At 45.1% G+C, this 288,358-nt stretch overlaps 3 protein-coding genes and 1 long non-coding RNA gene across 8 annotated transcripts in view; 2 read left to right on the forward strand and 2 right to left on the reverse strand.

Annotated features, from left to right (window-relative positions):
• Positions 1–25,145: 25,145 nt before the first annotated feature.
• Positions 25,146–147,668, reverse strand: STON2 (stonin 2). 5 transcript variants are annotated; one of them, XM_073608573.1, is made up of 7 exons: positions 147,542–147,668; positions 89,304–89,411; positions 88,501–88,704; positions 81,946–82,116; positions 36,639–38,456; positions 32,816–33,018; positions 25,146–29,392 (listed from the first exon to the last, which is right to left on the reverse strand). In XM_073608573.1, the coding sequence occupies exons 2-7, from the start codon at positions 89,368–89,370 to the stop codon at positions 29,309–29,311; spliced, it is 2,547 nt and encodes an 848-aa protein (XP_073464674.1). In that variant the 5' UTR covers positions 89,371–89,411; positions 147,542–147,668; the 3' UTR covers positions 25,146–29,308. The 5 variants fall into 5 exon arrangements, with proteins under 5 accessions (XP_073464674.1, XP_073464671.1, XP_073464673.1 ...); XM_073608570.1 differs by lacking the exon at positions 147,542–147,668 and adding an exon at positions 143,629–143,778; XM_073608572.1 differs by lacking the exon at positions 147,542–147,668 and adding an exon at positions 136,186–136,329.
• Positions 71,859–107,408, forward strand: LOC141116348 (uncharacterized). The gene is made up of 3 exons (XR_012237024.1): positions 71,859–72,244; positions 101,998–102,166; positions 107,296–107,408. It is a non-coding gene; the product is annotated as an uncharacterized lncRNA (long non-coding RNA).
• Positions 147,669–165,005: 17,337 nt separating the features above from the next.
• On the reverse strand, positions 165,006–254,816 carry TOGARAM1 (TOG array regulator of axonemal microtubules 1). The gene is made up of 18 exons (XM_073610115.1): positions 254,659–254,816; positions 247,160–248,739; positions 230,886–231,015; positions 225,643–225,890; positions 222,140–222,366; positions 211,864–211,961; positions 204,079–204,225; positions 200,375–200,464; positions 197,169–197,323; positions 196,940–197,081; positions 192,540–192,626; positions 192,114–192,249; positions 189,806–189,911; positions 178,562–178,797; positions 172,667–172,825; positions 171,128–171,254; positions 170,699–170,814; positions 165,006–167,915 (listed from the first exon to the last, which is right to left on the reverse strand). Exons 2-18 carry the CDS (start codon positions 248,390–248,392, stop codon positions 167,879–167,881), a joined length of 3,474 nt encoding a protein of 1,157 aa, XP_073466216.1. The 5' UTR covers positions 248,393–248,739; positions 254,659–254,816; the 3' UTR covers positions 165,006–167,878.
• Positions 254,817–286,940: 32,124 nt separating this feature from the next.
• Positions 286,941–288,358, forward strand: part of KLHL28 (kelch like family member 28) — a 28,257-nt gene continuing 26,839 nt past the window's right edge. Inside the window, 1 exon segment of the mRNA XM_073608929.1 lies at positions 286,941–287,077. The gene's annotated coding sequence lies outside the window, so the exon portion shown is untranslated.

The following is a 288,358-nucleotide window of genomic DNA, read 5'->3' on the forward strand; positions in this document are numbered from 1 at the left end:
GATTTGGCATCCTGTTTTGAACAGGTTCAGGCCTCATTAGGACCCCCGGTTCAACAACCTCAACCACTATCTGCTGCTGAACCTATTGCACCAGTCGCAGCCACACATTCATTACAACTGCCAGCTCTGGCCCGTTTCTCTGGGGACTCCAAGACTTGCAGGGGGTTCCTTAGCCAGTGCACAATTCATTTTGAACTCCAGCCCCAAAACTTCCTGTCCGATCGGGCAAAGGTAGCCTATATTATATCCCTTCTGTCCGACGAGGCCCTAGCCTGGGCTGCTCCTTTGTGGGAACTGAATGAGCCAGTGGTTTCTAGCCTGTCTGATTTCTTGAAACTTTTTCAGAATATCTTCGAGGAACAGAGTCATGTCTCCTCAGCGGCCAGCGCTCTTTTAAGTCTCCGTCAAGAGTCCACTTCCGTGGGACAGTACGCTCTTCATTTTCGTATTTTGACTGCTGAGCTGGATCAATGAGGCCCTAGTTGCAACCTTTTTACATGACCTCTCTGATAGAGTGAAGGATGAATTAGCAGGAAGGTCCCTCCCTGCTGATCTGGACGGTGTCATCACCTTGTGTAACCAGATCGATATTGGCTTTCAGGAGAGGGCCCTGGAAAAAAGACGCTAGCACTCCCCATTCTTTAGTCAGCCTGAGCTCCCTGTCCCTTCTCTTCGTTCCGAGGATCACCCCCTGCCTGCTGAGGAACCTATGCAGCTGGGCTGGACCAAGTTATCTCCCGAAGAACGAGCTAGGCGCAGAACTCTGGGCCTGTGCCTCTATTGTGGGGCCAAAGGTCATTTTCGTGACACTTGTTTTCTTCGTCCGGAAAAACGCTCGGGGCTAATAGATCTGGAAGGTGGAGTATTAGACTCTGAAATATCACCTTCTCGTCTTCTCCTTTCTGTGTTCCTTCATGTCGGCGCTGCCTCTCATTTAGTCTCGGCACATCTGGATTCCAGAGCCGCTGGTAATTTCATGGATTGGGAAACTGCATCTTCCATGAGACTTACCCTTTTGCCCCTCACAACGCCATTGGTGGTCTTGGCGATTGATGGCACTGTTCTCCCAGGGGGCCCTATCCGCTTTCAAACCCTTCCTGTTAAGATATCGGTAGGGACACTCCACCAGGAGTGGACATCCTTCCTTGTCTTACTTAAGTCTTCATCTCCTATCATATTAGGTCTTCCTTGGTTACGGCTCCATTCTCCACACGTTGATTGGACTGCTGGACAGATATTGACTTGGGGTTCCTCCTTTTCCTCCTCCTATCTACTCAAGGTTACCCCAAAAGAGAAACTTCCTGTTGCCACCATCCTAGTATCTTCTGCTCTTCCCGCTGCACATAGCGATTTCTGGGAGGTCTCCTGCAATAGTCAGGCTGAGGCACTCTCTGGGTCGTGTGGCACTTTGGAAGAGGAGCCCACCTGTGAACCTGAACCGATCATTCACTCCAGTTTGCATGGCCATTTACCTTTCCCTGTCCCTGGACCTCCTTGGACGCACAGCCAGGTTAACTCGTCCACCAGTTCCATAGTCGCTACGCCCTGTGATGCAATTGTGGTAGTCGCTGCACCTGGCGATGCTATTCAGTCGGCCTCTGCACCAGTTATGCCAGTCCAGCCTACGCCCAGTGAACTTCCTGCTTCTTATTCAGGACCTTCTGTAACCTGGCCTCACCCTACTACTACTACGTCCATTCAAACTTGTCTAAGAGGCTCAATCTATCCTTTGGATAAACTGACTCATTCGGCCAGGTGGGGTTTTCAACCTCTCTTTCTGGTCTCTCTGCATTCTGCTTTTGTTTCAGCTATCCAGCTTGACTCTTGTGACGCGTCACCTTATAATCAACCTGGTCTCAGGGACCCACTGACCTCTGCCCAGTCTGATGATCCTGTGCTGGATGTCCAACTCATCTCTAAGGGTCTGGGGGAATCTGCTCAGGCTCCTGATGGTCTTCTCATGCCCTTACCCATTCCTAAGAATCCTTTAGTCCTCAATAAGTCTTCTTGTCCTCTCCCTACCCCAGTTTCGGTCTCTGAGGATAATCTAAAGTACGAGGTTAGTCAAGTTCTGGATTCCCGGCTCCGTAGAGGCATTCTTCAGTACCTCGTACATTGGAAAGGGTTTGGTCCTGAGGAGAGGTCTTGGATCACTGCATCTGAGATCTTTGCTCCTCGTCTGTTAAGGAGGTTTCATCTGGAGTTTCCCTTTAAGCCTGGGCCCAGGCGGGGGAGGGGAAGGCCTCATAAGTGGGGGTACTGTCATGGTTATGCAGTGATGTGGGTCTGTCAGCTTACCTCCTCCATGTGTTTCTTTAGAGACCAGCCTCCCTCACCTGACGGTTTAAATAATCTTCCCTCAGCATAGCTCCACCCCAGCTTCTAATTAGGAACACTAGATTAACCCTGGTATTGCAAGCCAACCTTGCTGATCAACCATTGTGTATCCACTGTGTGTTTGGCTTCCTGTTTCCTGCGTGCCGTGTGCTCTACGTTTGTCTCTGTTACCGACCTTGGTGTGTTCTCGACTATTCCTGTCTGCTTGTGACCTTGACCTTTTGAGGTGTCCCCGACTATCCCTGTCTGCCTGTGACCCTGAACCTTTGGCGTGTACTCTGTTGTTCCTGTCTGCAAGTCGCCCTGACCTCTGCCTTATCCCTTTACTATCCTTGTTGTTCCAGCCTACTGCTTCATCTATCTCCTGTAGTCTACCGTGAGCGTGAGCTGGGAGACCCTGGGGCCTGCGACCTGGAGCCAGACTGCAGCGCAGTCCATCCTCACCACTGGAGGCTCTGGTGAACATCTGCTGGCTCTTAGACTCCGCTCCCTGGGGAATCTATTATCTAGCTCCCACTGGGATCTGTGTTAGTGATCCAGTACACCTGCTTCCTGAACCTCCCAGGGTTCAATCCGCAGCAGTCAGTCCTAGGGTCCACCACCTTAGCGGTACACTTCTGACTCCTATGGAGTGCATCTGTCACCTGGTCTCAGGTGACCTGACACCCACGCGTTGCTCAGGTGTGATTTTGGACCATTCTTCTACACAGTCTTCACATCTTGAAGGTTCCGTGGGCTTCTACTATGAACTCTGATCTTTAGTTCTTTCCATAGATTTTCTATTGGATTCAAGTCAGGTGATTGGCTGGGCCATTCTAGCAGCTTTATTTTTTTCTTTGAAACCAATTGAGAGTTTCCTTGGCTTTGTGTTTGGGATCATTGTCTTGCTGAAATGTCCACCCTCGTTTCATTTTCATCATCCTGGTAGATGGCAGCAGATTTTTATCAAGAATATCTTGGTACATTTTTCCATTCATCCTTCAACGATATGAAGTTTGCCAGTACTGTATTCTGAAAAAAGGCCCACACCATGATGTTCCCATCTCCAAACTTCACTGTTGGTATGGAGGTGTTTTTGGGATGATGTGCCATTTGACCTCCAAACATGGTGTGTATTATGGCATCCAAAGAGTTAAATTTTTGTCTCATCTGACCAGACTATATTCTCCCAGTATTTCACAGGCTTGTCTAAATGTTGTGCAGCAAACTTTAAACAAGCTTCAACATGCTTTTCCTTCAGCAATGGAGTCTTGCGTGGTGACCGTGTATACAGGCTATGGCGGGTGCACTACTTGTTTTCTTTGAAACAATTGTGCCTGCTAATTCCAGGTCTTTCTGAAGCTCTCCACAAGTGGTCCTTGGCTCTTTGACAACTCTTCTGATAATTCTTTTCACTCCTCTGCCGGAAATCTTGCGACAAACACCTGGTTATGACCAGTTTATGATTAAATTATGTTCTTTCCACTTCCGGATTATGGCCCCAACAGTGCTCACTGGAACATTCAGAAGTTTAGAAATCCATCTGTAACCAATGCCATCAGTATGTTTTGCAACAATAGGGTTGCAAAGATCTTGAGAGCTCTTTGCTTTTACCCATCATGAGATGTTTCGTGTGACACCTTAGTAATGAGACACCTTTCTATAGGCCATCAGTTGAGACTGAACCAGCTGTTATTAATTTGCACAGAAAAGGGGCAGGATTGCATTCTAATTACTGATAAATTTCATCTGGTGTCTTGGCTTTCCATGCCTTTGTGCACCTCCCTTTCTTCATGTGTTCAATACTTTTTTCCCTGTGTCATTCTATTTTATTACACAGAACTTAATTTCTGAACTGATTTGTTTTGGTGTCTTTGTATATATGGATTGCAGGGGTTGTTACCGACATGTGGTGAAAATTTCATGTCAATATATTTACCTAGAAAAATGGTGAAGTGTTCAATACTTATTTTACACGCTGTATATCTTTCCTACACAAGTTAGTTGGCATAGGTGTTAGGAGGGGGAGGGGACAGTTTTAAGGCTAGTTAGGTGTATAGTCAGAATTCCACAGTGTACAGTACAGTCTGGAGCCAGTCTGTGAACCTGGAGGAAGGAAACGCAGGTGAAGAACCTTTCCATCCTAGGCTGTGGAGCTATGTGTTTCTATTGATGTACACAGTGTAGGGAGATACAACTCTGGTCCCTGCAGGAAAGGGTGGCTCCATAGGATCCTGCAAGAGAAGCAGGAGAAAGGAACAACCCTGAAACAGGAAATCTGGCGCAGTGGTCATGGCATCAGCTTAAACTGGGACACAGACAAGGATAAAAAGATATAGAAGCTGCATACTCAGTAAGTGATCAAATCAGCTGCTGAAAGTACTTAAAAAATTGAGGGTTTAACATCAGTTTAACCAATTTAACCCCTGGACGGATTTACCCCCTTAATGACCAGGTCATTTTTTGTGATACGACACTGCGTCGCTTTAACCGTTGCACGGTCATGCGACTCTGCACACAAACAAAATCGATGTCCTTTTTTCCCCACAAATAGAGCTTTCTTTTGGTGGTATTTGATCACATCTGCATTTTTTTTGCGCTATAAACAAAAAAAGACCATTTTGAAAAAAAAAAAAAAAAACTGTTTTACTTTTTGCTATAATAAATATCCAAAAAAATAAAAAAATATAAATTTCTTCATCAGTTTATGCCAATATGTATTCTTCTACATATTTTTGGTAAAAAAAATCACTATAAGCGTATATTAATTGGTGTGCGCAAAAGTTATAGCGTCCACAAAATAGGGGATAGATTTACGACATTGCGGCGGACACATCGGACACTTTTTTGGGACCAGTGACATTATTACAGTGATCAGAGCTAAAAATAGCCACTGATTACTGTATAGATAGCACTGGCAGGGAAGGGGTTAACACTAGGGGCGATCAAGGGGTTAAGTGTTCCCTAGGGAGGTGTTTCTAACTGTGGGGGGAGTGTACTGACTGGAGGAGGAGAGAGATCACTGTTCCTAATCATTAGGAACAGCAGATCTCTCTCTACTCCCCTGTCAGAACGGGGATCTGTTTACATTGACAGATCCCCATTCTGGCTCTCAGTGGAGCGATCGCAGGTGGCCGGCGGACATCGCGGCCGCCAGCCACGCTCATCGGTTCCGGCGACGCACGCGCCTGCTATAGCTGTTAAAGGGACCGACGTACAGCTACGGCGATTCACGCAGCCAAGCCTACCTGCCGCAGTTGGTCAGCAAAAGTGGTTAACGTAGCCAAACACTATACAACCTGACTGTACAATCTCGTTTAGATCATCGATGTCGTGCAAGAACCTGCCTGTGATTAATTTTCTTAGGTGTGTCCTCATATTGCACACCTTTGGTAAGTTGGAAGGAGATTGGCCTGATTTAGTCTGTACATAGAAAGTGGAGAGGGATCAGTAGTAGCAAGGGAACCTGTCACCATAATGCACATTACAAACTGGCAGGTGAAAAAGGAAAAGAAGCTAAGAGTCCAGGTGCACCCCTTATGCAAATATCGACTTTGTTTCTAGTTAGCCACGCCCACATCGAAGCACAGCTGTCCCATAGTGCAGCACACTGAGGTGGGGCGATGGAACTGCACCCAGAATGTGCGGGAGACGGGTCTTTGTGCCGGAGCTTATATCCAGTACCAGGACAAGGTTATCTAGAGCCCATGGCAAACATACCAAATTGCACCCCCCCCCCCCCCCCAAGATGTATGAGCATTATGTGCCAGCATAAATCCCCTCCCCCAAAAAATTTGAGCGCTAATCTGCATGCTTAGCTCAAAACCTCTCATTTCACATATGCTCCCAGCACAACCCCCCCCAAAAAAATCCTGTTTCCTAGCACAAATAGTCTATCCCTCAAATTTCCCCTCCCAACACAAATCCCCTCCCCCCAATCTCCTTGTGGTGCCCCCGAACCTCACGATACCACATTGCCCAGGGCAGCCGCCCCTCTTGCCCACCCCTTGTCCCGCCCCTGCTTATACCGCCCTGTGTGCCTCATTGTTCTGTGCAATCTACTGATAGGTAGACGTGTTCTGCACGCCACTCAGCGAATAGTGAAGGAGGGATTTATGAAATGTGACCTTGGCCTGATCTTTAGTAAAATATTCTGGGCACCATGGGAAGGCCAGAAATTGAAAAATAAATTAAAAAATGTAGCAATATGCTGGGCATGATACTGTCACCATCCAAGTGTTAAATAGGATTTCATAGAAAACCTGTATGGAGGGGATATACAGACGGCCTCTCCTGATCTCTGAAGATACTGGTTGCCTACTTATGCTGATCTTGTGGCTTTAATACTCAAACTATGCAGGGGGTATAGAAAAGAATCACCCCCTTTAAAATAATCACACTTTGTTGCTTTGCTGCCTGAAATGAAGCCTGAAATGAAGACAGACACAGTTTTTGTTTTATCGAGCTGTATTTACCCCATGCAACTTAAAACATCCAAGAGAAAGATATAACACCAACATGTCAGAAAATTCAAAAACAGAATCACTTGAGTTGGAAAAGGGATCACCCCCTTGTGTCAGTATTTTGTTGGACTATCTTTTGCTTTAATCCCAGCCTTTAGTCTGTTGGGATTTGTATCTACTAACTTTGCACATCTAGACTTTGCAATATTTACCCACTCCTATTTGCAGATCTGCTCAAGTTCAGTTAAATTTGATGGTGACCATTTGTGGACTGCAGTCTTCAAGTCATTCCACAGATTTTCAATGGGGTTTAAGTTTAGGATCTGACTAGGCCATGCAAGGACATTCACCCTTTTCTCCTTCACCCACTGTGTGCTCATTGTTGCTGTGTGCTTTGGGTCATTGTCATGTTGGAAGGAAACCTTACCATTGACAACTTTCTGGCAGAGGGCATCAGATTTTCCTCAAGGATTTGACAGTATTTTGCCCCATCCATTTTTCCTTCTATACTGACAAATGCTCCAGTCCCTGCTGCATAACATGATATTCCCACCCTCATAAGAGAATATTCCCACCCTCATAAGAGAATATTCCCACCCTCATAAGAGAATATTCCCACCCTCATAAGAGAATATTCCCACCCTCATAAGAGAATATTCCCACCCTCATAAGAGAATATTACCACCCTCATGAGAGAATATTCCCACCCTCATAAGAGAATATTCCCACCCTCATAAGAGAATATTCCCACCCTCATAAGAGAATATTCCCACCCTCATAAGAGAATATTCCCACCCTCATAAGAGAATATTCCCACCCTCATAAGAGAATATTCCCACCCTCATAAGAGAATATTCCCACCCTCATAAGAGAATATTCCCACCTCCATGCTTTGCTGTAGAAATTGTGTTATTTGGATGGTGAACTGTATTGGATTCCCGCCAGACATGGTTTGATGTTGAAGCCAAATAACTCTAGCTTAGTCTCATCTTTAAGATTCTGAGGCCACATGGTCAAAATTCTGACATAAGGGGGTGATCCTTTTTCCAACTCAATGATTCTGTTTTTTATATTTATTTTTTTCTGATATGTTGGTGTTATATCTTTCACTTGGATATTATAAGTTGCACTGAGTAAATATAACTGGATAAAACAAACTGTGTCTGTCATCATTTCAGGCTGCAAAGCAACAAAAATGTTATTTTAAAGAGGGGGAGGTGATTCTCCTCTATACCCACTGTATATACCACCAATCAGCCATAACATTATGACCACAGACAGGTAAAGTGAATAACATTGATTATCTCACGACAATGGTACCTGAAAGTGGGTGGGATATGTTAGTCAGCAAGTAAACATGTTGTCCCTGAAGTTGATGTTTTGAAAGCAGAAAAAAAATGGGCAAGGGTAAGGATTTGAACGACTGTGACAAAGGCCCAAATGTAATGTGTAGATGACTGGGTCAGAGCAACTCTAAAACTGCAGCTCTTGTGGAATGTTCCCGGTCTGCAGTGGTCAGGACCGACAAAAAGTAGGCCAACGAAGGAAAACTGGCGAACCAGCAACAGGGTCATGGATGGCCAAGGCTCATGAATGCACATGGGGAGCAAAGGCTGGCCCGTGTAGTCTGATCCAATAAAAAAAGCTACTGTAAGTCCAGATGCTGAAAAAGTTAATGTTGGTTCTGAAAGAAAGGTGTCAGAACATAGAGAATCTCAGTTTGTTGTGTATGGGGGCTGTGTAGCTGCAGACCAGTCAGGGTGTCAATGCTGACCAGTGTCCACAGCCAAAAGCGCCTACAATTGGCATGTGAACACCAGAACTGGACCACAGAGCAATGGAAGAAGGTGGCCTGGGCTGATTAATTCAATATGAGGAACACAAAAAGCTTGAGGTGTTTTCCAAATTCTCCAGATCTCAATCCAGTTTAGTATCTCTGGTATGTGCTGGAATAACAAGTCCAATCCATGGAGGCCCCACCTCACAACTTACAGGACTTAAAGGATCTGCTACTGACGGCTTGGTACCACAGCCTACCTTCAGAGGTCTAGTGGAGTCCATAAGCAAAAATCGGAGACCATCAACTCACCACTAAGTATACGCTGCACCATCCCATAGATGTGCATACCAGATACAGCGTCCCTGAAACGCAGACTTACCATTCAAGGTGCGGTCTCCGTGACTTATAAATCAAGTGAAAATAGTAATACAGAGGGAAGAAGGAAAAATCCCCCTGAAAAAGAAGTCACGTGCGGACCACGCTGCTTTATACCAGGAAAATTATTTATTGCACAAACTAGTATTACTAGTGGAGTCCATGCCTTGATGGATTATGGTAAGTGATCATAATGGTAAGGTTGATCGATGTATATATCAGAAAACTGGCTGAGTTTTTCAGGTTGGTGACTTTTTGAGGCCAGAGACAGGCAACTGGTATCTTCAGACACAGGTCCACCAGCTACACATTGCTTTCTGAAGAGGTTTCCTTTAGGGCCCATTCATACTAGCCTGGTCCACAATAGTGTGTTAAATGCACACACATCAACATGCATTGTGTTGCTCATTCACATGGGTGAACAAGGGTTGGTAAAGCAGGCAGTTGGGCCAACGTTTTACTGCCCCGTGCCCCTGAAAGTCCAACTAAACTAGGGCCTCTAGATCCTCAGGGCTGCACACATACTGTGGCCACACTGCTTTGCTTCACAGCTGTAGCACAAATGTAATGGAATGTCACATTCAGTGGGCGGTTCCGCTGCCAAAAACAACCTATTAAAGAGGATGGGTTGGCATATTCAGGGTTATGACACATCACCTTCTTACTGCAGGTCACCGCCCTTCCCTCTTCTACTTTTTTTACTGTGAGAGTATTACTACATTCTCATTGTAAGCTAAATCCAGTACTTACACCACTTGCATAAAAGAAAAGAAAAAACATTAGGGGCCGATTTGGATTGGGAACGCATGTAACATGCATGGTTGCATTGCAGTTCAATTCATTTTGAATGGAGCCTCAATTGCACTGTGTGCTAAAACACACCATAAGGGAAAATTTAATACTTAATTTTCCCGTAATTTTCCTTTCCTGGTGCCCATATGTGTATGCTGCCATGAAGGGAGTAGGAAAGTGCATTTTGGAGCATTGCTTTACAAATTGTGTGGCATGTCCAATTTTTAGGATGTTATTGTACCTTGGAAGCCCATTGATTTCAATAGACTACCTTAATACAATGCACATTCAATTGTAACATACTGAACATTAATGCAAGTGTGTTAATACACCACAAACATTTACATGGACCCTTACATTTTGTATTTAACTAAGTCTAAAAATATATATAGCCAAATATAGATATAATAAAAATTTGGTGTTATTTTATATATGCCTGGAGTCCAGCTTTAAAGCTGTGTGTAGCTGATCTGAACAGGAACTTGTATAAGGGATCAGAAACCGAAATTGTATTTTATGTTGTTTCTTTCTACAATTCTTTAAAATAGTCAACATGGCATGTGGCGGTTGAAAAAAACGCACCCATGCATATACCCAGGTGGCAGCTGCACAAAGTGTTTGAGGAAGTGAAAACTGCTCAGCAGGACTAAGTTCCCATAGTCAGGACGGTGGTGTGAAATACCAGAGATCACCACCAGGGAGCAGAGCTGCTCCCTGTATCCTCAAGACAGATGATAGTCCTCCAATCCCTATCATTAGAAAATGTTAGGAAATACACAAATATTGTTGCGGTGAAAAAAAATTTGATGAAAAACGTGCCCATGGGACGGCTGAACAAAATGTTTGAGGAAGTGAAAACTGCTAAGTTAGAATGAGTTCCCATGGTCAGGAGGGTGGTGTGCAATGCTAGAAATCACCACCAGGTGGTGCAGTCCCCATTATTCGGATGGTGCTTTGCAATGCCAGAGATCGCCACCAAGGGGCAGAGCTGCTCTCTCTATCTTCAGGACAGATGATGGCTCCACTTGGCTTATCCCTCACTATATTGAGAATTGATGAGGTGCTGAGCTGAATTCTCTATTATTGCTGTGTGGTGAGTGTCCTGCTGGGATTTATATGTTATTATATATTTATAGGGCAGCGTGCTGAGCCTTCCAAGATAAAATATTTATAAAAACAAAAGTAAGAAAATATGCTGCACACGGCAGCCCCAGAGACGGATCCATACATGGTGTTAAAAGCCACACGAGATGATAGGAGTCACTCCACACAACTGATAATTTAGTGTTCGGTGTATGCTGGAGAGACAAACCACCTGACAATCTCTATTATTCCTCATTTGACTTCCTTAGCTAGATATCTGCACTCAGATCCCAGGTCCCACAACTGCTGTGCCCATTATGAGGGGTTCCCACCATCCCTGTGCTAAGTTGCAAGGTCTATACACCAGCTGTGCCCATTTTGAGGGATTCCCACCATCCCTGTGCCAAGTTCCCAGGTCTATACACCTGCTGTGCCCATTATGAGGGATTCCCACCATCCCTTTGCTGAGTTCCTGGATCCTTACACCTGCTGTGCCCATTATGAGAGGTTAATTTTGTTTATTGAAAAATCTTACAAACAACTTATATACAATAAAACCATAATAAATAAATAAAACATATTTACAAAATAATTGAATATGATAATACAAAACAAGAACATTATAAATGGTACAAACCAAATTGCGCACAACACAATCCCTATGGGAGAGCCAGACTAAGGAACATCACCGTCACCATGCATGTAGCCTTTTATCAAAAATATATTTGATCTTGAAAATCTAGGGGAGTGAATCAAGAATACAAAGAAAAGTCGCACACCCCGAGATCAACAGGCAGCAGCTACAGAGTCCTGATATTCCTCCACGCCCTTACCCAGGCCTCCTGCTGCCACCTGCCTTTCTCAAGACCCCGAATCTTCCCAACCTCATCCAGAATGTCCTGCACCACCACTTCGACAGGGAGGATTTTACTCCGTAAGGATACCTGACACTGTGCACTCCACGTGAAATAACAGACTACTAGACTAACTAAAAAAAGTGTTTCCAAATCATAATCCCGACGAGTCTGGAATGCCCCATACACCCACTCTGCACAACTCATATGGGGGAGGAAGGGTATACTAAGAGCCCTCCCAACCCTCTTGTACACCTCTATATTAAAAGGGCATTGAAGTAGAAAGTGATCCATGGACTCCACCACTCCTCCACACTCCACTCTCGGGCAGCCCCGATCACTCATGGAAAGAAACTTCAAGTTGCCCTTCACATATAGTTTTCCATGAAAGGCAAGCCAAGCCTGATCCCCAAACTTCATTGGGATTCTCTCAAAATTAATCAATCGCAAACCCACCCCCAAAACCAGGCTTGGGCAATCCCTCAAGGCCAGTGGCTCGCAAAAAGCAAAGCTCATGATCCGCTTCTCAAGAAGTTTCCTTGGAAGAGATCTGACTTCTCCTGCTATTACTTGCCACTGCCGAAGCATTTTCAAACACGGGGCAACATAAGCCGGGAGCTGTTCATGCTTGACCCTCAGGCTTTTCACTGGTCCACCATTCTCCCAGTCTTGCATTTAGGGCCTAAACCAGGACTGGAAAATACCAACCCACCCAGGTGGTCTCTCTGCCAACATGTTACCAAGATTGTACTTTACAAACATCAGAGAGAAAAAGACTACAAGGTTGACCATCCCTAGACCACCCTCCAGCCTAGGAAGGTAAGTCACATTCCTTTTGACAAGGTTTATTCTGTTCCCCCCCCATAACAGCTGGAAGAAACAATTATAGATCCTGGTATAGAGAGAAACTGGCAAAATGCAAAACATTATGAGGGGTTCCCACCATCTCTGTGCGGAGTTCCCAGACCTATACACCTGCTATGCCCATTATGAGGGGTTCCCACTATCCCCGTGCTGAGTTCCTGGTTCTATACATGTACTGTGCCCATTATGAGGGGTTCCCATCATCCCTGCAATAAGTTCCTGGGTCTGTACACTTGCTGTGCCCATAATGAGGGGTTCCCACCATCCCTGCAGTGAGTTCCAGGATCTGTACTTCTGCTATGCCCATTGTGAGGGGTGCCCATCTTCTCTGTGCTGAGTTCCTGGGTCTGTACACCTGCTGTGCCCATTATAAGGGGTTCCCACCATCCCTGTACTGAGTTCCCAGGTCTGTATACCCGCTGTGCCTATCATGAGGGGTTCCCACCATCCCTGTACTGAGTTCCCAGGTCTGTATACCCGTTGTGTCCATTATGAGGGGTTCCCACCACCCCTATACTGAGATCCTGGGTATGAACACCTGCTGTGCCCATTATGATAGGTTCTCACTATCCCCGTGCTGAGTTCCTGGTTCTATACATGTACTGTGCCCATTTTGAGTTCCCACCATCCCTGCAATAAGTTCCTGGGTCTGTACACTTGCTGTGCCCATAATGAGGGGTTCCCACCATCCCTGCAGTGAGTTCCAGGATCTGTACTTCTGCTATGCCCATTGTGAGGGGTGCCCATCTTCTCTGTGCTGAGTTCCCAGGTCTGTATACCCGTTGTGTCCATTATGAGGGGTTCCCACCACCCCTATACTGAGATCCTGGGTATGAACACCTGTTGTGCCAATTATGAGGGGTTAACAACATCCCAAAGGGGGTTGACTAGTAGGTAACAACCTAATAGACTCCACTTACTGCTGAAATCTCTTTCACTTAGACCAATACTTTGTAAGTAATCATGTTTGTTCTGTGGTTGATCAGAGCCCTCTCCCCACCTCCGGGAGATCTGAGAATGCCATGTACACACAATATTAAGCAGTTAAAGGTGGAGGAAAGCCTCAGATAAGACACAATGTCCTCACTCCATATCTAGAACGTATTGATGAATAGATAACGATCCCGGGGTCTGAACCCTTCCTCCCTAAAACTGATCTCCAGAGCAGACCCCAGTGCGAGTTCCGAAACATTTAGGCTGGGTTCACACTGATGCGAATTGCATGTGGCTTTCTCCGCATCCAATTCGCATGTCAGGAGATTCTGACCGACTCTCAAAGGAGCCAGTTCACACATCTCCGGGACGGCTGCCAAGCGGTTTGCAGAAGAGTCCTGTGCGTCTTCTGGTCCGTTTCAGGTCCAAATTCAGCCAAAAATTTGGACCAAAATCGGACCTGAAACGAAGAACATGGATGCACCGGACCCCTGCTGTGAGCCGCTCTGCACAGCAGTGTGAACCCAGCAGTGGCCACCCGTCCATTAGGGGCGCAGCCCTAATCCATGCACCCGGCCCCTAACCTCCATGCGGGGTGCCGGAGGTATGGATTTCAATGTGGGTATTGATTAGAGTCGGAGGCTCTAATTGGTTTCAAAAAGGGTGTGCTTGGGGTGCCACAAGCCCTCCCCCTTGTGTGACATTAGCAAATTAATATTCACTAATTACTTCCTGCTACTCCTCCCGGCCATTCAAGAAAAGGCTCCTGTGACCCGATTGATTAGGAGCCTTAGGACGGGTCTCAGCACCCGCCTCCTGTTTGGTCAGGAGAAGCATTGGCTCCCGGCAGCAGCCTGCCCCAGATTCAGCAGTGCACCGCCACCTCGTCCTCCTCCCCACATCTCTACCACACTTCGCCTTGTTCAACATATCTGAAGATTCTCTGCTGTGTTCCTGTTAAGACTTGCCTGGCTGATATCCCTTCTGGTTCCTGATCCTGTTTGCTGTCTGTCTACGCTGATCTCTGGCTTCCTGATTTACTGGCTTGCATTGATTACCCGCTTTGATTACCGAACCCTGGCTGTGTTTTGACTACATTTACTTTTTATACCTTTACCACTATATTAAAAGGTGTGATTTTTACTGCATTTTCTGTCTCCGTCTGATTCATGGTTCCTGACAGTCACAATTCTCAGAATCCTGGCGGCTCTGCACAGATCTTCTGGATTACCAGTGCAGAGCTGCGTATATCACGTGTGCCGTAATCATGGAATAAAATTGGAGGCACTATAGCCCGGAGGTGGAAGTATTTTTTTTTTGGTGGGGGGTGGTAGCAGACTGTCCCTTGTTTCCAGTAATAAAGTGAAACAAAAATCAGAGAGGTGCAGGGAAGAGGCTTTATGGCAAAAAAATGTATTTTTTTTTTTTTTTTGACCTGGTTTTCACATGTGCGAGTTTGCTAAAGTCAAAGAAAAGGGAAAGGTTTTTTTTTTTTTAATCGTGCTGCAACGAATCGCATTGAAGCGCACATGAAAATGCTCTATGGGTACTGATGTGCGGAGGTGCTGTTAAGAATTAGTGGCACCATTGCGCATCTGCTAAACTGCAGCGCATTTCTCTACGGGTTGGGAAAACACGCAATTTTGCGTACGTTCCCAGACGCAGAGATGGGAACCTAGGTTTAGATCATCTCTACTACTAAGGAGAACTTGTTACAATGCAACATTCTAAAACTGCAACATCAGTCTTCCATGTAACAGTCCTTTCTATTTACCTTAAAATTAAATTAAATCGGCAATCACATACATATAAAACTATGGAAGACCCCCCCCCCCCCCCCCCATTGTATTTGTAAACGTATTAACAAAGTGTACTTCTAGAACAGAGGTGTCAAACTCCATTTCATTAGTATTATAGTTGCCCTCAAAGGGCCAGTTGTATCTGTAAAGAGTGCCTCATCTCCCTTACATCAGATGGGAAGAGTCTCCCCACCCTCTTTAAAGCAGAGTTCCACCCAAAAGTGGAACTTCCGCTCATTTGTCTCCTCTCCCCCTCCAGTGCCACAATTGGCACCTTTCGGGGGGACAGGTTACCTGTCTTTGACAGGTATCCTGTTCCCACTTCTAGGAGTCCGCGCCGCGGCCCATGACATCACCGCGGGGCTCCCTCCTCCTCCCTCTGTCTCTGGGCCAGTAAGAGAGGAGCGGAACTTCGCGCATGCGCAGTAGGGTTCCCGGCGTGAAGCTGTAAGGCTACACTGCCGGGTTCCCTTACCCGCAATGACAGCGGCACCACCCGAAACCTGATGGAAACATCAGCTGCGGTGCCGACATCGCTGGACTTCAGGACAGGTAAGTGTCCTATTGTTAAAAGCCAGCAGCTGCGGTATGTGTAGCTGCTGGCTTTTAATTTTTTTTTTTTTTTTTTGGGAGGACCTCTGCTTTAAGACCCTGGTTGATGTTGCAGACATTTTGAGGATGTAAGTAGAGACAGCCTGAAAGAGTTACATATGTACATTCTTGGTTGTTTAGTAATAAAAACACGCATTTACAAAAAAAATCTGCATAGCTGTTCTTCCTTTAAAACTTCATGGTTGGGCAAAATAGAATGTTTGCAGGCTATAATCCCTGGAGATCGAATGTTTATTGAAAATAAAAAGTGTTGGAGTAAATACTGCATTTTGGCCACTAGACTGAGCTAAGAAGCATATGTATTTACTACAATACTTAGCACCATCTAGGGGCCATAATGCAGTATTTTCCCAAATCACGTCGTTTTTTTTTTGTTTTCAATAGAGAACATTCAACCTGCAGAGAAAACAGCCTGGCAACATTTTTTATTTTTTTATTTTTTTTCACATTTGCACAAAATGAATTTGCATGCAGCTTCATCAGACAAACAGCTACACAATTTATTTTAAATATACTAGGGCCGAAACAACTGATTAATCAACAACTAATCGATTATGAAAACAGTTATCATAATCGATTAATTAGCCAGCCAATTAGTTGGCCTGCATACAGAATGCATTATTTACATATCGGGAAATGCAGTGAAGCACACATACAGCTCTGTACACCGTCCATACATGTCAAGACGTGCCTGAGAACTTGTGAATGTGTGAGGAGCAATGCCTGGGCAGGAAGTGAGTGGCTTTAAAAGCAGAAGTTTTGCCATGGTTATGCAGTGATGTGTGTCTATCAGCTTACCTCCTCCATGTGTTTCTTTAGCGACCAGCCTCCCTCACCTGAGGGATTAAATAATCTTCCCTCAGCATAGCTCCACCCCAGCTTCTAATTGGGAACACTATTTTAACCCTGGCATTGCAAGCCAACCTGGCTGATCAACTATTGTGTATTCACTGTCAGGGGCGGAATGATAACTCATGGGGCCCCTGGGCAATAGGAGATTATGGGGCCACACAGTGTACACACTACACACACTACACATACTACACATACACACACTATACACAGACAGATGTAAAAAAAACACAGATTTATACATACTGTCCCTGGTTTTACTGAGGCTAGCAACCCTGATGGGGCCCCCTAGTGGCCCAGGGCCCACGGGCAGTCCGCCCCTGTTCACTGTGTATTTGGCTTTCTGTTTCCTGCTTGCCCTGTGCTCTACATTTGTCTCTGTTACCAACCTTGGCGTGTTCTTGACTATTCCTGTCTGCTCGTGATCCTGACCTTTTGGCGTGTCCCTGACTATCCCTGTTTGCCTGTGACCCTGAACCTTTGGCGTGTACTCTGTTGTTCCTGTCTGTTAGTTGCCCTGACCTCTGCCTTATCCCTTTACTATCCTTGTTGTTCCAGCCTGCTGCTTACTCCTGAACCGTACCAAGCCGCATACCCTCAACATGGGGGGGTGGGTGGAGCCCTGCGGCCCCCCCACCCCAAAGCACCTTGTCCACATGTTGATGAGGACAAGGGCCTCTTCCCGACAACCCTGGCCATTGGTTGTCGGGGTCTGCGGGGGGCTTATTGGAATCAGGGAGCCCCCTTTAATAAGGGGGCCCCCAGATCCTGGCCCCCCACCCTATGTGAATGAGTATGGGGTACATGGTTCCCCTACCCATTCACCTAGGGGAAAAAGTGTCAATAAAAAAACACACTACACAGATTTTTAAAGTAATTTATTAGACAGCTCCAGGGGTCTTCCGACTTCACCGCTCTCTCCGGCCTCTTCTCCTGGTGTTCGACCTCTTCACCCGGTGTCCGGTTCTTCTGCCGGCTCCTCCGCTATCTTCTGCCACTCTTTTGCTAGCGGTGGCCCGGACATCTGCGTCGTCTTCTTCCCTCTTCTCTCCTTCCGATGTTGACACGATGCTCTCTCCAGCTGTAATGCTATCTGAGCGCTCCGCAATGACTTATATAGGCGGTGACCCCGCCCCCTTATAACGTCACAGTCCCTGGGCATGCTGGCACTGTGACGTTATAAGGGGGTGTGGTCAACATCACCCAGCGAAATCGGAAGAAGAACCCTGGAGCTGTCTAATAAATTACTTTAAAAACCTGTGTAGTGTGTTTTTTTTTATTGACACTTTTTCCCTAGGTGAATGGGTAGGGGTACGAGTTATCCTATACTCATTCACATAGGGTGGGGGGCCGGGATCTGGGGGCCCCATTATTAAAGGGGGCTCCCGGATTCCGATAAGCCCCCCGCCCGCAGACCCGACAACCAATGGCCAGGGTTGTCGGGAAGAGGCCTTAGTCCTCATCAACATGGGGACAAGGTGCTTTGGGGTGGGGGGGCCACAGGGCGCCCCCTCCCCCAAAGCACCCACCCCCCCATGTTGATGGCATGCGGCCTGGTATGGTTCAGAGGGGGGGGGCACTCACTCGTCCCCACCCCCTTTCCTGACTGGCCAGGCTGCGTGCTCGGATATGGGTCTGGTATGGATTTTGGGGGACCCCACGCCGTTTTTTCGACGTAGGGGGTTCCCCTGAAAATCCATACCAGACCTAAGGGCCTGGTATGCCCCGCGACGGGGCTAGCAAGGTGTCAATCTCGCCGATTAAAGCAGCGAGATTGACTTCCTTTTCTAGTCCCGGCGTACCCGGGTCACGTTCAAAATGAACAGACTTGTTCGTGTGTGGGCAAGTCCATTAATTTGGAAAGTCCCCCGTAACTCCGTCGGGAAGACCGGCGGCCATAGTCTGCCGGAAAGTTTGGTCGTGTGTAGGCAAGTCCGTCCGTAGTCCGGTTGTGTGTAGGCAAGTCCGTTCGTAAAAAAAGTCTGGCGGAAGTATGTCAAAAGTCCGGCGGAAAGTCTGGTCGGAAAGTCCGCCCGTGTGTATGCGGCATAAGGGTCTGGGGGAATCTGCTCAGACTCCTGAAGGTCTTCTCATGCCCTCACCCATTCCTAAGAATCCTTTAGTCCTCAATAAGTCTTCTTGTCCTCTCCCTACCCCGGTGTTTGATCTCTGAGGATAATTTAAAGTACGAGGTTAGTCAAGTTCTTGTTTCCCGGCTCCGTAGAGGCATTCTTCAGTACCTCGTACATTGGAAAGGGTTTGGTCCTGAGGAGAGGTCTTGGATCACTGCATCTGAGATCTTTGCTCCTCGTCTGTTGAGGAGGTTTTATCTGGAGTTTCCCTTTAAGCCTGGGCCCAGGCGGGGGAGGGGAAGGCCTCATAAGAGGAGGGGTACTGTCATGGTTATGCAGTGATGTGTGTCTGTCAGCTTACCTCCTTCATGTGTTTCTTTAGAGACCAGCCTCCCTCACCTGACCGTTTAAATAATCTTCCCTCAGCATAGCTCCACCCCAGCTTCTAATTAGGATCACTGTATTAACCCTGGCATTGCAAGCCAACCTGGCTGATCAACCATTCTGTATTCACTGTGTGTTTGGCTTCCTGTTTCCTGCTTGCCGTGTGCTCTTCGTTTGTCTCTGTTACCGACCTTGGCGTGTTCTCGACTATTCCTGTCTGCTTGTGATCCTGACCTTTTTGGCCTGTCCCCGACTATGCCTGTTTGCCTGTGACCCTGAACCTTTGGCGTGTACTCTGTTGTTCCTGTCTGCTAGTCACCCTGACCTCTGCCTTATCCCTTTACTATCCTTGTTGTTCCAGCCTGCTGCTTCTTCTATCCCCTGTAGTCTACAGTGAGCATGAGCTGTGAGACCCTGGGGGCCGCGACCTGGAGCCAGACTGCAGCGCAGTCCATCCTCACCACTGGAGGCTCTGGTGAACACCTGCTGGCTCTTAGACTCCGCTCCCTGGGGAATCTATGCTCTAGCTCCCACTGGGATCTGTGTTAGTGATCCAGTAGACCTGCTTCCTGAACCCCCCCTGGGTACTATCCGCAGCAGTCAGTCCTAGGGTCCACTATCTTAGCGGTGCATTTCCGATTCCTACGGAGTGCATCTGTCACCTGGTCTCAGGTGACCTGACAAGTTTTTCTTTTTTTTTACCTTGCTATTGGGGCACTCTATAATATACTTTGCAGCTTGCTTTTGGGGCACCCTGAAGGCAGGAGGAGCCAGAAGTGTCGGTGGGGGACCCTAGAAGAGGAGAATCAGGGCTGCTCTGTGCAAAATCATTACACAGAGCAGGTAAGTAATAACATGTTTGTTGTTTTTAAAAAAATCACTTTAAAGACTCTGTGCAGGGAAGATCCGCATCTGAACCCAGAGAAGGTGGAGGCTAATAGACTGGAGGTAATATAAGGCATTACAATTGCATTTAAAGTAAACTTTTACCAGCATTGTGTATTATATTTAAAATGATCATATTAAAAAAAAAAAAAATCAGTTTTTAGTACTACTTTAATATAAAAGATTTATATCCCTCTTCCATGCTTCATATAGCTTCATGTCTGACTCCTAGTTAAAAATGCCCATATATCCTACTTCTGGGTGTATTTATTATATATATGATATAAGTAATATATATTATTATCTTCACTGTTTCACAGTCTGATGATATTTATCAGATTCATCCTCTAAAAGTATATACAGTATATCTCCTCTAATAGTATATACAGTATATCTCTTCTGTCTGTTAAGCCCCATATACACTATTAGATTTTCTGCAGATTTTTGTGTTCAGATTTACCAAAACCATATAATATGAGGTCAAACCTTAAAGCCTCTTAAAGCCACACAATCGGATTATTGGCCATCAAAACCGTGGACTTTTGTCCGAAGGCCGTTCGCCCAAACTTGTCTTGCATACAAACGGCAAGGAATTGTTGGCCAACAAATACGAACGTAGTGACGTACTAAGTTGTTTTTCAGCTCTTTAGCACCACCCTTTGGGCTCCTTCTGCTAATTTTGTGTTAGTAGAAGTATGGTGAGTGTTGATTTGCGCTTTTCATTTTGCACTTTTCAGTTCATTTGTGAACGGCCGTTCGTCATCCATGTTGTGGAATCGGAGGAGATAACGTGTTATTTATTATTGGCCTTGGAGTTATTGCTTTGACATTATTTTTTTTTTGGTTGAATAATAATGATTTGATTTGGTATATTTTCTATATTTTTGGATGCATAGAATGCACTTTTTGGTTAAGTTTTGGCAGATAGCATTTCTAATTTTGTTTTCTTTTTTAATGCACAATAAAAAAACTGTGGAGAATAATACTTGGCTATGTGTTTTACTTCAAATGACAGTTTGGGAGTAGGCAGTTACATTTAAAAAAATACAATGTAAAATTAACACCAACATAGTTGTATCTTCAATCTAAGGCCCCTTTCACACGAGGCGGACTCCGCTTCCACGGAGTCCGCCTCGGTCCGCCGGCTCAGCGGGAGATCTCTCCGTTGATCTCTGCTGAGCCGGCGGATGACAGGTCCCTCTCTGCTCACTGAGCGGGGAGGGGCTTGTCAGGCGCTGCTGCCGCCTATGGAGGGATCGGATGAAAACGGACAGCATGTCCGTTTTCATCAGATCTCACCCGATCCGCCAGCGACGGACCTGGACGTAGGGCCATCCGTCTGCTTTTAGCCGATCGGACCGGGTCGGATGTCAGCGGACATGTCTCCGCTGACATCGGTCGCTCCATAGGCTAACATGGAGCGCCCGTTCAGGTCCGCCGTCAAAACTGACAGGCGGACCTGAACGGTCCGATCGTGTGAAAGGGGCTTTATAAACTACGGGATAATGGTGTTGTGGTAACTTGCCCAAATTAAAAAAAAAAAAAAAAGCATAATAATATTCTTGATATCACTAGAAAAAAAAAGCCTTTGAAAATTTGTTCGCCATAACTCCATCAGTATCACCAGCAAAGCAGCTTCATTATTATGCCATTAAAGAAGAAGAGAATTGTGCGCTGCATTGCGAGATTTCAAAATTTGCCGCGTCACAAATTCTCCATTACGAACGCTAGTTTACAAGACCGACCGCTTCTGGCTCGTCCTTGCTTCCGAGCATGCGTGTTTGTACTTTGGACTTTTGTCCGGCGGACTTGTGTACACAAGTTTGGAAAATCCGACAACACACATTTGTTCGCGTAAAATTTAAAAACCTGCTAGCCAACATCTGTCCGCGGAAAGTCCGACAACAATTGTCCGATGGAGTGTACAAACGGTCAGATTTTCCGTCAACAGTCTGTCATCGAACATTTACCATTGGAAAATCTGATCATGTGTATGGGGCTTAAGAGTTTCAATTTTTATGCAATCAGGCAGGCCCTTGCACTACATGGTTTTGGTAAACCTGAAGACAAAAATCTGCAGAAAATCTAATAGTGTGTATGGGGCTTAAAGTGGAGTTCCACCCAAAAATGGAACTTCCACTTTTTGGAATCGTCCCCCCCTCCGGTGTCACATTTGGCACCTTTCAGGGGGGAGGAGGGAGCAGATACCTGTCTAATACAGGTATTTGCTCCCACTTCCTGGCATAGATCACCGCGGAGCTTGCGGTGACCTACGCCACTTCCGGCGCCTACGCTCTCCTCCACCGCTGTGTTCTGTGAGACACAGAACACAGCAGGGACCCGAGAGGACGCGCAGCGCGACTCGCGCATGAGCAGTAGGAAACCAGGAAGTCAAGCCGCACGGCTTCACTTCCGTATTCCCATACCGAGGATGGCGGCGGCAGCAGCCGAGAGCCGAAGGACGGATTTTTTCAGCAAACCTCTGCTTTAAAGTGGTTGTAAACAACCACAACTTTGTCCCATGTACATCAACATAAAAAACCCTAATGAACACTGCTTGTAGATATCTCCTTACTTGTTTAGTATTGTTGTAATCCTTTTTGTTTTTTAGAATGACGTCACTGAGCATGCCCAGATCTCCCCTGATTTACGGCACACTGTGTGTGCTTGTCTGTCTATTATCAGGACTTCCTACGGCACAACACTGAAATGCCACGAGACTGCATAATCACTCAGAGCTTCCTACTACACCCCAAGTGACCATGTCCTGGGCTTCAGACAGCATTACTGCAGTCTTATCAGCTGAAGCTGATAAGACTGACATAGACAAACACTAGATAATTGGCACAAGTAAATACTATGAAATAAAACAAGTCAGGTATGAGCAGGGAAGCAGGGTTGCCATAGAAACGTTGGATTGAGAGGGAGGCTTGGTTAACAGTACAGGAAGTGCTCAACGTAAGGGCGGAAATACACTCTACTGTGGACTCAGAAAACAATACTTAAGATGGTGCTGCCTTACCCCTGGAAACAAGTTTTTTAAAGTTTCTTTAAACAGTAAGTAATATGCGATTTGGGCTGGATTACAGTTGTATAGTTTGATAATTACTTATGTAGCGCTGGTAGATTTCTGATCTACCAACTGATAGGTAAATTTAGCAAATTGCTCATTAGGGGAGTTAGATTTGCCTCTGTTCCAGCTTGGCTGATGTTGCGTGTGGTTCCACACTGAGCCGGTGGGTGTCACTGTTATCATTCGCTAGTGTTGGAAAGGCAACGTGTCGAAGCGTATGAGTGCTCCTCTGTCCCGGGGACAACTCGGTGGAGGTGGTCCTCCGAGTTGCATTCTGGGAGAGGGTATTTCTGGGACAGACGCCATGTTTTGGAGTTCGTTTTTCAGCGACCTGCTGGCCCTCCTGGCCGACAGGTATGCGTTAGAGTGCTACCTCGTGGTCCTTGGTTCCAGAGGCCTGCGCCGCTGCGGTGCGTGGGTGGGCCCAGAAGCATGTCTGGGGCCTACCACCGCAGCCGAGGAATGGTCCTGAGCTGTCTATCCAGAGTGAAGAAGCTGGACAACCGAGAAGATCCCAGGGGAGGACCCGTCATGGAAGGATCATGCAGAGTGCTGGTCTGAAGAGGGGCCTGGTGACTCGGTTGGAGTACGTATCCTAAAGTAGTTCTGCAGCATAGTACTGCCGGGTTGGCTTAGAGGTCCAAGTACTGTTTCTGACATTTACCGCAAAGTTTAATACATCCTGTGGCAGAGGATTGTACAGATTTTTTTCAAGCAAGTCTGTGGCAGAGACTTTTGTTCGTGCTACGTACTGGCTGCTGGGCAAGTGAGAGAGGCCTATCCAGGCGAGCAAAGATTGTGTCCCACAAGGGGATCGCATCCGATTACAATATTTGACTTTAAAGGACGTTCTCAAGAATCCTAAAGAAAGGTATTTGAGCTTCCCTGTAGCTTCCCTCCTGCCTCTTTCCTGCTACTTCCTTCGTTACTTGATTCAATAAAGCATTGAAAATGTATTCAAGTGTTGGTGCTTTTATCGTCCAGAGGTAAACTCAACGGAACCCTAGACCCAGTGCCGGTGAAGCAGGGGTGTCGAGATTGAAGGTAACAAGCCGTTTAAACCAGCAGCCCCACCGAGAGTTATTGCTACACTTATTATAATGGACTAAATGAAACAAGGCATCAGAGTGGGAGAGTTTACTTCCTCTTTATTTCTCAGAGTGGATTAGAGATTTTGGATTTTTTTAGAGATAACCATATAGTTGGTTATTTATATTTACCACTGCATAGAGATATTTAAGAATAAATTGCCTTTTTTTAAAAACTTTACATATTAACTAAATTGTATACCACTTTTTTAAAGGTTATTATCCGATTAATCAAAACAATAATCGGCCAACTAATCGATTATGAAAATAATCGTCAGTTGCAGCCCTAAAATATACCCGGAGTCAGCACTCTGGGGATATTCTTCCAACTTCCCTTTGAGCTGGTAGACACAAAGCCAGATAAACGAAAATTGACGGTTGCTAAGGAATGCAAAAATGTCGCACGTGACCTTTTGCATGCCAAATAAACAATAAAGCTGGCCATAGATTGTTCAAATCTCAGCCGGTTCAGCAGGTACGAACCATGTATGGTTCAGGCTGAAAGTACCCAAGCTGATCGATTGATCAACTTGGGTACAACCAGCCTAAACGAGTTAACATGCTATTATTACAAGCGGCGGCTATAGCTGCTAGCAACAATCACTGAGATCTCCTGGAGGGGATGGCTCCCCCCCCCCCCCTGCCGGGAGAACACAGTGGTTTGGCGGGAGGGTTGCCCCTATCAATGACCCTTGGTTGCAGTAAAAAAATGTGCTCTATCTATGGTTGGCCTTATGTTGCAGTGCATATCATTTATTTGGCACATAGTAGAATGTGTAACTGTCTTGCACCATCATCCTCTTATTGTGCAGGTTTCTGTGTGCCAAATATTTGCTGACAATAGTTCATCTGTCCCTTCGTTCTCTGTATTGTGTGTCTAAAAAACAACTTCAACTTTGTTCAAAAAAATTAATATAACGTACACAGACCATTTTGTAATTTAATGTGATTAAAAATGACCTATTTCAATCCCAAGTCGCTGAAATTTTCTAAAAATGATCAAAAAAAATTACAATATGGCAACCTGGAGACGTTCTGTACACAGCTGGTACACGGAATGCCCCCTCAAATATAATTTCCTGCTTGCCTGATTGGCTCACTTATTTTCTCAGACATCTGCCCTAAGACTCCATACATACTATTAGATTTTATGCAGATTTTTATCTTCAGATTTACCAAAAAACATATAATATGAGGTCAAACCTTAATGCCCCGTACACACGGTCCGATTTTCCGATGGAAAATGTTCTATGGGAGCTTGTTGTCGGAAATTCCGACCGTGTGTAGGCTCCATCGGACGTTTTCTCTCGGAATTTCCGTCACACAAAATTTGAGAGCTGGTTCTCAAATTTTACGACAACAAAATTCGTTGTCGTAAATTCCGATAGTGTGTACACAATTCCGACGCACAAAGTTCCACGCATGCTCGGAATCAAGCAGAAGAGCCGCACTGGCTATTGAACTTCATTTTTCTAGGCCTGTCATACGTGTTGTACGTGTTCTTGATGTTCAGAATTTCCGACCAACTTTGTGTGACCGTATGTGTATGCAAGACAAGTTTGAGCCAACATCCGTCGGAAAAAAAACATGGATTTTGTTGTCAGAAAATCCTATCGTGTGTACAGGGCATAAGAGTTTTAATTTGTATGCAATCAGGCAGGCCCTTACACTACATGGTTTTGGTAAATCTGAAGCTAAAAATCTGCAGAAAATCTAATAGTGTGTATGGGGTCTTAGACACTGGGGTAGATTTACCTAAACTGGAGCACTCAGAATCTGGCCCAGCTCTGTATGGGAGCCAATCAGCTTCTAACTTCAGCTTGTTCAATCAAACTTTGGCAATAAAACCTGGAAGCTGATTGGTTTCTATGCAGAGGTACACTAGATTTTGCACTCTCCAGTGTTAGTAAATAACCACCAGAGTCAAGTTTTAGGCATCCCTTGCAATGGGAACTTCATTTTTTGGTAAGATACTCCATAGGTTTAACTACTTTTATAGGGATGCTGACACTGCAGGAACACTTAGGGGGTCAGTTTATGAAACTATAGTTTGGCGAATGTCATGCGCATTTGTGCAGGGTGGATGAAATTTCCTAAAATTATCTTTAATACTCCATCTAGAGGCCAAAATGCGGTATTGAGGAATCAGACCCCTCCCATTCAGGAATCAGACCTCTCCCACTGAGGAATCAGACCCCTCCCATTCAGGAATCAGACCTCTCCCACTGAGGAATCAGACCCCTCCCATTCAAGAATCAGACCTCTCCCACTGAGGAATCAGACCCCTCCCATTCAGGACTCAGACCTCTCCCACTGAGGAATCAGATCCCTCCCATTCAGGAATCAGACCTCTCCCACTGAGTAATCAGACCCCTCCTATTCAGGAATCAGACTTCTCCCACTGGGGAATCAGACCCCTCCCATTCAGGAATCAGACTTCTCCCACTGGGGAATCAGACCCCTCCCATTCAGGAATCAGACCCCTCCCACTGAGGAATCAGTCTGCAAAGGATGTTTGTTTATTTGTTAAAGCGGAGTTCCACCCACTTTTGAGCGGTGGTCTTAAACGAAAGGCCACCCCTTGTTTTTGGATATTTACATTTTTTTTCTTCTTTAGTACCTTATTTTGAAGTACATAGTGTACTTCCGTTTCACCTGGGCCACGGCGCAGGACCTCATGTCCTCTTGTGCGGCGAGCCCCCTCCCCCCGTTGTCTTCTGGGACCTATGTGTGTCCCAGAAGACAGGCACCGCATGACTCCCGCATGCGCAGTAGGAAACCCGATCCGATGGACGAAATGGCCGGGGGGGGGCGACACCGCGGGCTCTCTGGACAGGTGTCCTTCTTAAAAGTCACCAGCTACAGTGTTGATAGCTGCTGACTTTTAAAAAAAAAAATGTTTGTGGCTGAAACTCCGCTTTAAAATCACCCAGAGGGGGTTGTTTTTTCTCAACAAAAGTGGAGTTACACTTTAAATAAGAAAGACATTCTACAGTGTCTGCTCTTAGGCAGGACATTTACTTGTAAAAGTTGACAGCAGAGTACAGGATTTTTTGTGCTTATTACAATGTGCTGAGAATAACATTGATGGGGGATTCACACTTACGAACCCACACACACATGCAGACACACGCACCACAGTTCACGGTATATGTGCATTGCCACCCCAACTACACATACACAGTATAAACAAACGCTACTGCCCTTGTGAGCACCATAATGCACAGATTTTAATGCAATATGAGTTGTGGTGTTGCTGTGTTGCTAAAAAAAAATAGGGTAGGATTTTTTTTCCATATGTTAAGGCTTGTAAAAGACCAATTAAAGTAAATGAGTTGCCTTAACACAACATGCGCTTACATGCCTGAGGGCTTATTCACACCAAAAAGGCAGTGTGCTGAGCATATGCATCCGTGCAGTGCATTAAAACATAGGTGCGTTGCAGTGCACTGTGAATGCTGGGAACACACATCCATGCTTTGCACTGTGAATAAATCCTAAGGGGTCTGTTTATAAAAAATATTTGCTGGGCGAATGTTACAAGCAACCACCCAGCCACCATGAGTTATCTCTGTATTTTGTCTAATATTAATATTTCCTTTGATTGTCTCCATCTAGTGGCCATAATGTGGTATTTTCCTGGAATACTATGATCAGGAAAATACCAGATTATGGCTACTAGATGGAGATGACAATCACAAGAAATAAAAATATTAGACAAATTGCCGTTGTTATTTGTGATGGCTGGGTGAATGGTTGTTGCAATCGCCCAGCAAATTTTTAAATAAATGATTCCCAACCTTATTGCTCAGTTGGTCATTTTTTCAGCAGGAAAAGCTGTGATAATTACTGAACCTGTAAAAAAATGATTGCATCATCTGAGCAAGGTCATGAAAATCATGAAAATATGCCCTGCCCGGGGCTACTGGGGGTGGAGGACATCACCGTAATGTGAAGGGCTGGAGGGTTTAGAATGACTGTAGGTGACGATGCTGTTGCAGTAATGGTACACAGCAAGCTCAATTCACAAAGCTTTGACCCAAGGCATTCTATTTTTCAGCCACGTGACTATAATTTTCATATTTCATTGGACTCAACTGAAAAGAACTGTCACTTTAAAAAAAAAAATGTTAATTATACTGATGTGTAAACTTTGTGAATTGAGCCTAGTGTTGGGTGTAAACAACAGTCCATTTAATAGCTCTGAGCAGGGAGGACAAGGGAGCCGTGCCCATGGCTGTACCCAACTCACAGCTGAGTTTCTATGACGAGGAGGGTCCGGGGACTGCATTAATATCCAGTGTTTGTGGAACAGATGATGCTGGACACATAACAGACACTGATCCATTCACAGCTGCGCTGTGATGCTGGCCGAGTGGGTGTCGGTGCACAGTGCAGCCCTTGATAAAGGTCAAATGATATTCCAGAATGAAGTACAATGTAACAAACCTCACCCAATAAAACCCTGTTACTGAGATGTAGATGATGGTGCTACAATCTCACAAAGAAGTAATCTGATATGTAAAGCAAGATATGATTCAGCCCTTTACTGCAAATCCCTAAATATTCCCTAATAAAATATGAAAAAACTTCTGTGCAAATTGATTCTACAAGAAAAAAAGAATCTTTCCCTGTGTTTTCCGACGCAGGATGTCATTTAATTGTCCTTGAAGGTTTGTTTTCTGTGCATTCACAGATGAAATGTTCGCACTGTGCCGAGAACGGGTTGTGAAATGGTCCGAACTTTGGAAATGGTAAAAGAGGTGCTCGAAGACTGACTTCATATCAGACATCCAATGCCGCAGGAACCTCCATGGTGAACCCAGACCACAGTCTGTGGTGGTAGAATCGAGGTGCGGTTCACCGACCATTATGTAGAATCCCAAAAACTAGACTTCTAATGTTTCATCCACAAATGATCCTCGGGTAGAAGTCCAGAGAAAAGGCCACCAACAAAATGTCACCAAATTTGTAATTCCAGCTATAGGAAGTATTTGTTCCATCACTGCCTGGCAGGTCTGGTGTGTGTGGTCGGAAGTCATGATGCCCAGGTTCATCCTCTGTTTATTAGTTCCCAGAAAATTTACTGAGTGACACATTCCAGAGGGTTGTCTACCATTTCACTGTCCATGTCCGTGTTCAACGTCTTTTTCTGCTCAATCTCCACCTGGCCAGAAAAGAAGGATGGCGATTACTGATGGCCCAATATATCAATTCATCAACGTGCAGATGCAGCAAATTGTCAAAAACCACGTGAATGAGAATTTAGAGGAAAATAACGAACAAATCTAACTTAAATGACTCAGTTCCTCCAGCTTATTGCTCAGTGTTCTCTGTACAGCACCACCGAATATGTCAGAGCTATATACGTAGCATGTAACTGTGGTACAATGTCAGACTGTAAGCTCTTCTGGTGCAGAGATTGATGTGACTGGCCAAGTGTTCTTTGTACAGCACTGTGGAAAATGTCAAAGCTATATAAATGTATAATAATAGCGTGACTGTGGTGAGATATTAGAGTGTAAGCTCCTCTGCTGTAGAGTGATGTGACTGGCTCAGTGTTCTCTGTACAGCACTATGGAATATGTCGGTGCTATATAAATGTTTAATAACTATAGCGTGTAACTGTGGTACAACGTTAGACTGTAAGCACTTCCGGGTACAGAGACTGATGTGACTGGCTCAGTGTTCTCTGCACAGCACTGCGGTATATGTCAGAGCTATATAAATGTATAATAATAGTGTGCGACTGTGGTGGGATATTAAGAGTGTAAGCTCCTCTGCTGCAAAGACTGATGTCTGGCTCAGTGTTCCCTATACAGCATCACGGAATATGTCAGACATAAATGTATAATTAAAAAAGCGTTTGACTGTGGGGGGTCATTAGAGTGTAAGCTCCAATGCTGCAAGGACTGATGTGTCTGGCTCAGTGTTATATAAATGCATTATAATAATAATATTGTGTGACTGTGGTACAACATTAGAGTGTAAGCTCCTCTGACGCAAAGATGTGACTGGCTCAGTGTTCTCTGTACAGAACTATGGAATATGTCAGAGCTATATAAATGTGTAATAATAATAGTGTGTAACTGTGGTGGTATCGTAATGCCCCGTACACACGGTCGGACATTGATCGGACATTCCGACGACAAAATCCTAGTATTTTTTCCGACGGATGTTGGCTCAAACTTGCCTTGCATACACACGGTCACACAAAGTTGTCGGAAAATCTGATCATTCTGAACACGGTGACGTAAAACACATACGTTGGGACTATAAACGGGGCAGTAGCCAATAGCTTTCATCTCTTTATTTATTCTAAGCATGCGTGGGACTTTGTGCGTCGGATTTGTGTACACACAATCGGAAATTCCGACAACGGATTTTGTTTTCGGAAAATTTTATAGCCTGCTCTCAAACTTTGTGTGTCGGAAAATCCGATGGAAAATGTGTGATGGAGCCTACACACGGTCGGAATTTCCGACAACGAGGTCCTATCACACATTTTCCGTCGGAAAATCCGATCGTGTGTACGGGGCATTAGAGTGTAAGCTCCTCTGGTGCAGAGACTGATGTGACTGGCTCAGTGTTCTCTGTACAGCACTATGGAATATGTTGGTGCTATATAAATGTTAAATAACAGTAACGTGTAAAGGTGGTACAACATTACACCGTAAGACTGACATTGCTGTATCATATTTGGTAAATGTCTTCCATCCATCTGTACACTCTACTGAACTGACATTGCTGTATCATATTTGGTAAATGTCTTCTGCTGCCATATCTTTAAACTCCTATTTTTAACCCTTTCATGACTAAGCCTATTTTTGACATTTGGTGTTTACCAAGTTAAAATCCGTATTTTTTGCTAGAAAATTATTTAGAGTCCCCAAACAGTATATATATATATATATATATATATATATATATTTTTTTTAGCAGAGAATCTAGAGAATAAAATGGCGATTGTTGCAATATTTTATGTCACACGGTATTTGTGCAGCGGTGTTTTAAACGCAACTTTTTGGGAAAAGGGACACTTTCATGAATTTTAAAAAAACGAAACAGTAAAGTTGGCCCAATTTTCTTGTATAATGTGAAAGATGATGTTACCCTGAGTAAATACACACCAAACATGTCATGCTTTATAACTGCACGCACTCGTGGAATGGCGACAAACTACGGTACCTAAAAATCTCCATAGGTGATGCTTTAAATTTTTTTTTACAGTTACCAGGTTAGAGTTACAGAGGAGGTCTAGTGCTAGAATTATTGCTCTCGCTCTGCCGATCGCGGCGATACCTCACATGTCTGATTTGAACACCGTTTACCTATGCGGGCGCAACTTCCGTATGCGTTTTCTTTCCTGCGCGAGCTCGCGGCGACGGGAGTGCTTTAAAAAAAAAAATTTTCTTATTTATTTTATTTATTTTAATATTAATAAATTGTTTTTTTAAAAAAAAAAAAAATTTTGATCACTTTTATTGCTGTCACAAGGAATGTAAACATCCCTTGTGACAGTAATAGGTGGTGACAGGTACTCTTTATGGAGGGATCGGGGGTCTAAAAGATCCCCAATCCCTCATTTTCACTTCAAAGTATTCAGATCGCCGTTTTCGGTGAATCTGAATACTGTATATTTTTTTTAAAACCGGCGCCATTGGCAGCCGAGTAAACAGGAAGTGACGTTGTGACGTCGCTTCCGTGTTTACAATTAGTAGACTGGAACTAAGCCGCTTATGGCTTTATTCCAGTCTGTCCCTAGCCGCCGGAGGTGGCGGATTGTCGATTGGGCATCCCGGTGGAACGGAAGGCCCGGTAAGAGCGGGCGGGGCGGGGGCGTCCCCTCCCGCTCCTCCAGTATAACAGCCGAGCGGCTTTTAGCCGCATCAGTCGTTATCGCTGGAAAGCTGATCGCTGGCTCTAAAAAACAGTACCGGGATGATGCCTGCAGCTGCGGGCATCATCCCGGTATAACCCCCGAAAGCCGAGTACGCACATCTGCGTACGATCGGCGGGAACGGGTTAACGCTATCTATATAACAACCACACTGCAATAGCAACATTACTGGTGATTGATTCTCAACCCCATTTGGCCTGAGTGAGTTTGGGGTGGAGGAGAAGCTCTTCTGGTGCAGAGACTTATGTGACTGGCTTAGTGTTCTTTGCACAGTACTGTGGTATATGTCAGAGCTACAGTATATAAATGTATAAAAATAATAGCATGCGACTGTGGTGGGACATTAGAGTGTAAGCTCCTCTGGTGCAGAGACTGACCTGACTGGCTCTGTGTTCTCTGTACAGCACTGCAGAAAATGTCAGAGCTATAGAACTGTATAATAATAGGACAAGACCGTGGGGTAACATTAGAATGTAAACTCCTATGGTGCCCAGACTGATGTGACTGGCTCAGTGTTCTCTGTACAGCACTACGGATATGTCAGAGCTATATAAATGTATAATAATAATAATGGTGTGTGACTGTGGTGGGACATTAGAGTGTAAGCTCCTGTGCACAGACTAATGTGAATGTTGCCTCCTTTTTATCATAATATTATTCCCATAGGAAATAAATCTAATCAGGTCTCACCTTGTAGTGATAATGGGCGGAATAATTCACCCACTTTTTGATTTCAGTCCTGTCCTCCACAGAGATGGAACGCACGGCGATCTTTGACGCCGAGGCTGCTGGCATGTGGTAGTCTACCTCCACGTGTTTCGCAAAGGTCCGTGGCACTTCCCGGTCTGATCCGAGCTCCAGGTGGCAGTAGAAGCAGTGGGGATGACCCGATCCTTAAAGGAACAACAGAAGTCAGTGATACTCTGAACAAAGGCATGATGAAATATTAAAAGTTTATTTTTTATTTTATTTTTTTGTATGAACAACACTGGGATGTGTAAATAATCTTATCAGCAATTTATTAGTGTAGTTCAGCAGAAACACAGTTCTGGCACGTCCAACACTGAATGTATGTAATGGCAAGGTGCGCTGGGGTGTGCTGGAGGGTCTATTGTCAGTGGTGGGGCTCTATTTTTGCATGGGGGTCTATTGTTGCTGGGAGAGGTTCTAATTTTGCTGGGGGACCAATTATTGCTGAGAGCAGTGGCGTCGCTAGGGGGTGGCTTTTGGGGCTATAGCCCCTGAATTTGTGGCCCATAGCCCCGAGTCTCTGCAGGGGTCCCCAAGGGGAGGGGAGGCTCTCTGGGGACCCTGATGTAAGTGGGGGGCTCTCTGGGGACCCTGATTTTAAGGGGGAGGCTCTCTGGGGACCCTAATGTAAGGGGGGCTGCCCAAGCGTATGACTTTCTTTACCATGCTGCTATGGGCTCTAGCCCCAGATGTTTTGTTGATCTAGCAACGCCCCTGGCTGAGCTGGACCTATTGTTGAGGGAGGGGTGTATTGATGCTGGCTGCTGGATCACCTGTTGTTGCTATTGGGCGTCCATTGTTGCTGGGTTGGTATTTTGTTTGGGGGGGGGGGTTGGTCAGTTGTTGCTGGGGGTTCAGTTGTTGCCCAGGGGGATCTATTATTGCTAAGGGGGGTCTATTGTTGCTGCTTGCAGGGGACCTATTGGTCTGCTTTTCTTGTTATTAACAAATTCCATACAAATTATTTATCACTACAAAATGATACCTGGTTCTGTATTCTCTAAAAGGGGCGGTACTGGGAGGTGGGTAAGGGGTAGAACCAAGGGACGTTGCTTGGAGGTAGGTAGGGGCGCAGACAAGGGGTGACTCACCGTGGCATATTTTATATGTATACTGGGGACAATCATGTTGACTCATCATACAAATTCTCCTTTCTATTTACTGATTGTGCTTTACTGTTCCTTTCAGTGGATGAAAGCCCACCAGTTGCCTGAGACTGATTAAGGCCTCCTGTACACTACAGCTGCTAAATTCACGTTTAGGAACAGTTGGGCATTTTTTTCAGCAGCACCTGAACTCTCCTCTATGTAATCTTATGTCTCCATGTACACTCAGGCGATCATAGTAGGTTAGAGGTAACAGGCATTTTTTGAAAGCGGAAAAATCGCATTCAGGACTGTAGTTTACCAGCATTTCAAATGCCAAATGCTTGCAACTGCGGTAACCCGCGTTTATGCACGTATACGTTTATAAGCATTTTTAAAGGGGAACACATTTCTGATAATATTTGAACATGTAAAAAATGTGGAAAAAAAACACCAAAAACACAGTTTTCACCACATGCTGTTGCCTGAAAGCTTGACCCACTGTCAAGGGAGGGAGAGAGAGATGGGGGGAGGGAGAGAGAGAGTGAGAGGGGGCGAGGGGGAGGGAGATGGGGGGAGGGAGAGAGAGAGTGAGAGGGGGCGAGGGGGAGGGAGAGAGAGAGGGAGGGAGAGGTAGAGGGGGAGAGAGATGGGGGCGAAAGAGAGAGAGTGAGAGGGGGGAGAGAGAGAATGAGAGGGGCGAGGTGGAGAGAGATGGGGGGGAGGGAGAGAGGAGGAAGGGAGAGAGAGGGGGAGGGAGAGAGAGGAGAAAGAGAGGGGGGGGTGAGAGGGAGGGAGGGAGAGGGAAGAGAGAGGGATGGAGGGTGAGAAGGGGGAGAGCAAGAAGGGGGAGGGAGGGAGAAAGGGGAGGGAGAGAGAGAAGGGGACGAGAGAGAGGGGAGGGAGAGGAAGAGGAAGAGAGAGGGGGGAGAGAGAGAGTGAGAGAGAAAGAGAGGGGGGTGGGAGAGAGAGAAGGGGGAGGGGGGGAGAGGGAGAGAGAGGGATGGGGGAGAGAGGAGAAAGAGGGGAGAGGGGGGGAGGGGGAGAGTGAGAGAGGGGGGGAGGGGAGAAAGAAAGAGGGGGAGAGAGAGGGATGGAGGGAGAGAGATGGGGGGAGAGAGAGAGAGAAAGAGAGGGGGAGGGGAAGAGAGAGAGGGGGAGGGAGAGAGAGAAGGCAGGCAGAGAGAGCGAGAGAGAGAGAGAGGGGAGAGGAAGAGAGAGAGGGGGAGGGGGGAGAGTAAGAGAGGGAGGAAGAGAGAGAGGGGTAGGAAGAGAGAGAGAGGGGGGAGGAAGAGAGGGAGAGAGAGCGAGGAAGAGAGGGGGAGGGGAAAAGAGAGAGAGAGGGAGGGGAGAGAGAGAGAGAGGAGGAGGGACAGGGAGGAGGAGGGACAGAGAGGGGGGAGAGAGAGAGAGAGAGAGAGAGGAGGGAGAGGAGAAAAGGGGGAGAAAGAGAAAGAGAGGGAGAGAAAGAGGGAGAGAGAGGGGGGGAGAAGGAGAGAGAGGGGGAGAGAGAGAGAGGAGGAGGGACAGAGAGGGGGGAGAGAGAGAGAGGAGGGAGAAGAGAAAAGGGGGAGAAAGAGAAGAGAGGGAGAGAAAGAGGGAGAGAGAGGGGGGGGAAGGAGAGAGAGGGGGGAGAAGGAGAGAGAGGGGGGAGAAGGAGAGAGAGGGGGGAGAAGGAGAGAGAGGGGAAGGGAGTGAGGGAGAGAGTGAGGGGAAGGGAGAGAACGGGAGGACGAAAGAGATAGAGGGAGAGAGAAAGAGAGGGGGGAGGGAGAAATAAAAACAAAAATCTACAAAGTTCTCTCTTCTCTCACGGAAAGGCTCAAATAGTTATTAATACTTGTTTTTCCTGCATTGTGGGCATGTGGGAGGGTCCCCTGAGCTTATCTGTAAACAACTCTTCTAAACGCAAACGCTCGTAACCACCACTACGCGCAGGAACGTAGTATGTAAAAGCGGCAAAAATGACGTTTTTAAAACGCTGGTTACTAGCTGTCAAGTTTCCAGCGTTCAGAAGAGGTTTTCAAATATCCTGTATACATGAAGCCTTAAAGCAATGGGCAACTATGGGACTGATCCTGGTATCTCAGTAGCCATTCTGCAGGGATAATGAAAACACTGTCTGGTAAATAGATGGCCACTAGAGGGAGACTTGCATTTCAATAAAACAATTGAGTGTATGTGGGACTATGAACAGTCAATGTTGAATTAATCAGCTGGTGCAGGCTCCATTATGAAGGATGTATTCTTTGCTCCCCTCATGTAACCTTATAACGGCTTACTTTGTCAGAGACTGACACATTAGCCCTCATGGTCCTTGGTCATCTAAACTCTGACAATTATTGGTCTGTCTAACATACTGTCTTTTGAAAGTGAATTACAGTTTCAAGTAAGACCTACACATAAGAATGTAAACAGCTATTATGCACATTCAGGAGCTGGTGGATAGTGTGTTGACAGTGCAGCAACCATCACACATTAGAGAGCCTCTGACTGCTGACTCTCAAGTTGAAGAGTCAGACTTAAAGCAAGTTAAAGCCTGAAGATTAAAGTCGGGCTTTAAGAAAAATAAATACAAGTCTCAGGAGATTTCCATACCAGAAATTAAATTGTACTTGTAATACTGCTCAAAGTAGTAAATAAAGTATTGGCAGGAATCCCAGAACAAAGCTTCTCACCTGAGTTTTTATCTGGCAATCTGTTTATCCTCCACACGATGGCGCTATAGGCATGTTCGTACTTAGCTGTGCCCAGTGTTACTCTCATTGCTGGCTCTGTCCCAGATAAACTGGGAGAACCGAAGCTGGCCTCCCTGTTGACTTTGGCCTTCAAGGACTTCTCGCCCAATACACTGTCTCTCCGGAAATAGTTCACCCACTCTGGTGGCACTGGGTGCCGAATAGTGATGTTCTCACAAGGGACCTGCGACAGACTGTCTCTGTTGGAGGAAAAGCCCGATGACATGACCAACCAACTCTGGAGCTCGACCTCTGCCCCACGAATGCAAGCCATGGTCCTGAGTGTGAAAGGCAAAGTCTTTTCAGAAAATATTGTCCTTACCCTCATTAGTTCAAACCTACAGGCATCCAATGGGGTGAACATCACCATTCTGGAGCTGTGAAATGCTTCATCGTCTACAGACGAGTGAAATTGGCAATCATGGAGTCTCACCCACTTGGTAGTAGTGGTTGGCATAATGTCATGTCTGGAGACAACTTCGTTGCCTTTAATAAGGATGTCATTAAGCCCTAGGCTACAGTCCGCCATACCTGAGATAAAGCAAAGAACATGGACGCGTGTGACCACAGAGTGTTCGAGGAGCTGGCTTTCCCCCTTACCGAGGATTCCACGGAATTCATCTTTCACGTCCACAGTGATCTCCTCCTCTATGTAATTTTGGTGCACAGTGCTAAGGTCTACGATGGCCGGAAGGCGGAAGAGGATATCCTGGACAGAGGCGGTCATGCTTATGAAGTCTGAATAGTCTGTTGTCCCCAGTTTGACCACCTGCTCTCTCTCCCCTGTGTGACTGACCAGGGGCATTGGCTGGTACTTGCGTTTCTCTTTGTACAGCACCCGGTCAATACGGACAGTGTGAATCCTGCCATTTTCATCATAGTTTTGAAGTTTAGGATCTGCAATCTCATGGTTGACTTCTAATTTAAATTCCCTAAAAGGCTTTTCCAAACCCTTTTCATAAAAGAGCTGCAGAAACCCAGCTTCGGTGACTTTGACGTAGATAGGGCCCCAGTGCCTAGAGGACATAATGTTCTTTTTCTCCGGAATCCTAAGCATCATAGGCCAGCCATCCTTTGGCTGGGGCTTGGTAAAAGTCAAACAAGGGCCAAGTGGTTCATCGTATTTCAGAGGGTCGTCTGGCAGAGTGGGGCTACCAGGGGAATCTGGGTCTTCAATCTGAATCTGTTTAAGATGTTCTACGGCATCGGCTTGCAAAGCCTTCTTTCGGTAATCCTCAAACTGATCGGTATCGAGTTCTTCAGCAAGAAGGGAGATGGAATTTCTTTGGCTTGAGTCTGGGCCACTGGATACCGAAGAGTGTTGAGAACGCCGTTCTTGCTCCTCAAACCACGAGCTGAACGGGTTGATTGGTGATGGCTGGACATCTTTCAGGGCCTCATCTAAAAATGGGTTTGGAGCCTTTGTGGGGGTGGAATTTAACGAGAGCTGCCTGTGCAAAGATGAAATGTCAAGCCTCTGCGTCCTGTTTAGGTCAACCAATGAGCTCTTCGGCCTTTCCCTTTTTTTTAAGGCTCCAACAGGTTTAGAGACAAAGTCCGGTGTTGAAGGAGATTTTGGGCTCTCTCGTGGTTTTTGAGGAGCGTCCCTTGGGGAAGATGGAGCAGTTTCATCTTCAAAAGTGACCCAACTGGGAAAACGAGTACTGGTTTCGGTGTGACCATTAACTGGACAAGTGTTGGATGGCCAAACGACGGTCTCCATGTCTAGCTCATCATCATCTTGGAGAGAAGAGTTATCTGAAGGATGAAAAAAAATATTACAGATATAACACGAGGCAACAAACATGAGAGTAAAGTGTCAAAAATGTCTACTAATGGAAACTTTATAAGAATGAAAAAGTAGGTAAAGTTAATATGGAACTCAAGCCGGGAATGTTTGATGCAGGTCATGGCCATTCCCCTTCCTGAACATGTCATAGCTGAGCAGCTCCCATGATCCAGTAGAGGGATATAAAAAGAGACACTTAAAGGTGTCATTCCCAAGACTTTGTAAATTGGCTGTACTCCCATTGCAAATCAAAACAGTTATATATAGTGATGTCGACGGCCTTTACAAATCTCTTACCTTTTAATGAGTGCTTTGACGTCCTGCAGGCTGCGTACTATATAAACAGGACGCCTGTGTTTTTTTGCATGCTGCTTCCCAGAATCTCCAGGGCTGAGAATCAGCATTGGCGCTGACCGCACAACGGCCGGAACCAGGAAAAGGCTGAGATAAGAGCCACACAACCCTCAGCTGCAGGAAGAACCCCTGACACTTACACCCAACTCACTTAACCCTTTACACTAAACCACTGGCATAAAAATAAAACAAAACAGAGCACACCAGTAAGACCCCTTTTACACTGAAGCGCTGCTAAAACAGCTGCTAAAGCGCCGGCCGTTCTTGCGGTGCTTTAGCGGCATTTTAGCGGCGATTTGCAGTGTTTTTCGTGTGCCAGCGGGTCACTTTTTTTAAGGTCTCGTGACAACGGGACCTTAAAATAAATAAGTAAATAAAAAGACCCATTTTGCAGCGCTTTCTACGCGCTTTGGAAGCGCCTTAAATTTTCAGTGGGCAGGGAAGTTTTTGGAGCGCTACTTAGAGCGTTCCAAGCATGCCCCAAAGATGCTGCTTGCAGGACTTTTTCTACCATCCCGCAAGCGCACCACCCCAGTGTGAAAGCACACATTCAAATGAATAAGAGGCAGTTTTCAGGCGCTTTTCCTGCGCTATTTTTAGCGCTAAAACGCCTGAAAACTGCCTCAGTGTGAAAGGGGTCTTAGTGCACACAAAACACCCTTTAATCAATAAAATGTAGACAACTTACAAAGAAACTGGATCAGAGCTAGGGTTGCCACCTCATCCCTTTAAACCCGAACACCTTTGAATTACACAGGTTCTGTGGCTAATTAAATGCAGATAAGGCACCACGTGAGTTTAATTATCACCTTAATCAGCCACAGAACCTGTGTAATTAATATGTGTTTAAAGGGATGAGGTGGCAACCCTAGCAGGGAGGGGCCAGAAGCACAGAAGAGGGACCTGAGAAGAGGAGGATCCGGGCTGCTCTGTGCAAATCCACTGCACAGGGCAGGTAGGTATACCATGTTTGGTATTTTTATCGAAAAAAAAAAACGAGACTTTACAATCATTTTAATAGGGACAATAAAACCACCTATTTCTACCGCCCCCTGGCTGCCCATATGAACAAAGCCTAAAGGAACCTGGATCAGCCAGGATGAAAAATACACAAATTGGTAGTTTTTGCAACTGCACAAAAACCTGACATCCAATAGTATTTGATGTATCTGGTTACATGCTCTTTATTGCCCAGTTATAACTACATGAACTACCAAATTCTGGTGGTCAATCAAACTTGCTGGTGGTAGACTGCCAAGGAGTGTATGTACATAATATAACTGGGTACTAACATTTATAGGAAAAGTTGATCCAGGGAAAATCCGATTGCCTCTCGGGGGATCTTAAGGAATTTTTTCCCCTGCCGTAGCAAATTGGAGAATGCCTTGCTGGGGTTTTTTGCCTTCCTCAGGATCAACTGTCGGTGAAGGATTGTGTATATGGGATTGTATTTTTTATTTTTTTTGGTTGAACTAGATGGACTTGTGTCTTTTTTCAACCTGACTAACTATGTAACTATGTATTTAAAAAAAAAACACATAGCATTTATTCCAGTGATAGTGCATATACATTATTCCTGTGCAAATGGAGCAAAAAAAGACAAAAAGATTATTATTAGGGTATTTCCTGTGCTGGTTGAATGTTTTTCTTTTTTTTTTCATTTTGCCACTAGATGGCACTTAGTGTCATAAGAAGTATCTATGATACTTAGCACCATCTAGTGGCCACGTTCAGTATTTTCTGATTTAAATTGATAAAAAAACATTTGACCAGCGCAAGAAATAACTTGGATTTTAATTTTGCCCCCATTCGTACAGATGAATATACATGCACTTTTACCAGGCGAAATGCATCCTGCCCACTACATGATTTTATCTGGCTCACAATTAGGTTCAGTGGCAGTAGCGGTCCTCAATGTGCACAGATTGAAGACTTAGGTCAGTAGAGATTGCTTATGGTCTCCCCTCCCTCCCTGCTCACATTCTCCTGTGCAGGATTCTCCCCTGCATTCATCCCTGTCACTAGTTTCTAGCACCGCTGGCTGACTCTCATGTAAGGGGGCTTTGATGGGGACCCTGGTGTAATGGGGGACACCTATTGTAAGGAGGGAATGCAGATGTAAGGGGGACTCTAATGGGGACACCTGATATAAGGGAGGACAGCTGATGTAAGGGGAGACTCTGATGGAAACTCTGATGTAAGAGGCATCCCTAATGGGGACACCTTAATTAAGGGTGACAGTGATGGAGATCCTGATGTAAGGGGGGAACTCTGATGAGGACACCTAATGAAAGGGGGAACTCTGAGGGGGACACCGGATTTAATGAAGAATCTGATGGGGACGCTGATGTAATGGGGGACTCTGATTGGGGCACCTGATGTCAGGGAGGACTCTGATGGGCTCACCAGGTGTAAGGCAAGTACTCTGACGGGGTTCAGCTGATGTAAGGGGCAACTCTGACGCGAAAATTGATGCAAAGGGGGACTCATTCATATATAAACCTAATATTTTTTTTGCCCACATATATTATTGCACTATTCGATGTGGTCCTCGTAATGAAAGGTTTGGAGCCCCCTGCTATAGACCTTTGTACTACATATTTGTAGGTGGGTGTAATGAAGATTGTACATTCAGAGTGTAATGTGGGTGTGTACAGTGACTAAGCAGAACAATGATCGTGGCTGTCAAGGTGCTGAAGGACACTCCTAGTTGGGGATCACAGATACAATGACATCCTTTCCGATTGTCACTTTACTAAAAGGACACACAGGAGTGATGAGGGACAGCAGATTTGGTGACAGCAGCGTTGGCGGCGGAGGCGTGACTCCCGTTTTCGGGTCTGTTTACAGATGGGACGTGAAATGCTGAGCGATGACTGAGATCTGAGACAGCTGCTCCTGTTTAGAAACCCATCTGTGGATCAGATCCAATTTTTGACATAAATAGATTGTCAGCTTCAAGGATTACAGAAAGGGACCTCCCCCATCACACGGAAGATATAAGGCTCAGAGGGGATTGTAAGGGATCAGTGAGATCAATCGTAACTTTGTATAACAAAAAATCAAACAATGTATCAAATCTGACTTCCAGTCTTCCCTTCAGTCTAGAACGGTTGTCCCGGCTTCTCTCCTGGACTGAAATGGCTTACTGTGATTTCACTGCACACTGTGAACTTCTCAAAATGTGCATTCAAAACTACAGCAACACATTTCCTGGCTGGAGGACTTCCAGCATCATCCTCCCCAACCTGACTGTCCCTGGCCCGCCCCTTTCAATCATTGGATTCCAGTTTTTTTCAATCGTGGAGGCTCAGCATCACATTTAAGCATGACCTAGGGCAATCTGCATGCAAGTTCAGCCTGCCTAGAAATGCCAACTCCTCCAGACTCACCTCCACCCATTATGGGATTTTACTGCTTGCTGACACAGGTCAGCACTCCATTAAAGATCCTTGGTATCCTTTATGAGATCAAATGGCTAAAAAGCAGCCCTGCAGGTATGCTGGCGCGTTTCAGCTGTTCCAGGCCTTACTCGTAGCTCATTTTACTCCTTGGATCTGGGTTGGGGGGTCCTAAGAGGAGTACTGAGGCTGGGTGCTGTAATGTGTACAGTGCCCTACTAGCCCCTCCCAGCAGTCATATTCAGCTATCAGTATCAGAATACAACGACACAGGAGACGGGATTCCCACATCCACTTCGAATAAGAGGATAGTGAATCGGGTCAGTTTTTTATTGTTCAGTCCACTGGCTGAATGAAAAAAAATGGAACCATGTATGACCAGCTTTACAACACCCACTGCTCAGTGAAGCCTTCTATGTTGCCCAAAAATGTAGTTAGGCTTGTTTTGCTTGATCACTGTTCCTTCCTCGGAGACATACTGGAAAATCTCTACAACCAGGTATGTTAAGGAGTCAGTCCACCCAAAAGTGGCATATAAAAGGTAAAGCATGGTGTGCTGAGTCGGCCCTTACTTCTTATATGTCCTGGATACTCCAACCCCACCAATGTTTCTACACAACTAGGAATTTTGTGTGCTCCCACCAACCGTGGGGTGTCCTTGCCCACCTGTGTGCGTTCTTGAACTCCTGTTACATTCTTCATAATATCAAGCAAATAAAAAAATCCAACAGGGATGGTGGGAACCCCTCATATTTTGTAAATATGTTTTATTTATTTATTATGGTTTTATTGTATATAAGTTGTTGTTTGTAAGATTTTTCAAAAAAAATTTTAACCCCTCATAATGGGCACAGCAAGTGTACAGACCCAGGAACTCAACACAGGGAAGGTGGGAACCCCTCATAATGGGAACAACAGGTATACAGACCCAGGAACTCAGCACAAACATGCTGGGAACCCCTCATAATGGGCCCAGCAGGTGTACAGACCAAGGAATTCCGCACAGGGATGGGCACAGCAGGTGAACAGACCCAGGAACTCAGCACAGAGATGGTGGAAACCCCTCATAATGGGTACAGCAGGTGTAAATACCCAGGAACTCAGCACAGAGATCGTGGGAACCCCACATAATGGGCCCAGCAGGTGTACAGACCGAGGAACTCAACACAAGCATGCTGGGAACCCCGCATAATGGGCACAGCAGGTGTACAGACCCAGGAACTCAGCACAGGGGTGGTTGAAACTCCTCCTAATGGGTACAGCAGTTGTACAGAGCCAGGAACTCAGCACAGGGAAGGTGGGAATCCATCATATTGGGAACAACAGGGGTACAGACCAGGGAATTCAGCACAGGGATGGGCACAGCAGGTGAACAGACCCAGGAACTCAGCACAGGGTTGGTGGAAACCCCTTTATAATGGGTACAACTGGTGTAAATACCCAGGAACTCAGCACAGAGATGGTGGGAACTCCTAATAATGGGTGCAGCAGGTGTACAGACCCGGAAACTTAGCACAGGGATGGTGGGGACCACTCATAATGGGCACAGCAGGTGTACAGACCCAGGAACTCAGTGCAAAGATGGTGGGAACTGCTTGTAATGGGCACTATAAGTGTGCACACCAAGCAAAATGATGTTACCAATACAGTCCCTGAAAGACCAAAAAAAACCAAATTCTTTTGCACCTACTAAACACTAAAATATCCGTTTTGGGTGAAGTGACCCTTTAGAATCAATTTAGCATATTCTAATACTCATCCCAGGTAAGTCCTCCAGTCTATCTCATATATGAGGGAATATACGATGATCCCCTGCACACTGCCATTATACGTTGAAGATTCTGCACATTCTACTGTCATTTGGATGGAAGAATTCATGGGGGACACAATGGGGGTCTCGGAGGAGATCGCTGAGTGGAACGTTCTGCTGTTATCAGCACAAAGATCTCATCTCCCAGTGTCACTGCGACGTGTCAGGCATGGTGACCAGATGTGACACTTTCCTATGGCTTTCAACTGCAATGCGGTCCCCAAATAAGAAGCAGATTTATTAGCAAGCGGAGGACTTATTAAAGGAGAATCAGGGATATTACTATAAATTACACATCATATGTGACACGATTTCCCTTGTCGGAGATTCTTCTCACTTCCACGCCATCATCGGTGTGTATTGTCGCTGGCTGGGACAACATCCGATCGTTTAACCTCGTTGATACAAAGAGGTGACACGTCATTCCTCGCTCCCACCAGATAGCAGCGTGGACGGTGGCCAGAAAATAATTAAGTGTGACAGTTGTGACTCCAGAAACTTGCGGTGTCACAGTATGAACAATTACCCCCTTTCCCAGAATTCTTTGCTGCATCTGCTCTTGTTTAAAGGCAACCAGCCGAATCCTAACTCGGAGCAGTGATTTATGTAACGATCTTTCAGGATAATTGTATTTTTTGTGTCCTCTGTGGGCCAGATCTAAAAGTTTGCAGAGATGTTAAAGTGCTATCTAACACTCCTTAACAAATTTAATCTGTACCGCCACACCTAAGGCACTTCTATTGTTGATGTGCCCTTTGTCTTTGCAGTACAATCTTGCTACACAATTGATGCATCTGTTATTTCCGCCTATAGGGTGTCTATGCTGCTATGAAAGGTCTTCCTGAAGCCCCATTGTAGCCACCCTGATATGCACTCCTGGTTGGGACAACAAACGTTTTGGGTAAAAGGACCAGCTGAAGCTCTGTTAGGATGGGGATGTATAAAAAATATGGGCTGGGCGCGAGGAAGTTCCACTGCAAGAACATGACAGCCAGGAAACTGGCATTTCTTGAGGGGGAGGTCAGTGACGGCCCATTTCTTGTACACACATATGAACAGGAAGTGAGGGGAAGTCTTTCCAAAGGGGTACAAGCTTGACAAAAAATTGAACCCTTGAAAACAAATTTTGGCTGGAGTTGGCTTCTTCCATCACAATCAACTGTAGCAAACGGTGCCCTGAGCATGACAAACAAGTCATTTCTATGTCTATGTACCTGAGAGGTACATGTGGCCCCCTAAGGAACAGGAGAGAGACAAGGACTAAGCTATGACCCCCTAGGGGAAGCACTGCCATCACATCCAAATCAGGCCATTGTCTTGGGATATAGAGCGGTATAAGTGCCCCTCCAGGGAGTCTGTGTCTGAAAGGTGGAGAATCTCCTTGCGGGGGGCCTTGGCTGTGACAAAGCGGGACCCGATGAATAGAGCCGCCTTCAGTACAATGGTGGTAAAATCCCTCTAGAAGAAGATGAATGTGGGATACAGAGCATTAAATCCATGAGGCAGTGAGGCAAGGGAAATGAAAGATCTTATTGAAGCACAAAGTTCCTCTTAAGCCTGGAGGGCCAACACACAATGGTTCCTAATGGCCCTCCGACATTCACTTTCCTATAAGAGGCTAAGCATACTAAATGACCCAGAACACTGCTCTGTGAAGGGTGTATCTGCCCCCCATGTACAAGGAAAGGCTAACCTGCCCTCTATGGACAGGGAAGGATTATTCTGCTCCCATGGACATCAAAGGGTAGCTCTCCACGCACAGAGAAGAATCAACCTGCTCTCTTTGGACAGATAATGTTCAATCTGCCCCCCCCTGTAGACAGGGAAGGATTATTATGCTTTCCATTGACCGGGAGGGGTTTTTCTGCCCATCATGAACAGTGGAGGGTTAATCAGTTCTCCGTGCACAGGGAAGGGTCAATATGCTCTCTGTGGACAGAGGAGTATCAATCTGCCCTCCATGGGCAGGGAAGGGTTATTCTGACCTGCATGTTCAAGGAAGGGTTCATCTTCCCTCCATGGACAAGGAAGGGTTAATCTGCCATCCATGGGCTGGGAAGGGTCAATCTGCCTCTATGGACGAGGAAGGGCTAATCTGCACCCCCTCCACCCCCCCCCCCCATGAACAATGCAATGGACAGGAAAGGGTTAATCTGCCTTCAATGGACAGGGGATGGTCAATCCACTCTTCATGCAGGGGGGAAAGGTAAATCTGGACTTGGAGGGGTTACTGTGCCCTCCAAAGACAGGAAAGGTTTAATCTACTCTGCCTGGACAGGGGAGGGTTAATCTGCTCTCCATGGACAGGGAAGGGTAATTGTCCCTCTATTGACATGGAAGGGTTAATCTTCCCCCTCCATGATAGTGAGGGGTTAATCTACCCTCAGCAGGCAGACAGGGAAAGGTTAACTAGGTTTCCTTCAACAGGTTTGGTGAGGAGATCACCGCACATTCCTGTTCATTTTCTTATGGATCAAACAACAGTCGCAGGATTCTTCTCAGCATGCTGAAAAATCTCTCTAGCAAGCATCAAGCATGTGACCAATCATTCTCCATGATATAAACATCAGATTGCTGCAAGCCATTTGCATTGCCTGTAATTGATGGGACGCTTTGTGGCATAAATGTGCAAATGGAAGATTCCTGCCGTGATGACGGAGCTCCGGACTTTACTTTCCCCCAGGAAAAGCCTCACTCACCTGTAGAGGTGTTGCAAAGGCCAACATTACATTTTGGATGGGGTAGCTGAGGGGGTTAGAACCCCTCAGGATTTTTTTTGCTAGTCGAGGAAAATGAAAAAATAGCACTGGGCCCATAAGGTTATCTCTCTGGTTTTGCTATCTTAAGTTTTGATGTTGATATTATGATCTAGTTCCCGGGCAGGTGGCATCTACACCCCAGATTTCCACTGCCTCCTTGGATTGTAGTGTAATCCCACAAAAATGTAAATTTAGGTTCCACACCACTGCGAAGAGGTCCAGATACAACTTTATTCCAATAAAAGTCAGGGTGACAATCCAAAAAGTAGCCAACGCGCTTTAAAACGTACCGCTTTGACTATCATTGGAATAAACTCATATGTGGACCTTCATGGTATGGCACTTCAATTTCTATTTTTGTTACATTAAGCCAAATATTATTTTTGCCGATAGTCCTGGGGTCCAGAAAGTGATAGGAGATCCCAAATGTTTGAGTTGTCACCTGAACACGAGTAGTTCAAAAATTCTTCAATGTCGATGTTCCTGTGAAATCTGGAACAAGAAGCAATTTCCCTCAGCTAGAGAGACATCCTCAAGTGTCTATAGGAATTGGTAGATATGTAGTAGAGTTGGACCAGTAGGATTAAAAATAGGTTTTGATGTGAATCCAAGGGGGGTTTTTTCTTGAAGGAGGTATTGTGAAAGTATGCTGTGTGTAGCCTGGTTCTGCTCTTATTGGCTAAAACAAAAATAGAAGAGAGGGTACACCAGCCTCGTGTATTACCATAAAAATTATTTATTTAAAATTAGAAGAATTACAATATACTCACAGCGGTAAGTATAATCCGGCAAAACAATGAAATCCAGTAACCTATCCAGTAGCAATACTCAAGTAATGTGGATCAACTGGGAGTGAGGCTTATGCGTCTCAAGGGCGAAACCCTCTTCATCAGAGCCCCTGATGAAGAGGGTTCAACCTTTGAAATGCGTAAGCCTCACTCCAAGTTGATAGGCATCACTTGAGTACTGCTATTGGTTCGTTTACTGGATTTCATCAATATTCCTGATTATACTTACTTCTATGAATATACTGGAGTTCATTTAATTGTAAATAAATAGTTTTTTTGTTAATGCATGAGGCTGGTGTGCCCTCTCTTCTGTTGTTTTAGCCATTGTGTTTAAGGTTCCCCCAATTTGAAGAGGACAGCAAGGTTTATTCAAGTAATGCCCATCAACTGGGACTGAGGCTTAAGCGTTTCAAGGGCAGAACCCTCTTCATCAAAACCCTGGGCTCTGATGAAGAGGGTTCTGCCCTTGAAACATGTACACCTCACTTCCAGTCGATGGGTATCACTTGAATATTGCTATTAGATCATTTACTGGATTTTATTAATATGCCTGATTATACATACTTTTAGTAAGTACTACTGGAATTCTTTTCTTTTTAAATAAATAGCTTTCAAGGTAATGCATGAGGCTGGTGCGTCCTCCCTTCTGTTCTTGCTTTAGCTATTGTGTTTTAGGATCCCCCAATTTGAACAGGGCAGCAAGGCCCATGCATTACCCATGGAACCCATACAGGAACTGCTTTTAGGATGACACTAGAAGAAACCTTCTATATGACTGACTTCAATATTACGGGACCATCAGAGCTCATTGTCCTTTAGCCCCTTTGGATATTCAGTACTGGTTATGCTCCTTTAGGATTCTGCCTCTTTGATCACGATGGAGGAACCGTTTATTAGAAGATCAAATATAGGATATGTGGTTGGGAGAGCTAAGTGAAAATGGTCATCTCCCTTGGAAATTTGTGAACCAGAACATCACTTCCAGGATTTAAAGTGTATGCACAGAACAAGAAAAGAATAGAAAACTCCACAGTGGTCCACAGATAGCAAAAATAAAATAAATAAAAATAAAATAAAATGTTTTACACACACACACACACACACAGTATATAGAGCGGGTAAAATAAGTATTGAGCACGTCACTATTTTTGTAGGTAAATTTATTTCTGATGGTGCAATTGACATGAAATTTTCACTACATGTCGGTAACAACCCATGCAATCCATATATACAGAGACACCAAAACAAATACGTTCAGAATAGAAGTTCTGTGTAATAAAATGGAATGACACAGGGAAAAAGTATTGAACACATGGAGAGGGATGTGCAAAAAGGCATGAAAAGACACGACACCAGCAGAAATCTATCAGTGATTAGAAAGCAATCCTGCCCCTTGTCAGTGCAAATTAACATCAGCTGGTTCAGTCTCAACTGATGTCCTATAAAAAAATGTCTCATTAACAAGGTGTCACACAAGAAACTTCTCATGATGCGTAAAAGCAAAGAGCTCTCTCAAGACCTTTGCAACCTTATTGTTGTAAAATATACTGATGGCATTGGTTACAGAAGGATTTCTAAACTTCAGTGAGCACTGTTGGGGCCATAATTCGGAAGTGGAATAAAACATAATTTCACCATAAACCGGCCACAACCAGGTGCTCCTCACAAGTTTTCTGACAGAAGAGTGAAAAGAATTATCAGAAGAGTTGCCCAAGAGCCAAGGACCACTTGTGGAGAGCTTCAGAAAGACCCGGAATTAGCAGGTACAATTGTTTCAAAGAAAATAATAAGTAATGCACTCACCCGCCATGGCCTGTATGCACGCTTAGAATGCAAGACTCCATTGCTAAAAAAAAAAAGCATGTTGAAGCTTGTTTAAAGTTTGCTGCACAACATTTAGACAAGCCTGTGAAATACTAGGAGAAAATAGTCTGGTCAGATGAGACCAATTCAAACTCTTTGGATGCCATAATACATACCATGTTTGGAGGTCAAATGGCACATCACCCCAAAAACACCTCCATACCAACAGTGAGGTTTGGAGGTAGGAACATCATGGTGTGGGGCCTTTTTGCAGCATACGGTACTGGCAAACTTCATTTGACTGAAGAAAGGATGAATGGAAAATGTACCAAGACATTCATGATAAAAATCTGCTGCCATCTACCAGAATGATGAAGATGAAACGAGGGTGGACATTTCAGCAAGACAATGATCCCAAACACAAAGCCAAGGAAACTCACTATTGGTTTCAAAGAAAGAAAATAAAGGTGCTAGAATTGCCCAGCCAATCACGGAACTTGAATCCAATAGAAAATCTATGGAAAGAACTAAAGATCAGAGTTCATAGAAGAGGCCCATGGAACCTTCAAGATTTGAAGACTGTGTGGAAGAATGGGACAAAATCACACCTGAGCAACGCATGGGACTAGTTTCTCCATACAGGAGGCGTCTTGAAGCAGTCAATACCAGCAAAGGTTTTTGTACCAAGTAATAAATACATTTCAGTTAGCGTCTTCAATACTTTTTCCCTGTGTCCTTCCATATTATTACACAGAACTTCATTTCTGAACTTATTTGTTTTGGTGTCTTTGTATGTATGGATTGCATGAGTTGTTACCGACGTGTGGGGAAAATGTCATGTCAATAGCACCTTTACCAATATACTTACCTAGAAAAATGGTGACGTGTTCAATACTTATTTTACCTGCTGTATATATACACTGTATATCAGCTTTTGATGCACTTTAAATTAATACTAGGTTTCCACTATTGCAACCCCAAAGTCAACTGACTTGAAGCAATGCCTGTGTATTCTTGAGGTCTATGGACCTCAAGTGTCATTAAAGTCGGACCAAGGAAGTGCAGGGACTACTTTGAAGTTGCTGTGACTTGAAGTTGCACAGATATGAACGGTACTCATTGGAAATCATGGGGTACGGCTTGTGATGCGACTTTGCAGTCCCAAGTCGCATGACAAGTTGCACTAGTGGAAACTTTCCAGTAGATTTTGCAAAACAAGTTTTTAGAATTTTTTTAGAAAAAAAACTAAACTGATTATTTTTCTTTCTGGGACAGGCTGTGCCCTCTGTAGAATAATGAGACCAGAGGCGGCCGTCACACCTCCCCGCAGACTCTCCTGCAGCACAGAGGGTCACTGTCTGTATACAGAGAGGAGGCTGAGCACACAGAGGGTCACTGTCTGTATACAGAGAAGAGGCCGAGCACACACTGTCCTCTTGTTGGATCTCCAGAGAGACAGGACGGAGGGACAGGCCGCTGCACTCAGGAATGGCGTGATGTATGAGAGAGGAACAGATGGGAGAGGACTGGGGACCAGAGCCACTCACATCGATCCGACAATGTCACAGACAGATATTATCACAGATAGGAAAATAAGAATATTACCAAATATAGAGAAATATAGGATCGGGATCACGCTGTCACCCTGCATTAGTGCATGCATGCTATGAGGCCGTGACATTAAGGCAGCCCATTCATTTGAATGGGCTTCCAAATGCACCAAGAAAAAGTGTGAACGATACATAAATATTATATGCATTTACACACACACGTCCCTGTTCTGCCTCTTGTGGCCGCGATCGCTCGTGGCCGGCAGTCATCAGGACCACCAGTCACGAGCATCGGCACCCCCACTGTGCAGCGGCGAGCGCCTGCTATCCCCGCTTAAAGGGACCGTCGTACAGCTACGACGGTTCGCGGGACAGTGCCCGACCTGCCGCAGTATAATGATGGCGGCTGGTCAGCAAGTGGTTAAGAGATATTTCACAAGGGATGGTGCCGGTGAGGTCACCGGCACATGTGCTCTGAAGGGACGCCATCCTGTGCTGTATCTTCAGAGCTCCGTGCCAGACCTGAGGGCTCCCGTGTGCATTTGCAGGAGTGACATCACTGCGACCCTGACAGCCGGAGCCTGCAAACCCAGAAGGAAGGCCGTGACAGCGCTGCGCAGGAGGGATCCGCTTTACAGGTTAAGTCTGTCCTAATGTGCTAGTATGTGGTGCATACAATACATTATGACTTAAACCTGCAGGGGGCCCACTTTATGTTTATTTTAGTAGCGGTTTACTAGCGCTTTCAGAACAATGATATAACACTTGCCGACCATCTAACTGTACATATACGTCATTACTTTACAGAATAAATACCGAGGTTATGGCTGCAGCTAGATGCCATAAGCCCGGTATGTTTTTTTTCATCAGGCGGTCGGCTTTCTGATAAAAGTGATCCCAGCGGCAGATTCGCCGCAAGATCACTTTTATAAGCACCAGGAGAGGTGTCCCCTCCTTCCGCTTCCTGGTGGTTCCTGGTACTTTGCTGAGCCCGGGAACCATCCAGCGTCAGCTATGTTTTAGCATAGAAATGAGTGTTGGCCAGATGTTCTATGCCAGGGGTGTTCAAACTACGGCCCTCCAGTTGTTCAGAAACTACAATTCCCATCATGCTGAGTCATGTCTGTGAATGTCAGAGTTTTACAATGCCTCATGGGACACGTAGTTCTGCAACAGCTGGAGGGCTGTAGTTTTCCCTGCTCTATGCCCTTGGAGGACCCGAGTGACATCGATGTCACTTCCCGTTCTTGAGCCATGTAAACATGTTTTTTTTTTTTTTCTTAAAAGATACAACTTTTTTTTTTCTTTTTGATCTTTTGCTTTCAAGGGTAGACAAGACATTTGGGGTCTTTTAGACCCCAGATCTTTCCAAAAAGAGGCCCTGTAATGCTGTATTGTTATCACAAGGGATGTTTACATTTCTTGTGACAGCAATAAAAGTTATCAAAAAATGTTTTTTAAAAGGAACAGTGTAATATAAAAAAAATATAATATATTTATATTATATATAATAAGTAAATTATTATTTTTTTTTTTTTAAGCGCCCCCATCCCCGCGTCCAGTAGTGAGCGCATACGTAGGTCACGCCCACGTATGTAAACGATGTTTGCACCACACATGTGAGGTATCGCCGCGAACGTCTGAGCGAGAGCAATCATTAATTATAGGGCTAGTCCCTCTCAGTAAACACTAAACTGGTAACCTGTAGAAAATTTTAAAGCGTCACCTGTGAAGATTTTTAAGTACCATCGTTTGGCGCCACTCCACGAGCGCGTGCAATTTTAAAGCATGACATGTTAGGTATCTATTTATTCGGTGTAACATCATCTTTCATATTTTACAAAAAAAATAGGGCTAGCTTTAGTCTTTTGTTTTTTTTTTAATTCATTAAAGTGTATTTTTTCCCCCCAAAAAAAACAAAACGCTTCGCAAAAACCGTGTGACATAAAAATTTTCAATGACTGCCATTTTATTCCCTCGGGTCTCTGCTAAAAAAATATATATATATATGTTTGGGAGTTCTAAGCAATTGTCTAGCAAAAAATATGTCAGAAAAAGGCTACAATATATTTAATTATATGGCATTGTGTAACTGTCAGTAATAAAAGTTTCAGCACCTAAGTCAGAATACAATTAATCTTTTTATTTTTATTTTTTATCTTTAGGAACAGCGGTCGTCTCCACAGCTGTTATTTTGTTTATTTTTCAGCTCCCACATTTGGCGTAGTTGGCAGGATATGAGAACCATTCATTATGCACAGTGATGGGAGTGCCTAGGGGGTGGCCAGGGTGCCTTATGGAGCAGCTTTAGGCTTTATCCTAAAATTCCAGGGCACAAATATCTCTTTGACAGATTGGGTGGAACGGGTGGAGAGCGCAGATCGCTTGTTCCAAATCCCAGTGGCACGTTTCAGATCGGGCCACTGGGCGAAGGTGGGGCCCGCCGAGCCTCGTGTGGTTTGGCCTGGTGTTGTTGCATTATGTTTTGGGTGGACCGTAGCCCATCTGTAACCCCCACAGGCAATAAAGAGGCCCTGTCACTTACTTTAGGGTCATATGTGATTTTAGGTGGGGGATTGCAGAGTCCTGATTCAAGATCTCACTTCCAACTCCAGTTTTACACTCACCGGCCACTTTATTAGATACACCTTGCTAGTACCGGGTTGGACCCCCTTTTGCCTTCATTCTTCATGGCGGAGATACAAGATGTTGGAAACGTTCCTCAGAGATTTTGCTCCATAGTGACATGATAGCATCGCGCAGTTGCTGCAGATTTGTCAGCTGCACATCCATGATACGAATCTCCCGTTCCACCACATCCCAAAGGTGCTCTATTGGATGAGATCTGGTGAGTGTGGAGGCCATTGGAGTACAGGGACCTCATTGTCCAGCGGTGAGATGATTGGAGCTTTGTGACATGGTGCATTATCCTGCTGGAAGGAGCCATCAGAAGATGGGGACACTGTAGTCATAAAGGGATGGACATGGTCAGCAACAATACTCAGGTAGGTCGTGGCGTATAAACGATGCTCAATTGGCACTAAGGAGCCCAAAGTGTGCCAAGAACCTATTCCCCCACATCAATACACCACCAGCCTGAACCATTGATACAAGGCAGGATGGATCCATGCTTTCATGTTGTTTACACCAAATTCTGACCCCACCATCTGAATGTCACAGCTGAAATCTCATCAGACCAGGCAACATTTTTCCAATCTTCTGTTGTCTAATTTTGGTGATCCTGTGTGAATTGTAGCCTCAGTTTCATGTTCTTAGCTGACAGAAGTGGCACCCGGTGTGGTCTTCTGCTGCTGTAGCCCATCTGCTTAAAGGTTCGATGTGTTGTGCGTTCAGAGATGGTATTCTGCATACCTTGGATGTACCGAGTGCTTATTTGAGTTACTGTTACCTTTCTATCATCTGGAACCAGTCTGCCCATTCTTCTCTGACATCAACAAGGCATTTTCCTCCACACAACTGCCGCTCACTGGATATTTTCTCTTTTTTGGACCATTCTCTGCAAACCCGAGAGATGGTTGTGCATGAAAATCCCAGTAGATCAGCAGTTTTTGGAATACTTAGACCAGCCCGTCTGGCACCAACAACCATGCCACGTTCAAAGTCACTTAAATCCGCTTTCTTCCCCAATTCTGATGCTCGGGTTTGAACTTCAGTAAGTCATCCTCACCACGTCTAGATGCCTAAATGCAATGAGTTGCTGCCATGTGATTGGCTGATTAGCAATTTGTGTTACAGAGCAGTTGAACAGGTGTACCTAATAAAGTGGCCTGGTGAGTCTATAGTGCTATACAGAATGCCATAATGCCCTATGATACCATATACTGTTATACAGAACAATATACAAACGCAATGCCCTATATACTGCCCTGTAGGGTAATATACCATTCTGTGATGATATGTAGTATGCTGCAGAGTTATACACAGCCCTAGGCTGTCCCCAAATGTGGTGGCTGCATTTGTTTTCTTTTTTTTTCTGTCTTTTCTTTACTTTAATTTCACATGCTGATCCTGCCAGTAACCCAGCTCCTGTCCTACAGTGAAAACACTCATTCATCGTACTGTCTCTATGGAGAAGCAGCATTGTCATGCTAGGACAGGACTACAGAACACCTCCCTCTCTTATCAATACCATAGATCTGGACAGTCCTGTTAACAATGTAAATGCTTACAGTCACTGCAGGCAGAGAGCACAGGAATTTATCAGCTCACAAGATTTCTGGCAGGATCAACATTTATTTATTTATTTCATTTATCGAATAGATTATCAAACAGACAAAACACTTTCAATGGTAAACTGAACACACCAAAAGGTAGCAAACAAGAGAAGTTCACGGTCAGAGTTTACATTCACTTTAGGTTGCTATATACTGCTCTGTATATATCCCTCTAAATCGCATCTTTAAAAGTAGCAGCCAAATAGGTCATAAAGTCATGGATAGGTGGTCATGGATAAAAGTTAAATGCATCCTTCAAAACAAACAACAATAAAAAGAATAACGATTGATTTATATTTATGAGCAGGATGGCGACTGGGATCATCCCTTAAAAGCCCAGATGGCGACTTTGTACATTGTGTCACACCATTACAAGCTGTTCAGGAAAGGTTCACGCAGAGGCTGTGCTCCTTGTGTCCTCTGGTGACACGCATGCCTAAAAGTTGTGTGAGGCCAGATGGGGCAAAGAGAGGGGGTGAGTCTTCTGAGGAAGGGTGCTCTATGCTGATGTATCCCCCATTTCATTGTACCCAGCTCTCCTCCCTCCCCCATCTTCACAATCGCAGATACAAAGAGTTAGGAATAATACCACCAGTTACCATAGCAGCACAGGGACCAAATCCAAGCTATGCGGGAGACTGGCAGACCCACCAGATCTAGCCGGAGGCGAATACAGGGACACGGATAATGCCCAGCTGTCCCTGTTCAAGACCCCAAACTCCTTTGTCCTTCTCCCCTCCATGACTGTCCCTCTTCAGTTCCCTAAACCCCTCCATGACTTTCTCTCTTTAGTTTCCCCAACTCCTCCTTGACTGTCCCTGTTCAGTTCCACATACTCCTCTCTCTATCTCCCCATCATGGCTGTCTCTCTTCAGTTTTCCAAACTCCTCCTTGACTGTCCCTCTTCAGTTCCGCATACTCCTGTCTCTCTTCCCTGCATGACTGTCCCTCTTCAGTGCCACATACTCCTCTGTCTATCTCCCCATCATGGCTGTCTCTCTTCAGTTTTCCAAACTCCTCCTTGACTGTCCCTCATCAGTTCCCCAAATTCCTCTGTCTCTCTCCCCTCCTTGACTGTCCCTCTTCAGTTCCCCATACTCCTCTGTCTCTCTTCCCTCTATGACTGTCCCTCCTCAGTGCCACATACTTCTCTTTCTATCTCCCCATCATGGCTGTCTCTCTTCAGTTTTCCAAACTCCTCCTTGACTGTCCCTCATCAGTTCCCCAAATTCCTCTGTCTCTCTCCCCTCCTTGACTGTCCCTCTTCAGTTCCCCATACTCCTCTGTCTCTCTTCCCTCTATGACTGTCCCTCCTCAGTGCCACATACTTCTCTTTCTATCTCCCCATCATGGCTGTCTCTCTTCAGTTTTCCAAACTCCTCCTTGACTGTCCCTCTTCAGTTCCCCAAATTCCTCTGTCCCTCTCCCTACCTTGACTGTCCCTCTCTCTTCCTTGACTTTCCCTCTTCTGTTCCCGAAACCCCCCATGACCGTTGCTCTTCAGTTCCACCAACTCCTCTGTCCATCTCTCCATCATGACTGTCTCTCTTCAGTTTCCCAAACTCCTCCTTGACTGTCCCTCTTCAGTTCCGCATACTCCTGTCTCTCTTCCCTGCATGACTGGCCCTCTTCAGTTCCCTACATTCCTCTGTTCCTCTCACCTCTTTGACTGTCCCTCTTCAGTTCCCCATACTCCTCTGTCTCTCTCTTCCCTCCATGACTGTCCCTCCTCAGTTCCACCTACTCCACTGTCTATCTCCCCATCATGGCTGTCTCTCTTCAGTTTTCCAAACTCCTCCTTAACTGTCCCTCTTCAGTTCCCCAAATTCCTCTGTCCCTCTCCCCTCCTTGACTGTCCCTCTTCAGTTCCCGAAACCCCCCCATGACTGTCGCTCTTCAGTTCCACCAACTCCTCTGTCCATCTCTTCATCATGACTGTATCTCTTCAGTTTCCCAAACTCCTCCTTGACTGTCCCTCTTCAGTACCCCAAACGCCTCTGTTTGTCCGTTCTCAGTTAGCAAACCCTCCTCTCCCTCTTCTGTTCATGATTGTCACCTTCAAATTCCCCAAACCCCTCTCTACTTCGCCCTTTGATGATTGTCCCTCTTTAGTTCTTCAAACTCCTCCTTCCCTCTTCCCTCCATGATTGTCCCTCTTCAGTTCTCCAAACCCCCTTTGTTCTCCCCTTAATGACTTCTACTGGACTTATTAGAATTGTGTGGTGTTCTCATTTTTTATATTGGGCTCAAACTACTCCAGGGACCTTCAAGGGTTCCCCATGTAACGAGAGAGCTGCCTCTCACCACAGGGAAATCAAATGTGATCTTTCCAAGGTGCTTCAAGGTGTCCCTCCCTTTTTCCAATCAATGACCCATCCATGTTTCCAGGGACTAATCCCCAAATGCTCCAGTTCGTCCCTGGAAATCTAGCACAATTGACCATTATGCCTGAAGCATGATGAGATTTATGGTCCTCACTGTGGAACAGAACACAGATAAGGACCTGAGTGTGATCAATCTGATCTCCATGAAATAATTCCATGTTATTCTAGAGATGCTTGGACACATAACATCACCGCCTTTCAGAAGATGATAAACCCCCCCCCCCGGCCCTGAACAAAATCCAGGGCCCTCTCATAGGGGTGAAAGAGAATAGCCATTTTCATGCAGTTCTATTCTGTGATTCTGGAGATTCCGGGAGCGAGGGGGTTAACGGGAGGCCTTCACCTCAGGGTCTGGGCAGCATACAGTGAACAGTTCCCAGAGCAGGAAACACAGCTGTGATTACACCCTTTCCTAACAGGTGACATCACCGCACAAGCTATGATGTCATCATTGCCCAGCCTGCCAAGTAGATGACTACAACGATTGATGATCCATGTGTGACCATTGCCAGATTTAGGGTATATGTTGGAAATTATAAGACAAGGACGCACACTCTGTTGTATGAAGGAACGGAGAATCTGATACAGAATGTATACAGGATATCATTGCTGGGAGTCCAACAACTGACACAGCAACATCTGTACTAACCACAGAACCTGGGGTGAACATGGGCACACTGGATTCTTGTTGGCGCACAGAGGCACACTTGGAGACATGGGGGCACACAGGCGGTACCCTAAAGACACAAGGGTGCGCATGGGCACACTGGAGTCACGTTGATGCACAAAAGCGCACATGTAGACACAGGGGTGCACTGGAGGTACGCAGCGGCACAATGGCATCCTTGAAGACATGGGGGTGCACTTGAGACACACGAGTATCCAGGACTTGGGAGTAAGAGGGGTCACTGGAAACAAAAAAGAGACAGGTACTGAGAACTCAATAAGGGGGCTGGGCTTAGGCTCAAACACCAAACAATGCGTCACCAGGCCCTTTAAGCGCACCCCAATCAGCAGAGCTGTCTCCTGATTGGAGACGGGACCCAACACTGGATTCCTGGTGAGGTGTATTAAACAAACTTCCTGCAGCCAGATTCCAGAGATCTCCTCACATGTGGAGTGAATGGATCCAGTTCCTGCATCTGGGCAATTCACTCCCTGACTGATGAATCACCAATCGGATTCAACATTCCAAGGGCCTCAATGTGTACAGCAGGCAAACAAGGGCTAACAGAATGATACATAAGGGGTGCCTTCCTCCTCATATACTGTATGTAAAAGAATAAGGATATGTAGGCCTTAAATTAGAACTAGAAGCAAAACTTTTTCGTCAGATTTTTTTTCGCCATGTGTTTCCCATTGCAGAGATTTCTCTTCACTTCCTGTTCCATAGCCAAAGAGGAAGTGAGAGGAAATTCCTGCAAATTAAGGGAATTCCTTGGGGACCCCCAGGTCACCAGAACTAGTGTCCTCATTGGAAGATTACCCCTCTATTACTTTTCTGGGGACAACTCAAAATTTAGGTTTTTCTTTTACTTTCACGTTCAATGATAATGGTAAACAGGACAAATAGAGAGGGTGAATCTCCCTAACTGGGGCACAGACAGCAAAAAAAAAAAAATGGCAGGGTCTCTAATCCCTCTCCACTCTTGCCTTTAGTTATACTTTAAAGCCTCGTCATTTGTTTTTTTCTTTTTGCTATTTGTGTCCCATTGGGGAAAATTACTTTCACTTCCTGTTCTGTAACAGGAAGTGAGAGAAATCACTGTGATTGAAATCCCCTCTTAGCCAGTAGTACAACTAAAGGCCACACTTTTTTTTTTGAATTTTGGATAGAGTAAGGGAGGGTTGTAATTCAATTTTTTTGACTTCTGTGTCCCACTGGGGAGATTTCTCTTTACTTCCTGCCCCACCTCTCTTCCTGTTTCGGTTTACAACGCAAACATTTTAGACGCTCAATCCCAGAGGCAGTGGACACCTGGACAAGTATGGATTATAAGGCTTTGCAATTTTGTCCGGGAAATCTCAGGTTACGTTTCACCTGCGCTGAACTGCAATTATTTCACAATAAAGCCAAGGTAAGGAGGACTATTACCAGCGCAGATACCTGGAGTGAGTACAGATGCCACCCGCCAGGCTTGAATTCACCAGAGGAGGCTGCAGGAGGATAGACAAGCCTGGACATGGGGGAAGCGCAGACACAACAACAGGCACTGAGACTGCGCACATCGCCTGTTAGAGACACAAAAAGAATGCAAACAATTTACAAAACGAAAGCAGAGCCAGAGATCAGGAAGCAGCTTGAGAGGGCGATTTATCCCGATCCCCCAGCCAGGTTCTTCCACGGCCTATGCCAAACCGGTAGTGCGCCAAACAGGAGACAGGTCAATATCCGCCTTATCTGTCCCGACTTCCTGTGACTCCTCGCCCAGATGCTCAAACAGCATCGCCAAAAAAAATAAAACGTACGCAAATTCAGGCAGTCGTTTATATTTTATCGCCATTCGCTCGTGAATTGGGCCGCCGTTATCCGGCACGATTGGCGCTTTTTAAAAATTTTTTATTCCAGTTACAGAATTATTTTCAGGTATCTTGTAGGCGACTCTGCCCGCAATCCCAAATCGCGCTGCGATTGCTGCACAACGCATGTTTGGGTGCCATTATCCCTTAACGGCGCCTCTGCAGCAATTGTCGCTTAACAGGGATCATACGGCAAATTGCGCCATTCAGAATCGCGTGAAGCTTGTCGCCCCCCAAAAAGGAGCAGGGGCTTTTTATTTCAGGTGACAATACAAACTGGTATACCGCGCTAAAGTAAAAAAAAAATAAGCGACAGCAGCGACAAAACATGTGATATAAACACAGTGAACGTAAAATAAACAAACAAAAAGTCGCGCTAGTCAAAGTGATAAAAATGCAAGTATCAAGGCAAACTGACCAAATAAAAAAGGTATTGAAATCAACCCAATATCCTTAAACTTGCACTAAAAAACACAATCAAGTGAAATGACAATATATGTGAAAAAGAAAAAAAATACAATTCAAAGAAATGTGTACAAAGTGATTCCACGCAATGAACACAGAAAGTTCCAAGCAGGAAATTCCTTCAAGAGGGTTCCACCACCAAAGAACATGCAGATCCTCCTGTGACACCAATCATCTTATTAATGGGGACGCTTACCGGATAGCGTGGACCTTCTATTTCCAGAAAGGTCAAATGGGCATACAGGTAAACCCCTGCAGAGTGGAGTGAGCAACCAAGCCTCTGGAACCCGCTGATGGTCAAGAAGTTCCTCCAAGGTATCCAACTCACATCAGGAAGTCTCAATCAGCCAGGACCACAGAGCATGTGTATATGGAAGAAAGCTCCAATAGTGTGATCTCGTTTGGACTAGTTTATTGGTAAAACCAAAAAGGTACTTCCAAACGTTTAAAAGAATCACAAGCGTTGGTTAAAAATCATTTGTTGGCAAACGGAGAACAAAATCACCCGCGCTTCTGGGGTCACGTGGGGCGTGATGATGTCAGCACGTAGCTCCGCCTGACATGTTTCGTCATACGTGATGCTTTGCTGGGGCACTTTCAGGTGACAAACCCGCGTAGGGCAGCCCATTAATAGCACCCCCACGCATGTGCAAACTCAAGTGTTTTCACATATGCAAAACTGTGCACCACATACTTTGTTGTGTTTTTGGAAAAGCTCCAGGCTTCATTCATACCTCACGAATTGGAAGCACGCGATTCTTCCTGCGATTCCAAGTCACGTGACAATCGCAGCACAACGCACCGCAGGTTTGGGTGCCATTATCCTTTAATAGCACCCCAAATGCAATGCGCTTCTGCTGCGACTGTTGAGCGACAGGATCACGCGACAAACCGTGCCTTTAAAAATTGCGTGAAGTGGGACTATCTTTAAGGCCCTTTTTACAACTCGCAATTTGGGATCATGGGCAGAATCGCTGCTCCACCCAAGATGTGATTTTGCCGCGAACGTTGTGCGGCAATCGCACCTCTCAAAATCGCTTTGAAGCTTGCCGCCCGAAAATTAGCAAGAGCTCCTTTTCGAGTGACAAACCCACGTAGGGCAGCCCTTTCAAGTGAATGGGCTGGACCCATGCGACACGCAAAATTGCGTGCAAATCACTAAAAAAATTGCAATGGGGAACGCTTGTTCCTGCTATGCACAAGTGTGAATGGGGCCTAAAGGGACTATTGGGCACTTTTGCCTCCCCCCAACATGGTGTCTTAGGTTTGCTTTACATCTATGCGTGTCGGGAACGCGTGCAAAAAACGACACGCAGAGAAACATGATGCTCTTTAGCAGATCTTACAGGTAGACATTGAAATGAATGGACTGCCATACACGTGAATGCGTGCAAAACATACATGTGCGCATACGTGCTTTCAGTAATGCTGTGCATGCTGGGCTGCCAACGTCACAGTGGGATATTGTTTTTTTTATTTTTTAATAAAGGAATTGTCAAAAAACTTGTGTACTGTCTGTATTTACTGTACACTTTTTTGGTGAATGGGTATACTCATTCATATGGGGGGGGGGGGGGCAGGGATCTGGGGGCTCTCTTTTAAAGGGGGCTTCCAGATTCCGATAAGCCCCCGGCCGCATACCCCCACAAGCACCGCCCAGGGTTATGGGGATGAGGCCCTTGTCCCCATCAACATAGACAAGGTGCCCCAAAGCACCTCCCCATGTTGAGGGCATGTAGCCTGGTATGATTTGGGGGGGGGGCTCGCTCGTCCCCTCCCTTTCCTGACCAGCCGGACTGCATGCTCGGATTAGGGTCTGGTATGGATTTTGGGGGAACCCACGCCGTTTTTTTTTCTTCATTTTGGCATGGGGTTCCCCTCAAGATCCACACCAGACCCTAAGGGCCTGGTGTGGATTGGTGGGGAGGGGACCTCACGCCGTTTTTTCCCAATTTTTTTTGACAGAAATGCTTTTTTTTCACATTCAGCTGTCAGCAGGGAAGCCCGCTGACAGCTGATGACTCATCGATTGTTAAAGAAGCTGCAGTCGGCTTCCCAGCCTACTCCTTAGCAACCAGCTATACATGGTGTATTAAAGTGAAGAAAAAAAAAAAAAGTATTAAGAATTAAAACAGTGTTCAAAAACGCACTGCAAACGAGTCTGAAAAAACGCATCAAGCGTAGCCCACATTGAGGTGAACCTAGACTTAAATGAGGGGCCTCCTCTTCTCACACCCTTGTAGGGCCTCCTCTTCTCACACCCATGTAGGGCCTCCTCTTCTCACACCCATGTAGGGCCCCCTCTTCTCACACCCATGTAGGGCCCCCTCTTCTCACACCCATGTAGGGCCTCCTCTTCTCACACCCTTGTAGGGCCTCCTCTTCTCACACCCATGTAGGGGCCCCCTCTTCTCACACCCATGTAGAGCCTCCTGTTCTCACACCCTTGTAGGGCCTCCTCTTCTCACACCCATGTAGGGCCTCCTCTTCTCACACCCTTGTAGGGCCTCCTCTTCTCACACCCATGTAGGGGCCCCCTCTTCTCACACCCATGTAGGGCCTCCTGTTCTCACACCCTTGTAGGGCCTCCTCTTCTCACACCCATGTAGGGCCTCCTCTTCTCACACCCATGTAGGGGCCCCCTCTTCTCACACCCATGTAGGGGCCCCCTCTTCTCACACCCATGTAGGGCCTCCTCTTCTCACACCCTTGTAGGGCCTCCTCTTCTCACATCCATGTAGGGCCTCCTCTTCTCACACCCATGTAGGGCCCCCTCTTCTCACACCCATGTAGGGCCTCCTGTTCTCACACCCTTGTAGGGCCTCCTCTTCTCACACCCATGTAGGGCCTCCTCTTCTCACACCCATGTAGGGGCCCCCTCTTCTCACACCCATGTAGGGGCCCCCTCTTCTCACACCCATGTAGGGCCTCCTCTTCTCACACCCTTGTAGGGCCTCCTCTTCTCACACCCATGTAGGGCCTCCTCTTCTCACACCCATGTAGGGCCTCCTCTTCTCACACCCATGTAGGGGCCCCCTCTTCTCACACCCATGAAGGGCCTCCTCTTCTCACACCAATGTAGGGGCTCCTCTTCTCACACCCATGTAGGGGCTCCTCTTCTCACACCCATGTAGGGCCTCCTCTTCTCACACCCATGTAGGGGCCCCCTCTTCTCACACCCATGAAGGGCCTCCTCTTCTCACACCAATGTAGGGGCTCCTCTTCTCACACCCATGTAGGGGCTCCTCTTCTCACACCCATGTAGGGGCTCCTCTTCTCACACCCATGTAGGGTCCCCCACTTCTCACACCCATGTAGGGGCCCCCTCTTCTCACACCCATGTAGGGGCCCCCTCCTATCACACCCATGTAGCCCCCCCCCCTAGGAAAGTGTCCCCAGCCTGAATAAATCAGCGTCCCCAGGACTGAGACTGGTCACAGGAGAAATGTGTGAAAAGGAGAAAGATAAAGAGGAACAGATAGAGGAAGGAGTGTGGGAAATGGGAGGGACGCTGACTTCTCAGAGGTCTTTATCAGCATGATGACTGTAGACAGCGTCTATTGTCCCTGACCGCCAACTGTCCCTTCCCCCCCCACCACTGCAAGACAAGTGCCATCACCCTCATTCTCCCCGACACATATTAGGACACCTAAGAATTCCAATAAACTCACCATAACTGCCAATCACATTCCAGATAGTAAAGGAATATAGCAAAAACAGAATTCATTGCCATAAAGACCACAGCATGGACCTCTGTGTGCCCCTCTGTATATAGCTGCACCTTCATGATCTCTAATGCACTGTCATCATTTATAAACCACATTGCAGACTTGATACAAAGTAAAAACATTTCCCGCAGACTCAGCACTTCACATACAATAAACTGTCTGGTCTATAGCGTAGTACAGAGCCTGGAGGCCACAACCTGCTTTAGTAAAAATAACTCAAGGAGGGCACAGCATGCTAAAGGGGGCCACAACCTGCTATCGTAAAGAGAACCTGAGGGGGACACAACCTGCTAAAAACCAGCTGGAATAAAAATGACCTGAAGGGGAAACAACTGGTTGGGGTAAAGACAACGTAAAGGGGCCACAACCTGCTGGGGTAATAGGAACCTGAAGGGGCCACAACCTGCTATCAAAAGAGAACCTGAGGGGGGCACAGTCTGCTGAGGTAAAGACAACCTGTAGGGGCCACAACCTGCTGGTATAATGGGAACCTGAAGGGGCCCCAAACTGCTATCGTAAAGAGAACCTATTATCATAAGGAGAGCCTGAGGTGGGACACGATCTGCTGGGGTAAGGTGAACTTGAAGGGGCCACAACCTGCTAGGGTAAAACGAACATGAAGGGGCAAAACCTGCTGGGGTGACAAGAACCTAAGGGGGCCACAACTGGCTGGGATAAAAAGAATTTAAAGGGGCCACAGCCTGTTGGGATCAAAAGGACCTGAAGGGGAAACAACTGATTGGGACCTGCCATCGTAAAGAGAACCTGAGATGGCCACAACCTGCTGGGTAAGGTGAACTCGAAGGGGCCACAACCTGCTATCATAAAGAAAACCTGAAGGGGCCACAACCTGCTGGGGTAATGGGAACCTGAATGGGCCTCAAGCTGCTATCATAAAGATAACCTGAGGGGGCCGCAGCCTTCTGGGATTAAGACAACCTGAAGGGGCCACAACCCGCTGGTGTAATGGGAACCTGAAGGGGCCCCAGCCTGCTATCATAAAGAGAACCTGCAGGGCCACAACCTGCTGGGTAAGGTGAACCTGAAGGGGCCACAACCTGCTGGGGTAAAGGGAACCTGAAGGGGCCTCAACCTGCTATCATAAAAGAGAACCTGAGGGGGCCACAGCCTTCTGGGGTAAAGACAACCTGAAGGGGCCACAAGCTGCTGGTATAATGGGAACCTGAAGGGGCCCCAACCTGCTATCATAAAGAGGACCTGAGGGGGCCACAACCTGCTGGGTAAAGTGAACCTGAAGAGGCCACAACCCAACCTGCTATCATAAAGAGAACCTGAAGAGGCCACAACCTGCTATCGTAAAGAGAACCTGAAGGGGCCACAACCTGCTATCATAAAGAGAACCTGAAGGGGCCACAACCTGCTATTGTAAAGAGAACCTAAGGGGGGCCAAAACCTGGGGGGGGGATGGGAACCTGAAGGGGCCAAAACTTTCTAGGGTAAAGATAACCTGCTAGGCTAAGGAGAACCTAAGGGGGCCACAAGAGTGGCACCCAAATGCACGTTGCGTGTTTTGCAGCAATTTTTGCGTGGTTTGGGATTGCGCCAATTTAGCTTACATTTCCGTGTTGCAGAATTGTAAGTAGCATGCGCACCCCAATGCACCGCAAAGACAACGCACCTGTGTTGTAGCATGCTACCTGGTAATGCGTTGCATTAAATATGGAGGGTTGCAGTTGGCATTTAGCACGTTAGGGTGCGTTTGCAGCCCAATCTTTTTTTATTGGCCTTCCTGAAGCAACGCGCATTATTGCGCACCACGGGAAAGTTAACGGGTCCTAGAAGTGAAAGATATCAGCGACCTATGGTAAATCGATCTCCTTTAACATTTCCACTTACAAAACATCAGACCAGAGTTTTTCCTCCATTCATAATAAACATGAGCAGGAACAAAGGTGGAGGTGGGAGGGGCCCAGACACCCTGCGGATAATTCCGCCCCCCCCAAATCTGCCAGCCAGCAAAGAGGAACGGAATTTAAAGCCTGCTTCTGAGTTGGGTAACCCGTGATCTGCATCACTTTCCTGGCTGCAGGCTCAGCTCAGCTGCACCTTCAGCAAACACAGGACGTCACGCCTTCGCACTGACTACTCCAGGGGGGTGCGTGTCCTTTAAGGATCTCTTAGTGCAGATTAAACAGACAGAACAGGTTTTTCCTCTAAGAAGTGAATGGGAGGCCTGTGGCGCAACCAGACTCAGGACTCGGACATCTCCAACAACAGATTCATTCACCTCCGACCAGAGCCGCCAGAGTGCAAATAAAAACTGACTGCAACAAATAACCCACAAATCACGGTGCATGTTCCTGCAAAATGCGACACATGCATTGGAATAGCATTATTCAGCGCAGACGCAATCAAACGCCATCCACGTGGACAGTTTACATTTCTGGAAACTACAAGTCCCAGCGTGCCCCCCCCCCCAGAGAACTACAGGTCCCAGCATGCCCCTCAGGGAACTCCAAATCCCAGCATGCCCCCTTAGACTACAGGTGCCAGCATGCACCCTCAGGGAACTAAAAGTCCCAGCGTGACCCTCAGGGAACTAAAAGTCCCACTGTGCCCTCTCAGGGAACTTCAAGTTCCAGCGTGCCTCCTCATGGAACTACAAGTCCTAACGTGCCCCCTCAGGGAACTACAAGTCCCAGCGTGACCCCTCAGGGAACTAAAGGTCCCATTGTGCCCTCTCAGGGAACTACAAGTTCCAGCATGCCCTCTCAGGGAACAACAAGCCCTAACGTGCCCACTCAGAGAACTACAAGCCCTAACGTGCCCCCTCAGGGAACTACAAGTCCTAACGTGCCCCCTCAGGGAACTAAAGGTCCCAGAGTGCCCTCTCAGGGAACTACAGGTTCCAGCATGCCCGCTCAGGGAACTACAAGTCCTAATGTGCCCACTCAGGGATTTACAAGTCCCAGTGTTCCCCCTCAGAGAACTACAAGTCCCAGCGTTCCCCCTCAGGGAACTACAAGTCCCAGTGTTCCCCTTCAGGGAACTACAAGTCCCATCATTCCCCCTCAGGGAACTGCAAATCCCAGTATGCCCCTTTAGGGAATTATAAGTCCCAGCGTGCCCCCTCAGGGAACTACAAGTCCCATGTACCCCTCAGAGAACTACAAGCCCTAACGTGCCCCCTCAGGGAACTACAAGTCCTAACGTGCCCCCTCAGGGAACTAAAGGTCCCATTGTGCCCTCTCAGGGAACTACAGGTTCCAGCATGCCCGCTCAGGGAACTACAAGTCCTAATGTGCCCACTCAGGGATTTACAAGTCCCAGTGTTCCCCCTCAGAGAACTACAAGTCCCAGCGTTCCCCCTCAGGGAACGACAAGTCCCAGTGTTCCCCCTCAGGGAACTACAAGTCCCATCATTCCCCCTCAGGGAACTGCAAATCCCAGTCTGCCCCTTTAGGGAATTATAAGTCCCAGAGTGCCCCCTCAGGGAACTACAAGTCCCATGTGCCCCCTCAGAGAACTACAAGTCCCAGCATTCCCCCTCAGGGAACGCCAAATCCCAGCATTCCCCCTCAGGGAACTACAAGTCCCATCATTCCTCCTCAGGGAACTGCAAGTCCCAACGTGCCCCCTCAGGGAACTACAAGTCCCAATGTGCCCCTTCAGGGAACTGCAAATCCCAGTGTTCCCCCTCAGGGAACTACATGTCCTATCGTGCCCCTCACGGAACTACAAAGTCCCAGCGTGCCCCCTCAGGGAGCTAAAAGTCCTGGCATATACGTAGAAGTCTGGTTAACGTTCTGCCACCTTTCGATGTTCCATAAATCTGATACTCATTTAACGCCGGTAAAAGTTGTCCCCCTGCCGCTTGCTATTACTGCAGCGAGTCGTTGGGGTCGCACACGTGATGCGCAAACGATGACAACATTTCGGGTGCCAGATGGCTCGCACCGTTGATGTATTTTTACATACGCTGTGCGAACATATGTTGCCAAATTCGGAGTCCTTCATCGGAACGGAGAAGAGCTGAAATTTCCTCTGTGCATGAAGTCGCACATAGACATCTGTGCATGAAGTCGCACAAAGACATCTGTGCATTGAGTCGCACAAAGACATCTGTGCATAAAGTCGCACAAAGACATCTGTGCATTGAGTCGCACAAAGACATCTGTGCATTGAGTCGCACAAAGACATCTGTGCATTGAGTCGCACAAAGACATCTGTGCATAAAGTCGCACAAAGACATCTGTGCATTGAGTCGCACAAAGACATCTGTGCATAAAGTCGCACAAAGACATCTGTGCATAAAGTCGCACAAAGACATCTGTGCATTGAGTCGCACAAAGACATCCGTGCATAAAGTTGCACAGATGCCAGCCAAGTTGCACCTGAAGTCACACTGACCTTGCAAATCGTGCAATTTCAAGTGAAGTCTCATAATTTCAAAGTCGCGTTTGGTGTGAACGGGGGCTATGGGTCCATTCAAGCTTCAATCTACGTGTTGCGCACAGGTACACTCGTGCCTTGATGTGCGTTGGCATGCTGCCATGCGTTTTAACATGCATGCAATACTTTTTTTTTACATCAGTAAGGAAACTTCAAAGGACTCGCGTGTTGCAGTGCGTTTACATGCATTTACGTGCGCATTGTACTAGAAAAAGTAGGGCCTGTTCTATGTTGTTGCCAGAGCAGGGCAGCGCAACACACGATGCAAAATGCTCCTATTGAAATAAATCACTTTGACAATGCATATGCGTTGGCGTGCGTTGATGGACGCATGTCAGCGCATCTGGTGTGAAAGGAAGTACACCAAGGGATGAGGGTATCAATGTAGGTGACCTCTTATAGAGCGAAGGAGAATCCATCCATCCCGCTCTATGAGTGTCTACCCTGGGGGTCACCACCCTTGAGAGAGGAATCATGGGAACACCTGACTTCCAAGCCAGAGGTCACCTACATTGATACCCTCATCCCTTCACCACAAGCTTTTTTGACTCACCGGGCGTACGCCCCTTTTGGGTCCTAACTTTCCGGTAAGCCTTCATCCAATTGGTGGTGGATATTCTACTTACAACCTTCTTCATATCTATCTTCATCTTTGATATCAGGAGGATGTTATGAGAATTTAAGTAGTGCGGAAAGTAAACAATGATTTAGAATGTAAGTTCCTGTGGAATTCGACAGGTGCTTCGGAAATTGTAAAAATTCTATTCGCAACAATTTGCCAAAATTTCTACAGTGGGCTCAATAAACTATCAGTGACGTGACCATAAAATAGCGCCGACTGTGACATTTTTAGTAGTGTGACCAATAAGCAATGATTTACAATGTATGTTCCTGTGGAATTCAACAGGTGCTTTGAAACTGTAAAATTTCTATTTGCGACAATTTGCCAAAACTTCTACTATTGATTTAATAAACTATCAGTAACGTGACCATAAAATACCGCCAACTGCGACTTTTTAGCAGTGTGTCAAATAAGCAATGATTTAAAATTTATGTTCCCATGGAATCTGACAGGTGCTTCGAAATTGTAAAATTTTTAGTTGCGACAATTTGCCAAAATTTTTACAATGGGTCCAACAAACTATCAGTGACACTACCATAAAATAGCGCCAACTGCGACATTTTTAGTAGTGTGACAAATAAACAATGATTTACAATGTACAGTATGTTCCCATGGAATTCAACAGGTGCTTCAAAAATTGTAAAATTTCTATTTGCGACAATTTGCCAAAATTTCTACAGTGGGCCCAATAAACTATCAATGACGCGGCCATAAAAAAGCGCACACTGCGACATTTTTAGTAGTGTGACCAATAAACAATGGTTTACAATGTATGTTCCTTCCAGTATGTTCCAGAATTAGAAAAAAAATCCCTTCTTGTGACATTTCGTCGAAATCTTCACAATGGACTCATATTGTGACACAACATTAAAATCACAGATTGTGATCTTTACTAGTGCGAAAAACTATGATTCGCAGTGTATGTTCCTGTGGAATTTGAAAGTTGTCTCAGAAACAGTTAAATCCCTATTTGTGAAATTTTACAAAAATTTCTACAATAGGCCCAATAAACTCTCAAACCATAAAATAGCGCCGACTTATCGCGCTTTTAGTAGCGTGATAGATAAACGATTATTCGCAAAGTATATTCCCGTGGAATTCGGAATGTGCGCTAAAGATAGCAAAATCAGCATTTGTGACATTTCACCAAAAATCTCTACAATGGACCCGAAAAACTATCGGCCGCTTGGCATTAAAATAGCGCAGATTGCGTAAAATTTTCCTAAAAACGCCAAACAAGCGATGATTCGCAATGCACGTTCTTGTCAAATGCGACAGGTGCGTCAGAAATAGGAAATTCCCAATTTGACACAGAAATGTTGCAACTTGTGTGACGTATAATGGAACGGTTTGCGCATATTTTGAACGCACAGAATAAGCGCATTGGTGCGTCAAGCAGGAGGTGTTGCAGGACTCCTTATCAGCCACGGTCCCTGCGACATAATAGTAATAATAATAATCATTTTGTAATGATTCAAAATTTTGTGACAGTTTCGCACATAATTTTTTCAGTCACAATTTCTCGCTCGGCGCCACAGATCGCTTATCATGTTGTGCGGCAATCGCGCCTCTCAAAAGTGGAAGCTTGTAGTCTGAAAAGGAGCAGGGGCTTCTTTTCGGGGCGACAAACGTGCGTAGGGCCACCCATTTAAAGTGAAAGGGTTGGCCCTATTCGACACGCAGAGTTGCTTCTCCAGACAAGATGCAAATCTCCCACGAATGCCATTCGGGAATTGCGCCTAAAAAAATCGCATTGAAGCTTGCCACCCGAAAAAGAGCAGGAGCTTTTTTTCTAGCGACAAATACACATAGGGCCAGCCCTTTCAAGTGAATGGGCTGGCCCTATGCGACACGCAGAATCGCTGCTTCAAACAAGATGCGATTCTTCCGCAAATGTCAGCTAATCACGCCTCTCAAAGTCGCGTTGAAGCTTGTCATCCAAATAGGAGCAGGGGCTTCTTTTCGGGTGACATAGTTCATTTGAACTATGCGACATGCAAAATCGCTAATGCAGACAAAATGCGAATCTGCGAACTTCGCGCGAAAATCGTGCCTTTTAAAACCATGGGAAGCTTGTTGCTTGAAAAGGAGCAGGGGCTTCTTTTTGGGCGACAAATGTGCGTAGGGCTGGCCCATTCAAGTGAAAGGGCTGGCCCTTTGCGACAAGCAGAATCGCTGCTTCAGACAACATGCGATTCTGCCAAGAATGTTGCGCGGAAATCACACCATTTAAAATCACGTGGAGCTCGTTGCCTGAAAAAGGAGCAGGAGCTTCATTTTCAGCGACTAACGCGCATTCAACTGAATGCGATATGCAGAATCGCATGAAAATCGCACAGCAGCAATGCTCATTCCCACTACATGATAATGTGAATGGGGCCTGGGGCTTCTTTTGCGTGTTTCTCACACTGAAAAGAACCGGCTGCCCTACATGTGATGTACAGGAACGCACCCGCGCTCAGTCGCACCTGTAGGCGCAAACCAAGCCTTTCCGTTCATTTCCATCTAGGGACAGCGTTTCCAGGGACTTGCAATGAAAGTCTGGGACTGTTCCAGCAAATCAAGGACAGACAGAAATCAAACTGGCGGCGAATCGCCCGTCGCTGCACTTTGCATGTATGAAATAGGCTGCAAAGTTGCCAAAATTTTAACGAGATTTGTAAAGAAAAAAAAAAAAGCAGCCGGAGACAACCCCCCTCCCCTCCCCCCTCTTTTTGGCACAGACACCTCGTGCCTCATTGCACAACGGCAAGAAAAAAGTTAACACTCACCTGAGTTGCAAGTCTTCCCGATTCCGAGCCCCCCCGACATCGGGCGCCGAGCCCAGAGCGGGCCACGGAGGGGAGAAGCTGCGCCTAGCGGGGACGGAGGAGAGGGACGGAGAGCCGGACGCAGACACCCCGGGCGGTGTGTGAGCGAGGAGAGGTATGCATTGTGCGTGTCTGTGCAAGAAGCCTGTCAGTCAGGGGAGGACTCTGCCTTTCATGTGTGTGTGGGAAGGAGCAGGCTGCACTGAATAATTAAACAGGGAGAGCCCAAGAAAACGACGCCGCTCCGCCAAGACGCTACTCCATAGATTGCAAGCTCTTGGGCCCACTCGGGTCAGCAGATCCCTCAGCAACCTCATCCCTCCAGAAGGGCTGTAATGCACCTAACCCTGACCTCACAATAACGGCATGTCTTTGTTAACCAGACCTTTTTCTGACATTTCTGGTTTACAAAAAAAAAAAAAATCTGTATTATTTTTTGCTAGAAAATTACTTAGAACCCCCCAAACATTATATATATATATCAGAGACCCTAGGGAATAAAACGGCAATCGTTGCAATATTTTATGTCACACTGTATTTGCGCACTGGTCTTTCAAACGCAATTTTTCCCCCAAACATTATATATATATTTTTTTTATCAGAAACCCTAAAGAATAAAATGGCGGTTGTTGCAATATTTTATGTCGCACTGTATTTGCGCAGCGGTCTTTCAAACGCAATTTTTTTTTGTGGAAAAATACACTTGAATAAATAAAAAAAAAACAGTAAGGCTAGCCCAATTTTTTGTAGAATGTGAACGATGAATTTACGCCGAGTAAATAGGTACCTAACATGTCACACTCGTAGAATGGTGACAAACTACGGTACTTAAAAATCTCCATAGGCGACGCTTTCAATTTTTTTACAGGTTACCTGTTTAGAGTTACAGAGGAAGCTAGAATTATTGCTCTCGCTCTAACGATCACGGCGATACCTCACATGTGTGGTTTGAACACCATTTACATATGCGGGTGCGACTTACGTACGCATTCACTTCTGCGCGTGAGCTCGGAGGGATGGGGCGCTTTACATTTTTTTTCTTTTCTTTTTATTTCTACACTGTCCCTTTCATTTTTACAGGTTACCAGTTTGGAGTAACAGAGGAGGTCTAGTGCTAGAATTATTGCTCTCGCTCTAACGATCGCGGCGATACCTCACATGTGTGGTTTGAATGCCGTTTGCATATGCGTTCGCTTCTGCATGTGAGCATGGAGGGATGGGGCGCATTAAGTTTTTTTTTTTTTTGATCTGCCCGTATTGCATTGAGAAGCACAGAGACCTAGTGATGATGTCACTGAGTCTAAAATAAGGTAAGTAATGAGCACCTCTAGCAGGAATTGGAAGGCAGCCAAGGACTGCGGTGGTCAGATCACACCAAAGAAGTGACAGGACGGATAGGACTGTCGCAGGTGACTCCTCCCTCCAGACTCCACCTGTAGTTGATAAAGATAATGATGGGTGATCTGGCTGTCAGACATTTTCCAGCACGATGGATATCTTTGTTACCACTCGCCATTTCAGTGCCTCTTTTAGCCTATAATGGTGGATAGCACAGATTATGGTGGGAGATGGGGGCTCCATGCCTCTCACACAATGTCCGTTCCTGGATTCCTGCTGGAAGAGTAATCAGATGTATTCTGGAGATGAGGTCACACCTGAGAGGGCAAAGGTCACTGGAGGGGGCAGCTCCGCCCCCAGGTGACACCTGTGAGTGGCAGGTGGCGAGCACCAAGTACCGCCTCCTCCTGTCAACTCCGGCTATTACACGGTTCTGTCTGCTCTATATGAGAAAAACAGCTGAATCAACATCAACAGTGTGCTTGGAGTGTGAGCTCTGAGGTCCAGCCATGTATAAAGAGGGGAGCAAGGAGTGACAGAATTGTAGATGATCCATATAGAGTAAGAAAGTAAGTAAGTCAGACAAGACAACTACTAAACTTACCACTAACTACCTACTGACATCACCACTAACTCTACTAACCATACCATTAACTACCTACTGACCTTATCACTAAGAACCTACTGACCTAACCATTAACTGCCTACTAACCTTACAACTTACTACCTACTGACCTCACCACTAACTTTCTAGTAGCCATACCATTAACTACCTACTGACCTTGTCACTAACTACCTGCTAACTTTACCATTAACTACCTACTGACCTTATCACTAACTACCTGCTAACTTTACCATTAACTACCTACTGACCTTATCACTAACTACCTGCTAACTTTACCATTAACTACCTACTGACCTTATCACTAAGAACCTACTAACCTTACCACTACCTACTAACCTTACCACTAACTACCTACTGATCTAACCTCTAACCTTACCACTAACTACCCACTAACCTTACCACTAAGTACCTACTCATCCCAATACTAACTACCTACAACCTGTGACGGCGTACCGCTTGTCTGCACTTTACATTTTCCCCGGTCAGCCTGGTCAAAGAGAGGAGCAGTGAAGTACACTCACAGTGTAGCGCCATCGGAAACTTGCATCACTCCACAGAGAAGACATCACCCCACTGAGGACACATCATTCCACTGAAGACAATACACCCCACCAATAACTCCTCATCCCTCTGAGGACACATCAACCCACCAATGCCACATTACCCTACGAAGGCCAGATCACCCCACAGAGAATACATCACCCCACTGAGGACACATCATTCCACTGAAGACAACACACCCCACCAATGACTCATCATCCCTCTGAGGACACATCAACCCACCAATGCCACATTACCCTACGAAGGCCAGATCACCCCACAGAGAATACATCTCCCCTCTGAGGACACATCATTCCACTGAAGACAATACACCCCACCAATAACTCCTCATCCCTCTGAGGACACATCAACCCACCAATGCCACATTACCCTACGAAGGCCAGATCACCCCTTTGAGGCCACATTACCTCACTACAGTTACATCACCCCACTGTGGACTTCAAACGTACTAATCTCAACGCACACGTTCCTGTTAAAATGGCTGTGCATCAAAGTGGGTGCTGTAGTGACCAACGGCTGGAACCGTTTTAGGTCAAAACAAAAATTGTCACCAGCACACCACGGATCTCCAGAGTGGGTCCAAAGTTTTTTAATCAGCGATCACATTGTTACAGCAGATAGCAACGTTTCAGAACCACGCAGGACCCCTTCATCAGGCATGTGATGTCACCGCATGGAGGCCCCATCACCCCATGGAGGCCCCATCACCCCATGGAGGCCCCATCACCCCACCAACTTCACATGGCAAAGATCCATATCATACACTGGACGCCGGTGTCCTCAGTATACTCAGCACACTATGTACTCTGCACACATCATCATCCTAACACTTTACTGTCAGTCTGCCAACCCATCACACACCACCGAGAAAACCCAAACAATGTCTGCCGAATACAGCCGGAGGATATATAATTACCACCTGATTCACAGTGTGATATGTGATCAGAACACGTATTCACATGTACATACACTGCACAAGCCAAGATCATCAATCAGCGAGATTCATAAGGGAAAGGGAGGAAATTTCTTCGGTACAATGAGAAGTGATGTCACAGGTGTTGGATATACCATCACAGAATGAAACTCTACCAGAGTATAGCCAGTTTTGGTTAAAGCCCCAATCGGTTGTTATAGGTTCCTATAGACAGTGTTAGTAGATAAGCCCCATAGCATCACTCCCAGTACATCAATCCCAGCACAGGATGTGATATTGATACATTGTATTACCTGATCGGAATCTCATGGCTTCTTTCTGGTCTGTGGATATCTGTAGAGTGAAAGTCCACGAAGTGGTCACTGGCCTCCAGACCCCCGAGACCTCCTTCTCCTCCTCCCCCTCCCAGCTCTCTATGTACAGTACTATAGAGGGCTCTGACCCCTCACCCGCAGGAGACCCACCCCCACCCCAGACCCCTCTCCCCCCTGCACAATGCACACAGCTGGGTTATCACTTATCACACACAGCACAATGAGAACCCCCCAACCTGGTGGGACATCCTATGGTCACCTCTGCCAACCACACATGTAATCGCTTTCATTTTATATATATATATATATATATATATATATATATATATATATATATATATATATATATATATCCACAAATTCCCCTGAATGTTGAATGAATTAGCTAAGCAGGTGTCATCTGCATATCACCAAAGTCTCCATTGTTATCCTTCACCGCAACCCACCCCGGGAGACCAGAGAAACTACTGCTATGTAAATACCAACTTTCCAAAAGTCCTCACCGCCCGGAGCCTTGGGAGACGGCTGGAGGGATTTTAAAGCAAATGATTTTGCAGGTGAAGTTTCTTCGAAAACTCATTTTTTTCCTAACAAAGCCATATCTGATCAGCCGGCAGGGAACGGTCATTTAGCAGCCAATGGTATTTCTTTCCCTTATATATGTTGCTTTTGCTGTAGTACTTTGTTCAGGTGGGCCACTTCACAGGCAGGTTTAGTACATCCCCCAGCCATGTTATGTACCCAACTTTAGCCCCGGAAGGTTTTACCCCCTTAATGACCAGGCCATTTTTTGCGATACAGCACGTTACTTTAGCTGACAATTGCGCGGTCGTGCGATGCTGTACCTAAATAAAATTGATGTCCTTTTTTTCCCACAAATAGAGCTTTCTTTTAGTGGTATTTAATCACCTCTGCGGTTTTTATTTTGTTGCGCTGTAAATAAAAAAATAAACCCGCCAATTTTGAAAAAAAAAAAATATATATTTGTTACTTTCTTCTATAAAACATATCCAATAAAAATGTTTTAACCCCCGCTGATGGCTGAAAAAGGGTTTAAATTGCTGGCAAAGCGCCGATGCAGCGGCGCATTGCCGGCTGTTTGACGGCGCTGCCCCTATGTTTTCAATGGGCAGGGGCGCTTTAGGAGCGGTGCACACACTGCTCCTATAGTGCTGCAAAGATGCGGCTTGCAGGACTTTTTTCACCGTCCTGCGAGCCCACCGCTCCAGTGTGAAAGCACTCAGGCTTTCACACTGGAATGACAGGAGAGGCTCTTTACAGTCACTATGCAGGCGCTATTTTTAGCGTTGTAGCGCCTGTAAAGCGCCTTAGTGTGAAAGTAGCTTTAGGCTCCATGCACACTTGTACAACGCCATGTTTGCACAACTTTGAAGTGAAACTTTGATGCAACTTTGGATGGGTGGAACTTGGATACGACTTTGGCTTTGACCAGTGATAATGGACAAATGTTGCATTGTATAACATTCAGGTACGACTTTCATGCAACTTTTGAGGGTTGACATTGAAGTCTATGGCCCTCAAGTTGCATGAAAGTCAGACTAAAGTAGTGCGTGAACTACTTTGAAGTTGCTGCAGCTTTAAGTCGCACATATATGAATGGTTATCATTGGGAAATGACTTGTCATGCGACTTAGTTGTCCAAAGTTGCATGACAGGTCGCCCAAGGCTCCATTCACACTTGTACGACTTCAAGTTTGCACAACTTTGGAGCGCAACTTTAATGCAACCTTGGATGGGTGAGACTTGGATGTGACTTGTTATCCCTCTGCAAAGTTGAGCCGACTGTTGCAGGTAAAACATTCAGGTGCGACTTTCATGCAAATGTTGAGGGTTAACATTGAAGTCTATAGCCCTCAAGTTGCATGAAAGTCAGACCAAGGTAGTGCATGAACGACTTGAAGGCTCCATTCACACTGGAGCCTTTGGATGACTTTGGAGCGCAACTTTGGTCGGGTGCGACTTGTTGTCTCTTTGCAAAGTCGGAGCCACTGTTGCATGTAAAACATTCAGGCATGACTTTCATGCAACCTTTGAGGGTTAACATTGAAGTCTATGGCCCTCAAGTTGCATGAAAGATGGACCAAAGCAGTGCATGAACTACTTTGAAGTCCCTACGATTTTAAGTTGCAGAGATATGAATGGTTATCATTGGAAAACAAAGTCATATGGCAAGTCGCACAAGTGTGAATGAGATGATGGAAAAATTGTGCATATTGTAATGCGCAGGTACATCCTGAAATCGGAGGTTGAACTTGAGACATTAGCATGCCAATCAAATGAAATATTAAGGAAATCTGTTGAGTATATTGAAGGCTCTGATGATCGATTTTTCTGGATTTCTCTACGAACGTTCGAACAAACTTCTACTGGTGTATGGCCAGCTTGACACTTATTTGAGCTGATTTGTACATGGGGGTTGATTTACTAAAACATTGAGGGCTAAAACATAGTTCACACCAGTGCTTGCATTTCCAGTGCGTTCCAGGAAAAAAATTAGAAGAACCTGTTCACACCATAGAAACGCAGTCCAGATGAGTTACAGATGCTTTTCTGCATGCATGTTTTTGATGCGTTTTTGGTGCGTTTTTGGTGCGTTCCAGTGCATCTTTTACCCCTCTCGTTTTTCGTGTGTGTTCCAGTGTTTTTGGTGCATTTAGGTGCATTCCAGTGCGTTTTTTGATGCGTTTTACAGTATTCCAGTACAGTCCAGTGCAGGGAAAATGCAGCATGTTCGGGCCAGTTCACATCACATGCAGTCCAGTGCTTTTTTTTCTATAACAAAAACGCATGGAAAGTAGGTTATATGGTTTCCAATGGCATAGTTCACAGTGCTTGCAGTCCCAGTGCGTTCCAGTTCCAGGAAAAAAAAAGTAGAACATGCTGCATTTTCCCTGCACTGGACTGTACTGGAACACTGTAAGACGCATCAAAAATGCACTGGAACGCACCAAAAACGCACTGGAACACACATGTCCTTACTGAAGGTTAACAAAAAAGAGAGGGGAAAAAATGCACTGGACTGCATCAAAATTGCACCAAAAACACATCAAAAACGCACATGCAGAAAAGCATCTGTAACACATCCGGACTGCATTTCTGTGGTGTGAACAGGTTCTTTTACGCAATGGAACTGCAAGCACTGGTGTGAACTATGCCATTGGAAACCATATAACCTACTTTCCATGCGTTTTTTATGCAGAAAAAAAACGCACTGGACTGCATGTAGTGTGAACTGGCCCTTTAAGCTGGTCATACACCATACAATTTTATTATTCAATTTCCTTTAGATTTATCTTCAACTATGTAGTAGAAGGCCCTGCCTGATTGCATACAAATTGAAAGTGTTTAGGTTTGACCTCCTATTATATATGGTTTTGGTAAAAACGCTCAAAAAAGTTCAACTGAAGAAGCAGAAGTTAGAAGCTGATTGGCTCCCATGCGCAGCTGCACCAGATTTTGCTCTCTACAGTTTTAGTAAATCAGTACAGGGTTGTTTTGCACGAAAGGCTCCTGTCACCAAAGGGGTTCCTAAGCGATTCAGAATCCCCCCGTATAGTTTGCTGTCAGTTTCACGCGGTGGTGTATTTCAGTCGAATGTTCCGCCAAAGATTTTCCATCGTGACCGAGACGGTGAACGCTTCTTCCCTAATAAATCATGACAAAGTGACCTGAAAACCTGCTGGCGCGGTGCCCGATCTCCCGGCATGCTCTCCTCGGTCGGGTATCCTGGCAGCGGGCTCATCCAGCGTAGCGGCAGGATTTCAAGGCAGATCCAGCTGGAGTCCCTGACAAAAACACATTGTTGGTGGTACAGGGGCTGTCACCCGGGAAACCGCCCCCCCTCCCCACTGCCCGTGCCACGCCATGCCCAGAGCGGCCCCCACCAACTCCAGGGGCCCGGGAGGAAGGGGGGGGCACTACCAGTGTCTCTGGGCACGGCGGGCGATGCAGCAACCGCCATAGAAATATAGCTTCCATCGGGGGTCACCTGCTTCTAGCAGGGGCTGCCGATTCAATCTCTGTGTACTAGTCTGAGTGTTTGGTAAATACAAAGGATAACAAAGTAACAAAAGAGGAAGAAAACAAAGAAACAAAAGAGAAACATTGTTCTTCCTTTTCAGTGTTTTATAAAAACGTGGAGCATTGTTTGTAAAGTGCAGAGACCCACCTAGGGAGAGCGCAGACGATCCATGTAAAAACGTTAGGGGGTTCCAGAGATGGGGTGACAAACAGCAGGGGGCGCAACAGTAAATATTTTCTCTAATTAAAGAGGAACTCCACCCTTCCCTGATAATATTTTACTTTTGTTCTTGTATATAAATGGGAAAAAAAAAAACAACAAAAAAAAACTTAGTAGTCCATGGAGTCTAGCTTTGCCTCTTGGAGCCCAAAGTTCTTTCTCCAGGCTCTGCTCCTGCGGGTCTCTGCCAGCCTATAGGACATAACAGACTTGCAGCATGTCTGCGCATGCGTGGGGGTTTGGTGTGATTTAGTGGCGGCCGGTACTAAACTTTTGGGGGAGGGGGCAGCAAACACCCCCCCCCTCCAGGGCCGCACTCACCGCTCCACGGCATGGTCCCCCCTGTGGCTTCCTTGGCTTTTCCTCCCGGCCAACCCAATCCACCTCCTGTCCTGATTTGCCGGGAGGAAAAGCCGGAAGACAATAGTGAATATTGATTCACTATTGTCACAAGTGGGTGGGCTCACTGCACCCCGAGCCCAACCTTTTTCAAGCCATTTAGAGCCTCAGGCTCTAATCAAGTGCTTGGGGAAAAAAAAACTTCATACAAACGCAACCCAATCCATTGGCCAACCCAATCCACCTCCTGTCCTAATTTGCCGGGAGGAAAAGCCGGAAGACAATAGTGAATATTGATTCACTATTGTCACAAGTGGGTGGGCTCACTGCGCCCCGAGCCCAACCTTTTTCAAGCCATTTAGAGCCTCAGGCTCTAATCAAGTGCTTGGGGAAAAAAAAACTTCATACAAACGTATGAGTCTGGCATCCCGCATGCTGGTGTGGTATATGCGGAGACACGCCAACCCCCCCCCCCATCACCATCAAAACCACCACCATCATCATCATCATCCACACACACAGTGGGGTAGATTTACTAAAGCTGGAGCACAATCTGGTGCAGCTGTGCATGGTAGCCAATCAGCTTCTATCTTCAACTGGTTCAATTAAGTTTTGGCAATAAAACCTGGAAGCTGATTGGTTCCTATGCAGTAGTGAGCCTGATTTTGCACCCTCCAACTTTAGTAAATAAACCCCAGTGTTTCTACCCATAAACCATATTAAACCCTTATGCACAGTGCTGGGACAAGGTCATCTAGAGCCCAGGGCAAACATGCCAAACTGCGCACCCCCCCCCCCCCCCCCCCCACCCAAGATGTAAAAATGGGTCAGCAAAAATCCCCCAAGTGCTAAAAACTGAGGACTAATCTGCATGATTACGCCTAAGCATAACCCCCCCCCCCCCGCCCGCCAGTACAAATGGCGTATTTTCACTTTTAACCAAATGAAAAACATTCGATCAGAACAAGAAACAACTCAATAACAATCATTTTTTTTCTTTAGCAGAGATGTACATGCACTTTTACTGGGCGAATATCTGAGGGTTTTTTTTATTAATAGACACCATGTGGGAGTCTATTCTTTTCTGCTGCAACACAGAATCTGGTGCAGCTGTTCATAGCAACCAATCAGCTTTCAGGTTTTACTGACAAAGCTTGAACAAGCAGATTTCATTATATTGTCAAATTCTGTGCAGAACCGTTCGATCAGATCATTACAACTATTGCCACCATCAAAGGGCATTATACAGATTTTCTGTATCTCTTGTCTATAAAATGAAACATTGTTTCCATCTTATGATTGTATCTGATGTGTGCTCAGCTATACAATCCCAGTTAGGATGGATGGGGCATGCTGGGACTTGTAGTTCCCAAGCCATCGATTTTCAACTACTGGTGTCTGTTTCTAGATCTCCGATTCTGACACAGTGCATTTAGTCCCTTACCTGCAGAACCGGTCCCTGAAGCATCCTCGCTGGCAATGTCTGTGTACGGGGGTTCCATACTCGTACCGCTGTCTTCATAATTGGCCTCTGAGCTGCTCTGTGATGGCAATGCAGGGCGTCTGTATGGGCTGCGACTTGGGGAACGCCATTCCGACACTCTCGAAGGGGAGCCTGATGTACAGAAATATCACAAAGAAGTGCACTTTAAAACTTGTTACAACAAAATACTTGCTAAAATCTTCTTCATCTAAGAGCAACTGGCAGTTGTGCACAGTGCAACTAACAGCAGCCTCGGGAGACTTTTTAATTTTCTAATTTTCTGCCATAACAACTGCAACAAAATTCTAATGCCCGGTACACACAATGAGATTATCGGACGAATGATCGTATGTTTTTTTTTTTTTTTGGATGCTAATTTCAGATCGAATCTGATGAGTTTACTAAAGTCACGAAAATTCCCGTAAGACAAAAAAAAAATTTGGAAGTAATGTAAATGATGGAAATAATGCATTTGTATTGCATTTTCGAACGACAGCTGTACTGGTTAAACGAAAATCGTCCGACCTGGCATTGTACGAAAAAAGTTTTCGTGTATGTCCGATAGAATAATATCAGATAAACTGTCCTGATCGGCTCTCGAATGCTCTGTACTAACGATCCGATTATCATACAATTGCTTCAAAAGCGGTATTTTCCGTATCCAGAATTATTTGTAAGGCCATTGTCAGTCAGTAGGGGAGCTACAGTGTTTTTATCCAGCCCCCCCACTATTAATATGTTAATGAGCTGAACTCCTAAACCACATCCGGAATTTTTTTTAGGGCCATGGACAGTCAGTAGGGGGAGTTACAGTGTAGGTAGGGGGCAGCGGTGCGTTTGCTCTGCCCCCCACTATTAATAAGTTAATTAGCCGATTTCCTATAGAACACCAATCATTATTTGTAAGGCAACTGGCAGCCAGTTGGGGGCTTTGCTCCACCCCCACTATTAACAAGTTAAAGGAGATGTCCAGCCTGAGCTTTTTAGGCTGGGCTTCTCCTCTGGGACACAGGAGTGCAATTCATTTTGCACTCCTGTGACCCGTTTTCAGCGGAGAGCAGTGGACCGTCTAAACCACACCCAGGATTATAGGTAAGGCCATTGACAGTCAGTGGGTGGAGTTACAATATCTTTACCACACCCTCACTATTAATATGTTAATTAGGTAATCTCCTAAACCACACCTAGAATTATTTGTAGGGCCATTGACAGTCAGTGGGTGGAGTTACAATATCTTTACCACACCCTCACTATTAATATGTTAATTAGGTAATCTCCTAAACCACACCTAGAATTATTTGTAGGGCCATTGGCAGTCAGTGGGTGGAGTTACAATATCTTTACCACACCCTCACTATTAATATGTTAATTAGGTAATCTCCTAAACCACACCTAGAATTATTTGTAGGGCCATTGGCAGTCAGTGGGTGGAGTTACAATATCTTTACCACACCCTCACTATTAATATGTTAATTAGGTAATCTCCTAAACCACACCTAGAATTATTTGTAGGGCCATTGGCAGTCAGTGGGTGGAGTTACAATATCTTTACCACACCCTCACTATTAATATGTTAATTAGGTAATCTCCTAAACCACACGTAGAATTATTTGTAGGGCCATTGGCAGTCAGTAGGGGCAGTAATGTCTTTGCCCCGCCCCCACTATTAATAAGTTAATTAGCTGATTTCCTAATCCACACCCAGAATTATTTTTAAGGCCATTGGCAGTCAGTATGTGGCTGCAGTGTCTTTGATCCGCCCCCACTAATAACATTTAAATTGTGGACCTTCAAAATCATACCCACAAATATTTTGTAAGGCCATTGGCAGTCAGTTGGTGGGACAGCAGTGTACTTACCCCACCCTCACTAATAATATGTTAATTACCCGATCTTTTAAACCACACCCAGAATTATTTGTAAGGCCACTGGCAGTCAGTGGGTGGGACTACAGTGTCTTTATCCCTCCCCCACTATTCATTTGGTAATTAGCTTAACCCCTAAACCACACTCAGAATTATTGGTAGGGACACTGGCAGTCAGTAGGGGACAGTGGTGTATTTGCCCCGCCCCCACTATTAATAGATTCATTTAGCTGATATCATTTTATCCACACTGATAAATATTTGTTAAGCCATTGGCAGTCAGTAGGGGGGCTGCCGTGTCTTTGCTCCGCCCCCACTATTAGCATGTTAAATTGTGGACCTTCAAAATCATACCCAGAATTATTTGTAAGGACATTGGTTGCCAGTGGGCGGGACTACAGTGTACTTACCCCACCCTCACTATTAATATGTTAATTAACCAATCTCTTAAACCACACCCAGAATTATTTGTAAGGCTATTAGCAGTCAGTGGGTGGGACTACAACATACTTATCCCACCCTTACTATTAATATATTAATTCGCCGATCTCTTAAATCACGTCCAGAATTATTTGTAAGGCCATTGGCAGTCAGTGGGTGGGGTTACAGTGTCTTTATCCCACCCCCACTATTCATTTGTTAATTAGCTTAACCCCTAAACCATACCTAGAATTATTTGTAGGGCCGCTGGCAGTCAGTAGGGGGCAGTAGTGTCCTTTCCCCCGCCCCAACTATAAATAGGATAATTAGCCGATTTCCTTTTATCCACACCAATAAATATTTGTAAAGCCACTGGCAGTCAATAGGGGGCTGCGGTGTCTTTGCTCCAATCCCGCTATTAACATGTTACATCGCAGACCTTGCAAACCACACCCATAAATATTTATAAAGCCATTGGCAGTTAGTGGGTAGGGCTACAGTGTCTTACAGTACCCCACCCCCACTATTATGTTAATTATTTGATCACCTATGGTATTGGCAAAGCTCAGACTGGGAGAGGGAGAGACAGTATCTGAGGCCAATCAGATGTTCTTTGTTCAAATGTCTTTGCTCCACCCCCACTATTAACATGTTAATTCGCAGATCTTCTAAACCGCACCCAGAATTATTTGTAAGGCCATTGGCAGTCAGTGGTGTAGCTGAAATGTCTTCACCCCCCACTATGTTGATTAGCTGATCTCCTATAGCATTTGGAAAGCTCAGACTGGGAAAGGGAAAGCCAATATCTGGGGCCAATTAGATGTCCTGTACTCAAATGTGCTAACAAGGAGCATGCTGACAGCAGGAGAAAGCAGAAAGATCTTGTGACTATCAGTGTCTACTTAAAGCTTGTAGGTGGAGTTTTCATTCTCCTCTGACTGTCCTATGAGGCTGCAGGACCCCTGACCCTCTGTTTGGCCCCTGTGTTGATCACATGCACTCTCCCAAGAATAGAAAAAAACTCTCTAGCAATACACATCAAACTGAGCATGTGCAGAGTGCCCCCAAGGCTCTGTTCTATCAGGAGATGGATTGGGGACAAAAAAAAAAGGGGAGGATCAGAGAAGACAGGATCAAACAGCCTTTTTTTACACAACGCAGAGGATTAACCCCTTAGGTTCCACAGTGAGTATAACAAGCATGCTTTACCGCATATACAGACTGATGTCACTGTTGTGGGTTTAGTAACACTTTAAGGGTGTAAATCTCAGGACTGGCTGACCAGGAATACAAACCTTCTGCAGAGAAAGCAGAACCCGTACATGAAAGGTGTATTCAGCTGTTTGCCTGGAGTTCCCATTTTATCTCCCCGGCAGAAACAGTAATAATATTTTGTGACCAATGAGGGAGGGGGTCTGAGCGAGACACGGCGCGGATTTATGAAGTTCCAGGCGGCGAGTTCATTTAGCAGAAGGTTATAAAAGGCTGCAAAATTACTGCACGGGATATTTATATGTTTCTATCTGTCCGCCATCGGCACACGCGGTCCTATAACTACAGCGGCGTTTTTATCTACAATGTAATTTCCTGATGGCGTCTCGGATGGCGTGGGCAGCCATGATAATGAGATCGCAAAAAAAAAAAGCAATAATCTTTCTAAAGGAAAACTCGGTATTTAACCTCTTTTTTGCTCAGTCTGGAGTTGGGGCATTTCCAGAACACGTTTCGTAGGGGCTTATGGACACCACGCAACGCGCATTATTGTGAGCGCAACACGCGTGCATTGTTACTCCCATTACACGGATTGGTATTTTCCCTTCTTGTTTTATTTCTGTTGCAACACCTTTACGTGTATTGTGGCGTCTCTGTGCTGCTAAAAAATGCAGCATTTCTCCAACGCAATGCTTTGGTGTCAGTTGGTCTTACAGACAACAATTGTATTTGCTGTGTCTTTGATCTGCGTTGACCAACAATAAAGGGGATGTAATTATAAAAAATCTGCAAAGCTATTCATCTCAGGAAACTGCGTGTACAGTATTATGTACGCTTGTTCTGTGTGAATGCCGGCAAAATCAAAACTTTTCTCTCCAGGTCGGATGTTCTTCATATAAATCTGTGATCTCCAAATTGCGGACCTTTGCTTGCTTTTATCCAGCCCTTGGGGCACAATTTCATCCATTGGTACCAACAATGGGACACAACTCCTTCCACTGACACCAATGATGGGGCACAATTCCTCCCACTGACACCAATGATGGGGCACAATTCCTCCCACTGACACCAATGATTGGGCACAATTCCTCCCACTGACACCAACGATGGGGTATTATTCCTCCCACTGACACCAATGATTGGGCACTATTCCTCCCACTGACATCAACAATGGGGCACAATTCCTCCCACTGGCACCAACGATTGTGCACAATTCCTCCCACTGACACCAACGATGGGGCACAATTCCACCCAATGACACCAACGATGGGGCACAATTTCTTTCAATGACACCAACGATGGGGCACAATTCCTAATACTGACACCGACGATGGGGCACAATTCCTAATACTGACACCGACGATGGGGCACAATTCCTAATACTGACACCGACGATGGGGCACAATTCCTAATACTGACACCAACAATGTAGCACAATTCCTCCCACTGACACCAACAATGGGGCACAATTCCTCCCACTGACACCAATGACAAGGCACAATTCCACCCAATGACAACAGCGATAGGGCACAATTCCTCTCACTGACACCAACGATGGGGCACAATTCCTCCCACTGATACCAACGATGGGGCACAATTCCTGCCACTGACACCAACAACGAGACACAATGCACAATTCTTCCCACTGACACCAATGATGGGGTAAAATTCCTCCCACTGACACCAACAAAGGGACAAAAGTCCTCCCAGTTACACCAACGATAGGCCAAAATTCCTCCCACTGACACCAGTGATGGGGCACAAGTCCTCTCACTGACACCAACAATGGGATACAATTCTTCCCACTGACACCAACAATGGGGCACAATTCCTCCCCACTGACACCAACGAGGCACAATGCCTCCCAATGACAACAACAATAGGGTACAATTCCTCCCACTGACACCAGCGAAGGGGCACAATTCCTCCCAATGACACCAACAATTGGGCCCAATGACAGAAATGATGTGGCACAATTCCTTTCAATGACACCAACTATGGGGCACAATTCTTCCCACTGACACCAAGGATGGGGCATTATTTTTCCCCACTGATGTTGGGACCAATGGCCACAGTCTGGCCCCCTCAAAGTCTGAGGGCCAATAAACTGGCCCCTTGTTTAGAAAGTTTGGAGACCCCTGATATAAATAGTGAGAATCGGAAATATACTGTATTACATCCTGCAAATCACACTACATTGACTAGAAAGAGGTGGCACTTCCAGCTGCTGATGCCTTAAAAGTCTACCTTTAAAGCTGGTAGTTCAATTCTGGGTGAAAGCCAGCAGAACAAATCTTTGTATCAGAGTCTACTTATAACTGAAATACAGGTTTTGGGGTTCAGACTCTGCTGGCATGCCCAGAGCTCTAGTGTATTTTGTAGAATGTTCTCCTGTCCTCAAACATGGTTCAGGTTGGCCATAGAGAATTGCTGATTTAGGAGCATGTACTTCAGTTATTCACAACAGCTAGGCTTGACAGTGTAAGGGCAAAAGTACACTATAGCAGGAGGCTGTAACTATCAGGCATGCCGAGCAGAGCTGGAACCTGAATTCTGTTTCTCTGTGGCAAATCAGGAGGAGAGTGAAGGAGGCCTTTATCCCTCTCTCTGTACAGTGCTGAGGTCAGGAACAGCATGGACTCCATTCAGTGTGTACAATAATCCACCACTAGTCAACAATCAGATGTTAATGGTCAGGTAAGTCTGGTTGTTACAAATCTCTGGACCTCCAATATATAAAAAATGCCTTTTTCTGACCTACGGAACCCAGCACTTCAATCACCCAGGATAGAAACAGCCATGATAGTGGTGGGCCACCTGGATTAGGGGGCCATTTAGCCCCTATGGGATAGGAGTCCTTGTAGGACAACAATCATCTCTGTCGGCTGGATTCCATCTCATAGGGCCCTCTGATCCTAATTTTGTATCAAAATAAGTTAAATTCTTTACAAGAAACTTCCTCACATCCAAAGACCTCCTGGAAATACCAACACCTAGCTGGACTTATTATCTGCCTTACTTGTCACCGGGGAAGGGGGATGGTGAGTCTCCTCAAAGTGAACCCAGGATGAGACATCGGTCCTCATGGGCTTTGGAGCTCCGTCTGCTCCATCAGATTGATTAAGGTGGGAGTAACCAGCCCCTGCGGAAGCTCCACTCTGTATCTCTGCAACTTTCTCTTGCTCCGTTGACTGGCGGCTTGGTTGGTGTTCCTTATCTTCATCTAAAAAAACAGACAAAACGTTCATCTCACAGGTCCACATTCAATGAAGAGTGTGAAGAACAAGACACTGGAACACTAAACTAATATGTCTGAGCCCTTTCACCCTGGCTGGTGCTCATACCAAACCTCAGGGGAAGATCCTCTTATTGGGTCCAGAGAAGATATGACTGGACTGGGTAGATTACCCGATGGCCATAAGCTACCTGCGCTTTTCACCCCCAGGAAGTGACAGGATCTGATTTATATTTTGTATGTCTGTACAAATTATAACGTTCTTGCACAATTTCCAGTTTAGCTATTGGGCCCCTCAGAAGATTGTACATTGCTCACTTACAGACTGTAGGTCCTCTGTAACTGGAGTCCTCCAAGATGCTTATTAGAGAGTGGCCAGATGATTTCCCTACACTTGACTAAGCAGCAAATTTACAACGTCCAGGTTCTCCAATATTTTGTCAAAATTTGCCTTCAATTGTCCCATTGGGACTGCTTAGACAAGGTTTGCTTGAACATAAAATCACATGACTTTGTTTTCTAACAAAGCTTTGTGATCACCATTTCAGTGAACATTATGGTGATATGAACTGCTGGAATCTCCTTACCTTGTAATTTGGTGTCATCATTGAAGGACACCCACTGCGACTTCCGAGTGGCAACAATTTCAGTCATTGTGTCATCTTGTGGCCTCAGTCATGGTGAGAGGGAGAAAGCTGGAGGAAAGGAAGGACGGATATGTCAGATGTAGCAAATATATGAATAACAACAGTAATAATGTAACAAACTGAGAGTCTCCCTATTGACCGGCTGCCAATGTACCAGCAGGACACTGGTGTTGCAAAAGTTTGGCTTTGTTGGATAACACAGGTAGGTGGACACCATTACAGGGTAGTACAAGGGTAAGTTAGTACTGTTGTTCTGCTGGGTCACTGCTGGGAGAGGGAACAGGGGGAGCCGAGTAGCTGAATCGCTGCTAGGAGGGTGAACTGATCTGCTAAGTCACTGCTGGCAGAGGGTGCTGATTTGCTGAGTCACTGCTGGGAGGGGGAGTGGCTGAGCTTCTGAATCATTGCTGTTAGAGGGGAATATGGTGACATTAGGTAGAGGGGAAAAGGGAAACAGAGTCTCTTTTGGGAGGCCAAAGCAGTGCGAGGTGAACTGCTGAATCACTGCTGGGATAGGGGAAGCTGAGCTTCCGATTCATTGCTGGGAGAAAGGGAGCATGGTGAACCAAGCTGCTGAGTCACTGCTGAGAAAGGGGGAGCTTAGCTGCTGTTAGGAGTGTACAGTGTGAGCTGAGCTGCTCAGTCACTGCTGGGATAGGGGAGCAGAGTGAGCTGAACTGCTGGGGGAAACCACATAAAGGAGATCTATGGTTACAGCATACACATATTTTATAACATCAGCACTGTAATACACGCAGTAGTTATATTTGACAATCCAATATAAGCTTACATGAAAACCCTCCCTTCATACTGTGAGTTCTGCCTGATTGCTGGCCAGTCTCTTTCCACATCTTCCTGGACTCCCTGCATTCTTTGCAGCTCCTTCTCAATTTGAAAGGACTACATGTCCCAAGGTACCTTGCTGCCTGCAAGCAGTGATTCCTCTACTGACTCCGCCTCCTGAAACTCCTCCTTTCAGCACCTCTGTAGTTCAGAAGGCAGGTTCTGTGAAATGTGTGACACAGTAGTCACAGGGCATAGCGACTTTGTGTCGCAGAATTCCAGAAAGTAAATGTGTGGGGAACTTCATAAAGTAAGTTTACAAACTTCAAGATCATTCAGATTGTTAGGAGATGGCTAGAAATAATTGAAATATGATGTGGAAATGATTAAGTGATTTTACATGACAATAGCTGCCCGCGACCTAGATGGGGTGAGTGCGGGGCTGGTGAGCGCACGAGCGAGTGGCGGCATTTGGTTTGCTTGCCGCCCTCGCCCCCCCAAAAAATGGAGCACCAGCCACCACTGGTGTAAAGGCAGGCGTCCCAATACTTTTGATAATATAGTATATAACGGTGTGATGTTAGAAGTACTGTAGCGTGTCAGGTTGGCACATCCGTAGAAAAGGGAATAAGGTATTTTGACTTATTATCCTATCACTGGACTGGGGGGGGGGGGGGGGGCACTGCAGGGGTAGGTTGGCACCACTCTAGGACAGTGCTGGTTTGGCCTGGCTGTGCTACAGTGCCCGGTATTGAGCTCTGGTACCTTGTGGCAGAGTGTGATTGCTTGGCGAGGTGTCACAGGGCCCACATTCAGTAAGGAGCGTCTCTCGGCCCCTCTCTAAGTTTTATATTGATTTGGGCAGATGCCCCCCAGGGATGGACACCATACCTCCACACCACCACCAGCTCTGCCCCAGGGAGCGTCTAACCTTTCCTGCTAGCGCTCCAATTAATGCATGCTTAGGTGGAGACCGAGTCCCCAGGGCCTGTTGTAATGCCAGATAGGCCTCAGCTCTGCGCTCGGCTGCCTTATATTGACACAGCAGATATTAACTGTAAATGCCAACTCTGCTGAGCGCACGGAAAGGCGAGAGAATAAATATTTACCGCAGAGCGAGGAATCTCCTGACTTATACAGTATGTTACGAGCTGCCCTCGGTGCGCACGGGTCTGAGTACATTATATATACTGTAAATATTCACTCGTGTCAATGCCGATCTGACTTACGCCGACCGCTCCCGCTGGCGATCCACGCTACGCCTGCAGAGAATACAACAGTGCAAGGAGAAAACTGCGGAAAACTAAATAGAAACCCAACACAAGAAGGATTCAGATTGTCTGCAATGAGTTGCTACTCTTCAGATGTTCTCCTGGCATCTAGCGTACTTTAACCGCTTCAACCCTGGAAGATTTGGCTACTGAATGACTAGGCCATTTTTGTGATTTCACTGACAATTGCGCAGTCATGCGACGTTGTACCCAAACAAAATTGACGTCCTTTTTTTTCCCACAAATAGAGCTTTCTTTTGGTGGTATTTGATCATCTCTGCGGTTTTTATTTTTTGCGCTATAAACAAAAAAAAGAGCGACAATTTTGAAGAAAAAAAACACAATATTTTGTACTTTTTGCTACAATAAATGTCCCCATTTTTTTTAAAAAAAGCATTTTTTCTCAGTTTAGGCCGATACGTATTCTTCTACATATTTTTGGTAATAAAAAATCGCAATAAGCTTATATTGACTGGTTTGCGCAAAAGTTATAGCGTCTACAGAATAGGGGATAGATTTATAGCATTTTTACTATTTTTTTTTTTCACTCGTAATGGTGGCGATCTGCGATTTTTATCGTGACTGCGACATTATGGGAACATTTTGACACATTTTTGGGACCATTGGCATTTATACAGCGATCAGTGCTATAAAAATGCATTGATTACTGTAAACTGTCACTGGCAGTGAAAGGGGTTAAACACTAGGGGGCGATCAAGGGGTTAAATGTGTTTCCTGCTACGTGTTCTAACTAAAGGGGGGATGGAACTTGCTAGGGGAAGAGAGAGATCGGTGTTCATACTTTGTATGAACACACGATCTCTCTCTTCTCCCCTCAGAGAACCGGGATCTCTGTGTTTACACACAGAGATCCCGGTTCTCGCCGTGTCACGAGCAATCGCAGGAGTCCGGCGGTCATCGCGACCGCCAGGCACTCGCATCGGCTCCGGGGGCGAGCAGTGGGCGCGCACACACCCCTAGTGGCCACAAAAAGAAGTGACATAACATGACGGCAATTCGCGCCGTCATGTTACACTAGAAGTGGTGCCATGCTTCTCTCCGTACTTCTATATACTGAGGTACAGAAGTAGCCTCACACTCCTCTCCATACTTCTGTGTACCAGGTAATAAAAGAAGTAGCACACTCCTCTCCATACTCCTATATACTGAGCACTAGAAGTGGTGCCATGCTCTTCTCCATATTCCCATGTACCGTACCGTATACTCATATATATCAAGCGACAGACGTATCCCCACACTCCTCTCCATACCAGTGGCGGCTGGTGTTTTAATTTTTGGGGAGGTGGCAAACAACCCCTTTTCGGATGCCGGGCGCCTGCATTCCAGCGGCGGGGGTGTTTTATTTGAAGCTCCTGATTAGAGCCGTAGGCTCTAATAGGCTTCAAAAAAGGTGGACTCAGAGCGCAGAGCATTGCGCTCGCAGTCCACCCAGGCGTGTTAGAAAAGCAAATGAATATCTAACACTGAACCGCCTCTCCGTCAATCAGGAGGCGTGGGTCTAATACCAGTCACCTGATTGGCTGAAGGCACAGGCGATCCCATTGGCCAACTAGCAGAAGCGAAGGAGAAACACACGGAGGACACAGGAGTCATCGCCTGACCCGCCCTACCCGTCCCACAGCTCGCTGCTGTCACCCGCTGCCTGACCCGCCACCAAGATGGGGTAAGTGCCAGTCAGACAGCGGGCGGGCGGGGGGGGGGGGGGGCACAGTGTCTGCATATGATGGGCACAGAGGCTGCAGTTGATGGGGCACAGTGGCTGCATATGATGGGCACTGAGGCTGCAATTGATGGGGCACAGTGGCTGCATATGATGGGCACTGAGGCTGCAATTGATGGGGCACAGAGGCTGCATTTCATGGGCACAGAGGCTGCATTTCATGGGAACAGTGGCTGCATATGATGGGTACAGAGGCTGCATATCATGGGCACGGTGGCTGCATATGATGGGCACGGTGGCTGCATTTCATGGGCACAGAGGCTGCATATGATGGGCACAGTGGCTGCATATAATGGGTACAGAGGCTGCATTGCATGGGCACAGAGGCTCCATAGGATGGGTACAGAGGCTGCATATGATGGGCACGGTAGCTGCATTTCATGGGCACAGAGGCTGTATATGATGGGCACAGTGGCTGCATATGATGGGTACAGAGGCTGCATTGCATGGGCACAGAGGCTGCATATGATGGGCACAGAGGCTGCATATGATGGGCACAGTGGCTGCATATGATGGGCACAGAGGCTGCATATGATGGGTACAGAGACTGCATTACATGGGCACAGAGGCTGCATATAATGGGCACAGAGGCTGCATATGATGGGCAGGGTGGCTGCATTTCATAGGCACGCACAGAGGCTGCATATGATGGGCACAGAGGCTGCATATGATGGGAACAGAGGCTGCATATGATGGGCACAGAGGCTGCATATGATGGGCATGGTGGCTGCATTTCATGGGCACAGAGGCTGCATATGATAGGCACAGTAGCTGCATATGATGGGTACAGAGACTGCATTACATGGGCACAGAGGCTGCATATGATGGGCACAGTGGCTGCATATGATGGGCACAGTGGCTGCATTTGATGTTTTTGTTTCAGTATTTTTCCTGAATTTTTCAGTTTGTTTGCGCCCCCAAAAATTTTGAGCACCAGCTGCCACTGATCAGATCCCTGGAGATGGTTCTAATTCCATGCTCGGGGATGAGGAGATGGTGAATTCTCTTCCTCACAATCTTGCTTCTTTAATTCTCCACTTTTCAGTCTGAACGTTCTGAGGTCATGTGCGGCCAGGCAACTCCATCACCCCCTCCCTCCCTCCTGAGACACCCGGCCCAGACTTTCATCCACTGACACACTGAGATGACATCACAGCTTTCCTCCCAGAGCTTCCCAGAACATTCAGAAATAAACAACTGATCTGCATCTCTGTGTCAATGTTTTCACCCAAGATTCACACTTTAATTTTAGTCTTAGGTGAAATTTGTGATAAATGGATCCCTGAATTTGTAGTGGAGGGGGGTATTTTCCCACACACAACCAACTTCAAGTACAGCCTCTAGTGAGCCTTCCATAACCTCAAATAGTTGAAGGCCAACACTCTCACATTGGGAGAGAACTACAAGTCCCAGCATACCATTGGATAAAAGGTGAATCTGCCTACAATAAAGGTGAAAAGGCAAAGGGTATGCAAATTAGGCCTTTAGGTTAAAATCCCGATTAGCTGGCATTGAATGTAGAAGATGCCTGAGTGGGGGCAAGCGCAGAACATCTCCTTCAGGTGGGCAAATTAATGAGTGAATGTGCGGTGAATATGTGAAGAAATGGTCAGCATCGGCCAATGAGCACAGGCCATATTATAAGGAAGGCTGCTGGGACTCGGAATGGACAAGTGAATACAGATGTTGGTCAAGCAGCATTATTGGTGACATAACTGGTGGAACATGCGGCCAAATACTTGTTATACATGCAGCGAAAGTTGCAATATGAATTTAAAGCAGAACTAAACCTACCATTTTAGGAATTATGAGCAAGCAGCTCTTTACTGGACTGTGAGACTGTCTGCCCATAGTCTCCTAATGATTGTACACTGAACTGCACATGCACAGCTCAGTGCGCAATCCTGGCTGGTTCCTGTACACATGCATGGGATGACATCATCCCCTGCTGGCCAATCAAAAGACCGAAAATTCAGCACCCGGAAGTAGCCCGAGGAGAAAATGACAGCGGCCAGTGAAGGATGTAACCGACGCATCACTGGAAGGTGGAGGTGCGTATTTTTCAGAGTTTAGTTTTGCTTTAAAATAGAACAGCACGATTAATCATTACCCACTTCAATACTGGGCACTTATACACCGTCCTGCCCAGACCAATTTTCAGCTTTCAGCGCTGTCGCAGTTTGAATGACAATTGCGCGGTCATGCTACACTGTACCCAAACTAAATTTTTATCACTTTGTTCCCACAAATAGAGCTTTCTTTTGGTGGTATTTGATCGCCTCTGGGATTTTTATTTTCTGCTAAATAAATTTAAAAAAAGACCAAAAATTTTGAAAAAAAATGTTTTTGTTTTTTTTGTTTCATTTACGAAACTTAAGTAAGTTTTCTCCTTCACTGATGGGGCTGCACTGACGGGCACTGATAAGGCGGCACTGATGGGCACCGATGATACAGTTTGTAGTGTACATAGATTTGCAAAACAATGGGATGAAGGAATATTCCTGAACTTTGTTTTATCTCATGGTTACTGTGAAATTGTGTGCATCAATGCAGTGCCTGTTATCTCAGCTTGCAGAGCTTGGATTCATTGAATGAGTTTGCCAAAAAGAAAAAATATTGCAGAATACACAGCCTCATGTTACATAACTAAGCTCTATTTCATGCTGATAAAATTTAATTATTAATGTATCCTAAATAGAAAACTATCTTTAGATAGATGTTTATCCCAAAAGCATTTTATTAAAATAAAATTTGATAAAAATAAAAAAAAATCAGATTTAACCACTTGCCGACCAGCGCACGCCGATATACATGCTACCCTGTTTTCCTGAAAATAAGACCTAGCGTGATTGTCGGTGATGGCTGCAATATAAGCCCTACCCCCCAAATAAGCCCTACCCGCTTTCCCCGAAAATAAGCCCTACGCTGAAAATAAGACCTACAAGGACTTTAACTAGGGCTTATTTGGGAGGTAGGGCTTATATTGCAGCCATCACCGACAATCACGCTAGGTCTTATTTTCAGGGAAACAGGGTAACTTTGAGGACGGATATTGTTGTTATGGCAGCAGCTAGCTTTCCAAAAAAAGTGCGCTTGTAAGACCGCTGCGCAAATACAGTGTGACAGAAAGTATTGCAACGACCGACATTTTATTCTCTAGGGCAGTGATGGCGAACCTTGGCACCCCAGATGTTTGGGAACTACATTTCCCATGATGCTCCACCACACTGCAGAGTGCTGGAGCATCATGGGAAATGTAGTTCCAAAACATCTGGGGTGCCAAGGTTCGCCATCACTGCTCTAGGGTGTTAGAAAAAAAAATGTATAATGTTTGGGGGTTCTAAATCATTTTCTAGCAAAAAAAAAAAAAATGTTTTTAACTTGTAAACAACAAATCTCAGAAAGAGGCTCAGTCCATAACCACTTCCCGCCCGCCCTATAGCGGATTGACGTCCGGGAAGTGGTTCCGTTATCCTGACTGGACGTCATATGACGTCCAGCAGGATAACATGCCGCAGCGCGCCCCCGGGGGCGCGCATCGCGGCGATCGGTGGAGCGGTGTGTCAGTCTGACACACCGCTACACTGATCTTGGTAAAAAGCCTCCGGCGGAGGCTCTTTACCACGTGATCAGCCGTGTCCAATCACGGCTGATCACGCTGTCAATAGGAAGAGCCGTTGATCGGCTCTTCCTCACTCGCGTCTGACAGACGCAAGTAGAGGAGAGCTGATCGGCGGCTCTCCTGGCAGGGGAGGTCTGCGCTGATTGTTTATCAGCGCAGCCCCCCCTCAGATCACCCCACTGGACTACCAGGGATGCCACTAGGACCACCAGGGATGGGGCAACGTGGATGGCCAGGTATGTACCCCATGGCCATCCACATGTGCCCAATCTGTGCCAATCAGTGCCCACAAATGGGCACTGATTGGCACTATTATGTCCATGATCTGCCCAGCAATGCCCAGATCTGCCCAGCAATGCTCTATCAGTGCCACCTGTCATTGCCCATCAGTGCCACCTGTCAGTGCCCATCTGTGCCCATCAGTGCCCACCTATCAGTGCCCATCAGTGCCACACATCAGTACCCATCAGTGCCACCCATATATACCAATCAATGCCACCTACGAGTGCCCATCAGTGCCGCCTATGTGTGCCCATCGGTGCCACCTATGAATGCCCATCAGTGCCGCATACCAGTGCCACCTATCAGTGCCCATCAGTGCCGCCGTATCAGTGCCCATCAGTGCAGCCATATCAGTGCCCATTATTGAAGGAGAAAGCGTACTTATTTACAAAAAAATTTAACAGAAACAAAGAAAAACTTGTTTTTTTTCGAAATTTTCGGTCTTTTTTTATTTGTTGCGCAAAAAATAAAAACCGCAGAGGTGATCAAATACCACCAAAAGAAAGCTCTATTTGTGGGAACAAAAGGATAAAAAATTTGTTTGGGTACAGTGTAGCATGATTGCGCAATTGTCATTCAAATTGCAACAGCGCTGAAAGGTGAAAATTGGGCTGGGCGGGAAGGTGTCTAAGTGCCTGGTATTGAAGTGGTTAAATTTAAAAAAAAAAAAAAATCAGATTTTTTTTTTATTTAAAAAGAAAACAAATCATTGATTTTTATCCACCCTGGTCTTTATTATGGGAAGCTCCTGCACAAAAGCTTCGCACTGGACTACTGAACAAGATCTGGAAGAAATACACAAAGTGCACCATGGGATCTATGTATTAAAAGTTTGCATCCATGTAGTGCCCATAATGATATTGATATATATATATATGCACTTCCGGACCGCCCACCTTACATATACTGAGGCAGAGCAGCATTACTTTCACGCAAAGCAATCAATATACATTTATTGAGATTTTTTTTTACCAAAAAGATGTAGCAGAATACATATTGGCCTAAATTGATGAAAAAATTAGATTTTTTTTACATTTTTTTATGGGATGTGTTTTACAGCAGAAAGTAAAAAATATTGTTTTTTTTTCAAAATTGTTTGTCTTCTTTTTGTAATATAATATGAATACTGTGGATACTAGGATTGTGGTTGGACGCACCAGATATTCTTTTATTATATCTGGATTTTAAAAAAATGCGTAAACAATCATCGGGTTTGGTAAAGGTCGGCGAGCTGATATTAGAGAACGGCGCTCACATTTCGCACAGGGCTGGGTGGATTGTAGTTACACCTCTTAGCTGTAATGTCAAACAAAGAGAATAACATTATCTTGCCAAACCTCAGAAAAATACGGAAATTGTGCAGCTCTCGAAGACATGGGTGAGAGAGATCAATAAATATTCTTTTTTGTGGTTAAAGAATTATTAATACATTTCGACATCGTATTACCAGCTGCAGATGAAAAGGGTAGATGCAACTTCTAAATTCTTTTTTTTATGGCAACTTTTGTGAAAAATAATATTCTGTTTAAAATGCTGCTTTATGCATTGACATACCTCCTTAGACCCAGTCTGTCCAGACAGTATGGTCACCTGTTGACTTGGCATCATCCACAGGCAGTTTAACTCTTCAATACGCCACAGATGAAACCAATGCTATGTTACTTTTGCAGTACAGAGGAGGTTTTTCTTGTCGTTTGAAGTGTAGGAAGGCAATAACTCTCCTAAACCCTGTCTCTGCGAATGGCTAACACTGACTGAGGAAACATGGAAGATGTTGGGAGGAACTAGCTAGGCCTGAACTAACTAGCACTAAACAGTTGACAAACCAAGATACCAAAATCCCATTGTAAACAAGTCGCAGTGGCCCAAAACTACCACTAGATGTCAACTAAACACGAAAAATGATAACCTCAAGCAGTTCCAACACGACAAGACATAAAAAATATATGAAAGTGGGGCAGAAGAAGCAATATGATCAACAGCAGGACTAAATTCAAATGGAACTCCAGTTTTATTTTAAATATACCCAAAAGGTGAGCATTAACCACTTGGCGACCAGCCTCCGCACTTCTACGGCGGCAGGTCGGCTCTCCTGTGCGAACCGACGTACCCGTACGTCAGTCCATGCATGTGAGATTGCGGGCACTCGATGTCCGCCGGCCGCCCGCGATCGCTCTACACAGAGGCAGAACGAGGATCTGCCATTGTAAACAAGGTGGATCTTCGTTCTGACTGGGACATCTCAGAGATCTGCTGTTCCTAGTGATCGGGAACAGTGATCTCTGTCATGCCCCAGGCAGCCCATCCCCCCTACAGTTAGAACACACCCAGGGAACACAGTTAACCCCTTGATCGCCCCCTAGTGTAACCCCCTTCCCTGCCAGTGTCATTTATACATTAATGAGTGCATTTTTATAGCACTGATCAATGTAATAATGTCACTGGTACGCAAAAAGTGTCATTTGGAGTCAGATTTGTCCGCTGCAATGTCGCAGTCCTGCTAAAAATTGCAGATCGCCACCATTACCAGTAAAAACAATAAAAAAAAATAAAAGTCCATAAATCTATCCCATAGTTTGTAGACGCAATGTAGGGGGCAGTGTGAGTGGTGTAGGGAAGGGTGCTTTGTAAGCAGTGTATGGGGGGGGTTGTGGGGGGGCAGTGTAGGTTATGTAGGGGGCAATGTGAGTGGTGTAGGGAAGTGGGCAGTGTGAGTGGTGAAGGGGTAGGGAAGTGGGCAGTGTATAGGGGGGGGGGCAGTGTAGGTGTCCATACAGGGGAGGTAGTGTATGTAATGTATAGAGGGGGCAGTGTAGGCTTTCCCTACGCCCCCTCTATACCTCACATTTACTACCCCCCACCACCACCAATACTGTGTATTGGTGTAGAAAGGAGGGTAGTATTGGTGGTGTGAGGAGAGGGGTAGTATAGGTGGTGTACATGGGGAACAGTGTATGGAGGGAGCAATGTAGGTAGTCTATGGACAGGGAGCAGTGTATGGACAGGGGGCAGTGTATTTACAGGGGGCAGTGTATGTACAGCGGGCAGTGTACGGACAGGGGGCAGTGTACGGACAGCGGGCAGTGTACAGGCAGGGGGCAGTGTACGGACAGGGGGAAGTGTACGGACAGGGGGCAGTGTAGACAGGGGGCAGTGTATGGACAGAGGGCAGTGTATGTACAGGGGGCGGTGTACGGACAGGGGGCAGTGTATGTACAGGGGGCAGTGTATGTACAGGGGGCAGTGTATGGACAGGGGGAAGTGTATGGACAGGGGGCAGTGTACGGACAGGGAGCAGTGTATGGACAGGGGGCAGTGTATGGACAGGGGGCACTGTATGTACAGGGGGCAGTGTATGTACAGCGGGCAGTGTACGTACAGCGGGCAGTGTATGGACAGGGAGCAATGTATGGACAGGGGGCAGTGTATGGACAGGGGGAAGTGTATGGACAGGGGGCGGTGTATGGACAGGGGGCACTGTATGTACAGGGGCAGTGTACATACAGCGGGCAGTGTACGTACAGCGGGCAGTGTACGGACAGGGGGCAATGTATGGACAGGGGGCAGTGTATGGACAGGGGGAAGTGTATGTACAGGGGGCAGTGTATGGACAGGGAACAGTGTATGGACAGGGGGCAGTGTATGGACAGGGAACAGTGTATGGACAGGGGGCAGTGTATGGACAGGGGGCAGTGTATGGACAGGGGGCAGTGTATGGACAGGTGGCAGTGTATGGACAGGGGGCAGTGTATGGACAGGGGGCAGTGTATGGACAGGGAACAGTGTATGGACAGGGGGCAGTGTATGGACAGGGGGCAGTGTATGGACAGGGGGCAGTGTACGTACAGCGGGCAGTGTACGGACATGGGGCAGTGTATGGACAGGGGGCAGTGTATGGACAGGGGGCAGTGTATGGACAGGTGGCAGTGTATGGACAGGGGGCAGTGTATGGACAGGTGGCAGTGTATGGACAGGGGGCAGTGTATGGACAGGGGGCAGTGTATGGACAGGGAACAGTGTATGGACAGGGGGCAGTGTAGACAGGGGGCACTGTATAGACAGGGGGCAGTGTATGGACAGGGGGCAATGTATGGACAGGGGGCAGTGTATGGACAGGGGGCAGTGTATGGACAGGGGGCAGTGTATGGACAGGGAACAGTGTATGGACAGGGAACAGTGTATGGACAGGGGGCAGTGTAGACAGGGGGCACTGTATAGACAGGGGGCAGTGTATGGACAGGGGGCAATGTATGGACAGGGGGCAATGGATGGACAGGGGGCACTGTATGGACAGGGGGCAGTGTATGGACAGGGGGCACTGTATGGACAGGGGGCAGTGTATAGACAAGGGGCACTGTATAGACAGGGGGCAGTATATGGACAGGGGGCAGTGTATGGACAGGGGGCAGTGTATAGACAGGGGGCACTGTATAGACAGGGGGCAGTGTATGGACAGGGGGCAGTGTATGGACAGGGGGCAGTGTATAGACAGGGGGCAGTGTAGAGTGGGGGTATTGGTTGTAAATCAAGTTTGTCCTGACCCTGTAATCTGTTTCTTCTGATCTCCCCCAACAACTACAGACCTCACTGTCTTAGAGATCATTTTACTTTGGAATATATTTCACTTTTGAATCCTATATAAAATATTTAAATAAAGGACATCTGTCTAGATAGGAATTTGCTGCTTGTCATTGTCAACCACTTTCAAAAATGTTTTAGTTATCTGTAGCAGCTTCAGTACATTCTCATGAACTGACCCAGACAAGGCTGTAGATCAGGAGTGTGGACTTTGCTGGCTGCATGCTTGTTGCAGGCGAGAAAGTCAGGAAGCATCAAAGTCAGAGTCAGCCAGGCGGACTGCATTTTCAGGAGTAGGTTGGCTGTGGTGGCCCCCTGTACTTCTCTCATGGCAGTTTTTTCTCTTCCTTCCTCCAGGCTGGACATGTGAATCTATGATTCCTTCCTGGTGAATGTGATGTGGACAATCTGCCATCAACAGACTCCTGAATGTGGGAAGCCGGGTGGCGTCTGGGTGGAGTTCTGTGTTTTCCTTCCACTCTTAGATATTTCTAAGGTTATGTACACACGTTTCTGTTTGCAGAAGGTAGGTACTAAGCGCAGCCTGATGAAGCCTCTCCTCAGTTCTGCTTCCAGCATGCAAAATCATGAATCAAAGCATGACAATCACCTTTACATGCCCTTTCCATACATGTAAAGTACATTTCCACAGAGTTGCGTTTCTTACTTGGAGGTCCTGCCAGTAGCTGCACTTCCTGTTGCAGGCTGAGAACACTAAGGGGGTCTATGTATAAAACATTTGCTGTACATTCACGTTGGTACCACAAATCGGTTGTAACATAGTTTTATCCTATGAACGTCAGTGCCATCTAGTGGCCTTAATGTGGTATTTTCCTGAAATATTTCAAATGTAATATGATTATCTCCCATCATCACCGGCACCATCTAGTGGACATAATGCAGAATTATGTTTATAGTTAGAGTTTTTCAGGAAAATACCACATTATGACCACCAGATGGAGCTGATGATCATGGGGGACAATCACATTACTAACAATATGGCAAACGGTTATTTGGGCTTTTGTGAATGGTTAAAGAATAACTAAAAGCAAAACTTTTTTTTTCTAGTTTTGGATAGAGTGGAGAGGGATTAGAATATCAGTTAGGTTGTTATTGCTGTCTGTGTCCCCATTAGAAAGATTCGCCCTCTCTATTTGTCATGTTTACCTTTATCACCAAAAGTGAAAGCAAATTTTGGGTTGACCCCAAGACAGGAATATAGGGGACTGTGGTTGTAGTGACAACCAGGGATTCCCTCAATTCGGAGGGATTTCCTCTCACTTCCTGTCTATGAAACAGGAAGTGAAAGGAAATCTCCCTAATGGGACACAGATGGCCAGAAAAAAAAACTTGAGAGAGTTTAACCCACCCTTACTTTATTCAAAATTAAAAAAAAGTTTTGCCTTTAGTTCTACTTTAAGATATCTGCACACTGAATGTTTTATACATAGATTTGTTAGTGTGGTCAAACTGCAATAAAGAAGTGCTGCTACTTACGGGATCTCCAGGTAAGAAACCAAAATATTCACCTTCAATTCAGAGTTTTCACCACCAGTACTTTTTTCTGCCACTAGACCTCAGTCTGACAGCCAGCATCAGTCTACCCACTTCATCCCGGACGTACCCCCAACCTGCGACTGGACAGTGAAAGGAGAAGCAGCACAGCAATGAGCTCATCTCTCTGCTCTCTCCTCCTATCTGCGTGCTTCTTGTCAGCACATGAACTTATTGGCTCCTTGTGCTGCCTCTGATTCTCACACTCCAGCCTTGCTGTATAGGGACTACAAGAGTCTGATACCAGGTATAAAATACATTTAATAATGTATGAATGATTACAGAGTTGCATTCATTTATGTCCTTTATATCTGCCTGGCGTTCAGCTTCAACATAACACCTGGAAATATCTTTAAAAGAGTTACAGTGTATCCAGGTGCATCAGAAATCACACAGGACAGCAGCACTGAGAACAGAGCCGGGGGCGCCATCATGAACCTTCAACTAAAGACTGTCTTATTCTAAGATTCCTCTAGTGTCTCGGATCCCCGTCTTTATATCATCAGCTAAAGAGCATCATTCCCCGGATATGACACCGTCCTGAACTCTGCGCCCCGGGAACATAACACGGCACATACATGGTGGGATCTGTCAGGGACAGCGCAGGGTTCTGCAGAACTCTAGAGAGCGCAGCGTTGGAATAATCTGCAGAATATTTCAACATAAATCTGTCATAGGAGGATGGGATCAAGGAATGTTCTGCAGATTCCTAGAGTGGTCAGTGATTAAATAATCTGCAGGATACATCAATATATGGATATGTATCAGTTAGGGGCAGATGGGACAGAGCAATGTTCTGCAGATCTAAAGAAAGGTGAGGGATGGAATAAACTGCAGAATATAATTATATGTGTCTGTCAGGGCGGGGCAATGTTCTGCAGATCTCTAGAAAGTTGGTAATGGAACAATCTGCAGAATATATCAATATGCATCTGTCAGTAGGGCGATGGGACAGAGCAATGTTCTGCAGGTCACTAGTGTGGTCAGTGTTGGAATAATCTGCAGAAAATATCAATATGCATCTATGAGGGGCAGATTAGGAGGAGCAATGCTCTGCAGGTCTCTAAAGGGGTCAGTGATGGAATAATCTGCAGAATATATCAATATGCATCTGTCAGTAGAGAGATGGGACAGAGCAATGTTCTGCAGGTCTCTAAAGGGGTCAGTGATGGAATAATCTGCAGAATATATCAATATGCATCTATGAGGGGCAGATTAGGTGGAGCAATGCTCTGCAGGTCTCTAAATGTGTAAATGATGGAATAATCTGTGGAATATATCAACATGCACCAGTCAGGGGGCAGATGGGACAGAGCAATGTTCTGCAGATCTATAAAAGGTAAGAGATGGAAAAAAACTGCAGAATATATTTATATGTGTCTGTCAGGGTAGGGCAATGTTCTGCAGATCTCTAGAAAGTTGGTAATGCAACAATCTGCAGAATATATCAATATGCATCTGTCAGTAGAGAGATCGGACAGAGCAATGTTCTGCAGGTCACTAGTGTGGTCAGTGTTGGAATAATCTGCAGAATATATCAATATGCATCTGTGGGGGCAGATTAGGTGGAGCAATGCTCTGCAGGTCTCTAAAGGTGTCAATGACGGCATAATCTGTGGAATATATCAATATGCATCTATGAGGGGGCAGATGGGACAGAGCAATGTTCTGCAGATCTAAAGAAAGGTAAGAGATGGAATAAACTGCAGAATATAGTTATATGTATCTGTCAGGGGGAAGATAGGAAGGAGCGATGTTCTGCAGATCTATAGAAAGTTGGTAATGGAACCATCTACAGAATATATCAATATGCGTCTTTGAGGGGCAGACGAGGAGGGAGTAATGCTCTGCAGATCTCTAAAGAGGTCAGAGATGGAATAATCTGCAGAATATATCAATATGCATCTGTCAGTAGGGAGATGGGATAGAGCAATGTTCTGCAGGTCACTAGTGTGGTCAGTGTTGGAATAATCTGCAGAACATAACAATATGCATCTATGAGGGGCAGATAAGGAGGAGCAATGCTCTGCAGAGCTCTAAAGGGGTCAATGATGGAATAATCTGCAGAATATACCAATATGCATCTGTCAGTAGGGAGATGTAGGGAGATGGGACAGAGCAATGTTCTGCAGATCTATAAAAAGGTAAGAGATGGAATATTCTGCAAAATATATCAGTATGTACCAGTCAGGGGACAGGTGAACATAGCAATGATCTGCAGATCTCTAGAGCGGCCAGTAATGGAATAATCTGCAGAATATATTCATATGTATCTGCCATGGGGGGATGTAGGACAGAGCAATGTTCTGCAGATCTCTAGACAGCCAGGCATGGAATAATCTATAAATTATTAGCAGAGATGTCTGAATGTAGCAGATCCTTTCCCTTACATAAGACTTCCCATCTGCCCCCTCTGGAGATGGTAGGTGAGCGGTGGGCAGTCTTGTTGCCCCCTATACTGCCCCTTCCCCCCCCTGGGGCAGATTTGAGGCCCCTCTCACCTTGGTACAATGCTGCTGGATGGATCTGCGGAGGGAGGTGATTCGCAGGTTTACATCTGTCAGTGAATCCAGGAGGGTGGAGGGTGAGATGGGGGAATTTGATGTGTGTGGGCGGATGACAGATAGAAGAATATTCTCTATTCCAATCTTCCCGATCCCCCTCACACATGGCTCCTCTTACTGCATGCTGCGGAAATCAGCGCAAACAATTCACCTCTCACAATATTGCCTTCTCGTTATCGGCTGTGGAACCACAAGTCCCAGCAATGCCATCAATAAAGACACATGATCCCTCCCCCTGGGCTGTTCCCCTGGGGCAACAAGGCACTGGAGTAAGTGGGCTCACCAATGTACACAGATTATACAATCAGCGCTGTGGACTTGCAGCACTGGGGTTGTGGGTTCATGTTCCATCAGGGTCACTACCCAATAACATACGCTATATTACCAAAAGTATTGGGACACCTGCCTTTACAAGCACATGAACTTTAATAGCATCCCAGTCTTAGTCCGTAGGGTTCAATATTGAGTTGGCCCATCCTTTGCAGCTATAACAGCTTCAACTCTTCTGGGAAGGCTGTCCACAAGGTTTAGGAGTGTGTCTATGGGAATGTTTGACCATTCTTCCAGAAGCAGATTTGTGAGGTCAGGCACTGATGTTGGACGAGAAGGCCTGGCTCGCAGTCTCCGCTCCAATTCATCTCAAAGGTGTTCTATCGGGTTGAAGGTCAGTCAAGTTCCTCCACCCCAAACTCGCTCATCCATGTCTTTATGGACCTTGCTTTGTGCACTGGTCCAAATCATTTGGTGGAGGGGGGATTATGATGTGGGGTTGTTTCTCAGGGGTTGGGCTTGGCCCCTTAGTTCCAGTGGAGGGAACTCTTAAGCCATCAGCATACCAAGACATTTTGGACAATTTCATGCTCCCAATTTTGTGGGAAAAGTTTGGGGATGGCCCCTTTCTGTTCCAACATGACTGCTCACCAGTGCACAAAGCAAGGTCCATATGGACATGGATGAGCGAGTTTTGGGGTGAAGGAACTTGACTGGCCTCAACCCGATAGAACACCTTTGGGATGAATTACAACGGAGACTGCAAACCAGCCCTTCTCGTCCAACCTCAGTGCCTGACCTCACAAATGCGCTTCTGGAAGAATGGTCAGACATTCCCATAGACACACTCCTAAACCTTGTGGATAGTCTTCCCAGAAGAGCTGAAGCTGTTATAGCTGCGAAGGGTGGGCCAATTCAATATTGAACCCTACAGACTAAGACTGAGATGTCATTAAATTTCATGTGTGTGTAAAGGCAGGCGTCCCAATACTTTTGGTAATATAGTGAACCTGCCAGCCTAATGGCTCCCTTCCTCTTTTGCCTGCAAGGACATTAGATTGCAAGCTCCTTTGGGGATTGATATGAATAATTTGATAAAGGAGACACCCGGAGAGCCCACCCCTTGTGACATCACAAGGGGGGCGGGCTTTCCGGTGATGTAATTGGATGGCCACACCCCATGGTTACATAAGAGATGTCAGACAGCGGGGGGTGTCACAATGGAGGAAGACAGCATTAGGACAAATGCAGACTTTTTTGTTTTTAGCGGGTAACCAGCAGCAAGGAAGTGGCGCGGGAGAAGACAGCTCCGGGAGAGACAGCAGCGGGTGAAGACAGCTTGGGGAAAAGACAGAGCTATTTTTTTTAAATAAAGGACTTGTCAAAAACCGGCTCTTGTTTTTTTTTTACATTTCACTGCTTTTTTGGTGAATGGATAGGGGTACTATGTACCCGATACCCATTCACATAGTGGGGGCCGGGATCTGGGGGCCCCCCATGTTAAAGGGGGCTTCCAGATTCTGAAAAGCTCGCAGACCCCGACAACCACTGGCCAGGGTTGTTGGGAAGAGGCCCTCGTTGCCATCAACATGGGGGGCAAGGTGCTTTGGGGTGGGGGGCACAGAACCCCAAAGCACCCCCCCATGTTGAGGGCATGCGGTCTGGTATGGTTCAGGAGGGTGGGTGGGGGGGGGGTGTCGCTCGCTCGTCCCCTCCCTTTCCTGACCTGCCGGGCTGCATGCACGGATAAGGGTCTGGTATGGATTTTTTTTTTTAAATTTGGCGTGGGAGTGTCCCCTCCAAATCCATACCAGACTGAAGGGCCTGGTATGGACTGGTATGGACTGGTATGGACTGGGGGGGGACCCCACGCCGTTTTTTTGGTGAATTTTTTTAACCAGCAATTTTTTTTTATACATTCAGCTGTCAGCGGGGAAGAACGGTTTGGAGTCGTTTGGAGCCCTTCGTAAATACTCGGAAACACTCGGAAATACTCAGTTCCCGAGTGTTTCCAAGCCTTTCTGAGTTCAGCCGAGCTGTCCCCGAGTATTTCCGAGGCTCACTGGCGCCCCCCCCCCCCCCCAAGCTCTGGCCACATGCGGTATTGCATGCAATAGAAGTCAAAGCAGAACAAATTATCTTCATTTCCATTGACTTCTGTGGGGAAACTCGCTTTGATATGCGAGTGCTTTGGATTACAAGCATTCTCCTGGAACGGATTATGCTCGTAATCCAAGGTTCCACTGTACTTTAAAAAAATAAATGTAACAATGTATTAATGATATCTGCCTGGAGTTCAGCTTTAACCATGGCAAATCCTTCCAGGCGCTGCACTGAGATCTTAGGTAACCATGCACATTACAATCTGACCATCCAATTGAGATTGAACAGAACTATGTAATAGGTGGACCTACCTAATCTATCTGATCAATTGGAATCGGGCAGGCCCTTGATAGATCCGAAGGAGATTAAACAATCATATTGTAATTAGAGATGGACCGAACACCCCCCCAGTTCAGTTCGCTCCAGAACTCCTGAGCATTGCAAAAGTTCGCACTCGAATGACAAACCCCATTAAAGTCTATGGGACCCGAACTTGAAAAATCTAAAGTCCCCATTTTGAAGGCTTATATGCAAGTTATTGGCCATAAAAAAGGCATGGGAGTCCGGAAACTGCCCTGGGGGGGACATGCATCAATGCAAAAAAACTTTAAAAAATATATTTTTTTTTTATAAGGAGCAGTGATTTTAATAATGCTTAAAGTGAAACAATAAAAATGAAAAATTCCTTTAAATATTGTGCCTGAGGGGTCCTCTTAGTCTGCCTGTAAAGTGGCAAATATGTAGCATGTATAGAACCTGCTGCAGCAAAGCTGACATTTATAAAGGAAAAAAAATTAAATTTAAATTGCTGGCAATACAATACCATTTCCGGCAATAGAAAAATGTAAAAAAAAAATCCCCCCCCCCCCAATCTATACCAGGCTCTTTGGATCTGGTATGGATTTTAAGGGGAACCCTAAAATCCACGCTAAAATAAAAAAAAATTAAAAACGGCGTGGGGTCCCACCCAAAATTCATACGAGAACCTTATCGGAGCATGCAGCCCGCGAGGCCAGGAAAGGGGGGACGAGCGTGTGCCCCCCCCTTAACCATATCAGGCCACATGCCCTCAACATAGGGGGGTGTTTTGGGAGGCGAGGGGGTTCTGTGGGGCATCCCACTGAGCGCCCCACAAATTGGGGTGTTCGCCGAACAGGCGAATAGGGGATGTTCTGAACTTTTGCTCGGCTTAAACCGTTCGCCCAAAACGGATTGTAATGTGTGTAGTGAGATTTGTTGTTTAATTAAGCCAATAACTTGATCACATTGAAATACAATGTAGACAATTGTTATAAAAGTGACAATTAAAATCAATTCCTTATCCCGCCCATGGGTCTCATGGGGTACTGGATGGGTGATTGTCGATGGGTATGCTACACTTGCTGCTGATTCTCGCTCTCTTCAGACAAAGCGTTTTCTCAGTTAGCGGCCCCCGGTTCAGTGAAAGCAGTTACCATGGAGCCCGAGAAATCCGGCAACCTTCACAAATCCAAACATCTTTCATCCCAGCTCTAATTGGAAAGTTTACTGAGCCGCGGGGCGGGTGGTGAGGTGCCATCATTAACCTTCTCTCTGCTGGAAGAAACACGGCGTAATGAGGCTCCTGACCCGCCTAAAGTACAGACATTATCCGTACAATACAAACCGTCTGTGTCCAGAGACTCTCGTATGAACGGTTATATGCCAACAACTAGTCATTCATTTGTTCGGGGCACAAATTTGGCTCCCGGCCACGGCTGTGAGCATAGGACGTGTGCATGGGGCGATTTACACTTATAGATGTGGGGCCATAAAAACAAGCAGTTGAGCCACGTTTATACTGCCCCCCCCCCCCCCATGCACCCCCTCTTAAACTGCAAAGTCAACTGGACAGGTTTGTATACTTGTGTCAGGAAGGGCATACCAGCAGACAAGATGGCTCTCCTGCACGGCATCCTATGCATAGGTACAGGCTAATTCATATTCCTTTACATGCACGTGTGCGCACGCACGCATATTCATGAGCATGCGCACGCATCTGTTGCTAACATTGGCCCCAAACAGGCTATTTAAACTGAGCTTTTGCTATGCTTCAGTGCTGCCTTGTCAACAGCATTCCCGTGCATATCTGCAACCTGTTATTCTGCATCTGGCTACTGTTACTGACAGGGCTTGTCTTCACTACTCCTGAACTCCACCTGCACTGACCCGGCTTGTCTTCACTACTCCTGAACTCCACCTGCATTGACCCGGCTTGTCTTGACTACTCCTGAACTCCACCTGCACTGAACTGGCTTGTCTTGACTACTCCTGAACTCCACCTGCACTGACCCCAGCTTGTCTTGACTACTCCTGAACGCCACCTGCACTGAACCAGCTTGTCTTGACTACTCCTGAACTCCACTGTACTGACCCGGCTTGTCTTGACTACTCCTGAACTCCACCTGCACTGACCCCGGCTTGTCTTGACTACTCCTGAACTCCACCTGCACTGACCCCGGCTTGTCTTGACTACTCCTGAACTCCACCTGCACTGACTCCGGCTTGTCTTGACTACTCCTGAACTCCACTGTACTGACCCGGCTTGTCTTGACTACTCCTGAACTTCACCTGCACTGACCCTGGCTTGTCTTGACTACTCCTGAACTCCACCTGCACTGACCCCGGCTTGTCTTGACTACTCCTGAACTCCACTGTACTGACCCGGCTTGTCTTGACTACTCATGAACTCCACCTGCACTGAACCGGCTTGTCTTGACTACTCCTGAACTCCACTGTACTGACCCGGCTGGTCCTGACTACTCCTGAATGCCACCTGCAAAGAACCGGCTTGTCTTGACTACTCCTGAACTCCATCTGCACTGACCCTGGCTTGTCTTGACTACTCCTGAACTCCACCTGCACTGACCCCGGCTTGTCTTGACTACTCCTGAACTCCACCTGCACTGACCCCGGCTTGTCTTGACTACTCCTGAACTCCACCTGCACTGACCCTGGCTTGTCTTGACTACTCCTGAACTCCACCTGCACTGACCCCGGCTTGTCTTGACTACTCCTAAACTCCACCTGCACTGACCCCGGCTTGTCTTGACTACTCCTGAACTCCACCTGCACTGACCCGGCTTGTCTTAACTACTCCTGAACTCCACCTGCACTGTCCCGGGTTTGTCTTGACTACTCCTGAACTCCACTGTACTGACCCGGCTTGTCTTGACTACTCATGAACTCCACCTGCACTGAACCGGCTTGTCTTGACTACTCCTGAACTCCACTGTACTGACCCGGTTGGTCCTGACTACTCCTGAATGCCACCTGCAAAGAACCGGCTTGTCTTGACTACTCCTGAACTCCATCTGCACTGACCCCGGCTTGTCTTGACTACTCCTGAACTCCACCTGCACTGACCCTGGCTTGTCTTGACTACTCCTGAACTCCACCTGCACTGACCCCGGCTTGTCTTGACTACTCCTAAACTCCACCTGCACTGACCCTGGCTTGTCTTGACTACTCCTGAATTCCACCTGCACTGACCCGGCTTGTCTTAACTACTCCTGAACTCCACCTGCACTGACCCGGGTTTGTCTTGACTACTCCTGAACTCCACTGTACTGACCCGGCTTGTCTTGACTACTCCTGAACTCCACCTGCACTGACCCCGGCTTGTCTTGACTACTCCTGAACTTCACCTGCACTGACCCTGGCTTGTCTTGAGTAATCCTGAACTTCACCTGCACTGACCCTGGCTTGTCTTGACTACTCCTGAACTCCACTGTACTGACCCGGGTTTGTCTTGACTACTCATGAACTCCACCTGCACTGACCCCGGCTTGTCTGGACTACTCCTGAACTCCACCTGCACTGACCCGGCTTGTCTTAACTACTCCTGAACTCCACCTGCACTGACCCGGGTTTGTCTTGACTACTCCTGAACTCCACTGTACTGACCCGGCTTGTCTTGACTACTCCTGAACTCCACCTGCACTGACCCCGGCTTGTCTTGACTACTCCTGAACTTCACCTGCACTGACCCCGGCTTGTCTTGACTACTCCTGAACTTCACCTGCACTGACCCTGGCTTGTCTTGACTACTCCTGAACTCCACCTGCACTGACCCCGGCTTGTCTTGACTACTCCTGAACTCCACTGTACTGACCCGGCTTGTCTTGACTACTCATGAACTCCACCTGCACTGAACCGGCTTGTCTTGACTACTCCTGAACTCCACTGTACTGACCCGGCTGGTCCTGACTACTCCTGAATGCCACCTGCAAAGAACCGGCTTGTCTTGACTACTCCTGAACTCCATCTGCACTGACCCTGGCTTGTCTTGACTACTCCTGAACTCCACCTGCACTGACCCCGGCTTGTCTTGACTACTCCTGAACTCCACCTGCACTGACCCTGGCTTGTCTTGACTACTCCTGAACTCCACCTGCACTGACCCCGGCTTGTCTTGACTACTCCTGAACTCCACTGTACTGACCCGGCTTGTCTTGACTACTCCTGAACTTCACCTGCACTGACCCTGGCTTGTCTTGACTACTCATGAACTCCACCTGCACTGAACCGGCTTGTCTTGACTACTCCTGAACTCCACTGTACTGACCCGGCTGGTCCTGACTACTCCTGAATGCCACCTGCAAAGAACCGGCTTGTCTTGACTACTCCTGAACTCCATCTGCACTGACCCCGGCTTGTCTTGACTACTCCTGAACTCCACCTGCACTGACCCTGGCTTGTCTTGACTACTCCTGAACTCCACCTGCACTGACCCCGGCTTGTCTTGACTACTCCTAAACTCCACCTGCACTGACCCCGGCTTGTCTTGACTACTCCTGAACTCCACCTGCACTGACCCGGCTTGTCTTAACTACTCCTGAACTCCACCTGCACTGACCCGGGTTTGTCTTGACTACTCCTGAACTCCACTGTACTGACCCGGCTTGTCTTGACTACTCCTGAACTCCACCTGCACTGACCCCGGCTTGTCTTGACTACTCCTGAACTTCACCTGCACTGACCCTGGCTTGTCTTGACTACTCCTGAACTTCACCTGCACTGACCCTGGCTTGTCTTGACTACTCCTGAACTCCACTGTACTGACCCGAGTTTGTCTTGACTACTCATGAACTCCACCTGCACTGACCCCGGCTTGTCTTGACTACTCCTGAACTCCACCTGCACTGACCCGGCTTGTCTTAACTACTCCTGAACTCCACCTGCACTGACCCGGGTTTGTCTTGACTACTCCTGAACTCCACTGTACTGACCCGGCTTGTCTTGACTACTCCTGAACTCCACCTGCACTGACCCCGGCTTGTCTTGACTACTCCTGAACTTCACCTGCACTGACCCCGGCTTGTCTTGACTACTCCTGAACTTCACCTGCACTGACCCTGGCTTGTCTTGACTACTCCTGAACTCCACCTGCACTGACCCCGGCTTGTCTTGACTACTCCTGAACTCCACTGTACTGACCCGGCTTGTCTTGACTACTCATGAACTCCACCTGCACTGAACCGGCTTGTCTTGACTACTCCTGAACTCCACTGTACTGACCCGGCTGGTCCTGACTACTCCTGAATGCCACCTGCAAAGAACCGGCTTGTCTTGACTACTCCTGAACTCCATCTGCACTGACCCTGGCTTGTCTTGACTACTCCTGAACTCCACCTGCACTGACCCCGGCTTGTCTTGACTACTCCTGAACTCCACCTGCACTGACCCCGGCTTGTCTTGACTACTCCTGAACTCCACCTGCACTGACCCCGGCTTGTCTTGACTACTCCTGAACTCCACTGTACTGACCCGGCTTGTCTTGACTACTCCTGAACTTCACCTGCACTGACCCTGGCTTGTCTTGACTACTCCTGAACTCCACCTGCACTGACCCCGGCTTGTCTTGACTACTCCTGAACTCCACTGTACTGACCCGGCTTGTCTTGACTACTCATGAACTCCGCCTGCACTGAACCGGCTTGTCTTGACTACTCCTGAACTCCACTGTACTGACCCGGCTGGTCCTGACTACTCCTGAATGCCACCTGCAAAGAACCGGCTTGTCTTGACTACTCCTGAACTCCACCTGCACTGACCCTGGCTTGTCTTGACTACTCCTGAACTCCACCTGTACTGACCCTGGCTTGTCTTGACTACTCCTGAACTCCACCTGCACTGACCCCGGCTTGTCTTGACTACTCCTAAACTCCACCTGCACTGACCCCGGCTTGTCTTGACTACTCCTGAACTCCACCTGCACTGACCCTGGCTTGTCTTGACTACTCCTGAACTCCACCTGCACTGACCCCGGCTTGTCTTGACTACTCCTAAACTCCACCTGCACTGACCCCGGATTGTCTTGACTACTCCTGAACTCCACCTGCACTGACCCGGCTTGTCTTAACTACTCCTGAACTCCACCTGCACTGACCCGGGTTTGTCTTGACTACTCCTGAACTCCACTGTACTGACCCGGCTTGTCTTGACTACTCATGAACTCCACCTGCACTGAACCGGCTTGTCTTGACTACTCCTGAACTCCACTGTACTGACCCGGCTGGCCCTGACTACTCCTGAATGCCACCTGCAAAGAACCGGCTTGTCTTGACTACTCCTGAACTCCATCTGCACTGACCTCAGCTTACCTTGACTACTCCTGAACTCCACCTGCACTGACCCCGGCTTGTCTTGACTACTCCTGAACTCCACCTGCACTGCCCCCTTCTTGTCTTGACTACTCCTGAACTCCACCTGCACTGACCCTGGCTTGTCTTGACTACTCCTGAACTCCACCTGCACTGACCCCGGCTTGTCTTGACTACTCCTAAACTCCACCTGCACTGACCCCGGCTTGTCTTGACTACTCCTGAACTCCACCTGCACTGACCCGGCTTGTCTTAACTACTCCTGAACTCCACCTGCACTGACCCGGGTTTGTCTTGACTACTCCTGAACTCCACCTGCACTGACCCGGGTTTGTCTTGACTACTCCTGAACTCCATCTGCACTGACCTAAGCTTGTCTTGACTACTCCTGAACTCCACCTGCACTGACCCCGGCTTGTCTTGACTACTCCTGAACTCCACCTGCACTGACCCCGGCTTGTCTTGACTACTCCTGAACTCCACCTGCACTGACCCCGGCTTGTCTTGACTACTCCTGAACTCCACCTGCACTGACCCTGGCTTGTCTTGACTACTCCTGAACTCCACTGTACTGACCCGGCTTGTCTTGACTACTCATGAACTCCACCTGCACTGAACCGGCTTGTCTTGACTACTCCTGAACTCCACTGTACTGACCCGGCTGGTCCTGACTACTCCTGAATGCCACCTGCAAAGAACCGGCTTGTCTTGACTACTCCTGAACTTCACCTGCACTGACCCTGGCTTGTCTTGACTACTCCTGAACTCCACCTGCACTGACCCCGGCTTGTCTTGACTACTCCTGAACTCCACCTGCACTGACCCCGGCTTGTCTTGACTACTCCTGAACTCCACCTGCACTGACCCCGGCTTGTCTTGACTACTCCTGAACTCCACTGTACTGACCCGGCTTGTCTTGACTACTCCTGAACTTCACCTGCACTGACCCTGGCTTGTCTTGACTACTCCTGAACTCCACCTGCACTGACCCCGGCTTGTCTTGACTACTCCTGAACTCCACTGTACTGACCCGGCTTGTCTTGACTACTCATGAACTCCGCCTGCACTGAACCGGCTTGTCTTGACTACTCCTGAACTCCACTGTACTGACCCGGCTGGTCCTGACTACTCCTGAATGCCACCTGCAAAGAACCGGCTTGTCTTGACTACTCCTGAACTCCACCTGCACTGACCCTGGCTTGTCTTGACTACTCCTGAACTCCACCTGTACTGACCCTGGCTTGTCTTGACTACTCCTGAACTCCACTGTACTGACCCGGCTTGTCTTGACTACTCATGAACTCCGCCTGCACTGAACCGGCTTGTCTTGACTACTCCTGAACTCCACTGTACTGACCCGGCTGGTCCTGACTACTCCTGAATGCCACCTGCAAAGAACCGGCTTGTCTTGACTACTCCTGAACTCCACCTGCACTGACCCCGGCTTGTCTTGACTACTCCTGAACTCCACCTGCACTGACCCCGGCTTGTCTTGACTACTCCTGAACTCCACCTGCACTGACCCTGGCTTGTCTTGACTACTCCTGAACTCCACCTGCACTGACCCCGGCTTGTCTTGACTACTCCTAAACTCCACCTGCACTGACCCCGGCTTGTCTTGACTACTCCTGAACTCCACCTGCACTGACCCGGCTTGTCTTAACTACTCCTGAACTCCACCTGCACTGACCCGGGTTTGTCTTGACTACTCCTGAACTCCACCTGCACTGACCCGGGTTTGTCTTGACTACTCCCTACTGACCCCAGCTGCTGCTCCACTGATCAGTTACCGACTCAGCCTGTATCCTGACTTTGCTCCTGCCTACTCACCTGATCCACCTGCCTGTGTATGACCCATTTTGTCTGACTCTGCCTCTGTCCACATCGCTTTTGGACTGCCTGCTGTGAGCCTCTGCCTATATTCCTCTGGCACCTGCTCACCGCCTGACTGCTACCAGCCTGTACCTGTCTGCTGTCGCCAGTGCCAGCCTGCTCCTGTCTCCTGCTCTCTGGCGTCTTGTACTTCTTTTGGGCGACAGGCACCAGCTGAAATCTATCAGTAATTAGAAAGCAATCCTGCCCCTTGTCAGTGCAAAATAATATCAGCTGGTTCAGTCTCAACTGATGGCCTATAAAAAGGTGTCTCATTACCAAGGTGTCACACAAGAAACATCTCACGATGGATAAAAGCAACAAGCTCTCTTAAGATCTTTGCAACCTTATTGTTGCAAAACAAACTGATGGCATTGGTTACAGAAGGATTTCTAAACTTCTGAATGTTCCAGTGAGCACTGTTGGGGCCACAATCTGGAAGTGGAAAGAACATCATTTTACCTTAAACCGGCCACGACCAGGTGCTCCTCACAAGATTTACGGCAGAGGAGTGAAAAGAATTATCAGAAGAGTTGTCCAAGAGCCAAGGACCACTTGTGGTCTTCAGAAAGACATGGAATTGGCAGATATACAATAATTAATGCACTCACTGCCATTGCCTGTATGCCCGCTCACCGCGCAAAACTCCATTACTGACAAAAAAACATGTTGAAGCTTGTTTAAAGTTTGCAGCACAACATTTAGACAAGCCTGTGAAATACTGGGAGAATATAGTCTGGTCAGATGAGACCAAAATCAAACTCTTTGGATGCCATAATACACACCATGTTTGGAGGTCAAATGTCACTGAGCATCACCCCCAAATCACCCCCCATACTAACAGTGAAATTTGGAGGTGGGAACATCATAATGTGGGGCTGGTTTTCAGCATACGGTACTGGCACACTTCAGATCATTGAAGGAAGGATGAACGGAAAAATGTACCAAGACATTCTTGATAAAAATTTGCTGCCATCTACCAGGATGATGAGGATGAAACGAGGGTGGACATTTCAGCAAGACAACTATCCCAAATACAAAGCCAAGGAAACTCTTAATTGGTTTCAAAGAAAGAAAATAAAGCTGCTAGAATGGCCCAGCCAATCACCGGACTTGAATCCAATAGAAAAACTATGGAAAGAACTAAAGATCAGAGTTCATAGAAGAGGCCCTCGGAACCTTCAAGATTTGAAGACTGTGTAGAAGAATGGGCCAAAATCATACCTGAGCAACGCATGGGACTAGTTTCTCCATATAGGAGCCTGTGTCTTCAACCTACCATTACCAACAAAGATTTTGTACAAAGTATTAAATAAATTTCAGTTAGCATGTGCAATACTTTTTCCCTGTGTCCTTCCATTTTATTACACAGAACTTGATTTCTTAACCTATTTTGTTTTGGTGTCTTTGTATGTATGGATTGCATGGGTTGTTACCAACGTGTGGGGAAAATTTCAATAGCACCCTTACCAATATATTTACCTAGAAAAATGGTGACGTGTTCAATAATTATTATTCCTGCTGTATAAAAGAGACAATACAAATTATATCAACCCCTTCACACCAACGTAACGCAAATAGGGGTTGTACCAGGGTGATGCCTGCACCTACAGGCATCACCCCGTTGCCGTTTTTTAAGAGGCGGTGGTCAACTTTCTTGTATTAACAACCAATGCGGCTAAACAGTTAATACAAGCAGTGGGAGGAGACATCCCTCCCCCTCCCGCAGCCTTCTGCGGCTCATCTAGGCTCTCCTGTCCCACCAGGAGGCCCGAGCGACCAGCCAGCACGTCCGCCGGCTAGCCGGAGACATGAACAATGCCGGAATCGACTTTAATCGGGTCTCGGATCTAGTAACCCGGAAGCGATGTCATAACATCACTTGCAGTTTACTAAAGCATTTAAAGGCGCCAAATAAAAAAATATGCCAGTATTCAAAACTGCCAAACTTGATAGGAGTACCTGTCACTAAAATAAATAAGAAAAAAAAAAAAAATTGAAAGCGCCCCATCCCTCCTAGCTTGCGCGCAAAAGCAAATGCATATGTAAGCCACGCCCGCAAATGTAAATATTGTTCAAACCACACAGTTTGAGGTTTCGGCGCGATCGTTAGAGCGAGAAAAATAATTATTGTGCAAGACCTCCTCTGCAGCTATAAACAGGTAAGCTGTAGACATTTTTTATATCGTCACCTATAGAGATTTTTAAGTATGGTAGTTTGTGTGTTTGTGCACAGTTTTAAAGTATGACATGTTAGGTATCTATTTACTCGGTGTAACATCATCTTTTACATTATACAAACAAATTGGGCTAACTTTACTGATTTTTTTGTGTGTATTTCTTCCCCAAAAAATTGCATTTGTAAGACCGCTGCGCAAATACAGCGTGACATAAAATATTGCAACGATCGCCATTTTATTCTCTAGGGTCTCTGCCAAAAATATATATAAATATAATGTTTGGGGTTTTTTTCTAGCAATAAAATACGGAGTTGAACTTTTAAGCAACAAGTGCTTAGGCATGAAGGGGTTAAACAAACAATACAAGAATATAATTGATTGTACTCTTGTGTTGATTGTTTTATATTTATATATTTTTATATTTCCACATTGTTTTATATTCTGTGCTTGTCAACCCATGGTATATATATATATATATATATAAATAAAACTTTCTAAAGTGGTTGTAAACCCTTACAGACCACTTTGACCTACAGGTAAGCCTAGATTAAGGCTTACCTGTAGGTCCAAGAAATATCTCCTCAACCTACACGGTTTAGGAGATATTTGCAGAAAGACAGGCACTGCTGTCTAGGGTGCATGCGTCCTAGACAGCGGCGCGCAGGCGCACTGAGCATGCTGCTGCTAACGGCGATATGCCGTTAGTGGCGGCTCCCGTGCGCATGCGGCTCCGGCCAATCACAGCACCGGAGCCACGATACCCAGGAAGAAGATGGACGCTCCGTAGCAGAGGGGACAGCAGTGACATCTCAGGCTCCTGTGTCAGGTAAGTGACACATAATGGGCTACTATGCGATACATAGTAGCCCATTATGCTTTACCTTTGCAGGGAAACAAAGAGGAAGTAAACCCATGTGGCTCACATTAAAGGGGTTGTAAAGGTTCGTTATTTTTAAATACCCAACATGTTATACTTACCGCCTCTGTGCAAGAGTTTTGCACAGAGTTGCTCAGTTGAAAACAATTTATCACTTTCCTTCCACTTCACAATTATGTGCCACTTTGTGTTGGTCTACCACATAAAATCCCAATAAAATACATTTACGTTTTTGGTTGTAACATGACAAAATGTGGAAAATTTCAAGGGGTGCGAATACTTTTTCAAGGCACTGTACAAGGGTCCCAAGAGCCACAAGGAGCCCCTGGTCAGCCTCTGTCATTTCACAGGAAGGCTGCCATTCATCCAATATTACAATGGATTTAGATGGAAATAAGTGAATTTATCATAAGAACGCGGCCTGCAGAGAGTAACAGAACCGATTGCCAACCACCCTCCAGCTATCAGAGATATAGAAGCCATGTATGAGGAACACAGGTGAGCCATAGATGGTATTATTTGAGACGTTTTTTCATTCTACCGGAGTGAAGTCATGTACGGGCGCATCGATCCCGGCGCCGCGGTTTTCACTATGACTCACCCCGTCCCGTAACCACTTATTAAAGAAAAGTTTTACACCCTGACTCAGCATATATACACGTCTATCTGATCTGACATGTACATACATGATCTACATATTAACCCTTCAATTAGCCACAGACAAGGAACAATAAAGAATTATACAAGAGTCTGAGGGGAGACACCAGCATCATACTGACATAAAAACAGAACATAGGGGGTTGATTTAATAAAGGCAAATAGACTGTGCACTCTCCAAGTGCAGTTGCTCCAGAGCTTAGTAATTGAGCAGAAGTTCTGCTGACTTCCATCATCCAATCATGTGCAAGCCAAAATGCTGTTTTTTTATTTTCCCTGCATGTGATTGGTTGTTCTTTGCAAAGTGAAGCTTTATCTAATATACTAAGCTCTGGAGTGACTGCACTTGCAGAGGGAATTGCAACTGTCTATTTGCCTTTAGTAAATCAACCCCTATAAGTCCATATTTAATTTTATTCTGACACTTGTATCAAGAAAAGCCAATAGAGAATTCATAAAGCAAAATGCCAACGTGTATCGGGTGTTCAGAGGGTCCCTCTTCATCAGGGTTGGTGCTATTGAAAGGAGCAGGTACTGGACTGATACAGTTGGAAAGATCCTGAGCAGAGCCGTCTTTAACGTGGGGCAAACGGGGCACCTGCCCCATACCCAATCTTTGTTGCGGGGCCCAAAGCAGCTGCCCCTTGAGCCCATACTGCCCGCAAATTGGAGTCCCGATAAAGGCATTGAAGAGCACACAGAGGACATGGGAGGCAGAGCTGTGTTCCTCAGCCAACCAGCAGCAGGGGACAGGAGCTCCAATGACACTCTAACCCCGCCCCATGTAGCCTGTATGCTCGGAACAGAGCGACTGTAGTAAAAGCAGAGATTGAAGTGGGAGCCCCCGGACCTCTGTATTCCTCAGCCAGTATAGAGGGGGCGGGGCCGGGAGCTCCACTGATGCTTTGACCCCGTTCCATGCAGCCTGTATGCTCGGGAGGGAGTGGCTGTAGTAAGAGCAGAGGTCAGAGTGGAAGCCCCGCCCTCGGACCTCTGAAAGTGTATAGTGAGCCCAGCTGGTCAGGTACATCCTTACACTCATAGAATGCCTGACTGCTATCCTGAAACCTTGAGCTGCATTTGCATTGCTGAAAGTACTTTGACTCTCTCCTGTAGTATGTCCGCAGTCCCTGACCATCTCCTGTAGTATGTCCGCAGTCTCTGACCATCTCCTGTAGTATGTCCGCAGTCTCTGACCATCTTCTGTAGTATGTCTGCAGTCTCTGACCATCTCCTGTATTATGACCATCTCCTGTATCATGGCTGCAGTCCCTGTAGTGCAGTGGTCATCAACCCTGTCCTCAGGTCCCACTAACAGGCCAGTTTTGCAAGATAACTGAAATACATCACAGGTGATATCATTTGCTGCTCAGTGATTGCAGTATTCTAGTCTGCATCTCCCCAAAGTAATACCTAAAACCTGGCCTGTTAGTAGGCTCTGAGGACAGGGTTGATGACCACCGCTATAGTATGTCTTCAGTTTCTGACCATCTCCTGTACTATGTTTGCAGTCCCTGACCATCTCCTGTAGTATATCTGCAGTCTCTGACCATCTCCTGTAGTACTGTATATCTGCAGTCTCTGACCATCTCTGGTATCATGTCTGCAGTCTCTGGTCATCTCCTGCAGTATGTCCGCAATCTCTGACCATCTCCTGTAGTATGTCTGCAGTCTCTGACCGTCACCTGCATTATATCTGCAGTCTCTTAGCCTCTCCTGTGGTATGTCTACAGTCTCTGACCATCTCCTGCTTTATGTCTGCAGTCTCTGACACTCTCCTGTAGTATGTCTGCAGCCTCTGACCCAATCCTGTAGTATGTCTGCAGTCTCTGGTCATCTCCTGCAGTATGTCCGTAGTCTCTGGTCATCTCCTGCAGTATGTCCGCAGTTTCTGGTTATGTCCTGCAGTATGTCCGCAGTTTCTGGTTATCTCCTGCAGTGTGTCTGCATTCTCTGGTTATCTCCTGCAGTATGTCTGCAGTTTCTGGTCATCTCCTGTAGTATGTCCACAGTCTCTGACCATCTCCTGCATTATGTCTGCAGTCTCTGACCCTCTCCTGTAGTATGTCTGCAGTCACTGACCCTCTCCTGTAGTATGTCTGCAGTCACTGACCCTCTCCTGTAGTATGTCTGCAGTCTCTGACCCTCTCCTGCATTATGTCCGCAGTCTCTGACCCTCTCCTGCTGTATGTCGGCAGTCTCTGACCCTCTCCTGTAGTGTGTCTGCAATCTCTGACCCTCTCCTGTAGTATGTGTATTAATGTGCCGCTTTATTGCTCAATTATTTGGGATTGCTCCACTGCTCAGTGAGTTGTAATGATGTTCAGTAACCTGTAGCAACCAATCAGTGAACAGTAGTGATCTGCTGTAATCTCTAGCAACCAATCAGTGAGTGTTAATGATGTGCCCGAACAACAAGCAGTATGTCTGCAGTCTCCTGCATTATGTCTGCAGCCTCTGACCCTCTACTGTAATATCTCTGCAGTCTCTGACCCTCTGCTGTAGTATGTCTGCAGTCTCTGACCCCCTTCTGCATTATGTCTGCAGTCTCTGACCCTCTCCTGCATTATGTCTGCAGTCTCTGACCCTCTCCTGTAGTATGTCTGCAGTCTCTGACCCTCTCCTGTAGTATGTCTGCAGTCTCTGACCCTCTCCTGCTGTATGTAGGCAGTCTCTGACCCTCTCCTGTAGTGTGTCTGCAATCTCTGACCCTCTCCTTTAGTATGTGTATTAATGTGCCGCTTTATTGCTCAATTATTTGGGATTGCTCCACTGCTCAGTGAGTTGTAATAATGTTCAGTAACCTGTAGCAACCAATCAGTGAACAGTAGTGATCTACTGTAATCTCTAGCAACCAATCAGTGAGTGTTAATGATGTGCTGTAACCCCTAACAACAAGCAGTATGTCTGCAGTCTCCTGCAGTATGTCCGCAGTCTCTGACCATCTCCTGCATTATGTCTGCAGTCTCTGACCCTCTCCTGTAGTATGTCTGCAGTCTCTGTTCATCTCCTGCATTATGTCTGCAGTCTCTGACCCTCTCCTGCATTATGTCTGCAGACTCTGACTCTCTCCTGTAGTATGTCTGCAGTCTCTGACCCTCTCCTATAGTATGTCTGCAGTCTCTGACCCTCTCCTGTAGTATGTCTGCAGTCTCTCACCCTCTCTTGCATTATGTCTGCAGTCTCTGACCATGTCCTGCATTATGTCTGCAGTCTCTGACCATCTCCTGCATTATGTCTGCAGTCTCTGACCCTCTCCTGTAGTATGTCGGAAGTCTCTGACACTCTGCTGTAGTATGTCTGCAGTCTCTGACCCCCTCCTGCATTATGTCTGCAGTCTCTGACCCTCTAATGCATTATGTCTGCAGTCTCTGACCCTCTCCTGTAGTATGTCTGCAGTCTCTGGTCATCTCCTGCAGAATGTCCACAGTCTCTGGTCATCTCCTGCAGTATGTCTGCAGTCTCTGACCCAATCCTGTAGTATGTCTGCAGTCTCTGGTCATCTCCTGCAGAATGTCTGCAGTCTGTGGTCATCTCCTGCAGTATATCTGCAGTCTCTGGTCATCTTCTGCAGTATGTCCGCAGTCTCTGGTCATCCCCTGCAGTATGTTTGCAGTTTCCGGCAGTATGTCTGCAGTCTCTGACCATCTCCTGCATTATGTCTGCAGTCTCTGACCCTCTCCTGTAGTATGTCTGCAGTCTCTGACCCTCTCCTGCATTATGTCTGCAGTCTCTGACCATCTCCTGCATTATGTCTGCAGTCTCTGACCCTCTCCTGTAGTATGTCGGAAGTCTCTGACACTCTGCTGTAGTATGTCGGAAGTCTCTGACCCCCTCCTGCATTATGTCTGCAGTCTCTGACACTCTAATGCATTATGTCTGCAGTCTCTGACCCTCTCCTGTAGTATGTCTGCAGTCTCTGGTCATCTCCTGCAGAATGTCCACAGTCTCTGGTCATCTCCTGCAGTATGTCTGCAGTCTCTGACCCAATCCTGTAGTATGTCTGCAGTCTCTGGTCATCTCCTGCAGAATGTCTGCAGTCTGTGGTCATCTCCAGCAGTATATCTGCAGTCTCTGGTCATCTTCTGCAGTATGTCCGCAGTCTCTGGTCATCCCCTGCAGTATGTTTGCAGTTTCCGGCAGTATGTTTGCAGTTTCCGGCAGTATGTCTGCAGTCTCTGACCATCTCCTGCATTATGTCTGCAGTCTCTGACCCTCTCCTGTAGTATGCCTGCAGTCTCTGACCCCTTCCTGTAGTATGTCTGCAGTCTCTGACCCCCTCCTGTAGTATGTCTGCAGTCTCTGACCCTCTCCTGCAGTATGTCAGCAGTCTCTGACCCTCTCCTGTAGTATGTGTATTAATGTGCCGTTTTATTGATCAATTATTTGGGATTGCTCCACTGCTCAGTGAGTGGTAATGATGTTCAGTAACCTGTAGCAATCAATCAGTGAACAGTAGTGATCTGCTATCTCTAGCAACCAATCAGTGAGTGGTAACAATGTGCTGTAACCTCTAGCAACCAATCTGCAAGCAGAAATTATGTGTTGTAACCTCTAGCAACCCACTAGTGAGTGGTAGTGATAGGCTGTAACCTCTGGCAACCAAAAGCAAAAAAATATTTGTCCAGGGCCCAATCAGTATTAAAGGCGGCCCTGATCCTGAGGGGTAAATAGCATGATTGCTTTGGATGCCGGGTAAAGCAGAACTAAAGGCACGATACTCACCTTTTCAATGCTCCCTCGCTGGCATTGGCATCTTCTCCTGTGTGTTGGGTTTTGCCATCTCCTTGGCCAGTTCGGGATGACTTCCCCCCTGCTCATGCACAGAAGCTAGTCATCTCGGCACACTGGATTGGCCCGGCTGCTGTAGGCTGTCCAGGGATGGCTGTGAGCAGACAGGTACTGTAGGGTTTATAGCAGAAGAGACATTGCATTTCTCCTCTGCAATAAAATGCCTGCCTGCTGACAGTGTATCATAGCGCAACTTTAGTTCCACTTGAAGATTTTGGTATTCTCCTGCTTGCACACCCCGTCCCTACTAAAGCATAGAGACAGCACTCCTGGGAGAGCTACCTAGAGTAATAATTCTCTCTACACTGCTTAAATCTGAAGTTTAATCTGCCTTTGCCTTCCTTGTTTCCTCTTTTCCACCAAACACACAAATATAACTTTTGTGTTTTCATTACAGGCCTTATGTTGGACCTAGCAATATCATCACTGAGTCTCTAGGATCCCTAGGGCAGTGGTCTCCAAACTGTGGCCCTGGGGCTGGATGCGGCCCTTTGCTTGCCTTTATCCGGCTTTTCTATTTAGGATACACTAATAATTTAGTTTATTCAGCATGGAATGGAGCTTAGTTAAGTAGCATGAGGCTGTATATTCTTCAATATTTTAGTAAACTCATTCAATTAATCCAAGCTCTGCAAACTGAGATAATATGCACTGCATTGATGCATTCACACAATTTCACAGTAATGAGATAAAACAAAGCTCAGGAATATTCCTTTATCCCATTGTTTTGCAAATCTATGTACACTACAAACTGTATGATTGGATCGGCTCTGATATGGCTGTCTTTACTAACCTGACAGCTTATTATTCTAAATAGGAAACCTTCATTTTTTTGCAAATATTAAAGATTCTAACAGCAAGAATGAGTCTTTACATTTAAAGAGCACCTGTCATTTCAGATCTATCATGGCAGCGCCTGTTAGCGGGCATCCACTCACCTGCTGCCGCCACGTCCCTCACCTTGTTGTGTCACTGCCGCATCACCAGCCATCCCATTAAAGTGAATGGGACTGTCGGTGAGTCAACAGCGGGTCAGAGGAGGAGCTGCAGCGGGTCAGAGTTGACAGCTGCTCTTTAAAAATTATGATTTAAATCAAATCCATACTGACACCCACTGTTTGCTGTTGCATGCTATGCGCACCACATTACTCTCCTTGGGGCACCCAAAGGTGTCCCAGGCCGCTAAAGTGTTCATGTTTGGCTTGAAGAAAAGGTGGCAACCCTAGTGCATTTGCCTTTATTAAATTAACCCCAGAGACTTACATTGTGAGGAGGATCAGTAAAGCACAACCAATGTGTAATGCTGCAAAGCAGGAAACAAAGATTGCATATGGAACTAGAAAAGCTACAATTTCTGGGGAAATTGTGTGAAGTGTTCTTGCCTCTACAACTGGAGTGGGCGGAGTAACTGGGTGGAGTGGCTGGAGTAACTGTGAAAAGTGTTAAAAAGCTTAATATTTTAAAAAGTATAAATAGTAGTAAACAAATTGAAAACGTCCCATCATTAGCTGAAAGAGCTGAACATTTTTTTCAAAAATGATTTTTTTTTTCAAAAATGATTTTTTTTTTCAAAAATGTTTTTTTCAAAAATGATTTTTTTTTTCAAAAATGAATTTTTTTATTTTTTTCAAAAATGATTTTTTTTTTTTTCAAAAATGATTTTTTTTTTCAAAAATACATTTTTTTTTCAAAAATGATTTTCTTTTTTCAAAAATGAATTTTTTTTTCAAAAATGAATTTTTTTTTTTTTTCAAAAATATGTTTTTTTTTTCATGGGGCGGTCATAATGTTTTGGCTGATCATGGGGTGGTCATAATGCTTTGGCTGATCATGGAGTTGTCAGCTTTTGTCACCTCCCACTATAGTTTTGAACATTTCGCCATTCATTCCTATGGGACCAATTTCGCCGCAAAAACAACGATATTTCGTGAACCATTCGGCGAAATGTTCCACAAAGTAATAGCACACCAATTAAATGACATTGAGGCCGGATTCACACTGGTATTTTTCAGCTTTTCACAAAGTTCCAAAAGGTAATAGCACACCAATTAAATGACATTGAACATTTCGCCATTCATTCCTATGGGACCAATTTCGCCGCAAAAATGACGATATTTCGTGAACCATTCGGCGAAATGTTCCACAGTAAGTAATAAAGTAATAGTAAAAAAGTAATAGCACACCAATCGGGAACAATCCGCACGTTTCGGTATATTACTTGTCTATGTAGTGTAAAAGCTATGGGAGGAGGTGGTAAATTTGGCTATAATAATAATAATATATATGTGAGATAACAGTAAGTGGTCTTGCTATGCAAGAACACTTAATTAAGGACAATGTCTGGCCCATACATACACACACACACACACACAGTATATATATATATATATATATATATATATATATATATATATACTTTTGTGAGATACTGTATATATATATATATATATATATATATACACACACACATATACAGTATCCCACAAAAGTAAATACACCCCTCACATTTTTGTAAATATTTTATTATATCTTTTCATGTGACAACACTCTCCTGTGGTATGTCTACAGTCTCTGACCATCTCCTGCTTTATGTCTGCAGTCTCTGACACTCTCCTGTAGTATGTCTGCAGCCTCTGACCCAATCCTGTAGTATGTCTGCAGTCTCTGGTCATCTCCTGCAGTATGTCCGTAGTCTCTGGTCATCTCCTGCAGTATGTCCGCAGTTTCTGGTTATGTCCTGCAGTATGTCCGCAGTTTCTGGTTATCTCCTGCAGTGTGTCTGCATTCTCTGGTTATCTCCTGCAGTATGTCTGCAGTTTCTGGTCATCTCCTGTAGTATGTCCACAGTCTCTGACCATCTCCTGCATTATGTCTGCAGTCTCTGACCCTCTCCTGTAGTATGTCTGCAGTCACTGACCCTCTCCTGTAGTATGTCTGCAGTCTCTGACCCTCTCCTGTAGTATGTCTGCAGTCTCTGACCCTCTCCTGCATTATGTCCGCAGTCTCTGACCCTCTCCTGCTGTATGTCGGCAGTCTCTGACCCTCTCCTGTAGTGTGTCTGCAATCTCTGACCCTCTCCTGTAGTATGTGTATTAATGTGCCGCTTTATTGCTCAATTATTTGGGATTGCTCCACTGCTCAGTGAGTTGTAATGATGTTCAGTAACCTGTAGCAACCAATCAGTGAACAGTAGTGATCTGCTGTAATCTCTAGCAACCAATCAGTGAGTGTTAATGATGTGCCCGAACAACAAGCAGTATGTCTGCAGTCTCCTGCATTATGTCTGCAGCCTCTGACCCTCTACTGTAATATCTCTGCAGTCTCTGACCCTCTGCTGTAGTATGTCTGCAGTCTCTGACCCCCTTCTGCATTATGTCTGCAGTCTCTGACCCTCTCCTGCATTATGTCTGCAGTCTCTGACCCTCTCCTGTAGTATGTCTGCAGTCTCTGACCCTCTCCTGTAGTATGTCTGCAGTCTCTGACCCTCTCCTGCTGTATGTAGGCAGTCTCTGACCCTCTCCTGTAGTGTGTCTGCAATCTCTGACCCTCTCCTTTAGTATGTGTATTAATGTGCCGCTTTATTGCTCAATTATTTGGGATTGCTCCACTGCTCAGTGAGTTGTAATAATGTTCAGTAACCTGTAGCAACCAATCAGTGAACAGTAGTGATCTACTGTAATCTCTAGCAACCAATCAGTGAGTGTTAATGATGTGCTGTAACCCCTAACAACAAGCAGTATGTCTGCAGTCTCCTGCAGTATGTCCGCAGTCTCTGACCATCTCCTGCATTATGTCTGCAGTCTCTGACCCTCTCCTGTAGTATGTCTGCAGTCTCTGTTCATCTCCTGCATTATGTCTGCAGTCTCTGACCCTCTCCTGCATTATGTCTGCAGACTCTGACTCTCTCCTGTAGTATGTCTGCAGTCTCTGACCCTCTCCTATAGTATGTCTGCAGTCTCTGACCCTCTCCTGTAGTATGTCTGCAGTCTCTCACCCTCTCTTGCATTATGTCTGCAGTCTCTGACCATGTCCTGCATTATGTCTGCAGTCTCTGACCATCTCCTGCATTATGTCTGCAGTCTCTGACCCTCTCCTGTAGTATGTCGGAAGTCTCTGACACTCTGCTGTAGTATGTCTGCAGTCTCTGACCCCCTCCTGCATTATGTCTGCAGTCTCTGACCCTCTAATGCATTATGTCTGCAGTCTCTGACCCTCTCCTGTAGTATGTCTGCAGTCTCTGGTCATCTCCTGCAGAATGTCCACAGTCTCTGGTCATCTCCTGCAGTATGTCTGCAGTCTCTGACCCAATCCTGTAGTATGTCTGCAGTCTCTGGTCATCTCCTGCAGAATGTCTGCAGTCTGTGGTCATCTCCTGCAGTATATCTGCAGTCTCTGGTCATCTTCTGCAGTATGTCCGCAGTCTCTGGTCATCCCCTGCAGTATGTTTGCAGTTTCCGGCAGTATGTCTGCAGTCTCTGACCATCTCCTGCATTATGTCTGCAGTCTCTGACCCTCTCCTGTAGTATGTCTGCAGTCTCTGACCCTCTCCTGCATTATGTCTGCAGTCTCTGACCATCTCCTGCATTATGTCTGCAGTCTCTGACCCTCTCCTGTAGTATGTCGGAAGTCTCTGACACTCTGCTGTAGTATGTCGGAAGTCTCTGACCCCCTCCTGCATTATGTCTGCAGTCTCTGACACTCTAATGCATTATGTCTGCAGTCTCTGACCCTCTCCTGTAGTATGTCTGCAGTCTCTGGTCATCTCCTGCAGAATGTCCACAGTCTCTGGTCATCTCCTGCAGTATGTCTGCAGTCTCTGACCCAATCCTGTAGTATGTCTGCAGTCTCTGGTCATCTCCTGCAGAATGTCTGCAGTCTGTGGTCATCTCCAGCAGTATATCTGCAGTCTCTGGTCATCTTCTGCAGTATGTCCGCAGTCTCTGGTCATCCCCTGCAGTATGTTTGCAGTTTCCGGCAGTATGTTTGCAGTTTCCGGCAGTATGTTTGCAGTCTCTGACCATCTCCTGCATTATGTCTGCAGTCTCTGACCCTCTCCTGTAGTATGCCTGCAGTCTCTGACCCCTTCCTGTAGTATGTCTGCAGTCTCTGACCCCCTCCTGTAGTATGTCTGCAGTCTCTGACCCTCTCCTGCAGTATGTCAGCAGTCTCTGACCCTCTCCTGTAGTATGTGTATTGGTAACAATGTGCTGTAACCTCTAGCAACCAATCTGCAAGCAGAAATTATGTGTTGTAACCTCTAGCAACCCACTAGTGAGTGGTAGTGATAGGCTGTAACCTCTGGCAACCAAAAGCAAAAAAATATTTGTCCAGGGCCCAATCAGTATTAAAGGCGGCCCTGATCCTGAGGGGTAAATAGCATGATTGCTTTGGATGCCGGGTAAAGCAGAACTAAAGGCACGATACTCACCTTTTCAATGCTCCCTCGCTGGCATTGGCATCTTCTCCTGTGTGTTGGGTTTTGCCATCTCCTTGGCCAGTTCGGGATGACTTCCCCCCTGCTCATGCACAGAAGCTAGTCATCTCGGCACACTGGATTGGCCCGGCTGCTGTAGGCTGTCCAGGGATGGCTGTGAGCAGACAGGTACTGTAGGGTTTATAGCAGAAGAGACATTGCATTTCTCCTCTGCAATAAAATGCCTGCCTGCTGACAGTGTATCATAGCGCAACTTTAGTTCCACTTGAAGATTTTGGTATTCTCCTGCTTGCACACCCCGTCCCTACTAAAGCATAGAGACAGCACTCCTGGGAGAGCTACCTAGAGTAATAATTCTCTCTACACTGCTTAAATCTGAAGTTTAATCTGCCTTTGCCTTCCTTGTTTCCTCTTTTCCACCAAACACACAAATATAACTTTTGTGTTTTCATTACAGGCCTTATGTTGGACCTAGCAATATCATCACTGAGTCTCTAGGATCCCTAGGGCAGTGGTCTCCAAACTGTGGCCCTGGGGCTGGATGCGGCCCTTTGCTTGCCTTTATCCGGCTTTTCTATTTAGGATACACTAATAATTTAGTTTATTCAGCATGGAATGGAGCTTAGTTAAGTAGCATGAGGCTGTATATTCTTCAATATTTTAGTAAACTCATTCAATTAATCCAAGCTCTGCAAACTGAGATAATATGCACTGCATTGATGCATTCACACAATTTCACAGTAATGAGATAAAACAAAGCTCAGGAATATTCCTTTATCCCATTGTTTTGCAAATCTATGTACACTACAAACTGTATGATTGGATCGGCTCTGATATGGCTGTCTTTACTAACCTGACAGCTTATTATTCTAAATAGGAAACCTTCATTTTTTTGCAAATATTAAAGATTCTAACAGCAAGAATGAGTCTTTACATTTAAAGAGCACCTGTCATTTCAGATCTATCATGGCAGCGCCTGTTAGCGGGCATCCACTCACCTGCTGCCGCCACGTCCCTCACCTTGTTGTGTCACTGCCGCATCACCAGCCATCCCATTAAAGTGAATGGGACTGTCGGTGAGTCAACAGCGGGTCAGAGGAGGAGCTGCAGCGGGTCAGAGTTGACAGCTGCTCTTTAAAAATTATGATTTAAATCAAATCCATACTGACACCCACTGTTTGCTGTTGCATGCTATGCGCACCACATTACTCTCCTTGGGGCACCCAAAGGTGTCCCAGGCCGCTAAAGTGTTCATGTTTGGCTTGAAGAAAAGGTGGCAACCCTAGTGCATTTGCCTTTATTAAATTAACCCCAGAGACTTACATTGTGAGGAGGATCAGTAAAGCACAACCAATGTGTAATGCTGCAAAGCAGGAAACAAAGATTGCATATGGAACTAGAAAAGCTACAATTTCTGGGGAAATTGTGTGAAGTGTTCTTGCCTCTACAACTGGAGTGGGCGGAGTAACTGGGTGGAGTGGCTGGAGTAACTGTGAAAAGTGTTAAAAAGCTTAATATTTTAAAAAGTATAAATAGTAGTAAACAAATTGAAAACGTCCCATCATTAGCTGAAAGAGCTGAACATTTTTTTTCAAAAATGATTTTTTTTTTCAAAAATGATTTTTTTTTTCAAAAATGTTTTTTTCAAAAATGATTTTTTTTTTCAAAAATGAATTTTTTTATTTTTTTCAAAAATGATTTTTTTTTTTTTCAAAAATGATTTTTTTTTTCAAAAATACATTTTTTTTTCAAAAATGATTTTCTTTTTTCAAAAATGAATTTTTTTTTCAAAAATGAATTTTTTTTTTTTTTCAAAAATATGTTTTTTTTTTCATGGGGCGGTCATAATGTTTTGGCTGATCATGGGGTGGTCATAATGCTTTGGCTGATCATGGAGTTGTCAGCTTTTGTCACCTCCCACTATAGTTTTGAACATTTCGCCATTCATTCCTATGGGACCAATTTCGCCGCAAAAACAACGATATTTCGTGAACCATTCGGCGAAATGTTCCACAAAGTAATAGCACACCAATTAAATGACATTGAGGCCGGATTCACACTGGTATTTTTCAGCTTTTCACAAAGTTCCAAAAGGTAATAGCACACCAATTAAATGACATTGAACATTTCGCCATTCATTCCTATGGGACCAATTTCGCCGCAAAAATGACGATATTTCGTGAACCATTCGGCGAAATGTTCCACAGTAAGTAATAAAGTAATAGTAAAAAAGTAATAGCACACCAATCGGGAACAATCCGCACGTTTCGGTATATTACTTGTCTATGTAGTGTAAAAGCTATGGGAGGAGGTGGTAAATTTGGCTATAATAATAATAATATATATGTGAGATAACAGTAAGTGGTCTTGCTATGCAAGAACACTTAATTAAGGACAATGTCTGGCCCATACATACACACACACACACACACAGTATATATATATATATATATATATATATATATATATATATACTTTTGTGAGATACTGTATATATATATATATATATATATATACACACACACATATACAGTATCCCACAAAAGTAAATACACCCCTCACATTTTTGTAAATATTTTATTATATCTTTTCATGTGACAACACTGAAGAAATGACACTTTGCTACAATGTAAAGTAGTGAGTGTACAGCTTGTATAACAGTGTAAATTTGCTGTCCCCTCAAAATAACTCAACACACAGCCATTAATGTCTACACTCTGCTGGCAACAAAAGTAAGTACACCCCTAAGTGAAAATGTCCAAATTGGGCCCGATTAGCCATTTTCCCTCCCTGGTGTCATGTGACTCGTTAGTGTAACAAGGTCTCAGGTGTGAATGGGGAGTGTGACTGGAGTCACCTTGGGTGGGGAGCTTGTGGAACCCAGATTACCTTGGAGAGCACTGGTATCTCCTTGTTCAGCTCCCCCGGCGCCGCCTATGTGAAAGGTACTCTGTTGCTATTAGGGGCACAGGGTGACCGAGAACCCCAGTCAGGTCTGCACTAACCAGACTCACTGTACAACCACACTGGAATATTGTGTATGCGACCACCTTCCCACTCTATCCTCAACTCCCTAACCCACATCTTCAACCTCTCCCCCTCCTCCGGCACCTTTCCTTCCCCGCTCAAACATGCACTGGTTACCCCCATACTCAAAAAACCCTCACTAGACCCCACCTGTTTTAATAACTTAAGACCTATCTCCCTTCTCCCGTTTGCCTCCAAGCTCATCGAAAGCCTTGTTCATGACCAAATGAGTCGCTACCTCACGGACAACAACCTTCTCGACCCCCTACAGTCTGGCTTCCGCCTACAACATTCTACTGAAACTGCCCTACTAAAACTCACCAATGACCTAATAACTGCCAAAACCAATGGCCACTACTCCATACTTTTAGACCTCTCTGCTGCCTTTGACACAGTTGACCACCTGCTGCTCCTCAGCAAATTACACTCCCTTGGCCTCCGTGATTCTGCATTATCCTGGTTCTCCTCCTACCTATCTCAGCGCACTTTCAGTGTCACTTACAACTCCATCTCCTCCGCTCCCCTTCCTCTTTCTGTTGGGGTACCCCAAGGCTCTGTCCTTGGGCCTCTCCTTTTCTCACTCTATACCTCTTCCCTGGGCCAGCTGATGACCTCCCATGGCTTCCAATACCACCTCTATGCCGATGACACACAGATCTATCTCTCCACTCCTCAACTCACCCCCTATATCTCCTCACGGATCTTAAACTTGCTGAATGACATATCGGTATGGATGTCACACCACTTCCTCAAACTTAATCTTTCTAAAACTGAGCTTGTTATATTTCCTCCTTCACGGTCCCCCTCCTGTGACTTCACCATTAATATCAACAACACAACCATTGGTCCCTCCACACATGCCAGGGTCCTGGGTGTAATCCTTGACTCTGAACTCTCCTTCAGCCCCCATATCCAATCACTGGCTAAATCCTGCCGCCTTAACCTCCGCAACATCTCCAGAATTCGACCCTTCCTGACTAATGATACCACAAAGCAACTTATTCACTCCTTGATTATTTCCCGCCTCGACTACTGCAACTCTCTCCTTAATGGCCTACCCTTACACAGGCTATCCCCCCTTCAGTCTATTATGAATGCTGCTGCTAGACTAATACACCTCACTAATTGATCCGTGACTGCTGCTCCTCTCTGCCACTCCCTTCACTGGCTTCCCCTACCCCACCGTATAAAATTCAAAATGCTAACCACAACATACAAGGCCATCCACAACATCGCCCCCATCTACATCACCAACCTCATCTGCAGATATCTCCCAAATCGCCCCCTCCGCTCCTCCCAGGACCTCCTGCTCTCTAGCTCCCTTGTTACCTCCTCCCATGCTCGCCTTCAGGACTTCTCCAGAGCCTCTCCCATCCTCTGGAATTCCCTGCCCCAGTATGTTCGATCAGCCCCTACCCTGTCCACCTTTAGGAGATCCCTGAAAACTCATTTATTCAGGGAAGCCTATCCCACACCCACATAACTGTCCCTGAGCCACCCCCATCAAATCATTCTTTGCAGCTATTACCTTTTGTACCACCACCCCCTCCCTTTAGAATGTAAGCTCTACGAGCAGGGCCCTCCTGTACCTTTTGTATTGAACTGTACTGTAATTGTGTTGTCCCCCTTATACATTGTAAAGCGCTGCATAAACTGTTGGCGCTATATAAATCTCGTATAATAATAATAATACATATATTGTATATTGTCTCATACTGTTGTAGACTCTTTTCTAGATCGTTTGAGGTGTGGCTGTATCCCATTGTTCTATTGCTTGTGTCTGCCTTGGGAGTAACCTATTATGGGATGTATATGTCTCTGTGGATTAGCTGTGAGGAGGGAGGGGGGAATTCCTCCAGCAGCTCTCCCTGTAGATAGGACAGTCTACTGATGAGAAGTTTGAATACTTGTGTCTCTTGTTGCCCCGCCCTGTGTAATTATACAAAGGAGGGGGGATTGTCTCCCAAGATGACCTCTGCCTTGCTAAAGAAGCTGAGGGTAAAGGTGATGGACTGGCCAAGCATGTCTCCAGACCTAAACCCTATTGAGTATCTGTGGGGCATCCTCAAACATAAGCTGGAGGAGAGCAAGGTCTCTAACATCCACCAGCTCTGTGATGTCATCATAGAGGAGTGGAAGAGGACTCCAGTGGCAACCTGTGAAGCTCTGGTGAACTCCATGCTCAAGAGGGTTAAGGCAGTGCTGGAAAATAATGGTGGCCACACAAAATATTGACACTTTTGTGCTCAATTTGGACATTTTCACTTAGGGGTGTACTCACTTTTGTTGCCAGCAGTTTAGACATTAATGGCTGTGTGTTGAGTTATTTTGAGGGGACAGCAAATTTACACTGTTATACAAGCTGTACACTCACTACTTTACATTGTAGCAAAGTGTCATTTCTTCAGTGTTGTCACATGAAAAGATATAATAAAATATTTACAAAAATGTGAGGGGTGTACTAACTTTTGTGAAGTAATGTATATACACACACACACTGTATATATAAAGCTGGTCTGTTTTACACATGAAAAAGAGATCTAGAAAACCTTTCCTCCCCCTCACAGCTCAGTCTAATGAAGAGAAGACTCACCTTATACATACAGCTGGTGATCTGGGCATGCTGGGGCTTGTAGTGCACAGGAAGTCAGAGGTGCTCAGGCTCAGATTATCGGGAGTCGGGTGTGCGATTCTCACCTCTCCACCATTCCACGCCACATAAACAGCAGACGGTACAAAGTCCTTACAGCTCACAATCTAATTTTAGCATCTGAGCTCGGTAATAAAAACTGAGAATCTCCCACATACAGAGCCCACCGTACTGTGCGTATTATATAGATCATACAGAGCCCACCGTACTGTGCGTATTATATAGATCATACAGAGCCCACCGTACTGTGCGTATTATATAGATCATACAGAGCCCACCGTACTGTGCGTATTATATAGATAATACAGAGCCCACCGTACTGTGCGTATTATATAGATCATACAGAGCCCACCGTACTGTGCGTATTATATAGATCATACAGAGTCCACCGTACTGTGCGTATTATATAGATCATACAGAGCCCACCATACTGTGTGTATTATATAGATCATACAGAGCCCACCCTACTGTGCGTATTATATAGATCATACAGAGCCCACCGTACTGTGTGTATTATATAGATCATACAGAGCCCACCGTACTGTGTGTATTATATAGATCATACAGAGCCCACCGTACTGTGCGTATTATATAGATCATACAGAGCTCACCATACTGTGCATATTATATAGATCATACAGAGCCCACCATACTGTGCGTATTATACAGATCATACAGAGCCCACCGTACTGTGCATATTATACAGATCATACAGAGCCCACCGTACTGTGCGTATTATACAGATAATACAGAGCTCACCATACTCTGCGTATTATATAGATAATACAGAGCCCACCGTACTGTGCGTATTACATAGATAATACAGAGCCCACCATACTGTGCGTATTATATAGATAATACAGAGCCCACCGTACTGTGCGTATTACATAGATAATACAGAGCCCACCATACTGTGCGTATTATATAGATAATACAGAGCCCACCGTACTGTGCGTATTATATAGATCATACAGAGCCCACCATACTGTGCGTATTATATAGATAATACAGAGCCCACCATACTGTGCGTATTACATAGATAATACAGAGCCCACCGTACTGTGCATATTATATAGATAATACAGAGCCCACCATACTGTGCGTATTATATAGATAATACAGAGCCCTCCATACTGTGCGTATTACATAGATAATACAGAGCCCACCATACTGTGCGTATTATATAGATAATACAGAGCCCACCATACTGTGCGTATTATATAGATAATACAGAGCCCACCATACTGTGCGTATTACATAGATAATACAGAGCCCACCGTACTGTGCGTATTATATAGATCATACAGAGCCCACCATACTGTGCGTATTATATAGATTATACAGAGCCCACCGTACTGTGCGTATTATATAGATAATACAGAGCCCTCCATACTGTGCGTATTACATAGATCATACAGAGCCCACCGTACTGTGCGTATTATATAGATAATACAGAGCCCACCATACTGTGCGTATTATATAGATAATACAGAGCCCACCGTACTGTGCGTATTATATAGATAATACAGAGCCCACCATACTGTGCGTATTACATAGATAATACAGAGCCCACCGTACTGTGCGTATTATATAGATCATACAGAGCCCACCATACTGTGCGTATTATATAGATAATACAGAGCCCACCATACTGTGCGTATTATATAGATCATACAGAGCCCACCGTACTGTGCGTATTATATAGATAATACAGAGCCCACCATACTGTGTGTATTATATAGATCATACAGAGCCCACCGTACTGTGCGTATTATATAGATCATACAGAGCCCACAATACTGTGCGTATTATACAGATCATACAGAGCCCACCGTACTGTGCGTATTATATAGATAATACAGAGCCCTCCATACTGTGCGTATTATATAGATAATACAGAGCCCTCCATACTGTGCGTATTATATAGATAATACAGAGCCCTCCATACTGTGCGTATTATATAGATAATACAGAGCCCACCGTACTGTGCGTATTATATAGATAATACAGAGCCCACCGTACTGTGCGTATTATATAGATAATACAGAGCCCACCATAGTGTGCGTATTATATAGATAATACAGAGCCCACAATACTGTGCGTATTATATAGATAATACAGAGCCCACCATACTGTGCGTATTATATAGATCATATAGAGCCCACCGTACTGTGCGTATTATATAGATCATACAGAGCCCACCGTACTGTGAGTATTACATAGATAATACAGAGCCCACAATACTGTGCGTATTATATAGATCATACAGAGCCCACCGTACTGTGAGTATTACATAGATAATACAGAGCCCACAATACTGTGCGTATTATATAGATCATACAGAGCCCACCATACTGTGCGTATTATACAGATCATATAGAGCCCACCGTACTGTGCGTATTATATAGATCATATAGAGCCCACCATACTGTGCGTATTATACAGATCATACAGAGCCCACCGTACTGTGCGTATTATATAGATCATATAGAGCCCACCATACTGTTACAAATAAATATGTGAAAAGTGTGGGGGACATTTCTTTTCAGCCCCTTTACTCTGATACCCCTAACTAAAATCTTGTGGAACCAATTGCCTTCAGAAGTCACCTAATTAGTAAATAGATTCCACCTGTGTGTAATTTAATCTCAATATAAATACAGCTGTTCTGTAAAGCCCTCAGAGGTTTGTTAGAGAACCTTAGTGAACACACCAGACAGATCAGGGATAAAATTGTGGAGATGTTTAAAGTAGGTTATAAAAAAATATCCCAAGCTTTGAACATCTCACGGAGCTCTGTTCAATCCATCATCTGAAAATGTAAAGAGTATGGCACAAATATGGTATGGTAACAAATCTGGCCTTTATGGAAGAGTGGCAAGAAGAAAGCCATTGCTGAAAGAAAGTCATAAGAAGCCTGTTTGCAGTTTGCGAGAAGCCATGTGGAGGACACAGCAAACATGTAGAAGAAGGTGCTCTGGTCAGATGAGACCAAAATTTAACTTTTTGGCATAAAAGCAAAATGCTATGTGTGGTGGAAAACTAATACTGATCACAACACCCTGAACACACCATCCCCACCGTGAAACATGGTGGTGGCAGCATCATGTTGTGGGAATGCTTTTCTTCAGCGGGGAAAGGGAAGCTGGTCAGAGTTGATGGGAAGATAGATGTAGCCAAATACAAAGAAGAAGAAGAAGAAAACCTGTTAGAGACTGCAAAAGACTTGAGACTGGGGCGGAGGTTCACCTTCCAGCAGGACAACAACCCTATACATACAGCCAGAGCTACAATGGAATGGTTTAGATCAAAGCATATTCATGTGTTAGAATGGCCCAGTCACAGTCCAGACCTAAATCCAATTGAGAATCTGTGGCAAGTATTGAAAACTGCTGTTCACAAACGCTCTCCATCCAATATGACAGAGCTTGAGCTATTTTGCAAAGAAGAATGGGCAGAAATGTCACTCTCTAGATGTGCAAAGCTGTAAAAAAAATGTTAAAACCGTTTATCGTTTTCCCTGCACTTCACAATTATGTGTCACTTTGTGTTGGTCTATCACATAAAATCCATAAAAAAATACACTTAAGTTTTTGGTTGTAACATGACAAAATGTGGAAAATTTCAAGGGGTATGAACAATTTTTCAAGGCACTGTATGTGAGAAGTGTCAGAATTGGCCCGGTTGGCAAGTGGTTAACATAGGGGAAGATGTTCTGTAGTCCTCAGAGATAGTGGGGAACAATGTAACTGATAAGAGTGCAGTACAGGCAGAGACCAAAAGGGAACAAATAGAAGAAGTTCACTGTAATGCCGCGTACACACGAGCGGACTTTACGGCAGACTTTGTCCGGCGTACTTTTCAACGGACTTTCCAACGGACTTTCCGAATGAACGGACTTGCCTACACACGATCAACCAAAGTCCGACGGATACGTACGTGATGATGATGATGTACGACCGGACTAAAACAAGGAAGTCCACAGCCAGTAGCCAATAGCTGCCCTAGCGTCGGTTTTTGTCCGTCGGACTAGCATACAGACGAGCGGACTTTTCGACCGGACTCGAGTCAGTCGGACAGATTTGAAACATGTTTCATTTCTAGGTCCGTCAAACTTTTGAGAAAAAAAGTCCGCTGGAGCTCACACACGATCGAATTGTCCGACGGACTCCGGTTCGCCGGACCAAGTATGCCGTAAAGTCCGGTCCTGTGTACACGGCATTAGGGTTAAAGCGGTAGTAAATTAAAAAAAAACTTTCTCCCTGCAAGATAAAGGCATAATGTGGTAGTATGCATCGCTACTATCTCTTACTAAAAGCAGCACACTTTAGCACATTTTACACATTGTTAGTTACACATTTAACCCCTTAATTGCCCTAGATGTAAACCCCATAGGTGTGTGCAGCCTAATACATTAGGGTGTGCACCCCAAAGCTCAAACACATATGCTTGTATATATACTGGCAGTGTCAGTAGAGCAGTGGACGGTATCAGTAGGGCAGAGATTGGTATCACTAGGGCAGTGGATGGTGTCAGTAGTTTTTATTTTTATTTTTTACAATTTTATTTTTTGTATTTTTTTTTTTTACATTTTTTTTAGGAGCCGTGTTAGGGGGTTTTGGTGAAATATTAGGGGTTTAAACAGGGGAAATCTGTACCATACGGGCTGATTAGGGTGTGCCCAGGCACACCTGGCACACCCTGTGCGCACGCCTATGGTTAACCCCTTCCCAGCCAGTGCCATTAGTACAGAGACAGTGTAAAGTACTGTCACTAATCACTGCATTAGTGTCACTGGTGATGTCAGTGGAAGTTAGTCAGTCCCCACCAGCGTCAGTTAGTTTCAGATTGGTCGCTGCACTATCACAGCCCCATTATAAGTCGCTGATCGCCACCATTAGTAGTATAAAATTTTTTTTTAAATTTCCAGTATACAGTGGGGACGGAAAGTATTAAGACCCCCTTAAATTTTTCACTCTTTGTTATATTGCAGCCATTTGCTAAAATCATTTAAGTTCATTTTTTTTCCTCAATGTACACACAGCACCCCATATTGACAGAAAAACACAGAATTGTTGACATTTTTGCAGATTTATTAAAAAAGAAAAACTGAAATATCACATGGTCCTAAGTATTCAGACCCTTTGCTGTGACACTCATATATTTAACTCAGGTGCTGTCCATTTCTTCTGATCATCCTTGAGATGGTTCTACACCTTCGTTTGAGTCCAGCTGTGTTTAATTATAGTGATTGGACTTGATTAGGAAAGCCACACACCTGTCTATATAAGACCTTACAGCTCACAGTGCATGTCAGAGCAAATGAGAATCATGAGATCAAAGGAACTGCCTGAAGAGCTCAGAGACAGAATTGTGGCAAGACACAGATCTGGCCAAGGTTACAAAAAATTTCTGCTGCACTTAAGGTTCCTAAGAGCACAGTGGCCTCCATAATCCTTAAATGGAAGACGTTTGGGATGACCAGAACCCTTCCTAGAGCTGGCCGTCCGGCCAAACTGAGCTATCGGGGGAGAAGAGCCTTGGTGAGAGAGGTAAAGAAGAACCCAAAGATCACTGTGGCTGAGCTCCAGAGATGCAGTCGGGAGATGGGAGCAAGTTGTAGAAAGTCAACCATCACTGCAGCCCTCCACCAGCCGGGGCTTTATGGCAGAGTGGCCCGACGGAAGCCTCTCCTCAGTGCAAGGCACATGAAAGCCCGCATGGAGTTTGCTAGAAAACACCAGAAGACCTCCAAGATGGTGAGAAATAAGATTCTTTGGTTTGATGAGACCAAGATAGAACTTTTTGGCCTTAATTCTAAGTGGTATGTGTAGAGAAAACCAGGCACTGCTCATCACCTGTCCAATACAGTCCCAACAGTGAAGCATGGTGGTGGCAGCATCATGCTGTGGGGGTGTTTTTCAGCTGCAGGGACAGGACGACTGGTTGCAATCGAGGGAAAGATGAATGTGGCCAAGTACAGGGATATCCTGGACGACAACCTTCTCCAGAGTGCTCAGGACATCAGACGGGGCCGAAAGTTTACCTTCCAACAAGACAATGACCCTAAGCACACAGCTAAAATAACGAAGGAGGGGCTTCACAACAACTCCATGACTGTTCTTGAATGGCCCAGCCAGAGCCTTGACTTAAACCCAATTGAGCATCTCTGGAGAGACCTAAAAATGGCCGTCCACCAACGTTTACCATCCAACCTGACAGAACTGGAGAGGATCTGCAAGGAGAAATGGCAGAGGATCCCCAAATCCAGGTGTGAAAAACTTGTTGCATCTTTCCCAAAAAGACTCATGGCTGTATTAGATCAAAAGGGTGCTTCTACTAAATACTGAGCAAAGGGTCTGAATACTTAGGACCATGTGATATTTCAGTTTTTCTTTTTTAATAAATCTGCAAAAATGTCAACAATTCTGTGTTTTTCTGTCAATATGGGGTGCCGTGTGTAAATTAATGAGGAAAAAAAATGAACTTAAATGATTTTAGCAAATGGCTGCAATATAACAAAGAGTGAAAAATGTAAGGGGGTCTGAATACTTTCCGTCCCCACTGTATATACCATAGTTTGTAGGTGTTATAACTTTCAAGCAACCCAATCTTTATACATTTAGGCCTCATGCACAATGGACATTTTTACAGCTGCTGCCTTCAGGCATTTCCTCAGTCATCGAGGAAATGCTTCCTTCCACCTGCAGCAAACTCACAATATCATCTCAGCCTAGGCAAAGTTACTGATTAATGCAGGAGGACGTCTTTTAACTGTTACTGTGAACTGGGACATGTCAGGAGTTTATTCATAATGATGGTTCCACTTTCTCAAGGGGCACCAAACATTAGATGTCAGATGTCGCCATACCACAGGGAACAACCACTCAGGCCCCAGGATTGACGGTTGGGTCAACTTTAGCAGACCTCATAGTCTCTCATAGTCATTGCTAAAGAACATAATTTTTTTATCAAGTTGTTCTGGGTAAAGTTCCACTTTAAACTGTGCTATAAGAACTGCTTCAGGACACTAATTGGGACCACAAGGACACGATAGGGTAAAAGTTTAAATGCCCCAGCTAAAAATCAAAGCCTTCCTAGCATGACCATTGTGTACATATTACTAAAGCCGGATATAGCACCCCCCTCAGGACAGTGCCCTGGGTGACCACACTGGTGGCCCACAGAAAAGGTCCCCTAAGATCAGAACATTTGGGCTAATTTGAAATGATAGCAGAACATTTTGGAGTCCGACAAGTTAATCTGTAATTCTGCAGTCTCTGGGGGCTCCAGTGGGAGCAGCGACAGACCAGCATTACAAAACGAACAGCAACAATGATATCAGAGATAAATATGTCTCATGTACAATGTATACTGGTGACCTACCTGCTCTGGTATTTCTCACAGTACCAACTGTGGACAGAGATGAAGGGTGCAGGGGAGTTAAAAATCGAGGAGTATAGGGGGAAGAGATCAGGGCGTGCAGGGGTGAAGAGAGATCAGGGGGTGCAGGGGAGAGATATTTTGGGGGGGGGCAAGGGAGTGAAAGAGATCAGGGGGTGCAGGGGAGAGATATTTTGGGGGGGGGGGGGGGGGGGGCAAGGGAGTGAAAGAGATCAGGGGGTGCAGGAGAAAGAGATCAGAGAGTGCATCAGAGGGTGAAGGAGAGACAGATCAGGAGGCGCAGGAGAGCGAGATTAGGGGGTGCAAGGAAGAGAGATCAGGGGTGAAATTATTTTGGAGGGGGGCAAGGGAAAGAAATCAAGAGGTGCAGGAGAGAGAGAGAACGGGGTGCAGGAAAGATAGATCAAGGGGTGCAAGAGAGAGAGATCAGGGGGTGCAGAGGAGAGAGATCAGAGAGTGAAGGAGAGAAATAAATTGGGAGGGGGCAAGGGAAAGAGATGAAGGGCTGCAGGAGAGAGAGAGAGATCAGGGGGTGCAGGGGAGAGAGATCGGGGGTCGCAGGGGAGATAATTCAAGAGAGGCAAGGGGGAGAGATCAGGTGGTGCAGATGAGAGATCAGAAGGTATAGGAAGACAGTGATTAGAGGGTGCGGGGTTTATATTGAGGGGTATCAGGTGTGCAGGGGAGATATAGATCAGTGATGTTGGGGAGATAGAGATCAGTGAGTGTAGGGGTGAAAGATATCAGGGAGATGCAGGGCAGATAAAGATCAGAAGAGGGTAAAGTAATGAGGGGGTGCAGAGAAGGCAGGTGTTTGGGGTGCTGGGGACCAGGGATCGGCAGTGAGAAAGAAAGGCAACAGTAGTTGGGGGGTGCAGGCAGCAAGTAGTCAGAGTTGCACCAAGCAGAAGGCAATGTAGTCAGCAAGAACCATGTAATACAGGAAAGGAGAATCAGTTTTCAGGGGTTCAGGAGTGCCGAGAATCACAGGGTGACAGAAGATCCACTGGTGAGATTGTGCAGGGCAGCCAGTGTTCAGGGTGGCATGGAGCAGGAGAGAGAAGGGCTTAGGAGATGCAGAGATCAGGGTTTCAGAAGATGCAGAAATCAGGGAGAGCAGGGGATACAGTGACCAGAAGTGAAGGGGATCCAGGGATCAAAGGTGCAGTAAATCCAGTCATCAGGGGGTGCAGGGGATCCAGTGATCAGGGGGTACAGGGGATCCAGTGATCAGGGGGTGCAGGGGATCCAGTGATCAGTGGGTACAGGGGATCCAGTGATCAGGGGATGCAGGGGATCCAGTGATCAGGGGGTACAGGGGATCCAGTGATCAGGGGATGCAGGGGATCCAGAGATCAGGGGGTACAGGGGATCCAGTGATCAGGGGGTACAGGGGATCCAGTGATCAGGAGGTACAGGGCAGTAAGGGATCACAAGGTGGATGAAGCTCAGAAGATCTTCTGAACTGCAGATCCAGGGACAGATGGCTTCTGAGTGAGATGGGAAAATGAAAGACCCACCCCACTGCCCCAGACTGCCTCCTGATTGGTCGCTCAACAACATCTGGACTGCAGTTAACTCTTGGCTGGCTGTGTATGAGCTGGGAGCGAGGCAACTTTGCATAAAGTTTTCTCTTCTGCCATCAGTATGTGCAATATTTTTACTATTATACAATATCCCCTTCTACAACCTCCCCGGCCAACACCAGATGTAATATCCTCTGCAGAGAGACACTCATATCTTACAACACTGGACGGTGTATGACAACACGTAGGAGAACAGTATATTCTACCTTATAGGAGGTTATGTTGGAAGATATGATCTTGCCATAGTGGGTGCAATCAGAAAAGCAGAGGGAAGGTCAGGAAAAGAGTATTTTCTACCTTTTGGAGGGTCATGTTGGAGGAATGATATCCCGGTGGTGGGCATAATCGGAGAGGTAGAGAGAAGGTTGGGAGAAGAGTAGTTTCTACCTTATGGAGGGTCATGTTGGAGGTATGATATCCCGGTGGTGGGCATAATCAGAGAGGTAGAGAGAAGGTTGGGAGAAGAGTAGTTTCTACCTTATGGAGGGTCATGTTGGAGGTGTGATATCTTGGTGGTGGGCATAATCAGAAAGGTAGAAGGTCTGTAGTAGAGTAGTTTCTATCTAATGAAGGGCCATGTGGAAGGTGTGATATGCCAGTGGTGGGCTTAATTGGAAAAGTAGAGAGAAGGTCAGGAGAAGAGTAGTTTCTACTTTATGGAAACTGATGTTGGAGGTGTGATATTCCAGTGGTGGGCTTATTTGGAAAAGTAGAGATAAGGTCAGGAGAAGAGTAGTCTCTACTTTATGGAAACTCATGCTAGTGGTGTGATATTCCAGTGGTGAGTGTAATCAGAAAGGTAGAGAGAAGGTCAGGAGAAGAGTAGTTTCTATTTTATGGAAACTCATGTTGGAGGTGTGATATTCCAGTGGTGAGTGTAATCAGAAAGGTAAAGAGAAGGTCAGGAGAAGAGTAGTTTCTACCTAATTGAGGGTCATGTTGGAAGTGTGATATCCTGGTGGTAGGTGTAATCTGAAAGATAGAGAATAGGCCAGGAAAAGAGAATTTTCTACCTTATGCAGGGTCATGTTGGAAAATGTGATATCCCCCTAGTGGGCTTAATCAGAAAGATAGAGAGAAGGTCAGGAAAAGAGTAGTATCTACTTCATGAATGGTCATAGAAAAGAAGTTGACACCTCGCTACCCAATAAAAAGAGCAATTTACCACACACCTCATCCAGTCTTTGTTATAGCCCATCAGTGTTCAAAGACCATCACATTAAATTACTTCAACAATTGACCCATTTCAAACCCAGAAGATTTATCCTGCTACCACAAACTTATAGCAGAAGAACTACGAACACGTTGGGGACAATCCCTGGAATCAGAGTGTAAATCATTCAACAACAACAACAAAAATGATAGCTTAATCTGAAAAAAAAAGTAACTTTGTGTTTTATTTAATTTATAAAGCACCCTCCTCTTTTGAGGAAACCTTTGGGTTCAGCATGTAAGGCTGGGTTCACACATATGCAAATTGGATGCAGGCTTCCCCATGTCTGTGGCGGCCGCGGTCCAGATTGAAAAAGGGTTCGGTGGGTCTTTGGGTCTGGTTCAGGTGCGAATTCAGGCTAAAATTCAGACCTAAATTGCACCTGAACCGGTGTACAGGAACGCACTGGACTCCAGGCATGAACCTGCGGCCGCACATGTGAACACGGCCTACAGCATTCAGCAGCAACAGAAATTTAAGCTTCTCAGATAATAGTAGCTTTCTCTTGTGCACAATGTGTAACAAACACTCTCCTGGAGGGCTCGTTCACACCATAAGGTGCACCCAATTGCGCTTTGCTTGTGCGTTCGCCGCATGTTTAGGTATAGCCCATTCATTTAATTATGCTTCCCTTCAGGCGTGGAACAGGAAAAAACAGTGCAAGGACGTTTTTTCCACCGTGCTGCACCAAACCACATAATTCTGAGGTTTTGGTGGCCAGGAACGTATGTACATTTGCCAGATGTGTGGGGGTGCCAGTAAGAAATAATGGTACCCGCGTGTGTCTGCAGAAAGAAGCCTGTTTTTATGCAGTGCCAGAAAATGCACAATTTTGTGCAATGCTCCTGCAACCACACCTGGTGTAAGCAAGCCCTAAGGGAATCTGTAGATCAAAAGATTGTTAAAAAGATACAGTTCAGTTTCTTAAATAATCAATTTTATGTTCATATACTGGATATAAAAGATTCTCAGTTCACCTGCATTTGTTACCAACTCCCTGGCCTCCTTATCAGCTAGAGGGAGATGCACCACTGCACCCAGCATGTCTTGGAAAAGCAAAGGACAAAATCCAATTATTTGCAGACAGTGAGCTTACCTCTGGAGAAGTTCAGTTTTTATAACCAGATACCCCTCACTCCAAAATCCACTGATTGGGGTAGCACAATGCCCAGCGTGTCTTTCTCTATGATAGAAAAAAAGGGAGCCTTAGATCTCCTTCACATTTGCGGTAACACTTACTGCACTCTGAAAAGTGATCCACGGTGGATAACTTTTCTAGGATGGTATAGCAGCTACTGACAGGCATTCAGGAAGCACTATTGACTCACCTCTGACATCACTGTGGGAGGGCTCTACCTAAAAGGGGCCTTACACCTAGGGGTTGATTTACTAAAGGCAAATAGACGGTGCACTTTGTAAAGTGCAGTTGCACTCTGTAAGAGCAGTTGCTACAAAGCTGAGTAAATGAGCAGGAGCTCTGATGACTTCCATCATCCAATCACGTGCAAGCAAAAAAGCGGCTTTTTTATTTTCCTTGCATGATTGGGTATTCTTTGCAAAGTGAAGTTGTACCTAATTTACTAAGCTCTGGAGCAAGTGAACAGTCTATGTTCCTTTAGTAAATCAATCCCCTAGTGTCGCTACCTGCTGTACCAGACACTATTCTGGTATAGAGACACCTAGTGGCAAAAGTGGCTAACTGCATCTGCCTACACTGACATCTGTTTTTTTTTTTTTTGCTTAAAGTGAAAGCAAAGGCAAAACCTAACACTAAACCTACTCTCAGCCACATTCTAAGTCTAATCTTTCTAGCCCTGTAAAGAAAAAAATTGCTTTACTTACCTGTTCTGCAGCCACTCTGGACCAGTCTCCAGCGGTGTCCTCTGTGTACAGGATACAACCAACAACGGCTGGGAAATGCCTGGGAAGTGACTTCACTCATAGAGTTACTATGGGGCTCTTGTCAGCTGCCTCTCCTACACGGGCCTACATACCGAAGCTGCTGCTAACAGCTCAGAAGTGGGACCAGCCTGGAACGGCTGCAGAACTGGCAAGTATAGAACTTAGGCATAGAATGTGGCTGAGAGTAGGTTTAGAGTTAGTTTGGTTATGACTTTACTTCCACTTTAAGTGGGACTGTGCAAAGGATTTGGCTTGCGGTTGCAAAAAGTATTGGGATGCCTGCCTGCCTTTACACGCACATAAACTTTTTTTTTTTTAAATCAGATCGTTTTTATTGAAAACTTTTATGACAAACACTTAAGACATCAAGTTGAGAAGCGTTGTACACTAATAAGGGTATACAAAGCAGTGGTGGCCCATGCACTGTGGGCGCACGGGCGCCGCCCTCCCATCCATGCGTCCGGCCCCTTTCAGGACGCCGGACGCATGGATTCCTATGGCGGGGGTGGGAGGGGGTGGTCCTTTTTGAAGCACCTGATTAGAGCGAGAGGCTCTAATAGGCTTACAAATTGTGTGACGATAGCGAATAAATTTTCGATATTTTCACACTAACCTTCCTCCCCGCCAATCAGGAGGCAGGGCGTCAGACCTGTTTCCTGATTGGCCAAAGAGCCAGGCCACCCTATTGGATGCCTGGCACTTAGGAAGAGGAGCGGAGGAGACACACGCTTTGGTGCATTGGAGAGGAGCTGCTGCGGTAAGTCCCCACGGCTCTGTCAGAGCCACGCACGGGGGTGTTGGGGGTGCTGCCAGAGCCGTGAGCCCCACGAGTTGGGGGGTCGGTGGGAAGGGTGGCTGAATATGATGGGCACAAGTGTCTGCATTTGATGGGCACAAGTGGCTGCATATACTGGGCACAAGTGGCTGCATTTGACGGGCACAATTGGCTGCATTTGATGGACACAAGCGGCTGCATATGATGGGCACAAGTGGCTACATATACTGGGCACAAGTGGCTGCATTTGACGGGCACAAATGGCTGCATTTGATGGGCACAAGTGGCTGCATTTTATGGGCACAAGCGGCTGCATATGATGGGCACAAGTGGCTGCATATGATGGGCACAATTGGCTGCATATAATGACTGCATATGATGGTCACAAGTGGCTGCATATGATGGACACAAGTGGCTGCATATGACGGGCACAAGTGGCTGTTTGATGGGCACAACTGGCTGCATATGATGGGCACACGTGGCTGCGTATGATGGGCACAGTGGCTTCAATTGATGGACACAGTGAGGCTGCAATTGATAGGGGGGGTTCAGTATTTTTCAGTTTGTTTGCGCCCCCCCAAAAATTTTGAGCACCAGCCGCCACGGATACAAAGTCAACAGTATGAGTGTTATATAACATTGTGCAATAAACGGTTATCCAGAAAAGTTTCTTGTAGTCATTTTTTAGTATTCATACACCTTACACAACAATAAACATTACAAATAAAGACCTAGATATACCTCCAGGCATATGTTGACCATTTTGGGTGTGTTTCCACTTCTTTTATGTCCCTATCCTTGTTCCCAGAGGTAAAAAGAAAGAAAAAGAAAAGAAAAAGAAACCCCAGGGAGCAAGAAGAAGTACCTTCAAAACCCTACAAACTGGGTTGCGTATTAACATCTCAAAAAATAACAAAAAAAATGGAATCCAACAGAAACAAAAATCATATAACTAAGGTAACCACTGCATGTCACGTCTGCTTCAGCATATAGTTATAGGACTATATGACCTTGTGTACATCAATTATAGGTTGATAGTCAGTTAGTGCAATCCTTATCAAGTAGTTTAGATTACAGCAAAGTAGAAGAATTGCTTCCTTCTAAAATTCTATTTTGGACCAGTTGTAATGGGGCCAATCCAGGATTATCCAACCAGGCATCCCAAATATGTTCAAATTTAAATGGGCTTCCCCTGTGTGCATAAGTTAGTTTCTCTCGTATGATGACTGCATTGATGGCCGCAACCCATTCCCTATGCTGCGGAAGTATAGTAGAGAGCAATTTTGGTGCTATAAGTTTTCTAACAATTATTATTATTAAGGTACTTATATAGCGCCATCAATTTACGCAGCGCTTTATATTATACATTTATATTATATGTTATGCCGGCCAGTCAAGTTCCTCCACCCCAAACTCGCTCATCCATGTCTTTATGGACCTTCCTTTGTGCACTGGTGTGCAGTCATGTTGGAACAGGAAGGGGCCATCCTCATACTGTTCCCATAAAATTGGGAGCATGAAATTGTCCAAAATGTCTTGGTATGCTGACGCCTTAAGAGTTCTTTTCACTGGAACTAAGGGGCCAAGCCCAACCCCTGAAAAACAACCCCACACCATAATCCCCCCTCCACCAAATGATTTGGGCCAGTGCACAAAGCAAGGTCCATCAAAACATGGATGAGCGAGCTTGGGATGGAGGAACTTGACTTGCCTGCACAGAGTCCTGACCTCAACCTGATAGAACACCATTGGGATGAATTAGAGCGGAGACTGCGAGCCAGGCCTTCTCGTCCAACATCAGTGCCTGACCTCACAAATGCGCTTCTGGAAGAATGGTCAAACATTCCCATAGACACACTCCTAAACCTTGTGGACAGCCTTCCCAGAAGATTTGGAGTTGTTATAGCTGCAAAGGGTGGGCTAACTCAATATTGAAACCTACAGACTAAGGCCCCTTATACACACTATTAGATTTTCTGCAGATTTTTGGCTTCAGATTTACCAAAACCATGTACTGTAGTGCAAGGGCCTGCCTGATTGCATACAAATTGAAACTCTTAAGGTTTGACCTCATACAGGTATTATATGGTTTTGGTAAATCTGCATCTAAAAAAAAAAAAAAAAAATCCAATAGTGTGTATGGGGTCTAAGACTGGGATGCCATTAAAGTTCATGTGCACGTAAAGGTAGGCGTCCCAATACTTTTGGCAATATAGTGTATATATAAAAATACTGTATATAGAGAAAGGTGAGAGTAGTCAGACAGGAAGGTTTCTAAGAATTTGCAGCACAGTCATCCTTGCAATTAGTTTGGAGGAAAAGTAGTGATTGGCACGGAACACCCATCCAGGCCAGCTGTATCTTCCCCTGAGACAGGATGGTCGGGCTTCTCTACATATTAGGCAATATTAGCACATTGGGGTATTTTATTGTTCTGTTGCCAAGAACAATGTCATTCTGCTGTAAAAAAAAAAAAAAAAAAAAAAAGGAGTTTAGTTTGTTGGGCCTCATAAGTTGTTGTCACCTTTTCCCTTTTCTGTAAGACATCAGCCCCCACCTGTCCCCCCGGGGTCCCACTGTCCGCGGCTGGAGGTCACATCACAGAGGAATACTTCCCATTGTAGAGTGTCTATGTGAGGAGTCATTGTGGTTGCCATTGTGTTGCAATCCTGACTCTTGTCTTTCTCTAATGAAAGCCATAAAATGAACACAAACTAAACTCTGCAACTTCTGCAGTCATTTATACTGTGACATGTCGCCATCTAATGGTAGACTTTCTGAACTGCAGCAAAACAAAATGTAACATATTGCAGCTTTATATGGCGGTTGTTTTTGTTTAATTTTATTCTATTAAATCCCGCCCCTCCCCTTTATTTTTACCTAGTTATCTTGGCAGTAACACACTTCCCATTCTCGGGTGGCTTCACTCTTTGAAACAGCAGAGTCAGCTTTGGATGGCAGCTTTGTCAGCCTGTGGAGAGGGTGGTGTTAGATTAAGCAGCACATTTAGATGGACTTGACCTACAAATTAAAGCTGAACTCCAGTTGACACTTTTTTGGGATAAAGGTTTTAGGTAAATGTATAAAAGCTGACCATTGTCAGGATACATTACATTGGAGTAGGGCACATTACATGGGAGCAGGGAACCTTACATGACAGCAGGGCATGTTACATGGGAGCAGGACATGTTACATAGGGCATGGGAACCTTACATGAGAGCAGGGCATGTTACATGGGAGCAGGACATGTTACATAGGGGCATGGGAACCTTACATGAGAGCAGGGCATGTTACATGTGAGCAGGACATGTTACATAGGGGCATGGGAACCTTACATGAGAGCAGGGCATGTTACATAGGAGCAGGACATGTTACATGGGGGCATGGGAACCTTACATGAGAGCAGGGGAGGTTATAAAGTTATAAGGGAATGCCCACTTCTCCTCCTCTCCCCCCTGCAGGCATTCAGCGGCTGCAGGAGGGAAATGGAGGGGATCGTTTCTTCTTCATTCTTATATTTTGCCGCCCCCCCCCCCATCCTGCTGCCCCCCCCCCTTGTGCCCCCACAGCTCTCCCAGATACTCCACACCCCTCTCCTGCTGGCTGCTGCAGGGGTTGCTGTCAGGATGGAGAGAAGGGAAGGAGTAGGTAAATATGTCTTATACCAGCCCCTTCCTTGTCTGAATGGACAGAGTCATTGATCGGTACCTGTCTGAGTCGGTGACTCTGTCCATTCATAACTGATGCATATTAAACAGTGTTTGTAAATTAAAAAGAAGCGATTCCTGTCCATTCATTACATGTAGCTGAAGTTGCAGATTGAGGGCTCAGAGGTCTATTTCGACCCCTGATAGCTCACCAAAGCCCCACAATGGGGCTATTAAAAATGTTATATATATATATATATATATATATATATATATATATATATAAAAGAGAAGTGCCCCAGCCAGTGTCATACTGAGTGCGGAATGAGGACGAAGACAAAGCACAGGATCCCCCGTCATGGATGGTGTATGGTGTGTCTGAGCAGAGGCCAGCTCTGTGCCCCGCTGGAGGCTCTCCTCCCCTGTCCAGCCCCAAAAGAGCCGCCCCAGATACCCCTGAAGCCCCCCCCCCCCCGCCGACCAGTTCGGGAACCCGGAGGTCGGTGAAGCGGGCGCGGTCCAGCCTGACCCGCCCTGTGAGCATAGCGTACATGGAGCGGAGCCACAGCCTGGGATGGGGGTTGGGAGGAGGCAGGGAAGAGGGAGAGCAGGAGGGAGGCCGAGTCGGGTCTGGAGAGTTCATTGTATAAATGTCTGTCTGATATTGGAAGGAGGCATTCAACTATTCAGGGGCATTGTAGCTTTCATGGAGTATATCCCACAGCACACTATGCCCTCTTCAAGTTATTTCAGCAATCACTGTAAAAAGGGCAACCCCTAGACTGTTCATCAAGCCAGAAGAGTGATTGTTGCGGTGTGCCTGGCTGCTGTTGCACTAATCAGGGAAAGTAACCTGTGGCAAATTCAGCGATCCTTGTGAGGGTGAGCTCTACACGATTGCACTTGATGTTGTTTATTCTCAAGGATCTGTTACCAATTATATAGTATAATAGATGAAGGAAAAATCTTTGCGGTCACTGTGGCAGACAAAAAAAAACAAGAACACCAACGCGTTTCACACAGACAATTCTTGCTTATTCATGAATAAGCACGAATTGTCAGTGTGAAACACGTCAACAGCGTTCCTGTTTTTTGTCTGGCACGGTAAAAATAAAGATTTTTCAAATCTTTGATTCCGTTGTGGTGTGCGGCCTTCCCTTTTCCTTCATCTGTATATTCACGGTGGCGATCCGGGGCCAGCACCTGCAGCGGTCAGCAGCTCATCAATTGCCTGAGCGGTGTGCACATTATGGTTGGACTATATAGTAGATTACCTTTCATTGTAGCATATTGCGCTGTTTCATTATAGAACGTTTATACTTTTAGTTCCATTTGTTGTCCTATGCAATGTTCAATATGGTTGCATTATTCCTCATAAGTAAGGAAGGGTAATGTAAAGATACAACCAAATACTCTGTTGGTCTAATGTAGCAAGACAGAAAATAATGATCCAAAATTTCAGAGAAAGCAGACTTCCAAAAATATTCTTTATTAATTAAAAATATATAGGTAAAACATACAATGAGTGTATTCTTCACATAACATTAATCTGGCATGATAAATTTACAAAGACATTTGGGAAAGACAGAACAAGATGTAAAAAAATAAAATATAAAATACTCAGCTTTTAGTCACGACATGTAAAAATAAAATCTGCAGGCTTACTCCAAACATTAAAGTATTGATGTGAAATAGAAGGTCTTTGATGTTAAAGATGTGCAATGAGAGAGAAAATGTAAAAGCCAAATCCACCCAAAGTTGATATTTCACGGTTGGATGGGTATTGGAGGGTTTAGAACCCTGCCAGATGCTCACATCCCTCCAGGCCTCCCACAAGCAGATTTGCTCAATTGATGTTGCGGGTATGTTCAACGCAATATTAACGGAAAAAAAAAAAAAAAAAAAGAGGGTACCTGCAATGATATTGCTCAGAGCGATCCCTTTCCTCCCCTTTGGTGGTCCCCTGCCAGTGATGTCTGCTCCTCCTTCTTTTTAATGCCCCCTTAAACAAGACGAGCGGTATGGGGAGCACTGGTGTGACATGTATGTGAGCGCTATTTTTGTGCAATAGTATGCCTTGAATGGGCTGCCCTATGCGCTCCCAAGTAGCTTCTGCACAATTTTTGGTGTCTGCCGAGTTTGGGGGTTCCCTTAAGAAAAAATGGCACCATAATCACAATGCGAAGAAAGGTGTGAATGAAAAGATCCAGCAATGGTACTCTTCAAGGAGGTTCTACAAAAACACAAAGTTCCTCACTGAATCGCAATGGGGGACTTTGTGTTTGTATTCCATGTTTGGGCAGCTCTGTGGTGCTCAAGTTTTGTCCTCTTAGCTGCGAAGGATTGTGTTCCACTAATTTTATCTGAGTATCATTTCTATAGTGCCTGAATATTTTGTTTGTTTCAAGGAGGTGCTATTTAAACCTTTTCCAATAAAGTCTACGGTGTGAAGGACACGTCCCCCGGTGGACATAATCAAGTCACCCTGGGCTCATAAAATTATTTTGCAGAGACTCTATATGTAGTGATGTTCTCGGCAGCTTTCATTCTAGTTGAATCATGGGTTCTAGACATGTGCACACTGAAATATTTTGTTTTCGGAATTTCGTTTTCATCCGAAAAATAAATTTATTTAGTTACTCCCGAAATTCGTTTTTATTTATTTTGTTTCGAAAAAAAAAAAAAAATTAATTTGTCCGAAAATCCGATATAATTAAGGTCGAATCTGTCATTGAAGGCTTATGGTGTCTGTCGAATGTTCTAAGAAGATTCGACGGAGCAGCTAAACTGTACGATGCCGCAATCGTACATTTCTGGTCGAATGTTCCGCCTACAAGCTATAGTAGAATTCTAATGTTGTATGACACTAGTAATAATTATATTTATTAATTATTACTAGTCAACCAACTTTAGAATTCATCTATAGCCTATGGGCGGAGCATAAATGTCTGCTCGCGGTGACTGCTTAGTCAAATCTTTATGTCGAATCTTTTCTCTCTATGTTGAATAATCTTGGACTAATAGAGCTAAGGTTAGACACATTCGACCACAGGTTCGATGGACACAGATCGCTATTGTCAGCGTCATGTCGAATCTCCTATCTATATCGAACTGTTGTTGCAACGAAAAGGAAAATAAAGCATTTGTTTATGTCGGATCTTTCGGTTTTTGGATTCTGCACGTTCGTTATCGTTTGGTAAAACGATAACGAAAATACCCGAAATTTGGACGAAAATGCATTCGGACGAAAACTAATGCACATGTCTAATGGGTTCTTTGCTTCCCCTATTCTGAAGGCCTCATGGAAAAGTGTATGTGTACAACATTGTTTAAGGGGAAAAAAAGCAGCCAAGAGTGGGGGCAACCTGGACTTGGGTTTGGCAGAAAACCCAGTAAGTGATGACATCTGTAGCAATGGGTAGAGTTGGGAACTCCAAAAAAAAAAATCTGACCTTGGGGGGCTACAGAGACCAGCATCCACTAGGCGATTCGAGCACTGAACTATCAGTTTTGGGGTGGAATGGACTTTTGTGTAACGTCAAAATTTCTCAAATACTATTGAAGACTTATAAATAGAAATATATTTATATATATGTACATACATACATCACAGCACTACAAAAGGAACATTAAGGCTTTCTGTACAGATATATTAATTCACATTACCTTTAGTAATATAATATTTCTGTAATAAATTTTGTAAGAAGCTGCAAAACTATACAGACAACAATACACATTCAATTTTAAATTTGTTTCCCAGCATGCTTTGAGACAAACAAAGGTCCAGGCAAACGTGTAAAGAAAATACAATTTGCAATAGTTGTACCACTATAGGTGTACCTGCATTAATAACAGCTATATTTAAAGGCCAACTGCAGTCAACGCTTTTGTACTGAGTAGGGAAGAGTCAGAACCTCTGTCAGGTTTTTATTGGTGGTCCATGTTCCCCTTCTAGAGAGAATTTACAACACGTATTGTCAAATCTGGATTTGATGGGAAATCTCCCCAACGCAGCGGCAGGCATACGTTGCACTGTTAGCAGTGCCTCTTTCCTCATTGGCTCACTGACTTTGACAGCAGCGGGAGCCAATGGCGCTTTTCTGCTGTCTCAGCCAATGAGGAAGGAGAGTGCTGGACAGCCAAATCTCTCGTGCAACATCGCCGGATCGAGATGGGGTGCTGAGGGGGGCTGCTGCACACAGAAGGCTTTTTATCTTAATACATAAAATGCAATAGGATAAAAAAATAAAAAAAACACTTCTGCCTTTACAACCCCTTTAACAAATGTTTCAAACAGACAAATCTGTTTTACTGTATAATGTAAACCATAATTCAATGTACTCTGGAAAGTAAAAACATGCCCCCATCAAGGCTGATTTACAATAGCAGCTATTTTAGCAGTGCCGATACGCAGAGTGCAGGACACTGCAAATTTGATCGTAATAAAACCAAAAATCGTTTTTTGCCAATAGGTTGCAGATGCAATAATCAGAGAGAAGTGCAAGTACTGTTAAAATGCAGAGTACAGGTATCAGACACAAACCCGGGTTAGTAGACATGTGCAATTTGTTTAGTTCCGAATTAGTTTTTTTAACGAATTTTGACTAATTCGTTAATTCGAAATTTCAAAATTAGGAAATTCGAAATTTCATAAAATTTAAAAAATTTGGAAATTTGAAAATCCAAAAATATGAATGAAAATCTGAAATGATAACCACTAATAAATATAAAATTATAGGTATTGGAATTTCCTTTCAAGTTTGGCTGTTCGTGAACGTAACGAGTACTAATTTATCTGAAGTTACGAATTATCTGAAATAACAAATGCCGCATCGAAACGAATGGAACATAACGATCTAATAATAATAATAAATAACAATAATAATAAAACCTTTCTATTATTATTATTTATTATTCATTTGTTCCATATCATTTGTTTAGATAGTGATGAGGAATGCCACTCTAAGTCTCTATAAGTATAAGTGTTTTCAGGGTGCTGCCGTCCTACTAAGCAGAGTTGGGTGCTGGCTATGCACAAGATAATGGAAATAGAGAAGTCCTAGATTGCCGCACTCCACCATAGCTATGAGTAAGCATCTTTGGATGTGAAACGCGTTAGCGATTTGATCCCGTTGTGTCTACTTCTGTTACTTGTCTGCGTTTTTGGATTTTATACACTCAATAAAGATACTTTTTTGATGGAGTACGGCAATCCAGGACTTCTCTATTTCCATTAATTTGTTTAGATGCGGCATTCGTTATTTCGGATAATTCGTAACTTCAGATAAATTTGTATTCGTTACGTTCACAAACAGCCAAATTTGAAAGGAAATTCCAATACCTATAATTTAATAGTTAGTTAGTTATTTCGAATTTTACTGATTTTCTTTTTTTCAGATTTTCGAATTTTCTAGTTTCCGAAAATTTGGAATCCGAAAATTCAGAAACTCGAAAATCCAGAAACTCGAAAATTCAGAAACTCGAAAATTCAGAAACTCGAAAATCCGAATTTTCAGATTTCTGAATTTTTGAAAAAAGCAAAAAAACGAATGAAACAAAAACAAACAAATTTTTTGTCAGTGCACATGTCTACGGGTTAGCAATAAAAACTTGACAGAAGTATTTAGCCTTCCTGAGTCTATTTACAACTAAGAAAAAAAACTTTGGGCTTGAGTTGGGCTTTATTGTGTTTTTTAGTGAAGCCAGTGATAAGTACTATATATGCTACTAAAAATCAATGCTTCATAAATAAGCCAAGATTGACATAAGTCCTTTATAAGAGGCATTCAGTGCCTTTTGTTAAAGTTCTGAAACGGCAGCCGCTACTGTAGTGTTTAAGTGTTTAGTGTCTAAATATGTCTCTCTAAGTCCCTCTATGGAAACTCAGACTTCATTAGTAATAAATGGAAGGTGGAGTAGGATTGCCTACTTACACAAGAAGTCTAAGTACACATGGACATCGAATTTCAGCACCAAAGAAGTCTCTTGTGTTTCCTGTTAAAGTGTACACAGCCAAATCACAGAAGGCACACAAGTGCAAAGTTACCAAAAGGTGACCCCCTGTACATCTGTTTTAGACTTCTGCCCTTGTTCCCTCAATGACCCCAAAGCCAGGCTCCCCTCTTGGCTGGCTCGCCAAATAACACAATACACTTATGTGTTAAAATTATCAAAGACTGAACCATGCACCGTGTTGGAACTTTGCCCTAATTCTCTCAATGTCCCCACAGATAGCCCTCTCCACTTGCTGGTAGTCCATAAGATGGCCTGATCTTGCCCCAGTTCTGGGAGGAGAATAGTCAAACCTGGGGTATGTCAAAGGACAATAATAAGAACTTCCAACATCAAAAGAAGCGTATCACATACAAAGACTTTTCAATTAGTTGAAGAATCGCTGTACAATCTAGAAAAAACATTTCTCCAGCAACAGATTTCGCACTACAAAAAAGACTGATAAGCGTCTACCTGACCCTCATTTTTGGGAAGCATCTTCCCACCCACCTTCACACTCATGGCTGGCCTAAACTGCTGTATCTACAGCAGAAAACTTAAACAAAGAACCCCCCCAAAAACTAGAGAGAATCAGGACTGGGAACAAACTAGTATTTTAATTAGAGTATAAAATGTATTACAATTATTACTGGTATAATTTGGGATTTACAAAACCCAACAGGACAGCCCTTGACAGATTAGCGCCATTACTTTAACACAAATGCAAATATCGATTTGTGCAGCATTTGACACAGCTCTGTTGTATGCACGGAGCTATCCAGCTATAAAGCTACAAAATACTATGTATTAAAATATGTGTTTATATCTTCTCCTATTACACTTAAAGTTTATTAAAGTGCCGCTGCAAATGTTTTACATTCCGTCAAAGTTTTTACAACTTATTTGAAATAAAAATGTATGAAGCTGAAAAGTCAAAATGTGTTAACTTACTCCCCCATGGTCTCCTTATCCACAATGTCCCATTTATTAACCAAAAGGTACCATGGTCATAATGCTGCTTAGAAAACAAAAACAAGAAAAAAAAGAACACCGTACCTACTGTGATACACGGAGGAGGGCTTAGTAATGTTTTGGGGCAGCTTTGCTGCATATGGCACAGGGTGCCTTGAATGATGGAATCTCAAGACTATCAAGGAATTCTGGAATGAAACTTACTGCCAGGTGTCAGAAAGCTCTGTCTCGGTTGAAGGTCATGGGTCCTCCAACAGGATAATTGACCAAAAACACAAAGCTAAAAGCACCCCAAAATGTCTGGGAACAAAACACAGGACTATTCTGAGGTTGCTTTCTATGCGCCCTGATCTGAATTCTATCGAACATCTATGGAAAGAGCTACAATATGCGGTCTGGAGAAGGCATCCTACGAACCTGAGTCAGCTGAAGCAGTTTGCGTAAGAGTAGGGACAATCTACCTGCTGGCAGACGCTGAAGTCTTGCTCAGGGATATAGAAAATCACTTGTTTAGAGTGATTGCCTCTAATGCCGCGTACACACGGTCGGACTTTTCGTCTACAAAAGTCCGACAGCCTGTCCGACAGACTTTCGACGGACTTCTGTCGGACTTTTGGCGGACTCTTGATGGACTTGCTGCAGACTTTCTTACGAACGAACTTGCCTACATACGATCACACAAAAGTCCGACGGATTCGTACGTGATGACGTACACCGGACTAAAATAAGGAAGTTGATAGCCAGTAGCCAATAGCTGCCCTAGCGTGGGTTTTTGTCCGTCGGACTAGCACACAGACGAGCGGATTTCTGGGTCCGGCGTAGTTACGACGTAAAGATTTGAAGCATGTTTCAAATCTAAAGTCCGTCAGATTTGAGGCTGGAAAAGTCCGCTGAAAGTCCGGGGAAGCCCACACACGATCGGATTGTCAGCCAGCTTTAGTCCGTCGGACTTTTGTAGACGAAAAGTCCGACCGTGTGTACGCGGCATAAAGGTTGTGGAACAAGATATTAGGTAAAGAACCCATCATTTTTGTCCATTCTATTTCATATGTTGTAAAATTTTAAATATTCTGTTCAAACAAAAATGAAAAGCAAAATCTAATTATTATTAAATACGGAATAGACCAGGATGGATGCCAATTACTTTGGCCAGTTATTTCAGAGAAAATTGTGGGTTCCTCTTTTTTCATGGAAAGGCACCAACAATTTGCCCACATCTGTATATATTAGCAGTGTAAGGATCTATGGGCTTTCCCATTATAACCTGGGCACCCACCCATTTCTACAAAATGCTTTCTGGAGCCAACTAGGTGAATGCCATGTGCTGCTCTTGGCTGCCTTTTTTGTCAGTTGGATTGGCTGTAGAAGGGGAGGGGGGTGAATTCATGATTATTATTATTAATCATTATTAACTCAGCTTCAATTTAAATTGAATTCATAATTATTTTACTGAAATGTACATAGACATAAATCTGGATTTAAAAGAAAGCAGCTTACCCCAAAGATAAACATTTATGTTGGTAGAGAATTTCATTTTAGAAAAGTTTAGAACCATTTTGTTCTGATGACAGGTACAATCACTAGCAAAATTATTTTAAAACAGGCCGCGCTAAACTCAAGAAAATGTTGTGATAAATCTTAGGTGGACACATTTTCAGTGGCTACCTTAAACATGAAAAATGTGTAAAATTAAGAAAGTATATACCAAGGAAGCGCTAAAAAAAACCACCAATAAAAATGTAAATATAGACTTTGTTAGTAATGGATGGAAGGTGGAGTAGGATTGCCTACATCTGCCTAAAGTTGAGCACTACAATAAGTCTAAGTACACATGGACACCAAATTTCAGCACCAAAGAATTCTCTTGCCTTTCCTGTTAAAGTGTACACAGCCACATCAAAGTTACCAAAGGTGGCCCCCTGTACATCAGTTTTAGACTTCTCTATTTCCATTAATTTGTTTAGATGCGGCATTCGTTATTTCGGATAATTCGTAACTTCAGATAAATTTGTATTCGTTACGTTCCAATACCTATAATTTAATAGTTAGTTAGTTATTTCGAATTTTACTGATTTTCTTTTTTTCAGATTTTCGAATTTTCTAGTTTCCGAAAATTCAGAAACTCGAAAATTCAGAAACTCGAAAATTCAGAAACTCAAAAATTCAGAAACTCAAAAATTCAGAAACTCAAAAATTCAGAAACTCAAAAATTCAGAAACTCAAAAATTCAGAAACTCGAAAATTCAGAAACTCGAAAATTCAGAAACTCGAAAATTCAGAAACTCGAAAATTCAGAAACTCGAAAATTCAGAAACTCGAAAATCCGAATTTTCAGATTTCTGAATTTTTGAAAAAAGCAAAAAAACGAATGAAACAAAAACAAACAAATTTTTTGTCAGTGCACATGTCTACGGGTTAGCAATAAAAACTTGACAGAAGTATTTAGCCTTCCTGAGTCTATTTACAACTAAGAAAAAAAACTTTGGGCTTGAGTTGGGCTTTATTGTGTTTTTTAGTGAAGCCAGTGATAAGTACTATATATGCTACTAAAAATCAATGCTTCATAAATAAGCCAAGATTGACATAAGTCCTTTATAAGAGGCATTCAGTGCCTTTTGTTAAAGTTCTGAAACGGCAGCCGCTACTGTAGTGTTTAAGTGTTTAGTGTCTAAATATGTCTCTCTAAGTCCCTCTATGGAAACTCAGACTTCATTAGTAATAAATGGAAGGTGGAGTAGGATTGCCTACTTAGACAAGAAGTCTAAGTACACATGGACATCAAATTTCAGCACCAAAGAAGTCTCTTGTGTTTCCTGTTAAAGTGTACACAGCCAAATCACAGAAGGCACACAAGTGCAAAGTTACCAAAAGGTGACCCCCTGTACATCTGTTTTAGACTTCTGCCCTTGTTCCTTCAATGACCCCAAAGCCAGGCTCCTCTCTTGGCTGGCTCGCCAAATCACACAATACACATAAGTGTTAAAATCGCCAAAGACTGAGCCATGCACCCATGTTGGAACTTTGCCATTGCTCGCTCAAATGTCTTGCCCCAGTTCTAGGAGGAGAACAGTCAAACTAGGGGTATATCTGCCTTGGTATATATACCGTATATACTCAAGTATAAGCCGACCCGAATATAAGCCGAGGCACCTATTTTTACCACAAAAACTGGGAAAACTTATTGACTCTAAGGGTGAGAAATGCGCAGCTACTGTAAGTGGAAAAGAGGGTCAACAATGCCCATTTGCAGCCTCACTGTACCCATTTGCAGCCATAGGTCTCCCCAACTTCAAACTCCGTAGTTAAGGGTTCCTAGATGCCCCCTAGCTGCAGCCAAAATTTGGGGTCTCTGGACCCAAATGGTCCCGAAATGACATTGCTGCAGATGGACACAGTTGACTAAATTTGGGGCCCCGTATCTCGGGGCCACTTGGTGCTAGGAACCCCAATTGGGTGTGCAAACCCAGTGGAACTAGCACTACAACATATCCAAAGCTGGGGTTCCTAGCACCAAGTGGCCCCAAGATACGGGGCCCCAAAGTCGGTTTGGAAAATGTCAAGCACATTTCTGCAGCAGAGAATGACATTTTCCGAATATGGATATGTTGTAGTGCTAGTTCCACTGGGTTTGCACACCAAATTTGGGGTTCCTAGCACCAAGTAGCCCCGTATCTCGGGGCCCCAAAGTCAGTTCGGAAAATGGCATTCTCTGCTGCAGAAAGTGCTTGACTCGAGTATAAGCCGAGGGAGGCATTTTCAGCACAAAAAAAATGTGCTGAAAAACTCGGCTTATACTCGAGTATATACGGTATATATTTTCTTAATTTTACACAATCACTATCTGGTTTCTGTAAAAAAAAAAAAAAAAAAAAAAAAACTAGATCCTATCACTGTGGCATGGAATTATGTTGGTGGCTTCAGTGCTGCCAATAGTCCTAGGCCAACATCTAGTCCCCATTATTGTAGCAGCACGACCACTGAATAAACAAGATGACTGTGGAACTTCACAACAAAGTATAGAAAGAGCTAAGCATATTCACTAAGCCAAGTAACGTTTTCAGACTAGATCAGCTGAATGAGAACTATTATACACCCCAGCCAAGGTAGTTATGGTCCGCATGCGCTATACTCAAATCGTCTAATATACATTGCTACTTTAATTCTCAAAGAGGGCCTTGCATTATAAACATTTTAAACCATTTTACATTTAAAAAGCTCTAAAATCGTATCCATTTTAAAGCTAATAATATCAAATACCTATTGTCACTATCTGGTCCACACACACACCCTGCATTCTCTGTGTGAAGTGTATTCTGGAGCTGCATTATTTATTCATACTCAGGCTGTGTGAAAGCATCTTACATACTAAGTGCATACTTCCCTTACAGGCTCTGGAACCTTTTGGAACGCGGGAGATTACTGACATCACACATCACATGACCAACAGTCCAGTCTGGACTGGGTTATCGGTTCTGAAATCAGGCATGCAATAGACATCCATATTGTAACATAGGTTATGAGGTCTTAGTACATAGGGTTCAATATTGAGTTGGCCCACCCTTTGCAGCTATAACAGCTTCAACTCTTCTGGGAAGGCTGTCCACAAGGTTTAGGAGTGTGTCTATGGGAATGTTTGACCATTCTTCCAGAAGAGCATTTGTGAGGTCAGGCACTGATGTCGGATGAGAAAGCCTGGCTCACAGTCTCCGCTCTAATTCATCTCAAAGGTGTTCAATCGGGTTGAAGTCAAGGCCAGTGAAGTTCCTCCACCCCAAACTAGCTCATCCATGTCTTTCTGGACCTTGCTTTGTGCACTGGTGCCCAGTCATGTTGGAACAGGAAGGGGACATCCCCAAACTTGGGAGCATGAAATTGTCCAAAATATCTTGGTATGCTGATCTCTTAAGAGTTCCCTTCACTGGAACTAAGGGGCCAAGCCCAACCCCTGCACAACAACCCCACATCATAATCCCCCCTCCACCAAATGATTTGGACCAGTTCACAAATCAAGGTCCATAAGGACATGAATGAGCGAGTTTGGGGTGGAGGAAATTGACTGGCCTGCACAGAGTCCTGACCTCAACCTGATAGAACACCTTTGGAATGAATTAGAGTGGAGACTGCGAGCCAGGCCTTCTCATCCAACAATAGTGCCTGACCTCACAAATGCGCTTCTGGAAGAATGGTCAAACATTCCCATAGACACACTTCTAAACCTTGTGGACAGCCTTCCCAGAAGAGTTAAAGCTGTTATAGCTGCCAAGGGTGGGCCACTCAATATTGAACTCTATGAATTAAGACTGGGATGCCATTAAAGTTTAAGTGCGTGTAAAGGCAGGCGTCACAATACTTATGGTAATATAGTGTGCCTTTAAATTGTAACATTGTAACAGGTTATGATTTTACACATCTTACTTATATTACATAGCTCCAAAAGCAAAGTAGAATGTGTTAAAATGTTTTTTTTTTTTGTACAAGGCCTGCTTTGACTCCCAAGGGCATATTGGTAGGGATCATTACATGTTGGAAATCTTTGTGTCTGCTTAGCGGTTGTAGCCATACACAGGCAGAGAACCATTACCTGTGTACAGATTGTGATACGGTGTCCAGAGTCTGGGATCAGATATACCAATACAACGGCAACTAGAATGGGCATTTTCCCACCACCAGTCCTTCACGGTTAGTGATCTGCTTGTGTATGTCCACCTATCTTAGCAACCCGATAGCAGAAAGGTCACATGAACAGACCGATAACTGCAATATGATCATTCTTGTTAACAAAGTCAACAAGACACTATAAAAGGCACAAATGAGAAGTCAAGATTAATGAGGTGCTACAGAAGCCACACACAAAGCATCCTCAACTTGGTTGCATGGCTGGCTTAAAGGATATCCAAAAACATGAACAAAAATGTTCTATATTGCCAGTCCTTAGATGTGGTAGCTGCATTACTTTTTAATTTTCCAGGCCGATGACTTCTTCAGAAAGTAGAGAAAATACCGGTTTATCCTGCCAGTCCTTACCACTTCCTGTGTACTGAGTAGGGTTGCCACCTGTCCGGGATTCACCCGGACAGTTCGGGTTTGGAATCATGCATCCAGGTTTCAGACTGCCTGAAACCCGGACGCATTATTTAGACCGGACTATGGCTTCCAGATGCATCTGGATGAGAGGTGCTGACTGCCAAGGGGTGCGTGAGCTCACCATCCATCCCTGTCTGTGACTGAAGTCTCCCCCCCCTTCTCTCTCCTGCCTCTCAGTGAGTACACTAAGGTAAATCATGGTTCTCAGAGCACCCTCTACATCAGAGTTCCCCTTTACACCAGAGGCCACAGTATTCCCCCTTACATCAGAGTCTTCTCCGTACATCAGAGTTCTCAGTGTTCCCCCTACATCAGAGTCCTCTCCGTACATCAGAGTTCTCAGTGTTCCCCCTTACATCAGAGTCCTCTCCATACATCAGAGTTCTCAGTGTTCCCCCTTACATCAGAGTCCTCTCCGTACATCAGAGTTCTCAGTGTTCCCCCTTACATCAGAGTCCTCTCCATACATCAGAGTTCTCAGTGTTCCCCCTTAAATCAGGGTTCCCAGAGCATCCCTTATGTTAGAGTCCCCAGAGTTCTCCCTTACATCAGAATCTGCAGAGTCTCCCCTTATGCCCTGTACACACGGTCGGACATTGATCGGACATTCCGGCCACAAAATCCATGGTTTTTTTCCGACGGATGTTGGCTCAAACTTGTCTTGCATACACACGGTCACACAAAGTTGTCGGAAAATCCGATCGTTCTGAACGCGGTGACGTAAAACACGTACGTCGGGACTATAAACGGGGCAGTAGCCAATAGCTTTCGTCTCTTAATTTATTCTGAGCATGCGTGGCACTTTGTGCGTCGGATTTGTGTACACACGATCGGAATTAAACCGATCGGATTCTGTTGTCGGAAAATTTTATATCCTGCTCTCAAACTTTGTGTGTCGGGAAATTCCGACAGAAAAAGTCAGATGGAGCCCACACACAATCGGAATTTCCGACAACACAATCCGATCGCACTTTTTCCAGCGGAAAATCCGACCGGGGCATTACAGTGAAAGGGAACTGTGCGAATTCAGATGTAAAAGGGGAACTCTCTGGACTCTGATGTAAAGGGGGACTCTTGTTATTAACTTCATATGATTAGAAATGTTATTTAATAGCAAAATATATGTATAGTTTATACCAGGGATATGCAATTAGCGGACCTCCAGCTGTTGCAAAACTACAAGTCCCATCATGCTCTGCCACTGGGTGTCATGCTTGTGGCTGTCAGTGTCTCGCTATGCCTCATGGGACTTGTAGTTCTGCAACAGCTGAAGGTCCGCTAATTGCATATCCCTGGTTTATACTATAAAAAAAAAAAATTCCTGTGTTCCGCTAAGGTTTTTGGGTTTGACTTGAAGAAAAGGTGGCAACCCTAGTACTGAGATCGCAAACAAAGTTTTCTCCTTTACCAGCTATCTTCTGTAAACGATTGATTCCCCTACCCTCCATGTAATGGAGATGGAGAAGGAAGACATATTTGTAGTCCTGTCCTGGGGTGACAACTATGGCTTCCTCTATAGACATAGTGGAGGGAGTGAGAGTAGCAAACCGTGGACGGGGATTGTGTTTTTAGAAGGTAAATGAGGGGAAAAAAAAGAAAACTAACGCAGTCACCTCACCTAAGGACCGGTAAGCTTCAATAAAATACACGTTTGTTTTTTGGGTGTAAACATGCTTTAAATGGTTCCATATTCATTTACTAAAGAAATGCTCTTTTCTTGATATACACACACATATAGATATATATAGAACAAAATATACATGAAATAATAAAGTAAAGCAAATCTCTATTAGTAAAAAGTACAGTAGCTGTACTATCTTTGAGGCATCTGCCTTTAGACATTTAGTATTTATGGATCACAAAAACGATTCACGATAACACACGGTAAAATAGAAAACTATACAGTTATTCATTTTTAATACTTCACCGGTTATTCTTTACAAAAGATGTTTATTTGAATTGTTAGTATCTCTTTGTCAGTGTTAGTGGCTTGATGTTGTTCAGGGTCAGCAACAGATACCTTCTGCCTGTCTCCCTTGATGATGGCAAATTATTCTGTATGTTAGTTTGTCACAGATTTCAGATCTCTGTACATTGCGCTGCAGAAAAAAAAAAATAATAATAATTAGAAGTGGGCTGAATGAAGAAAGCTCCAGTAACCCATTAGACTCTACTGAGGTCTGTGAATGAATGAACTACAAATACCGTCTTCTACCGCGGCAGACAGATTTGCAGTAATCACCACACTCATAGTCCACTGGCACAAGAGTCCGCAGGAGCATGGCAAGTGTACCCACTGATTATGGGTGTAATGCTCTGCAGGATGCTGAAGAAAAAAAAATACACATTTTTTTTCCTGCGCATTTATTTATTTTCTTCTTTTTTTTTTTCATCCCCCTGCAGTCAGCCGTCTTCCAGGGTTGCCAACCGCCAGTAAATTTACTGACAGTTTGTAAAAATCTGTGATTTTTTTACAACTGCCAGTAAAAATCAGGGGCTGATAATTTCATGCTGTGTTGACTTTTTAAGTGTAAATTAAGCAAATTACTTTGTTATAGGTATTGTCAGTGTTTCCATATCATGTTTATACTGTTCAAATATTCACTGTGTTAGTTTTCAATAGGAGTTCTGTAATTTCTCAGGTTGGTTATAAAAAATGTGCTCCGCCAGTAAATGTTCCATGTTTTGTCAGTAAACCTTGGCCGTCTCCTGTGTCTCGAGCCTCGTTCTGAGGCCCCCTTCCGTAGCCGGCTTTCACAACACACGGAAGAGTACTGATTACAGCTACAGTATAGACGGCATATGGCACAGGTCCGGGAGCGTCATCCATGACTTCTGATACCATGCTTGTTTTTGCCTGCTAAAATGTGAGTTTGAAGCAGAGGAGAACGAGGAAATCTGGAAGCCGCACACCGGTCTGATGATAAGTGCTTTTATTATTAAAAGCTGGATCACAAAAAAGTGTACAGAACATTACAGCAGAAGTGTAGAGAGATCATCTGACGCATTTCGCAATCATAGCGACTGCTTACTCATGTGAGTTTACCTAATTTTTAATAAAGTGATATTTTATATATAAAAACGACTGCACCCAGGAGGCGCCTCTTGACTTGTTGTGTTTCAAAGTAAAGGGAGAGAATATGTGACTGTTAAAGTTATATTTCTGCACAGAAAATATTTACCGTATATACACTCGAGTATAAGCTGAGTTTTTCAGCCCATTTTTTTTTAGGCTGAAAAACCCCCCTCGGCTTATACTCGAGTGAGCCGTACAGCAGACGTATCTTTGCTAAAACAGCGGGTGTCTCCCTCTGTGTCATGCAGTCTGTTCGGCCGTCCATTGTAACAAAGCCCCCCCTCCTCCTCGTCCGTGATGGAAAAACACTGACACAATGCTGGGAAACTACATCAGTGTTCTGTCAATCACGGATGAGGAGGCGGGGCTTTGTTACAATGGACAGCCGAACAGACTGCATGACACAGCGGGAGACACCCGCTGTTTTAGCAATCAATGGTACGGCTGCAGATGGGCATAATGAGGCTGCAAATGGGCACAGTGAGGCTGCAGATGGGCACAGTGAGGCTGCAGATGGGCACAGTGAGGCTGCAGATGGGCACAGTGAGGCTGCAGATGGGCACAGTGAGGCTGCAGATGGGCACAGTGAGGCTGCAGATGGGCACAGTGAGGCTGCAAATGGGCACAGTGAGGCTGCAAATGGGCACAGTGAGGCTGCAAATGGGCATTGTTTACCCAGTAGCTGCTGCATTTTCCCACCCTAGGCTTATACTCGAGTCAATACGTTTTCCCAGTTTTTTGTGGTAAAATTAGGTGCCTCGATTGAGTGTTCCGTCAATCACGGACAAGGAGGAGGCGGGGCTCTGTTACATTGGACAGCCGAACAGACTGCATGACACAGCGGGAGACACCCGCTGTTTTAGCAATCAAAGGTACGGCTGCAGATGGGCATAATGAGGGTGCAAATGGGCACAGTGAGGCTGCAGATGGGCACAGTGAGGCTGCAGATGGGCACAGTGAGGCTGCAGATGGGCACAGTGAGGCTGCAGATGGGCACAGTGAGGCTGCAGATGGGCACAGTGATGCTGCAAATGGGCACAGTGACGCTGCAAATGGGCATTGTTTACCCAGTAGCTGCTGCATTTTCCCACCCTAGGCTTATACTCGAGTCAATACGTTTTCCCAGTTTTTTGTGGTAAAATTAGGTGCCTCGATTGAGTGTTCCGTCAATCACGGACAAGGAGGAGGCGGGGCTCTGTTACATTGGACAGCCGAACAGACTGCATGACACAGCGGGAGACACCCGCTGTTTTAGCAATCAAAGGTACGGCTGCAGATGGGCATAATGAGGGTGCAAATGGGCACAGTGAGGCTGCAGATGGGCACAGTGAGGCTGCAGATGGGCACAGTGAGGCTGCAGATGGGCACAGTGAGGCTGCAGATGGGCACAGTGAGGCTGCAAATGGGCACAGTGAGGCTGCAAATGGGCACAGTGAGGCTGCAAATGGGCACAGTGAGGCTGCAAATGGGCACAGTGACGCTGCAAATGGGCGTTGTTTACCCAGTAGCTGCTGCATTTTCCCACCCTAGGCTTATACTCGAGTCAATACGTTTTCCCAGTTTTTTGTGGTAAAATTAGGTGCCTCGGCTTATATTTGGGTCGGCCTATACTCGGGTATATACGGTATGTATGTATCGAGATCTCTTATGTACATATAGATTTTCCTCTGTGCTGTTAGTTTGTCTTCAATCATTTAAAAAAAAACAAAAATCTATGACCAGTAGTTTGTCCCCGACCTACAGAATTAGTCATATCTGTGGGTAACCCAATTCAAAACATATCGAAAGGAAATCACTTCAGCATACCTCTCCAGTGTATTGTGAGCATTCTGCGAAACAGAAGAAGCTCTCAGGCTGCTAACACTGCGATGATAGGATCTCCTTCCACGGGCAGATGGTGCATCCTGGATCTCTCCTACACCCTGTACAACACAGACAATACACAATGACAAGACTGACACCAGGGACACCCACGTTTATACAAGACTTCCCATACACAAAGGGTCTGATTATTCCAAAATGAACAAACAGACCCTTGGATGATTCCCTCTTTCCCCTACCAAACGTGTACAGATTGGGCAATCTGAGAATAATTTCCTATGGCGCAGTAACAGGGCACCATTCCGTCTCTAGTTTGTTGGAAAATAGAGAACAGAACACAGACCAGGTTTTCGGTCAGCAATATCCTTTGGGACGTGGTCTCCTGAAACCTGCTTTGACTATCTTTCTCCTTACCTTGAGCTGTATATGTTTAATTACGTCCCTTATAGAAGGCAAGTCCTTGCTCGGTACATATTTGTGAAGCATTTTGTCAAAGTCGGGATGTGACATCATATAGTGAAGCATCTTTCGGCCATAGAATCTGCAACAAAAGCATTAAAAGTGATCGTAAAAGGTTTGTTTTTTTTAGTTAGGATGCATCAAGGTGAAAAAAACGTGAAGGTTTACAACCCCTTTAAAGACTAAATGAACACACAGGTCATAACCAGGGCTTTTTTTCTCAGGAAATAGATGCAGGTACTCCCCACTTCCAAGTCACCCCTTGTCTCCATCCCCTACCCATCTCTGAGCATGACCCTGTGTAACCAGCAACAAGAACACCCCCCTAGCAACAAAAAAATCCCCTCAGACAGCAATAGATCCCCCCAGAAACAATAGATCTTCTGTAGCAAAATATCCCCCAAAAACAATAGACCCCCCAATATAACAATACAGTACACATCTCCAAGCAGCCAGCATCAACAGACCCTTTCCTCAACGGTAGTTCCCTCCCAGCAACAACTGACCCCCTAGCAACATAAGATCCTCACCAGCAACAGAATCCCCTACCAGCAACAATAGATGCCCCCATAGCAAAATAGATCCCCCAACAACAATAGATCTCCCATAGCAAAATATCCCCCCAGCAACAATAGACCCCCAGTATAACAATACAGTACACATCTCCAAGCAGTCAGCATCAAAAAACTCTTTCCTCAAGAGTAGATTCCTGCCAGCATCAATTGACCCCCTAGCAACATAATGATCCCCCACCAGTAACAATAGAACCCCCACCAGTAACAATAGATTCCCCAACAATAGATCTCCCCAGCAACAATAAACCCCGCCAGTAACAATACAGTAGATATCCCAGCGGCCAGCATCAATAGACCCTCCAGCAGCCGGCAACAAGGGACCCCTCCCCTCAACAGGAGATCTCTCCCAGCAATAACTGACCACCTACTAACTTAAGATCCCCCCAGCAAAAATAGACCTCCCTAGCAACAAAATGATCCCCCCCAGCGACAATAGATCCACCTGCAGTCGGCATCAATAGACCCTCCAGCGCAGCCCAGAACCCCATTTAGTGCTTGAGATGCCGAAACTGCGTTCCTCCACGTTCCCGCTAAAAAAAAAGCCCTGGTCATAAACAAACCAACTACCACAATGTCGTCACACTGCAGCCTGAAAAAGCTCAGTACAGCGTTTTTTTTTTTTTTACTGATCTAAAATGCAGCCCATTGTTTACACTGTGCCTGTACACACAGGCGTATAAACAAGCACTGCTTATTCTTAATTACCAAAAAATAATCAATCAATCTGCATCCCCAGTCAGTATTTTGCACCGGTACACGCATACTAGCTACACCTAGATGGAGGCACCCTCTTGCGTTTGTTTTTTAAGCTGTACATCAATGCCAATTTGTAACTGCACATCCAGGTGATTTAATGGGTACAGGGACAAACTGCATGGTGCAGAATGTTCGCTTGGCACATCCACATGGCACTTCTTACCTAGTTTCCTGAGAGCTATCCTGAGCAAACTTGCATATAGCAGGCAACGCTCGATCTGTGATGTCCTTTATACCAGACAGGACCCGTCCAGGCCCCATTCGCTCCACCAAGTCCGACATGTGCTGGGCTGTGCACTTCCTCACTGTAGTGTTCAAATGGCTATGGAGACACAACCCAAAATGTTGTATAGAAGCAGAAGAACAACAAAAGAACATAATGTCAAAATGTGTGGGTTAATGGGAACAGGGAATATAAAAAATATCTGACTGTATAATCTCTGTTAGATATATCAACTACAGTGCCTTGAAAAAGTATTCATACCCCTTGAAATTTTTCACATTTTGTCATGTTACAACCAAAGTGGTAAATGTATTTTATTGGGATTTTATGTGATAGACCAACATAAAGTTGCCAATTGTGAAGTGGAAGGAAAATGATAAATGGTTTTCAAATTTAAAAAAAAAAATTTTTTAAATGTGAAAAGTGCAGCGTGCATTTGTATTCAGCCTCCCTGTGTCAATACTTCACTGCAATTACAGCTGCAAGTCTTTTTGGGGATGTCTCTACCAGCTTTACACATCTAGAGAGTGTATTTTTTGCCCATTCTTCCTTGTAAAATAGCTCAAGCTCTGTCAGATTGGATGGGGAGCGTCTGTAAACAGCAGTTTTCAAGTCTTGCCACAGATTCTCAAATAGAATGGTACAGTCAAAGTCCAGACCTAAATCCAACACATGAATATGCTTTGATCTAAACCATTCCATTGTAGCTCTGGCTGTATGTTTCGGGTCGTTGTCCTGCTGGAAGGTGAACCTCCGCCCCAGTCTCAAGTCTTTTGCAGTCTCTAACAGGTTTTCTTTTAAGATTGTTTTCGGCTTCATCCATCTTCCCATCAACTCTAGCCAGCTTCCCTGTCCCTGCTGAAGAAAAGCATCCCCACAACATGATGCTGCCACCACCATGTTTCACAGTGGGGATGGTGTGTTCAGGGTGACGTGCAGTGTTAGTTTTCCACCACACATAGCATTTTGCTTTTAGACCAAAAAGTTACATTTTGGTCTCATCTGACTAGAGCACCTTCTTCCACATGTTTGTGGTGTCCCCCACATTGCTTCTCGCAAACTGCAAGCAATTTCTTCTTGCCACTCTTCTATATAGGCCATTCTTACATGTACAAATGTATGTTGTTGCCCTTATTTTGCCCTCTCTGTTGTACTCAATAAAAACCTTTAATAAAAAAAAAAAAAAAAAGACACACTTGACACTTGTTTGACACAATCTGAACCAAATAAGTTTATCTTGGTCTCATCAGACCACAGGACATGGTTCCAGTAATCCACGTTCTTAGTCTGCTTGCATAGGTGTGCGCAGCCAACTACATTAGGGTGTGCACCCCAAAGCTCAAGCACACATGCGTGTGTGTATGTATATATGTCTTTTTTCCTCAAGTGCAGGAACTTCACCACGGGGAGTTCAGGGGTGTGCAGTGTGCAGAGCTCAGGAGTGCGTAGTGAATAAAGTGCAGGGTTCAGGGGGGCGCAGTGTACAGAGTGCGGTACTCAGGGGTGTGCAGTGTACAGGGTGCGGAGCTCAGGGGTGCGCAGTGTACAGGGTGCGGAGCTCAGGGGTGCGCAGTGTACAGGGTGCGGAGCTCAGGGGTGCGCAGTGTACAGGGTGCGGAGCTCAGGGGTGCGCAGTGTACAGGGTGCGGAGCTCAGGGGTGCGCAGTGTACAGGGTGCGGAGCTCAGGGTGCGCAGTGTACAGGGTGCGGAGCTCTGGGGTGCGCAGTGTACAGGGTGCGGAGCTCTGGGGTGCGCAGTGTACAGGGTGCGGAGCTCTGGGGTGCGCAGTGTACAGGGTGCGGAGCTCTGGGGTGCGCAGTGTACAGGGTGCGGAGCTCTGGGGTGCGCAGTGTACAGGGTGCGGAGCTCTGGGGTGCGCAGTGTACAGGGTGCGGAGCTCTGGGGTGCGCAGTGTACAGGGTGCGGAGCTCTGGGGTGCGCAGTGTACAGGGTGCGGAGCTCTGGGGTGCGCAGTGTACAGGGTGCGGAGCTCTGGGGTGCGCAGTGTACAGGGTGCGGAGCTCTGGGGTGCGCAGTGTACAGGGTGCGGAGCTCTGGGGTGCGCAGTGTACAGGGTGCGGAGCTCTGGGGTGCGCAGTGTACAGGGTGCGGAGCTCTGGGGTGCGCAGTGTACAGGGTGCGGAGCTCTGGGGTGCGCAGTGTACAGGGTGCGGAGCTCTGGGGTGCGCAGTGTACAGGGTGCGGAGCTCTGGGGTGCGCAGTGTACAGGGTGCGGAGCTCTGGGGTGCGCAGTGTACAGGGTGCGGAGCTCTGGGGTGCGCAGTGTACAGGGTGCGGAGCTCTGGGGTGCGCAGTGTACAGGGTGCGGAGCTCTGGGGTGCGCAGTGTACAGGGTGCGGAGCTCTGGGGTGCGCAGTGTACAGGGTGCGGAGCTCTGGGGTGCGCAGTGTACACGGTGCGGAGCTCCGGGGTGCGCAGTGTACACGGTGCGGAGCTCCGGGGTGCGCAGTGTACACGGTGCGGAGCTCCGGGGTGCGCAGTGTACACGGTGCGGAGCTCTGGGGAGCGCAGTGTACAGGGTGCGGAGCTCTGGGGTGCGCAGTGTACAGGGTGCGGAGCTCTGGGGTGCGCAGTGTACAGGGTGCAGAGCTCTGGGGTGCGCAGTGTACAGGGTGCAGAGCTCTGGGGTGTGCAGTGTACAGGGTGCGGCACTCAGGGGTACGCAGTGTACAGGGTGCGGTGCTGAGGGGTGCGCAGTGTACTGGATGCGGAGCTCAGGGGTGCGCAGTGTACAGGTTAGGGGGCTCAGGGGTGTGCAGTGTATAGGGTGAGTAGCTCAGGGGGGGCGCGGTGTACAGGGTGCTGAGCTCAGGGGTGCGTAGTGTACAGGTTACTGAGCTCAGGGGTGCGCAGTGTACAGCGTGCAGTGTTCAGGGGTGCGTGCTGTTGGGGCACGCAGTGTACAGGGGTGTGCAGTGTACAGTGTGTGGAATTCAGGGGTCAACGGTTTACAGAGATCAGGGGTCAGCAGTCTACCGCCTCCCATCCCCACATCCTAGACTGGATTGGCATCTCAAACCTATCACAAGCCCCCCTATCCCCCCCCCCCCCCCCATCTACTGTAAATCATCTTCTGCCCGATCCCCCCAGCTGTATAAATGCCACCAAAACTCGAATACAGTGCGGCTCAATGGGGGGCAGGAGATATTCTTCCTCCCAGGCTCCTCTGCAGGGTCTGTGATTAGGCAGGTAAGAGCCGAGGAGGAGCTTAGTGGAAGCTTCATTGGCTCTTCTACCCAGTGTGACAGGCAGTGCACGGTGGGGAGAGGTGCCAAAGTTGCCGGAGATTGCAGCAGGGCAATGCCTGGATGCCCTGAACTAGCAATTCCATCGGCACCTCCCCACCCTCCTGGATATCACAGCTGCTGCACCCGGGGATGGCAGGGAGGGTTCGCTGCAGCTGCTTAGAGGTGCGCTGTCACTTCTAAATACATAAGTAGAAGTGACAGTGACCCTCGCAGTGGAAAGCACAGAGCTAGTGCCAGCCCTGTGTGCATGGGCTAATTAGGGTGTTCCCAGGCACACTCGGCGCACCTCCTGCGCATGCCTATGTCTGCTTGTCTTCAGCAAACTGTTTGCGAGCTTTCTTGTGCATCATCTTTAGAAGAGGATTCCTTCTGGAACGACAGCCATGCAGACCAATTTGATGCAGTGTGCGGCGTATGGTCTGAGCACTGACAGGCTGACCCCCCACCTCTTCAAATTCTGCAGCAATGCTGGCAGCACTCATACGTCTATTTCCCCAAGACAACCTCTGGATATGACGCTGAGCACATGCACTCAACTTCTTTGGTCGACCATGGCGAGGCCTGTTCTGAGTAGAACCTGTCCTTTTAAACCTCTGTATGGTCTTGACCAGCGTGCTGCAGCTCAGTTTCAGGGTCTTGGCAATCTTCTTATAGCCTAGGCCATCTTTATGTAGAGCAACAATTCTTTTTTTCAGATCCTCAGAGAGTTCTTTGCCATGAGGTGCCATGTTGAACTTCCAGCGACCAATATGAGAGAGAGCGATTACACCAACTTTAACACACCTGCTCCCCATTCACACCTGAAACCTTGTAACACTAACAAGTCACATGACATCGGGGAGGGAAAATGGCTAATTGGGCCCAATTTGGACATTTTCATTTAGGGGTGTGCTCACTTTTGTTGCCAGTGGTTTAGATATTAATGGCTGTGTGTTGAGTTACTTTGAAGGGACAGCAAATTTACACTGTTATACAAGCTGTACACTCACTACTTTACATTGTAGCAAAGTATAATTTCTTCAGTGTTGTCACCTGAAAAGATATCATAAAATATTTACAAAAATGCGAGGGGTGTACTCACTTTTGTGAGATACTGTAACTGGGGATTGTAGCTGTGTTCAGAATTGAGCATAAACATTCAAACTCATGTTAAATAGGAGTCAGTACACACCTGCCATTATTTAAATTGCCTCGGATTAACCTCAAATAAAGTTCAGCTGTTCTAGTAGGACTTTCCTGACATTTTCCTAGTCGCATTTTACAGCAAAAGCCATGGTCCGCAGAGGGCTTCCAAAGCATCAGAGGGATCTCATTGTTAAAAAGGTATCAGTCAGGAGAAGGGTACAAAAGAATTTCCAAGGCATTAGATATAACAACACAGCGAAGACAGTCATCAAGTGGAGAAAGTATGGCACAACAGTGACATTTCCAAGAACTGGACGTTCCTCCAAAATTGATGAAGACTAGAAGAAAGCTGGTCAGGGAGGCTGCCAAGAGGCCTACAGCAACATTAAAGGAACTGCAGGAATATCTGGTAAGTACTGGCTGTGTGATACATGTAACAACAATCTCCTGTATTCTTCAAATGTCTGGGCTATGGGGTAGAGTGGCAAGACGGAATCCTTTTCTTACCAAGAAAAACATCCAAGCCCCGTGAAAATTTGCAAAAACACATCTGAAATCTCCCAAAAGCATGTTGGAAAATGTGTTCTGGTCTGATGAAACCAAGGTTGAACTTTTTGGCCATGGTTCCAAAAGATATGTTTGCCGCAAAAACAACACATCACCAATAGAACACCATACCCACAGTGAGTGAAGCATGGTGGGGACAGCATCATGCTTTGGTGCTGTTTTTTCTTCAGCTGGAACAGGGGCCTTAGTCAAGGTAGAGAAATTTATGAACAGTTTCAAATACCAATCAATATTGGCAAAAAACCTTCAGGCTTCTGCTAGAAAGCTGAACATGAAGAGGAACTTCATCTTTCAGCATGAAAACGACCCAAAGCATGCATCCAAATCAACAAAAGAAATGATGTCACCAGAAGATTAACGTTTTGGAATGGCCCAGTCAGAGCCCAAACCTAAATTCGATTAAAAATCTGTGGGGTGACCTGAAGAGGGCTGTGCACAGGAGATGCCCTCACAATCTGACAGATTTGGAGTGTTTTTGAAAAGAAGAGTGGGCAAATATTGCCAAGATGTGCCATGCTAAGTGCTTCAACAAGGTATAAGTTTAAGGGTGTGCACACTTATGCAACCATATTATTTTATTTTTTTATTTTTACTTCCCTCCTCCTAAAAGATTTCAGTTTGTTGTTCACTTGAGTTGTACAGTTTATAGGTCACATAAAAAGGTGGAAAAAGTTCTGAAATTATTTAACTTTGTCTCATTTTTTTTACATTACAGAAACTTGACATTTTAACAGGGGTGTGTAGACTTTAGATATGTGCTGAGGTTTATTATTTAGAAAAGCAGCACTATGGTAGCAGTAAGGTCACACTGCTGCTTTAAAACTCTGGCCCCTGAATACAAAGGAAGTCAAAAGTCAAAGTGTGTCATTTTACCTGAGCCCTCCATTTATGAGCGCGGCTAGAACACGCAGCGGCGTCACATGTTGTATCATCGCGCCAAGGGCCTTATCCACATCTTCTCGGATGAAGATGTTTGGCTCTCCGGCTTTGTGGAGAAGTACGCGGACACAGTTGTCCAGTTCATGGTCCATGTTCTTCTTTAGGTGTGTAAACATGTCTCCTAAACACCCGATGGCTGCCCGAGAAACAGTGGACCGCAAGTTCTTCACCTAAAACACACAATTTAGAAAACTCACTAAAAACCAGATCACACCTCTTTCACTTGCTTAAAATAAAATGTAATATATAAGGGAGGTTGTGCACTAAAAAGGTGTCAAAGTATACAGTTTACTGAAAACACCTTCAAAAGCACTGCTTCAGTCCCTGAATATCTCATAAAAAAGCAGGTTTGTAAAAGTGCTGTGCCTATTCACGCCAAACCCTGAAAGCTGGATCATTTCAGGGTTATACAGTGAAGGACTGAATGGGGCTGTAGTAACATGACAAATACACTCTTCCAGCCTATGGTACACACTAAGGGTTTGGTTTATAAAACATTCTTTAGATAAGTATAGGGACGCCTGCCTTTACACGCACATGAACTTTAATGGCATCCCAGCCTTAGTCCGTAGGGTTCAATATGGAGTTGGCCCACCCTTTGCAGCTATAACAGCTTCAACTCTTCTGGGAAGGCTGTCCACGAGGTTTAGGAGTGTGTCTATGGGAATGTTTGACCATTCTTCCAGAAGTGCATTTGTGAGGTCAGGCACTGATGTGGACAAGAAGGCCTGGCTTGCAGTCTCCACTCTAATGCCCCGTACACACGGTCGGATTTTCCGATGGAAAATGTCCGATCGGAGCGTGTTGTCGGAAATTCCGACCGTGTGTGGGCTCCATCGGACATTTTCCATCGGATTTTCCGACACACAAAGTTGTAGAGCAGGAGATAAAATTTTCCGACAACAAAATCCGTTGTCGGAAATTCCGATCGTATGTACACAAATCCGACGGACAAAGTGCCACGCATGCTCAGAATAAATAAAGAGATGAAAGCTATTGGCCACTGCCCCGTTTATAGTCCCGACGTACGCGTTTTACGTCACCGCGTTCAGAACGATCGGATTTTCCGACAACTTTGTGTGACCGTGTGTATGCAAGACAAGTTTGAGCCAACATCCGTCGGAAAAAATCCTAGGATTTTGTTGTCGGAATGTCCGAACAAAGTCCGACCGTGTGTACGGGGCAATAATTCATCCCAGAGGTGTTATATCGGGTTGAGGTCAGGACTTTGTGCAGGCCAGTCAAGTTCCTCCACCCCAAACTGTCTTATCTGTGTCTTTATGGACCTTGCTTTGTGCACTGGTCCAAATCACCAAATCAGGCGTCAGCATATCAAGACATTTTGGACCAATTCGCGTTCCCAACCTTTTGGGAACAGTTTGGGGATGTCCCCTTCCTGTTCCAACATGACTGCACACCAGTTCATAAAGCAAGGTCCATAAAGACATGGATGAGCGAGTTTGGGGTGGAGCAACTTGACTGGCCTGCACAGAGTTCTGACCTCAACTCAATAGAACACCTTTGGAATGAATTGGAGTGGAGACTGCAAACCAGGCCTTCTCGTCCAACATCTGTGCCTGACCTCACAAATGCGCTTCTGGAAGAATGAGCAAACATTCCCATAGACACACTCCTAAACCTTGTGGACAGCCTTCCCAGAAGAGCTGAAGCTATTATAGCCGCAAATGGTGGGCCAACTCGATATATTACCCCACGGACTAAGACTGGGATTCCATTCAAGTTCATATGTATGTAAAGGCAGGTGTCCCAATATTGGCAATATAGTGTATGTGCAGGTTTGACAAAATCTCCCTGTACCTTCTGTAATAGGCAGTGGCGGCTGGTGTTATTCTTTTTTTTTGGGGGGGGGGGTTTGGGGTAGATTGTTTGCTGCCCCCCGGGTCGGTCAGTCAGTAGTCGGGGCCCTGCAGCAGTCTTACCCTATCTTGCGGGCAGCCCTCTGGGCAGCTTCCTCGCTTCTCCCGTGTCTTCCTCCTTCTCCTGGCGGCTAATCTCATCGAATCTCCTTTCAGCCAATTGGGTGATTGGTCTGATTGGTATCCATGTGTCCACCGCCCTGCATGTAGATCAGGGGGCCGGATGCATTGATTGGGGGGTGCATTGCATACTAGCTCATTATGAAATACTCTCCTTATATCGACGCCCCCGTAGAGGTCCCTGTACACCGCTCTGGCCGGCGACATCGCTCCTGGAATAACTTCCAGGGCTCCAGTGCTGTGATTGGCTGGAGCGGCAAAAACGTCACTCCCGCCCATGCGCACGGGAGCCGCCGGTAATGGCACACTAGTTGAAGCAACGGCACACAAACGTGCTGTTGCTTCAGTGCACATGTGCCGATGATGTCGGCACATGCTGATACAGGGGAAATCTCCTAAACCGTGCAGGTTTAAGAGATATCCGGGGTAGCTACAAGTAAGCCTTAGGCTTACCTGTAGAAAAAAGTGGTCTGTAAGGGTTTACAACCACTTTAAGTACAGTTTTGTAATAAACATTACAACAACAAAAAATTTATAATTTTAAGTAAAACTATCAGTTTGGTTTTTTTTGCCATCTTTGTCTCAGATTTCCCCTCATTTCCCGGTAGAATTAAAATTAGAATTAAAGGGGGAAATGAAAGGAATCCTATAATCCTTGCCTTTTAGTATCCTTGGTGACCAGCTACTAACTGGCTGAAAGCTTTACTATTCTATTGTAGAGATCTTATCTACATTGTACTCTGTTCTGACCTGTTCTTTGTGATAATTAGAAGCATTAGGGATCGGTTATTTAAAGGAACCCAGGGTAATGTATTTATGTGGGATTATCTCGGTTGTTTCCTACCAAAGTCTACTTAAGAGAGACGTATAAGAAACATTTTTTTCTGAATCATACTTACCTAGGTGGATGCAGCTTCAGTCCCCCGCTGGCTCTAAGGCTGAGAACCAAGCAATCAACCACCGCCGATCACTCGGTTCTCAGAGCTCCCTGAGCACAGAGCTGGTGGCTGTCAGTCACCAGCTCTCTGCTAGATCCTCTACCCGCACTCACTGGATCGCTGAGCTGTGGAGGGGGCGGGAGCAGCCAGCTCAGGCTCTCATTGGCTCGCTGAGAGGCTAAGCTGGGTGCCGGTCCAGGTATGTGGACAGATCCTGACAGGGCCGATCCTAGGGTCACCGGCGCCTGGGTGCAGAAATATTTCTGGCGCCCCCATATGGGCGTGGTCATCTTACCAACTCCTCCCCTTTACAAACGATTCTATGGCAACGACTCAAATACAGAGCTGCTCCTCTAAGAAGTCTTCGTTACCCTGAAATCCTCCCATGATCTCTTAACAAAGAAAATACAGGAAGAGAGAACACTAATGAGACCTGGAGGGGAGTCTCTCTGATGCACACAGAGAGGGCTTCTGTTAGAAAGAGTCCCCAGACATAATACAGGATACGGTCAAAGACTGCAGACATGATACAAGAGATGGTCAGAGACTGCAGACATAATACAGGAGATGATCAGAGACTGCAGACATGGTACAGGAGATGATCAGAGACTGTAGACATGGTACAGGAGATGATCAGAGACTGCAGACATAGTACAAGAGATGATCAGAGACTGCAGACATGGTACAGGAGATGATCAGAGACTGTAGACATGGTACAGGAGATGATCAGAGACTGCAGACATGGTACAGGAGATGATCAGAGACTGCAGACATAGTACAGGAGATGGCCAGAGACTGCAGACATGGTACAGGAGATGATCAGAGACTGCAGACATGATACAAGAGATGGTCAGAGACTGCAGACATAGTACAGGAGATGATCAGAGACTGCAGACATAGTACAGGAGATGATCAGAGACTGCAGACATAGTACAGGAGATGATCAGAGACTGCAGACATAGTACAGGAGATGATCAGAGACTGCAGACATGATACAAGAGACAGTCAGAGACTGTAGACATGATACAAGAGACAGTCAGAGACTGCAGACATGGTACAGAAGCTGGTCAGAGATTGCAGACATGATACAAGAGATGGTCAGAGACTGCAGACATAGTACAGGAGATGATCAGAGACTGCAGACATAGTACAGGAGATGATCAGAGACTGCAGACATGATACAAGAGACAGTCAGAGACTGCAGACATGGTACAGAAGCTGGTCAGAGATTGCAGACATGATACAAGAGACAGTCAGAGACTGCAGACATAGTACAGGAGATGATCAGAGACTGCAGACATAGTACAGGAGATGATCAGAGACTGCAGACATGATACAAGAGACAGTCAGACACTGCAGACATGGTACAGAAGCTGGTCAGAGATTGCAGACATGATACAAGAGATGGTCAGAGACTGCAGACATGATACAAGAGATGGTCAGAGACTGCAGACATGATACAGGAGATGGTCAGAGACTGCAGACATGATACAGGAGATGGTCAGAGACTGCAGACATGATACAAGAAATGGTCAGAGACTGCAGACATGATACAAGAGAAGGTCAGAGACTGCAGACATGATACAGGAGATGGTCAGAGACTGCAGACATGATACAAGAGAAGGTCAGAGACTGAAGACATGATACAAGAGAAGGTCAGAGACTGAAGACAGGATACAGGAGATGGTCAGAGACTGCAGTTCCTATGGACGTTAGTAGATAATGGCCGTTCGGCCCTCTCACCTGACCCAGCGATGGTTCCTCTGATCAGGAGTCAGCTCACTCTGAATTGCCCATGGTGACTCCGCTGGGTAGAACCCAGATCTGTATTCTGGCAATGACTGCATTCCTTTCTCTGCCAGGGATGGCACCAGGCTGTGTGTCTTTCCCTCTGCTGGCGCAGGGCAGTGGGGTTTCCTCTCTGATGGTGTTCCCTCAGCACTGCCCTCTCCCTCTGGAGTCCTGGGTGTACTTCCCTGAAAGCTTTCCCAGGCTCCTGTATCTCTCTCTCTCTCCCATTCAGCTGAGCCTGCTGTGTGGGCTGCAGTTTCCGTGTTACAGTGGGGCTGCCAGTCCTCGGGACTACATGTCCCACAATCCTCTTCTCCTTTTTCTATTCTATTTTCCCCTGGCTGATATAAAGGCGGGGGAAGAAACATAGTGGGAGGCTGTGCCGGCCAGCGCCGCTCACTAGTATAGCAGTGCACGTGCGGTGGAGAGGGAGAGGGAGGGGAAGGGGCGAAAGGAGAGCCCGCAGTTGCAGTGACGTCACTAGGGTTGGTGTCACCAGGTGCGGTATAACATGGTGTCACCCTCCTTCCACCAACTTTAGTCGCCCCTCAGTACAGACTCCCCCTCCACTAAGTATAGACCCCCCTTCGTCAGTGCAGACCCCCCACTAAGTATAAACCCCTCTCTCAGTACAGACCCCCCCCTTCATCAGTATAGACCCCCCCAGGACAAACCACCCCCCCTCCATTAGTAGACCCCCACCAGGACAACCCCCCCTCCATTAGTACAGATCCCCCCCAGGACAAAGCCCCCCTTCATTAGTACAGACCCCTCAGGACAACCCCCCTCCATTAGTACAGACCCCCAGGACAAACCCCCCCTCTATTAGTACAGACCCCCCAGGAGAACCCCCCCTCCACTAGTACAGACCCCCACAGGACAAATCCCCCCTTCATTAGTACAGACCCCCCAGGACAAACCTCCCCTCCATTAGTACAGACCCCCCAGGACAAACCCCCACCATTACTACAGATCCCCCAGGAAAACCCCCCCTCCACTAGTACAGACCCCCACAGGACAAATCCCCCCTTCATTAGTACAGACCCCCCAGGACAACCCCCCCTCCATTAGTACAGACCCCCCACCAGGACAAACCCCCCTCCATTAGTACAGACCCCCCACCAGGACAAACCCCCCTCCAATAGTACAGACCCCCCACCAGGACAAACCCCCCTCCATTAGTACAACCCCCCCCCAGGACATCCCCCCTCCATTAGTACAGACCCTCCTGGACAAACACCCCCCTCCATTAGTACAGACCCCCAGGACAAACACCCCCCTCCATTAGTACAGACCCCCAGGACAAATCCCTCCATTAGTACAGACCCCCCAGGACAAATCCCCCCCTTCATTAGTACAGACCCCCCAGGTCAACCCCCCTTCGTTAGTACAGACTCCCCCAAGACAACTCCCCCTCCATTAGTACAGACCCCCCAGGACAACCCCCCCATTAGTACAGACCCCCAGGACAACCCCCCCATTAGTACAGACCCCCAGGACAACCCCCCAGGACAACCCCCCATTAGTACAGACCCCCAGGACAACCCACCCATTAGTACAGACCCCCCAGGACAACCCCCCATTAGTACAGACCCCCCAGGACAACCCCCCCATTAGTACAGACCCCCAGGACAACACCCCATTAGTACAGACCCCCCAGGACAACCCCCCATTAGTACAGACCCCCCAGGACAGCCCCCCCTTAGTACAGACCCCCCAGGACAACCCCCCCATTAGTACAGACCCCCCAGGACAGCCCCCCCCATTAGTACAGACCCCCAGGACAATCCCCCCATTAGTACAGACCCCCAGGACAACCCCCCATTAGTACAGACCCCCCAGGACAACCCCCCATTAGTACAGACCCCCAGGACAACCACCCATTAGTACAGACCCCCCAGGACAACCCCCCATTAGTACAGACCCCCAGGACAACCCCCCATTAGTACAGACCCCCCAGGACAACCCCCCATTAGTACAGACCCCCAGGACAACCCCCCATTAGTACAGACCCCCCAGGACAACCCTCCCATTAGTACAGACCCCCCAGGACAACCCTCCCATTAGTACAGACCCCCCAGGACAACCCTCCCATTAGTACAGACCCCCCAGGACAGCCCCCCCCATTAGTACAGACCCCCCAGGACAGCCCCCCCATTAGTACAGACCCCCAGGACAACCCCCATTAGTACAGACCCCCCAGGACAACCCCCCATTAGTACAGACCCCCAGGACAACCCCCCATTAGTACAGACCCCCCAGGACAACCCTCCCATTAGTACAGACCCCCCAGGACAACCCTCCCATTAGTACAGACCCCCCAGGACAACCCTCCCATTAGTACAGACCCCCCAGGACAGCCCCCCCCATTAGTACAGACCCCCCAGGACAGCCCCCCCATTAGTACAGACCCCCAGGACAACCCCCATTAGTACAGACCCCCCAGGACAACCCCCCATTAGTACAGACCGCCCCAGGGACAAACCTCCCTCTATCAGTACAGACACATAACACCCGTGCGGCAGCTAGAGAGGACAGTGTGAAGCCGCGCCGCCCGGGTGAAGAACAGATCGAGACAGGCAGCAGCTTAGGCGGGAGTGAGAGACAGAGGAGAGAACCTGTGTCAGGCTGCAGGCACGGGCCGCCCCCCCTCCTCCCCCCAGCGAAGTCACTGCGCGGCTGGTCTCTCTCAACACAGAGACCAGCCGCTCCAATCTCCGGCGGCTGCTCTCCTCTGACAGGAGGAGGAGGGAGGGGGGACGGGCTCTAGCAGTGAAAAGCACAGCGGCCGCTCCGCGGCGGTGACCTACGGACAGAGCTATCCAGAAGTAGATCCAGAAGTGTCCAGAAGCACGGAGGGGAGAATGAGGAGGGAGGGGAGCACTCTGGCGCTTCAGCGCCCCCACCTCTCTGGCGCCTGGGTGCACTGCACCCCGTGCACCCGCCTGGGACCGGCCCTGGATCCTGACCATATGGTTGCGATCCTTCCCAAGCCCGGGACGGCTCTGTGATGTCAGCCAACGACAGGCTTCAGCCTGCTGTCTGCTGAAAACGGGGCACAGGAGTGCAGAACAGCCTGACCCACAGGAGAAGTACAGCCAAATGAGCTTTGGCTGTACTTCTCCTCTAAAGCTTGGCATACAATTTGATTTTTTTTTTGTTAAACCAGCTGGTTGAACAAAAAATAAATTCAAAGATTCCTGTATCCACACATTCGATGTAGATGTAGAGATTCCCCCCTCCCTGCACTATATTATTCTGACAGGGGGGGGACTCCCCCCCTGTCAGAACACACTGATCAGTGCTGCAGTCATTGGCTGCAGAAGCTGATCGAATGCTGGTTTTCCATCAGGATCGTTCAACAGAAGGCAGTCTAACAACCGGCTTCTGTTGAACATATAAAAGTATATCTAAAGCCAAAATCTTTTTTTTTATCTTGAATAGAGTGGCAATGAGTAAAACCCATATCATGCTTTATTTTGTCATCTGTGTCCACTGGGGAGATTTCCCTTTGCGACCTGTCCAGTCAACACAACAGAAAGTCTGTGTAATGATTTTTAAATGCAAGTTGGCTTTCTAAAAATACGAGTCAGCATTCAGATTACATTTTATCTTCGTTTACTTGAATTTTATTGAGAACAATAAGGAAAAACGGGCACTCACAAAATGCAATAAGATTATACAATAGCAAATTCAAAAGAAGTTTCTCTCTGCAAGTATTATACATTAATCAATGATACAGAAAAAGAAAAAAGGGAACAACCACCAGGCACAGCAGCATTAAGTTAATAGGCAATCAAATAGCAAAACCATGCCTGAAACTGCGATGCATTTCATGTCCAAAAAAAAAAAAAAAAAAAAAAAAAAAAGGGGGGGGGGGGGGGACCCTGTCAGCTGGGGACCATAGAGCTAAAAAACCCATTCAGTCGTCTATGGGACCACTCTATCTTGTGGGTAAAATGCCGGTTCCAATGCAAAGAGAAGTAAAAAAAAAAAAAAAAAAATGAAAAAGGAAAAGAAAGAAAAAAAAAGCTGTACTAGACTACAGTTCTAGGAAGTGTGTAGGCGGTTGTGTTGATGGAAAGTAATCTACCCAGGGCTGCCAAATATGCAGAAATCTATCATGTTTGTCAGAATCGCTTTCAATTTCTCATTCACTGGGGTGCCATGCACCGACTTTTCACTTTGTCAAAGTTGAGAATAGGCGTCTTCCACGCTTTGGCAATCATCTATTTGGCAGAGAATATATATTGGTCACAAGAGCACGCTCCCGTTTGGTAGCGCCTTCTATCAGTTTGTGTAGGAGTGCCTCCCAAGGGTCTTTTTGTAAGTTTATGTGCAACACCGAGTTGAAAATGTTGTAGACTCTTATCCATAGTCTTTTGACCTTCAGGCATGTCCACCATATGCAGTGCCTTGAAAAATTCATACTCCTTGAAATGTTCCACATTTTGTCATGTTACAACCAAAAACGTAAATGTAATTTATTGGGATTTTATGTGATAGACCAACACAAAGCGGCACATAATTGTGAAGTGGAAGGAAAATGATAAACGGGTTTCAATTTTTTTTTTACAAATAAACATTTGAAAAGTGTGGTGTGCATTTGTATTCAGCCCCCTTTACTCCGATACCCCATAACTAAAATCTAGTGGAACCAACTGCCTTCAGAAGTCACCTAATTAGTAAATAGAGTTAACATGTGTGTAATTTAATCTCAGTATAAATACAGCTGTTCTGTGAAGCCCTCAGAGGTTTGTTAAATAACTTTAGTGAACAAACAGCATCATGAAGGCCAAGGAACACACCAGATAGATCAAGGATTACGTTGTGGAGAAGTTTAAAGCAGGGTTAGGTTATAAAAAAATATCCCAAGCTTTGAACATCTCACAGAGCACTGTTTAATCCATCATCCGAAAATGGAAAAAGTATGGCACAACTGCAAACCTGCCAAGACATGGCCGTCCACCTAAACTGACAGGCTGGGCAAGGAGACCATTAATCAGAGAAGCCACCAATGGTCCATGGTAACTCTGGAGGAGCTGCAGAGATCCACAGCTCAGGTGGGAGAATCTGTCCACAGGACAACTATTAGTCGTGCTCTCCACAAATCTGACCTTTATGGAAGAGTGGCAAAAAGAAAGCCATTGTTGAAAGAAAGTCATAAGAAGTCCCATTTGCAGTTTGAGAGAAGCCATGTGGGAGATAAAGCAAGCGTGAAAGAAGGTGCTCTGTCAGATGAGACCAAAATTGAACTTTTTGGCCTAAAAGCAAAATGCTATGTGTTGCGGAAAACTAACACTGCATATCACTGTGAACAAACCATCCCCACCGTGAAACACGGTGGTGGCAGCATCATGTTGTGGGGATGCTTTTCTTCAGCAGGGACAGGGAAGCTGGTCAGAGTTGATGGGAAGATGGATGGAGCCAAATACAGGGCAATCTTAGAAGAAAACCTGTTAGAGTCTGCAAAAGACTTGAGACTGGGGCATAGGTTCACCTACCAGCAAGACAACGACCCTAAACATACAGCCAGAGCTACAATGGAATGGTTTAGATCAAAGCATATTCATGTGTTAGAATGGTCCAGTCAAAGTCCAGACCTAAATCCAACTGAGAATCTGTGGCAAGAATTGGAAATTGCTGTTCACAGACGCCCTCATCCAATCTGACAGAACTTGAGCTATTTTGCAAAAGAAGAATGGGCAGAAATGTCACTCTCTAGATGTGCAAAGCTGGTAGAGACATCCCCAAAAAGACTTGCGGCTGTAATTGCAGTGAAAGGGGTTCTACAAAGTATTGACTCAGGGGGGCTGAATACAAATGTACACCACACTTTTCACATATTTATTTGTAAACAATTTTGAAATCCATTTATCATTTTCCTTCCACTTCACAATTATGTGCCACTTTGTGTTGGTCTATCACATAAAATCCCAATAAAATACATTTACGTTTTTGGTTGTAACATGACAAAATATGGAAAATTTCAAGGGGTGTGAATAATTTTTCAAGGTACTGTATGTTTCATATCACCTAGGTCTGAGCATCCTCTAAAGCACGTAGAAGGGTATGTAGGGAGACATTTCGCAATTCTAGCCGGGGTAAAGTACCACCAAGACAGGAACTTGTAAGAGTTTTCTAAAGTTATTACGTTACGGGAGGAATGGAATAACGCCTCTCAGATTTTATGCCAGGTCTCAGGGGTTTGCGTGGCGCCAAAGTATCTTTCCCAAGCAGTAAGATGGGGTACGCAAGTTCAAATTATTCAGAATAGAAGAGTATACAAGGAAAAGAGACCTTGGGTTGTGGGGGACATTCCACATCTGGTTTCAAACGCTGTTGCGGTCGTTGACCAGTCATTTTTTTTGTCAGGGATTCCGGCAGATTACATATTATCTTAACATGTCAGAGAGCATATAACTGCATACTCTCTAATACAACCCCCTTACCTCTTGTGCAACTGCAATCTTGAGCTCATGGAGCCTTTCAATAACAATATCCGAATGGAAGATGGACAGTGATCGTAGCAGATTCAAACCTTCGATCTTTTTCTCCCTGTAAATATATGCATCAAACAGAAAACCCCATTAATGAACATAAGGAGACATTTAAATAGATAGTCCACCCCTAAGTAATATTTCAATTTTTGGTAAATGCAAAAAAATCCTATTGGTTTCTTATATTGCCAAGCCAACTATTCCACCTGACCATTGGTTTGACCTCAGTCTTGTGGTAGCCTATCTATCAACAACATAATCATATATAAAGCTGTTAACTCTGGTACCATCATTTAGGTACCCTCACAAGCCTACATGGACATTCTCCATCCAGTCTCCATTGGGGGTAAAATAACTTTGCCCAGGTTCCATATACCAATGCATAGCAACTTAAAGTTGAACGCCGGGTACGATCCTTACTGCATGCTTAAGCTGGCCATACATGGATTGAAATTCAGCCAGTTCAGCAGGGACTAGCCAAATTTTGATCCATGTATGGGCACCCTGGTTGTACAGAAGTCGATCTACTGATTAACTTCCGCACAAGCTGCCTATTAAGATTTATCAGATCAATTGGTGCCTCCGGCTATAGCTGGCAACACTTGATCAGGGAAGTCTACCCACCATCAGAACACAATAGCACAGTGGGACTGATTCCCTCATCCGCCTCCAATGTGTGGATAGGGGTATGGTCTGCTTGGGACTGGTCCAGTCTGGAACAATGAAAGCACACATTTTAAATCAGAGTGGCACTGGGGAAGCCAACAACCACTGTAGTTTTTCGGCATTATCATTGCAATAGCCGCCACCCTCTGGGTCCTGTGTGACTCCCCCTCTGCACACTGACCACAGGGGGGTCAATTACTCTTCACTGCCACCATTCACAGAACGTCTTTTTTATTTTTCCAATACATGGCATTCACGAATTGAAAGAGGTGGAGATTGTACCATCACTGTCCCTCTTCTCCATCTTGTTCAATCAGAACATGTCTTGTATTTATTTAAAAAAAAAATACAAGCATTCTGTGAATGTAGGTGGTGCTAAGGAAATTACCCTCTGTAGTCCATGTGCAGGGAGGAAGCTACTCAGCACAGAACCCAGAAGATTGCGGCTTTTACTGCAATAGCGTCAACTACGACAGTGATTATCAGCTTCCCCACTGGCTCCCCAGGTATTATATATGCATACTTACATTGGTGCAAGCTGGATCAATGTAAGCATCCAATGGAAACCATTCCATGTAGTTCGGCTCTAAAGTGTATGTAACATGTAGCTTTAGTTTTTGGATACAGTAGAGAAGGGTTAGACACTATCAGGTTATTTTTGCTGTCCAAATACCCCCTAGGGACATTCAACCCTTTATTTGTCCTGGTGCCCAGTGTAATTGAGAGAAAACATGAAAATCCAGAACAGTAGTTGTCATGAAAGAGGTGAGGGACAATGTTCTAATGGGGACAAAATGATCCACTGTCAATGATGGAAACCTCCACAACTTTGGTGAGATTTTCTAGAATTTCCTGTCGCGTCTCTTATATAGGAAGGGAAAGGACATTTCCCCAGCTGGACACATGGAAAATAACCTCACAGGGGATGTTAACTTTTCCTACTTTATCCAAATAAAACATAAAAAGTTTAGAATCATATGTACACTTTAAAGCGGACCTTCGGTCATTTTTTCATCTTTCCATCTATTAAATCTTCTCCCCTTTTAACTTTGGATAGTAAAACATTTTTTTTTTTTTTTTTTACACAGCCCACTTCCTGTTTCTTCTCTTCATAAGCCTAGGTTTATGACATCATGCACAGCTGTCTCTCTAATTCTCATGAGAGTTTGCCAGGAAGGGAGGGGGGAATGAGTCATAAGAGGGCCAATGAGAGCTGCAAAGTTGGAGGTGTGTCTGTGTAAATCCAGGAAGTGAACAGGCAGCAGCTTCAGCTGCCCACAGTAAAAATGGGTGCAGCCAGACAGTGGAGGGAGATTTCTGCAGCATATTTGGAAAGTACAGAATCACAGTATATATAAAATAATATGCAAAGTGGTTGGAGGGAAGCTTGAGAATGGCAAAGATGTTTTTATTAGAAATTATGTGAGCAGACTGCAGTTCCGCTTTAAGGCTTCCCCAAACATTGCCTGGTATTGTAGTGATCATCGAACCTTGACAAGTCTTGCCCTTTTCGTCAAAAAAAATCAAATAAAAAAAACGAATACAAACATAAATTAAAAAAAAAAAAAAGAAATAATAGTTCCTGGTTGCTTACCAGTCATCGTCAGACAGAAGTTTAAACACCTCAATGATGGCCAGGTCTGGTCTGGGCAGTTCTTTGGGCACAGTAGCATCTATGACATCAGAGCTACGACTGATAGAAGATCTGTCTCTGTATGGACTGCGTTGTACTGTGAACATTAACACAAGTTGCCAGTTGATTTGATACAGGAGAAAAGGAAGACATTGCAAGCCACATAAGAAAATCTTCTGCCAACTACAGTCTATCTTGTTTCCTATACCCTCAGAATAGAAGAATCCTCAAATGGGAAGATCAATGTGCTTAAACTAAAGCTTTTGTAAATATGTCACATAAACCTACAACATCTATGTTGGCTGAAAACATATAAATCACACTTTGTACATTGAATAGAAGATCTAAAGTATTATGGATGCAGTGAGATGTTCTGGCCTTCTATACCTGGGGATTTCTTCACGCTGGAACTTCTTTTTAAAGATGGCGGACTGATAGCTAAGTTTTCCAGACCGTCTGATTGTGGTGTCCAAGCTGGAGCAACGACAAAACAAGAAGAGAGTTGAAAAGAAGCGAGCAGGAAGCTTGGCACATGTCAATAGGTTATGTCCAACTGTACCCTCAAGTGGTTGTAAACCCTTACATACAGTGGGGAAAATAATTATTTGATCCATTGCAGATTTTGTACATTTGCCCACTTACAAAGAAATGAAGGGTCTATAATTTTTATCATAGGTGTATTTTAAATGATAGAGACAGAATACCAACCAAAAATCCAGAAAACACACATAATACAAATGTCATAAATTGAGTTGCAGTTCAGGTAGTAAAATAAGTATTCGATCCCCAAGCAAAACATGACTTAGTACTTGGTGGAGAAACCCTTGTTGGCAAGCACAGAGGTAAGATATTTCTTGTAGTTGGTGATCAGGTTTGCACACATCTCAGGAGGGATTTTGGTCCACTCTTCTTTACAGATCTTCTCTAAATCCTTAAGGTTTTTTGGCTGTCGCTTGGCAACTTGAGGTTTCATCTCCCTCCATTCTTTAGGATTAAGGTCTGGAGACTGGCTAGGCCACTCCATGGACTTAATGTGCTTCTTCTTGAGTCACTTCTTTGTTGTCTTGGCGGTATGTTTTGAGTCATTGTCATGCTGGAAGACCCATCCATGATCCATCTCCAGTGTTCTGGCTGAGGGAAGGAGGTTCTCATCCAAGATTTTACAATACATGGCCCCGTCCATTGGCCCCTCAATGCGGCAAAGTCGGCCTGTACCCTTAGCAGAGAAACAGCCCAAAGCATAATGTTTCCACCTCCGTGCATGACTGTAGGGGTGGTGTTCCTATTGTCATAGTCAACATTTTCCTTCATCCAAACACGGAGAGTCCAGTTAATGCCAAAGAGCTCAATTTTGGTCTCATCTGACCACAACACTTTCTCCCAATCCCTCTCTGAATCATTTAGATGTTTATTGGCAAACTTCAGACGGGCCTGTACATGTGCTTTCTTGAGGGAGACCCTGCGGGTGCTGCAGGATTTGAATCCATGGTGGCATATTGTGTTACCAATGGTTTGTTTGGTAACTGTGGTCCCAACTGCCTTGAGATCATTCATAAGCTCCTCCAGTGTAGTTCTGGGCTTATGATCATCACAAGGCAAAATCTTGCATGGAGCTCCAGAGGGCGATCGATGGTTGTTTTGCATTTCTTCTATTTGCTGATGGTCTTGTAGCCCATTCCAGCCTTGTGCAGGTCTACAATCTTGCCCCTGATGTCCTTTGCCAGCTCTTTGGTGTTGCCCATGATGGTGAGGTTTAAATGGAAGAAAGAAATTCTGTGGACAGGCATCTTTTATACACATAAGTTTTCGTTAGGAGCACGTTCTTAAATTGACAGAATCTGTGTACCACATGAGCACATAGAGACAGAATTATTGTTGGTTGGTAGGGGATCAAATACTTATTTTACTCACTGAATTGCAACTCCATTTATAACATTTGTATTGTTTTTTCTGGATTTTTGGTTGATATTCTGTCTCTATCATTTAAAATACACCTATGATAAAAAATTATAGACCCTTTATTTCTTCGTAAGTAGACAAACTTACAAAATCTGCAGGGGATCAAATAATTATTTTCCCTACTGTATACCACGTGAAGTGACTGGCCTCAGGTGACACACAGAGATTAAACAAATCTTCCTACATAAGTTGTACCTGTTTATCTGCGGTCATTGCTTCTCTACAGCCAAAGTGCTGAATTTATAAAGCTTGCCTGAGAGTTGAGAAAAAAGGGTGGAGAGCTGAAGTTACAATCTGCAGAGCTTAGTGAGGAGAGCTCTGACAGCTGATTGGAGGGAAGAGACACACCCCCTCCACACAGAAACAAAGCTGAGGCTTCCAATCAACTGAAGATCCCTCCCCTGTCATTATTTTTCTCTTGGTGTCAGAAAAACTTGTCAGAAGTGATTCATCTTGATAGCAGAAAAAGGAAGCAGCAGACAGAATTCACACTTAATGCTCTTAATTGACAGGGATAAGCTTTGTTCATATTTCATGTCTGAGGTTTACAACCAATTTAACTACCATAAACAAGTTAAGGGGACCCTCTCACATATTTAAAAAATTGCAGGAAAAAAAGCAGAGAAAAAAAATATTTTAAATGCTTACTTGTATTGTTTTTGCTTTCCATAAATTTAATTTTCCTTCACTTGCAATGTACCTTTGAACCTGCTAGAAAATTTGACTACTCCGGGAAGAGTCAAATTCCTAGCATAGCCCCCTTCCTCCTTGCATGTCATAGCCCTATCCTCTTCTGGAAGGGTCTAATTACTGTAAAAGAATGAAGAGAGGGCGCACCAACCTTGCTCATTACCCAAGTAATATTTATTAAAATCAAAAAGAAGGAAACATACTCACAAACAAATGGATGGTAAAAGCATATCAGAGTCCACAATGGACAAAAAACAACCAGGTCACCAGGACTGTGTCCAACACACCGGAGGACCTTCCAGATGGCTGACACATTTCGGGGGGATCCAAAAAAAAACAAACTAATTGCCAGTCTGGCATGAAGAAGGAACCAATGAGTTGTTCCGAAACGCTTCCTGCCCCCTTTACATAACTTCTGGTTTGCGGTCCCTGCTGGCTGTTGGTCTCCTACCGCTGAAGTCATCTCCGGGTCTTGCGGTCCACACTGATCCCGGCAGCGCGGTTCATCCCTTGGAGTTTCTACTGCTGCGGCTTCCCTCTGCTGGCCAGATTGGGACTCCCTGTTGCATTTCGGACCACTTCTAGGACCTCCATAACTGGGACCACCCTGATGCTGGACCACCATCCCTACACATTACCATGATGAGCCCTCTTTCATCTGATGTCTTGGAAGTGTTTTTAACCCTTTGGTCTATTGAAGTTTTTTTAATGCTGCACTTAGAGGCGCCTCTTTTTGTTTTTATCCTCATCAGAGATTGCTTTCCTCTTCGAGCGCTGCCCTATTGCTTGAAGACACCATGTTGCCTGAACTGCATCCATCCTTACTGCGGACAATTCTCTGCTCAGTCCTGTTATTCAGAGCGCCCTACACACACTTTTTTTTATCTGGTTCATCTTTATAAGAGAAGTAAAGCCTATTTTAAGATAATTTTCTAGTCATGCTCCAGTGAATTCAGGTATTTCACTAGTATAGCCATTTTCCTGTACATTCCAAAGTCAAGAGGTCTGGATCTGGAAATCATTACTTTTACTTTAACAGGAATGTTTCAGCAATAGTAATGAATGAATATTTTGTCTTTAATTATTAACTTAGCTGACTTACTGAAGGTCTTCTATTCACCCTTATTTCATGTCACCTGACATTTTAACTGCAATGTGTGTGACCTCAGGCTGCACACTGAGAGGAGGAGACACAGTGAGGTCAGGCAGTTGATAGGTCAATAAATTTGGGATTTCAGGTGACCTATGTCACATCAGTGGCACTTTCACATCAATGATATTTTCTTTATTTCTATCCTTACAGGTTTCCTTTAATGTTGTCCCAACCAGCGGCTCATGGAAGCCTTTCAACAGCATTGGACCGGGGGGCCTTGGACCCACCAAAAGAAATAAGTGCTGGCTCCTACACTTTTACAATAATGTATAAGCCAGCATTAAAGTTAGGGGGTCGCATAAAGCAGTTTTATTTATCTGATCAACTACTCCCTTGGCAGTTAGGGCTCTTCCCTACTTCACTATGCCCTAGCAGTGGACTGTCCCTCAGCAGACTCATGTTCATTGCAGGACTGTCTATCAGCAGTGGACTGTCCCTCAGCAGACATATATTCATTGCAGGACTGTCCCTCAGCAGACTCATATTCATTGCAGGACTGTCCCTCAGCAGACTCATATTCATTGCAGGACTGTCCCTCAGCAGACTCATATTCATTGCAGGACTGTCCCTCAACAATGGACTGTCTCTCAGCAGACTCATGTTCATTGCAGGGCTAAGGCTGTGCTTTGGATTTGATGACATCAGAGGACCTACGACTGCTGGAGCATAGGGAACAAATGGCTGCGGAGACCGGTCTTACAATCTGGAGGGAGCCTGCAGAAATGAAGGGCTTTTTGCAGTCCCAGATGTAAATATGGGCATTTTACCCTTTAAGTGCAGGGGAAGTCCAGCTGAAAGGAAGCTTTTTTTCATTCCCTGAAGTTCAGCTTTATGTAGAAGGTGCTCTTAGCAGTCACATTTTTACGGTGTTCTATTTATTGACTGCAATGTGCTGGGATACTTTGAGATGGGCTTTCAATAGCTCTCTCTCTCTCTCTGAAAACCTGGTGCATTGCACACGTCAACAAGCAATGGAAATACTCACAATCTCTACGTGCTGGACTTGGGTCCGTCTGGGAAAGTCTCTCTCTTTTCTCTGAATCCTTATACTCTGCCATTTCCTTCAAACTATTCTCGCGTTTCTGCCTCATCTTGTCCCGGGCTGATTTGGAAATTGTTACTTTAACCTGCACAAAATAAACTATGTTTATAGGAGCACAAACCATTAATCCAATCTGCAGATAAAACATGTGGTGCACCAATCATAATCTCACATCATTTTCCACTGGTGGGTTGTTCTGCTGCACTGCTCTGCCATAGACACCGGTAGGAGGTTCGAAGCTGTGCTTTGACGAACTCGAGTCCTCTGGGGTGGAGAAGGAAGCCTGACTACGTGACTGAGAGGCAGTGGGAAGAGTTTCAAACACACCTTTAAAAAATAAAATCTATTTAGTGCAATGTTAGCTTTAAGACTGCTGTTGGCACAGGGTAGAAACACATAAAAATGACAAGTTCCATGACAATAGATGGTACCTGAAATTCCAAGAGTGTGCAACTGACCTACAATTTCCATTAGGTCTACTAACAACTATGTAGTGTAAAGGCCTACCCAAAGGGGCAGGGATCCCTGCTTCCAATGCCAGTCAAGACACTATCTGCACAGTAGTAGGTTACAGCATAAACTAAAGAGTGTCCTTACTTCTCCACTTGTAAAGTGGTGTGAGAATGTAATGTAATGTCCATTTCATTAGTTGTCTTCCAGTGAACCATGGAAGTCTCAAAACCCAGAGGACCTTAAAATGTAACCATTTTCAACTGCTAAGTTGGCATTTGCCCACACCCCTTCAAAGCCCTCTGAACCACTGTGATGGACAGTCACACACACACTGTCCATCACATATATAGGTGATGTAGGAATCCCATTCAACTTCTTAGCTGGAGTAGGTATTTGCCTATTAGAGGACCTTGGGCCCAGGGAGCTTCTGGACATTTAGGAAATAACAAAAAGATTTGAGATTGAGATATATATTATATATATATATACAGGGCTTGACAAATTTTCTTGGAATCTAGGAGCCAGCTAAAAAAGTTAGGAGCCAGGTTTTTTTTTAAACGACCGACAAAGCTTTATTTTCAATATAAAAAAAAACTAATCTTAAATTTACACAGAAAGACCGCCCCGCTAGCGGCCGAATAGCGCCACTAAAACGACGGTAAAGCGGAGCTAAAAATAGCGCCGCTTTACCGCCGACGCCCCCCGCAGCTCGGTGTGAAAGCGCTCTAAGGGTCCGATCAGGTCCGCCTGAAAAACGGACAGGCGAACCTGATCAGACAGCCTGTGGGAAAGGGGCCAAGCAGGGCGATAACAAATAAATTAATTTTAATTAAGAAAAAAAAAAAAAAAAAAAAAAAAAAAAACAGTTTTTACTTTAAAATTTAAATAAATAAAAATAAAAGCTATTAAGAAAAAAAAAAAAAAACAGTTTTTACTTTAAAATTCAAATAAATAAAAATAAAAGCTATTAAGAAAAAAAAAAAAAAAAAAAAAGGGCTATCCCCACACTCACTTTCTTCTCTACTTTGGGAAGGAGATGGGCGGGTAGTGAAAACAGGCAAGTATCCATTACCATTATCCATTAGCATTGCATTAGCATTGCTGGTTGTAATACCAACGGCCACCACAAGATGGCGCCAGATTCCAGAAGGACCGAAGAAGGCCGCAAAGCCGCAGCCTCAATTACCGGCGGCCCGACGCGATCGCACGGGGGGGGGGGTCGGAGTCCGCACGGAGACAGGATACCCCCAGCTGTGCCGCCCCAGGCGCCAGGTCGCTAAATCTAGTCGCAAATGCGACCTGGCGCCCGGGGTTTGTCGAGCCCTGTATATATATATATCTATCAAACATGTGGAAGAAGGTGCTCTGGTCAAAAGAGACCAAATTTAAACTTTTTGGCCTAAAAGCAAAACGCTATGTGTGACAGAGAACTAACACTGCACATCACCCTGAACACATCATGGTGGTGGCAACATCAAGTTGTGGTGATGCTTTTCTTCAGCAGGGACAGGGAAGCTATTCAGAGTTGATGGGAAGATGCATGGAGCCAAATACCGTATATGGAAATCTTAAAAAAACAAAACTGTTAGAGACTGCAAAAGACTTGAGACTGGGGCGGAGGTTCTCCTTCCAGCAGGGCAACAACCCTAAACATACAGCCAGAGCTACAATGGAATGGTTTAGATCAAAGCATATTCATGTGTTAGAATGGCCCAGTCAAAGTCCAGACCTAAATCCAATTGAGACTCTGTAGCAAGACTTGAAAATTGCTGTTCACAGACGCTCTCCATCCAATCTGACAAAGCTTGAGCTATTTTGCAAAAAACGGGCAAAAATGTCACTCTCAAGATGTGCAAAGCTGGTAGAGACCTATCCAAAAAGACTTGCAGCTGTAATTGCAGTGAAATGTGGTTCTACAAAGTATTGACTCAGGGGGGGCGGAATACAAATGCCCCCCCCCCCCCACACACACTTTTCACATATTTATTTGCAAAACATTTTGAAAACCATTTATCATTTTCCTTCCACTTTACAATTATGTGCCACTTTGTGTCAGTCTATCACATAAAATTCCAATAAAATACATTTACGTTTTTTGGGTGCAACATGACAAAATGTGGAAAATTTCAAGTGGTAGGAGGAATACTTTTTCAAGGCACTGCATCAGGCCGCAAAAAGAATAAATTCTGCCAAAATAAAAAATCATGTAGACACCTTGTGGGGTTTGCATTTAAAAACAGAAATCTGTGAAAGGTTCATGCAAAAACCCTGGGGGCCAATACACCATGCAGCTTTAATCTGCATTTGACTACCGTTATTTTAAAAAGGAGAAGTGCGGGATTACAAAAAAACAAACTTACATACACGCCTTTGCAGATGCAGCATCAGTTCAATGCTGCAGCTGTCCTCCGTCAGCTCCAAGACCAAGAACTGAGCAATCACATGACCACTGATCGCTCTGTTCTCGGTCTTTACTCAACAGAGAACGGTGACTGACAGTCACCACTCTCTGCTCTGCCCCTCCAATGTTCACTGGAGTTCCTGACCGTGCAGCCGGGTGTGGGAGCGGCTGGCTCAGGTTCTCAGCACCAGACACTGAGCTAGCTGGCAATCAGGCATCTGGGCGGATACGGATCTTAAAGTTGGGATCCTTGCAGAGCTTGGCCCAGCTCTGTGACCCAGAAGAGAAGTGTGGCCAAAAGAGCTTTGGCCATACTTTTACTTAAGAGATTCAAATATCCATAGTTATACCTGTATCATCCAAGTTTTGCAGTTTTTAATTCTGAGATAAGAAAAGCTATGAATCAATGTTACTATTTATTTTTCCCATCAAATAAGAGGGAAATGAGCCACAACCCAAGGAACCCCTAGGGTTTCTTGAAACCCTGGTTAAACTGGCTGCTATAGCGTATTATATACACATACCTTTTCCAATCACAGCTACTGAGTCATCAGACAAGAGACTTGTTACATCACTGTCAATCTGCTGAAAGCTTGTAACTGACCCGGTAATTCCTATATGTGTGGGTATATAAAGAGAAAATCAGCAAGAACATTCAATAGAAGTGCTTAAATTAAACATTTTTATAGCCCAATTAGCAAGAGACCCATTTATAACAAAGAGCTTACAACTAGGGTTGCACCGATACCACTTTTTTAAGACCAAATACAAGTACAGATACTTTTTTTCTTTAAGTACTCGCCGATACCGATACTTTTTTTTTCAATGTCATTTGAAAGAGGCACTAATATGCAGAGAAATAAAGAGAAAAGGGCGCACCAGCCATGTGCATTATCTTTTGTAAAACATTTATTGAGTAAAATGATAAAGGAAATTACTCACAAGCAGTAGTAAATCATGTGCCGTAAACCTTGGACATCAACTAACAGCGAGAGGTTAAAATGATGAACGAAGCCTTCCAAAGGTCTTTTAGAGAAATATATAGCACTGCTTGCTAACGCGTTTCGAAGGGCTCGTCCCTTCTTCATCAGAGCTCAGCAGTGACTAATATGCAGCACTGATGAGGTGTGGACTGTGTCAGTAGTTTATTTGTTTTTTTACAATTTATATTATTTTGGTAATTTTTTTTTTTTTTTTTACAATGCTTTCTTTTTTGGGGGGCGGGGGGTGAGCGGACGGTGTCAGTGGTTTTATTTTCAATTTTTTAAATTATTTTTACTTTGAAATATTACTTTTTTTTTTAATCAACCCTGTTGGGGGGGGGGGGGGGGGGCTTTGGTGACATATCACAGAGGTCTAATCAGACCCCTGACATCTCCCCTTTGAGGCAGGAAAAGGGACTGAGGACACATATTCCCTAGTCCCTTTTGCTGCAGCCACAGCTGCACTGAAGGTGAATGGACAGGAGACAGAAGCTCCTGTTCTCATTCATAAGCTGAAGCATCATAAACACCGTTTACGATGCTTAGTTTTGAATGGACAGTCAGTGACTCTGTCCATTCAGAAAAGAAAGGAGCCGGTAAATTACATATTTACTGGCTTCTTCCTCTCCATCCTGAAAGATCTGGGACAGGGGAACAGGAGGGGAACAGGAGGAGAACACAGGGGGACTGGATGAGCACATAAGGGACAACGAGGGGGACCATAGGACACGAGGGAGACCAGAGGACACAGATGAGCTCGCGGAGGAGGACACGGGGGGGCCAGGGGGCGACACGGGGAGGGGGGGCACAGGATGAGCACACGGAGGACAGTCAGAAAAAAATCGGGAGAGGAGGAGAAGTGATGACATCATCACCGCTGATGACATCATCACGATGACATCACCGCTGATGACATCATCACGATGACATCACCGCTGATGACATCATCACAATGACATCACCGCTGATGACATCACAATGACATCACCGCTGATGACATCATCACAATGACATCACCGCTGATGACATCATCACACTGACATCATTGCTGCTGACATAACCACCATGACATCACCGCGGATGACATCGCCATGACATCATCACCGTTGATGATGTCATCAGCGGTGATGTCATCGCGATGATGTCATCATGGGTGATGAGGTCATCGTGATGATGTCATCATGATTGATGATGTTATCCATGGTGACAATGTCACCGTGATGTCATAGTGATGATGTCACCAGCTGTGATGATGTCATCGTGATGGTGTTATCAATGGTGATGATGTCATGGGGATAACGTCATGATTAATTCCATCAACGATGATGATGTCATCGTAATGATGTCATCAGCGGTGATGATGACATTGTGTTGATGTCATCAACAGTGATTATGTCATGGTGATTATGTCATCAGCGGTGATGATATCATGGGTGATGTCATGATTAATACCATCAAGATGATGTCATCAGTGCTGATGATGTCATGGTAATGATGTCATCACCATTGATGATGTCATGGTAATGATGTCATCAGTGCTGATGATGTCATCAATGGTAATGAGGTCATCAATGGTGATGATGTCATGATTAATACCATCAAGATGATGTCATCAACGGTGATGTCATCATGATGATGTCAGCAACGGTTCTGTCACCATGGATGATGTCATCGTGATGATGTCATCATGGGTGCTGATGTCATCAACGGTGATGATGTCATTGTGTTGATGTCATCAATGGTGATGGTGTCATGATTAATACCATTAAGGTAATGTCATCAACGGTGATGATGTCATCAATGGTGATGATGTCATCAGCGGTGATGTCATCGTGTTGATGTCAACGGTGATGTCATCGTGATGATGTCATGGTGATGAAGTCATGTTGATGATGTCATCAGCGGTGATTATGTCATGGGTGATGATGTCATGATTAATACCATCAAGATGATGTCATGGTGATGATGTCATCAGTGCTGATGATGTCATCATGGGCGGTGATGTCTTTATGATGATGTCATCATGGGTGATAATGTCATCTTGAGGATGTCATCAACAGTGAGGATGTCATCAACAGTGAGGATGTCATTGTGGGTAATGATGTCATTGTGGGTAATGATGTCATCAACAGGGTTGATGTCATTGTGATGATGTCATTATGATGTCATCAATGGTGATGAAGTCATTTTGATGATGTCATCAACGGTGATGAAGTCATGGCGATTATGTCATCAATGGTGATGATGTTATGGGTGATGATGGCATCAACGCTGATGAAGTCATGGCGATGTCATCGTCGGTGATGATTTCATTGTCGGTGATGATGTCATCACCCGTGATGATTTCATTGTCGGTGATGATGTCATCACCCATGACGACATCATCACAATTACATCATCACCCATGACGACATCATCCTGATGGTATTAATGATGATGACATCATCACGATGACATCACCCATGATGACATCACAATGGCATCACCGCTGATGACATCACCATGACATCATCGCTATTACATCACCACAATGACATCACCACCATGACATCCTCACAATGCGATCATCACCATTGATGACATCATCATGATGGTATTAATCATGATGACATCATCACCCATGACATCATCATGACGTCATCACCCACGATGGACATTATCTTCATGGTATTAATCACGAGGACATCATCACGATGACATAATCACCGTTGAGGACATCATCATCACTGTTGAGGACATCATGACATCATCATCATGATGACAAAGCAAAGTCTGGCGAAATGCGTTGGAATTTGAGGACTTATATTACCAACATGCTTTTCTGGTGTATGAATGTACACAATAATCTATCAGCACTAGTATTGTTTTTAACAATCAATATGTACACTGGATAAAATTCTTTTGTTACCAATAAATAGTATGATTTCATTACAAATGGTTTTGTGTGTGGCCTGTACAGTCCGAGATCCTTTTTTGTTTGCTTTTCTAAATACACAGAATTTTCTACCCATACAACACAAAAATAATTGACAGCAGCCATATGATGGGAAGTCATCGAATGAATGCTCATGTATACATCTTAGCTGTAAACAGCTGCATGGTGCTTGACAAACCACTACACTACTTAATAATTCAGCAGATGATTAGGACAGCAATACTGCAAGTCATCTTCCTGCAAAGACTTTTAGTAAGGTACACCTAGGATTGCAGTAGGAGTGACAGTAGAATGACAATTTGTCACTTGCCTTTAATGGGCCTTGGTGGCTTTGGTGGATGTCTTGTAAGAATGGGAGCAATCTCTTTAGAACTCTCTTCTTCAGCTTCTGCAGGCCCATTCCTGTAATTCATCCGCTGACCAATCACTCTTACAGATTTTTCACTGGCAAGGTTTCCTAGGAATTTAAGAGAAAAAAAAAGCATTGTTATAGTTGCCATATGTGTGATAACCAGGGTTTTTTTCCCCTCAGAGAATAGGTGTAGGTACCCCCCCCTTCTGGGTCTCCCCTGGTCTCTGCCCCCTACCCACCTTAGAGCAACGTTCCTTAGTTCCACCCCCTATCCACCTCCCAGTACCACCCCTTTAAGAGAATACAGAGCCAAGTATCATTTTGTGGTGCCAATAAATTTGTATGGAATTTGTTAATTACAAGGAAAGCAGTAACTTAGATCACCCCATCCACCCAATAGATGCCCATCAACAAAAGATCTCCCAGAAACAATAGATCCCCCCCATCAACAATAGACACCTCGCAAAAAATAAAATAAAAAACAACAACAGTAGACCCACCACACCAAACAAACCTCAAAAGGATTTGTCCACCAGAAACAACAGATCTCCCCAGAAGCCAGCTGGGCTGGCAACAGACCTCTCTCTCAACAGCAAATTCCTCCCGGCAAACACTGACCCCCCAGCAACAACAGATCCCTCATCGGCAACAAAAGACTCCCTCAGCCGCCGGCATCAATGAACCATCTAGCACACTTCAGCCTCTCTTGCCATTACATACATTCGGTGTTGGAGGTGCCAGAACTGCGGTCCCCCGTGTTCCTGCTGAAAAAAAGTCCTGGTGATAATATACCAAGAGCAAAAAATTTACCGGACCCATTTTTTAAATATTTTATTTTATCTTTTCATGTGACAACACTGAAGAAATGACACTTTGCTACAATTTAAAAATAGTGAGTGTACAGCTTGTATAACAGTGTAAATTTGCTGTGCCCTCAAATTAACTCACAGCCATTAATGTCTAAACCGCTGGCAACAAAAGTGAGTACACCCCTAAGTGAAAATGCTAAATTGAGCCCTATTAGCCATTTTCCCTCCCCGGTGTCATGTGACTCATTAGTGTTACAAGGTCTCAGGTGTGAATGGGGAGCAGGTGTGTTAAATTTGGTGTTATTGCTCTCATTCTCTCATACTGGTCACTGGAAGTTCAACATGGCACCTCATGGCAAAGAACTCTGAGGATCTGAAAAAAAAAATTGTTGCTCTACATAAAGATGGCCTAGGCTATAGGAAGATTGCCAAGACTCTGAAACTGAGCTGCAGCATGTTGGCCAAGACCATACAGCAGTTTAACAGGATAGGTTTCACTCAGAACAGGCCTCGCCCTTGGTCAACCAAAGAAGTTGAGTGCACATGCTCAGCGTCATATCCAGAGGTTGTCTTTGAGAAATAGACGTATGAGTGCTGCCAGCATTGCTGCAGAGGTTGAAGGGGTGGGGGGTCAGCCTGCCAGTGCTCAGACCATACGCCGCAAACTGCATCAAACTGGTCTGTCGTCCCAGAAGGAAGCCTCTTCTAAAGGTGATGCACAAGAAAGCCCGCAAACAGTTTGCTGAAGACAGACTAAGGACAATGGACATGGATTACTGGAACCATGTCCTGTGGTCTGATGAGACCAAGATAAACCTATTTGGTTCAGATGGTGTCAAGCGTGTGTGGTGGCAACCACTTGAGGAGTACAAAGACAAGTGTGTTTTGCCTACAGTCAAGCATGGTGGTGGGAGTGTCATGGTCTGGGGCTTCATGAGTGCTGCTGGCACTGGGGGGGCTACAGTTCATTGAGGGAACCATGAATGCCAACATGTACTGTGACATACTGAAGCAGAGCATAATCCCCTCCCTTCAGAGGCTGGGACGCAGGGCAGTATTCCAACATAACGACCCCAAACACGTCTCCAAGACGACCACTGCCTTGCTAAAGAAGCTGAGGATAAAACTTATGGACTGGCCAAGCATGTCTCCAGACCTAAACCCTATTGAGTATCTGTGGGGCATCCAACATCCTCCTGCTCCGTGATGTCGTCATGGAGGAGTGGAAGAGGACTCCAGTGGAAACCTGTGAAGCTCTGATGAACTCCATGCCCAAGAGGGTTAAGGCAGTGCTGGAAAATGATGGTGGCCACAGAAAATATTGACACTTTGGTCCCAATCTGGACATTTTCACTTAGGGGTGTACTCACTTTTGTTGCCAGAGGTTTAGACATTAATGGCTGTGTGTTGAGTTATTTTGAGGGGACAGCAAATTTACACTGTTATACAAGCTGTACACTCACTACTTTATATTGTAGCAAAGTGTAATTTCTTCGGTGTTACATGAAAAGATATAATAAAATATTTACAAAAATGTGAGGGGTGTACTCACTTTTTTGAGATAATGTAAATAGGATAACAATGGGTTTAGAACCCTGTGCGTGTTTTTTTTTTTTTTTTGCCGTGTCTGTTCTAGGAGGTTTCACCCTTTTTTTGTGCTGGGGACTGCTGTCACAGCAAATGAAAGCGAGTTGCCACCAGACCCGGAATAAAGTGGTCATTTTTCAATGGAGACTCATGCTGCAGTGACAGCAGTCACGAATTTCCATCACTTTGGGGAGATTTACATTTGCTTCCACCACAAAAAAATGCAGGAAAAATCTCTCCAATGAGACATAGGTCTCATTGGAGACAAGGGTTTTAGTCATTCCTTACTCTATCCAAAATGAAAAAAAAAGGGTGCAGGAAGAGGGTGTTAGTCTGCGCCCTCATGTAGTTGAGCTTGGGCAAATTTGGAGAGCCTCTTAGGCACCGCTACAGAACTTCAACTGACTTTTTTTTTTTCTTTTTTTTTAACTAATGTTGGTGCAGCAGTAGTATTATGCAAACTCCAATGGGCAAAAGGAATTAATGTAAGTAGGTTGGAGGAAAGGATATGTACCAGCATGAAATAAGTGTGGAGGAACCAAAGCACCAAACATCCTTACAACCTCATGGACAAACCACACCTCCATGAATCTTTATGTACCATCTTTACAGGCCCAAAACTTTAGAAGAAGCAGAGGTCTGGATTAAAGTAAAATTGTCATGAAATAAAATACAGGAGCTGCCATCACTGCCCATATACCTAGAATATTAGTTTCCCTGAGCTCACCTTCTAGCTTAAAGTGTTACTGAAAACACAACAGTAAAATCAGTGTGTATATGCAGTAAAGCATGCTGGTCGGTGGTGACCAGCATGCAAAAAAAAAAAAAACACCCGCCGCCAGTCCCCCAGATCCCCCCGCCCGATCGGTCGAACCCCCCCCCGCTTGATAGTCAGCCCACCAGCCACGAACTTAACAAATCTAGGTAGCAGGCAGCACTTCCTCATCAGCTTCACCCTGCGTCTCCTCCTCTGCTTCACGGCGGCTTCCCCTGCGTCTCCACCTCAGCGGCCAATATGATCGCGTCTCCTCTCGGCCAATCGGGTCTCAGGACCCGCTTCCTGATTGCCCGGGAGGAGAATCAGGAAGACAATAGCGAACGTTAATTGGCTGTTGACGCACATTTGGATGGGCTCAGGGTGCAGTGCTCTGCGCCCTGAGCCCACCCTTTTAAAGCCAATTAGAGCTCTAATCACGTGCTTAAAAAAAAAAAACCCCATTAAAATCCATGCATCCGGCACCCTGCATGTAGATTAGGGGCTGGGCGCATAGACTAGGGGGACAGCGTAGAAAAAATTATCCGCACTCCGGTTGTTGCTCTTAACATTTCTTCATTTTATTGAATAGCCACAGTGAACAAACGCAGATTAAGTTAGCTGACGCATTTCAGCCTATAAGGCCTTAGTCCTTATGACTAAGGCCTTATAGGCTGAAACGCGTCAACTGACTTAATCTGCGTTTTTTCACTGTGGCTATTCAATAAAATTAAGAAATTTTAAGAGCTACAACCGGAGTGTGGATCATTTTTTTCTACATTACTCTACTCAGCCAGCGACTGTGGATCGAGCACCTGGGAGCTCTGCTATCTATGTGGTATATGGGTAGTAGCACTGACTTTTCTGATTATACTAGGGGGGCAGAATCAATGCGTTCCTTATGGACGGGCCGCCATTGATGCTGGTTATACTCGCTGTGGAACTTAAGGGTTTAATCCTGCGCATTGTGTACAAAAGCCTTTTGATCCTCCCCTACTTCTGTGTATGCGCTGTAGACTACCTCAGCTCCCGGGACAGAAACTTTCTGGTCCTGGCCCCACATTTATTATTTACCATCGTGCTCCATTATACGCAAGTACTCAAGATTGCCAATGTCTGTCCTTTAATGCTATGTTTAGTGCCCTATTAGATTAATTATACTTTGTTTTTTGTAGATATTCTTGAGCATCCGCCCCTGAGGAAGTGTTCACACACGAAACACGTTGGAAAATTAAGATGCAGTCATATGCCCTAAATAGGAAATAATTTAGATATACTATATCTAATTCATTATGTCTACATACATATTGTACCCTTAATATTGTGATATGCCTTTCAGACGACATGAATTCACATAATTTTACTAACCCATTTTCTCTATTTTGTCACGTGCTGTCAAGCTGACATGTATACATCTATGATGTTGTGTATATGTGTAATATAATATATATATATATATATATATACACACACACACACACACACACACATATATATATATATTTATCTTTACACATGTTTTGTACCATTGTTATGTATTCCTATATCTATTTATGCCTATTAAATTTGTCTACATACTATCCAACCTCAACAAGTCAATAGCCTCATTTAAAGTCCCAAACTCCTTTTCTGTTCAATTGAATCAGGGATGGAGGCACATTACCATATGCCTCATATAAAGTCCCACCAAAACCCCCCTCATATTTTATACACTTTTGGAACATGCTACACGCTCCACCTGTTTTTAGGGTGGAACATGTAAGATGTTCCAGCAACTGCATCTTTCCCCCAACTACCCACCCTCAATGGTTGGGGCATCTCCTCCCCAAACCCGCTGTCACCATTTGAAAACAGTGCGGCTGTTCGGGGCTCCGCCCACACGGCTGCATCATTCATTGACAGTTACCTGTGAATAAATGACTACAAGAACAGTCAGCCATTGCTTGTAGTTTTCTATCCTGTGCGAGGGCACAGACGAGCACCCGTAGTCCATTGATCTTCCTGCTCTCGGGTAACTGTCAGCCCGTATGAGGTACGGGCAGACAGCTAGGCTAAAGCCTCGTACATGCGATCAGATTGTTGGCCAACAAAGCGTCAGACTTTTGTCCGAAGGGCATGTGCCAGGAATTTGTCTTGCATACAAACGGTACACGATTGTCGGCCAACAAACACGAACGTAGTGACACACTACGAGGAATTTCAGCTCTTGGGCACCACCCTTTGGGCACCTTGTGCTAATGTCGTCTTTGGTGAGAATTGATTCTGAGCCCTGCATGTTTGTACTTTGGACTTTTGTGTGACGGACTTGATTACACATGATAGGAACATCTGACAACAGACCGTTGTCCACCGAAAATTCACTAGCCTGCCATGTAAAGTTGGCCAACAATTGTCTGATGGAGCGTACTAACAGTCAGGTTTTAGGCCAACAGTCTGTCATCACACAATTCCCAGACGAAAATCCAATCGTGTGTACGAGGCTTAAGAGTCTGCATAAGCTGGACATTTCACCCATGATCTGCTACTCACGGGTGCAATGCTCTGCAGGCGCCTTAGAAAAAATAAATACACATTTTTTTACCTGCAAAAAAAAATTAGCATTTTTTTTTTTTTTTTTAAAGGTGAATCTATCCTTTAACCCTTGCAGCTTGATGGGAGACCCACTGGTAGTTTTGAACTTTTCCTGGAATTCTGATGTAATATATGAAAGAAGGCTGAATAAAAAAAAAAAAAAAAAAAAAGGTTTTTTTTTGTCTGGCCTAGAGATTCTAGAGATTCAATAAACAGCAGATGAAAAATATGAAAACTAGCAAAGGATTATTAGGAATCTGACAGAACTGGTTTTCTGTTGTAGCACCCGGTCCGAACCTTTATCTCATACACAACAGAAAAATAAACACAGCAACATTTCTGAGGGATGAATGCCAAGTAATCCCGGGCTTTATTCTCTGTGTCAGAGAGAAATATACGGCTCTTTAGGAAGCAATGTGTAAAAGGAGTGACCTTTACAACTCTGCAGGCTATAATCATGAAATAAAGGAATACATGGCCTTTACTACCAACAGCAACCACATTTCAGCTGTCAGATTAGGTGACTCTTGCCTGCTTCCAATAGGGGGAAAAAAATAATTTTTTTTTAACCACTTGCTTACCGGGCACTTTCGCCCCCTTCCTGCCCAGGCCAATTTTCAGCTTTCAGCGCAGACACTTTTTGAAAGACAATTGCGCGTTCATGCTACACTGTCCCTAAACAACATTTTTATCATTTTTTTCACACAAATTAGAGCTTTGTTTTAGTGGTATTTAGTTACTGTGGTTTTTTTTTCTAAACAAAAAAAAGACCAAAAATTTTGAAAAAAAAAAAAATCTTTTTTATAGTTTGTAATAAAATTTTGCAAACAGGTAATTTTTCTCATTCACCGATGTGCGCTGATGAGGCGGCACTGATGGGCAATGACAGGCACTTATACAGTGGGGACGGAAAGTATTCAGACCCCCTGACATTTTTTACTCTTTGTTATATTGCAGCCATTTGCTAAAATCATTTTTTCCTCATTAATGTACACACAGCACCCCATATTGACAGAAAAACACAGAATTGTTGACATTTTTTGCAGATTTATTAAAAAAGAAAAATTGAAATATCACATGGCCCTAAGTATTCAGACCCTTTGCTGTGACACTATATTTAACTCAGGTGCTGTCCATTTCTTCTGATCATCCTTGAGATGGTTCTACACCTTCATTTGAGTCCAGCTGTGTTTGATTATACTGATTGGACTTGATTAGGAAAGCTACACACCTGTCTATATAAGACCTTACAGCTCACAGTGCATGTCAGAGCAAATGAGAATCATGAGGTCAAAGGAACTGCCTGAAGAGCTCAGAGACAGAATTGTGGCAAGGCACAGATCTGGCCAAGGTTACAAAAAATTTCTGCTGCACTTAAGGTTTCTAAGAGCACAGTGGCCTCCATAATCCTTAAATGGAAGACGTTTGGGACGACCAGAACCCTTCCTAGAGCTGGCTGTCCGGCCAAACTGAGCTATCGGGGGAGAAGAGCCTTGGTGAGAGAGGTAAGGAAGAACCCAAAGATCACTGTGGCTGAGCTCCAGAGATGCAGTCGGGAGATGGGAGAAAGTTGTATAAAGTCAACCATCACTGCAGCCCTCCACCAGTCGGGGCTTTATGGCAGCCCTCTGCCTGCCATTTTTTTCGGGCACAGCTTCCAGAGTTCACTTCCTCTTCATGCTAGGTTCAGTTCACACTCGTCCATGTGACTTTCAATGCAACTTTGGAGTCCAACTTTGATACGACTTTTTACACTCTGTAGCGTTGAAGTCCTATCAAAGTCGGGCCAAAGTGGTCTTGGAACCTTTTCTAAAGTCGGACAGACTTGTGTAGTATCAGTTAAGACAGCTCTCATAGGGAAACATTGAATTGCACATGTCATCTGATTTGGGGTCTCACAAGTCGGATCCTATGTCGCATCAGTGTGAACCGAGCCTTACTTGGGAGTAAATTATAAATTATTTGCAAGTTTTGAATAGTAAAATATTAAATTTGTAAAAAAATAATAAATTGTGACTATACCTTGTTGTAGGCTGTCCACCTTTTTCCCATTATCCTTACGAGAAGCAGAGGGAGCTCTTGGTCGTAATTTTGGCTTTGGAACAGAAGTAACTTCAGATCTGTATTTGAAAAGAACATTATGTGCAATGAAGAAGTGTATAATTACTAAGTGTTGCAAAGGATTGTTTAATGTGTTTCAAAGCCTTTCAATCCGACAGTCACTTTGACAGTGCAGGTCAAAACAAGTAAAAGGCTTCAGATTAGTTGCCGTTAGTAACAAAGACTTATTTTTACTCCATTTAAAAAAGGTATGACTCAAAAGACTTTGTGTATTAAAATGCCTTACAATAAAAACTGCCTGCCTTGGCTAGAAAGTCCAAGTATCATTTTCTAGATCACATTTGGATTCACAACTGGGAAAATCCACAATCCAGCAAATGAGGACACTTGTTCTCTTGACAGCTGTCTAAAGATGCCCACACACCAATAGAATTTTGTTTGAAAATGTTTGTTCTCAGAACGAAAAATTGGTATTCTAATGGATGGTCGTTTTCAACCGAAGTGACGAGAAAATTCAGAGGAGCAGGATGGAATTTTTTTTCTTGAACACCATTCTGTGTGGTTTTTGTTCAGAAATAAAATTGTACATGTTGTAATGACACCCACGTTTAGGATCCCATTTAAATAGCAGGTCTGGATGAAATTTAAAGGGTGACCAGTGGCAGCCGGTGGTAATTTTTGGAGGGGAGGGTGGCAAACAGTACCACCCCCACCCCCCCGGTTGGTCTGTCAGTTGGGTGGGTCCGATGCACTTACCCCATCTATGGTGGGCAGCACTTCTCACAGGCTTCACCAGCGGCTTCCTTTGCTCTGCAGCGGCGGTTTTCCCTTCCCCTGCTCTCCACAGGCATCACGGCGGCTTCCGTTTCCTCCCTTCTCCTCGGCAGCCAATTGGGACTCTTCTCTTTTCGGTCAATCAGAAAACGGGTCTCAGACCTGCTTCTGATTGTCCGGATTAAGGATCAGTGTTTCAATAGCGAATATTCATTCGCTGTTGTAACACCTGGGTGGGCTCCTGGCGCAATGCTTTGCGCCACAAGCCCACCCTATTTTGAAGTCTATTAGAGCCTCTGACTTTAATCAGGTGCTTAAAAAAAAAACAAAACACCTCCGCCGCTGTAATTCACGCGACCGGCGTCCTGGAAGGGGCCAGACGCATGAATAGGAGGTGGCGGTGTCCTGCAAAATAGCTGCCTTAGATAGAGCATGTGGGTGGAGGCCGTGGATAGAGGGGACGGTGATCTGGCACCCCAAATGGACGGTCCGCCACTGAGGGTGACAAAATTAGTTGACTCACTAGGGTTTATTAACTAAAACTGGAGAGTACAAAATCTGGTGTAGCTGTGCATGTTAGCCAATCGGCTTCTAACTTCAACTTGTTCAATTAAGCTTTGACAAAAAAAACTGAAAGCTAATCTTCTATGCAGAGCTGCACCAGATTTTGCACTCTCCAGTTTTAGTAAATCATCCCCAGTGATGGCAAGAAATGGTTTTGTGACAAAGCTTTTTATTTATTATTTTTTATTTCTATATGAATGTTTGAATGAAAATCTAACTGTGTATGGCCAGTTTTAAAGAAGGTTGTATCTCCATTCGAAGAGTTTTCTATCACTTCCTGCTGTATATCTAGGACAGGAAGAGACCCAAAAAACAAACTTGATGTGGGTTTTAATACCATAGCCAAAACTCAAACAAAAGGTTTAGGCTTTAGATGTACTTTAAGAAAACTACTGAAGCATTAGTAAAGCTGGTTGGTCAGACAGAGTAACCTTTCCGTCATGTGACCTTGTTTCAGCAGGCTGGATCAAAAGACTTACAACAGTTCTCTGTGGGCATCCATGTAAGTAGGGTTATCATTTGCTTCCACTGAAGACTCCGTGATATAGCAAGTAGCTGTTCTGATACCAGTGAAGACCACACTTTCTACTAAACATCAAAGTAATACATTTCCAGTGACCTGTATGATCTAACAAACTTTCCACTGTGCTGGATTTACTCACAATTTTTCTCCATCTTGTTCTTCTTGCCATTTGTTATCCTATACCATGACCATTATTTGATGTCACTACTTCCACACTATCCACCTATCCTCTTTCCCTTTTATCCTCTTCGGTCTTTTCCTCACATCTCCTCATCCATCTCCCTTTTTCTGCAGATTCCTCACACTTTTTATTTTCACGTTTGAACCTGGGAGGGGGGGGGGGGCTATATTTTTTCCCCCTCTCTTACATAGTTACATAGTAGGTGAGGTTGAAAAAAGACACAAGTCCATCAAGTCCAACCTATGTGTGTGATTATATGTCAGTATTACATTGTATATCCCTGTATGTTGTGGTCGTTCAGTTGCTTATCTAATAGTTTTTTGAAACTATTGATGCCCCCCGCTGAGACCACCCCCTGTGGAAGGGAATTCCACATCTCTTACAGTAAAGAACCCTCTACGTAGTTTATGGTTAAACCTCTTTTCTTCTAATCTTAATGAGTGGCCACATGTCTTGTTAAACTCCCTTCAGCAAAAATGTTTTATCCCTATTGTGGGGTCACCAGTATGGTATTTGTATAATGAAATCATATCCCCTCTCAAGCGTCTCTTCTCCAGAGAGAATAAGTTCAGTGCTCGCAACCTTTCCTCATAACTAAGATCCTCCAGACCCTTTATTAGCTTTGTTGCCCTTCTTTGTACTCGCTCCATTTCCAGCACATCCTTCCTGAGGACTGGTGCCCAGAACTGGACAGCAAACTCTAGGTGCGGCCGGACCAGAGTCTTGTAGAGTGGGAGAATTATCATTTTATCTCTGAAGATAATCTCTTTTTTAATGCATGCCAATATTCTGTTTGCTTTGTTAGCACTAACTTGGCATTGCATGCCATTGCTGAGCCTATCATCTAATAGGACCCCCAGGTCCTTTTCCATCCTAGATTCCCCCAGAAGTTCTCCCCCCCAGTGTATAGATTGCATTCATATTTTTGCCACCCAAATGCATTATTTTACATTTTTCTACATTGATCCTCATTTGCCATGTAGTTGCCCACCCCATTAATTTGTTCAGATTTTCTTGCAAGGTTTCCACATCCTGCAGAGAAGTTATTGCCCTGCTTATCTTAGTATCGTCCGTAAATACAGAGATTGAACTGTTTACCCCCATTTATGAATACATTAAATAGGATTGGTCCCAGCACAGAACCCTGGGGAAACCCACTACCCACCCCTGACCATTCCGAGTACCCCCCCCCCATTTATCACCACCCTCTGAACTCGCCCTTGTAGCCAGGTTTCAATCCATGTACTCACCCTATGGTCCATGCCAACGGACCTTATTTTGTACAGTAAACGTTTATGGGGAACTGTGTCAAATGCTTTTGCAAAATCTTGTGTCTTGTCTTCCTATGAATCGTTTCCCACCTTTATTAGACTACCGATAAGTATCTCCGCTTTATCCTTCGTTATATACCATTCTTCAGTTCGATAGATTACAGATAGGTGTCTCTGCCTGTTGCCTTATTAGCCCTCAATTTTGGCCTTATCTTTACTCAGATACCCTTCCCCCACAATTTTGGCTTTATCTTTACTCAGATACCCTTCCTCCCTTCAGAATGTAAATCCATACAAGAACCTCAAGCTCCAGAATAATCACCAAGAATGATTTCACCCATCTTCTCTCTCCCTTAATTTCCATCTACTACTCTCAATCCCACTCATTAGGTTATCTTTTCAGACTTTTTCTACTAAATTGTGCCATCTGTTTGTGTACCCACTGTACCAATATGTATTGTTCTGCCTATCCTAAGAAAAATTCTATAAAAATATTGGGCAGCACAGTGGCTAAGTGGTTAGCACTTCCTCCCAGCATCACAAGCCCTCTTGCGGAGGTTTATCTTGTGTTAATATAATGTATTGTATTTTCTTATTCTATTCTGGTTTACTATATGGAATGTAATAATCCCTATGAATATTATGTAATAATAATGCATTGTTTGTATTATTTATCGGTTGATACATTGTGAATATTAAAGTGGATTCTGAAGAAGCCCGATTTGGGGGAAACGCGTTGATCCTACTATCAATTTTTATTCTGTTGGTTAAAAAAACAAACATTTTTCATATGTGTTTAGATTGTATTTCCAGATTTTAAACTGTGTATAATACATTTTCTAGTTTTTAAAATATATTCTTTTTTTCCTTTGTATATTATTTTTGTTTGGCATGTAAAAATCCCTTATATAGCCGTGTCTCCCACAATGGAAGATTCGAGGACACCTTGCTATTTCCACTATTAACCTTTTGGGGATTGTGCCTCCATTTTTTTGTTGTTGTACAAGCTCCCCCACCTAACCTTCCTATCACTAGGGTTGTCAGTTCAAATCTCAACCACGGCACTGCCTGCATGGAGTTTGCATGTTCCCTGTGTGCCTGCGTGGGTTTCCTCCCACACTCCAAAGACATGCTGGTAGGTTAATTGGCTCTTGTCTAATTTGGCCCTAGTAGGTTTATGAATGTGAGAGTTAGGGACCTGAGATTGTAAGCTCCTTGAGGGCAGGGACTGATTTGAATGTGCAATATATGCGTAAAGCCCAGTGTGAATTGACAGCACTATAAGTACCTGTAATAAATAAATATTAAAAGAATAATTCTGTGCATGACCAGACTGCAAAGCACAAAGTAAAAGGTTAATCTACCCTTGGTGACTCGGCAACCCCTGCAGCCTACAGGTCACTCTCTCGGCCAAATTTTATGCAGTCATACCACATTCTTCTAACATTAGCTGAACAGTCCAGGTTACTATTTAACTGCCAGCAAAGCACTTTGCCAGAAAATGTAACACTGTTTGAGTAAGCTAAAATTCAGATACAGCTATATATTCAGGCAATCATGCATCAAAGAAAGTCAAACAAAAGGGTTCTATAAAAAAAAGCACCACAATGTGCCAATGCTTACAATAGGCCAGTCTTTTTCTACCATGGTTCTGTGAAACCCTTGGGCCATTTCCCACATGTCTATTCCCCACTCTCCGTATTGGATGAACAATCGCTGAGAATTGCATTGTGGGATGCAAGATGGAGGTTTACCTGTCCTCCAATTTGCATGCCCCATTCAAAAGCCCCTGGGGTGCACACCTGAGGGATGTTTTAAAGTGCCTTTCTTAACCTTTTAGCCATGAAGGAAACATTAAAATCATTTTTAGGGGTCTTGGCGAACCCCATGGAATTAATTTTAGGGGTTTTGAGGATCGCTTGAAATTTAAGGGGTCTTGGAAAACCCCTGAAAATATTTTTTATATCTGCAGCTCAAGAAATGCTAGCAACATAATAGGTTGTAGACTAAGGTGACCAGATTTTTAAAATGAAATCCAGGGACATTTTTTTTATTGGCAAATGGTAAACTCTTTTATAAGCATATTTTCCTCAAATGATATATGCGGTGTATGTGGTATGATTGAATGATATATACGTTATTTCTCACATTTCGTTCTGGAGATAAAAAAAAAAAAAAAGATACGTCTTAGAATTTTTTAAGATAAGACTACCAAATGTTATGAAGAGAATATAGAGAAAAAAACAGGTCTCAGGAGTGCGCTACATAAAGAATTCAGGGCTCAGGAGTGCGCTACATAAAGAATTCAGGGCTCAGGAGTGCGCTACATAAAGAATGCAGGGCTCAGAAGTGCGCTACATAAAGAATGCAGGGCTCAGAAGTGCGCTACATAAAGAATTCAGGGCTCAGAAGTGCCCATGTATGAAGCCTCACCAGTGTCCATGTATGCAGCCTCACCTGTGCCCAGCGGCGTCGGGAGGGGGGGCTATAACTACGAGTGGGCCCCCTAAAAATCCCCAGGTCTAGGGCATTCATATCATAATTATTAGCCCCGAGCCCAAGCGGCCATTTACAAAGAGCGCGGATCGATCCGAGCGACATACAAAGTCTGGCGGCATCTATAAGCCCATTGGACGTCACACATCCCGCGGTCCCGGCACTGGACCAGTGTGACCTCCATCATAGCCACTGCCGAATTCAGGAGGCAGGAATGACACTGCAGCCGTGCACTCGGAGATCTCCGCTCGCTGTGTGTAAATGGCTGCTATTCTGATGCCTGCAGGGCTGTCTGAGTGGTCACGATTGGGATGCACGCACTTGCACACTACAGGCAAGACCGAGTTGATTCAAAGGTCAGTGTAGGTGTCAGGTAGGTCAGGGTAGGTGTCACCAGTGCCCGTGTATGCAGCCTCACCTGTGCAGGGGATCCGAGAGAAAAGCCGGCGTCAGGCAGGCTGGCGTCGCCTGCTGTAACAGCTTTAATTTGAGTCGCTGGGTGCCCGCCGTCACACAAGTCCCGCCTCCTGGGTCGGCTTCTACCTATGATAGACAGCACACGTCCCAGCAGCAGACAAGTGTGCTGTCCTCTATCAAAAGAGCCAAACTAGTAGGCGGAACTTGTGTGACGGCAGGCACCCGGCGATTCAAATTAAAGATGTTTCAGCTGGCGACGCCGGCCTGACACCCCCCAAGTGTGTGGCACCTCGGACCCCCCCTCCCTCTGCCTCAGCACCTGCCCAGGTTCGGCCCTGCAATTTGGGGACAAATCTGGGGACAGTGTCCTCAGTCTGGGGACTGTCCCCGGAAACATCTGGTCACCGTATTGTAGACATAAAGAAATAATTTTCAGGAATCATAAAATAAAATAGGAAATAGTAATAGCCGGAAAACACAGACAAGAAAAAGTGTAATGTTCTTATCTTGCTGCTTCGTATGTTGCAGGTCAGTAGAAAAATGCCCCATACATTGGTATTCCGGAATACCCCCATCCTTAACCCGGGAACACACCATTCGTTTTTTCACGGGGTTGAACAAAAACAAAAAAACTGTCAGCTTAAGTTGGAGTCGCTGTACTAACCATGCGAGGTTAGTACAGCGAACTCCCCCGCTGAGCTGTTGTGTTCTGACAGGGAGGGGGCCCCACCAGAACACTCCGATCAGGGCTCTATGTCATTGGCTGAGAGCATTGATCGGGAGACATTCAGATGCTGGTTATGTTTACAACCGATCGTCTTGCTAGCGTTTCCCGAGCTGCAAAAATATTTTCAGGGGTTCCTGAAGACCCCTAAAATAATGTCAAGGTTTCCTTCATGGTAAAGAGGTTGAGAAAGGCACTTTAAAATATCCCTCAAGTGCACACCCCAGGCAGGGGCTCTTGAATGGGGCATGCAAATTGGAGGACTGGTAAACCTCCATCTTGCATCGCACAATACAATTCTCAGCGATTGTTCATCCAATCTGGGAGAGTGTGGAATGGACATGTTGGGACGTAGAGGGGGGTCTAGTGCCCGATTTCTACATAATACATTTAAGGAGTTCCTAAAGGACAAATTTGTGGATTATTACTGTTACATGTGAGTGCAAACTTGTTTTGACAATTTTAAATGATTAATAAAAATCTACTACACTAGGAGCTACTTCTTTAGGTCTCCTGTGGAGTTTACTTGTACACAATAATCTGACATGAGGGATCTTTGGAATGGCAAGGTGCTACCGAGGAATGGACTGAGTTTCTATTACCAATTTCCATTTGTGATTTTTGACCTCCTGTAATTAAGGGGCCAAACACCTCTGGCAAGTTGCCATCTATTTCCTGAGCACACGTGGTGATGGATGTGGAAGACATGACTAAATAGAAGCACAAGGCTGGTGTTGGGATATGTCACAAATGGACTTTTACGTTATGCAATAATGGTGGATCATTCACCTTTTTGAAAGGGGCAGCTACACAATTTTCACTGCACATATAATGATTTAAAAAACATTTTTAGAGGGCGCCATCATTTGTTTCAAAATCATTGTGGATTATTATGGCTAGCAATTTATGATGCCTGCATTAATTGGTCAGTTTTACTTTTATTCACCTTTGAATGCAAAACAGACAAAGATAGCCTTCTACTACTTTGACATCCCCATCCCACCGACAGCCTGATTCCATTACAGATTTGCCCATCCGCAACGATTACCACATTTAACAGATATACACAAATTCTGAACCAAATTCTGAACCATGCCAGGTGGTAAATACTGATGTAACACACTGGTGTGTTCCATGCATAACTACATCTTTAACTTAACAATGCAAGATCCCAGTGGGTATTAATTACCTCCAAAGACTATGGGCCAATTAGCAACACAAAAAGATCTAAAAATAACCTCCAATAACCTTCCTGAATACAACCTTCTTAAGAGTCCGTTAAGGAAAAGACGAACGAAAGACACAAATGAATGCAGCTCTGAAGTCAATTACGACTATATGTGAATAGTGTATCTCAGTTTGACTTGATATCAAACTCTTGCAACCCCATGTACTGTAGAGCTCAGTCTGCAAATAGAAGCAGCAGCACAAGGAGCCAATGATTTGTGTTGCTGATAACAAAAGATCTGCTGATAGGAAAAAAGAACAGAGAGATGAGCTTATGAGTCTGCTACTTCTCCTTTCACTGCTCAGTCCCAGGCTCCTGGGTGGACAAGACTTATAGGTTTGTTTTAGTGAACTGCAGTAGAGAAAAAGCAGGTCTCCTGTCCTGCCAGACATGGCTGTTCTGTGTGACAGAGCTGTGTAAAGCATGGAACTGGATGGACAGCAATACAAATCCTCTGGCAGGTAGACTAACTCCAATGTGTGTTTATCATCTGTGTATTTAGCCCTTTGCCTGGAGTTCAACTAAAACCAATCTGTATTTTTTAGCTCTTAAAGATAAAAAACTACCAATGCAATTAAAAGAGGTACCTGTCGCATAATGAACAGATATGAAAAATATAATGGCGTGTCGTAGATGAACGCAAAATTAAATTTTGAAAGAGTGGTGAGGGGCTGTAACCCCAAACAGGCTTTTATTGTCATCTGTGTCCCCATTAGGGAGATGGAGAGATGTCACCAGCACACCAAGATCTCCAAAAAAAATGGGCCAAAGCTTTATTCAGCGATCGCATCATTACAGCAAATCGCAATGTTTGGGAGCCACACAGGACCCCTTCATCACATGCCTGATGGAAGGGGTCCTGTGTGGCTCCGAAACATTGCGATTTGCAGTAATGATGTGATCACTAAATAAAGCTTTGGACCCATTTTTGGAGATCTTAATGTGCTGGTGACATCTCTCGGACTATTCATGGTTCCAGTGGGTGGTCGCTTCAGCACCCACTTCCATACACAGCCATCTCTACAGGAATGTGTGCATTGGAAATAGTGCGTTGGACCCATTAGGGAGACATTACTCTCTAATGTTCCTGGTGACCATAGTCATTGGGACTGAAAGTGAGGGAAATTGTTGAAACCGTCGTGTTATTACTTAAAATGTTTTCAGTGAGGGCAACTGTTTAAGAGGGCATTTCCCTCAGTTTGGAGAGATTTACTCTCTTTTCCTGTGTGTCTACTGGACAGGGAGCAAAGGGAGATATCCCCAGTGGGAGACAGATGGGAAAAAAAACACCCAACATGGGTTTCGATCATTGCTCACACCAGTCTCTCTCAACCCTTTACTCAAAAAAACAAAAACCCTTAAAACAATTCTCGGGTCTCAGGGAAGTTCTACCAAGATTAGTCTGTTGGACGTCATTAGGAAAATGCTCCTTACATTGGAGGTCAAGGGAAATAACCCCCATTACAGTGGTGGTTAAAATGCCACCATTACAGTTAGCTAGAATGATCACTGGTGTTATGCTACCGGCTCTGCCAAGTGGGGACTGACCTGGAACTGTGCAGGTACCATCAGATAGAAGTCACAGCTCAAGGAACCCCTAGCAACCTGTGGAGGACCCATATGGTTCCAGAGAACATTGGTTTAGAATGGCTGCCCACACTATTAAAGATTTTTAAAAATGGCTTTAGATATACTTTAAAATCTGAATTTGGCAAACCAACATAATCTCACTTAATTACATACTGTACTGTTGCTCCTACAACTAACCGAACCATAATACTTCTAATTTGCACAAAGAAAAGGTACGAACAGAGGACAATGCAGATAAGATCTGTTCAATAGAATAGTAAAGCCTTCAGCCAGTAAGTAGCTGGTCATCAAGGATACTAAAGCACAAAGATTATAAGATTCCATATGAGACATAATTCTCTGCCACGTGACTGTTATTCTCAGTTGTGATTGACTGTCACTAATAAAATTAACTAGCAATAAATAGCAAAATTACAATTTTCTAAAAGGAAAACCCAAAAGGAAGGCAAGAAAGATAGGTATCACTTACAATCTCTTCAGCTGTGGCGTGGGAGAGAGTGGCGAGGTGAGGGACTCCCGGCTATAGACCCCGCTTTCACTATAAGATCCATTAATTGGTGACGATGTTGAAGATGGAGAATCCATATTCAGATCTATTTTCATGGAGTCCGGGCTGTCAAGATCAGAAAGACTTCCGCTCATCTTCGCTCTCTTCTTGGCAGCGCTGTTTCGCAGTTGTCGGAGAGAATTGATCATCTACATTAGGAAAACAACGTTAGTATCTGGAAACAAGGATACAAAAAAAAACAAAAACTTTGGATTATGCCACACTGGCCCATCTGTACTGTGTTGTTCTTTAATGTTCATATGCAAGAATCTGAATGTTTAGTCTTAAAGCGGAAGTAAACCCACCCATAAAACTGTTTCACTTCCGGCACGTGCCGGAAATGTAACGCTCCCATTGGTTGTGCTCTCAACCAAACTGTCAAGCCATCCAATGGCTGGTGTCATAACTGATCACATGTGCAGCATCATGGCAGTTGTAGATTAAACAGAGGCAAAGATGGCAGCTTCCTTGGCTGAAAACGATAGGAGGGTTTACTTACACTTTAAAAGGCTCATCCACTTTAAAAAGGAGATTACAATTGAAGCCTACTAACCTGAGTCAGCCCCTGGCTTCTTATATACTCCAGTGAAGAAAAAAGCATCCAAGTGACACTGGGACTGTGATGTAACTTCGTACAAAGTAATGAAAATGACAAAAACATTCAGAGAGCTCATTGACTCAGGTGAGGCTGCTCACAACAGAGAAGGCCACCTTCCAGTGGATACCACAGCAGGTTACCAGAAGAAAAACATGCACCTTGGAAGAAGTGCCAGACCAACGTATAAGAGAGTCTAAATTTACTTATTAGTTCATACTAAAAAAACAGCCAAAGCATTTTAGGGGTCAGAGAAAACTCCCCCTTCATCAGGGCTTTAGTTAAGATGGACCTTCAATGGACTCAAAATAGAGCTTTCCTGTGTGAATCTGTGCAGAGAAGCCAATTGCTGGATCAAGAGCATTATTGGTCAAGCATTATCTGCATGAGCAATCAAGACACGCTTATTTTGATTGCTCATGCTGATACTGCTGACCAATAACTCTCTCGATACAATAATCATCTTCCCTATACAGGTACTGCAGTACCATGCAATCTGTTGCAGGCAAACGCACAGTGTTTGCAATCTGCATTTAGGGTGCTATTAGGAATAGATTGACACCCACAGCAGATCACACACTGAATGCATTTTGAACGAGGTGTGGGAAACGAGCACGTAAGGCGGGTTTCCAGCACTGCATTCTGGGGTGAACAAGGCTGGAAATTTATGTGTGTCTGTTACCATTTGACAGTTGTTGCATGTAATTTTGACAGCCGTTAACAGCTGCTATGACATATCTGAATAAAGAGGGAAACAAATTAGCAAAAACGCAGCAGCTGCATGTATTACTGATGGATATAATAATACACCCCACATAAGCAATCAGCCCAGCTATCCTCCGTAGACCTCTAAAATAAGCGGAACCAAAATTTCAGGCTCATAATGAACATTACATGCTGCAGTCTTCAACAGAGAGGACCATGGAACACAGAAGCACCCATCAACTTTCATAAGGCTATAAATGATTTATTCGACCTCCACCAATAAAAAAAACAAATAGCCAAGTGTACTTTTTTTTTTTTTTTTTTGCTTCCCTAAATTTAAGATTTGTCACTTTAAAGCGGAGTTCCACCCAAAAGTTGAACTCTCACTTATATGCTCCCCCCCCTCCGGTGCCACATTTGGCACCTTTCAGGGGGGAGGGGGGAATGGGGGACCTGTTTTTGACAGGTCCCCTGCCCCACTTCCGGAGACGGGCCGCGGCCCGATCGCCCAAGAGTTCGCACCCCCTCCTCATTCCCCGCCATGGAGCCAATTAGAATGCGCAGTAGGGAACAAGAAGTGAAGCCGAAAGTCTTCACTGCCTGGGTTCCTTACCAGGAATGGCGGCGGCAGCACCCGGGAGTGGATCCGAAGATCGGCTGGGGTGCTGTCATTGTGGGTTCCCTGGACAGGTAATTATCCTAATATTAAAAGTCAGCAACTACAGTATTTGTAGCTGCTGACTTTTAATTTTTCTCACCCAGGCTGGATCTCAACTTTAATGATTAGCTTTGTGTTCATTAGGAGGTTTAAGGGATAAGTGCAGTTCTGGTGTACTTATCCTTCTCCACCCCCATCTCCTCTGTGGTATGCACCAGTATAGGCTCTCCAAGCAGTAGTGTTGTACTGTAGGTAAGAATAAGATATACTCAATGTGTTGGAGGCGGTGGGGGAGCAGAAGAATAGGTCAATTAAAGCATTTCTCCCCTCCCCTACACAGAATGAGCAATTAACTCCTCCAGTACAGGTGCAGCCCCACAACAAGGGATCATTTTATATTTTCAGCGGAGATGGGCTTCAAATATAAGCATATTGGTGAAAATGTGATTAGATCCAATGCAAATAACTATCAGCATTAGGGAAAAAAGAAGTGGAACAAAACATGCAGTAAAAGTGCCTTTAAAGCATATTTCGACTTTTGCAACCAAATTGGGATAACACCTTTTATTTATATTTGGTACATGTTCCCAATTTACATAGCAAAACTTAAAAAAATAAAATAAATGCTGGTTACATTTTACTTTTTTTTTTCTGAAGACGCCAAAAACGATGCTATGCAGAGAGGGCTGGGGAGTTCATGTTTACCATAATTAACCCTGTCTGTTCTGTGCTGCCAGATATCATTCTCAGTTGTAAACTGGAATTGAACACTGTCCGTCCTAACAAATGGTTAAAGATCTAGAAGCCATCTTCTCTTGTGTTTATTCTCTGTTGAAGGGTATGATATTAAAATGGCTCCTTGGATAATAGCGTGAGACTCGCACACATGGGTTGTTAGTTTGTTATGCTTTGGCTGTAAGAGCTCACTGTGTGCCGGAGGCCCACAGTTAGCCTTGTTTGGGCCCCTGCACGGGCCGTTTCTGTTTTACCTTGAAAAGTTCAATAAACAGAATTTGAAAAAAAAACAAAAAAAAAAAAAAAGATCTAGAAGCTGGCCTTCAGCATTTTTACGGTAATGAGGGGAAAACGCAGTGGGGACCAACTCAATTTCCTCCCATTTCCAATTGTTTACAGTAGCTTGCAGTCTGCCCAATGCCTGCTCCAAACAAAACATCTACAAAGGCCAAAAATCATTTTTAAATTATTATTTGTTGGCTGTGTGAATGAGAACAAATATCAAGCATATAGTGGGGTTTTCTTAAATTGACTGCTAAAGCAGAAATGCGCTTTGACCCACATGTAAAAGTGATATGAACTGGCTATTGAAATGTGCTGGGTAAAAGTCAAAAGCCCACAGCCCACACAAAAGCCCACAACACTGATGTGTTAGGTCTGAAGACCTTTTGAATCTCTTTGAAGTGGAAGAACTCAGCAGTAGTACTACATCCCTTAGCATTAAACACCAACCTCTTCCCGATCGTCCTCGTCTCTAGTAGTCAATTCCAAGAGGTCAATGGCAATATTCTCTTCTTCGCTGCTCTTCTCCTTGGGCTTGGGATTATCCCAAACATAGCTGCCTGGGATGGAATTAATTTCTGGCAATGACTTGGTGCTCTTGGCGATCGGAGGGACTGGCTTGGACCTGTTAAGATCTTTCTGTCCTGAAGGAAGTCTCACAAGTGAAGCCTTGAGTGGAACTGGAGCATCATCATTACCTGAAGATTTTCAAAACACCAGACAACTGAATGAACGTGTGCAATTTAAAGAAAGAGAAAACTACTATTTTCAGTAAGAGCATATTTAGGCTGCCATTTTTACATTTATGTAATTTTTGATAGGATTCACATTTTCATTAGTGCTTCGGTCACTGTTATGTACTATTCAAAGGATATGGAATTGCATAGTGGGATTTTTGGAAAGACTCTCTGAAGATGAACTTACACACTATGTAGGCATAGATCTACACCCTGTTGCATGAACACACTGCTTATAAGATGTGCATTTAAAGCGGGAGTCCGGCGACCAATCTTTTTTTTTTTTTTTTTTTAGGTCATTGAGACACTTTGCTAATCCCAAAATAATACTCACAGTTTGGGTGTAATATTTCTGCCTCTGTCTGTTTTCGTACTGAAGAATAACTTAAAAAAAGTGATGCTGGCTGTTTCCATCTTGCTTGTGGGCATGTGAAGCCCACAAGCATTGATTTCCGGGATGCGGTGAATGCTGTTCATTCACAGCTTGTTCACACGCATGATCATTGTTTCCACACTGAATCTTGGGAAGCCTGACACTAAGCTCCCAGGAGACAGTGTGGCGCCGGGGAAAGGCAATAAACACGCCTACTCCCATGGGAGGACTGTGCCACAATAAAGTACAATATAAAGGTAATTACAGCGATAAAAAATTTTTTCGTGCGGCATTTGAACATCTATGCAATTAACTGAAGGGGGTAAGATTAAGTTAAAAATTTGAGTGGAACCCCGCTTTAAGAGACTACTTGTCAATAATAAAAGGGCAATGGTTTGAGGAATGCTACAATGACCACCAATCAACCACCACAGAAATAGTTCATTTGGCCGAATGTCCACCATTACTGACGTGCTGGAGGTCCATGTTCCCTTTGATCACCAACTTTATAATTAGTACATGGAAACATCAATGTGTTTCGGAAACACATAATACCTAGCTGACAAATGCAATAAGCTTTCAGTCGTGCTTCCTAACAATAATCAAATCCTACAGTGGAAACCCCCAGGCACTCCGTACTGTTCTTCTACATGAAGTCAGGAGGTCAAGCTTTTGTCTTCAAAACTACAAAGTAATCTAATCTTCAGGTGTTAGGGGAAATGTCACAAAGCTGAACAGTTCCAATTGAGCATACATAATAACTAAAAAAAATACGAAGAACGCCTTTGGTGAAAACACCATGTCAAAATGATTCTGATAGGCCACATTAACATCTGGCAAATAATGGATCGAGGACAGAAATGCTGCGATTGGAAAAAAAAAAAAAAAAATCGCACTGCAATCGTTGCAAAACACACCACTTGTGTTTGGGTTCCATTTATTTTTAATGGCACCTCAAACAGTGCGGTTTTGCCACGATTATCGTGATATTTATCACAACAAACTGCATCTCGCAAAGCTTGCCACCCAAAAGAGGATCCTGCTCCTCTTTAGGCGACAAGCTTTGAGTGATAAAATGGCACCATGTTTGAGGTGCCAATAAAATAAAATTAAACCTAAATAGGCGTGATGTTTTTTGCCACAATTGTAGCGTGATTTGGAATCATGGACAGAATCGCAGCGATTTTGCCCGCAACTCCAAATCACCAGGATGTGAACAGGGCCTAAAAGCGAAGCTTGACCCAGCCTCTAAATCATACTATTGGTTGTTTCATAGTCTCACTGGCCAACAAGAAGGGTCTGGAAGTTGTGGAGGTCATGGGGGCTCAATATTTACAGCAAAACTGTTTGCATATAAATGCAGTTAGCTCCATATTTCTGGATCTACAGATCATTCTGATACACAATTTGTACAGCGGGAAACCTCCAGGGACATTTTCCACCAAAAAGCCTGGGCTGCATTGCAAGTATTTATTTAAGATGGCAATGACACAAGGTGCTTGGCACAATCACACAATAGTCTCTCTATGTATAAATATGATCAGTTGTATAAGTGGACATGAGGAGATCAGCCTCCGTAAAGTAAAGTGAACCTGAACTCAAGAAGTGGAGATATGCGATCTTATATGAACCATCTGGAAATGTTAATTGGGCCCAAGCAGTACCTTGATGAACTAAACATAGCAGAGCACTTGTGCCTAGGAACTAGTGTGCCTTTAGCTCCATAGTGTATCTGCAGTGTGAGATCTAAAAGGCACCGCTGCCTCTGACACCGAGTCTCACTGGATCTGGAGTGAGATTTATTATGTCCTGATCACGATTCTCATAGAAGCAGAACTGGAAACCTCCATTGCCAGGATCTTCCTGCTAATTTTTCATTCTGTGGGTCTCTGCTTCCTATACCTTTCCAGTTGCTTCATGAATATTCCCCACCAGTGATCAGATCACCTGTCAGCAAGGGTGCAGCTGACATGACATGAGAAAGTAAAGTCCTGCCTCTCCTCTATCAAGATGGCCATCAATACCTCTTGAATTGCTCCTGAAAAATACAATAGATCGTCAAAAGTATTGGGACGCCTGCCTTTACACACACATGAGCTTTAATGGCATCCTTAGTCCATAGGGTTCAATATTGAGTTAGCCCACCCTTAAGAGCTCTAACAGCGTCAACTCTTCTGGGAAGGTTGTCCACAAGGTTTCAAGTTCCTCCACCCCAAACTCGCTCACCATGTCTTTATGGACCTTGCTTTGTGCACTGGTGTGCAGTCATGTTGAAACAGGAAGGGGCCATCTCCAAACTGTTCCCACAAAGTTGGGAGCATGAAACTGTCTTGGTATGCTGAAGCCTCAAGAGTTCCCTTCACTGGAACTAACGGGCCAAGCATAACCCCTGAAAACAACCCCCGCCATAATCCCCCCTCCACCAAATGATTTAGACCAGTGCACAAACAAGATTCATAAAGATATGGATGAGCAAGTTTGGGGTGAAGGAACTTGACTGGCCTGCACAGAGTCCTGACCTCAACCTGACAGAACACCTTTGGGATGAATTAGAGCGGAGACTGCGAACCAGGCCTTCTCGTCCAAAATCAGTGCCTGACCTCACATATGCGCTTCTGGAAGAATGGTCAAACATTCCCATAGACACACTCCTAAACCTTGTGGACAGTCTTCCCAGAAGAGTTGAAGCTGTTATAGCTGCAAAGGGTGGGCCAACTCAATATGGAACCCTATGGACTAAGATTGGGATGCCATTAAAGTTCATGTGCGTGTAAAGGCAGGTGTCCCAATACTTTTGACAATATAGCGTAGCAGTGCACTTCTTGTGCCTAGGAACTCCTGTGTCCTCAAGCCCCCTAGCTCCACAAAGGCAAACTGATAAAACAGGCAAGGTAGGTCATTAATGGGGAAATATCATACAACAAGATTAGTAATGAGCTACAATTCGAGCCAAACTCAGTTCAGCCTGAGCCCACAAGAAACTGTCACATAATAGCAGGCCACTTATCCAATCATCTGCAGCTGTGGAATTCCTCACCTCTCAGCTGCACGTAACAAAGAGCGGGTTGCTGGTGACATTGACCTAATATGGCTATATTAGGTCAATGATGCCACCAGCATCCCTGCCCCTTTGTTATATGTGGCTGCAGGGCCAGGTATTCCATGGCCACAGCCGATTGAGCCAGGGGCCTATTAAGTGACAGTTTCCTGTGGGTTCGAGACAAACTCAGTTCGGCTCGGACCTTTGCTTATACTTATTCAAGCTTTATGCCTTAATGGAGAAGTCCAGCCTGGGCTCGTTTGGCTGGGCTTCTCCTAAGGGTCACAGGAGTGCAATTCATTTTGCACTTCTGTGACCCGTTTTTCAGCAGACAGCGGTCTGAAGTCCGTTCTCTGCTGACGTCACTGCGATCAGTCCAGGCATCGCCTCATCCCGACTTTCGAAGTCTGGATCCGCCAGATGCCTGGACTGATGGCAGTCTCAGCCTCTCAGCTCCCCGCCCCTCCACAGCTCAGCGCTCCAATGGAGGAGCAGAGCAGGAGAGCTGCTGACTGACAGTCAGGAGCTCTCCTCTCGGGGAGGTGAGAGAACCGAGCCATTGGTGGCGTTCAGTGGTTTGGTCCTCAGTGAAGAGGCGGCGGGGGACAGATGCAGCATCGGACTGATGCTGCATCCACCTAGGTAAGTATGATTGGCCAATAAAAAAATTAAAAAAAAACATACTTTCAATTGAAATAACTAACCACAGAGCCTCCTGTGTACATTCAACATTACATTGCCAAATCAGATGAATTTTCACCTGGTCACCGCACACAAGAGTGCTATGACTGTCCCAGATCAGATGCAATATTGAAGAACTATGTTGATAACAGATTAAATAATAATATGTTGCTTCACTAAGGCTGTACAATCTCAGATGGACACATAGGTACTCAATTAGACAGAGGCAGGCAACAACTGAGCAAGTAGCACGTTCAAAAAACCTGGCATGACACATTGATGCACCAATACCTATAATGTATAAGATTTTATAAATATATAATAAAATGTTTATTTATAGAGGAAGTAAAACTTCCCTGTATTGTTTGTACCTATAGGTAAGCCTTATTTTAGGCTTACCTATTGGTACTGTAAAATATCTCCTAAACTTAGCACTGTTTAGGCGAGATTTACTGTATATTCAGCCGATCAAGTCATTGGCGCATGCGTTTTGAAGAAACAGCCACCCGTGCCGTTTCTTCAGAGCCCTGTACAGTGACCAGCAGTGCATGTGTGGGAGTGACGTCACGGGGCTCTGGCCAGTCACACAGCCGGAGTCCGTGGACTCAGAAGAAAAACGGGCGAAGATGGATGCGGCCTCCAGCGAAGACAACGAGGGCTTTGTTTGCAAGTACATTTCACATAATGTGCTAGTATGCAATGCATTCTAGCACATTATGCCTTAACTTTGCAGGCAGCGTTTACTTCCTCTTTAAAGCTCAGTTTATAATTTTGTAAAGTTAAAAAAAAAAAAAAAAAATACATAAAATTGACCAAAAACTAGCTTCACTTTATATGGTTACAATATGAATATGGCAATTACCAAGGAATGCAAGCAGGGGCTCCTTTTGGATGCTGAATGTGGCAGGTGCCTGCTTGGCAGAAGAATTTCTGACCTTTGCTGTTGGGGTTTTCACAATCGGCGTGTGGTGCACATCGAACATGGAAGACAGCTAAAAGAAAGATAAAACAAACTGGTGGTGAGGTATAGAACCAGAACATTTGGGTGGCATGTAAACATAACATAAGGGCATACACACTCCCGTTTTTCCAGGTAAGCCCAAATCACAGGACTCTGCAATCCAGCATCCACAGGACTGCATCCACATAAAGAAATTTGGATGGCTGCACACCACAAAAAAAAAAAAAAAAAAAAAAAAAAAAAAAAGGTTGAAGAGCAAATTAGAAAAAGTGTCCATAAAAACCATCCAAAAGTAGATAGATAAATGGATGGATGGATGGATGGATGGATGGATGGATGGATGGATGGATGGATAGATAGATAGATAGATAGATAGATAGATAGATAGATAGATAGATAGATAGATAGATAGATAGATAGATAGATAGATAGATAGATAGATAGATAGATAGATAGATAACCAACACTCTCTCTCTTTTTCCCCATCTATGTATTTTTGGCAATTTTATGGACACTTTCTGTATACCAATAAAGAGGACTTAAAAGGAGATCTATGGAGTGCAGCCATCCAGGTGTCTTCTCTGTGTGGATAACACAAGGGCAAATGTTATAGCTTGGTGTAAAAAAAAAAAAAAAAAAAGTAATATATGTTGTAGTCTATTGCAAGCATATTTCACCTTTCGGCTCCATTCACACCCGAGCGATCTGGATCGCAGGCGATTTCAGAAACACATCAAAACGCGGAACGCATCTGCGATGCCATCATTTCTTAATGGCACCCCAAACGCGCTGCAATTGTCGAGCAACAAAACGCACTACAAATCGCAGAAAAAATAAATTGCACACTCTCCAGGCTTTGTGCCAAGATTTGGTACATGAGCTTTTTTGGAGCATTTTTTGGAGCGGAGGGAGGCCCATTTAAATGAATGGTGCCGCTCCAAAAACACTACTAAAAAGAAAGAAGAAGAAGAAAAAAAAAAAAAAAAAAAGAGCTGCAGCAGCTATCGCTGCAGATCGCTCAGGTGTGAACGGGTAATAAATAAAAAATATTTTCTAATTTGCGCAACTGTAAAATCTGGGGACACAACTAATGAACATCTCATAAAAGCTGGAAAATGTAAACCTAAAGTTACCTTTAGGCCCCTTCCACGCAGGGAGGGCTCCGTTGGAGTGCGGCTGTTCTGCTGATCCCCGTTGAGCAGGCGGATGACAGGTCTGTGTCAGCTTCGATTATGCAGAGCGGACACGGACACAGTCTGCTCTCCTCTATAGGCAGTCGGATGTAAAAACGGACCACCTGTCTGTTGACATCCGATTGCTATCCGATCCGCAGACAGATTGGGAATCCCTATCAGTCTGTTTTTAGTGGACAGGATCGGATCCTATAGAGGAGACTGGAGGGTCCGATCTGGTCAGCCTAAAAAAACACGACAGGCGGACCCGATCGGTCCACTATTCCTCAATAAAAACAGAACTAAACCCTCACTTAGTTTACAGCCAAAGGAAGCTGCCATCTTTGCCTCAGTTTCATCTGCAGTTCCCATGGTGCTGTACATGTGATCAGTTAGGACACCAGCCATCGGATCACTTGACAGTTTGGTTGAAAGCAAATACAAGTGCAACAGTTATCATTAGAGATGCACTGAAATTTCAGCAGCTGAAAATGGTGTTGTTATCGCCATTTTGCCAATAAGAGAAAAAGGTGCAGATAAAGACACCGAAAACGCATGCAATTTTACAATGCTTATGGTGTGTTTTTTTTATAGGTCATGTGACTTCAAAGGCTGAGTTCACACCTCAGCGTCTTGAATCGAGGGGAATATACAGGTATATTTTAAAATTTTTTTTTTTTTATTTAAAAAAAACTCATTTTTGTTTTTAGTTTTTGGCCAAGTGCATTCTGCATTTTCGGTTTTGGCAACAAAATTTCCATTCCATCCCGCCTCGGGATGACGCCCACATGGGTGCCCCCTCAGCATACAGCTTGCAGAGGGGGCACCTGCAGAGAAGGAGGAGGTGACCACCAAAGAGCTTTTACAACCACTTTAAAAAAAGATTGTGATTAGTGGTTACCTGAGATGCAGCAATTGTCCCTTGCTCAAGGAACCCCTAGAAACCTCAACCTGGTTGAGAAGCCTAATTTATATCATACGCACAATTTTGATTAACCAGATTTGTAATAAATGTATTTAAAAAGGACAAGCCTGCAAAATTAGCTTTAAAGCTGAACTCCAGAAATTCAGCTCCTTTGAAAAAAGTGAAGGAACACTACGAGTGGAGTCCAATGAGGTACATGACACTTTCTAGACTCATTTCTAATATTTATATATCAGACAGGTTTATAGAACTCCCGAAAGACAGCCAACGCTGTAGTTCCCGATGCTGGACTTCTGGTCTGGGCAACTTCAACAGAACAAATGTTGCAGCTTCTAAGCCCATCCTGCCCCTCCTCCTGCCCAATCGCAGAAGCCTTTGTATCATGTGAACTCATTTACAAAATACAAAGGCTTCTGTGAATAGGCAGCAGAGAAGAGGGGCAGGCATAGCTGCTGGGTGTGCGCCTCTCCTCTTACAGTCCCGAGTGTATCCTTTGACAGAGCCATACACCTGTCAGGTATAAACAGACAATTCCAGGAGTAGGGATGAGCCGAACACCCCCCTGTTCGGTTCGCACCAGAACATGCGAACAGGAAAAAAGTTCGTTCGAACATGCGAACACCGTTAAAGTCTATGGGACACGAACATGAATAATCAAAAGTGCTAATTTTCAAGGCTTATATGCAAGTTATTGTCATAAAAAGTGTTTGGGGACCTGGGTCCTGCCCCAGGGGACATGGATCAATGCAAAAAAAAGTTTTAAAAACGGCCGTTTTTTCAGGAGCAGTGATTTTAATAATGCTTAAAGTCAAACAATAAAAGTGTAATATCCCTTTAAATTTCGTACCTGGTGGGTGTCTATAGTGTGCCTGTAAAGGGGCGCATGTTTCCTGTGTTTAGAACAGTCTGACAGCAAAATAACATTTTGAAGGAAAAAACTCATTTAAAACTACCCGCGGCTATTGCATTGCCGACAATACACATAGAAGTTCATTGATAAAAACGGCATGGGAATTCCCCAAAGGGGAACCCCGAACCAAAATTAAAAAAAAAAAAAATGACGTGGGGGTCCCCCTAAATTCCATACCAGACCCTTCAGGTCTGGTATGGATTTTAAGGGGAACCCCGCGCCAAAAAAAAAAAAAAAAAACGGCGTGGGGTCCCCCCAAAAATCCATACCAGACCCTTATCCGAGCACGCAACCTGGCAGGCCGCAGGAAAAGAGGGGGGGACGAGAGTGCGGCCCCCCCTCCCTCCTGAACCGTACCAGGCCACATGCCCTCAACATTGGGAGGGTGCTTTGGGGTAGCCCCCCAAAACACCTTGTCCCCATGTTGATGAGGACAAGGGCCTCATCCCCACAACCCTGGCCGGTGGTTGTGGGGGTCTGCGGGCGGGGGGCTTATCGGAATCTGGAAGCCCCCTTTAACAAGGTGACCCCCAGATCCCGGCCCCCCCCCTGTGTGAAATGGTAAGGGGGTACATAAGTACCCCTACCATTTCACGAAAAAAGTGTCAAAAATGTTAAAAATGACAAGAGACAGTTTTTGACAATTCCTTTATTTAAATGCTTCTTCTTTCTTCTATCTTCCTTCATCTTCTGGTTCTTCTGGCTCTTCCTCCGGCGTTCTCGTCCAGCATCTCCTCCGCGGCGTCTTCTGTCTTCTTCTCCTCGGGCCGCTCCGCACCCATGGCATGGGAGGGAGGCTCCCGCTCTTCTCTTCTTCTCTTCTTCTCTTCTTCTTCATTTTCTTCTCCGGGCCGCTCCGCAATCCATGCTGGCATGGAGGGAGGCTCCCGCTGTGTGACGGCGCTCCTCGTCTGACAGTTCTTAAATAACGGGGGGGGGGGGCGGGGCCACCCGGTGACCCCGCCCCCCTCTGACGCACGGTGACTTGACGGGACTTCCCTGTGACGTCACGGGGAATGCCACAGGGAAGTCCCGTCAAGTCACCGTGCGTCAGAGGGGGGCGGGGTCACCGGGTGGCCCCGCCCCCCGTTATTTAAGAACTGTCAGACGAGGAGCGCCGTCACACAGCGGGAGCCTCCCTCCATGCCAGCATGGATTGCGGAGCGGCCCGGAGAAGAAAATGAAGAAGAAGAGAAGAAGAGAAGAAAAGAAGAAAAGAAGAAGAGAAGAAGAGAAGAGCGGGAGCCTCCCCCCCATGCCATGGGTGCGGAGCGGCCCGAGGAGAAGAAGACAGAAGACGCCGCGGAGGAGATGCTGGACGAGAACGCCGGAGGAAGAACCAGAAGAACCAGAAGAGCCAGAAGAACCAGAAGATGAAGGAAGATAGAAGAAAGAAGAAGCATTTAAATAAAGGAATTGTCAAAAACTGTCTCTTGTCATTTTTAACATTTTTGACACTTTTTTCGTGAAATGGTAGGGGTACTTATGTACCCCCTTACCATTTCACACAGGGGGGGGGCCGGGATCTGGGGGTCACCTTGTTAAAGGGGGCTTCCAGATTCCGATAAGCCCCCCGCCCGCAGACCCCCACAACCACCGGCCAGGGTTGTGGGGATGAGGCCCTTGTCCTCATCAACATGGGGACAAGGTGTTTTGGGGGGCTACCCCAAAGCACCCTCCCAATGTTGAGGGCATGTGGCCTGGTACGGTTCAGGAGGGAGGGGGGGCCGCACTCTCGTCCCCCCCTCTTTTCCTGCGGCCTGCCAGGTTGCGTGCTCGGATAAGGGTCTGGTATGGATTTTTGGGGGGACCCCACGCCGTTTTTTTTTTTTTTTTTGGCGCGGGGTTCCCCTTAAAATCCATACCAGACCTGAAGGGCCTGGTATGGAATTTAGGGGGACCCCCACGTCATTTTTTTTTTTTAATTTTGGTTCGGGGTTCCCCTTTGGGGAATTCCCATGCCGTTTTTATCAATGAACTTCTATGTGTATTGTCGGCAATGCAATAGCCGCGGGTAGTTTTAAATGAGTTTTTTCCTTCAAAATGTCATTTTGCTGTCAGACTGTTCTAAACACAGGAAACATGCGCCCCTTTACAGGCACACTATAGACACGTAGAGAATTGTAATACTAAATAAGGAAGACATAAATGCCCCAAATAAATATAATAATAATAATAATTATAATAATAATATTTTTATTTGGGGCATTTATGTCTTCCTTATTTAGTATTACAATTCTCTACATGGCTATTGGTCAAACATGTGGGGGCCTATATGGTTTATATGACTACTTCCCGGTTTCTATGATTATTACTTTTTAATATTTTAATAGGGGAATAATTTAATTTTGTTTTCACCGCAGAGTGGTATATGGCTCTGGGGATGTCTTATTATTAAGTATTTTTTATTAGTTCCCAAGTGATAAATATATATGCTATTTATTGGCATTAACATTCTCCACTAGATGGCGTTTCCTTTAGCCGTTTATAGGCAGAATTTGGAATAGTACCCTATCAGGTGGTTATATTATTTTATATAATATTTTTTATTTTTTATTTTTCATTATAATTTTTGATGAAGCCAAGGTAGTGCGTTCATGTCGTACTTCTTTGAAAGAATACTCATATATGTTTTCAGTCCCCCCAGCAATGAGGAAAGCTCACTTTGCAAATGTTGAAGCGATATTTGTTTTATGTACATCAGCCCCCTGTTCGTTGCAAGATAGGGCTGACCAACGTTATTCGTTTTGCCATTAAAGTGAGGCTTGGTTTCACCTTGAGTACTTCCTGGTTTAGAACCAGGATGTGGCCACTAGAGTGTCAGAACGAGGGGTGGTTCTATGTATGTATTTAAGGAGCGATGAGTCAGTGCGTCGCCCGTTCCTATGACAACGTCCAATAGGACGAAACGTACGTCGGAAGGCAGACGCGCTGACGTCATCGTTTCCACCTTACAGTGAACGGGTGTATGCAGGCCGGCCGGCTGATTTTTATATGCTGTTACTCGCTATTTGTAGTAAGTGCGCTATTTTTATTCTCAAATAAACTGCTTTATACGGATTCACACTATGGAGAATATACTTCTTATTTCCCTGGGTGTCCAATGTTGAATATTCGACCTTTCTATTGGTGGATTCCGGACGATCCTCCTCCATGCTGAGATCGCTGTTGGTGTCCCCACGGAGTGGATTTCGAATATAAGCTTTAATATAGCTTACCTCTGGTAAGCACATATTGTTATAGGTGGTGGATTTTTGTTCACGTGATACTTTTTCACTACAAGTCTTCAATCACTATTGGTGGATTTGTTCTACACTAAGGACTGTCGATTTTCTGTGCCATTTCCAATTTTACAGACTTTTTGGTTTCTGTCACTTGCCTAATTTGCATTTAGTGTTTCACGATAATTTCGGTTGTATCAAGTCATCTGATTGTTATTATGTTGCTATTTGGGTTCACATATGTAATTAATAGGTGAATGTAACACAATTTCTGTGTCATTTCATATATTCATTTATTTTTTTAGCACAGTCTTTTTAATTTTATTTTTATAGCGCAGTTCTTTTTATTGCTTTATCTATTTTGATTCTTTATACCTGAGGATTAGGACTGCAGCTTGGGGGGTGTAGGGAAGCGCGGTAATTTTTTATGATTTCCTACACTATAGACACCCCCCAGGTACGAAATTTAAAGGGATATTACACTTTTATTGATTGACTTTAAGTATTATTAAAATCACTGCTCCTGAAAAAACGGCCGTTTTTAAAACTTTTTTTTGCATTGATCCATGTCCCCTGGGGCAGGACCCAGGTCCCCAAACACTTTTTATGACAATAACTTGCATATTAGCCTTTAAAATTAGCACTTTTGATTTCTCCCATAGACTTTTAAAGGGTGTTCCGCGGCATTCGAATTTGCCGCGAACACCCCAAATTGTTCGCTGTTCGGTGAACTTGCGAACAGCCAATGTTCAAGTCGAACATGAGTTCGACTCGAACTCGAAGCTCATCCCTATCCAGGAGATGACATGCACCTCATTTAGCCTAACTCATAGCGTCCAGGGCATTGTGGAGCAGCGGCGGCTCTTTTGAACTATGGGCAGATCATTCCCGGTGCCAGGACACAGCAACTATTCTGTGAGTGGACATCTTTTTTATTTTTATAATTTTTTTCATAAAACCGAGTTACTCTACGCCATCTTCCATGGTCTTGTATTTCTCTTGAGCAATCTCTGCAATGTGGTCTAAATACAACCAGATGACACAGGAGTAAATAGAAAGCCTTGAAGACCTGCCTTGGCATATGCCTGGGGGTCCATACTGGCGGGTGCACACCCTGGTGAGGGCACAAATGGTGGATTGCAGTGGCACACTAGTATATGCACAGAGCACCTTTTGTGGAAGTATTGTTTATGCACCAGCTTCACAGACACTATTGGGAATATAAATATAATTATTGCAAGCATATGGACTTCTAATTATTTTGATACATTCTTTCTTGATGATTTATAAAGTTTGCATTTATTAATTTGAAGCACTTTATAAGCACTTGCAGCACTTTGGTTGTACACATCGTACCCATTTTCTATTGCATTTGTAGCACTTTTAAATGCACCAATGGCACTTTATAAAGCACATATCTTTTATGGTATACCACATAGGGTAGCGCAGCTTTTATAGTCATTCATTATGATTAACTCATAGGCCCCATTCACACCTCAGTGTTTTATAGTTTGTAGCTCGAAGCTCCAAAACGCTGGGAGGAGAAAAAAAAAAACAAAACTTAATTATTCTCTATGGGAGGTTCACATCTCTACTCAAAGTCACCTGAAGCCAAATGCCTGAAGCTCAAAAAAAAAAAAAAATTAATAATAATAATAATAAATAAATAAATAAATATATATATATATATATATATATATATATATATATATATATATATATATATATATATATATATATATATATATATATATATAAAAATGTTGGAGCTTTTTTGTGTAGCTCAAATCAATTGGGCAGATTTGCGTGTTTTTGGCGTGGTTTCCTTACCATAGAAATCAATGGAAACGTGCCATTCGCAACTTTCTGCTCAAATGCAAAACAAATTTTGTAATATATGAATAAATAAATGTAAGATAAATACACAAATAACCAAAAATCATTCTAAATAAATAATATGTAATAATACGTGAAAAACCCCTAACCTAAAAAATAAATATATTATGTATATTATGTATTTTTTATAATAATAATTAAACACCCAAACGAAATTTTTCTTCTTAATAATTTATTTTGTTTTAGGGTGTTTATTTATTTATTTTTTTTACGTGGTAGTTAACTCTGTACCTACAGGTAAGCCTGTAATAAGGCTTACCTGTAGGGACTGTGAATATCTCCTAAACTTGCACCGTTTAGAAGATATTTAGAGTGTATGCAGCCGATGACATCACGCGCTCTTGAAGGTCCGGCTTACAGTGCTGGTGTTCTATCACATTAGCGAACCCATCAGATCAGCGAACGTAAGTGACTTTCCGTCAGCTACGCATGCACTCCATGGGTTCGCTAATCTGACAGAACAGCGGCATCGGACATCTTGCTACACCCAGCTACAGCTTGAATTTCTGAGTAATTTTAGCAATAAAGTAAGCCTATATAAATACCTATCGTATATTGACATCTGTGATGATATTTAATTTTGGAAGCCTAAAAAGGTTTAGTGTAGAGGGGTGTACCAACATGGCCTCCGCCACCTTCCTAATGCTGGTGTCCAGCTTCTTTCAAAATGTAACATCAAAGCAGCATCACAGATGCCAATATACTAAATTTATATACGCTCACTTTATTTCGAACAATATAGATTGGATGTGGAAAAATGGACTTTATAGGTTAGGTACCACTGATAAAAAAAACAAAATTTATACATGAATTCTAAAATGACATATAAAAAACAGAACTGTAGCAGTCTACAGTGAAAAACTTTATGTCTCCACAATAGTAATGCCCCGTACACACGGTCGGATTTTCCGATGGAAAATGTGTGATAGGACCTTGTTGTCGGAAATTCCGACCGTGTGTAGGCTCCATCACACATTTTCCATCGGATTTTTCGACCCACAAAGTTTGAGAGCAGGATATAAAATTTTCCGACAACAAAATCCATTGTCGGAAATTCCGATCGTGTGTACACAAATCCGACGGACAAAGTGCCACGCATGCTCAGAATAAATAAAGGGATGAAAGCTATTGGCTACTGCCCCGTTTATAGTCCCGACGTACGTGTTTTACGTCACCGCGTTTAGAACGATCGGATTTTCCTACAACTTTGTGTGACCGTGTGTATGCAAGACAAGTTTGAGCCAACATCCGTCGGAAAAAATCCTAGGATTTTGTTGTCGGAATGTCTGATCAATGTCCGACCGTGTGTACAGGGCATAACCGTTAACATTAGGGATACAGATCTCTGATATTAAACGGCTACTATTGGAGACATCATCACGTTTTTATTTGGGTACAGTTTCGAACAACCGCGCAGTAGTCAGTTAAAGTAAAACAGTTCTGTATCTCAAAAAATGGCCTGGTAATGAAGGGGGTAAAATCTTCCGCAGCTGAAGTGGTTAATCAGACTTTTGATTTAAAAAAAAAAAAAAAAAGGAAGAAGGGGGGTTTGAACGGAGCTTTCAAGCAAGCAATAACAGTTCGATAATGGCAATTATCGAGTACCACAGCCAGCCAAACTTGCAAGAACATAAAAAAAAAAATATCAATGAATTATTCTGACCAAACTTCAATATACTAGGCTAGAACATGAGTGAAATAAAACAACTTGGCCGTGGCAGAGATTGAACAAGTTCTTATCATTAGTCTCTTGGCAACATCACACCTTCACTATCCATGCAGCAAGTAAACGAAGGACAGACAATTGAAACACTGCAGGCTTCTCCTACTCTGGGCAGAAATAATATTTAACTTGTGCGTCAAACAAATAAAAAAAGTGACACGAGGTCAAATTAAAAATTCTGACTTCAAAAAAAAAAAAAAGATGAAGGAAGACTTCCCCGTCTACAGGAAAAACACACAAAACAAATCTACTCCTTTTGGCCTGGTTACTATGCGGTGACAATTCTTACACACTTATTTTACATTCCGTAGAAGGTTCAGGGACAGCTTAGGGCGAGAGATGGACCAAATGGAACTGAAAAGACCTTCTGTAGACACAGCAAAGTACAGTAAGCCTTCTTAAAATAGAAGGTACAGTAAAACCTTGGATTGTGAGCATATTTCGTTCCGGAAACATGCTTGCAATCCAAAGCACTTGTATATCAAAGCGAATTTCCCCATAAGAAATAATGGAAACTCAGGTGGTTCGTTCCACAACCATTTATTCATAAATCCTTCAGTTTATAATCAATATAAAAAAGATTAAGGCGCCTTTCACACGGACGGCTGTTCTGCCGCAGTTAAACGCATATAATATGTTCTGTGAAATTCAAGACTCCAGGCACTGCGATCAGCTGCATTTGTACAGTGTGATTACCTTACTTGCGTTTACATGCGGCTGCGTTTAGCTGCGTTTGGAACATTCTTGCCATTTCTGATGTACTTCCTGTTGCTTTTCTTTCCTTGTTGCCACTGCTATCCGCAGGAGAAATAGTACACTGCGATTACCTGCAGTTATGTGCAGATAGCTGCGCTAAATCGCTCCTGGACGCTGTCAATTCTATTTTTTCTATCCGCACCAAACTGCATGTAACTAAATCGCAGTGTGTGAATGGGGCCAAAGGAAAGCATTGTGTGCTTTTAGCTGCGGTAGAAAACTAGAAAATCCGCAGCTAAAAGCACAATTCTATCCGTCCGTGTGAAAGGGGCCTTAAACAATGTGATAGGTTGTGTAACCATAAAATGTCTATCCACAAATGGAAGCCTCCACAAGGAGATTAGAAGAAAAATCCAGCAGGAGCTACAGAGTATAAAAGAGAAGAGAGGCGCCTCCAAGTGTAGCAATATGGTTACATTTAATGAAGGTACAACATTTAGCAACTCACATGGTTGATGATTAAAATAGGCACATCTAAGTATGCAGGCATCTGGGGTAAAGCTGTCCACATAAACCAGTGGTCTCCAAACTGCGGCCCAGGGGCCAGATGTGGCCCTTTGCTTGCTTCTATCCGGCCTTTGGAACACTATTTTCATCCACTGATACCAACATTGGCACATAAACCCCCCCACCACCACCACTGACACCAATGAAGGGGCAGAATTTCTCCCAACGACACCAACAATGGGATGCTATTCCTCCCAATGAAACCAAAGATGGGGCATTGTTTATTCCCACTAACATCAGGACCCTTTCTACTCCCAGTGCCCATTCCCCCCCCCCCCCCCTTAGGTCTGAAGAACAGTAAACTGGCCCTTTGTTTAACCTCCCTGGCGGTATGATTATTTCGGATTTTAGGTGCTGAAAGCGGTACAATTATTTTGCATGGAAATTTGGCGTTTTATATTGTAGGTCTTTAATTCTTAACAATAACACACTTAAATCTGTCCAAACAAGAGTCTAGTAGATATCCCGGGTATGATAAAGTTTGAAACACAAAAACATAAATTATAATATATTAAATAAAAATAATAAAAAAAAATAAAAATAAATAGTAATAAAATAAATTTCCCTACAATTCACTATCGCTCAATTCTGCAAGTGTTCTAATTTACTATCGCTGTTTTCTAGCTGGTCTAAAGCCACTTTTGACGTAAAGGGACAATTTTTGGTTGCTATGGACAATCTCCAGTTTCCAGGCAGAAAGAACAGTATATATAACATAAAACTGCATGCAGGGCATGGGCCAAAAGGGATGTGAAATCATTTCATACAGTACTGTAATCTGTAAGATTACAGTACTGTATATGTTATGATTTTGACAATTTTTTAAATTTGCCGCCAGGCTCCGCCCCCGTGCGTCGCGACGCTCGCAGGGAACGGAGCCTGGCAAGGAGAGGCTTCGGACGAGGACAGAGCCCACGGACACTGCGGGGGACATCGCAGGATCCCAGGGACAAGGTAAGTAAAGCCACACCAGGATCCTGCGATGTAATCCCTCGGGAAAACCGCCAGGGAGGCTACAATGTTTGGAGACCCCTGACATAGACCAATAGACCATCCTCCGCACCACCGGCTCTCACCGCTGTTAGTCTGCAATCAAGACCAGGAAAACTACCCTGAAAGCGAGGCTTGAAGCGCTCGCGCAGCGTGGAAGGGATGACGTCATTGGCATTGCGGAGGATGGTCTATGTGGACAGCTTTACCCAGATTACCTGCATACTTAGATGGGCCTGTTTTAATCATCAAACATGCGAGTTGCTAAATGTTGTACCTTCATTAAATGTAACCATATTGCTACACTTAGAGGCGCCTCTCTTCTCTTTTATACTCAGTTGTGACATGACGCTACTTGTATATCAAGACATCGCTTGTATATCAAGTCAAAATTTTTTTAAATTTTGCTCGTCTTGCGAAACGCTCTCAAACCAAGGTTTTACTGTATTTAGTTTGTCATTACTTCCAGTGCAAGTCCAAAAAAAAAATAGGAAGTATACTATTTATTAGTTAAAAATAAATAAGTGCATGCAGTTACGCACAAAAAAAAAAAAAAATTAAATTAAATAAGAAAAAAAACTACGGTAATTTATATTATTATTAAATAGACCCCCTACTACACTGCAAAGGTTTAAAAACAAATCCTTGGGTTTTAATGCCTTAATTCTTTTCTCGTTATAAAACTAGGCAGATTCTGGGTTCCTGCTGCTCAGGCATTTAAAAACACTGTGTGAGCATTTTACTTCTCAGAATAGACAGAGAGAGCAATAAAAGCACAGACTATAATTAACTGCAGAATAATGCTGGTGTGACATGACTTCATAGGCATAGCTTTACTGAGCAAAGGATCTGGTAACCATTATCTCTAGGTGGCAAATTACAACACAAAAGGGGGAACCTCGGATAGATTTAAAGCGGGGGTTCACCCACACCGCCCAAAAAAAAAAAAAAAAAATTAAAAGCCAGCAGCTACAAATACTGCAGCTGCTGACTTTTAATACATGGCCACTTACCTGTCCCAGGGTCCAGCGATGTCAGCAGGGGACGCCGAGAACCCGCTCGGTTCTCGGCAGCTGCCGCCGCCATCCTAGGTGAGGGAATCAGGAAGTGAAGCGTTGTGGCTTCACTTCCCGGTTCCCTACTGCGCATGCGCGAGTCGCGCTGCGCGTCCCTAGTGGTCCCCGCTCTCTCCTGGGAGCTGTGTGTTCCCAGCAGACAGCGCGGTGGGGACGGGAAGAGGCATAGACTCCCATGGGAGTCTATGCCGGAAGTGGGTGCAAATACCTGTCTTAGATAGGTATCTGCACCCCCCTCCCCCCTGAAAGGTGCCAAATGTGACACCGGAGGGGGGGAGGGTTCCGAAAAGTGGAAGTTCCATTTTTGTGTGGAACTCCGCTTTAAATCTTTATACTGCTAGCATTCTGAAATAGGAAGGTGTATTCTTTAAACTTTTTACCATTTCTTCAGTTACTTCCTGGTTTCTTGCCTAGGCAAATGCTGTCATACATCCCAGGACTCAAGAGAGGAGGAGGGGTTTTCTCAGCTAAGCACACCCTCCTACCTGCATGCCTGAGCTAAGGGTAGATTTTTTTTTTTTTTTTTTCCCCCAGGAAGTAAATGCTACATGAATCATCGGCCCTTACTGAAGATGGACAGAGCCAAAATTGTTAGGGGGTGTTTTAGCAAAATTATATGGAAGGTAGAATGGGGAGTTCTGTAATATCATAAAACTGACACACAGAAAAATAAAAAGTCTATAGAAACAGGTTATGGATCTGTGGCAAATAACTGAATGGAAAAACAATCTGTCTTAATGGTTTATCAAAAGCCAAGAACAAAAATGTAATATACTTAATCCTACTAGGCCTTAGATGTGTTGGTGGTGTCATGGCGATTCTGCCAATAACACTGTTCTGGTCCTGGTGGATCATCCTAGGGTGATCCCACCAGTAACACACTCCCCCATCCTAGGGTGATCCCACCAGTAACACACTCCCCCATCCTAGGGTGATCCCACCAGTAACACACTCCCCCATCCTAGGGTGATCCCACCAGTAACACACTCCCCCATCCTAGGGTGATCCCACCAGTAACACACTCCCCCATCCTAGGGTGATCCCACCAGTAACACACTCCCCCATCCTAGGGTGATCCCACCAGTAACACACTCCCCCATCCTAGGGTGATCCCACCAGTAACACACTCCCCCATCCTAGGGTGATCCCACCAGTAACACACTCCCCCATCCTAGGGTGATCCCGCCAGTAACACACTCCCCCATCCTAGGGTGATCCCGCCAGTAACACACTCCCCCATCCTAGGGTGATCCCGCCAGTAACACACTCCCCCATCCTAGGGTGATCCCGCCAGTAACACACTCCCCCATCCTAGGGTGATCCCGCCAGTAACACACTCCCCCATCCTAGGGTGATCCCGCCAGTAACACACTCCCCCATCCTAGGGTGATCCCACCAGTAACACACTCCCCCATCCTAGGGTGATCCCACCAGTAACACACTCCCCCATCCTAGGGTGATCCCACCAGTAACACACTCCCCCACCCTAGGTGACCCCACCAGTAACACACTCCCCATGGTAGGATGATCCTGCTAGTAACAGTTCCTGCCTGGGATGATCTTGCCAATAACACATTTACTATCCTAGGATGATCTTGCCAGTAACATGCCTCCTGACTTTGACAATGTACATTCACCAGACTGTATCAAGGGAGAAGCAGTGTTGTTCCCCTAGAATAAGATATAGAACACCTCCTCCCCATTCTCTTCTCCATAACATAGGGGAATGGTTCTGAAATTCACAGAAAGCACTAGGAATAATGTAACTGATAACAGCGGGCATAGGAACTTATCATCTCACAAGATTTCTAGCAGAATCAGGTATTTTTTGCACGCACCAAACAGAGACCACAAAAAACTTCTAATAGTATATTTTAAAAAAATAACTCCAGGCGTGGCTATATTATACATAGTTACATTGGCCCAACTTGGACCCAACTTTTACCATACCTAGCTGATGCCCCTGGAAACTAGAGATCACTGAAGTAGTGCTTGCTCTTTTAAAAAAAAAAAAAAAAAAAAAAAAAGTTACTGGCTAGATGCCCAAGTAAAAATAAAAGAAAGCCTAAAAAATAAAAAATAAATAAAAATCCAAAAAAACAAAAACAAATGCAGCCATCACATCTTAGAACTGGTAAGCTGCAATTTAATAAATGATTAAATCACATGTGGAAGGTGAAGGAAATCCTTAAGGCTCTATTCACATTTGTAAGACTCCAATGTTGCGCCGACTTTGGACTACAACTTTTGGTCAAACTTTGACGCAACTTTGAATGGGTGCAACTTGGATATAACTTTGGCTTTGACCAGTGATAATGAACAATTTTGCATTGTATAACATTCAGGTACGACTTTCATGCAAATTCTGAGGGTTAACATTGAAGTCTATGGCCCTCAAGTTACATGAAAGTCGCACCAAAATAGTGCATGAACTACTTTGAAGTGGCTGCAACTTTAAGTCGCACATATATGAATGGCTATCATTGGAAAACATGGGGTACAATATGTCATGTGGCACTGATGTCCAAAGTTGCATGGCAAGTTGCACAAGTGTGAATGGAGCCTAAAACTTGACCTGTTGGAGGTACTTGAGGACTGAGGCTGGGAACCACTGGTCTCTTAAGTTTACAGAAAGACACAATGGGGATTTAACTTTCAATATAACTATCTTCAAACCTAAACCTTTCAGCCAAGGAAGATGCCACCTAAGCCTCTGTTTGACACCAGCCATTTCACGGTTTGACATTGTAGTTGAAAGTGCAAGCAAATGTAACAGTAGCCAATTCCGGCATGGGTTTAGTTCTACTTGGATTTTGAAACATTTTTATTCCAGCAAATTGCATAAGCTTTCAATTTAATAAGTCTCTGTTTTTTAGTTTTCTAAACCATTAACTGGCACATGTCACTCACAGGAAGGCGTTGCGTGATGCATTCCAAATGTATGAAACCAACCGGGAGAAAACATTAACTGAACACAAAAACATGTGGGAAAAAAGTACCTGATCGATGTTGTGAGTTCCTGGAAACACATCTGTGACTCCAGGGCCTGGATTTTCCCAAGGGAACTTATTTTTTCCTTTGCCAGCACTTAACATTCTTCGACCTACGGGATCAATGTGAGGGATAACTCCTCTACCGTTGTGATCACTTGTTTGATAATGCCCACTCTGTACTCTGTTTCCTGTCAAAAGCCAGTCTGTGTCAGCTCCCGGCAAATGATGAGTCCCTCGGATGTGAGCTGACGACGGGAATGGAAGAGCGTACTCTACCAAACCTTGCGGGGAAATTCTGGGAAGAGTTTTCCGTGCCAGCCTGGCCTGCACAGCATTCATTAGTCCTTCACCGTTTTCCTGTAGCTCAACTTCATCAACGGCTTTGAGCAGACTACTTTTTCCTGGACCCATAGAGGCCGCCAATACAGCAAAGGCCTCCAAAGCAGCATGGCGGACTCGCCTCTTACTATCTATTAAACACGGTGCAATTTCGCAAGCTAAAAATGGCAAATTGAAGTCTTCGCTGGGATACGTCAATAGGGAAACAATGCAAATATTTACTACTTCTTCCCTTACCCTAGAGTTCTTGTGCTTCAGATTTTCAAGCAAGACAGTTAATACTTTGTATGGTCCAACCACTTTCATTAGTCTCATGTATATCTTCATGTACTCCTGTTTAACTGTGATCTTGCCATCTCCAAGGAGTTTGACTGTTGAGGCTATGACTGGTTTGAGAAATTGTTTGACTCCTTGGCCAAGATTTACAACAAAGCAGTTCAAAACATCCAACGTGACTAAGACGACAGTAAAGTTGCTATCATCGAGCAGTGTGCACAAGAAGCTAATAAAGCCAACCACATCTGAATGGGAAACAGAACTAAAATCACAGCGTTGGATGAGATATTTGAGCTCCTCGATAGCATGGGTCCTAGACTTGTAGTCTTTCAAGTCGAGAAGTCTCGATTGCAGCTCTTGAGGAATGACACCCCACCTAAGATTGCTGTCACTGAGAGGAATGTATGGATTATCTTGATTGTGACCTGTTGTACCCGACAAATTTTTGTGACTGTGAGAATATGGCCTAACTTGAGAACTGGTCCGCCTTGTAGAGGACTCACTTGCGAGATCGCTGTAGGAGCTGTCTTGTGTATATGACCTTCTCCTTGCAGAACCAGTTTGTAAAGGTGCAATGTCTCCATTACTGGCAAAGGGTGCCACGCGTGAGACATGGACCTCCATACCTTTACCGCAGATATGTCCTGATATAATAGACTTAATCTTTATTTTGCCAATCAGAAAACTTCATAGGCTACATGGTGACAAAGCCAGGTGTTGAGGTGGCCTTAAAGGGCTACCTCGTAGTTTCATCCAGCTGTAAATATGTACTTCAAGAATAAAACCAGCTGCAAATAAAATCATATTGCACATGAAACTATGCAATAATCTGTTCTTATGTCCCCATAATCAGGCTCCCTTTAGGTAGCCATTGTCTAGTAGAACACTGATTCATCTAATTAATAAAATTTCCACATTCCCAAGAATTGTAGTTGATGTTTCTTGTTTATGAAGTCTGAGAGATGAGAAACCTGCAGAAAAAAAAAAAAAAAAAAAAAAAAAACGTCAATACAACACATTTAATAAATAAGCAATAAAAATACAACATTTTTGACTTTCCAGGTCTTCAAAGCATGGCACCTGAGAAAACCAGTGTTTTAATATCTTAGCACCAAATCCATAAAAGCCTCAAAAATATCAAACTGATCAGAAGATCTTGAGATAGGCAGTTGGAGTTTCATGCAAATCTTGATTTTTCCTGTAAAAATTAGCTTGACTCCATTTCCTTTAGCCTATGTGGCCTTCCTAATGGTTCTTGTGAAAGGCAACCTCAGAAAAGTGACAGACATTTGCAATTGAATTGGAAGGAAAAAACTAAAATTTTTGGAATTGAGTTTCACTTTAAAGAGGAACTTCACCCCTTCAAGGTTAATTTTCCTCTTAACCCCCTCTTGTCTGGTCTGTGGAGCTGAACGCAAATAACATACACACTGGCGTCCAAAACCCACCTAAGATGGGCCATGTACCGCCATCTTCATCGCAGACATCATCAGGAAGCTGGCTGGCTTTTTAGGTCCTAGCAGTTTTTGCTTTTCACATTTCCCCCATTGTAACAAAGTTTTATTAAAATTTGATCTTGCCAGGAGTTGATTTGCCACTTCAAGCAGGATTCCCATCCTACACAAGTTTATGGCAATGCAAAACCCACAAGGACATATTTATTGGAGTAAAGTTCTTAGAAAGCATTATTTTACTGAAAGGGTAGTTGATGAATGGAATAAACTACCAACAGATGTAGTAAGACAGTCAACAGTAAATGGCTTCAAACAGGGTGGATTTGATTTAAATCAAGTTAATTTAAATCACTAGTAAAAAGGTTTGGTTTAAATCATAATTTTTAAAGAGGAACTGTCATCTCTGTCCTGCAGCGGCTCCTCCTCTGACCCGCTGTTGACTCACCAACAGTCCCATTCACTTTAATGGGATGGCTGGTGATGCGGCAGTGACCCAACAAGGTGAGGGACGTGGCGGCAGCAGGTGAGTGGATGTCCACTAACAGGCGCTGCCATGATGGATCTGAAATGACAGGTGCTCTTTAAATGTAAGGACTTATTCTTGCTGGTAGTTCGAATCTTTAATATTTGCAAACAAAATGAAGGTTTCCTATTAAGAATAATAAGCTGTCATGTTAGTAAAACAGCGATACCAGAACCGGTTCAATCACACAGTTTGTAGTGTACGTAGATTTGTAAAACAATGGGATAAAAGGAATATTCCTGAACTTTGTTTTATCTCATGGTTACTGTGAAATTGTGTGAATGCATCAATGCAGTGCATGTTATCTCAGCTTGCAAAGCTTGGACTCACTGAATGAGTTTACCAAAAATATAAATATTGCAGAATATACAGCCTCATGCTACATAACTAAGCTCCATTTAATACTGAATAAACTAAATTATGAATGTAACCCAAATAGAAAACTATCTTTAGATAGATTTTTACTCCAAAAGCATTTTTAATAAATTTGATGAAATAAAAAAAAATAAAAAAAATTGATTCAAATAAAAACCATGATTCAAACATACTTGAGATAAACATAAATCTATAGTCAGACAACAAGGTTAATGAAAAAACAAAACAAAAAAAATAAATAAATAAAATGGGCAGACTCGATGGACTACTCTGTCTTTTTCTGCCGTTACTTTTCTATGTTTCTAAAATTATATTGCAGCTTACCAATTATTGGATATGGTGGCTGCATTCATTTTCTTTTTTAGGCTCTTTGCCCCTTATTTGCACCCCATGATCTGGCCATTAAGTCTGTTGTTTATCAACAGAACAAGTTTTCCTGCAGATGTAGCTGTTACAAGGATGAGACAAAACATTTACCACTGACAGGGGTGGTTACAATGATCAGCTTTTTTTATTTATGTAAATAAAAAACAAACTGTTACTCTAACTGCTTATAAAGTGTGAGCTGAAGTTTAGCTTCAATTTGTTGGCGTATTTAAATCTGCTAGTAAATCTAAAACTCCTTTCCCCTCAAGAGTGACAAGGCTGCTGTCTTCTGTGCCCGTCAGGAAGGGTGTCTTCCTGTGCGCAGCTGCAGAACAATAATGAGCTCTGTACGTGGCCAACGTGCGCGCACAGGTGGGCTATTTAAGCTGCACTATTGCCGTTTGATCTATTACGTTTCCTGTGAATCTGCCACCCATTCCTGTGTTGACTCTCTGCTACCAACTTCATCTGCTCCCGACACTGACCCTGGACCCTCGCCTGATTACCTAGACTGCCTGACCCTGCTTACGGACTGTTTACTAGGCTTTCATTTGTGAATGAATAGGAAGCTATTCCTGTCCATTCATTCTGTGTTGCTGAGGCTGCAGAGATGGAGATTGAAGGCTGGGTTCTCAATCTCCTTTGTCTCAAAAGTGGAACATCAGAGGTTTATTTAGAACCCCCCCAATGGAGCTCCTAAAATTGTTTAAACAAATAATTAATTTAATTATAATATATATATATATATATATATATATATATATATATATATATATATATATATATATATATATATATATATATATATATATATATTATATATATTTATATATACACACACACACACACACACACACACATATATATAAATAAGAAACTACAGACACCAGTGGCGGAACTACTATGGTTGCACTTGCGGGGGGAGTAGAAGGGAAGAGACGGGAGGAATGGGGAGCAAAAGAGTGGCACATGTGCACTGAGGAGACAGGAGAAAGGAGGAGCGTGGATCGAACAGTGGCACATGCGCACGGAGGAGGGGAGTAGAAGGGAGGCGTGAATGTGTGGTGCATGCGCACTGAGGAAACAGGAGAAGGGAGGAGTGGCACATGCGCACGGAGAAGGGGAGTAGAAGGGAGGACTGGATGAATGGTGCTTGCGCAATAAGGAGGCACATGTGCACTGAGGAGAAGGGAGGAGCATCGAGTGGAGCTAGGGTTGCCACCTGTCCGGGATTCACCCAGACAGTTTGGGTTTGGAACCATGTGTCCAGGTTTCAAACTGCCTGAAACCTGGACACATTATTCAGACTGGACTATGGCTTCCTCCTTACATCAGAGTTCTCAGTGTTCCTCCTTACATCAGAGTTCTCAGTGTTCCTCCTTACATCAGAGTTCTCAGTGTTCCTCCTTACATCAGAGTTCTCAGTGTTCCTCCTTACATCAGAGTTCTCAGTGTTCCTCCTTACATCAGAGTTCTCAGTGTTCCTCCTTACATCAGAGTTCTCAGTGTTCCTCCTTACATCAGAGTTCTCAGTGTCCCCCCTTACATCAGAGTTCTCAGTGTTCCCCCTTACATCAGAGTTCTCAGTGTTCCCCCTTACATCAGAGTTCTCAGTGTTCCTCCTTACATCAGAGTTCTCAGTGTTCCCCCTTACAGTGTAAGGAAACTATTTGAGTTCAGATGTAAAAGGGGGCTTTTGTGTGATAAACTTCATATGATTAGAAATGTTATTTAATTGCAAAATCAATGTACAGTTTTATACTATTAAAAAAAAAAAAAAAAAAAAGGAATTGCTGCGCGCTGTTAAAGTGTTCGGGTTTGACTTCAAGAAAAAGGTGGCAACCCTAAGTTGAGCATGTACACTGAGGAGACAGGAGAAGGGAGGAGTGGGGAGCAGGAGAATGGGGCATTTGCCCTGAGGAGGGAGGAGGTTAAAAGAGAAGTAGAAGAATGGCATATGCCCACTGAGGAGAGAGGAGAAGGGAGAACTGGGGAGCAGGAGGGTGGTGCGTGTGCAGTAAGGAGGGAGGATAGCCGCATCAGTGTACGCATGCTGGGAGTGAACATGCACGGGTGGCTCCATGGAATCCTGTAAAATGATGGAGCCATCCAAAAAAAAAAAATGCAAGAAAAGGGCATTTTAGTGGAAGGAGAACACAGCAACCCCATGCCTGGGAGGAAAAGCACACAGAAAACAAGATAAGCGCTGAGGTCTGCAACACTACAGTGCCTTGAAAAAGTATTCATACCCCTTGAAATTTTCCACATTTTGCCCCGTTAAGATCAAAAACGTAAATGTATTTTATTTATCCGTGTATAATATGCCCCCATGTACAAGACGCCCCCACTTTTCCAACCCAAAATTTAAAAAGAATCAATATTTTAAAACATAGGTAAAACAGAACACATTTTTATTTAGTAAATACCGCAGGTAACGTTTACCTAGCAGTATATTATGCAGGGGTTGTTCTTGCCGTTTTCTCCACTGTCTGATCATACACTTATGCCGCGTACACACGACCGGTTTAGCCGTGGTAATAAACTTAGACGGTTTCTCTGACAGAATTCTATTCAAGCGGTCTTGCCTACACACGGTCAACCCAAAGTCTGACCAAAGTCCGACCGTCCAGAACGCAGTGAGGTACAACACGGGACTAGAAAAAGGAAGTTCAATAGCAAGTAGCCAATAGCTTCCGTCTCGTACTTGCTTCAGAGCATGCGTCATTTTTGGTGCCTCAGCTGCAGGAGAGGTGCAAGCAGTGGCAGCCTGTAATGCAGGGGTGCCGCCCCCCTAATCCACATGCAGGGTGCCAGATGCAGTGATTCCATTGGGGTTTTTTTTTTTTTTTTGAAGCACGTGATTAGAGGCTTGGTTTTGATTGGTTTCAAACAAGAGTGGGCTCGGTGCGCAGAGAACTGCGCCCTGAGCCCACCCGGTTGTGTGACAATAGAGAATATTCGCTATTGTCATACCAATTCTCCTCCTGGCCAATCAGGAAGCGAGTCCTGAGACCTGATTGGCTGAGGGGAGAAGCGATCGTATTGGCTGCTGAGGAGTAAGGATGAGCTCCGGCGTGTTCGCACAGCCCACGTGCAGAGCCCCGCCAGGAAGTCGGCACTGCGCTGTGCTAATCACAGGCAGTGAGACATTGCCCCGATGCGTGGCTGCAGAGATCGGGAAATGTCTCACTGCCTGTGATTAGCACAGCGCAGTGCCGACTTCCTGGCGGGGCTCTGCACGTGGGCTGTGCGAACACGCCGGAGCTCATCCGTACTGAGGAAGAGAAGAAGCAGGGAAAGCCGCTGTGATGGCGAGGAGCAGAAGACGCAAGGTGAAGCCGTCGAGGAGGAAGCGCGTTGCCCACGACCTAGATGGGGTAAGTGCGGGGCTGGTGGGCTGACGATTGAGCAGGGAGGGTGCGAGGGCCAAATAAAATGGTCTGTGTTTGATACATGTGGCCTAGGTGATCCAAGTAGAAGCGGGAGGGGGCACCTATCAAAACTGAATACCTACTCCCTAGGGGGAAAAAAAAAAATTCCAAAATATTGAAGAGGGGGGAGGAGGAAAAGCGTAACGTCCCTTTTTAGGTGATGTCAAGAAAAGAAAATCCCCCTTCATTGGGACTTTGTAGGCAACAACCACACATATGTAAATTAGAAAATATAATTTATTAGGTGTACATAAAATCGTTCGATCATGAAGATGACCGTGAGTTTAAAAAGACATAACGAAAATTATATGAAAAATATTGAAGAAGAGGGGGGAGGGGGAAGGAGGAGGAGGAAAAGCGTAACGTCCCTTTTTAGGTGATGTTCCACTTTGATTATAAACTCATATATTCCCATCACTTCAATCAAATGACATCGTTGGTGGATCTAAAAGGAGATTGTACATTGTATAGACAGCTAAAACCATTCCCTATTCTACACAAACAAATAAAATAAAATAAAGAAACAAAAGTTTTGATCACACAAACATGTCACAATGTATCCAAAACACATCCCAGCTGACATGTCACCAGAGGGCGGGACATGCGCTGTCTTCTATATAGAGGGATCAGGGATACAATGTATCAGATCAGACATCATGTATCATCAGATGGGATTGTGAACCGGGGAGAAATCAGAGCCCAGGCTGCGCAGGAGATCAGAAGAAGAATGAAGAAGTTTACCTTCTATGCACGATCAGATCACAGCCCCGATGTCAATCACAGGCGCACACAGACCACCCACGGATCGGCCGATGTGCCCTCTCCCCCCACACTGGCGGCTGCTGGAGAATGATGCCGGGGGAACTGATCGTCGGTGATCAGCTGACCTCTGACGTCACTGCACTACAGCAGCCTGAGAGAGGCAAACCTTGTGTGCCAGGAATGAGGTCCCTCCTCCCTCCATTCACTGTCCCTCCTCCCTCTTTCCTTCCATTCACTGTCCCTCCTCCCTCCTTTCTTCCATTCAGTGTCAGTGTTTCATGGTAACTTGGTGACCACACTATAGAGACACAAAAAGACATGGAGGAACTGCAGCCATCTGCTCAGATCTGTACATCTATCTGCAGATCTGTCATTTTTGATGCAAGGATGCTTAAAGTGACACTAAATTATATACTTTGTCTCCAAAAATAACACATGTTGGTGCCTCCTACATTAGACTCGATCCTGGGTAGATTTCACCCACTGATTCAGGGCCGTCTTTAATATGGATTGGACCCTGGGCAAACATTTTCTTTGAGCCCCCCCCTGCATGCAATTTTGCTCTCCACCTGCTTTGAGACCTACAGTACAATAAATAGCAGCTACACTCAAAATCTGTTTAGTGCAGCAGATCAGGCAGCCATTGTGATTGGTTGCCAGAGGTAAAGCATAACATTAACACTCACTGATTAGTTGCAAGAGGTTACATCATTTCTGCTTGCTGATTGGTTGCTAGAGGTTTCTGCACATCATTACAGCTCACCTATAGGTTGCTGGGGCTGGGGCGTGATTAGTGGCAGTGGTGGTATGGGAGCAGCGGCAGTGGTGCTGGGAGGATGGGATCAGTGGCAATGCTTGGGGAGGAGAAGGGGGATGGGATGTGTGGCAGTGCTTGGGGGAGGTGGATCAGTGGCAGTGCTTGGGGTGGATGTGATCAGTGGCTGTGCTGGGTGGAGATGGGATCAGTGACACTCACTTGCTGTCACCTGTCAGTCAGTGTCATAACAGTTCCCCCTGCCTGCATGTGATGTGGGGGAGGGGTGAGAGAGAGAGGGTGGGTGAAAGAAAGAGAGAGGGTTAGAGATAGGGGGGGTGAGAGAGAAGGGGTGAGAGAGAGAGAGAAGGGTGTGAGAGAGAGGCAACTGGGTGAAAGAGAAGGGGGGTGAGAGAGAGAGTGATGTGACAGAGGAGGTGAGAGAGATAAAGAGGGGTGAGAGAGAGAGGGTGGGGGTGGATGAAAGAGAGAGGGGGGTGAGAGAGGGATTGGCAGGGAGAGAGGGGTGAGAGGTTGGGATGAAACAGAGAGGGGGGGGAGAAAGAGAAAGGGGTGGAAAGAGAGAGGGGTGATGGGGTAAGAGAGAGAATAGGGGGTGTGAGAGAGAGAGGGACCCCTAGCCCTGTCTACAGTCCCTTCTGTGCACCCCCTGTAGCAGTCCCTGTCTGTGGGTAGGTGTGTGTGATGCCTGGTACTTTCAATAGGACGTTTAGGCTGGCCAGCAGCGGGCGAGGCCCTTGTCCTTCTGGGTGATGAGGATGGGGTGATCTGCCCTTTCCAGCGGATCCTTTTTTATGTCATAGACTGCGGACTGTCCTGGGTATCAGTCCCTGGTTGCCTGCGTCTCCCGTCGGTCCTCGGGGCCCCTGATCAGCCTGTCCTCTGGGCCGCTGTCGGAGCTGGGAGTGGAGAGAAGGTTAAAGGAATCCAGCCTCTGGGTGGCTCCGCCACGTCTGGGTTGCTTCGCCTGCTGCTCCTCACATCTCCAGTGGTCAGGGAGCTCTTCTCCCTCCCAGGCTCTCGCTTATCCCTGCTCCCACCGCCACAAGTCCCAGACTCTCAATGACAAGGGGCTCAAGGGGCAGCTGCTTTGGGCCCCTCAACAATGGCTGCCCCTTTTGCCCCGCATTAAAGATGGCCCAAAAATGGAACCAATTTTCCATATGTGCTCTCGTTTTTGAGATACAGCATAAACTGCATATACAACTCTTCACTCTGGTAGCTCGTCACAATTGCAACCTGGTCCCAAGCCGCATCCCTGTACACCTAGATAGGAGGGGCAGCATCGGCGGTGGTATATAGAGGAACTGATGCCCTCAATTTTCCTCCTGTAGTCGCTGAATGCCGCTTCTCATCCTCTCCGTCCTGCAGGCATTTAGTGGCTACAGGAGGAAAATGGAGAGGATCAGTTCCTCTATATGCCGCCGGCCCTCCTATACAGCTTTTTTCTACTGCCCCCAAGCCCCTGTGCTCTCTCCCGCCCCCTCATCGTCACCCACAGCTCTGCCGGGTTTCCCCTTCCCTCTTCTGTAGGCAGCTGTGGGGGATGTCTCAGGGTGGAGAGAAGGGAAGGGACCAGAAAATGTTTAATTTACCAATCCCTTCCTTGTCTGAATGAACAGAGTCAGTGATCCGTATCGATCACTGACTCTGTCTATTCATAACTATAGCCTAGTAAACTTTGTTTACTAGGCTTTAGTTTTTGAATGAATAGGAAGCTATTCCTGTTCATTTATTCTGTGTTGCTGAGGCTGCAGAGATGGAGATTGAAGGCTGGGTCCTCAATCTCCTTTCTCTGTCTCAAAAGTGGAACATCAGAGGTCTATTTAGACCCCTGGTATCTCACCAAAGCCGCCCCAACGGAGCTCCTAAAAAAAAATTGTAAAAATAAATATTGTTAATAAATTTTAAAAAAATGGTAAAAATAATGAAAACATAAAATAACAAAAATAAAAAACCACTGACACCAGTGGCGGAACTACTATGGTCGCAAAGGTTGCACTTGCAACCAGGCCCTGGCATTCCGCCACCAGGCTCAGAGGGAAGGGCCCCGGGCAGGGGTCAGGGGGGCTCTTCACAATGTCTTACACCGGGGCCCTGAAGGTTCTAGTTATACCTCTGAGGATATAAATATGTCACAATACATCACGATGATTCTGGCAGCTCCATCTGCAAAAATGAAACGATATGAGTGGCAATATACACACCCCTCTTATACAATTAGAACTATAATACAGTTAATGACTTACACTTCAGAATCCACTATTTCTGATGTAAAATACATTTGGAAGTACGCAAACACTCTCACTATGAGGTTGATTTACTAAAAGCAAATAGAATGTGCACTTTGCAAAGTGCAGTTGCTCCAGGACTTAGTAAATAAGATAGCGTCACTTGGCAAAGAATACCCAATTACATGCAAGGAAAATAAAAAAAACAGCATGTTTTCTTGTACATGGTTGGATGATGGAAGCCAGCAGAGCTTCTGCTCATTTACTAAGCTCTGGAGCAACTGCCCTTGCAAAGTGCACAATCTATTTGCCTTTAGTAAATCAACCCCATACTGTGCAGTTGCACTCTGCAAGTGCAGTTTATCCTCAGCTTATTGTATGAGATGAAGCTTCACTTTGCAAAGAGTACTCAATCACATGCTAGGAAAATAAAAAAAAGCTGCATTTTTGCTTGCACGTGATTGGATGATAGAAGTTACCAGAGCTTCTGCTCATTTACTAAGCTCTGGAGCAACTGCGCTTTGCAAAGTGCACAGATTATCAACCCCTATATGTGCTAACTAGCAAAAACACAGTTGATCAGCAAGATCTTTTCAAAAACTGCCTAAAAAAGTATATAGATCCAGCCATATCTAAAAAACTAGAGCATTTGCAGTCTAGCCAATGCAATTTCCTGAACCAGCGCCCCAAATGACCCCAAGAACAGGTCTGCGCACTGGACGTAAAAAAAACAACAGTAGCGTTAGCTGTAGAATGAGTTTTTCAGCATTTTTGAAGTAGCGTTTTTCAGCATTTACGTTCTATTAGCTTTTCTATAGTCCCACAAAAGCTTATGGGTCAAAAATGCTCTTAAACGCTGAATAGACGCGTTTTTTTTTTTTTTTTGCTTTTTTCAGAGTTAGACAGTTTTTACAGCTGAAAAACTCCTCTCCAAACCCACTAGTTCTCATTTTTTTTTCCAGGCAGAAAACTCCCCTGCCAAAAAACGTCTGATAACAGCCTATGTGTACATGGACACATAGGATAACATGCTGGGGAGTTTACTGGCTGCAGAAAAAAAACGCCTAAAGTGAAAAACATCAGCTGTAAAAATGTCCAGCGTGCTTGAGGCCTTAGCATGGCACCAAGAAAAAACTGTCTCTTGTTTTTGGTAACGCTACACTGCCGGGTAGGGGTACAATGTACCTCATACTTATTCACATAGGGGGGGCCGGGATCTGGGGGCCCACTTTCTCAAAGGGGGCTTCCAGATTTCGATAAGCCCCTTGACTGCAGACCCCCACAACCACCGTTTAGGGTTGTTGGGAAGAGGCCCTTGTCTCCATCAACATTGGGGCAAGGTGCTTTGGGGTGGGGGGGCTGAGCCCCCCCGCCCCAAAGCACCCCCCCATGTTTAGGGCATGTAGCCTGGTATGATCCAGGAGGGCAAGGGGGCGGTCACTCGTCCCCCCTCTTTCCTAGACTGCCAGGCTGCTTGCTTGGATAAGGGTCTGATATGAATTTTGGGGAGGACCCGATGCCGTTCTTTGTATTTTTTTGGCCTGGGGTTGCCCCTCAAAAGCCATACCAGACTGAGGTGTCTGGTATAGTCTTGGGGGGGTCCAACACAATTTTTTTGTGTTTTTTTTGTTTAGAAGAAAAAAAACAAAAAACAGAAAAAACAAACAAAGAAACAGCCAAGAGAAAGGATAGCCATTTTCCATGGTAGCACATTCAACTATGATAATAACAAAACAGCAGTCTCCTAACCAAGGAGTTGTGACCAATTTGTTCATAACTTATCATCTTATTAATCAACAGTTTCCTCACCCCGGACATGTACTTAGAGAAACTGACCCCAGATTCAGGGTCCCCAAAATACAAAAATGCATATGGGGATTTCCATAAAAAATAAGCATTAACCATCACCTCCCTCCTGCAGGGAAGAGGCAAAAAGAAAAAAAAAAAAAAGGTGATAGCCCCACACCAGATATTAATAATTTTCCTCCTCTCCTCTCCCCCCTCCCCCCCACCTCCAAAGGGTAACGACCCAAGTCATACACCAAACTGCATCCCAAACTCTTAACTAATTGAAGGACATTGTTCTTTTTTTTTTACCCTTCAAGATCCTCAGAGCACTAGTCACATCACATGCTACAAGTCAGATCAGTTAAGACGATGATCCAAATTGGATGCGACTTCCATTCAAATCAATGAGCTGAAATCATGCCCAAGTCGGACCAAAGTAGTGCAGGAACCTTTTTCAAAGTCGGACCGACACAAGTCGGACCAGTTAAGATGCCTCTCATAGGGAATCATTGATTGTGACATGTCATGCGACTTGCGCTCTCAATGTTGGAAGTGTGGACCGGCCCTAAAACCTGGAAGCCGATTGGTTCCTTTGCAGAGCTGCACCAGATTTTGCACTCTTCAGTTTTAGTAAATCTTCCCTAGTAACCCAGTGAGCTAACCAAGCATGTTTTCAGTGAAGGATCTGATGGGCCAGGCCTTTGAAAAGCAAATGTATAGATTCTGTAGGCCTGTTAGCCCTTGTGGATGTCTTTCACTGTAAATCCCTTGGCGCCTACATTTGTCAGTCAGCGACCAGATATGTAATTAGAGTAGATTACAGGACTTCATTGTAATCCCTCAACCCCAGAATTACTAGAACAGTAACTACAGGGGACCAGATATGTCGTATTGTAATTACAGGTATGAGAACCTGTCCAGAGGATTTATCATTCAGATTTTTGTAGAGTACCATTAGATCACTGCCCAAACCTGTTACTTTATTTCTGCATGAAGGTTAACTAAGTTTACCTAAAACCAAAAATATTTCTGGGGGGGGGGGGGGTAAAATAGAGGAAGGGGGGGTAAAATAGAGGAAGGTTACTCCTAAAACAATAGGCAGAATCAGCACAAAGGACACAATATGCTAACTGTAAGTTATGTCCCTTGTGCTGATTTTTATGTTTTTGAGTTTAGCAAAAATTAGGCTTTAAAGGGGAACTCCAAACATATATTCAGAAGACGGCATTTAGTACAGTTACACATTTATTTATAATGACTTAACGTATTTTAAAGTGCTTATATGATTTTTTTATTTTTCAGCAAATACCTGTTGATCTTGCCAACATTTTTGTCATTTCCTGTGGGCTGAACTGAAAGCAGAAAGTACCTTATCTTTTTGTGTAAACTACTAACCCCATCAATCCCTCAGGTAATGGAGATGAACAAAGGCAGACATGTTTGAAGTCCAGTCAGTGTTATAACCTTGGCTGCTCCCATTTATATAATTGAGAGATGAATATAAATATAAAGGGGCAGAAGTGTGTTACTGGCAAAATTACCAGCTGTAAATAAGGGACATAAAGTCTGAAAATGAAAACCAATGCAGCCATCACATTTAAAGTGGATGTAGACCACTCCTATACCCAGTAAAGTGAACAGCCTCAGATGATACCCAGAGATGAAACATATCCTGCTGCATAAGTGTTACATGTATATCTGCTGTCTTCAGCTTTCTACATTCTTTAGAAAGTGCAGATCATGTTAGAAATTTTTACTTCCTCTTTCACCTGTGGGTGTGGAGTCTTGGCATACACTGTGTGACAGCTGATTGGGGGAAAGGCACCCCCCCTCCCCCTACATAGGCAGAGGAAGAAAGGAATGTGCAGAGCTGTGCTGAGAATAGACCAGCTCTCTGGTAAATCTATTTATAGCAAACTCCTCGACACAAATTTCAGGCTGTTTTTTTATCTCCTGTGTCGGAGAACTTGTCAGCAGTTATCATGCTGATAACAGAAGAACAAAGTAGCAGAAAGACATGGGACTTAGGGCTTTGGAGAGAGATAAATAAACACTACAGATATATATGCCGAGGTCAGATTACATGAATGAGATTTACATCCACCTTAAGGACTGGTAAGCTTGCAATATACAGTATCTCACAAAAGTGAGTACACCCCTCACATTTTTGTAAATATTTTATTATATCTTTTCATGTGACAACACTGAAGAACTGACACTTTGCTACAATGTAAAGTAGTGAGTGTACAGCTTGTATAACAGTGTAAATTTGCTGTCCCCTCAAAATAACTCAACACACAGCCATTAATGTCTAAACCGCTGGCAACAAACGTGAGTACACCCCTAAGTGAAAATGTCCAAATTGAGCCCAATTAGCCATCCCCCCCCCTGTGTTATGTGACTCGTTAGTGTTACAAGGTCTCAGGTGTGAATGGGGAGCAGGTGTGTTAAATTAGGTGTTATCGCTCTCACTCTCTCATACTGGTCACTGGAAGTTCAACATGGCACCTCATGGCAAAGAACTCTCCGAGGATCTGAAAAAAAGAATTTTTGCTCTACATAAAGATGGCCTAGGCTATAAGAAGGTTGCCAAGACCCTGAAACTGAGCTGCAGCACGGTGGCCAAGACCATACAGTGGTTTAACAGGACATGTTCCACTCAGAACAGGCCTTGCCATGGTCGACCTAAAAAGTTGAGTGCATGTGCTCAGCGTCATATCCAGAGTGTAAAGTCGCATCAAAGGCCCACACCATGAACAGAACTGTCATACTTTCCTATCAGCTAAAAAAAACACACAAAACGCATCAAATACATGTGTTCAAAAACACGCCGGAAAATGCATCGACTGCAACCTGCATAGATGTGAACCTAGCCTTAGGCCTAATTAGTCGCTTATTTAACTACACAATAGGAAATTTCCTCTGATGGGACTTTATAAGGCAAGAGTCTTCGAACAATGATATATCAAAAAAATATATAATTTTATTATCAAAATTTAAAACATCACAAAGATAAAAGAGGTGGATGCCAGCAAATTCAGATGGTGGTAACAACAGGAGTATACATATCTGTTTACAATAATGCAATTAACCACTTCAGCCCCGGAAGGATTTATCCCCTTCCTGACCAGAGCACTTTTTACAATTTGGCGCTGCATCACTTTAACTGCTAATTGCGCGGTCATGCAATGCTGTACCCAAACTAAATTTGCGTCCTTTTCTTCCCACAAATAGAGCTTTCTTTTGATTGTATTTGATCACCTCTGCGGTTTTTATTTTTTGCGCTATAAACGGAAAAAGACCGAAAATTTTGAAAAAAAAATGATATTTTCTATTTTTGTTATAAAAAAAATCCAATAAACCCAATTTTAGTCATACATTTAGGCCAAAATGTATTCGGCCACATGTCTTTGGTAAAAAAAATGTCAATAAGCGTATATTTATTGGTTTGCGCAAAAGTTATAGCATCTACAAACTAGGGTACATTTTCTGGAATTTACACAGCTTTTAGTTTATGACTGCCTATGTCATTTCTTGAGGTACTAAAATGGCAGGGCAGTACAAAACCCCCCCAAATGACCCCATTTTGGAAAGTAGAGACCCCAAGGAAATTGGTAAGAGGCATGTTGAGCCCATTGAATATTAATTTTTTTGTCCCAAGTGATTGAATAATGATAAAAAAAAAAATTTACAAAAAGTTGTCACTAAATGATATATTGCTCACACAGGTCATGGGCATATGTGGAATTGCACCCCAAAATACATTCTGCTGATTCTCCTGAGTACGGGGATACCACATGTGTGGGACTTTTTGGGAGCCTAGCCGCCTACGGGGCCCCGAAAACCAATTACTGCCTTCAGGATTTCTAAGGGCGTAAATTTTTGATTTCACTCCTCACTACCTATCACAGTTTTGAAGGCCAAGAAAAGCCCAGATGGCACAACCCCCCCCCCCAAATGACCCCATTTTGGAAAGTAGACACCCCAAGCTATTTGCTGAGAGGCATGTTGAGTTCATGGAATATTTTATATTTTGACACAAGTTGCGGGAAATTGACAAATTTTTTTTTTTTTTTGCACAAAGTTGTCACTAAATGATATATTGCTCACACAGGCCATGGGCATATGTGGAATTGCACCCCAAAATACATTTAGCTGCTTCTCCTGAGTATGGGGATACCACATGTGTGGGACTTTTTGGGAGCCTAGCCGCATACGGGGCCCCGAAAACCAATCACCGCCTTCAGGATTTCTAAGGGTGTAAATTTTTGATTTCACTCTTCACTGCCTATCACAGTTTCGGAGGCCATGGAATGCCCAGATAGCACAAACCCCCCTAAATGACCCCATTTTGGAAAGTAGACACCCCGAGCTATTTGCTGAGAGGCATGGTGAGTATTTTGCAGCTCTCATTTGTTTTTGAAAATGAAGAAAGACAAGAAAAAAAATTTTTTTTTTCTTTTTTCAATTTTCAAAACTTTGTGACAAAAAGTGAGGTCTGCAAAATACTCACTATACCTCTCAGCAAATAGGTTGGGGTGTCTACTTTCCAAAATAGGGTCATTTGGGGGGGGGGGGGGGGTTGTGCCACCTGGGCATTCCATGGCCTCCGAAACTGTGATAGGCAGTGAAGAGTGAGATCAAAAATTTACGCCCTTAGAAAGCCTGAAGGCGGTGCTTGGTTTTCGGGGTCCCGTACGCGGCTAGGCTCCCAAAAAGTCTCACACATGTGGTATCCCCGTACTCAGGAGAAGCAACAGAATGTATTTTGGGGTGTGATTTCCCACAACTTGTGTCACAATATAAAATATTCCATAGACTCGACATGCCTCTCAGCAAATAGCTTGGAGTGTCTACTTTCCAAAATGGGGTCATTTGGAGGGGTTTTGAACTGTCCTGGCATTTTATGCACAACATTTAGAAGCTTATGTCACACATCACCCACTCTTCTAACCACTTGATGACAAAGCCCTTTCTGACACTTTTTGTTTACATGAAAAAATTATTTTTTTGCAAGAAAATTACTTTGAACCCCCAAACATTATATATTTTTTTAAAGCAAATGCCCTACAGATTAAAATGGTGGGTGTTTCATTTTTTTTTCACACAGTATTTGCGCAGCGATTTTTCAAACGCATTTTTTTTGGGGAAACAACACACTTTTTTAAATTTTAATGCACTAAAACACACTATATTGCCCAAATGTTTGATGAAATAAAAAAGATGATCTTAGGCCGAGTACATGGATACCAAACATGACATGCTTTAAAATTGCGCACTAACGTGCAGTGGCAACAAAATAAATACATTTTTAAAAGCCTTTAAAAGCCTTTACAGGTTACCACTTTAGATTTACAGAGGAGGTCTACTGCTAAAATTACTGCCCTCGATCTGACCTTCGTGGTGATACCTCACATGCATGGTGCAATTGCTGTTTACATTTGACGCCAGGCCGACGCTTGCGTTCGCCTTAGCGCGAGAGCAGGGGGGGACAGGGGTGCTTTTTTTTGTTTTGTTTTTTTTCTTTATTATTTTTTTGCTTTTTTATCTTATTTTTAAACTGTTCCTTTCATTTTTTTTTAATCATTTTTATTGTTATCTCAGGGAATGTAAATATCCCCTATGAAAGCAATAGGTAGTGACAGGTACTCTTTTTTGAAAAAATTGGGGTCTATTAGACCCTAGATCTCTCCTCTGCCCTCAAAGCATCTGACCACACCAAGATCGGTGTGATAAAATGCTTTCCCAATTTCCCAATGGCGCTGTTTACATCTGGCGAAATCTAAGTCATGAAATGCTCGTAGCTTCTGGTTTCTTAGGCCATAGAGATGTTTGGAGCCACTCTGGTCTCTGATCAGCTCTATGGTCAGCTGGCTGAATCACTGGCTGCATTCTCAAGTTCCCTGTTGAGACAGGAGAGCCAGAGAAAAACACGGAAGACGTGGGGGGGGGGCATTCCCTCCCACTGCTTGTAAAAGCAGTCTAGAGGCTAATTAGCCACTAGGATTGCTTTTACATGAAAGCCGACCGCTGGCTGAAAAGAATGATACCAAGATGATACCTAAACCTGCAGGCATCATTCTGGTATAACCACTCAAAGTCGTGAATGGCGTACCTGAAGACAAAAAAATGGCTAACAATAAAACACAGTAAACGGTAAAGTATAAAAAATTGCATACCTGAAAAGCAAACATGATAAAACATAAAAACAATAAAACATTGCAGAATAGAATACAGTAAAAAAGAGCAGAACAATAGAGAGAATAGAGAGAGAGCGAACAATGAAACGACAACTATTTTTTTTATTTTATATATTTTTTTGTGTTTTTTTTTTTTTTTTTTTTACACTTTTTTTTGTAACTGTAACTTTTATAACTGTAACCGGTTCCAGGTTCGGGTCTCTCAAAATGCGATGGCATCTTGGGAGACCCTGTAAAAGTGTGCCTAGTCTGTGCAGTGCTGTACCCTACTCTAATACTCAACTAGTGTATGGTAGTGTTCAAAACATTCACCAATGCAAAGACCAGGATTGTCAGGACAGGAGGGACAATAATAGCGGGTGTCACTCCTATATCCGCGCTTGCTGCAGACACAACATCTTTTTTTGGGGGGTTCGTTGGGTAGGGGTACTCGGGAGGACATAAAAATGCCTCTCATGCAGCTGACTGCATTTGGTTGGGGATGTGAATGGGGGAAGTACGGGCGCTGCAGAAGCGGTGGTTTCCCAATTAGGATTGGCGAATGCAGCAGGAAGGGCACTATGGGCACGACGGGCCTGTGTTTGTCTTCTTGGTGGCAGCGGGACACTACTTGTGCTTGCCACCTCACCAGCTTGAACTGCACTTATGGGACTCGCCACGTCACCAAGTGTTACTGCAGTGCTGGTTTGACTATGACCGGGGTGTACTAGGCCGCTGGTGCTTGCCAGTTCACCAAAACGCTACCAAAAAAACTGTTAGCGATCGCAGGGATCAGGCCTGACTCTGCGAACGCTGCAGTTATGGGTTTAGTGTTTTGTAAGTGACAGTGATCGATCGATACTGCACTTGGGTGGGCTGGGCTGGCCCGGGCGGAGGGGCAAAACGCAGGTGCTAGCAGGTATCTGGGCTGATCCCGCTAACACTGCGTTTTTGGGAACCCTAAACTGCTGGGGACGCTAGTATAGATCTGATCGGATCAGATATTGATCCGTTCAGATACTATACCAATAAGGGAGGTGTACGGTGCGTGCGTGGGTGTTAGCGATACTGGCACTAACCTGACACTGCTTGGGGCTGGTGCTTGCCAGTTCACCAAAACGCTACCAAAAAAACTGTTAGCGATCGCAGGGATCAGGCCTGACTCTGCGAACGCTGCAGTTATGCGTTTAGTGTTTTGTAAGTGACAGTGATCGATCGATACTGCACTTGGGTGGGCTGGGCCGGACAGAGGGGCAAAACGCAGGTGCTAGTAGGTATCTGGGCTGATCCCGCTAACACTGCGTTTTTGGGAACTCTAAACTGCTGGGGACGCTAGTATAGATCTGATCGGATCAGATATTGATCCGTTCAGATACTATACCACTAAGGGAGGTGTATGCTGCGTGCGTGGGTGTTAGCGCTACTGGCGCTAATCTGACGCTGCCTGGGGCAACGCATATCACCGCCGGGCGATCAGGGGGTTAAACCTTTATTGGGTAATAAACGGCGGGTGCCCCGACACTATAAAAAATAAACGAACTAACCAGCGTCACCCGTAACACTTATACGGTGATCAGTGGTGAAAGGGTTAACTAGGGGGCAATCAAGGGGTTAAAACCTTTATTAGATAGTATATGGGGGTCCCTGACGCTATAAAACGCTGACAGCGAACCTACCTTTACCTCCCTAACTAGCGTCACCAGTGACACTAATACAGCGATCAGAAAAATGATCGCTTAGTGACACTGGCGACGGGGGGTGATCAAGGGGTTAAAACTTTATTAGGGGGGGTTAGGGGGGTACCCTAGACCTAAAGGGGGCCTAACACTCACTGCCCTAACACTGTAACTGTCACAAACTGACACCAATGCAGTAATCAGAAAAAAAAAGGGGGGGAGGGGTGATTAGGGGGTGATCGGGGGGTAAAGGGGGGTGTAATGTGTGCCTGGCATGTTCTACTGTGTGTGTGTTTGTGCACTCACATCGATGTCTTCTCTCCTCGGTGCCGGAACGGAAAATACCGAGCCAAGGAGAGATGACATCATTTCCTCTGCTGCTGTTTACTATGCAGCAGTAGAGGAATGATCTTATTGGCCGGGAGCGATCGCGAGGGGGGGGCCATGAATGGATGGCCTCCCCCTCACCTCCGATTGCCGGGGGAGAAATGCCGGCCGCCTCGGGCACCGGGGGGGGTCCGATCTGACCCCCCGCCCGCGGGAGGCAGATCACGTACAGGTACGTGATTCTCCTTGCCCGTGCCAATCTGCCGACGTATATCGTCGTGAGGCGGTCGGCAACTGGTTAACCCCACACAAACTGTTTCAGCAGGAGGCTGAGAACAGAGGCCCGACGCGTTTCAAGGTTATAAGTGTTGAGACCTCTTCTTCAGGGGCTGATGGTGAGGTATATGATTATCTAAAAACATTTTGCAAAGAAAAACAGAATAAGCAACCCCATGAGAACCAAACATAATATAATATTCAAATACATTCATATAGCGTAGAAATCAAAATTTAATTAGTGCGTTTAAGAAATGTTCTGACCCTGTTACTCCTAAACCAACATCGGGTAGCATCCAACTTCAAGAAAAAAATGGGAAGGAATGGTTTGCCAGCAGGGATCAGATCCGTGAGCCAATGCTTGTCCCCGAGAAATGCGCAAATCCACAGCCCAGGACAGAACACAAAGGGCGTCCTACCACTCGTGATATGACACCACTGATATCAAATGTCATAGGATATCCTATCAGCTGAGGGAGAGAAGGGACAATGTGATAGAATCTATCCTATAGATATAAGGAAAAGGTTGAGCCTTAATAGGCTTACACCTACACCTACTCTAGATTTGGTGTAATGGGAATGTGTATATGTCCTATACATACCTGTTAGTACATAGAGAGTAACTCACTCCTGAATAGGGGGTGAGGGGATATCACATGGGGCGCTGTCTGGTCAGAGATAGTATTAGGTCCCTCAGTTAAAAGAAATCACACGAAGGGAGGGCAGTGGAATCGTCTGCAAACACAGCTAGAAAGGAAAGAGAGAAATAAATGGTGCTGTGTGATTACCGGTAATTGAAGTCACAGATAGCAACCATATATAACTCAAACTGCAGCATGGAATATCCTGAGTGGGCAATGGCCATTGCAATACAGTATAAAAGTGAGTTTGCATATAGAGGCACATTGCTCTCTACAGAACGTCATATCAAGAAATACAACGTGTGGTTTGCAGAGCAAAATTGGATGATTTACCTTTAGAAGTGAGCGGCTGCACGACCAGTCTGATGCCTGTACTAGTATGAGACTGGGCGTCCAAACATGCAGCTTAAATAGCACCCAGTGTTGCCAACTGTCAGTATTTTTACTGGCAGCCAGTAAAAAACTGCCACTTTTCTCCTGCCAGTAACAGCAAAAGGTTGCCATTAAAAAATATGGCTGTGACGCTCGGCTCTGCAGTTCTGGCCTGGAGCCGACCAAACCATCCGAGTGCCTGCTACAGTGTGTTAGGGTGGGCAGGGGTGGATCTGGCGGAGGTGGTGCCTGAACATCTCATGTGATGTCATAGTGCAAGGGAGCTGAGCCGAGCTTCTTGTGTGGGACGGGAACAAGGCAAGCTGGGAGCGGGACTGTCAGTGCTGTTTGGACTGGAGGGGACTGAACTGAAGGGACCACGTGGCATGGAGAGAGACTGTCCTGTCCCTGAGCAACTTATTTATTATATTGAAAATAAAATAAGAAATGTTTTTTTGCCCTAAATTCTACCCTAAATCACATTGCTGATTGCATATTGTACTTCTTTGTAGCCAAAATACTGAAATTTGCACTTTAAACTGTAGTTTTGTAACTTTTGGAAATGCCAGTAATAACTTGGCTGTGCCAGTAAATGTTGGGTGTCTTGTCAGTAAATTTCAATCTGGTAGATTGGCAACACTGATAGCACCGCTCATTGAGGAAAAACTGACACAGCTGGCTCATGTTTGAGCAGGCGTCATAGCAGTGGGAGGGGTCGCCCTCCGAGCAGTGGCGTAGCGTGGGTTGTCAGCACCCGGGGCAAGGCAAGTCATTTGCGCCCCCCTAACCTGCGGACTTTTAGCACTCCCTGGGTTCCTTCAAATACAATAGTACTGATCTACCTGATTCCTATAGTGACCACTACACTAACCTACTTGATTTCAACACTGACCAACCTGATTCCTTTACTGACCATTACACACTACACTGACCACTATACTATACTGTCCACTACACCAAGAACTACACTGACCACTATACTGTCCACTACACTACACTGCCCACTACACTGTCCACTACACTGACCATTACATTACACTGACCACTACACTGTCCACTATACTGTCCACTACACTACACTGACCACTATACTGTCCACTACACTGTCCACTACACTGACCATTACATTACACTGACCACTACACTGTCCACTATACTGTCCACTACACTACACTGACCACTATACTGTCCACTACACTGTCCACTACACTGACCACTACACTATACTGTCCACTACACTATACTTTCCACTTTACTGACCACTACACCACACTGTCCACTATGCTGACCACTACACTGAGAACTACACTGTCCACTATACTGACCACTACACTGTCCACTACACTATACACTACACTATACTGACCACTATACTACACTGTTCACTACACTGACCAATATACTACACTGCCCACTACACTACACTATCCACTATACTGACCACTATACTGTCCACTACACTAACCACTATACTGTCCACTACACTGACCGCTATACTGTCCACTACACTACACTGACCACTGCACTATACTGACCACTACACTGTCCACTACACTACACTGACCACTATACTGTCCACTACACTATACTGACCACTATACTACACTGACTACTATACTATACTGTCCAATATACTGTCCACTACACTACACTGACCACTGTCCACTACACTGACCACTATACTACACTGAGAACTACACTACACTGACCACTATACTGTCCACTACACTGTACTGACCACTATACTACACTGTCCACTACACTGACCACTATACTATACTGTCCACTATACTGTTCACTACACTACACTGACCACTATACTACACTGTCCACTGCACTGACTACTATACTATACTGTCCACTATACTACACTGACCACTATACTGTCCACTACACTACACTGACCACTATACTACACTGACCACTATACTACACCGAGAACTACACTACACTGACCACTACACTACACTGACCACTATACTACACTGTCCACTACACTGACTACTATACTATACTGTCCATTACACTACACTGACCACTATACTACACTGTCCACTATACTATACTGTCCACTACACTACACTGACCACTATACTACACTGTCCACTATACTATACTGTCCACTCCACTACACTGACCACTACACGACACTGTACACTATACTGACCACTATACTACACTGTACACTATACTGACCACTATACTACACTGTACACTATACTGTCCTGCCTACAGTCTTCCTATACTGACACTACATATACGGCGCCTGCCCCCCCCCCGTGTTTATTCATTCCTCACCTACTTGTCCTGCATTGGTCCGGAGGATAGGAGGAGGAGAAGACAGCGGCCCCGGCAGCTCACACTTTCCAGTGCTTGTCTCCCCCGCGCTCCGCCCGCCATGTTCATTGTTTCCAAGCGCACTTTGATTGGGTGTATGGGGATCATGTGCGGAGGCGGGACTTCAGGAGCAACCGTGATCGCGGATAGTCCAGCCCCACACCGTACATGACCCCCATATGCCCAATCACAGGGCTCCAAACACTGAACATGGTGGCCGGAGCGCGGGGGACACAGGAAATTAAAATTAGGAGGAGGCAGTCAGTAGTGATACTACTGGCATGAAATTGCGCCCCCCTAAATGTCGCGTCCGGGGCCATGGCACCCCCCACGCTACGCCACTGCCTCTGAGTCCCCGGCGTGCAGGCCCGCCCCCAGAGCCACACACGTATCGGCGTCCAGGGAAAGATGACGTCACACGCTGGAAAGAGCAGACACGTGCTGGGAGGAAGCTGACATCCGCGTCAGGGGCTAGCGGCGCGCTGATCATCATGGCAATGGGATAAACATATCCCAGCCACGTACGATCATAGGGAAAGAGGCCAAAAGTGCCAAACAGAGGGATGGCACATTGGCCCCCGTGCGCCGAGTGGACTAATCGGGCACGGACCAGCCAATTCCCCAGTCCAGCACTAGCCCAGGATCCAAAATCCTGGCGGCAACAAACATTCATTCCAGGGACTTGGAGGGAATGCACAGATTGGAATAAAAGAAAGAACAGGAAAAAAAAAACAGGAGACAAAAAGCAAGAAAGAAAAAGGAAAAAAGGAAAAAATTGTACGATGAAAGAAATGACATAGGAGGATGAAGGGAGGGGGGCATATACAGCTGTCCATGGTGATCACTATGTAGAACAGAAGCGCATACATGTAATCCATACAAATATACAGTACATATATACATATCCATATGAGATTGCATATCCATCCTCCTAGGTTGTCCTACATTGGTGCGGTTATGACAGCCTGCATATATCAAAAATATAAAAGGAGAAAATGTAACCACTGTACTCCAAAGGAAACCTATGGGGATGATTTATATCAGTTTGATGAGGGTTTCACAAGAAATGAGGCATGTTTACCTCAGGGGGGTCCCACTCAGACCCCCCAGAGGTGAAGCCCCCCAAGAAAGGTTGAAAAGAAATGGCGTCATTCAAGCCAGGTGGCTTGGTGGCCTGAAGGCGATAAATCCATTTCTGTTCTTTTTGCAACAGGGTTTTGTTCCGATCCCCACCGCGTAGCCCTGGGTGAACACGGTCTAGAATCAGGAAGGACACTTTGGGGAAAATTCCTGCATGGAACACAGAAACGTGTCTTCCCAACGGCAAGCTGGGGTTACATGATTTCATCGAGGCTATATGGCGGTATGCCCGCCGCCAAAATTCCTGGTTTGTTTTGCCAACATAGTAGCATGCACAGTCACAAATTAGTAAGTATACCACACCAATTGTTTTGCAGTTTGCAAAATGTTTGGGTGCATACTTGTGACCATTGGGTAGTTTGATGTTTGACTTGATGTTCATGAATTGGCAATATGGGCATCCGCCATACCTGAAAGTTCCAGGGCGTTTACAGGGATCTTGTTTACCTACGCCACCTCCTGAGTATTCGCTGGACACCAAACTATCCCTGATGGATTTGGCGCGCTTAAAAGTGAAGGACGGTTTGTCCTGCATGAAGGGGCCAATGGTAGGATCTAATTTAAGGACATGCCAGTACCGTTCGATGATATTTTTAACAATCCTGTGTTGGTTTGAGAACCTAGTTACAATGCAAATTGGATTGGTTTTATTCCTATTAGATTCTGGATTAAAGATAAGTTCATGTCTAGGTTTGGAACATGCCCGTCTGAAGGCCCTCTTTAAACATGTCTTGGAGTACCCTCGTGCCAGGAGTCTCTCCATCAACAAGTCAGCCTCTCGTTTGAAGACTTTTTCGTCGGTGCAGTTCCTCCTAGCACGTAGGTACTGACTGTAGGGAATCGAACAAATCAGGGGTTGGGGGTGGAAACTGGTGGCATGTAAGATAGAATTGCCGGATGTTGGCTTTCGATATAGAGAGCTGGTTAGTGAGCCATCTTGTTGCTTATGGATTTTCACGTCCAAAAAGGTAATCTTATGTTGATGGAACATCATGGTGAAAGTAAGGTTGAACGAATTGGTATTCAATTCTTGCAAAAAATTTTGAAGGTTGTCTAGGGTGCCGTCCCAAACAAACAAAATGTCGTTGATGTATAGACGCCAAATCACCACATTGTCCATGTAGGAACGTGAAAATTCGGACTGCTCCAACATGCTTTCCCATTCCCCCAGATACAGGATGGCATACGATGGGGCACAAAGAGGTCCCCATCGCAACCCACTGTACCTGGAGGAAAAAGCTGCCATTGAACATAAAGTAGTTATGGTTCAAAATGAAGTCCAAGGCATCAATCAGTAAATGTCTTTTCCCTTCACTGAGGCTGCCATCCCGTGACAGTACATGCTGAATACAAGCAAGTCCTCTGTCGTGGGGTATTGAACTATATAGGGCTTCAACGTCCAAAGCTACCAATAAAGATTTGGGTGGAACGTGGATACTATCTATGATCTGCAATAGATGCATAGAATCCTTTACATAACTGGGTATATTCAGCACGTATGGCCTCAGATGGCCGTCTGAATTGGCTTAATTTCTCAGTTTAGGAGCTGTTACCCAAAATTATTGGCCGACCCGATGGTTTACGCATGTCCTTATGCAGCTTTGGTAGAGCATAAAATGTTGGAATACGAGGCAGAGCAGTCCTAACATAATCATACTCTGATTTGGTAAGCAAATTGGCGGCATACGATTCGTCCATGAGTTTATAGAATTCCCTATTGAACTTTTCAATCTTACTTGATGAAATCTTGCAGTACCATTGTTGATTAGACAGTATTTTGTTGCAAATCGCAACATACTGGTCATTGTCCAAAATGACAATGTTGCCCCCCTTATCCGAAGGTTTAATGGTGATATTGGGATTTGAAGCTAATGATTTTAAGGCTTCACATTCTTTGGGACTTAGATTATGTTGTTTCTTGGAAATAGTATTGATCTTACGGATTTCATTACATGTCAATTTGACAAAGGCCAATACGTTGGAGTTCGTATTTAGTGCGGGAAATGTATCCAATTTTTTCTTGAAGGATTGAACAGGAGGTTGGGGAAGATCGGATTGGTCAAATCGACCAACCAAATGCTACATTTATTTAAAGTCCATCTAAATCTACCAGTCAGTCTAACACTACTTATTCAACAGGTTGACAATAATGCTGTTCGAGAGTGGCTACGTTGCTCCTCCACTCTAGAACAGGTGGTGTGTTACTGACTAGACTACCAGATAAAAATGAAGAAAAAAAGCTTAAAACTGAACCCTGGGAAAAAAAAAACCCAGCCCACATTGCAAGGGTTAAGTGCTCGTTTTGTCTAAGGGAGAGGAGAAAACCTTATGAGTATGGTTTAATGACAGTGGATCCTCAGCTCCACCAGCAATTGGCGCTCCCCCCGGAAAATGGAGCTCCCCCACGAACCAGCAGTGGACTGGTCCTGGCGTCCTCACATCCAGAGCAGGTCTATGGAGCCTGCTCTGGGTTTGGTGATGTCAGGACTCAAGACTTCTGCAGTGTAGGGGTGCAGGAGCTGCAGTGACCGGTCTTGTGTAGGGAGGATCAGGTAAGTATATGTCCTTTCATCTCTTCCCTGGACAAAAACGAGCAATTAGCCCTTGCAGTGCAGGGACAGCCCCACTGCAAGTGAAGTTTAGGTTTAAAAAAGAAAGACAAATGCAATCACCACTTCTAAGGATTGGTAAGCTGCAATATATTACATGCGTCCTGTTGGGTTTACATCAGCCTTTCTTAAAAAGGACTTGTCTAGAGCTAGGGGTTCCTTGAGCAAGTAACAATTTCCGACGCTCAGATATAACCATTAGAAACCAGTAATCTCTTTCGCTATCTATAATGCGGGTATTCTTTTCATTCCACCTGCCCTCTGGATCCTGTATCCTCACAAATGATACGTTCACCTTCTGGCTCTATGCTACACTCTCTAACCCACATCTTTAATCTCTCCCTCTCTTCTGGCATCTTCCCCAACTCTCTAAAACATGCACTTGTCAGACCCATACTCGAAAAAGCCCTCACTGGACCCATCCAGTCTTAACAACCTACGCCCCATCTCCTTGCTCCCCTTCTTATCCAAACTCCTCGAACGTCTGGTCTACAACTGACTGAGCATTCACCTCGCTGATAATAGCCTTCTTGATCCCCTTCAATCTGGCTTTTGTCCTCAACACTTCACAGAAACTGCTCTCCTAAAGCTAACAAACGAGCTACTAACGGCCAAAACCAATCAACACTATTCTGTACTCCTACTCCTGGACCTCTCTGCTGGCTTCGATACGGTTGACCACCCCCTCCTCCTCAAAAAACTCCACGCCTTTGGTCTCCGTGACTGTACTCTTCACTGGTTCTCTTCCTACTTGTCCAACCGCACCTTTAGCGTTTCTTACAACTCTACTTCCTCCTCTCCTCTTCCTTTCTCGGTTGGGGTCCCCCAGGGTTCTGTTCTTGGACCTCTCCTATTTTCATCTACACCTCCTCCCTGGGTCAGCTGATAGCCTCCCATGGCTTCCAATAGCACCTCTACGCTGAGGACACCCAAATCTATTTCTCTACCCCTCAGCTCACTCCCTCTGTCTCCTCACATATCACTAATTTACTATCAGATATATCAGTCTGGATGTCACACCACTTCCTCAAATTCAATCTATCCAAAACCAAACTTATAATTTTTCCTCCCCCATATGCCCCTTCCCCTGATCTCTCTGTCAAAATCGATGGCACAACTATAAGCCCATCCCCATATGCCAAGGTTCTAGGTGTAGTCCTGGACTCTGAACTCTCCTTTAAGCACCACGTCCAATCACTGTCCAAATCCTGCCGCCTCAACCTCCGCAACATCTCCAAAATACGCCCCTTTCTAACCAATGATACAACAAAGCTCTTAATTCACTCGCTGGTCATCTCCTGCCTTGACTACTGCAACTCCCTTCTCATTGGCTTACCTCTACATAGTCTATCACCTCTTCAATCCATCATGAATGCTGCTGCCAGACTCATCCACCTTACAAATTGTTCTGTCTCTGCTACCCCTCTCTGTCAATCCCTCCACTGGCTTCCGCTCGGCCAAATAATTTAATTCAAAATACTAACAACTACGTACAAAGCCATCCACAATTTAGCCCCCAGCTACATCACTAGCCTAGTCTCTAAATACCAACCTACTCGTTCTCTTCGTTCCTCTCAAGACCTTCTACTCTCTAGCTCCCTCGTCACCTCTTCCCATGCTCGCCTCCAGGACTTTTCCAAAGCCTCTCCAATCCTATGGAATGCCCTACCCCAATCTGTCTGCTTATCTCCTACTCTATTAGCTTTTAGACGATCCCTGAAAACCCACCTCTTCAGAGAAGCCTACCCTACCCACACCTAACAACTGTATTTTCATTTTCTCCATCAGCTCACCCCCCACAGTTATTACCTTTTGTTTCCACTTGACCCTCCCTTCTAGATTGTAAGCTCTAACGAGCACGGCCCTCTGATCCCTCCTGTATGGATTTGTATTGTAACTGTACTGTCTGCCCTCATGTTGTAAAGCGCTGCGCAAACTGTTGGCCCTATATAAATCCTGTATAATAATAATAATAATTGACCCTCAGTGTAGGGTGCATCCTTCCTAAGGCAGCTCTTCTCCATGGACCATCAATCTAAGAGGGCTCTTCCCCATTGACCACCAACCTAAGAGGGCTCTTCTGTCAGGGCTGGGCTCAGTGCCCTTCCTTCTCAGAACTGGCCGCTCAGCTGTCGGCTAATTGCCAGCTCCTATCTCTCCACAGTGACTCACCTGTTGATGATATCCTGCTTGTCAGTCCTGCCTACTTAAGCTGTCCAGCCCAGATGATCTCTGCCTTCACCTTGGTCACATCTCTTGAGACGCTCTCCTGTGTTCCTTTTAAAGACTTGCTTGGCTGACATTTCTTCTGGCTCCAGATCCAGTTTGCTGTTCTACTACGCTGTTCTCTGGCTCCCTGACGTTTTTGCTTGTCTGACTATCCGTTCCGGTTCCTGAACTCTGGTTATGTTTTGACTACGTTTACTCTGTTTACCTTTTTTTATTATTATTAAACACGTGAAATACGACTTGGGGGGGCGTGACCGGATGAGGGTGTGGAAGGAGTGTGGAGAGGAGCGAGTAGTCTGCTGAGAGTCTCTATACCCCACTGTCTACCTACTGATATTGGTGTGTTGGAGCGCTTGGCCGGCTGTCACTGTTAGGTGGCCTGTGCCTGGGTCCCGGTGTGGCCGTGCAGAGCAGCAGACGAGGAAGACGGAGAAGCCGGTGCCGGTCACTAGAGCAAGCCAGCTGCACTGTGACGCTCTCACTGGAGCCGCGGCAGGTACTGCGCTTGCGCATCTGGAAGTCGGTGGAGCGGCTCTCAGTGTACCGCTACGGAGCGGCGAGAGAGGAGGAGAGGTGGAACGGGTGGAACTGAAAGCCGGTGGTGAGCCTATGCTGTTGCTAAACTGCTTATGATACACTGTGGAGGCTGGTAAGGAGCTGGATGCTGGGTCCTGGGACTTTGGGGACCGGAGCAGGTGAGCGGGACTTGAATGAGGGTTTTAACCCTCTTAATTAAGTACAGTTCACTGTGCCTGGCTGAAAGGCAGAAGGCTGCTACCCTGTGGTCTTATATTACAACAGGGAGACGGAGAAGTGAACGGGCAGCTGTGACGTATTTGACCAGTATATTAACTTCTTAAACTGCTGAACATGTATACCGGCCGTGTGGAGATTGCAGGGTTGTAGTTAGTTCCCTGCATTAAAGAGACAGTACCTGCCTGTGTAACCCCGGCTAACTTTTTTTTTCTCTGCTGCTACCCGGCTTCCCTCGTGCCCTATTTGTCTCCTTCTGGTAGTGCTGGGCACCCGGGTTCATAAAGGCAACAATGGCAATGTCAAGGAGGAGAGGGGAGGAGCCAGTCAATATGGAGAATTTAGGGCCCCAGTCATTACGATCAGTAAAGGAGAAGGGGAACCAGGCGGCAGCAGCGGCAGCAAAACTGGAGAGGTTTTCACATACCCCTGAACAGACCCCCACTAAGAACGGGCAACTTTCGCAACCCAAGACTACCGGGGATAGGAAAAGTCAAGGACAGGCATCTTTAACCCCAGCTGGAGCTGGGCATAAAAACCCGAATGTTAATAAAGGTACAGAGGCAGGGGAAAAAGCTCATTTACCACCACCAACAACCATCTCCGTTACAGAGGTAGAACCTACCCTGAGGGAAGTTTTGCAGGCGATCAACTCTTGTAAGGCATCAGTGGAGGGGTTAAGCTGCCAAATTAAAGAGGTTAAAGATGAACTACTACTAATAAAGCAGGAGCTGCAAAAGGCAGTAGATAGAATAACTGGCTTGGAGGGAAGAGTGAGTCAAGTGGAGGACGATGTTTTTCCCCTACAACAAGATGTTAAATCTATGAAGGAACAACTGGGTAGAATTAATGAAAAAATGGACGAAATGGAAAATCGCCTGAGAAGGGATAATATAAGAATAGTGGGTCTCCCAGAGAGATGTGAAGGGCAGAGTCCCATTGCCTTTTTGGAAGGATGGCTCACAGAAATATTTGGAAGGGATGCATTTTCCCCACAGTTTGCAATTGAGAGAGCCCACCGGGTCCCCTTCAGGGCTCCGCTCCCTGGAGGGCGCCCCAGGTCCTTATTAATGAAATTCCTGAACCACTGTGACAAGATAATTCTATTGCGTAAAGCCAGGGAGAAGGGGCTTATTTTCTACAACGGAGCAAAGGTTTCATTCTTTGCGGACTTTTCACCGGAGCTGCAGAGACCCAGGGAAGGTTTTGTGGAGATCAAACGCACCCTACAAAAATTTGAACTCAAGTACGCCTTACTGTACCCAGCCAGGCTACGGGTTGAGGCAATTGGAGAGGTTCTCTTTTTTGATTCCCCGGTGGGGGTAACCCGCTGGTATGAAGAAAACAAACAGAGACTGAAACCCAAAGAAAGGAGCCCAGAGTGTTAGGATGCTCGATAGGAAGATAAGAAGATCTGGACTGTGGGAAGCAATATGAACTTGGTATAGAGAGTAAGAATGAGGGTGTATGGTAGAGTAGGAATGGGGGATGTGGAGGATATTATAGTTAAAATTTTGCACATGTGGATGCTAAAGGTGGAGGGTGGGGGGGGAATGTTAGGAAGGGATATTTTGAAAGGAGTATATGAGGTGGTCACGAATAGAGCCCCAGGGGCAAACCTGGTAAGGTGGGGGAGGGGGGGGAGGGATTGGGGGGGGGGTTGGTGGGGGGGCGGGGGGGTTGGGGGGGATTGGTGGGGGGGGGAGTGGGAGAGGGGTTGTAAAATTATTTTTAAGAGAAATTAAAATGCACATAGCACCTGGGGGGGTAGCTAGGGGGGAAGGGGGGAGGGGGGATGAAGGATTAAGCACATGTGTGGTAAATCTAAACACTATGAGAAAGGGGATATTTAGAACGTTCACTGGAATGGAATATAATAGTATGAAAACCCTATGGGCTATAAAGTACGGGGGGTAACTAAGGGAACACGTTTTCTCCTTTTTCTTTTTTTCTCTTTCTCCTTTCTATGTGTAGTGCACAATATGGTATTAATAGAGGATTTTCATTTTAGCTATCTTATGGGTTCTCTGGGAGTTATAATGGGTAAGAAGGTGTTACTTTCTGGCACAGGACAATGTACCAAGTTTAAGGCGCCCATTATTTTTGGTTTCTTAGAGGCCAGTTCTTGCTTGTTGCTTGTTTGATGCAGTCTAAGGTCCTTAAAATAGGCTCCTGGAACGTTCGGGGGATGGGGAACCCAAATAAGAGGGCTGCCATTTTTTCGTTACTGGAGTTAGGGGGGGTGGGTTTGGTCTGCCTACAGGAGACACACCTGACAAAGGATACGTTGATTCGTCTACCAAGTAGGAGGTTTCGGGCCCAATACCACTCGGTTTACTCCTCTTACTCTAGGGGGGTGAGTATATTGGTAACAAGAAGTGTGATGTTCTCCTGTAGGCAGACCAGGATAGATAGCTTGGGTCGCTATGTTTTTTTATATTGCTCTATTGAAAATAGAATGTATGTCATTGCCAACATTTATATCCCCCCACCTTTTAAATTGGAAGTGTTATACAACCTGTTGGAGTTTATGTTGGATAAAACAGACACCCCGGTGATAGTATTAGGGGACTTCAACGAGGTGCTGAATAGAGAGCTGGACAGATATCCCTCGAGAGTCCAAGCAGACAGTGTAGCAGGGGGCCGGTTGGGCCAATTCCTAGAGGAGGCAGGTCTACTGGATATATGGAGGGCTCGGAACCCTGGAGTAAGGCAGTATTCCTGCTTTTCTGCCTCCCACTCCACCTTTTCCAGGATTGATATGACCCTGGGGAACGTGGAGGCAGTACCATTAATAAAGGATGTAGTATATTATCCAAGAGGGATCTCGGATCACTCCCTGATGGTGGCTTCAGTGGGCATAGGGGTCAGGGAGGCTAGAGGGTTTTGGAAGCTAAGCTCATATTGGTTGGAGTTAATGGGGGAACCAGAGAGGATAATAACAAAGTTAGAAGACTTCTTAAAATCTAATGAAGGCTCAACTACAGTGGGTGTACAATGGGACACATTGAAGGCATTCCTCAGGGGTATCCTGATCCAGGGGGTGGCAGGAATTAAAAAGAGGGCAAGGGAGTGGGAGGAAGGAATCAGGAGGGAACTGGAGGTGGCAGAGAAGCAATTTATAGAAGATCCTACTCCAGAGAAGCAGAAATGGTGGGAGGAAAAACAGGAGATCTATAGAGCAGCAGTCCTGAAGAGGGGTGAAAACAAGCAACTTTTCCAGAAACAACGGACCTTCGGGGAAGGTGAAAGTGTGGGACGTATGTTGGCCTACCTGGTAAAAACCAACTCCTCCTCCTCGATGATCCCGGCAATTAGGACTCCAAAGGGCGAGATATCCTCTCAGAGTCTAGAAATCACAGGCGTATTCGAGAAGTATTACGAAAAGCTGTACAGGTCACAAGGGATCGTCGAGGAGAAGGACATGGAACATTTTTTTAAGGATATAAGGGTCCGATGGTTACTGAAGAGGATAGAGAGGGTATAGATGCGCCAATTACACTAGCTGAAGTGCAACAAGCTGTAAAAGGGATGGTAAACCAAAAATCTCCAGGACCGGATGGTCTCCCGGTAGAAACCTATAAGCAGTATGGGAAGATCCCCCTGCCAGAATTACTGAAAACACTGAACTGGGCTCTACAGGGAGGGTGTTTGCTTGTTTCGATGACCGAAACGGATATTATCCTGCTTCATAAAGAAGGGGGTGACCCACTGGACCCGTCAGCATACAGGCCTATATCCCTGTTGTGTACAGACGCCAAGATCCTGGCAAGGGTTCTGGCTGCCAGGCTTAATAAAGTTATGCATAAACTTATCCACGTGGACCAAACGGGATTCATTTCTCATAGAACCACGAGCATGAACATCAGGAGGGTCTATATGAACCTTCAGACCCCGACAGAGAATATGGGATCAAGAACAGTACTATCGCTGGACATAACTAAGGCCTTTGATAGTTTGGAGTGGCCCTATCTCTGGCGGGTGTTGGAGGAGTTCGGCCTGGGTCCTGTCTTTAGAAGGTGGATAAAAATATTGTATAGGGGCCCAAGCGCAAGGGTTAGGGTTAACAAAGACCTTTCAGGGAAAATATGCTTAGAGAGGGGAACAAGACAGGGGTGCCCCCTGTCCCCCCTGCTTTTTGCCCTTGCCATGGAGCCACTAGCAATCCATATAAGGTCCAGCTCAAAGATTGAGGGGTTCGTAAGAAGAATAGGAGAGGAGAGGATTGCCCTGTATGCCGACGATGTTTTATTGTTTTTGGGGGATACGGAAGGCTCTCTTAGGCAGGTAATGGATATAATGGAGAAGTTTGGCAATGTGTCGGGACTGGTGGGTGGTGAACTGGAGGAAGTCTGCACTATTGCCACTAGATACACCCAAGGGTCAGGACTTATCGGGAATTCCACACCTAAAAGTAGTTTCAATGATCCGTTATTTGGGTATAAATATGTCAAAATATCCCAATCAGTACATTGTAGATAACCTAGTTCCATTACTGGGTAAATTCGAGCGTAAAATTGATATCTGGAGTCGGCTGCCCCTGTCCGTAGCAGGAAGGGGCAACTTAATTAAGATGGTCTGGTTGCCTCAATTGTTGTATCTGTTACACAATTCACCAGTGTGGGTGAATAAAAAGTGGTTTAAAAAGATAGATTCACTCTTTAGGGAACTGTTATGGAGGAGAGGGAAGGCCAGGATCAGCCTTCAGAACCTACAGCTGCCAGTTAAAGAAGGAGGAATAGCTCTCCCGCATCCGAGGTGCTACTTTTTGGCGGCACAGTTGCAGCATGTAGGGGGTGGATGTGCTGATAGAGGTTTGTTAACCCTGGAGGCACCCCACAAAACCGTAGTGGAGGCACTGGAGGCAGACTCACTACCTGGTAGCGGTCCCACAACCAAGTTAATAACAAAAGTTTGGAAAGCAACTAAGACCTTAATGGGATATGCCGGGTTTACAGAATTCGCTCCCCTCTGGCACAACAGAAACTTACAGGAGATTGTGGCTATGGGGGAATTTAAGGAATGGGTGAGGTGGGGTATAAATAGACTATCCCAACTGTACCGAGGGAACGTATTGAAAACCTTTAAGGATCTTCAAAAAGAATATAGTATCTCAAAACAAACATTTTTTAGGTATTTACAAATGAGAGCGGCTCTGGAGGTACAATTTAGGGTAGGTCCCCCAGCTTGGACAGATGCTGTACTGCTACAGAGAGTGATTAGACCCGGGAAGATGAAGGGTTTTATCTCCAGAATATACACGCAATTATGCAAGGAAGCCATCGTTAGATCAGAGCACCTCGGCTGCAGGGAGGGGTGGGAGAAGGATGTGGGAAAGTTAACTGATACACAATGGAGGGAAATTTTGGAGGTGGGGCAGGAGGTTTCAGTTTCACCTGCACAGAGACTCTCTCACCTAATGTTGCTATACAGAGCATACTACACCCCAACAAAAACTATTCCGCTTTGGTGTAAGTCCTGACGCCAAATGCCCCAGGTGTGGGGAGGAGGGTGACCTGATACATATGGTATGGAGGTGCCCTAAACTGGTACGGTACTGGTTGGGGGTTGTGAGTTCTATTGGAGACAAGTGGGGGATTTCTTTAGAGGCAGATGTCAGACTTTGCATTCTTGGATATAGGGTATGGAGCCTGGAGGAGGCAGCGGTTAAGATAGTGGTTCTGAGATGCTTATACCAAGCTCGGAACTTATTATGCAGAGATGGCAATCAGCCCTCCCCCCGTCAGTTGATGAGTGGGTTAAAACAATAAATGACGTAATATGGAAGGAGAGAGCCCTATATATCAGAAGAGGGAGCCTTAAAAAATTTAAAAAGATGTGGAACCCCTGGTTAGCAAGCATAGGGTGTCAGGAATAAAAAGGGAGGTCCTGGTTTAGGGTGGGACGAGAGCAAGGGGAAGATGGGAGGGTATGGGGGAAAATAACTACCTGTCGTCCTAATGTACCATATGAGGCTAGCTGTTGGATAAGATATGTAGATGTAACAGGAGTGGGGGTGGAACGGCTGAGGGTCATACGGCCCCCCTTCTAGCAGAGTATGTATACATGAACTTGCGGATGTTTTAACATGGTGTATGTAAAGTTAAGAAATGTTAATAAAGATTATTTAAGAAAAAAAAAAAAAAAAAAAAACACGTGAAATTTAACTGTACTTCACTTTCAGTCTTATTCATGGTTTCTGACATCTTCTTCATTGACCATCAATCTAAGAGGCAATAATATAAAGAAAAAAACTGCGCTGTTAACCTACCACAAAAGCTGCAACTCAAAGTGAAATACACACAAATACAATAAATAAACATAAGGAGCTGTGCTCACAAACCATATATCTAAAAAAATTATGAAATTGGCATATGAAACCAGAGTCCAAGTGAATAAATGTGACAAAAACAGTCCAAAACATAAAAATGAAAAATAAAACAATAAAAAATATTTTATATTGAATGCTAATAGCCAGCCAGCGCCTCGGATGGCCGATCAGGCCAGGTACTCCTAGTGACGTCACCGCGCTGTTCTACGTCCCGTTTGTACAGGCGTTCGTATTATTGTTGCCGGCCGGCTCTTTTTTACTGTTCTTATTGGAACTTTCTATGCTTATAAGCGTACACTTTTAATGAATTAATTACCACCCGGTTTTACCTATGGCGATTCCCCTTTATTTTGTCTCCGGATCATTTTGATCATCTACATCGAGTGGATTCAAATGTTTGGCTGCTGGCCGAGGATAAACACCTTCAGTCTCTAGGAGTAGTACATGGCCTGATCGGCCATCGGAGGCACTGGGAGGATTAAAGGCCCTGGCTGGGTGTTAGCCACAAGCTCTAATGCTTGTGCAGCTGGTAAGCTTGCACTCTACGTGGTTGTGGATTCACATTGTCCCATAAAGTCACAGGAGACAGTCACCATATTGTGTTGTTACAATCACTTACTTATTTTTCCTTCTGAGGATTTTTCAGGACTGTTTATTTTATACATCATTCAATATAAAATGTTTTTTATTGTTTTATTTTTATGTTTTGGACTGTTTTTTCACATTTATTCACTTGCACTCTTTTGGTTTCATATGCCAATTTCATCATTTTTTTTTAGATATATGGTTTGTGAGCGCAGCTCCTTGTGTTTATTTATCAATCTAAGAGGGCTCTTCTCCATTGACCACCAATCCAATGCCGCGTACACACGATCAGTTTTCTCATCGGAAAAAAGATATGACGGCTTTTCCGACGGGATTCCGCTCAAGTTTGCCTTGCATACACACGGTCACGCAAAAGTTTGCTGAAATTACGACCGTCAAGAACGCGGTGACGTACAACACTACGACGAGCCGAGAAAATTACGTTCAATGCCTCCGAGCATGCGTCGGAATTGCCATAGACGATCGCATTTTCGGATAGGAACTTTTCCTGACCGAAAAATTGAGAGCATGCTCTTAATCTTTTGCTGGCTGGAATTCCGCCAGCAAAAGACCGATGGAGGGTACACACGGTCACATTTTCTGACGAAAAAATCTCATCGGTCTTTTGCGGGCTGAAATTCCGATCATGAGTACGCGGCATTAGAGGGCTTTTCTCCATTGACCACCAACCTAAAGGGGTTGTTCTCCATTGGCCACTAATCTAAGGCAGCTCTTCTCCATGGACCACCAACCTAAGGCAGCTCTTCTTTATGGACCATCAATCTAAGAGGTCTTGTCTCCATTGACCATCAATAATCTCCACTGACCACCAACCTAAGAGGGCTCATCTCCATTGACCATCAATCTAAGTGGGCTGTTCTCCACTGACCACCAACCTAAGAGGGCTCATCTCCATTGACCACCAACCTAAGAGAGCTCTTCTACATTGACCATCAATCTAAGGGGGCTCTTCTTCATTGACCACCAACCTAAGAGGGCTCTTCTTCAGTACCACCAACTTAAGAAGGCTCTACTCTATTGACCATAAATCTAAGAGCGCTCTTCCTCATTGACCACCCACCTAAGAATGCTCTTCTCTATTGACCATCAATGTAAGGGGGCTCTTCTTCATTTGACCACCAACCTAAGAGGGCTCTTTTTCATTGACCACCAACCTAGGAGAGCTCTTCTCCATTGACCATCAATCTAAAGAGGCTTTTCTCCATTGAACACCAATCTAAGAGGGCTCTTCTTCACTGACCACCAACCTAAGAGGGCTTATCTCCATTGACCACCAATTTAAGGCAGCTCTTCTCTATGGACCATCAATCTAAGAGGGTTCTTCCTCATTGACCACCAACCTAAGAGGGCTCATCTCCATGGACTGTCAATCTAAGGGGTCTCTTCTCAATTGCCCACAAGTTTGAGGGGGCATTACTCTGTTAAACCACCAATGTAAAGTGTCTCCTCTCCATTGATCACCAATCTAAGGGGGTTCTTCTCATTTGAGCATCAATGAAGGGGGGCTTTTCTCCACTGACCATCAATTTGGGGGAGGGGGGTCTCTTCCTTATTGACCAAGTCCTCTACATCCCTCATACTTTTATTTATGAATAAAGCCATAGTATTGCCTTATCGCAGACATACCTCCGCCTAAAACTAAAAATCAATGCTGGTTCTGCACTGCAGCACTTTTCTTATTGGATATCTCTCCTGACTTCCTGTCCTGGTGACAACACTGAGGGGAAATCTCCCAAACAGAGCCTCAGGGGACAACCACAAGCCATTCTGCCAGTGCTTCTATTCTCTTCCATGCAGATCTAGAAGAAAGAGTCCTGGACGGAGGAGGACTCGCACAGGACACACTGACAAGTAGGACTAGAAGTCCCAGCATGTCAGGAGGAGGAGACACAGGACACCCTGTCCACCTATCCCACCATTCTCTGCTCAGCCCGCTGCTATAGCAACCCGCAGGCCCCACCCTGTTGAGCGCAGCGCACGCCGGGAAGTGTAGTCCGCCGGGGAGAGCCGCCCTCCATTGTGCTGGGCGGAGTCTGGCTGACCCGGAAGTGACGAGTCTCCGCTGTGTTTGGGTTGTGACAAGGAGGAGGCCGCGATCTGTCTGTTCCGCTGTCTCCGGGTGACACAGGTATGAGGACGGGGGAGGAGGAGACCGGACTGAGACGTGACCGGGAGAGAGAAGAGTGATGAGGGAGAACGCGGGATAGAGAGAGAGGAGAGGGGAGGAGCATGGGGGAGAGAGGAGCGTGGGATGGGGGGGAGAGGAGATTACCATGGGGTGAGAGAAAGAAGGGTGGGTTAAGAGAGGAGTATGGGGGGGGGAGGTGAGAGAAGCGCATGGAGGGGGGGTGAGAGGGAGAGAGAGAAGCATAGGGGGAGGAAAGGGTGGGTTAAGGGAGAGGAGGGTGGGGGGGAGAGGAAAGGAGCATGGGCGAAAGAGGGGAGGAAGTGGTGGGGTGAAAAGGAGAGGAGCATAGGGGAAAGAGAAGGGCGTGAGGAAGTGGGGGGTGAGAGGGAGAGGAGCGTAGGGGAAAGAGAAGGGCGTGAGGAAGTGGTGGGGTGAGAGGGAGAGGAGCATAGGGGAAAGAGAGGGAGAGGAGCGTAGGGGAAAGAGAAGAGCGTGGGGGGGGGGTGAGAGGGAGAGGAGCGTAGGGGAAAGAGAAGAGCGTGGGGGGGGGGTGAGAGGGAGAGGGGCGTAGGGGAAAGAGAAGAGCGTGGGGGGGGGGGTGAGAGGGGCGTAGGGTAAAGAGAAGAGCATGAGAAAGTGGGGGGGGTGAGAGGGAGAAGAGCGTGGGGTAAAGAGAAGAGCATGAGAAAGTGGGGGGGGGGGGGGGTGAGAGGGAGAGGAGCGTAGGGGAAAGAGAAGAGCGTGAGGAAGTGGGGGGGGGGTGAGAGGGAGAGGAGCGTAGGGGAAAGAGAAGAGCGTGAGGAAGTGGGGGTGAGAGGGAGGGGAGCATAGGGGAAAGAGAAGAGCGTGAGGAAGTGGGGGTGAGAGGGAGGGGAGCATAGGGGAAAGAGAAGAGCGTGAGGAAGTGGGGGTGAGAGGGAGGGGAGCATAGGGGAAAGAGAAGAGCGTGAGGAAGTGGGGGGGTGAGAGGGAGAGCAGTGTAGGGCAAAGAGAAGAGCGTGAGAAAGTGGAGGGGGGGTGAGAGGGAGGGGAGCGCAGGGCAAAGAGAAGAGCGTGAAGAAGTGGGGGGGGGGGGTGAAAGGGAGGGGAACGTAGGGGAAAGAGAAGGGCGTGAGGAAGTGGTGGGTTGAGAGGGAGGGGAGCGTAAGGGAAAGAAAAGAGCGTGAGGAAGTGGGGGGGGGGGGTGAGAGGGAGAGGAGCGTAGGGGAAAGAGAAGAGCGTGGGGGGGGGTGAGAGGGGCGTAGGGTAAAGAGAAGAGCATGAGAAAGTGGGGGGGGTGAG

Source organism: Aquarana catesbeiana, linkage group LG13, assembly GCF_042186555.1.
Source record: "Aquarana catesbeiana isolate 2022-GZ linkage group LG13, ASM4218655v1, whole genome shotgun sequence".
Classification (NCBI taxonomy): Eukaryota; Metazoa; Chordata; class Amphibia; order Anura; family Ranidae; genus Aquarana; species Aquarana catesbeiana.

Excerpts from the sequence above, each read along its gene's own strand:
- STON2 (XM_073608573.1), bottom strand. The coding sequence starts at position 89,370 with ATGACTGAAATTGTTGCCACTCGGAAGTCGCAGTGGGTGTCCTTCAAT. Across the intron at positions 82,117-88,500 it reads TCCCCCTTCCCCGGTGACAA|GCTCCCCTTCGAGAGTGTCG; the intron begins GTAAGGCAGATA and ends TCTGTACATCAG. Across the intron at positions 38,457-81,945 it reads TTCAGGGACCGGTTCTGCAG|ATAACTCTTCTCTCCAAGAT; the intron begins GTAAGGGACTAA and ends TTCATCCTTCAG.
- TOGARAM1 (XM_073610115.1), bottom strand. The coding sequence starts at position 248,392 with ATGGAGGTCCATGTCTCACGCGTGGCACCCTTTGCCAGTAATGGAGAC. Across the intron at positions 197,082-197,168 it reads ACCCACCAGTGGAAAATGAT|GTTAAAGTAACAATTTCCAA; the intron begins GTGAGATTATGA and ends TATTTTGTGCAG. Across the intron at positions 171,255-172,666 it reads GATAGCTCTCAGGAAACTAG|ATTCTATGGCCGAAAGATGC; the intron begins GTAAGAAGTGCC and ends CTTTTGTTGCAG.